This window comes from Lissotriton helveticus, chromosome 1_1 (assembly GCF_964261635.1).
Source record: "Lissotriton helveticus chromosome 1_1, aLisHel1.1, whole genome shotgun sequence".
NCBI lineage: Eukaryota > Metazoa > Chordata > Amphibia > Caudata > Salamandridae > Lissotriton > Lissotriton helveticus.
The window spans coordinates 2,145,765,918-2,146,054,275 of NC_136057.1; the positions used below are offsets into that span (position 1 = coordinate 2,145,765,918).

The 288,358-nt window shown below is 45.9% G+C and overlaps 1 protein-coding gene across 5 annotated transcripts; it reads left to right on the forward strand.

The window, feature by feature from the left end:
- Positions 1 to 2,861: 2,861 nt before the first annotated feature.
- LOC144776709 (retinol dehydrogenase 8-like) lies at positions 2,862 to 237,081 on the forward strand. Of its 5 annotated transcripts, none has more exons than XM_078659283.1 (7): positions 2,882 to 2,942; positions 88,051 to 88,116; positions 161,316 to 161,477; positions 177,297 to 177,476; positions 188,259 to 188,352; positions 224,043 to 224,226; positions 236,525 to 237,081. In XM_078659283.1, the coding sequence occupies exons 3-7, from the start codon at positions 161,327 to 161,329 to the stop codon at positions 236,756 to 236,758; spliced, it is 843 nt and encodes a 280-aa protein (XP_078515409.1). In that variant the 5' UTR covers positions 2,882 to 2,942; positions 88,051 to 88,116; positions 161,316 to 161,326; the 3' UTR covers positions 236,759 to 237,081. The 5 variants fall into 5 exon arrangements, with proteins under 5 accessions (XP_078515408.1, XP_078515409.1, XP_078515407.1 ...); XM_078659281.1 differs by lacking the exon at positions 88,051 to 88,116 and adding an exon at positions 36,239 to 36,282 and having other exon boundaries at positions 2,919 to 2,942; XM_078659282.1 differs by lacking the exon at positions 88,051 to 88,116 and having other exon boundaries at positions 2,862 to 2,942.
- The last annotated feature ends 51,277 nt before the right edge of the window (positions 237,082 to 288,358 follow it).

The following is a 288,358-nucleotide window of genomic DNA, read 5'->3' on the forward strand; positions in this document are numbered from 1 at the left end:
GGACGTATCAGTGGGCCGCGAGTATAGGCGATTACAGCGGGGAGAGACGGGGGGGCCTATGAATAAGCGCACGCTGGATTGCGCGGCACTGATGGTCTCGTTCCGCCCTGACCCGCACTGCTGGCGGAGTTGCCGCGTGGAGCTCTCTGGCGGCATAGCACTGGCAAATATCGGCAGCGGAGCACTGGGCCACTAGCGCATCAGAAGATACAGGTCCCCTTGCGAAACACTGCAGCTACAGCTGGGTAATGGACAAAGGAGATCTTGCACTTCAAACCCTACGGGTACGGCCTGGAGGTCCTCGACATGGGCAAACCTAGAGGGAAGAAGGATGGGGTGCAACAATTGTCAGACACTGAGTCCCCGCCTCAACTAGAGCAGGAAGCACGCGAACTACCGCAAGACTCTGGGCAGCAGCAGCAACTGGATAAGATCTTGGCGGCCATTGCGGACTCTCGTACTGCCCTGCAACAGGACATTGCGCAGGTGGCGACAGGCCTTGGCCTCCTGCAGGCAGACCACTCTAAGTTGGCGGACAGGGTGAAGCAAGTAAAAGGGGTGCTCCAGGAGGTGGAGCCTGCACAGACTGCCTTGGCTGCGACAGTGACAAATGCTTTAGATCGGTTTGCGGCGCTGAAGAGGCGCGCCGAAGATGCGGAAGGGAGAAACAGATGGAACAACATTCGCGTAGTGGGCCTGCCTGAAAAAGCGGAAGGATCGGATATGATATGCTACTTGGAGGACTGGCTGAGAGCGGTGGTGGCTCCTGAAGGTCTGTCAACCTTTTACACCCTGGAACGTGCACATCGAGTCCCTGCGAAACCACCACACCAGGGACATCCTCCCCGACCGGTGGTGGCATGCCTGTTACACTTTAGAGTTAGAAATCAATTGGTTTACAGGTTATTCTGTATTACTCCATACAGACAAACACCACATATTCATTTTACTAAATATAACTGAACAATTTAAAAGATGAAATATACAATGTTCAAATTCAAATTGCATTTATGTCTGCAATCAATTGTTTCTGTGGTTTGTTCAAAATATTGGATCTCATATATTCAACAGCATTCAAAGTAATTGTAAAAGTCATTACATTTAAAGTGCTCTCAGTGAAAAGGGGAAGGGGAGTGCAAGAAGTTGTGAGGGACTGGGTAAAGGTGGTGTAACATTAGAAACATCGCGTTAAAATCAGAAACGCCTTTACAATCAAGATATTATCAACGTTCCCAAATTACACATAGGCTAAGTACATTCTTTTCTTTAAATCCTATGGTGTGTTTCGGTTGGCGTAGTCTACGTTTCGACCCCCATGTGCTCTTAAGGGTTATTCATGCCTCATGTTGGCGTCTTCGTCAGGACAGCGGATAGAGAGCCTATGAAATAATGCGAAGGCTGAAATTAAATTGCTGTGTGGTGTGCTGTCTGAAAATGAAGAAGAGAATGCAGGAAGTACCTACATTAATTGATACTCTTTGCCTTTTTGAGTATAAGGGACCATGTTGTCCGATAATTGCTGGACACACTGCAGGCACCGACCATCCAAGGACTATGGAATCTACCAGAGGTGGTAGGCCATTTTAGATGCACTACGTGCAAAGCATGTCCAACATGTTGGGAAACGAAGCAAGTGATCCACAACAATCTCACTGTAGACCTTAAATCCTTTACAAACTGCAACACCAGTGGAGTAATTTACGCAATTCTATGCCCATGTGACCTGATGTACATAGGGCAAACTAAACAAAAAGTGAAAAAACGAATTTTCCAACACTGCAGCCGGATTCGCTGCTCAACAGCAGGGGCACCACTTGTGGATCATTTCAGGGACAAGAACCATGCCCCAGAATCCATAAGATGGGTGGTACTCGAAAATATCATCTTGGGACCACGAGGAGGCAACCTGAACTCCATTCTGAACATTAGGGAGTGCAAATGGATGAACAAATTTAAGACTGTAAACAGAGGGTTGAATGAACTAGATGCCAATTTTGCCCAAATGGCAGGTTTAGACCGGAGTAATCTTTTTGTCCCGCTAATATGAATTTACGCAGCACAAGGGGGTCCTAGTACAGCCCAGGTTCCTCCAGGGGGGTTCCACTCCCCACAGTCACAGGACACGATATAATGCCAGCAACTTCAGCAGGCAGGTGACATGTTGTGTTTATCATGATTTATGATATCATTGAGCATTAATCGTATCTATCTAATTGCAGAACTTCACATCTTTCTAATTGCATGATCGATTGCTATATATGCCAATTATATGTTCAAATGTCGACATCACCGTTCCAGCATACTGTGATGATTCTACTAAATCAGTTTATTTCTAACCGCCACTACCAAGAATTCTGTCAAGACTGTGTGTCTTCTACACCCTGTTTAATGTATGCTTTTCTGCCATATAGGATAAACACTGCTCTATGTACACACAGCACTCCAGCTTATTGTGAAGCTTCCTCCATATGTATTAACATCTCCATTTAGATCTACCACAGTTGCAATGTTACAGCTCAGGTTTTTCCGAGAGTTTCCTGCCATTATATAGTTTGCGTATTGAGATCGCCTCTCTCTTAAGGGCACCCTCACAATGGCCGCACACACCTGCATACCATGATTCATTATTTGTTAGGCCATGCCAATGCAGCATACATGCATATTTCGGTGACTGACCAGAACGAGGGTGCAACCACTTCTGTTACATATACAACCTTTGACCATGCTCCCTTGAGGCCTCAGACCCTTCTGCACAACCAGGCATCTTACTAGACGATCCCCAACGGACGCGTCTCACGGTGAAAGGGCGTTCCAGGATACACACCGTTGATTGGCCCAGAGTAGCCAAGCCCTTTTTTACACTTAGCATCCAGCGGCGGCACCGTGATTAGATGCATCGAGGCAGCGACGTGTACTGATGGCTGCTGATTAACGCAGAACAGGTATGAAATCGAACATAATTTCAGCATCCGAGTCAGGCTCCCTCTATGCCATCCACTGTATCGGCATAACCGATCCTTTCCCTAACTTAATGTCGAAATCCAGCTTCACTGGTTTCATCACATTATGCTTCGAGTTTTCCCATTGCGGTTTTTCATGTTTTCTGACCTACTGGCCTATTATGTTAACTCCCTAGAACGGTGCATGTTGTGCACTGAACCCAAAGAATGGCCACGGAAACTACACGTGACATGCTGTTTTCAATTCTTCCATGAGGAATATTGTCCGAGTAAGTCCTCCCCGGTTCATCTCAATATGTTTTTTGGCTTTAGAGCCAATGACAGTCCTTTGAGACCCTTTCTCCTCCTGTTTTGTGTTGTAGAATTTCAAGGAGCACGCCCAGGCCCAAGACACGACGGTACAGACATTGACCGTCAATTAATGTAGGTACTTCCTGCATTCTCTTCTTCATTCTCAGACAGCACACCACACAGCAATCTAATTTCAGCCTTCGCATTATTTCATAGGCTCTCTATCCGCCGTCCTGACGAAGACGCCAACATGAGGCATGAATAACCCTTAAGAGCACATGGGGGTCGAAACGTAGACTACGCCAACCGAAACACACCATAGGATTTAAAGAAAAGAATGTACTTAGCCTATGTGTGATGCTATTTGGGAACGTTGATAATATCTTGATTGTAAAGGCGTTTCTGATTTTAACGCGATGTTTCTAATGTTACACCACCTTTACCCAGTCCCTCACAACTTCTTGCACTCCCCTTCCCCTTTTCACTGAGAGCACTTTAAATGTAATGACTTTTACAATTACTTTGAATGCTGTTGAATATATGAGATCCAATATTTTGAACAAACCACAGAAACAATCGATTGCAGAAATAAATGCAATTTGAATTTGAACATTGTATTTGTCTTTTAAATTGTTCAGTTATATTTAGTAAAATGAATATGTGGTGTTTGTCTGTATGGAGTAATACAGAATAACCTGTAAACCAATTGATTTCTAACTCGGACCACTTCTTTTTTGTACTGATCTATTGACCCAGGTCTACGAGTTCTAAGGGCTCACCCCTTTATAACTCACACATGTTACACTTTAGAGACAGAGACTTGCTGCTCCATAAGGCCTGTACTGATGGCCCGTTCCACGTGGGTAATAGTAGGGTCACTCTGTTCCCAGACTACACCTTTGAGACTCAGCGGCGCCGCGCGTCCTTCCAGGCAGTCAAAAAGGAACTGCGGCTTACTGAAGAGACCCTGCTTTCGCGAAATGGCCAACTTCCGACGCTGGCGTCCCTGCAGGGTTTCCGGGGTTGGGATTCTATTGGAATCTCGAACTTGGGACACGTTTTGCTGGGCACGTCCCTTAAGTCATTTCAGGAACTCAGCCAAAAATATTGCATGCCCCGGACGCAGTTCTTTAAGTACCTGCAGTTTCGCCATGCCATTGCACCCGCACTGGAGGGCCTAGACTCTCTGCCCGAATTTAGCCCACTAGAAGCAAAGGTGTTCATGGGGGATCTAGAAGACAAGAAGATATCCCGTATTTATCAGACCTTGGTCATACACTGTTCGTCGTCCTTACAACATCTGTGGGAGGTTTGGGCAGTGGAAGTGGGGGAACTGGAGGAAGAAGACTGGCGGGAAGCTCTTGAGGCCCCAAGGGGAGCGAATATAGCTGTACGCCTGCGCTTTATCCAATTTAAATATTTGCACAGGGCCTAATACACCAGAGAGAGACTGTGGAAGGCAGGTTTGTTTGCATCCCCCGACTGCCTGAGATGTGGTCAAGCAGTTGGCACTTTCCTGCACACGGTGTGGAGTTGTGACAGATTGATGCAATGGTGGACAGGTGTATGGGACTGCCTGTCGGAGGTGCTGGGCTGGGAACTCCCACGCACCCCCAAATTGGGGCTACTTCATGTCCTTGAGGAAATTGGGGGCAATCTATATAAGAGACATCTGTTGTTACTGGGCCTTACGGTCGCGAAGAGGGATATAGCTAAGGCCTGGAAAGATCCTCGGGCTCCTAGAGTGACATTATGGAAGCAGGGCCTTGATTTTTGTATGGGATTGGAACGGCCTGTGTATGAAGCCAGAGGATGCCCTAAGAAACACTACAAAATATGGAAACGATGGGCAGATTACCGGGGGATATGGCTGGAGCAGCCAGCAATGCTTAGAGATAATGAGGGGCCTATGTGATGGTGCTAAGGGGCGTTATAGTACACAGAGTTTTAGTATATGTATTCTGCTTCTGCATTGTACAGGGACAATGTAACACTGTGCGGGGGGGGAATTAGGGTAGGGGGGGAGTTAAGGAAGGGGGGGATAGGTAGGTGGAGGGATGTTGGGAGATTTGGGGGTATAGCTATATGCTTTATGGATCGTAATTGATGATGAAATGACTTGATTGCAGTGCCTCCGGGGCTCTGAGTGCTGCATTTGTATTGTGATCTTTCAATAAAAAGAGTTGTTAAAAAACAAAAAAAAGGAACTGTGGGCGGAGGGGCTCCAGTACTCCCTGCTGTTTCCTGCCAAACTCCGAATAATCCTAGATGGGAGAACTTGCTTCCATGAAACACCGGAAGATGCGTGGACATGGCTGGAATCTTATAGAGCTGGTAAAGATGGATTGGAACGACACTCCCAGAACCTCGCCGAGAACCTTCCGCTCCGGAAGTCACAGCGGATACGGCGCCGGGGACTGCAGAAGCCATCTAATTCACAGACAGAAGTGGAGCGCAGGGGTGCAGTGGAGGCGGTGTCGGCCATATCTGGTGACTTGATGGCGACTCCGCTGCTGGAATCAGACTTGGAGAAGGACAAGGAGCACTCGGAGGCTGAATGACCAGGATCCGACAGTGTACATTTGCCGCTGGTCACGCCTGGAACGGCGGATGGACTCCTGGATGAGTAACTTTTAAAATTTATGTGAATATGGAGGGTCTGTTGAACTGGGAACGAGCGGGCAGACGTTGCTACGAACTTAATGTGTTGCTACCTGGGGCTGTGGATGGGAGGAACTCCAGGCTGGGTCCCAAAACAATGCACTTGGATACTGACTAAATGTTAAGGGGTGCTAGTAAAAAGTAGGGGGGGATTGGAAATGTTACGTTCTTATGGGGCCTTCGCGGCGCTAATTGGGTGTTGCTTTACCTGATTGTTGTTTGATTGCTAGGCTCTATCCAGCCCCCACCGGATGGTCCCCAGTTAGTACGCCTTTAATACCTTTAGGGGCGATTGTTGGGTTAGTTTGATGGGATTCACTATGTTAGTGCCTGTTCTAGGGAGGGAGGGAGATGTGGAGGGTGGTTTGGGATTGTTGGGGCAGGGGGGTATCATATCTGGGCAATGGGACTCACCGGCGTGTCTAGGAAGGAATAGTAATTTTTGGTGCTTTATACAACTGAACAATTCTATTATTAAAAATTCTATTAAAAAATATTTATACAGCGCACTATCACCATCGGTTTCTTGGCGCTCTTGATAAAGATTGCGGTGATCCAGGAAAGGGGGATTAATCATAAGCCGCTTGAAAGAGCAAAGTTTTTAAGAGAGTACGGAAGCTATCGTACTTAGGACAGAGACGAAGAGAGAGGGGTAGGGAATTCCAGGTGGCGGGAGCCAAGACAGAGAAGCTCAGGCCACCGTGCCTTTTTCTTTTAAATCTGGGGACCTCAAGGAGATTCAAAGATGCTGAGCGCAGAGCTCTGGCAGGAGTATGACGGGTCAAGGCTGATGAAATAAACTTAGGGGCCGCGTCCTCTAGGGCCCTAAAGGTGGTGCATGCCAGTTTGAAGATACACCGTTTTGAGACAGGGAGCCAATGCAGACTGCGGAGTAAGGGAGTGACGTGCTGGTGTTTGGGCTGGCAGAAAATCAAGCGGGCAGCTTGGTTCTGCACCAACTGAAGTCGATGAAGGTGACATGCCGGAATTCCTGCGTACAAGATGTTGGCGTAGTCAAGCCTGGAGGTGATGAGAGCAATGACTACCTGGGTCAGGGCTTCTTTGTTTAGAAACCTACTAATCTTGCGAATACGCCTGAGATGGAAAAAGCAGGCAGAAGTTACCGCGTTGATGTGGGGTCTCATAGAAAGATCTTGGGAGATGGTCACCCCCAGGCTTTTGACTGAGCTCACAGGAGTGGGTGCCGTCCCCAGAGATGTAGGCCAAAAGGAGGCATTCCATGGGTGATTGGGGCCACCCACCAAGACGAGCTCAGTCTTGGTGGGGTTTAACTTTAAGTGGCTGTGGTACATCCACTCAGCTATGGTTAGCATAGTAGACTGAAAATTAGTGCAGGAAGGGGGGAGGGAATCGACAGGGAAAATTAACTGCAAATCATCGGCATAATTGTAAATTGTGACCGGAAAGTAGCGGAGTGTGGCTAACAGTGGTTGGAGGTATAAATTAAAAAGAAGAGGGGATAGTGCCGAGCCTTGTGGGACTCCACAGTGAAGGAGAGTGTAGGGCGCAGAGAAGGTGGAAAAGTGAACGGACTGTGAGCGTTGGTGGAGGAAGGATTTAAGCCAGTCAAGGGCCACTCCTTGGATGCCGGCGTTGGAGACACGGTCGATCAAGATGGTGTGATCGACCGTGTCAAACGCCGCAGAGAGATCCAATAGGACAAGGGCTTGAGCGATGTTCTTGTCAGCTCCTTTCCTGAGGGTGTCCATGACTGCCACTATGACCGCCTCGGTGGAATGGAGGGGTCTAAATCCAGCTTGTTGAGGATCCAAAAACAAAGATTGTTCTATGAAAGAGCTCAGGCAGCGGGTCACGTAAGTTTCCAGAATCTTGCCTAAGTAGGGGAGGAGGGAAATAAGTCTGTAATTACTGAGTATGGTAGGGTCTGCATTGGGTTTCTTAAGAATTGGTAAAATGGCAGCTTGCTTGAAAGAAGATGGGACCACTCCGGTAGCAAGAGAGTTGTTGAGTAATGCTAGCGGAGGGCCCGGGCAAGCAAGGAAGGCTCCTTTGAGAACCTGAGGGGGGCAGCAGTCATTAGGGGATCCCGAACTGACTTTGTGAAGAAGTGATGAAAACTCTTGTAGAGAGATCGGTGGGAATTTGGACAAGGTGCTAGTGTTTTGGGGAGGTAGAGGAGGAGGCGTAGGAGATGCAGGGGTAGGGATGTTATGTTTTATGGTTGTTATTTTTTCTATGAAATAGGAATTGAGTGAGTTGCATAGGGCTTGTGTCGGCTGAGGTTGGGGGGTGACTCGGTCTGGAAGGGAGAGCTCATTTACGATTGAAAAGATGTCTTTTGTTTTATTATTCGAATTCAGAATTTTTTGTGAGAAGTAAGCTGTCTTGGCTTCCAGAATAGATTTTTTATAAGTTTTTAAGGACTCAGTGTATATGAGTTTAAGTTGGGGGTCGTAATGGCGACGCCAGCGGCGCTCTGTTTGCCGCAGGGCGAGTTTGTCTGCTTTAAGTTGGTCCGTGTACCAGCGTTGAGCATCATGGGGGCGCATTGTTTTGATTATTTTCAAGGGGGCAGCTTTTTCGCTAGCCAGGCATAACCATTCATTGAGTTTCTCAGCCTGGTTCTCTACTGAGGATAGCGGCAATGGTGCCGAGGATGCCAGTGAGGCGTAGAAGTCAGGAAGATTAGCCCTTTTCCAATTGCGGGCCATCTTGTTCTTAGTGCGAATGGAAGGACACGAGGTGTGAAGATGAAGGTGAAAGGAGATGAAATAGTGGTCAGACCAAGAGCATGGGAAGACTGAGGGGGGTGAAATGTCGAGATTGGATGTCCAGACTTGGTCTAGAGTGTGACCTTTCATATGGGTGGGGGAATGAATATGTTGTGAGAGGTTCATGCCTTTGAGAAGTTCAGTGAATTCCACTGATAAGTGGCTTTCATGGACATCCGCTGGCCAATAATTGAAATCGCCGATTACGATGATATTGGCATGGTTGATCGTAAGTTGAGCGATAGCATCGCTGAAAAGTTTGGGGAAAAGAGGCATCGGATCAGGGGGTCTATATACAATAACACAGGCAAAAGATGATTTAGGGGAAGTGAATTGTAGCGCCAGGTGTTCTGTTTTAGGAATGGGGGCCATCGTGATCTCCGAGAAGGTATGGATAGAACGAATGATAGCCGCCACTCCGCCACCGGTCTTTCCAGCAGGCCGGTTGGCGTGCATGATATAATATCCCGTAGGGATAGCAGCAAGAATATCGGGGGCAGAATCTTCGGTAATCCATGTTTCTGCTAGGAGAAGGATATCAACAGAGCCTTGGTGCAATAGTTGAAAAATTTCAAGCTGGTGTCGAATGAGGGAACGGGTGTTAAGATAATAGATCAATAAAGAGGTGGCGAGCTGAGGAACAGGGGGGATGGGGTCGTGAGGATCGACCGTAGGTGGGAGGTCAGGAGGGACGAGAATGCCACATGTCAGGGCCGCATTGGCGGCTCGGGCGGGAATGGGGCCAGCGTGATTGAAACTCTTTAGGTCGGCAGGGGTATAAGAAATAAAATCGGCATTACGACGGGGCCCTGGGCCTGGTCGGCCGCGGACGGGCGCAGACGGGCTTGACTTATGCGCGACTTCGGCGCGAAGTCGGCGCTCCCGCTGCGCTCGTCCGCTGCGCGTCCTCCATGACGCCATTAAATACTGAAGGGGAGGGAGCACTAGCCCGCTAACCTGCAAGAATGCAGTGCAGGGCGGAAGTGATGACACTGCCAGGAAGTGGGGTGCCTCGACCTGACCCTCCGCACAAACGGCACAAGCCGGGGCGGAACGGGGCCACAAGGGGTTAAGAGGCAGGTGAGAGTGCCCTTGAGTGTCTCATGAACAATATGCAATGTGAGCAAAATAAATTGTTACCGTGCTTTTAAAATCAGCAGAAAGTTACAACAGAGGAAATCACATTACCGTTTTAAAAATGATAAGACCAGCGTGCTGGTAAATCAGCAACGCGTTTTAAAAGAATTACAATTTTCCAGCAAGAGCACAGCAAAGCCTACATGCGCAGCCTAGATCGCCGCGTTTTATCAATGAGGCAAAGCTGTAGACAGTGTTTTAAATAGGCGGAAGGCTCGGCAGCACTAGCCCGCTAACCTGCAAGGATGCAGTGCAGGGCGGAAGTGATGACACTGCCAGGAAGTGGGGTGCCTCGACCTGACCCTCCGCACAAACGGCACAAGCCGGGGCGGAACGGGGCCACGAGGGGTTAAGAGGCAGGTGAGAGTGCCCTTGAGTGTCTCATGAACAATATGCAATGTGAGCAAAATAAATTGTTACCGTGCTTTTAAAATCAGCAGAAAGTTACAACAGAGGAAATCACATTACCGTTTTAAAAATGATAAGACCAGCGTGCTGGTAAATCAGCAACGCGTTTTAAAAGAATTACAATTTTCCAGCAAGAGCACAGCAAAGCCTACATGCGCAGCCTAGATCGCCGCGTATGAGTCCATTACCTGATGTAAAATGCATGACTTGGAATGTGCGGGGGTTACACTCTATGCAGCGAAGGTGTAAAGTTCACTCATATCTAGTACGTAGGGGCGCCGAGATAGTATTCTTGCAGGAAACACACCTGACTAAGCCTGAGGGGTTAGCATTGCAGCGCAGATGGTGGGGACAGCTCTATTATACTACCTATTCAGCTTTTGCGAGGGGGGTGCTGATTTGGGTCAGGGCCGGGGTCCCCTACCAGATGACAGACCAGTGGATAGACCCTGAGGACCGCTATGTAGCTGTTAGGGGACGCCTGCATGGGAGAGATGTAACCGTCTGCAGCATCTATGCCCCTAATGTAGAACAGGCGACTTTCTTTGCTCACATGTCCGATACCCTGGCTGTTTAATTCACAAACTCCGATATTGTTGGGAGGGGACTTCAACTCCATTGCAGATGTGACCATGGATAGATCCCATCCCCCATTACCCGCTGCCCCAATTCATAAACTATCAAAGGTTAGAGCCCAGTGGCAGGATAGCTGGGGACTTATTGATATATGGCGTGCGCAGAACCCCGGTGAACAAGATTACTCCTATTTCTTGGCTCTGCATGATTTGCACGTGAGCCTTGATGCGGTTTTGTGTAGCGCTGGCCTTGCTCCTTTGGTAATTAATAGCGAATACTTATCGCGTACCATCTCGGATCATAATCCGTTGCTGGTGAGTTTCTGCTGGACCCTGGAGCACCCAGCGATCCCAACCTGGCGATTGCGTCCGGAGCTGCTGGAAGAACCGGTCTTCCGAGCTGAACTGGAGTCGGAGATAGAGCGGTACTTTAGATAAAGAGGGCACCGCTACGACAACCGCCTTCGAATGGGATGCATTCAAAGTGGTGATCCGCGGATTCTGCATAGCTAATTGGGTGGGAGTGCGGAAGACGCTGTTGCAGGAGATAGACATAGCAGAGGAGAACCTTAGGAGGGCCGAACAGACCCACTCCACTAACTCAGAGGCGTGGGAGGTGGTTCTGAACTTGAGAGAAGCAGCGGCGGTGGTCGTGGAGCGCTTGAGATGCTTCAACCACAAAGCCTATTTGGCCCGCGCACTTGCTGAGAGTGACAAGGTGGGTACTTTACTGGCATGGCTGGCCAACCCCCTCCCTAAATGTGTTCCTATATTGGCGTTGGCATCCTCGTCGGGACGATTAGAGTACACCCAACTTCAAATAAATGCTAGTTTTCGTAATTACTATGCTGACTTATATGATAGCCAGTTACAGGCTGGGGACGCAGACGTGCAGGCTTTCTTGGAAGATTTGGAGCTGCCCACCGTCGATGCGGAGAAAGCGGACTCTCTCGGCAGGGATATTATGCTCCCTGAAGTCCGATGCGCTATTAAACAGCTGGTGCGTAACAAAACTCCGGGAATTGACGGTCTACCCATCGAGTTTTATTCGGCTTATGTCGACATCCTTGCCCCTAGATTGCTATCGGTGTATAAGGAAGCCAGGCAGTTGGGGGTGCTGCCGTCCTCGACTAAAGAAGCCATTATCATCCCTCTACTTAAACCAGGGAAGGCCCCAACGGACCCCTCTGCGTACCGACCCCTATCCATGCTCACCACTGACTATAAAATTCTGAGTCGTATTCTGGCCACTCGACTACTCCCACACATGTTACGCCTGGTTCATCCTGATCAGGCCAGCTTCATTCCTACTCGCAACACTGCTGGTAGTATACGCAGGTTGATACGCATATTGGGCGGAGACCACGGTGAGGACTGCCAAGCAGTGGTCCTCCTGGTGGACATTGCAAAGCATTTGATAGCTTGGAGTGGCCCTACTTATTTTCTGTTATGAGAGCCTTCGGGCTCGGGGAGGGATATGTCCGCTGGACTGAAATTTTGTACTCGTCGGTAAGCGCTAGGGTAAAGGTGGGAACGGTCATCTCCTCCTCGTACCCGGTGGGGCAAGGCACCCGGCAGGGTTGCCCGCTCTCCCCATTATTATTTGCCCTTGCCAGAGACATTGGCAACTTGTGCCCGATTGGGAAGAGCATTTCAGGACCTGCGTCTCCGAGTTCGGATGCACTTTATCTCACTATATGCGGACGACCTCTTGATGTTCTTAAAGGACGCCAGGGAGGCATTGGAGGGAGCGCGTGCTCTCCTTCGCAGGTTTGGAGACATCTCTGGTTTGAGAGTAAACTGGGCGAAAACCTGTGTTTTTCCGGTGGATCAGGCATGCGATCCGCCCACGTCTGTGCACGATATCACGTGGGAACCTCATTGCCTCCCTTATTTAGGGACGCATATTTATCATAACCAAGATGATTTACTCGATGGTAACATTGGAAGGGCAAAGAGAGCTCTTAAGTGCAGCATGCAATTTTGGGGAACATTACCATTGTCGGTGGCAGGCCGTGTGGCACTGTTGAAGATGGTGGCACTCCCCCGACTACATTATTTTTTCAGTACATTGCCAGTGTGGATACCTGTCGCCCTTTTCCGGCAGCTTCGTTCTATGTTGAGCGGCTTTATCTGGAGGAGTGGGAGGCGAAGGGTGGCGCTGGACACACTGATGCGTCCAATAGAGGAGGGGGCACTCGCTGTCCCTGATTTCGAACTCTATTACCTGGCTGCACAGTTCCAGGGCCTCACCCAGGCAGTAGCGCAGGAGTTTAGGGGACCCGAACGGGAATTCGAGCCAGACATGCCACGGCACGTCCTGTCATTTGTGGTATTACAGCAAAAGTTGCGTGCGGACTCATTATCCGTGGAGGAACACACTCTGAGGCTTTGTTGGAAGCGGTACCACAGCAGAGTTGGAGTGCAGCGCCCTTATGCCCCAGAGATACCATTGGGCATGTGTACAGCACCTCCGCGTGGCGGAGATTGGTCGTCCCTTGCTGAGTGGGAGACTCTTGGGCTGCAGGTTGTGGGAGACTTGTACGACGATGGCGTCTTCTTGCCTTATGATGAACTGCAGGAGAGATATGGACTTCCACGGGGTCACTACTTAATCCATACTGCCTTAATTGCTGCCATCCAAAAATACTTGGGAACGGGCCTATTAGAGCCACCGGTGAATGCGGCATGCCAATATGTAACGATGTCGGCGGGCACCTATAAGGCTGTCACCTGCTTATATAGACAAATTCTTGAGATGGGGTTGTCACCACTGCAGAGACTACGCTCCCACTGGGAGGCAGATATGGATAAAGAAATACCTGACTCGGTCTGGACGCAAATAGTTAAGAGGGCATGAAAGGGCACTAGAAATGCTAGATTTCAATTAGTTCATTTCTTCATATTGCATAGGGCGTACCTTACTCCAGCGAAGATCAATCAGTATTTTCATGTAGAGAATGCACAATGCCCACGCTGTAAGTTGAGGGATGCGGCCTTTTGCGTATGTTATGGGATTGTCCACAGCTGGGGACTTACTGGGAGGATATAATTACATTATTAAGTAATATAACGGAACAACAGATTAATCCAGACAAAGGAACCTGCCTATTACATTGGTTTCCCCATACTAGTAAGACAAAATTGATGAGTAAATTGCTGGACTTGGGGTTGGTGTTGGGCAAAAGAGAAATTACGTCCCATTGGAAGGCTCCGGGAGGACCCAGTTTCACCAGATGGAGGGCTGCGTTGCTTACATGGACGGGGAGTGAGAGTATGGTTCGCCTGTAGCAGGCCCAAAGGTCCCACAATGATAAGGCACTAGAAGCAGCGCGGGTATGGGAGGCCCTGGTCACAGAACTGAGGATAACAGATGCGGACTCTGACTTGGAATTGAGCGCACCTACTGGGGATGGTGACTTGTAATGTAGCTACCCTATGGTAACGATATGGAGGTACACGGAAAGGGTTTTTTCCCCCCTTCTAATATAGTCACAATATTCCATATTGCTGTGTATTTGGTACCATATACATGTTCAATCATTATAACTTATTGACCTGTTAGAATGTGTTGGTTTAATTGACACGCCGGTGAGTGGGGATGGGAGGCGCGAGGGTTGAGGGAGGGCAGTACAAGCTGACCTATTTATGATAAGGCCTTGTGCCGCAACATACAGTGCTAGCATGAGAGTCCCGGTGCTAATATGGAATTATTCGCAGACTGAGCAAGTTGATGACAATTGTTTTTCTTTTATCGTTTATTTAAATATTCTGTTTTGAATGTACCGTCACATGTCATATATTGTTGCACACGCCTTGGCAAGGCCACGCTCATGTGTAGATTGGAATGGTCATCTTGTACGCTAGTTGTGTTTGGAAAACAATAAAAATATATTTTTTAAATAAAATAAAAATTAAAAATGTTGAAATCATACTCCAACATTGATTATAGTGTTGGAAGTATGATCCCATGTACTGGGGGGTCCCCTAAACTCGCAATAACAGACTTTCAGGTCCCTCCTGCTGCTAAGCCAGGCTCAAGGAGGAGAAGGTGGAACAATAGGTTTCATGTCGACGGGAGGTGTGACCACCTCCGAGACACGACTTATTGTATTGGGCTGGGGTGGGGGCGCCACCAGACTGCTTTGAAGGGCACAGATGATGCTCTCCTTGCATACTCCACTTTGAGCCAGTTCAGAAACCCTTGGTTCCTGCTCTGTTGAGAAACTGGACAAAGGACAGGGGATTATCCTCCCCTCTGGGAAGCCCCTTCTCTGGGCGGGACCCCCGAGTCGTCCCAATGAGTGAATGGATGACTCTTGTATTTGTAAAGCGCGACTGTTGCTCCGAATGTCCAAGTGGAGCATCCTGGCGCTGAGCGGTAATTTAAATAAAGTTCAATGCGTTTAGAGCATACATTAACATAAGCAAAGGTCCCTATATAAGAAAATAGCATAAAGACTGGCGCTGCAAAGATTCAGTTATTCAGTTGCTTCTTTAAGAGAGGTTCTGAATCAATGAATCTGAGATATCTGGGAAGGGGATTCCGCGACCTAGTCCCCAGGATGGCAAGAGATTTGCCACCTTTGATCTTGTACCTGAACTCTGACAGAGACTACTAGCCGCAGATTCCTTAACGTAGAATTATCCCCAGGCGTGAGACTGGATCCGGAAAACTTTTTTGCCGCAGCATCCCAGCGCGCCGGGGGGACGGCACCATGTGACTCCGCCCTGACGTGGTCCGCACTCGTGACGTCAGCGTGGATACATAAGTCCCAACCCTGCGCGCCTACGTCAATAGTTTTTTCCGCATGCAACGCAGATCCGGATTGTGTCCTGGCCTGGTTTCAGGCCTTCCATTCTTTTCATGCTTTGGCGTTAGTGGTACAGTGTGCGAATGCATTTGGGCTTCAAAAAGTGCACCTCTTGTGCACGTCCCATGTCCGCCATGGACCCTCACCCGATCCGCATGTGGTGCCTGGGTGAGCACCACGACTCAGCACCTAAATCACGGCGGGAGCGCCGAATGAAATTGCTGTCAGAGCGCTTGTCCAGGTCGGTGTCATCCCAGTGTCCGTCTTCTACCGTGGAAGCAAGGAGCCACCGGTTTCGTCTGCGACATCGTCCTTCGCCACGGCCCCAAGGGCGTGGTTCGCCAGCTGGTAGGTCCTTTAGCTTGTCTCCGAGACCCTGTCCTCCTTCGGCGGTGGGCGCCGGCTCCCCTCGGGTCATGCGCCCCGGCCTGTCGACTTCCTACCCGCCGTTTTCCAGCGTCGGGGCGACTAGGGCCCAAATGACAGCCTATGCTATGGGTCTGCAGGCTTCATTGGGCTCTCCTCCACCTCCTGAGATGTCCGCGGATCCCTTGACTCATGCAGGGACTTCCACAGAGTCGCTGGCCGCTCCGGCTCTGGTGCCGAAGGTCTCTGCTTCAGGTCGTAGGAGGGTGGTGTCGTCGAGGTGTGGTCCTTTGGGGCTTCCCTGTTCAGCACCTGGCTTCCCAGCTTTGCTGCAAATCCCTACGGGGCTCCCTGTGGCATCGCAGGAGATCGCCGGGAGTCTGGGCTTGCCCCCGAGTCCCCCTCGCTTCTCTACGCAGGCGGCTGCCTCGACAGAGACAGAGATGGCCCCGTTTTTGGCACCGGGAGCCTTCCTCCCCAGCTCCGGTGGAGTCACAGGTGGAGGCTGGGACCTGGGGTGCTTTTCCGAGTCCCTCTCGTTCCTCGACGCGGGCGGATGCCCCGTTTGAGGCCAGGCCGGCGCCTTTTTGGCGCCGCTCCTTTGCCGTACCGGCGTCAACCCCGCCCCAGTCTCCTGGGGAGCACGTGGTGGCGGAGGTCGACCTGGTGCTGCAAGTGCCCACTCCGGCGCCGACCGACGTCCGTCAGGCACCGGTGGCGGACTCCATGGACCGCACCAGCAGCAGATTCTTGATTCTTCTCCCGAGGTTCCTTCCTCTCCGGAGGTCTGTCATCTGTTGGTGTCTTCCTCCCTGGAGACGGGACGCCGTATTTTTGCATTTTCGCCGGCATCTTCCAGGGAGGGCTCCTCCTCGTCGTCCCCACGGCCTACATCCTCAAACCCTTCTTTCCGTGACTCGCGGCTGGCTTTCCACCGGCCTCTCTGCACTCCCCTGGAGCCCCTCACGTTCTCCATTTTTCTGTGGATCCCCGACTATTCCGGGGCTGGCCGCTTCCTTCTGCAGCTGTACTTGGGAATGGACGGCTCAGTCTGCAGCCGTCGCCCACAGAGGAATTACTTTCTCCTCCGCAGCACCCTGCGGAGGCCAGAGTTGCGTTTGTTCGGGCTATTTCCACAGCTGCTGGTATTCTGAGGATGGGTGAACCTGTCACTCCATTTCCTACAGACAACCTCTTGGAAGTTCTCCACCAGGGCTCTGGTGGACGGGAGTTGTTCCTCCCTTTTGAAGCGTCACTCCATAATTCTCTTATGGGGGCGTCCTGCCACAGGCGATCCGGTGCCTCAGGCGCTCCTGCATCGCCACCGTCCTGCTCCGCATGACCCGGTCTGGCTTTCTTTCCACCCTACTCAAGGCGCTCTTCTGATGAATGCCTTTCCGTGCTTGCCTGTGGTGTTGTTTCCTCCGTCTCAGGAGGCCGGGTGGTTAGATTCATGGGTGCGTAATGTCTACGCTTCTTCCAGTGCTGCCTTGGGGGCGCTTAACACTTTGTGTGTTGACCAGGGCTACTTCCAGCCTGTGGGACTCTGTGGAGTCTTTTCTTTTTCATGTCTCCCATGAGGGTGCCCGTGCTGATCTGTGGGGCCATGTGTTGGATGGTAGGGAGTTGGCCGCATTTATTCTTTGTGCGGCTTTGGATGTTGCCGATGCTCTCGGCTGTGCCATGGCCACTTCTGTGGCTCTCCGTCGCCATGCTTGGCTACGTGATGCTATTTTTCCTGAAAATATTAGGGAGTGTCTGGTTGACCTGACCTTTGATGGGGTCCTTCTGTTTAACACTCATCCGGACTCCACCATTCAGCGTCTTCTTGCGGGCCCCGTCCTCCTCCTCCTCCTCCTCAGTAGGTGGGTTTGTTGATCCTCCGGGACTTGGTGGGAGTTGTTATCCCACTTGCTCCAGGTGTTTGGTGTTTGGAGTAGCTGTTACACTTTCTATGTGGGTTGCTGTGCCCTCGGGGTCCTCTCGTTGGCCCCTCTCTTCAGTGAGCTGCTGGTTCAGCCCCCCATTTTTGGACAAGGATTACCTTCTGGCTGATTTCTAAGCCTTCTGTGGTTTCTGCCGCAGGTTTATAGTTTTGTTCTCTGATGCAGGATTTTTCCTCCCTAAGAGTGGTACCCATACTTTATTGGGACGTGTCCACCCTACGTGGGGTACTTGTAGCTATTGTATAGCCCTGTCTTATGCCGGGAAAGTGTGGACTCCTCCTTGCGGGTTCCTCGCCTTTCCTGGTGTTGTTGGTTTGGTTTCTTGGCCATCTACGACGTTGTCTGCCGTTCAGCCTGGTCCTCTGTCTGGTGTTCCAGAGGGGTTATTTTCCTGTGTTGACGGCTTGGTTCGTCCTATTTGTTTCTCCTCTTATCTTCCAATTGGTCACTTGTCAGCTCCCAGCTGTGCCCGCCTGCTCTTCTGGTCTACGGCCATGGGCCTTTTAGTGGGGCCTGGCGCCCCTGCTTCTTATTTTGCGGAAGCCTTGTAGGACTATGTTTTTCTTCTCCCACCTGCCTAATTGCTGAGGTGCTGTTCTGTCTGATCTGTTGACTTCCAGCTGCGATGGATTCGGCTGCCCTCTTCACTAGGTGTGTTCCCGGTGGAGGGCTCTTGTCTTTGTTTCTACCCCTTTTCCTTGGAGTCTCTGGGTTGCTCTTCTTCCTCGGTACTCCTCTGTGTTGCCTGTCCCTTCGGGTCTTCCAGTGGAGGTCCCTGGTACATTGACTGCTGGTCTCCTTTCGTATTGCCCTTGCTTTCTCCTGCTTTGTGAGGGCTGGGCTGCCTCTTTGAACATTATAACACATCCCCTGTGGGGCTGGTGTGCTTCCACGATGTGGAGGTTCTCTTCTGCTTGGGGGGACTGGGCTCTTTCCCCTGTCCCTGTGACTCATCCCCTGTTGGGGAGGACTGGGCTTTTTTCCCTGTCCCTGTGATTTGACCCCTGTTGGGGTCTTGTTTTCGCCTGAGCTGGAGAGGCCCTCTCGCAGACCCTCCTTCCCCTTGGGTATGGCTAGGGTATCTATTCCACGTTAAGGAATCTGTGGCTAGTAGTCTCTATCAGATGTACGAGTTACTTACCTTCTGTAACGTTGTATCTGGTAGAGACGATTCTAACAGCAGATTTCTTCACTTACCGCCCTTCCTCCTCGTTCTGCGAGGACCCTTCTTTGGTCTTCTGCACTCGCCTGCCTTCAGGTGGTTGTCTTCTGCAAGTGCCTTTTTTTACTCCCTCCCTAGGGGGATGCTAGTCTTGTTGTTTGCTCCATTTCTTCCCTTCTGAGGATTGGTTGATGATTTCATGGGTGCTTCTGCGCCACTGTACCCTGGTCTCCAGTGTGGGGTCTGCTCGGGTTCTTCTTCCTTTCATTGATTGCACATATGACTCCTCTACATTCTTGGAGTTGAGGTCTCTTGGCTGCATCTCGACCCTTAGCTCTTTTCAGGAGATGTCTCTCCCTGCTGGTGTTGTCTGGTGGTGAATTGTCGTTCCTCTTCCGTTCTGGCCTTGATGCCCTTCTCTGTTCTGGGCTGAGGTTGCAGACTTCTTCATCTGCTGTGCAATTTTTCACATGCTTTCTGCCCCCAGGGAGGCTGTTGTATTTGTTTACAGGCTTGCTTGCAATAGCTGTGCTCTGTTCTTTCCTTCCATGACTTTTGGTGCCATAGTGCCTGACACTATTCGGGATGGTGCTGTTTCTCACCATTCATTTCTTCCCTTTCTGTTTAGCTATTTTTTTCGCACACTGTTCCAGTATTCTCACAGTTTTTATTTGTGATGGCTCTGCGTTGTGGCGCAGAAAAGTTCTCCGAAGAAAACTGACGTAGGTGCACCGAGGTGGGACTAATGTCTCCTCGCTAATGTCACAAATGCGGACGACGTCAGGGCGAAGTCACGTAGTGCCGTCCCCCCGGCACGCAAGGATGCTGTGGCAAAAATGTTTTCCGCATCCAGTCTCACACCTAGGGATAATTCTACATTAAGGAATCTGCAGCTAGAATAGTTTCTATAAGATACATCGTTCCCGAAAGTAAGTAACTCGTACCGTAGGAGGTTTAAGAAGCTTTTCTGATGAAGATCTCAGAGTACAAGCGGTGACGTTAGGCGTAAATCTGGAAGCATAATATTTAGGACCTGGCGCTCTGACGGCTCTAAAGGTAATTAGCAGGATGTTGAACAATACCCTTTTATGTATTGGCAGCCAATGAAGTGCTTTAAAAGCTGCTGAAGCCAAAGAGCGGCGTTGCAGTTTCAGAATAAGTCGAGTAGCTGCATGTTGCACCGTCTGCAGCTTCCGTAGCACTTGTTTGGAAGCACCGGCATATAGACTATTACAGTAGTCTAGGCTTGACGCAATGAATGCAAAGGCCACTGTCTTTCTTGCTGCACAGAGAATAAAGTCAAATAATGTTATCAATTTAAAAGACATCCCTGCTACTGAGAGTGCTTGTGGACGGAAGGAGAGAGACGTCAAATTTCAGCCAGGGTTATTATCACCTCAACGGTGTTGGGCGGGAAGGGTGTGGCTTGCCAACTGAAGATGGCAGACGCATGAGCGAAGAGCTCCACACTGGCCTGTCATTTACCCGACCATAACCAGTGTAAATTCCAGGCCCAACGATCTGGAGTGGTGGCGCTGACCCTGGAGGGACTTTTGCGTCTTCCATGTTTCAGGGAGCCAGAATAGCGGCTGGGCCAAGTTTGGTACTGGGGGAGCAAGAAAGTTTCAGGGCCTGTGTCCCGGAGGCCTGACATGATGGATGCCCCTCTTCGAGACGTCCCGGGGAGCCGGCCTGAGTAGCCTGCTCCATTAAGTGAGACAGCTGGCCGGACCTGATCTCCTGGGATTGTTGCTAGGACGCCCATGTGGGTGGGGGGATTGGGGGTACTGGACTTTGAACTTTATCAATTGGCAGTGGGTGGCTCAATGGTTGGAGGGAGTAAACATGGAGGGGACTTTCCTGATGGAACCAAACCAGCACCCCGACTTCTGATGGCAAAACTCCTATATCAGGCAACTAAAGCCCCTGTAATTCAACATGGCAAATCACAGTCTTGCAGTGCTGGAAACTTTGCATGACGAAACTACCGGATGCCCCAGGATACTCTCCGGAACTACCTCTGGTGGGGCTGTCAAATGGGGAGCCACAGTTGATCCTTGTGGCTGAGCAATTGATAACCTGGACGGAGGGCAGCAATTGAGATGGTGGGGGACTTCTACCAGGAAAAAAACCTTACTCCCTTTTGCAGAGCTGGTTGATAGGTGCGATCTCCCGCCGGGGCAGTTCCTCACATACAAGGTACTGGTGAGGGCGTTTGGGCGGTTGTGGGGCTGTGGGGCTCGGGCAGGGAGGAACCAGAAACCCATGCATTGCTACATTCACTGATCTCACCAGGGACAGTGGGCCATCAAATTAAATGGTTTTATGCATCACTACTTGAGGCTTCCTTGACTCCACTGTTGAGGCTGAGAGGAAAATGGGAGTCTCCTGGTTAGGGAGCTCATTGACAGAGACTGGAGTAGAGTGTTGGAGTCACCTAAGAAAATATCTTGCAATACTTGACTAAAATATATTTAATTTAACTTCATACATACATCATACATGACCCCTCACCATCTTCTCGCCTCCTTTTGTGGAGAACCTAGAGGCTGCCCGAGATGCAGCTGGTTAGATGCAGACTTCTTGCATATGACCTGGTGTTGTGAGACGCTGCACACATTTTGGCAAGCAGTGTTGTGCAAGATTAATTCTATCCTGGGTGTACACTCATTTTAACAGTGGAGGTCTGCTTACTTGGACTCTTTCCCCGACCACCTATACATAAGGTGGGAAATAGGTTTATAGATTTAGCCTTGGCGTTGACCAAAAGGCGAATAGCGGTGACGTGGAAATTAGCTACAGGGCCACAGATTAATACTTGGAGCCAAGAGCCGACCAAATTGGCTGGATCCGAGGGTAGAGTGCTGCATAGGGAGGAGATGAAGGGCAAACACCAGCATCCAATCGCAAACCTTTGGAAAGATACCCTATTTGTTGGGAACACCTGAGTCATTCTAATAGCATAGACGAGGACAGTGGAACTTCTACGGACTGAGGCATGGAGATCAGTGGGAACTGACTTAGGTCAACCTTGGTAGACCTGGAGGGTGATTGAGATTCCCTTTCCATTCTCACCTCCCCCAACCCCCACATGTGACAAGACTCTGAACCACATAGATACGCCTGGCCCAGGTACGGGCCAGGCCCACCTTGACCTAAACTATATGAGTGCTCTCCACCTACACAACACCTCTCGAACACACCTCTGTACCCCACTCCTGCACCAGTTAAGTTAAATGGTTTATATACCATTAGTTTTCTATGTTATTCCTTTCCTTACACGATTACTAAATGGCAGTACAACACTTCCCATTCGACAGTAACTACCCTGGAGAAGGGGAGACACGTCACTTCCCATTGAGGAATATCACATTGGAAGCACAAACTGATGCAACAATCGCATTCACTGAGCGAAGTGGGAATAATTCATTTGTCGTTGAATAAATATTTTGTATCCACCCCTTGACAGCGATTGGAGGCACTAACCTTACCAGGTAACACCTCTGAAATCATAACGTAACCATTATGCAGTATAATATAGGTTAACAAAATGCCAATAAAGATTTTTTTTTTAAACTGTGTTTGGTGGGGGAGGGGCAGCATCTGGCCACCATAATGCCGGGTTGAAAGGGTTTGGTTGCCCCACTAGTATGATCTCGGTCTTATCTGTATTACATTTGAGGTCATTAGCTTGCATCCACCGAATGGCTTTTGTCAAAGCTTGAAGTTGACCGTTGATTCTTTGTCTAGGGCTAAAATCAGCCGAATGTCATCAGCATATGAAATTGTTTCGAGTTGGTTAAAATGGTGCAGGGTTAAGAGAAGAGCCCTGCTGTACGCCTGAAGTGATGATTTGTTAAGTTGATATTTGTGGTCCTAGTGTTACAGCTTGCCTACGATCAGAAAGAAAAGATTTCAACCAGGCTGGGGCAAGATGAGCTATACCACAACTTTCAATACACTGTAATAGTATGTCATGTGAGATGGTATTGAATGCAGCTGATATATCCAGTAAAATCAGCACTGCATTCTTCCCAGACTCCAAGGTTAGTTTTAAGGTATCTGCAACTTCCAGCAGCTAGACCTACTGCCAACTGGGGAGGACCCTAACTGTTCCGCCTGGTGCAGGTAAGAGTGGGGATGGTGGACAACTGATGACTTGTCCCGTGGGGGTGGGGGGGGGGGGGAGTTGGCGGGCGACAGACTACTTGTTTTGTTCTCGGTGGGCCCGGCGAGCGATGGTGGTAGTCGACAGACATGACATGCTCACCTCCGCCACCCCCAAAAACAGTGCTGCCTGGAGCGGACTGCCCCCCCTCCCCACTATCCCCCCAGCTATGTCATTGTCCAGCAGCGCTGAATCCCAAGAATGTTTAGGACGGAAGTCCAACTGTCAATGGTGCAGAATATTAGCTTCTTCCAGAAAATGTGTAAGTTTGTTATGAACACATTTTTTGACAATTTTACCAAGGGCAGGAAGTAGAGCCTGGAGGTTAGAGAGGGTAAAGGGATCTGCTACCTGTTTCTTCTGTAGTGGTTTAACCGCAGAAAGTTTCCAATCTGCTGGGACTTCAGCTGTGGTTAGTGAGGAGATTATGATTTTATTGATCACAGGATTAACAATGTCTACAATGGCATGGAGAATGGCAGGGGGGCAGGCGTCGAAAGGAGAGCCTGATTTACATGATAAAATTGTTTGCCGGAACTGAGCTAGGCTGATGTTATGGTAGGCTTGGAGGGAGGGTCCTACATGAGAGGGATCTAACTCTAGATCTAACATCAATGCAGGAGTAGAACTAATCTCCGTTTGAATGTTCTGAATTTTTTCTTCAAAAAAAGAAAGAAATCTGATTACATAGGGTCTGAGGCGGGGGGATATCTTTATATAAGGATTTCGAAAGTAGGAAGGATTTGAGAATTGTAAAGAAGGATTTTTGATCATGTTGGGCTTCTCTTATCTGATTAGAAAAATAGGCCTTTTTGGCTGTCTTAATCTGCGAATGGTAGGGTTTTAGGGACAATCTGAAATGAATTTGATCTTTTTTTATAAGCTCTTCTCCATCTCCGCTCTGTATACAGCGGAGATGGTAGTCTGCCAATTCCTGAGTGTACCAAGGAGCCGAGGGCTGGGGGTTATGTATCTTCTTTATTTGAGCTATTAGTGCTAACTTGTCGCTAACATTGGTGATCCATGACTTAAAACAACACTAGCAGGTCTTCCGAAAATTTCCACAGCTCCCCTAAAAGCATGCCTCAATGCAGCGGCAAGACTTATCACAGGATCGAGGAAATTTGACCACATCTCCCCTCACCTGAAAGCTCTAAACTGGCTACCCTATGAAGCTAGAATACAACTAAAAATGGCATGCATCACCCATAAAGCGATTCATCACTACACACCCAGATATCTTGCCCAGAAAATAGAAATTTCAGGAGGAAACAGACCTGCCCGGAGTGCCAATTTGCTGCTGCTAGGACCACCTATCTTCAGGAAGAAAAAAACTTATGAGAGATCGTTCTCTGGTGCAGCCCCTAGAATATGGAACTCCCTCCTGCGAACATCAGAAAAATTTCGAACACTGCAGCATTCAAGAAGGAAACTAAGATCTTTCTCATGAGCAAATTCCTCCCATAGGTAGGCAATTTGCCATCGGTGACTTAACAGTGAGGGTCTATTAGATAACAAAATGGGAAATATATAGAAAATGACCCACGGCAAGAGGACACTGGCGGAAGGCAAGAGACAATCTAGGAGAGGAGAAAAAACAACAACAAAAAACTATCAGCTACTACGTCAGAACAATATTATTTGTGTCTTGTAACTTGGTAGCGGTCTTTTTTCGTTCCTTTTATATTATCTACCTACAGACTAGGCTCTCAATCTCAGTGCGTGTTATATACATTGCTGTTCTTATTATATACCACATGATGTTAAGCGCTCTGATACCCAAGGATCTAGTTTGTGCTATAGAAAACTGTTATAAATAAATAAATAAATAAAATAAATAAATAAATAAAACGCCGTACATCTTCGGTAGTATTTCCTGACAGAGGGGGTATGGAGTCTGATGCACTTTTAATCACATCGGGGTCAGCCATCAGCTTAGTCCATTTGCAGGTCATTAACGGGGTAGGTGCTAAGGAAGTTGGGGATTGGATAGCTCTAGGGGAATTACATCTAAATGGAATCAGTATATGGTCTGACCATGCCTGAGGAATAGAGGTTTTAACTGTAAGGGTTGAGTGATTAGAACAGACACCTTCGAGGGTATGTCCTGTGCGGTGTATGGGTAAGTACCACCAGCTGATTAACCTCAAAGGTCTCCAGAGTGTCTTGAAAATGTACTACTCCAGGTTCATTGCTACACTCAAGATCGAGGTTACAGTCTCCCAAGAGGGTAAAATTAGAATACCAGAGAATTAGAGGGCCTAAGGTGTCCCCTAAAGATTCTAGAAAGCCATAGCTAGGACCAGAGTGATGTTATATAAGCCCTCCTGCAATTGAGAAACAGACATTGAGCTTGAAATAGAAGCTGAGGCGTTCTGCCCCTTTCCAATGGACTATGTTGAGGTTTAAGCATTGGAAAGAGTCTCGATAGATAGTGGCAAGTCCACCTCCACTAGTCTTTGTTCTATCCTGTCTACAGATAGTATATCCTAGGAGTAGGGCCTGGGTAATATCAGGATTACACCTTTCCTTAAGCCATCATTCTGTAATAAAAAGCAAATCGAGTTTGGAGTCAGTGATCAAGTCATTTATATCTTGAGCATGTTTGCACAAGGAGTGAGCATTAATAATCCCCCTTCTCAGAGGTTTTGCTAATGGACGATTTATGTTGTGTTATTAATGTGGATGTTAGGGTCGATGGGTGGTTCTAAAGAGGAGCCAAGAATGTTTCTAGAATTTTGGCAAGCCAAAGGGCCCTTCATATTGTTTGGCGCTAGACAGGTATCACTATGTTGAGAAACAATATTGAGTGTTTTTAAAAAATCAGATGACATGGAAATACCTGTTTGTCTTCGAGCAGCGCGGCTGGCGCTGGTTGTGATACGGACGCGGATGGTCGCAGACGGGGTTGCCTTTGGCACGCCCACTGTGCGCCCACAGGAAAAGGCACATTAAATACTGGTGCTTGTCAACCACTAGAGTGCCAAAAGCTCAAATATGGCCACTCTAAGATGGACATCCTGACTCCCGGAAGAGGAGTACAGAAAATCCTTTCCTTTGGGTACTTAAGGGCTCCCCTGTGGGTGGGTCCTCAGATTTGTCATGGGACTAGACTCAATTCTGAAACTACATTGCTCTTCAATCGTCTGGATACTTGGACTTTGTTGGATTTCGACTGGAACCGAGATTGCACCAAAGAAGAGTCCTGCTACTCCTGGTCTTGCTGTTCTTCAAGTCCTCTGCATTGTCTGTCTCAGTACTTCATCTAGAATCTCCAAAAGACATGTGGGCATCAAGGACACCCTAAGAAATCTCCCTTGGAGTTAAGGAGTCACTCCTCTGCATCTGCAGGCACTGCAAAGAAGCTGACTGGTCTGCTGCTCCTGACGTTCCACGGTCATCCCGAAGTTCAGCAACACAGGTGGTGGTTCTGTGGCTCCCTAGAGGGCTTACCTGTCTTCCCTACAATTTAGAGGACAGTATCCCTCATCTGGGCTACAAGGACAGAACCCCTGGTCACCGCATAGACTTGACGTTGCCAAGGCTTGTTGGCTCTGCACTCCAGAGCTCTTTGGATAACAAGAAGCTCCAGCCTCCAGCATCTCACTTCCTGAAGAATAGAGTCCTCCCTGCACCTGTTGTATTGGGTGCCTCTGACTTTGCTAAGCTACTTGAGGCCCTCTTGGGATTCCTGTGCCTGCGGCCTGTGCGTCCTCCTGAGGGTTTTCTCCTACTTCAGTGGGCTCCCCTGCTTGCTCGGCACCTGCTTTGAATCTCTTGCCTATGGTGAGTCTTTGGACCTTGCTGGTCCCAACGTTTGCTCTTTTTCATTCTCCATGCCAGTTGCAGCTACCAAGGCATGTTGCTGCTCCCGTTGGACACCGACCAGCTAGGCACCAACATCCGATGTGGGACAGCTGGTGCACGGCTCCTGGTCTTCCTCACCATCACCGGTTGCTCACAGCTGCAGCGACATGGTCACTGTTGTCTCTTCCGAACCTTTCGACCTCGGTGGGCATTGTGCGTCCGTGCCTCCTCGTCACCTCTGAGTGGCATAGACTCTGTTCCCTATATTGCAGGTTCTTCACTTCAAGAATCCACCCTTGGATTCCACAGGACTCCTTCACTGCCTAATCCAGGGGCATCTTTTTCTAAGTCGCTCTTTGTCGTGTTTTGCAGGTTCCAATGTCAATTTACTCCTATGCACCCGTCTTCCCTGGTGCAGGTAACCTGGTTCCTGGGGCATCCATGGATGGGTTGGCTCTCCAACCTTCTGTCTTCCAAAGGGTTTCTTTAGGGTCTTCCAGGAAAGGTCCATCTTTAAAACTGCAACTGCAGCTTCTCCATTGATTTCCATTGGACACGGCTTTGTTTTCACTCTGCACACAGCCTCTGTGGGGTTCCTGGGTCCTTACCTTGAGTGGTTCCTTGTTTCCCGAGCTCCTCTGAGTCTTCTGGTCCAAGCCCCGTTCTCCTTTGCATTTCGCATTACCCTTTCTTAATATATGGTTTTCCTCCCCTTTAGACCAGTGTATATTTGTGCAAATTACCTGATTATTTCAAAGTATTCTTGTGTATTATGTTGATATCTCCGGGTATGAGATATACCAATGTGTTAGTGATTGTGTTGTGTAATAAATAGACTTCTTTTTTTATAAACACAGTGTGGTTCTTTTTCCTCAAATCTACACTATTGATTAAAGTTGGTAAAACAAGCTGCTTTCACTTCTTCAAGAAAAGCCTGAAGGCTGCTCTCCACAGCTACCACTTTGAGAGCTTTCTATTGTTATCAAAGACTACTAAAATCACCATAAGGGTTGTCTGGATTAGTGCAAGGTGCATGACTTGAATAAGTGTGCACCATACACTAAGCCAGGCTCCTACACTCAGGTTTTCTCGACGACTTGGGCGGAAATACCTAAGTAAAGGAATCCATCTCCTCTAATCATTCTACTTACTGAGGTGTTGCCAATGGCACAAATGACTCCTTACGGATGTCACAAGCTTCGAATCCAGTGCCTCTTTTTACCTCTCCAATGCCATTGCCAACGCTGCAACATATGTTGAAGAGAGAGGCTAAACAGCTCATAGAAAGGGACAGTATATCTTTGGAGAAAAAGATCCCGAAGAAGTGAAAGAGGGTGAAATTGTGCCGTTTTTAGGCCCAGACTTTGAAGGGTTGAGAGAGGCAAGTGGTTTGGATATGTCTCCAGAATGGGAGTCATTGTCTCCAAGGGTATTCCACCTCCAGGAGTCACTTCTCACTATTCGATAATAAGGAAAGCAGTGGAAATGTTGGATATACCTCTTCCTACTACAGAACTGAAACCAAATATACTGATTGAGCTTCTCCATTCTTCTTTATTATCATCTGAGCCTTTGCTACCCTTCAGTGAGGCTTTCACTGAATCGAATTTGGACATTTGCCAGAAGCCAATGACAGCATCTGCTGTTTCAAGGCCAATAGCCATAAGGTATAACATAAATTAGAACATTGGAATGTTGGGAGCTCCATTGAAAACAATTGAGTGCTCTGGGCTTAATGGCTGGTGTAATGTTTCTTTGTTCACAGCTCTGGCTGTGAACAAAGGCTTCAAGGAGCCTGCGGGGATTCCAATCCCCTCACGCTTCCAAAAGGCTTTGTTTTTTTTGTTAGAACATTCTGTCTTCTAGTGGCAGAATGTTCTAATAGCCTTATAGCCCTTCGTAGATGGGCTATACCGCTATTAAAGTCCCTCTCCCTTGTTAAAGGCCCTCGCCTTCGGCTTGGGGCCTTTAACACTGGAGAGGGCCTTTAATAGCCGGTATAGCCCTCTACGGCGGGCTATAAGGCTATATTCACAGATAGCAGTGTTCCCTTACAGGGAAACGTCCGCACTTTCACTAAACATAGAGTAGTCTAACAATGATTTAGCATGAAAAATAAACGTATTCTAATGTATTCCTGTATACGGGTGCTAGATTGCCCCCAAACACCTACTACCTAACGGTGTTATCAGCACAACTAAATGTGCCACTAATTTGAACACAGAAACTGAGGCCTTTACAGCACACCGTTAATCCTTGTTTAGAAATGGTAAGGTTTGTCAGACATTTGGGTTTATATAACCCTAAACCACAAAAGGAGAAGACACAACAATATCAATCAGAAACAGAAGTCCAGAAAGTTCACTCTTCATATTGTTCAGCAGTCTTTATTCATGTTATAAAAGTATTAAAATTCCAAGCACAAGATTAGCCAAGCCATAATCTGGCTGGCTCCAGGGGAGACTCTTTTTGTCTTCTCATCCTTCACCTGAGTTTAGTTGTTTCGGCTACATGTTCATCGAAATTGACTGCCGGTTCTTTTCCTTCTTCACCTGCAGATAGGGAATCCAAAAAGATGAAAAAGTCTGCATAAAAAGTCATTTCATCAGGCAGCATGGCACTGCAGCCCACAAATGCTATTTGCCTTTTGGGTCCCTACATTCATGCTTTTTTGGATTCTGCTAAGTCTTCTTTTCCGATATTGCCTGAGGATATTCAGAGAAATGTTTCTGAACTTCTGAGTGATGGCCAATCTGGAGATCTCCAGTGTATACAGTCTAGGATGGATACTGCTGACTCGGTGGCTAGAGCAATGGCCACTTCGGTTTCTACCAGAGGGCATGCATGCTTTGGGGGTACATTGAGAAAATGAAAGGAAAGGTGGTTCACAAAAGGACTCTGTCAAGATGGATTATCCTTCTTTGTATTAAGATCTGCTGCACCATAGCACACAAAATACCTCCAGAAGGTATTTGTGCTTACTCTTCTTGATTTAAATCTTATACTTCTACTTTAGTTAGAGCAGTCCCTATAGCAGATATTTGTAAAGCAGCGACATGGGCCTCCCTTCACACTTTTGAAAACTACTACTGTTTAGATTCTGAAGTAAGGTGAGACAGTCATTTCGCTCGTTCTGTGTTGAAGGATTTTTAGGTATAAACAGACATGCACCCACCTCCGAGTGTGGTATTGCTTGTGTACTCTAGTCAAAAGGTAAGAAATCGCAAGAGATGTATCCATCAGAAGAACAAGTTAATTACTTTCAGTAACACTTTTTCTGGTGGATACAGTATCTACCTGCAGATTCTTAGCTGACCCTCCCACCTCCCCGTTGCTAGTTTACATATACCACAATTAAGCCTGTTTATGTGTATTTAATATGTATATAAGTTTTCATATGTACATCTTTGATTTAGAGTTTAGAATATGTAATTGCAGTTATGATGTTGGTCCCATCCGCTCGCCTCACAGGCATGTGAAAAATGGGTAGAACTTGACATCAGCACGCTGACGCTACTCATGGCTCCAGTGACGTCACACGGTGCCGCATGCGGAGCTGCATGTGGAGCCATACGGATACTGTCAACGTGGTAAATCTTTTGAGAAAGTTTCCGTGTAATGCTGGTGCATGATATTCAAAAGGTGAGGAATCCTCAGGTAGATACTATATAAATCAGAAAAAGTGTTACCGAATGAAAGCAACTTGTTCTTATGTTAAAGTCAGAAAGTTTACTCCTTCAACAGAGGAAGTCCGGGGTTAGGTTGTGCCTGTAAGTCTTCACTGGGGATCAGTACCAGTCTTCTAGAATTTTGAAGGAAAAAATCTGACTTTTAGTCTAGGCTAGCTGCTGCCTTGTCATTACAGAGCAAGAACGCAGGCCAATGTATATCTGAGTAATCCATTTCTGGTCTTGGTTCCATGTCTGTAGTAGGGTCTGGATGCTTAATACGCTGACATACAGTCCGAAGAACACACCTCTGCATTTTTCCCAAGTCTTGAGACAGGAAACTGCTGGGGATTCCTGCAGAAGCCATGGACCTCGGCCTGATGAATGCTTTTGACCACCATCAGGCACATGAACAAGCAGAAACATGTCAACTAGATATGAAGGATTCCTAACAAAACTCTCCTGGTTTTAATACTGTGACGTGGAGGGATCAGAATATTTATATATTTTCTACCCCTATGCAATTTTTTTACTTGCTCCTTGTGTGTTACCTGGGAACTTAGAACCATTATTCAAAATAAGCTGTAGTTGGCAACAGGACTAGTCCATGGGGCCGTGGTACTGAAGATACAGAACCAAATTCGTTCCTACTTTAGAATCACACATACACCATTCTGTTCCTATCTACGCTATAGACACAAAACACTGCTGCAGTGAGGAGCAGACCACGTGATGAAGCATGCCACATGACGTGGGTGAGTGACGTCTCTTTACGGCAGGATGGTAGGATTAATTTCAGTCACCTTGGGCACAATGAAGCCTCCTCTTTTGTGATAGCGTGGAATAGAGGCTCCATTATCTTTTGATGTGTATAGTCATAAGTTCAATCATGGTTATCATTTGCAAGCCCCACATTGGCACCAAATAGAATTGGGAATTCCCTTAAGGTACTGTGTGTGATTCCCCTTGCACTCTTAAGTTCTTACCTGGAGATCCAGACGAAGAAACTGGTCAATTATTGTGTTGTATTGTATGTTAATTGCATTTGTATAGCGCTTACTACCCCATACGAGGCATCAAAGCGCTTTTTTGGCAAGTAGCACGCTGCTCAAAGACCCATAGAGGATTAGTGTTGAATTAGTATAGTAAAACATGCAAGTAAATTTTAAGCGTTAGTCAGTTATTTAGATTCGGAAGGATAGCAGAAGGATAGAAGAGGAAAGAAGGTTTGTATTTATATAGCGCTTCTAGCCCCTAATGGGGTGTTGAAGCGCTTTTTTTGGCGAGTAGCACGCTACTCCGGAAACCCATAAAGGATTAGTGGTAAATTAGTATGGTGAAATATGAAAGTAATTTGAGTGGTGGATATTAGTCAGTTATTTGAAGTGAGAAGGATAGCGGAGGGATAGAGGGGAACAAAAAGTTTGCATTCGAATAGCACCTATTACCCCATATGGGGTGTTGAAGCTCTTTTCAGGCGAGTAGGAGGCTACTCCGCAACCCATAAAAGATTAGTGTTGAAAATCAGTATAGTGAAATATGAAGTCAATTGAGTGGTGGATATGTTAGTCAGTTATTTGGATTGAGAAGGGTTGGGGATGGGGAAAAAAGGTTTGCATTTATATAGCGCTTATAACCCTGATGAGGCGTTGAAACACTTTGTTTGCGAGTAGCACGCTACTCAGGAACCCATAAAGGATTAGTGGTGAATTAGTATAGTGAAATATGGAATTAGAGAAGTGAACATGCTAGGCTGTTATTTTGATTGAAAAGGATAGTGGAGGGATAGAAGAGTGAAGGATTTGTTTTTGGTTGTTTTGGTCATAGCAGTAAGAGGAGGCTTTTGGGTGAGTAAAAAGGAGTTTTGGAGGGGAAGAGTCAGAGGGAAGAGTTTAGAAAGGTTTGTTTTTGGGGATCGGTATAGTAAAAGAGGTGTCAGATGATGCAACATGCTGCATCTTTGCACTCCTCACACTCACTCACAAAGACTTGGTAATGAACCTTTTTCATTTTTCCTTCTCAGGCTCTGGAATGGTCTCCGTTATGCTTGTGTGATCAGCAAGTTTACAACGTTTTTGTAAAACTGCGAAAATTCAGCTTTGTCCTCATTGGATCTGTCTGTTTCGCTCTTACCTCTTTGGAGCCGGAGACAGGGCGCTGGTTCAATTAAGAAACCAGTCACTGGTTCGTTCGTTCATTCAGGACTGGACTCGAATGAAAAGAAGCATGCTTTGGCAAAGTGAGTGCGTAAAGACACATCATATTCACGCATTCTTTGAAATAGGATCACATGCGCACGTGCGTATACAGATGGAGCAAGACTCCCAGACATCCATGAACACACACACACACACACCCCTCATAGACACCGCCATACACCTAAGCAGACAGAGTGTGGCACTCCTGCATAGAAACTAACAGATATGCAGCCACTGATGCACAATGAGTAACATGCTTAACGGGTACTCATACACACAGAGGGTCAAACACAGAGAACGGCAGGACTTTAAGCGGGTGCCGAGACGGGTCTCTTCGGGCTCTTCATTGTTGCCCTCACCTTCAGGGTGAAAACAAATCTTAACTCCGTAGCAGTCAGTACCAGTGATCGAAGCCTTGATGCAACCTCAAAGAGACTCGTTTTAGTTCTTTCACAGTCTCATCACTTCAGAACTGAAGCATGTTCAATATTGTATGCAGCAAGGCCAAGCCATAGTTGTTGCCTATTTATTTTATACAACCATTGACAAAGCCAATAGTTCTGGCTTGTTGCATGTGTAATGATACTTGTTGGATTATGTATCTGGATGAATGGAGAGAAGCAGCAAAATACCAGACGGGAGGCACACTGTGCTAAACACCGATTTTTTGTTTACGTGTTTTAAGCCAAGCCCCTGTGAGAGAGTCCTACCCCCCCCCCCCCCCCCCCCCCCCGTTTCTCATCCCACTTAAAGCCCTGGATAACAGCAAACCGCCCCACACGGAACACTTAAAGTCGGACAGAAGGAACCCATGCACACTTCTAGACGACAAGGTGAAGGTTACAGATGGAGAGACAGACAGACAGATGGGCGGGCAGATGGTCAACCGCTCCGTGCACGCATAATCCTTTGTCTTTCTACAGGGAAAACAAAATATGGAGTGCAGAAAAGAGCGCACTGATAAAACTAGTTTAATCCTCGGACTTTCCCTTAGTGATGAGTAATGACTAATTTAATTCTCCATGCCCATTCAGTGGTCGACGTACGTTTAACAAGCATAGGCAGAGCCAACAGCTTTGGCTTTTAGCCACAAGTCTTTTGGCTTTGTCAATGCTTATTATGTCGTTTTTTTTATGTTTGGGTAAAACGTTATTGTTGGAGACGCTGCTTGGGCTAACATTTGCTAAAGGCAAACACATTTTGGTCTCAAAAGGCACACATTGCATGAAATCACATTCAAGGAACAGAAACCAGAAGAATGCAAAGACCAGTTCAATCCTTGGCTGCTTCTTGGGGAACTGCCTGGGATACGGAAGCCCATCCATGCCCATTTCCCTTCTGGAATGTTTAAATGTAGGGAACCTTGCAGTGCATTATGCACGCACTTTCCATCCTTGGCCTCTTTGGCATAGTCATGCATGTGAAACAATGCAATTCCCTATATGCATCTCTCTGCGACCAACATTTTTTAAGTTGTCGGGTTTCTCCGTGTACATCAAACAGTATGTATCCCATCCTGGTCCTTACAACTACCAATCCCTTTTTTGTCTCTTATTAATTTTCGCAAGAGTAAAAAAGATCACATCATGGCAAGAATAAGTCAGCTAGTACACAGTTTTACCATATCATCTTGCAGAAGAACTAGTCCGCAATCCGCCCCCTCCTCACCCCCTCTGGTGCTACTCATATGTATCCCCGGTTCCACATTGTACGTCTGGGCAATCATTATTTTCAGGGGAATTCATTGTATTCCTTATTTTGGCAATAGTTCTGCGATTTGTTCGTCTAGCGAAATAGCTCGGGCCTAGTCCCCCGGGCGTCTCTTTTACTCTCGGTATCTACCAATCACTTTTGTGAAAGGTGTTATTCCACTGGGTCAACTGAAACAAACATAGAATAAAACTCTGATTCCAGGGGTATGTTAAATTAAAAACTGAAGACTAGAAACCCTGAGTGTGTCGTGTATGAATACAACTAGCTAGCGGTCCTCGTTGCACAATGCAACGTGCCTGCATTTGCTGTGCCAAGTATTATATTATATACTGTACGTACATTTGTGTGTTTCGTATGTGGTAAATTCGACTTAATGTGATTTGCTTACTGCTTTCAAAGGAATTCATGTGCTTTTGCCACTTTGCAACAAAGTTGGTGAAACATTAAAATTCAACGGGCTGGGCTATCAAACCGTTTAATTAGCCTTTGTTTATATTCACAGCAGCAAATCGGTCACACGAGCCACATTTTAGCGTAGAAATGACACTGTACACTACCAACAAATGCTGCATTTTGATTGGCTCATCAGTCAATAGCTACCAGTGCCCAGGACATGAATTACTTGTGCCTGATGCAGTGACACCCGAAGTGAGGCCCTGGGGGCGTATGCGGCCCTACTGACCTCCAACGACTGCACTGGACTGCTGTTTACTTGATCCAGCAGTAATATTCAGAAAGATGTTAAATAAATATCAAGCTTTTATTTACACTAACTGAAGTAAAATATTAGAATGAAATAAGGTGTCCTGCACCACTTAAATTTAGGAAAGCATTTTGTCTAAGACATTTTGCAACAAATGTAAAAATATGATAGTCTCTTCAAAATTAAAAAACGTGTATTTCATTAATATGCAGATGCATTTCACTTTAGTACATCTAATTATATCAGTGCTTACAGAAGTATTTTTAAAACTGATACTTTTAAACAATGAATGCAGAAACATTCATACCTCCACTCACTCTGACAACAATGCCAATAGTGAACTAAGAGGCAAGTTATTTGTCACATAGAACCTTCTGTGTGGTCTGAATTGTTATTATACAAATAGAACATTAGAGTTTATTAAATCAAACACAAGAGAAGGTTTTGTACAGTAAATATCCTGAACTCATGTATTTGAAGGTGCTCTTAGGAGGAAAATATATTGAGGAAAATGGAGGCAAATTAAAATTAGAAAATTCTCTAGGATCGCACAATTTGGCCAAGTAGGAAAGCCAGGACTGACCGCAGGTTTTCTGGTTTCGCATTGTGCAATTCTATTTTATTCCAATTTGATAATCATGTTGCTTCCTTTTTACATTTGAATCTCCGAAGCGATAGAGTCCATCTTAACTCCTTTCCTCACAAAGCCCCACTCCCACCATGCTGTATCAATCTGGTCTTCGGGCACACCAAATACCACACTTTGCGGCCCCTGGAAAAATGATTGCGAGTACACATGACCCAAGGCAAGCCTCATTGCCATATCAGCCTACATATTGCCACACCTTTCACCTGTGATAGCTGCGTTTGAAGATCAGAGTTCTAAAAAATAACTTTAATCTTCACAGAATGTCCCTGCCCAGGAATACGTGCTGCTGGACAAGACTTTGCGGTACAGAAGGCTCAATATGTACATGAAAATGTTTCTCTGCTGCTACAATTTTCTGAAATCAATGAGTCCCCAAAACATTACTGTCCTCGAGCTGGAATTATATATTTAAACTGTTCCCAGCCAGAGAAAATTGTGTAGTCTATGATAGTTTTCAATGTTTTAAAATAGTACCCTCATTGTTTTGCCTGATTTACAATGTTAATTATTTTAAAAGTACTTAATTAGCTTTGAATGTATCAGTTTATAAGATTCGCAGAAATATTTTATTCTTTCCTTTTATTTAACTCGCAATCAAAAATATTTTGAACCCAGTTTAAATACTGAAAAGAGGAAGTGGAAAAAAGTTTTTTTTTAAAAGATTAACTGTTCTAAAAGCAATTCCTTTGTAGGGTCTCACTTCCATTGGAGCAAAAATCTTTTAATGTTAAATATGAAATCTGTCTGCATATAGCTTCTGTAATAAAAAAAAAATCTACTGTCATACATTTAAATGGAAGATTAAAAAGCCTATAATGTTTACAGGTACTAAGCGACAGAGAAGTTGGTGATCCTGAGCAGAGAGATGTGGAACGGAGATGCTTTATATGGGCGGGGATGTCTCTAACTATTTTTTGACCCTTTAATATTGTACTATGCCTCAAATTACAAATCCTATACCTAATTTCACATCTTTTTAACCCTCTGGTTTCATATCTTCATTAACACCTCAATGTTCTGTGATATTCTTAACAATTCTCTTAATAATGGCTATCTCCCACCTGCCTGGAAAGATGCACAGATTATACCCCTACGAAAGAATCTTAAAGTTCCAATCACTGATCTTAGCAATTGCCGTCCCATATCCCTCTCCCCATCCAGACCAAATTAATCGAAAAACATATAAACAGACACCTTTCAGAGTATCTGGAAAACTCACAACAGCTAGATGTTTCACAATCAGGATTCAGAGTCAAACATAGTACCGAATCCGCCCTCATTGAAGTCACAGATAACATTTGGATGGCCCTGGACAAAGATCAAGCAGCACTTTTGGTGCTGCTTGATCTTTCCGCGGCGTTCGATACAGTCTCCCATCAGATCTTATTGGAGAGACTGGACGGTATAGGTGTCAGAGGTCTGGCCTTACTATGGCTCACTAGCTTCTTGACAGACAGGACACAGACTGTCACGATGGGCACATTTAAGTCAACTACGACTAAGGTTAACAAGGGGGTACCCTTTTTAATGTTTATGTTTCCCCCCTAGCCAGACTGATGAGAGAACTCGGTTTTACCCCGATCTCGTATGCAGATGATACTCAGCTCCTCCTGACCTTTGACAAAAACAATCCGCACATCCAACAGATATTCTCAGAAGGCATGAAAGCGATCGCCGTTTGGATGCAGTCCAACTTCCTGCAATTAAATGCAAGTAAGTCGGATATAATGTTGTTCGGAGGAGCTGACATCTGCTGGACTCCCTCCTGGTGGCCAGAGGAACTGGGCACTGCTCATACTCCCAAGGAGGTGGTCAAAAAATCTGGGAGTCAGAATAGATCGTAAACTGACCTAGGAGACACACGCCAATACCACGCCGGGGTCCTGCTATTACTTTCTAGGCATCCTGCGTAGGATATTCCCCCTCTTGCCTATTTCTACTAAGAAAACATTGATGCAGGCCTCGGTACTTAGTAGGATTGACTACTGTAATGCCCTTTTGTTTTCAGCTAATACGGCAGCTATAAAGAAATTACAGGTTGTCCAGAATACCGCCGCCCACCTCACGGTCGACGCTCCGGCCAGAACACCCTCTGCCCCTATCCTAAATCAACTACATTGGCTCCCTATTATCAAAAGAATTAAGTTCAAAATAGGGTGCATTATTCACAAAGCTCTTAGAGGGCAAGGGCCTATGTACCTGACGCGCAAATTGACCCCCTATTGTCCCACGCGCTTACTTAGATCTAGTTCTGTTCTGCTGATCACAACTCCCAGGATCAAAAAAGCGCGCAGTGGAGCTAAGGCCTTCTCTTTTCAGGCCCGAGGTTTTGGAATAACCTGCCGATACATTTAAGGGCCTGCCCAAATCTGACCCATTTTAGAAAAATGCTAAAAACGTATCTCTTTTAATCATATTCTGGTCCTGTTACTATGTTTAGTCCAAGCGCCGAGATACCCTCATGGGTGATTCAGCGCTATATAAACCAATAAACATAAACATAAACATAAACATAAACAATGTTCCTTTACTTCAGCTTACTTCATTGGAAAGAACTCAACAGTTCCTATTTCAACAAAACGGCATTCAGGAATGCATCATGATTGTATTGACTCCAGAATTTTAGTGTTCTAGTTCTTCATTAGAAATCTGCGGTGAAGCTACTGTAGATCACAGGAGAGTCAACTGACAGACTGTATAGCTCATGTTTCAAGTATGTTTTACTCAGCATGTCATACTTTTTCCTCACATGACTGATAAAGACATCTATGGATTTAGAGAAAATGTGTTGTGATTAAAGCTTCTGGAGCACCTTCCATAACTTCTATAAGACAATCATGAGAGAAAAACAGTTTTTGTCTTTTTTAATAATGGTTTAGCAAAAACTCAGCAGAGGATCACCTTTTTTCACTGGTAAAATCACCTTACAGCTCTCATGATTCCTAACATAACACCACGAACAAATGACTATTATTTTTGGTAACCCACTGACTTAAGCACCTCACAGACACAATGGGCCACTCTGGGTTTCATGTTAGCCAAAAGGAACATAGCCCAGTTGTGGGGTGCAGAGCAACCTCCCACCTTGGAAGTGTGGGAAAACAATTTAGATTGGTGTATGTTGAGGGAGAAAACGACATATCAAAAAAGTCAAAAAGTCAAAGAAGTTTATTGTTTCCAATTATTAAAAATTATTACAATATTACATTTACATTACAAAATCACTTGTTAAAAATGTGCTTGTTTTGTACATTATAGCTTCAGCTGGTACAGAAACGTATTTAATTATTTGTTTATTCATTTTCTGTTATGTTCTTCTTACTTAGCTGATAAACTGAAATCTGTCCATTTTCCTGCAATTTAATGGGTTGTTATGACCATGCCAAGCTTTATCTATCAAGTGTTGGATATGCTGTTTTCAATGTCTCTTATCTCCCCGAGCTCCGCTTGTCGTATGAGGGATTGTACTTTTCTCATATATTTAACCCGCCTACAAGCCAACACGGAAGAAGATCCCTCCAATCATCTAATTACAGCTTGCCTGCATGTACGAATGCTCAATTTGTTAAAAATATTTTTTTAAAGTCGTCTCCTTAAGTCCGTGAGAGCTGGGCAAACACATAGCAGGTGGGGTAGTGTTTCATTTTGGTAGCCGCATAGGCGACAATGAGGGTCCATGTAACTACCTTTCTAGGATGGTAGCAAGTCCTTCGAATGCTGTAAGCCCAGCCGATGTTCTATATATCTCTGTTTTAGTTTCTCGTTAAAGTGACTTTTTAAATAAGGCTGCGGCTTTATCCCAGAGTATGAATTTATCACTGTCCACCCGTGTCGTTGTTTCGAGATTATCGATTTATCTTCCAGAAAGGATTCCCAATTGACAGCATTATTTGTTGTTTTGTCAAAGCTGGTTCTATCTGGGATAGAGTCCCATGTCGATTGGATTCCTAAGCCCCTCAAGGATTGAGTCAAGAAATCTCCCCAACTACCTAATGTGACCTGTTTCTGCTGGTTTTCAATTTCTTTCCAACACAGGCTATCCAGTGAGCCTTCCTCTGACAGACATATTTTATGGCAAAGTTTCGCGAGGGTACCCATACTGCGAAACTTCTGATTCAGTAGGCGAAATTCTAGACGAACCTGTGCTGGTGAGGCTGATTTTGGTAGGTTTAAAGCCACTTTATATACCTTCGTTTGCAGATTATTTAACAACCCTGTCTCTTTACCACACCAGATGACCAATGCGTATGACAAGGTGGGTAAGGTCTGTGCTTTCATCACATTTAGCAGATGTGAACAATTTGGGCAACTCAATTTTTTCTGCAATAACCGGTGTGCGTAGATCATGGAGTAGATTTTTGCCTTTAGGTCTATTTTATGTTCTTTATTGGTTGGGCCTCGCCCCAGTTTTAGACCTTAGTATTTATAGGATGCTTCCTCCTTTATTTGGGTACTGTTTGCGTACCATTTAAATGATGATTTTTTTGGGTCTACTAAGCGGACCACTTTGGTCTTTTCTTTGTTTAATTTCAAGCCTTTGTGCTCCAAATAAGTTACAAGGTTGTTAATCATTCTTTGCAGCCCTATTGGGGTTTGGCTCAACACAACTATGTCGTCAGCATATTGTAGGAAGGGAATTGGGGTTTTTGCCAAATTCGGTGGATGTCCTTCTCCCACCTGCATATGATTGATGATATCCGCCATGTAAAGATTGAATAAACTTGGGGCCAGGACGCAGCCTTGTTTTAGGCCCTGTTGTGTGCTAATTTCGGCAGTAGTGCTGCTGCCGTCTCCCAGTTTAACTCTTGCCCAGGTGTCACTGTACAGGCTTATCATTGCCTCCAATAGGTTCTTCGGTAGCCCCCATGATCTTAATTTTTCCCATAGTCGGTTTCGATTCACCCTGTCGAAGGCGGCTCGTAGATCTATAAAACAAGCGAACAATCTGGTCTTCTTTGTTTCCGCTTTTTCCTTTAGGAGGGCTAAGGTTGTCAAATTTGTTAATGTGCCCGTCCTTGGCCTAAAACCCGTTTGGAACATGGGTATTATATTTGTGTCTTCCATCCAATCTTGGAGGCGCAGTAACAAGCATGATCCGTATAGTTTTGCCTCCACATCGATCAGCGATATCATCCTATAATTCCCTGGGTCGTTGTGATCACCCTGCTTGAAGATAGGGTGTATTATGTTCCCATTCCAGGACTTGGGCATTTTGTTCTGGGTATAAATCAAATTAAAGAGTGGTGTTAAGTATTCTGCCCAGAACTCAGGGGAATGTTTGAAGAGAGCATTCGGGAGCCCATTAGGGCCTGCTGCACCCTCTGTTTTTAGGCGTTTTATTATACCTTTTAGCTGTTTAGTTGTTACGAGGGTGTCTGAGACTGGTATTTGTTCTTCAGATGTTTTTGAAGTTGTGGTAATCTCCTTACCAATGTTATCTATGGGCTGAATCTCCATGGCCTGTGATGGCACCCTGATTTCTTTCAGCGGGACTTTTTGTGTTCTTAAAAGAGTTTTGGCGTGCTCCAAATTTTTGGCGCATATTCTGCATTCTTTTTTGCAATGCCGCTTTTGTCCATTCTCCCTGCCTGTAAACATGTTTTTAACGTGCTGAATCAATTTGCTTTCTCCAATTCCTGCCTCTTGTCTTAGTTGGTTGCCCTTTGTCAATTTGTTAATGATGCCCCAAAATGACCGACCATTATTGTTTTTACCAGCTATTAGTCATTTTGTCCAGATTTCTTCTTGGTATGATTTTTTTACTTTACTCAGCACTATCTTGTATTTTTTTCACATGGCCTTTAATTTTGCCTTATCCGGTTTCTTTCCGTTTTTCTTCATTATTACCTGCTTCCGGACTTCACGTGAGATTTTCCTTTTTTCCTCCCGGAGTGTGAGATTGAACCAAGGCTTCATCCTGGTATCGATTCTTCCATTGTTCGATTTTGTGGTATGCAGGTCTCTGGTTAAAGTGTTACATAAATATTCCCATGTTTTTATTGGGTTTAAATGTAATTTCCAACAATTGTTTTTTCAATTTATCCATTATTGGTTTATGTCTTTTCCTCCCCATTTCAATTTCCGTAGGTTGAATTTTTCAGTATATTGAATGACCGTATTGATTTTTTGGTTTTTATTGGCCAAAATTTTGATGTTAGTAATTAATGGGAGGTGGTCACTTTCTGTGCGCTGCCCGACCGAAAATGTGCTTATCTTCGACACCAGGTTATTGCTCATTATTGTGAAGTCTATTGTTGATTTCCGATTGACGCTTAAGAAAGTTATTGATGCAGGTCTATCCCCGTTTACCTTCCCATTCAAGATAGATAGGCCGAGCTCCCCGAGCTCTTGAGTTATATAATTGTCCTTTACCAGGTTGCTATTAAAATCTCCTGAGATAATCAGGGAATACGATTCGTGTGAGGTTTGTAATGCTTGGATCAAAGTCATTAAGGTTGTAAGTCTTTCCTTCTTCTGTTTCTTTTCTGGGTGTACATAGACATTGAGCACTAATAGGTTATGATTGTGCAAGTTTAGGTTGGTCCTCTCTGTGATTTTTATTGCTTGCAGCCAATTTGCCCCAGTATCTATTTCTTCCACTTGCCATCCATACAGCTGTGTGATGTATGTTGTTAGGCCTCCTCTAGGGTGCCCACATTTTGAGAATTTTTCGGCTTGGACATGAAACTCTATGTAACCGGGGATGGATACTTGACTCAAATTCCAAGTTTCTTGGAGTAATATTAGGTCATGTTGTTCCAAGAATTTCGTGGCCCCATACTGTTGAAGCCGTGGACGTTCCAAGAGCAAATGCTGATCGTATGTGGTTTCAATGCAATGCAGTCCTCCCCGGCTTTTTGAATTTCCCCCGGTTCCTTTTGATCATAAAGTATTATCTGTAGCTGTAATTTTTTGTTCTCATTCGGCCTTTTGAGCTGGCTAGGAACTCTTGTTGCTCAACACCTTTGCGACCCAAGACCAGTCTGTGCTCTTCTCCAGCATGCTTCCTTGTTCCTCTGTAGTTGCCTTGCTCCTCGCTCTTTGTGATATTTTTTGTGGGTTTACTGAACATGCACTCTTTAGGCATGATTTCTGGGTATTTCCGGCTTCCTTTTCCGGCCTTTCCATTTTGATGTTTTTCAAAAGGGGGAATGGGTATTTTTCCCGTTGATGCCGCCTCAGTCCAATGCCCCATGCTTCAAAGGTTTGGCTCGTAGCGAGTATCCTATCTACTACGGCTTTTGAAGACCAAGTAGTTAAGGACTCTTCTGCATTCCGATTGTTTACGTTGGTTATGAATTCTACAGACAGAAGATCATGCGATGATATTTCCTCTAATTCTGGAATTTCTTTGAAAAGCTGCATTATATTCCCTCTATTCAAGTTGTCTTGTCCACTAGTTATCTGATATTCCGGTATGAATGAGAGTTTTTCAGGGGTTTCTCCCTGTGTTTTGGCTACTAGTTGTTCTTCCTTTCCTTCTTGCCGTTGTGTATTTTTCGTTATTTCTCCCTTTGCATTTATTATTCTGCCTGGCCTTATAATGTTTTTTGTTATTTCTCCAGTTGGATTAGATTTTCTATTTGGCTGAAAAATGGGTGCAGTAGGCCTACCTGTACTCGACTTATTCCCTTTGGTTTTTAAATCTTCAAGTTTGTCATTCTTTGTATATTTGGATGTCTTTGTGTACGATAAGTACTCATCTTTTTGTTGGAGATTGCAGGATCGCCCATGTCCATTTGTCTTTATTTTTATCGGCGTTCTTGTACTTCCATCTTCGCTGTCTATTTTTATAATTTGCCTTTGGGCGATTTTATCGCCTTCAGTCGGATGTTTTTCCTCATTCCTCCGCGAATTTTGGGTCTGCTTGTCTTGTTTAGCTCTTCTTACTTCAGGAGTTGGGGTTTCGTCTATCCGCTGTATCATTACTACCTGACCTCCATAGTCCTCTTGTTTAGCTCTTCTTACTTCAGGAGTTGGGGTTTCGTCTATCCGCTGTATCATTACTACCTGATCTCCGTAGTCCTCTTGGCATGATCGCTTTTCATCACCTTTGGCTTGGGTCCAATCTTTGTCTTGTTGATGAATAGTTTTGTTATTTTGTGTGATCAAATTTTTTCTACCTTGTGTATGATTTGGCTTTATGAGCATGGGGGAGATCACTGATTCGTTAAGCGAGTTGCATCCGTACTCTCCTCTTGACTGGTTCGATTGATCCGGGGTCTTATCTGTAAAATGTGAAGCGTTTTTTTCCGTTGTTACTTTCTCTTTCTTTGAAGTTGTTTGGTTTAAAATAGGGTAAGTATGATCATTAGTCGGAGGTGGTTCCTTAGGCTGGGTCCTCCCCTTCCCGGCACGTTTCCTTTGTCTTTTTGTTAACTTTGTTTTTAAATTGTCAGTTGCGCTTTGTGTGTCATCAATTTGACGAGCTTTCCGGTCTGAGTGTTCCTTGTTTGTCTTTTTTTTCTCATGGTCCTGGGCATAGTTTTTAATGTGTTCTTTATTTTCGTATAGACTCCCATTTTCCTCTTCGACCTCCTCTACCCTTCTGGGGTTACTGTTTTTTTTGTTCCCTATTGATGACTGAACTGCCTCTAGAATATCTTTTAGGATGTCGGGTAGGTTTGACAATTTATCTACCAATTTACCGCATACACAGCTTGGCTGGGAGGTGTCGGTGTGATGTGCCATGTCTGCCCTCCTCGGTAGAAGGGTTGCCATATGGTCCAGCCTAGTATTTATACCTGAAATGTGCCCAGCGATTAGATTTATTAGATCAATTTGTATGTCCATTTTATCAGACTGGAAATTCAGGGCCCTAATTGCCTGCTCCAAGTTGTTAAGTAGTGTTTCGCTCTATGGGGCCTTATAAGCCTCTACAGCCGGTATTTCCAAGACCTCCGACACTTCTTCTGACCCGCTCACAGAGGAGATCGTGATTGGGGACGTCAGGTTTAGTTTTTTTGGCCATCTTGTTTTTTGTCCGGGCTTCTCTTCCTTTTTATCGGGATTTTTGTCTGGACATAGTGGTGTTGATTCTAGCATTTCTTCTCCACCCAGTCCCTTTCCCTGATCTTGTGATGATCTATGTCCACCTTGCGGACTTAGTTTGTTCTTGGAGTCTTCTTGTCTTTGGGTTTGAGTGTACTTTCCTACTTGATTGTTGGATTCCATAAATCTGTCTAAGCTTATCTAGTTGGGTAAGGAAAAGGAAGTTGACCATATGTCATCTTGTGCGGTGGTGCGCTCGACCCCAGTTTTGTTTTCCTTTATAGTAGGACTATTGACCTTGTCCTTATTCCTATTCTCTATTATCATGTCTTTTTCCAGAGCTGGGGAACTGTGATTGTGTATTTGGGCTAATACCACGATTGACTTGCGATCTTCTGTATTGCCATTTGACTTGGCAAGAACTTGTGAAGTTTGTAACTGCGAGGTTTGCAACTGATTTATTGGTTTAATTGGGGAATTTTTCTCAATAATAGTTTTTTGTGCTTTTTTTTCCTCCTTCTTGTTATTTGTTTGCGGCTGTTTAATGTTGTTTGTCCTTGATGCGGGTATGATTGGACTTGGCAGGTGGGCTTGTTCCTGCGTTGGACCATAGATGGCCGCCATAGGGTCCTTCAAGAATTTTTTTTTTTTAATCCCAATGATTTTTTTCGGACTAGTTGTCGACAGTTCTGGGGCAGACACTAGTCTCTCTCTTTGCTGTGTGGTCTTCTTTTTTTCCGGTCTTTAGTGGGCCCTGGTCTTTATCTTCATCATTTCCTTTTGTCTCACTTATCTCCTGCCGCACTTTCCCCGATCTCATGGTTTCCTGCTTACTTGCTAACGGACTCCCGGCTCTCCGGCTTTTACTCTCTGGTTTGCTTTTACTCTCCGGTTTAAAACGACATATCTTGCAAGGTGTTGCCCTCAAAAGTGGTCGTTGGTCTGGGAGCCCTGGAATCGCCACAGAGGAAAAATGTGTACACCACCCAGACATGTTGCTCTTGATGACCGCCCTCCCCGTGAAATTCCCTTTCATTTAACTGTTTTATTTATCCTGTAACCCCCCACTGTGGAATCTGAAACTTTGAACGAACCTCTGTACAATGTCTCTTTTGCTGATATTTTCTTTCAGTAAAAAGAATCATTAAAAAAAATGACTATTATTGTGACTAAAATTTCTTATCATTCTCTATATTTGTTCCTTTTTGTGACCCTTAAAACTAGGCATTCGCTACAATGAATTTAAGTGGGACAACAATGGAGAAGACTTATCAAAAAATAAAACAGGAAGTCTTCTTGTAACCTTACCCCTAAGTAGTCCCATGAAAATACACAATTGAACAAACAGTCCTGTGAATTATAGCCCACATTTTAAGGCTCTGATTCATAACAGCAATATTATCTGTGGAGGATGGCGCTCTCAGGTAATTGTTAACCAGGTTTTAGCAGGGCCCTTGGCTTTGTCTTGGGACCCTATTGATTCACCTCAATACCCTGAGACCCCCGCCATGGTCAATATCTACCTGGCATAGGCCTCCCACTTAGATAATCTTCTTTAACTAATGGGAATTGAGCGATGGAGAACTTTGAAATGCAGTGCTTGTTAACATGGCCAGGCAAATGCATTGTTACACCAAGGCAGAACTTGGTTTCAACCAGTATCAGATCGATGAAAGCAGCAGATTCCAAGTCAAGTTCACATCCGACACCAAGTCCCTTGACCCTATTTTGTTTCCAGAAGGATTTGGCATTAGTGGCCTTCATAAAGCCAATTCGAGCATTAGCAAGGTCAAAAGGTCTGGTTTATAACAGAGCGTACAGTGAATTTTGGCAACTGGTCTGTGATCATTCATGTACTCTGTCACTCATTATTGCACTCATACATCCATTCTTTCAGTCTTTTTTCATTCTTCCACATATTCACCCACCCATTCACCCATGCCCTCTTATTCAACCTTTCATCCATCATCTCACCCATTTATTATAGATGCAGTCACTCGATCATCTATCGATGTATGCATTCTTTAATCCATCCAAATGTTTACCCATTCTCACATTCATCCACACACGTACTTGCCAATCAGTTTAGAAGGACTTGAAATTGAACATAGACAGAGCTATTGGATTTTCCTATTAAGCAGCAGATTGCTGCTGGAGGGGAAAGGTTGATACAAAGTTTACCGCCAGCTGGTCAAATAAAGTTGTTTTTTTGTGTACTCTTCTTCCTACGGTCTGTCTACAAGACCCTCACCCCTGACAAATATATTATTGTGGCTTCAGTCAACAGCTGTGTGACCACAGTCTCAGTTGTAGGTGATTGGGCAAGCTTGGAAGAACCTCACTATCAACTCTGAGCAAGGAACCGGGTGGCACTCATCACTGTCGTGCCAGTGGTCTCGTGAGTACACAAAGATGTAGTAGTGAAAGGGGAGACCTCGAGCAGATAGCCCGTATGGAATGTTGCAATCTGGAGACCGTGAACATGCAGCAGCAGCAGCTACAAACGCACAGCCCGGCATCTCGGACTGTGCCACTGTCACTGGTCACAGATGATGTGCTGCCCCCTCACTGGTGGGGCCTGGCAGAAGCTGCCAGGCCTGAATGCGCAGCACTCTCGATGACTGACTGATAACATGCAGCTCTCACTCGTCAGGCATAGGATGCCAGCCATGAATGTGCTGCACACACATGCGCATTGATGCACGCTCACTTGTCCCTCATGGTCTAAACTGCTAGGCAGTGCTTAATTTAAGCCGGTGGGGGCCTCCGGCACTCATTTTTGGAAACCTGCACTTATTTGCCCAGTTAGGACATTCCCTGAGTGCAAGAGAGAGGAAAACACAGTAAGGGTTAAGAAGGAAGACGAGAAAGACGTACAAAAACTGTCACAAAGGAATAAAGGACCTGCAAGAGTTTGATAAAAGCAAAGAGGGTATCTGGTAGTGGATTAAAGAGGCTTGAGGTGGATTGAAAATCAGCCTTGGTGTTCAGCGCGCTAACATTTAATAGCACCGCAGTGGGTTTATTAGCACAGCTTTGGGCACTGGCACTCATTTTACAAATTAAGCACTACTGCTAGGCCCAAGTGTGCTGCACTCGCACTGTGTAGAGGTGCTCATATTTTGCAGAACATCATCTGCTAGCTACAAATGTAGTATGTAAAGGAGTAGTTCTGGTCAAATTCTCAACCCTTCAGTCATTTTTATTGTGTTCAGATAAAATTCAGAAATATGAGGTGAGCACAAACGAACAAGATAGTTACCTTCTGTAACGCCGGCCCTTATCTGGTAGAGACTTTATCTATCCGTGCCTTAGAATATTCCCCAGGCATCAGGCTGGATCCAGAAATTTTTCATGAGCAGTACCCCTGCATAGGTAGCATCATTAGGCTACGGGTGGTGCCGTCAGCGCTGGAAGTGACATTTGCGGTGCCTATATGAGTACCACCAAGGCAGGTTAACGCCAGTTACTTTTCTCGACTTTTAGTGCCAGAAGCACACAGACCCATGAAGTACTCTGACCACTGGTGTGAAAAACCACGGCCCTGAAAGGTCAGTATCCTGTCCTAGAAATCTGTTCACATGGTGGGAAGGATGGGTGGTTTGGTAAGGAATCTGCGACTAGATAGTCTCTACCAGATAAGGCGTTACTGAAGGCAAGTAACTTGTTCATCTGATAGAGACTTCTACCTGCAGATTATTTACCTCAGAATAGATACTCAACCAAAACCTCCTCGGAGTTGGATCTAAGGACTAAATTTACAGGCGGAAAACCCTGCATGACTGAACAAGCAAAATACCCATCTCGATGGGCCTGTCTGTCCAGACAGGAATGTTTGGTGAATGTTTGCAATGTGGTCCACATTGCTGCCTGGCAGATGTCCAGAACTGGAGCTCCGCGAGCTAATCCAGTGATTGCTTCTTAGCCAATGCGTAGCAGATTTTGATACAGAGCACAATCCATCGGGATGGGGTCTGCTTCATTACGGCCCATCCATTCTTCACTCCAGCATAACCCACAAAGACCTGCTCATCCACCCGAACCTCTTTTGTGTGGTCCAGGAAGAATGGCAACGCTCTTTTTGGGTCCAGATGGTGATGCTCTTAAAAGGATGAGGCGGAGCATAAAAAGTAGGCAGAGTGATGGTTTGGCCTATGTGAAATGGAGTGACCACTTTTGGAAGAAAGGAAGCTCTTGTACGAAGCACAGTTTGTCTGGGTAGATGTTAGGATATGGAGGCTTAGATGACAAGGCCTGCAGCTCACTGAGCCCACGGGCACATGTGATTGCCACAAGGCCACCTTGATGGTAAGGAGCCTGAGTGGACAATTGTGCAGAAGCTCAAAGGGATCGCACATAAGGAAGGTGAGGAGGGGATTGAGAGTCCACTGGGGCATTACGAAGGAAGTGGGAGGGAACATATGATGCAAATCATTCAAAAACCCACGTACAATAGGGGATTGGAAAAGGGAAGGTTGGTTAGGCAACTGAAGAAAAGAAGAAATTGCAGATAGATATCCTTAACTGTGCTCAGAGCAGAACCCTACTGGGCAATGAAAAGAACAAACAGGAGTACATAAGAAAGGGGGGCACAAAGGGGATCAATGTGTCTTTCTGAACACCATGCCACAAATTTAGCCCAATGGCAGGCATAAAACATCTTGGTAGAAGGATGGTTGGCTGTCAAGATAACATTACACACTTCGGTTGGAAGGTCAAAGGCAATCAACTGTCGTCTTTCAATCTCCACGCAAGAAGGCAGAGCATGAAACGGTTCCCCTGCTGCTGTGACAGAAGATCCTCCCGAAGGGGCAGCCTGATCGGAGGACCAATGGCCATGCTCAGCAGCTCGCGATACCGGACTGTCTGTGCCCAGTACGGAGCCACAAAGATTATTTGGGCCCAATCATTCCTGATCCACCTGAGAACTCTTGGCAGTGATGTTATAGGCAGAAAGACTTGCAGGAGGCCTGAGCTCCACTCGAGATTAAAAAAGACTTTCTGAGAGACAGCCACCTTGGTAACTCCAACGTGCAGAAATGCTGACCTCGCACATTCTCATCAGTGGCGAACAGATCTAACGAAGGCGTTTCCCTCTGCTGAAAGACTCCTTGCTCCACCTCTGGATGCAGACACCATTCGTGATCCACAAGGCTTCTTCGTCTTAGTTCGGCTGGTTCTGGTAGGGAACCTACCAGATGCTGAACCACCAGGGATATGCCCTGCAGCTCCAGCCATTTCCAGATAGGCAGTACCTTTTGACAAAGGGTCCATGCCCCCGACCCGCCCTGCTTGTTGGAGTACCAAATGTCGATGTTGTTGTCCATGAAGGTGCACTGACAGAATATCGAGTTTTAAATATCAAGATACACAAATATCGAGTTGGAAATATCGTGATACAGAAATATCAAAAGCAAGAATATCGTGGTCAAGAATATATCGCCTTTAAGGTAAGAAATATCGTTTTTTAAAATATCGAAGTTAGTAATATTGTTTGCCAAATATAGTTGTTTAAAATATCGATTTTTAAATTAGTGTTATGCATTTTAGTATGTATTTTAAAAGTATGGGATCTAATTTTTTTGTATAAGTATTACTTTTGTTTTTTAATATATGTTACATTTTTAGTAGTGATTAATTTTATGTTAATTAAAATTTTCGCTTTTTAGTTCTGTAGCAGCTTGTGGGTGTACAGGGGAATAGTGTGGGAAGTAATTTAATTATAGTAAATTTTGTACAACTGATATTTTTTACATCTATATTATTTTTCTACATTTTTGTACTTTACATTATAAAGATAGGTTGTCAATATTTTGGGGATATTATGGTAATTGCTATTATGTTAGTGATCTGTCCATGAACACTTGCACCAGCTTTCCCTGGATGGAGGGTAGAAAGTCGTTCAATCCCAAGCGGATCTCTCGGATCTCCAAGAGGTTGATGTTGAGTCCTGATTCCACCAGACACCATAGTCCTCTGATCTCAACCTCTGCCAGATGGGCTTCCCTATCTCAGGAGTGACTGCTCTGTCACTACTGGCAGAATTGTTTCAGTAAGAGAGAGAGGTCTGCCGCTGACCCAATTGCAGTTCGTAAGCAACCACTGCAGGTCCTTTGCAGTTCCCTCCAAGATCTGGACTATGTCAGACAGATTCCGCTATTGCTGCTCCCAGTGGAACTTCAAGTCCCACTACAAAGCCCACATATGCCAACTGGCATGCGTTACAAGCAGGATATGTAGTAAAGTGGAAGCAAGGGGTAATAGGTCCAGAATAGGAGACCCCCAAGCCCATTAATATAGAAAGCCTAAATTGGGGTAAAGGACAGAGCTGGAGACAAAATGTAATAGAAAATCCCCTACTCCAATTGGTTGCTATTGTAGGTAGTCATGAGTCTTTTCAAAATCTTGTCCAGTTTTTTATTCTTGTTCCAAGTTGCTCTGGTGATCCAGAGTGAAAAACATGCGAATGTGCAGCCAACAGGTGTTTCGCCCCTTGTGGTCCACATACCTGGGGCTTTTTCAAGGCGTAATATTGGTAATCCAGTCGAAGGTACGCATGTAAAGTCACAACAAAATTGTGTCAGAGGGTAGCAGCAGTGTATCGTCACTTGGGAGAAAGAGGCGAGTTCTATGGTCTTGGACTGCTTAAGTGTAGGATATGTCAGCATATGTAGTTGTGTTCAGTATCTCTTCAGTCTCGCTTCATTAGAGAGACCCTTGGGCTCTGAGACCGCTCTAAGGACCTTCCTCTCGACCGATACCATGAATACTATGGCATTGCACGTCGAGCTGCCATAAGCTTGAGGCATTGCTCCCTCAAGGCCTTCAGGTGCATGGCGAATCAGTCGGGGCAGGCCTTCGGATCATGGTCCCGCTCAAGGCATCAAAGGCATACAAGGTGCGGGTCCGCCACTGAAATCTGTCGGTGACACGTGCTGCATAGCTTGAAGCCGGCCTTTTTCAATGACATCCCTGCCACCCCAGAAGGTTAACCTCAGAAAGGACTTCGACAAAATGTTGAAAAATCCTAGTAGAAAAAGTGACTAAGGGGTAGCTCTTCCTGAATCTGCGCTGGCTGCCGCGGAAAGAAAAGACCTGACGTCAGCGCACCTGGGTTGCATCTATGTAGGCACCGCAAACGCCACTTCTGGCATGAATCATGCCACCTGTGCCATTCGGAGCTGAACAACACCGCCTACCGGTGGCCAGGGATACTACTCAGGAAAAATATTCCAGATCATGTCTGACGCCTGGGGAATATTCTAAGGTAAAGAATCTGCGGTTAGAAATGTCTTTATCAGCTTATATATATTGTGGCACTTGCCAAAAAAGCACAACAGAAATGCTGATTCAAAAAACCGAAAGGCACAAATCATGTTACATTTGGTAATTCCCATCAATGCTGTCTCTAGGATTTCAAGATGTCCCCAACTGAGCTTAACTTGAAGTTGCCTTCTTACTGACCCTAACTTGAGGTGACCTGCTTAAGCAGGCATTTGCATATGAAAGATGGGATAGTACTTGGATTTGGAACACTTAGGCAATAGTTAAGAAAAAGAATCCCCATTCTAAGATGGCCTCCAATTCCACAGGATATAGGGCAATGCAAGTAGTCTGGTAGTTGCATGGAGGACTTGTTGGCCCTCGTAAATGTAAACAAAAAAAGTTAAAAGTACAAAATGCTTGCAAAAGAAATGACCCATTGGCCTAACAGCCATGACAATGAAGGGAACTTTTTAAAGAACATGTACACATTGTGAACAAACAATTTCCATCACTTATACTGAAGACAGGCAATGGACAAAGTAGGCTGACCCATTGCCACAGGCTTTATGTTGTGACGGACGGAAGCAAAATGTAAATGACATTATAATAGACTAATGGATGAAGACAGCTGACTCAAAGCCCCTCTTTGTATGACAACTTTTTTTGTTAAAGACAAAAGGTCTTTGCTAACGCCAGACCTAAACCCAAAGAGCACAATCCTAGCGATGCTAGCAGAAATAAGTGCCATTCCTGTGTCCGTTCTGAAGCATAAGACTGTTCGTTCTGGAGACAAAAACCATACAACACAAGCTGTTTATCAACAAGCTTAAACTTTAATATACCACTTAAGTGTAAATTTTACAGATGTTTCTGTATTTGAAGTCCCAGTGTCTCTTGCTTTGGTCTTAGCTTGACTCACACAGGAAGCATGTGGATAATAAATACCACTCCAAGCAGTTGGAGCAAATCCTGCAAGGACGCAAAGTGCTGCTATAAAATAAATCCCATTAACTGCACACCTATCTAGCTCCCTATGTATATGTGGAGTTATGAATAGTAAATCTATACTTACCAATATATACACCCACCACCACGCTATATATAATAAATCCTCTCCCTCCACTGTCTGACTCATTCCAAACCTCATTCTACTACTGTGATCTCCCTAAGAGCTTTTCTTGACTCTTCCTGACTCTATCCCTCCTTGACTCACCCTAAACCACATTTTACTACTAAGAAACCTAAAATAAACTATTCCCTCATGTATCTCTCATTTGACTTATCCCTAACATCATCTAACTAATATGATCTCTCAAATAACACTATCTAGACTCTTCTCCTCCTTTATCCTATTCAATCAAACTAACAGACTCACATGTCCACCACTCAGATTAACAATTTATATTTATTCCACCACTAATCCTTTGGGTTCTGGAGTACCATGCTACTCGTCGAAAATTGCTTCCACACCTCGTCTGGGGTAGTAAGCACAATATACATACAATTACAATTGGTAGGCGAACATGGGTGTTTCGATATTCATGCACAGTAACCATTCCTTAAAGTCTTCAAAGAGTAGCGCTTCAATTTTAAAAATAAAGTCACCACTAGCCCTTACATAACTAATCATGGATGAGGCCATATCCTTAATAAAAAATTAAATGTTTTTCCAAATTGATTTCAGGATTTGCCCACAGTCACATTCTAGGTAGGTCGGGAGGATTCTCTGTATTCTTGTGAATTTTGGGTGATGCATATAATAGATTTATAGGGGTACTAGGTGTTCGAAAACTGAAACTCATTATTAAACAAAATGCCCTGTTCTTGTACGCCTGCCCTGAATACCACAGCTGTGTTAATAACTGAATCCTAGGTGATGATAAGTTTTGGTTGTGAGCCAACATGGATCATGTGTGTGTGCTATGACCTCGGCCTGTCTCATCGTTAGACCGAGACGGGCGCCCAAAGAGTTACCCTGAGGAGGTGTAAGGGTATTGCCTTCACCTGGAGTTAACTAGCACAAGCACTGTGATGGCAGCATACTGTGTTTTTAACAATCAGTAGAGTGAAAAGGTTCTTGGTGCCTGTGTCACTAGACTGGGGCCTCCTGGCCCACTCGGGTAAAGAACCACTGCTGTGTACTCAACCCTTCGCCTGCATTGGATTGTGTGCAGCGTGAGGATGTACGCGAGCCTGAGAGATGGCACATCGGAGGGGAAATAGCGCATGGATTTCATGTGTGGGCAAGGATGTATGTGTTCCCGGGGGATGGTACAGTGTGGGATGAATAGTGTGAGCAGTTGCATATGTGCTCCAAGTAGTCTATGTGTCTGAGATGCTACTGTGCAGGGAGAATTGCATGAACAGTTGGCTGAGTGTGCTAAGATGTGCGTTTGCCTGCGGTAAGATACATCACATCACATGCACATAGTGTGACTTGGGCGCGCTAGGGTATATGTGTGCCCTGGAGGAGATACAGTACATTAGAGACTGCACATGACTGAATGCATGTGCAGTTGTGAAGGGTACAATACACAGAAGACATTGGGTTCCAATTTGCAAGACTCACCCTTGCTGAAGGAGAAGGTAGAGGTGGAGGTTCCTCCAGACAGATTTATGGATTGCTGCTTTTCAGAGAGAAGGGTGGGACACACATTGGAGGAAGGAAGAGCCAGGTAATAGGAGCTCTTTGATTCTGAAAGGAGGTCATGGGCCAAAGGGGCCTTAGGATAGTCCGTAGAAGGAGATGGGGCTGATAACAGAAACATAAATAGTAGGGATGGGGCCTTTGGTAACCTTTGAAGCACATATCACAGAGACTGACATCCATGTGTGAGCTTCTAGTCACTCCCTTGACCTGTGTTTGGAACTATCAAGATTGGAGACTGTCCTGATGTGATAGACTGCTCTCTGGAGGAAGCGCTCAACAAAGGAATGGGCACTTCAAAGTGAGAAACCCCCCAGAACAAGAACTTCAAATACAGAGACACTAACTCACATGTGTGTCTTGAAATGGATAATAAAAAGGCGAGCTTGAGACCTCCAAGTAAACAGACTGAAGCTGTGCATCAGCGTGGAGAAGCTAAGTACGAGCTCTGCCTGTTGTGATCAGGACTGGGGACTATGGATCTGCCAGTCTTCCATGCTGGGTGAGGGGGTCACCATCCAGAAGGATCAAGGACATTCACCTGGAGCCTGTAAAGCCAGCTTCTGTTTGATCCAAGACCGGTGGGTTCTGTGATGTGAAGGAGATCACTTGGAGGGAAGGAGGGAGGGTCAGTGGGGATCCTATTGTATGGATCCCAGTAGAGGAGTGTGAGATTCTGGTCTGTCGGAACGGCAGAGCTGAGTGGGCTCCAAACCCCTTGCCTGGTACAGGCTGTGGTGAAGAATAAGGATTACTACCCTTGGCGTTGCTCTATGAGAGAAAAAGGCCCTTTGCCCGATACAACGCCATGAGATGCGGAGACCATCCCTTTGTTTGTGCCACATGCGACTCGCGTATGCTAACTGGGGTCGCAGTGAAGAGCGAGGGCCATCAGCCCCTGTATGTACAGCAAAGACCCTACTTGTGTGCCAGAAGAATGGGACCATGAAGGAGGAAGGTGCAATAAAGAAGACCCGCCCATGATTTCTGGAGGGTTAGAGCAACACCTTTACCCCCATGTCTGGGAGCATCAGAGACATGCCCCTGGACACTAGGAGAGACTTGCTGCAATGGAAGAGCAGCAAGGACAGCCGCTGCCATGACAACCACTTCCTGCTGTCTGGACACTACCTTGTGGCTGCGTGGCTCCCGCAGGGTCTGAACCGCACTCCACAAGAGCAGATAAGACTGACAAACGGGCCACTGGACCCTTGGGGAACTTCCTGTGGATTCATTCACTCAAGCACGGAGACTCTGGGATCTTTCCAAAGAGCCCAATAAAACTTCCGAGGGGTTAGCGAGCTTAGCTTAGATATTGCATACATAAACATTAAAGGGGTCTGATCCTATAAGGCCTAACACATGGGGAGGGATCAATAGTTCCAATACAAACAGGAAAACCCCCTGCAAGGCCAATTATCAATATTATGTGTAATGACACAACATATACTTGAATCTAGCGTGTCAGAAAAAACTTTTTAATATCAAATTCCTTTAGTTTACTTAAATTCATTCATTCATTTATAGTGATAGCCAAATCCATTTGGTACAAGCATTACATATATCCACATGAAACAAATAACAAATTACCAGGATCTACACAAACCATAAAACACATCAATACACAAATAAAGAAAAAAAGAATTCCTTAGCGAGTGAGTTATTGCCAATAAGTCCATCATAACTCATACTCAACCGTATTTTACCCGTAAAATATCACATTAGGATGAAGTGTCACTTTTATTATCGCACACTCAGACTTATCTTCTTCAATGTTATTGGTTCTGTAGGTGTAAATGGACACTGTCCAGGAACTTGTCCTCGTGTACACATGTGTACACTGAGAAGGTTCTCCTTATTAAATGCTGATGAAAAAAAGCCAACGCGTTTCAACCTCATAAAAATGAAGGGGCATCCATTTTACATTGTACGGGGTCATCATTAGGGCAACAGGAATACTCATTCAGTCTAAAAAATAATGCATAAAAAGAGTAACTCTTCAAGTTCTATTAACAGATATTCGGGGCTGCATCACCCTCTCACTATGTGCAACCCAGACGAAGTGCTTCATTCCTTCCCTTTTCGCTTAGCTTAGATATTGAGGCAAGTGCATGGGAAATAACCAACAGCCATAAATGGGAAAGTAGGACTGGAAAGCTAACCCTGGTAACGATAGTGTGCTTGCCCAATAAGGGTGTGTATATTGTTTTTAGTGTGTTGTACTGTGTGTTAGTAGATAGATACTTTTTTAACGTTCAAAAACTTTTTTTTGCTACAGCATTCTTGTGGTAAAATATTTCTGCAATCGATATTCTGACATGTAACCAGCTCGTCGTGTGAGTCAGTGCAAACCTAGGATGGCTAGCCATTCTGTATTAAGCTAAAACCCACGCAAGACATGGGAAGCAACGCCTTAAGATGCAGTCCTGTTTTGCCATCCATGGCATGGAAAGTGTGAATGGGATGCTACTAGGTATATCATCTGTATTTTAGTGACAGTCGAAGACCTGACTGAGTGCGACAAGCTTGTTGGAGGTAGGTGTGCTTAGGCCACTGAGCGAGGACAGGACTCCAAGTGGTAAGGCTGAAGACATATGTGGGCGGGAGGACATATCTCACCACCCACTGAGCAGCACCTTCTCACCATTCCTGGGTATGGTACACAGAAATATTTTTGCAATTAATGAAACCTGCACTGAGTGTTTGAGTTTCTGTTCCACTCTAGAGGGCAGTGTTGAAATAATGCTGCTAGCTGCAGTTGGTGGGCATCTGCACATGCTTTGGGGGACTAGGACGTATTTTTCATAATCAGACTCCTTGACCTACAGCAAGAGAGACAAAGGCAGAAAAAGAAGGAAGAATGTGAATAAAGGATAACGGTGGCAAAGAGAGACTGCATGGTATGAAAAAGAACCCGCAAGAGTGAATTAAAGAGTAAGGAAGTATGCAGTGATGTAGGAAATGGGTATGAGGTGGAATACAACTAGGCAGACTTGGTATCCCATAACCCTGGCATATAAAATCACCAATTGAAAAACTTTGGGCCTCTGTGCTTTTATATATATATATATATATATCCGTTATATTGATGACGTTTTTGTGTTATGGCAGGGAGATCATGACAGTGCAGAAATGTTTATTAATTCTATCAATATCAACAACGAAAACCTTAAATTCACGAGTTCAATCAGTGACAGTGAAGCTGACTTTTTAGATGTGAAAGTCTTCATTCATGATGGTCAACTAGCCACGAAACTACACCGGAAAAGCACTGCTGGCAACAGTATTCTTCATGCCAGCAGTGCGCATCCACGACATGTGGTTGATAATATCCCTTTGGGCGAGCTCCTAAGAATTAAGAGAATCTGTAGTACAGAATCTGATCTTAAAATCTGTACTGATGAAGCATTGAACAGGTTTCGAGAAAGAGGCTATCGTGAATCAGTGTTAAAAGCAGCAGTGGAAAAAACCAAATGCAGATCCCGTGCTTCTTTAATGGAGACAAAAAACACTGGGGAGCCTTCGGAAACGTTGGATGAAAATATCACGACTCTCAGGTTCATAACCTCATACAGTAGGCAGGCCAGACAAATAAGATCTATTGTAACCAAGAGATGGCCAGTCCTTAAAACTGATCCAGTACTCAAACCTCAACTCTTAGATGCACCTGTTGTGACCTTCAGGAAGGGCCCTTCACTCAAGTCCCATATCTGCCATGACTTCCCAGAACTCAGGAAAAAACAGGAATGGATGAAATCTAGATCAGGGTTTAAACGCTGCACCTCCTGCAGGGCCTGCAAATTTGGTAAAAGTGTACGGCAGTATTATACGCCATTTAGTCCCGACCCAATTCAGATCATGGGTCAATACAATTGCAAAACGGAATTTGCTATCTATGTTCTAACTTGCACATGCGCGTTGAGATATGTCGGAAGCACACGACAGCCGGTTCATGTTAGAATCCTTCAGCACTTACGAGCCATCGTAAATAATGACTCAGCTTACCCGGTGGCCAGGCACTTCAGGGCTGTTCATAACAATAATTTGGAGTGCCTGTCTTATTATGTTATCTCTGCAATAGAAAAACCAAAAAGGGGCGGAGATAGGGATAAGATGCTAAGAAGGATGGAATCCCAATATATTCTTGAGCTGGATAGCAGATCCCCTAATGGACTAAACAATACAGAGGATTTACATGTGCTTCTGTAATTAAGTCATGTACTGGCCCGTTCATAAAACTGCTTTGACAATGGAGTCTTGGTGGGCTGCCGCCCATCCCCACACATGATTAATTTTAAAATCTCCTTGTTTGGTTTATGCACTTAAATCTTTTTTCTGATATTGATAGTGATTCATGGTGGTTTGCAATTATATTATTATTCCTTTTGGGGCAACACTAGTTTTTTGAGGACATAGACAAGAGGCATTTGATGTTTTCCCTAAAATATATTCCGGATTTGTGATATTAATAATTTGTGACTTTCTATATTATGTAGTCTTTGCCCTATCAATATGCTGCTATGAGTCATATGTTTACAAACAGCGTGGATTTGCACATATTATGAATAGATGCAATACGAGATGTTTACAATATTGCGTATTTTGCACAAACATTTGCCATTTGATTGCATCTATATAGACATAGATTTTAAACTATGCACTATGCACTGTTTTGCGTATTTTTGCACTGTGATATTGATCTATATATGCTGGGACATTGACTGTTAATATTTGATATAATGGAATACAAGCATTTTATGCATTGATTTCTTTTCCATTATTATTTTTATGAACTGTATATATATATATATATACATAAAAAATAATTTTTTTCATTATCACATTATGTTTGGATTTCAACCATGAACTGTACCTTATTTCCGGTATATGAATTTGCAAATGGTCGGAAAACAGACTACAAGATGCAGTATTGGTAGTTTGTCCTCTCTTTCAGTTATCACGTGGTACTGAGTAAAAAAACGAAAAAAATGCACTTTCACTGTGATGCACAGGGTATTTAAATGTGGCCATTTCCAACACTGACTATCTGTGAGCAAGGGCGGATGCCCGAAACGCGTCAGATTGTTTGGTTCAACTCGTAAATAAATTTGTGCCTGTTAAAAAAAAAAGCTGCATTGGATCTGCGTGATTTCCTGGGTCGCTACGGTTGGAGCCTGGGAGGTTGCACTTGCTGGATATATATATATATATATATATATATATATATATATACCAGTGCTGGCTTTGCATCCTGTGACATACAGTTCCAGTTCTGCTAATGTAGGTTTGAGCATAAAATCCCAGTTAGATAAGTCCTTTACACGTGACATTGATGCAGCGCTACTCCGGAAACAATTTCTAAAATCTCATCACCTTTCCCTGAAGTATCAAATCATACATTTTCTAACCAGTGGGGCCCATAACACTGCGAGTCACTCATACACACTTTCTTACTACATCATGGATTGGTATGAATCAAAGGAGAGATGCTGGATCATAACGGAGTGTCTAAATTAAGCTAAATATTTATAATATGTACACCTGCAGTTTAAATTGTTTTTACCATGGTTTGGATGAGACAACATCACTTAGTTAGTCGATTATGGTTGCAAAATAAGCAAATTACTCGACAATGTATTCAGACACACCACCATTGTTTGTCGATGGATCTGCTAGTAAAAAATTAGGTTAAGAACGAACAAGACTAGCTTAATTCTCCATTCATCTAATTTTTATTTAAAGAAAATCTTCTAGCATGACCTTTATTTATTCATTTCTAAATTCGTTTAATGCTAAATAGATTTAAGGGAAGGAAAGAATTTTAACCCATACATTTATTCAGTTTAATTCAAGAAATAAGCACATTATTATTGAGATTATAGGATATGAATATTAGCAAAAGACATAATAGTTCCCAAAGTTCACCTCCCTATTCTCTCTAGCTATTAACCTCATCTAAAGATTCATTCAAGCAAAGCTAAAGTTCAGAAAAACTTAAAAGTTCTTACGCCTCAGGAAAATTCAGCATTCCAGCAGCATGTCAGGATACACAGATGGAAATCGAAGAAGAAAGTTTTTTTTAGAGTCCGGACATACTCTTTTATACCCTTTTTCTCTAGCTAATCTATCTAAATTCTGAAACATTTGGGGTCTTCAACAGTTTTGATTGGTTCATTCAAGGGGTGGATGAGCATAACCTCATCATCTTATTGTTTAACGTCTGCAAAATGAGCGCAATGAATTTCATCATTGTCTACTGTGTCCATTAGCTTTAAATTGTAATATTCAGTTCCTTTCACACAGTTCTCAATATGAATGTCCATTTTGTTGGCAGTCAATCAGGTTTTCAGGGCACACTGTCCTTGAACCATTCCGCTCGGGCACAAGCAGCTCATACTCGACTTGCAGCCTTTTCTATCACGCGCATGCGTACTGCATCTCAATCTCGGAGTTTATGAAAACGTCCATCTTGTTTTAGGTCTCATGGGCAGAACGGGAACTATTATAGAAACAAACACAATTAAATGTAAATTGTTAAATTATAACCCTTCTGTTTACCTTCCCCCGTTACTAAGGTATCCGTGTTTGTTTTTACCTAGCAAATAACCTACATATATGCGCGTTATACTCACCTGTCTTCATGATTTTGCCACAAATACATACACAGAAAGCATATTCATGCCACTTTTAGTTAGTTTAAAGCTTCTGCCTTAGTTTTGAACGAGACAACATCACTTAGTTAGTCGATTATGGTTGCAAAATAAGCAAATTAGTTTCCCAGGTGTACTTGTGTGTGTGTATTCTATTCTACGTTGGTTAGTTTTCAAAACCACACGATTAGTTCATGTTACTGTTATGAGAAAATGCAAAATTTTGTTTTTACACCTCGCTCCATCTACATTTATACACTTAGTGGTTGTGTAGTGAATGTTAAAGAGAGCATCTGTTCATGGCTGGCCTGTAGAAATGCTGGCAAAGCTGTTGTCTGTGGCATTTAAAAGGGGGCGATGGCTCTTTGTGTGCCTGGACACTCCCCTTTCTGCTATTCAGAGACTGGAAGTAAGTTGTGAGTGTTTGAACCATTACGTCTCGGTGTGCTCGGCATGATGAGAGAGAGAGAGAGCACTGTTTCTTCAAAACGTGTTATTTTTCCTTACAGTATCCGACACCTTTGAGAGATAATCTGCCTGAAGTCCATAGGTGTTTTTGGGTCTCGCCTGGGCAGCGCATGTGCTGTCTCTTGAGACATCCTGTATCTACTGTATGGGCATTTAGCATGCTCATCGCTTTTGATTGGTTCCTTCATGTGCTTTTGAAAAATCCTTTCTTTTCATGGATCAATAGCTTACATTTGTCCCTCCTTTTGCTCTTTTGGTCATGTTATGGAGACTGCTCCTGTTACATGCATTAGTTTACGATGGGCCTTATATGTTACTGTCCCGCGTTACATTTTCTTGTGCCTCTGCTTCTTATGTTAATTTCCTGTTCATGTACCATCTCCTAGTTCCAAGTCCATTACTATAAATGGGGTGACCCAGAAAACGTCAAAGGACCTGGGTATCGATTGGTACAGAAAACAATAGGTTCTACACAGTATTATTAAATGTTTGAATCAATGTTAATAGATTTTTTCTTCAATAAATGATTAAATCCTGCAATTGAAAAGAGAAAAAAAAGAACACAGCCAAAATACATTCCTTATTGATTAAACAACACCCACTGACAATTATGCCAAAAAACAATCATTTATTTGTAGTCTGTCATCCGTAGTTCATTTGGAAACATACATATTTTCTAAAGAGGGTTACTACCAAGGGGTGAAGAAGAAAGTGAAAAGTTGGTTCTCACATGAAGGAAGAGAACCCGAAAAACTGGAAAACAATATTTTAGACAATGTATAGGATCTGCTCAGGCCAATATCCTTATGTTAGCAGGCCTGCCCCTAGTATCATTAAAGTCTTACAGGTAGATTCATGAAAGAAAATGCGGGTCGCAAAGGGCCAGATTCTGCGAATCTGGCCCTTTGCAAGCGCAATTTTTGCATTTGGGATTCATCATCCCAAATGCAAAAATCGCTATTAGCGAAATCGCATATTTGCGAGTAATTGCATTTAAGGAATCTCTATTTGAGATTCCTTAAATGCAATTCATTAACCATTTTTAAATTGCGAAATCGCAATTTTTGGTCGCTATTTACCACGAAGTCTGACTTCGTGGTAAATAGCGAAAAAATAGAAAAAAGCACTTTAGTGCATTTTTCTCAATTGCATGTTACACACACACATGTCCTTTGGACATGTGTGTGCGCAACACCTGTGTAAATTTGCATTTCAGGGGTGCTACAGGGTGTCCTTTGGACACCCCTGGCACCCTTGAATTCGCATCCTTATTTGCGATTAGCAATTTGCTAATCGCAAATAAGGAAGCAGTAGGAATCGCAATAAATATTGCGATTCCTACATGAATCCCGTTTTGAGAGTCTGTAATAGCGATTCCTTATGAATCGCTATTAAAGACTCGCAAAACAGGTCTTTGATGAATCTAGCTGTATGTCATTGCTTGTTTTTAATCAAAGCGCAGTGAGACTTCATCTGTGCTTGGGGTGGGGGATGGGGTACATAGAGTACAGGCCTAGCGGGGGGGATGTCGTCGACGTTTCGACCCAGTCGCAAAAGGGTAAGTAGTCTCCTCAGCTACGGGTCTTCCTCAGGACAGGGATAAAGGAAACATGGGGAGTAACCATAAGATCAAAATCTGTAAGTTGTCATAAGCTCAAGAAAAAAGCAACCAAAACGCTATGGATACTGACATAATTTCAAAATGTAGAACCCCCAGTAGTAGGTTGGGCAATCGGTGTGCCCCCAAAAGGGGATCTGTTGGAAAGGAATGTATAAAGCCATAAGTCTACAGAAGTCAGACTAAAAAGATGCTCAATAGTATTGGCTCCTGCTCTGCGGCACCGTGGGGTGAAAATCACGCTTACTGCTGCCAAGACCCTGGGCCCTCTGCCACGCAACTGCAGGCACCATCTGGCCCGCCTGCCCAGAAATTCGCATTGCGATGGCACTTCACTGTAAAGTCCACATTTGTAAAGCGCACAATCACCCGTAAGGGTCTCTAGGCGCTGGGGGGCCGTCGGGAAGATTAAGCGAGCTATTGCCCAGAGTCACATGGTGCTGGGCTAACCTGCCGCCGGAGCCGGGGATCGAACCGTGGTCCCCAGATTCCAGCGTCAGTCGCCCTGGCCGCGGCGCCACACCTCTTCCATACTGTACGGAGCATCGACTGTTCTCCCCTACCAAGGATCTGCACGTTTGCTGACAGGACTAACAAAGCTGTGCGCTCCCAGGGTAGGCCCGGTTTGAGCCCGCTTTGTCCCCGCTGAGGTGCACGCATGCGCATGCCGGCCTCTGATGGCTCCTAGTGCCTCCAATCAGCACAGCACTCCCAGAGCCCCGGCCACGTGGCACAAAACCCTGCTGTCACCCCAGGGAACAAAATCCTTACTGTGCAGTGCTCAGGATCAGCAGTCGTGGCACCTGGGCCCAGCCTACAGTAAAGTGAGCTGCACATGCCTAAATAGGACTGTGTTAGTAAAAGATCAAGCTCACAGCTTATACAAGAAGGCACACAGGCAGAAGTGAAAGGGGAGAATTGTCCATCATCCTCAAGACACCACCACCACCTCGACGCAGCAGCAAGTGGGGCATGGCAGGAGGAGCGCAGCACACACGTGAAGATGACAGACGAGGCAGCACAAGCAGCACCACACAACCTACCACCGGCCAAACTAGCTTTGCTTCTAGCCGTACCACCAGCCAAACTAGCTTTGCCTCCAGCCGTACAACCTATGTCACAACATTCTCAAATCACGCACTGCCCCTGTTCAGCGAGCTCATAGACCCAGCCACAGCGTCTCCCAGATGGACCCTTTGGATCATCAGGTTAGACAACTATTTCACAGCGATGCGGGAGATGGATGGTTTAGTCAAGAGGTCCCTACTGTTGCATTTTGCAGGGATGAGATCTACAAGCGTTTTCCCACCCAGCAAACACCGAGGCGCTCAAGGATTACACCACAGTGGTCAGGGCCCTGAACGCACATTTCGACCCCCAACTGAATCCAGATTACGAAAGATTCAAGCTGCGCCAAGTGCACCAAAGGGAAGGGGAGTCAATGGATGCATTCCCTGCGCACCTACATGAGCTGGCGAGGACATGTACAGATGACGACCAGAACAAGGAGGTGAGAGCCCAAGTAATTCAGGGATGCCGAAACAAGAACCTCCGGATTTTTATCCTGCGGCAACCAGGAATCACCATTGAGGATATCCTCATCATGGCCCAGTCGCACAACCTCTCGGACGCCAGGGCAACAGCAATGGACATCGCCATAACCCAACAGGTTTGAGGAACTAGCAAAAACTCAAGACGGAAAGAGCAGATCCAGTTCGCACCCAGAGTAGAGACACCCGCAAGTAGTGGCCAGGCTGGAGTGCACAAGGATCGTGCAGTGGCTACTGCGGATAAGAAGAACACCTGCAAGAAGAATGGCCAGCACAGGGATGGACATGCTCGAAGTGTGCCACCCCCAACCACTTTGCGGTGGCTTGCAGAGGGGGACCGCGGAACTGAGGTATGCGCGGACGACGGCCACTGTCAAAGTCGGTAAAACACCTATCCCTCGATGACATCCAGAGGACTCGTCCAACAACAAGAAAGGCCAGTGCTACCTCATCTCATTCGCTAGTTATCTCAAATGGAAGAGGTGCCCACAACCCATGTGCGCCCTGGAGATTGCTGGATCCCAGGTCACTGCATTAATTGACACAGGGACATCTGTTAACGTGATGGGGTGTCAACAATACAAGCAACTAATCCAAGACCCGCATTGTCCCCATTGCATGTCAGAATTCTCACATACGAAGTGTAGCAGACTTATTGCTCCATAAGCCTCTCACCCTCGGCACCGGTGTTTGGGTTGAACAAAATTCAACAAAAAAGTTTACTTGAAATTATTTCACTGTATGGTACGTATGTCGTTATTTCAAAGGTTGTTTATTCCATCTTGATATGTTATAAATCACATATTCCAAACTTTAACGATCATATGAGGCATATTCATCAAATTCCAATGCATTTCGGTGCCTCATGCACCTTCATCAGGGACAATCTGGAATGTACAAATAAACATTCTTAGTAGCGAGTCCTCTATTAATCCCAATGCATATTACATCATTATCGTTTACGCGCAATCCCTATACGTTAGTTAATGGCTGTTTTTAACTCTCGTTCTCCCATGCTTAAAAATTGATCTTTCGCTAAAGCGGGATTAATGTTTTACACAGAGGGTGTTCCTATCGTTAGCTATAATCACTACTGTTACGCTTGGGTTGTTAACAGCCCGACGTTCTATGATTGTCCGCCCACCGGCTTGCTAAGTATCTTTCCTAACTCGCTCTGCCGATCCTGTTATTACCTTGCGGGTGCTGCTCGCGCGGCGTCCTCTCTCCTCGCAGTCTTCGTTCAGTATGAGTTACGGGACTAACGTGGTTCAGAAGTTTTACGCTAAACGCGTTACGCGCATGGGTCACGTGGTCTACGCTTTTTTTTAAATTAAACCTAACTTTATTTACCAACGAGTGTTTAACATTGAGCGCTAATCTATGCGTTCTGCTGCCAGCATTCATGGATCATGTAGGAATGTTCTGTTGGAAAGCTTCTAACTAAGCTGAATCAAAGCGAAACAGAAAAGAATGTAGAAAACTATTAAATGGTGTATAATATGGAACGTTCAAAAGAATTACAGATAACATAGAAATTCAGTCCGATCATTTAACCCATTTGGTTTCAAGCTGTTGAGATGATAAATCCAATAATTCTCTCGCTTCAGTAGTTTTTTTTTGTTTAGTGGTCCTTCAACTTTAGGAACCGTTTCCAGGATGCAAGCCCTTAATTGGCTGATATGGTGTCGTTTTTCTAGAAAGTGAGTTGCTACTGTCGATTTCAGTGAGGAGGTTCTTATGTTGCTCTTATGCTCCGTGAGCCTAATCTTTAACTTTCTCTTCGTGTGACCAACGTAAACTGACCCACATGGGCATTTCAGCATATATATTATGTTCATAGTATCGCATGTGGCGTTGACCTTCAATATGATTTTGTGTCCTTTCATGGGATGGAAGATTGTGTTGCCCCTCATTATGTTATGACAGTTACTACAATTCATACACAGGATAGTTCCTGTGAATGAGTTCATTGGTGGACTTTCTGTTGTCTTTTTTAGCATTTCACCCATATTTCGGCCTCTAGTATAAGCGAATAGGGGTTCTTGATCAAATACTCCTTTGAAATCTGGGAGGGTGAGAGGCTTATGGAGCAATAATGCTGCTACACTTCGAATGATCAGTTACACTCCAGGAGGGGAGTGATACCCTTGAGCACGGATTAAGCTCTATACAACACAAGGCGGTGCCCATCCCAAAACTTTAAGCAGAATTCTCACATACGGCCAAATGCCCCTACCGCTCAAGGGAAAGTTGACCATCCAAGTGAAAGCAGAGGGCCACGAATTCATCACCACCTTCCACATGGTTGACAGGGAAGCTGACATCCTGGTAGGGAGCCACACAGCTGAAAACCTCGGCTTGGTCACATTCGCCAACGCAGACCCAGGATGTCCTAGAACTCTTCCCACAACTATTCAGAGGACTAGGGTGCATCAAAAGGCCCCCGACATAGATGCACATAGACAATGCTGTGAAGCCAGTGCTGTTGCAACACAGACGAGTACCATTCCACCTCAGGCCACTCGTCAAGACAGAGCTCCACAATCTGGAACAGCAAGGAGTCATAGAGAAAGTCACCGGTTCAACACCCTGGGTGTAGCCCATGGTGATCGCCGAGAAACCAAAACCACCCAGCAAGATCAGACTGTGTATTGATATGCGCCTGCCCAACCAGGCGATCAAACGTGAGAGCATCTAACGCCAACCGTTGATGACATTTTGGCAGATCTGAATGGGTCACGCTGGTTCTCTAAGCTCGACCTCAATGCCAGATACCATCAGCTGAGGCTAGCCGAGGAGAGCCAGTATTTCACAACCTTCTCAACCCATATGGGGTTACGCCGATACAAAAGACTTAATTTTGGGATCTCGTCGGCGGTAGAAATATTCCAGAATGCCGTCCGTGAAATTTTATCAGGACTCGAAGGAGTACTCCATGTCACCTCCACCTCCGAGCCACGCTCCGGCGCCTCGCCGAGCACGGGGTCACCCTTCACTGAGAAAAGTGCTCGTTCTTTCAAAAAACCATCGACTTCTTCGGATACGTGTTCAGCCAGGATGGAGTCAAGGGAGATCCCAGGAAATCGCAGGCCAAACAACAAGCCCCCGCACCGATGACCGCATCGGAGACCCGAAGCTTCCTAGGGATGGCCACCTACTGCGGGCGGTTCATACCGAACCTGGAAACGCTAGCCGAATCGTTGCGTGCCCTGACAAAAAAAGATGGCATCTGGAAGTGGGGCCAAAGTGAAGAAGATGCCTTCCAGAAGATCAAAGCAGCGCTTCGGGGAAAAACCACGATGGCATACCTCGATGCCACGCGGAAGACGGAGCTCCAGGTGGATGCCAGCCCTGTGGGGCTAGGAGCTCCTCTGACCCAGGAAACAGAACCAGGAAAATGGACCCCACTCGTATTTGCAAGTAAGGCCCTCACACCAACAGAAACCCGGTATTCCCAAATCAAGAGGGAGGCGCTAGCCATCAAATGAGCCTGCACCCACTTTCACCTGTATGTCAGTGGACACTCATTTTGAGTAGCGATGGACCACCAGCTACTAATCCCGCTGGTCAGAGGCACTTCACCACAACCTTCACCAAGGATCGAGTGCTGGGTGATACAGCCGCAACACTATCAAATGGAACTGGTATATCGACCTGGGGCGAAAAACCCTGCAGACTTCCTGTCACGGCACCCACCAGAAGCGGTTGGAGACAGAGGCGATCAAGAGCTGAAAACTGAAGAATACGTTGACATGGTGTCCCAATGGGCTTGTCCGCAAGCCCTTACCATGGAGGGAATCAACTCAGAAACCAGCACAGATGCCGTACTTACAAGGGTGTTGAACTCACTCCATAGTGGAACCTGGGAAGACTTCCTACATGGCGCGAACGGATGGAACGAAGCGGAAAGTGACCGACTAGGAAAATTCTGGAAAGTGCGAGATGAGCTGAGCGCCGCTGCGAATGGAGTGATACTGAAAGGCTCCCGGATAGTCATCCCTGCAAGCCTCTAAGAACAAGCCACCGCAGTAGCGCATGAGGGACACCAAGGGACCATGCGGATAAAGTCTTGCATGAGGGAAAAAGTGTGGTTTCCTGGACTCGAAGACGCAGTGGATACTTTGGTGAGAAACTGCAGACCCTGTCAGCTCACAAGCAACCAAGAACACCTCGCTCCAGTGATAACAGAGGACCCGGCAACATCCCTTTGGACATGAGTAAGTATGGACTTTGGGAGCTTTCCAGACGGCAGGGTTACAGCTGTAATAATCGACAACTACACAAAATACCCCATAGTCGAAGTGATGGCATCGATATCCTCCAGTCCTGGAGAAGACGTTCACACTCTTTGGGTTACCCCACGAAGTCAAGACCGACAATGGGCCCCCATTTAAAGGAGCAGAGTTCCAAAATCTGTTGGCGCTGTTGGGAGTCCGTCACCACCGCATCACTCCCCAATGGCCTCAAGTCAATAGGGAAGCTGAATGATTCATGCGGACCCTCAACCAAGTGATCCGAATCACAGTCTCCGAGCAGGCCGACCCGGAGGCGGCGCTGCAGAGGTTCCTAAGTGAATATCGCAGTACCCCACACAGTACCACGCAGAGATCACCCTGGTGCCTGTTGCTGGCCAGGCTGACGGATGGCCCCCGGAACCGTACGACCCCGCTAACACCCAAGCATGGAGAACGAGGAACAATGAGCCGGCGAGTGAGAAGAGAAGGGCCTAGAACAGGTTAATTGTGTCAGGGTGCTCAGTCCTAGTGCGGAACCGCCACCGGGGAGAGAAGTTCCGCACAACGTATGAGTCAGGGGAGTGGACCGTGCTGAAGATCAATGGGACCGCCCTCACAGCTCGGAAAGGTGATGAGACTATCATCCGAAATATATCCTGGTTCAAGCGAGTGCAAGACCTTGGAACAAACCCGATACCCTCCGGCCCTGAGGAGGATAGGGGAGCAGCAGCGGACGACCTCTCAACAAGACTGGACCAAGAACAAACCATGGCGAGCACGCAGCCACCCATAGCAGTAGAAACAGTAGCGACCACGGCCAACAGCACCTCGTCGCAGGACAGCCCAAGGGCAAGTCGAGGAAGCCACCTACGGAGGTGCTGTCTAAGACCCAACCCAAGACCGACTCACAGAGTTTATGTGTTGATTGTTTTATTTGTTTGAACACCGACTTGGGATGGGATGTAGCGGTCTAGCTGCTGCATGGTTCCGAGACCCTTAGCCCGTAAGGGCATTTACACATTGTAGCATAAATAAATGGGTGGAGGTTGCTGGTGACTTCCGGGCCCCAAAAAGTATACTGTGTGCCTGCGTCCTGACTGAGCTCCCCGCAGATGAATCTCCTGCATCTGCCACGCGGAGTCACAGGCACAATATCAATGCGTTTCTTTCCTGCTGTCAAATGTCCCCCGCTGCATTCGTTTGGGGTAAGCCTTCGCACTCTTGTGTTAACATAGATAGACTGCTTCACTTCGGGGAAAGCGATGCAATTTCTGTTTATAGCGGCAGAGTTATACATTCAAGTTCAACAGAGTTCTCAATGTATTGCAGTAAAGCACTTTTTATTTTTGTCCCGTTTGGCCCTTATGCTGATTTACGTAAGATGTTGCAGACCAGGGAACAGAACTGCATGTCTATTTTTTCATCTGGCATGTTCCTCGTCCATTGCCAGAAACTTTGGAGCTGTGAGTTTGTGCAACTTACAAGATTGGACTTTCACAGCCTTGTACATTAAACACAGAACAATGCCAAATGCAGATCTCTCTGCCTGGGCCGCGTGTCTCTGCATCAGACCGTTACTGATATTCTAGAGTGCAGAAACAAGAACGCTTTTCTTTCTTCAACAGTTTGTGTTTGGACATTGTTCAATTTTTTAGGATTGCCTTGTAGATATTGAACTCCTCCCAACTATTTGCTTCCCTTACTACCATTTTATTGGTTTTTTTTTTAACACACCTGGCTTGCTTATTATGTAAGATTTTGTTAATGAAAGCACTTGAGATCTGTGAGTTCAAACTGCCAGTTGTACAAAACTAACACTTTAAATAAGTACTTCTCAATGCAGTGCTATTATGTTGTTGCATCAAAGATAATGTGTTGCAATTTCTAAATGCTTATAAGATCCCAAAGGCGAGACCAATTGCTTTGCAAATGCTTGTTTTTAATCCTGTCGTACACACAATTCTTCTTAAGGGCCTCCATCCATTGCGACTACACAAAGTTTCTTCCAAATGTCATTAGATAATAGCCATCCTGTGCAGAGGAAAGGTGCAGGCTGCTCCTCCGACCAACCCTGTAGCACCAGGCAATCCACCGAGGGGCCATTCTGCAGTGGCGCCTTTCAGCCTGAAGGAACCGTTCCAGACAGCCCTGGAGGTCACCATATAGACAGACACATTTCTACTAACTCCACTCCCCATGGGGCCAGTCTTTCATCCGGTGCACCCAGAACAGGAGTGGACCAACACTACTTCAGAGATTGGCGCCACTGTGGCAGTAAAGCAGATCACACTTTCTGTTACTGGTACCATGCCCACACTTGAAAGACAATGTGTACCTATCAGGGGCAGCTCTGAGCCTGGCATGAAAATTTGTACCTAACTAGGGCATTGTGCTGGCATGGACATCTATACCTAACTTTGGCAATGTGACAGTGGCATGGCAATGTGTACCCAACTGTAGCAAATGGGAACCTGTGGTCACAACGAGTGTCTGAACTGTGGGGTGGGAGGAATTTGAGATCAGCGGTGCTAGAATTTAGGGTGTTGCAGATGCTGCAGCACCAGCAGAAATAGCACAGTCATTTAATGTGGCTAAGTAATGGGCAGTAATGAAGGGCTTTGAAACGTCATCTGCAAACACTATGGGTTGCTTGTGTTCCGGGTCAGCGAGGACCTGGCCAGGCACTTCAGTCTGGACTGTTCCTATTGGAGCAAGGTCAAAATTTATTTGCATACGGCTGGGTCCAAAGTGAGATGGCATGGTGGGAAAAAGATCAATGGTATGGAATGTTACCCTGAGCTATTGTCAGTAGTTAAACGTATTGCAAGCATTCCTCCCATCACCTTTGGTGTGTTTGGCCTATGTAAAGAGAGGCCGTAATAAAAAGCTCCTTTGTGCCTTTTCATGCTCATATTCAAAGATTACCAGTAATGAAACCAGGAAACACCAGTTTGTAACAAACTACCGTTAATTCTGTACCTAGTTTATATACTGCCCGGAAACCAAGATTATTTTGTTTTAATGCATTTCTGCTAACATATCCAGTTTGACAAAACATATAAATCCCCACATTTGTAAAAAAACAAAAACAGTTAGATTTCTTGCTACAGTTTATAAATGTTATTATCACAAATAAAGGTAGAGATGAGACATAGTGCCCTGTAATGCTACTACTGGATGGGAAAACCTGTTCAAAGCAGGTTCAAAAAACAACCCAGAGCCCGTTAAATTGACTTTGAGCAATGCATATGAGGATAATGTCAAGTGACTTAATAATTCTGTCTTTAGAAATATCTTTTTTTGAGATGAAATTGATATCAATAGATCCAAGAAGCAATACTTTTAGGACATACCATAGACAGTTTGACTGTGTTACTAGCCAATACGATCAATTGTCACTTGTTTACATTTGTTTTTAGCTTTTTCAGGCTGAAAAACCCACATCCTTTTTTAGTATTTATCCTCTTATAATACTTTATTTAGAACCCGACGTATAAAAGACTCTTGTACTTGTAACTCCTACAGTTCACAAAAAGGATCTCTTAATTAAGAGAAATCAGTTCGCAGAATAGGAAGGATGGGAGAGTCGGTAAAGAATCTGTAGCTAGATAGTCTCTACCAGATAAAGCGTTACCGAAGGGAAGTAACCTGTTCATCTGATTGAGACTTCTAGCCACAGATTCTTTACCTTAGAATAGATATTACAGCAGTATCTCTCTCCGGAGGTGGGTCTATGGATTGTTTCAGACTAAGAAATCCTGGAGGACTGAACAGGCAAAGTGCCCATCTGCCGTACGTGACTTTTGAGACTCCACTGAGGGATGGTTCACTTTTGACTTGCCTTTCCTTTCTTTGCCCCTGAAAATCAAACAAAGAGTTGATCATCCACCTGGAATTCTTTGGTACAATCAATGTAGAACAATAATGCTCTTTTTGGATCCCGGCGGTGGAGTCTCTCCTCTCCATTCCAAGGATGAGGAGGGGGAAAAAAGGTAGGAAGGGTGATGTTTTGCCTGAGATGAAAAGGTGTCACCACCTTTGGTAAAAAAGATGTTCAAGTCTTCAGAACCAGTCTATCTGTTCAAAATGAAGTGTAGGAATGATTAACTGCGAGAGCTTGTAACTCGCTGACCCTCCTGGCAGATGTAATCACCACAACGAAGAAAGTTTTTAGAGTTGGAGACCGCAGAGAGCAGCTATGCATCGTTTCAGAAGGGGAACAAACGCAAAAGAAAGGTAAGAACTAAATTCAAGTCCCATTGGGGCATAATGAAGGGTGTAGGAGGAAACAGATCCTGCAAGCCTTTAAGGAATCTAGGCACAACAGGTGACCTGAACAGGGAAGGTTGGTTTGACAACTGTAGAAAGGCAGAAACGGCAGACAGATATCCTTTGACTGTGCCCAGAGAAAAGCCTTTCCAAGCCAGAGATAGAACAAACGAGAACTTCAGACAAGGGTGCAGACAGAGTATCAACCAACTTAGACATACACCATGCCACAAACTTGTCTCATCTGCAAGCATAAATAGTTTTAGTGGAGGAACACCTGGCTTCCAGAATGACATCTCACACTTCAGAAGGGAGATCAAACACCCTCAGCTGTCGCCACTCAATCTCCATGCATGAAAATGAAGAGTGGACAGGTTTGGTGCAGTACCCAGCCCTGTTGCTGAAGCAGAATATCCTCCTGAAGGGGCAAATGACTGGAGGACGGATGCTCATACTCTCTGTGCCCAATTCAGAGCCGCTAGTATGACTTAGGCCCACCGTTCTTGATATTCTTGAAAACTCTGGATAGGAGTGGTATTGGCAGAAGGGCGTACAGGAGTCCCAAACTACACTCTTGACAAAATGTGTCTCTGAGAGATGCCTTGGAAACTCAGGCGCACCGAAGTGCTGACATCGCACGTTCTCAGTGGTGGCCCATAGAGCTAACCAAGGCTCTCCTCAATCTCAGAAGAGACTTTGCATCACCTCCAGATGAAGATACCATACATGATTCACTAGGCATCGACAGCTGAGTTTGTCCGCTCTGACATTCAGAGAGTCCGCCAGGTATTGAACCACCAGGGAAATGCCCTGTTGTTTTAGCCATACCCAGAGGCGTAGGGCCTCCTGACAAAAGGTCCATGACCCTACCCTGTCCTGTTTGTTGCTGTACCACATTTCTGTGAACACTTGAACTAGCCTACCCCTGATTGAAGAAAGACAGGCTTTCAATACAAGTCGTATCACTCTCTGTTCCCAAAGATTGATGTGTAGCTGATACTCCGCTGGAGACCAGGGTCCTCTGATCTCTACCTCCACCAGGAGGCCAGTTCGATCTGATATCCGGACCAAGTTGGAGAGATTTCCCTGATGCTGTGCCCAAGGGTCTTAAAATCTCACTGCAGAGCCTGCATATGTCAATGGGTTGTTTTACCAAGAGGATGCAGGAGGTGAAGAGACCCAGCAGCTTCAGAGACAGTCTCACCGAAATTGAGGATAGAGGCTGAAGCATTGGAATCAAATTCCAAATATCTTGGACTGCTGTTCTGCTGAATCCAGAATAGCTCAGATGAAATGGAGCATCTGAGAGGGTGTCAGGTGTGACTTTAGGATGTTGATAGTGTAACCCATCAAATGCAGGAGGTCCACCATAGTCTGGAGGAGGGAGATGACAACCTGGGGTGAGCTCCCTTCCAACAGCCAATTGTTAAGGTAAAAACCCTGACCTTCGCAGACCCACTGAAGTGATCGTTATTATCTTGGAGAACACCTGAGGGGCACTGGTAAAACCAAATTAGAGCACAGCGAGCTGATAATGCTCCAGGCACACCATGAACCACATTTAGCATCTGAGGGCAGGCAGGATGGGAATGTCGAAATAAGCATCCTGCAATTCCAACGCTACCATCCAGTCTCCAGAGTCGAGAGCAGATAAGATCTGAGCCAAGGTGAGCATCTTGAATTTACCTTTTTCAAGAAGTAGGCCAGAGGGCACAGCTCTAGGATAGGGTGGAGGCCTCCATCCTTCTTTGGAGCCAGAAAGTAGTGGGAATAGCAACCATGACCTACTTCTGATTCTGGCACCCTCTCAATGCTCCGGTGGCCAGAAGAGGCAATACTTCCTGTTTGTCGCAAGAGCGGAAGGTGGTCCTCCGTCAACCGATCTGGGGATGGAGGGAGTGGGGGAGGGTTTGTTGGAATGGGAGGGCATAACCCCTTTGGACAACATGCAGCACCCATTTGTCTGATGCTATCCCTCCACTGGAGGAGATGGTGTCCGCCAACCGGGTGCCTATTTTTGATTGAGGGCAAACTAAAGAAGCTTTGGCTGTTTGGCTGCTGGGGGGAGTGGATTAGGTGGACCTCTGGTCCCTACAAGGTTTGTGGAAGCTGCAGCCACGAAAGGATTGAATCTGATGGCCATGGTGGCTAGGTTGGGAAGGACGCGGTTGAGAGCCCCTACCGTAGCCATGGAAGAGGTGTAAGGTGGAATGCGGCTGTCAGGGAGGGCTAGAGAGCCCCAGTGAACTAGCAGGAGCCATACTATCCTTGAATTACTCCATGGCTGAATCCGCCTTGTCTCCAAAGAGACGAGTCCTATCAAAGGGCATGTCCATGAGCAAGGCTTGGAAATCCCCTGGAAAGCCAGTGTTCCTCAACCAGGCATGGTGTCTCAGCACCACCATAGAAGCAATGACTCTGCTCCCTGAATCAGTCATATCCAACATGCATGGAATCTTGCACTATCCTATATCTCGCCTGTCAATGATAGCTAGGGAGAGTATGTCCGAGCCTCATCCAGGACCATAAGTAGCACTTGCCCACACAGTATGTCAATAACGGCCCAATAAGCACTTGGTGTTCACAAGCCAGGGTGCCAGGCTAGGAGAAGAAAAAATCCTTTCTTCCTTGTAAAACTGTGGCTTCTCTTATAAGCACTATACCTTGTTGTGATATACAAGTGAATCTACGTACCAAGGCCAGAGGCTTCAAAGCCTCTGCTACCTTTGATATGCAACCCCAGATTCCCACAGACCTGAGAGATGCCAGACCGTGAGGCCCATTCAACACAAGGACAGGTGGGAAATTAGCTATGCAAGGAGGCATGGTGCACTACCAGGCCAGTCACACCCCATGGTGGGCTGTTTGATGTGCCCACACAAAAGAAGGGTTCCACCATTTTAATTGTGGTGGAAATAGGAATTCTGGGACTGGGTATGCCCACTCCCCAAAGGAAGTGGTCATATAAAAGGTATAGGGACCCTAAGGGTATGTAGCCCATTGGCTACCACCCTTCACTCCCCTTAATGCCCCTTAATTGAATATTTAGGTGGCCCCCTGGCACCAGGAACTCGGATGCCCATGACACAAGAGGAAGGACCAAGAAGAACCGAAGAAGAGAGAAGTGTGGACTTTGGCACCAAACTCTGCCTGCCTGCTCCTGTCTCGACAATCCGACTTGTCCTGCAGCTGTGCATGCTCCAAAAGCCTTAGAGGGCCTCCAGTACTTTGCCAAGCCATCAGCATTTCCTTTGAAAAGGAGGAGCCACTTCCCTCCAACCTGCAGGCACCGACCACAACCTCAGGTTCACCGTTCTGCTGACCACCAGGTCCACCAACGCAGCAGCCACTGGGGTGCTCACCATGCTCCAAAACATCAGATTCATCTCCCTACCAAGAGAGAAGATTCCAGGACCAACTGGAGATGCCCTGCACCAATACTGGGGTACCGAACCCGTTGCTGCAATCAAAGCTTTATTGAGTCCAATCCAGACTCCGATGCCACAACGATCGGCCAGCAGACGAGGGATGTCCGCAGCACAGAGGCCAGCTCCGAGAGTGACCGAGCTGTCATATTCTGTCCCTCTTTGCAGGTATAACCGAGAACCGTGAGTGCTTTTGATGCACAGGCCCAGCCAACCAAAACTCTCTGCACCTGAGCTCCCCGGCACGGGCCCAAGACACCCGACTGTGCTCCCCTGCTCCCAGGAACTGAGTCCCCCTCTGCAGCTTGTTTTTAGGTGCCCCCCCCCCATCCATCCAGCACCTTTGCACCTGGACACTTCAGGACAGGTAAACTCTTACTGCTGGTGGATCTTTGGACCTTGCCTCCACTAGCACCTTAAGTCCTAAAGGGACCCCCGAGATTCGCATGCAAATACCTGTATGCAGTAAATGGTTCTTTCTCCATAGGAAAGCATTACCGCATAAAAATGCATTTCAGCGACATGTTTAGTTACCTGCAAAAATTGATTAACTGAAAAGTACTTACCCTATCACTAAGTTCTTGGTGTTAAAATAAATATAAAAATACCTGTTCTTTTTCTATATTGGGCTCGAGTATCTGAAAGAGTCTATTAGTTATAGATTCCTTACCTTAGAATTACCCCCAGGCGTCAGACTGGATCCAGAGAAATGTTTTCGTAGCAGTACTCTTGCGCGTCGGTAGGTGGCGTCGGTCGACTCCGCGTCCGTCGTCGTGATCGTCGGGATGACGTTGCGGTATCTACTTAGATGACGCCCCTGCGGGCTGACGTCAATCTTTCTTTTTCCGTGCCAGCCAGCGCGAGACATCGGTACCCTAGTCACTTTTTAAATAACTGTTTTTGACTTTTTGTCGACTTCTTTTTGAGTCGTTTGACTCCTGGTGCACAGGGATGTCACATCGGTGGACCGGCTTCAAGCCTTATGGCTCCTGCCGCAAGCTGATGTCGGTGACGGACCCACATCTAGTGTGCCTTTGGTGTCTGGAGCGCGACCACGACCCGAAGTCGTGCTCCGACTGTCAGGCCATGGCCCGATGTATTTGCAGGAGCGGTCCCGAAAGCTTCTGGAGGCCCAGCAGGCGGCTCCTCGCTGCTCCGGACCAGTCGTGGAGCCATTACCACCACTCCTTGTCCAAGTCTTCATCTTCGGGTAAGTCAAAGTACAAGAAGGCGGCAAAGAAGCATTATCGCTCTTCGCCTTCTCCCCGTTCGTCGGCTGACGGAATGCGGACGGTCGGCATCCTTCCACGGAGCCTGCTGGGTCAGCTCAGATTCTCTCCCCCCTTCCGGGAAGCCAGAGTGACTTTTGGCCAGCTTTGTACATTTTATGATGGTCTCCACTCCATCTTTGGCTATCCCAACTCCGCCGGCACGCCTTCGGGCCCGCGGACTCAGTTGGGGGTTCAAGGCCTTTGCCGCCGGCAGCTCCGGCCCCGACCACTGCGCCGCCGGGTCCCCAAGGATTCAGGCCTGGATCCAGATCAGCACCGGTCGACCTGACGACACCTCCTCTGGCGTCAAATCCATTGACAATACTGCGGCTGCCTCCGACACGGTTGTCTCCCCAGCCAGCTTCGACCCTGGCCTCCCACTCAACTTAGATACAGAGCCGGACTTGCATTGACCAACGCCAGTACCGGCGCCGACTGGCAGTTTTGTGCCAATCTTCTATCTTGGCATTCCCTATCGCCCTGAGTGGCAGCCAGAAGAGGGTGAAGAGGACTGGAAGGGGTCTGTTGACCCTCTTGCAGAGCAACTTGAAGATCTGGACTGGAGAGAGGATTTGGGTGATGCCAGTGGTCTGGATACCTCCACAGACCTTGGTATGCTTTCTTCCCCTACCGTGGCTACGGAGGAGGGAGCCTTCTACACTGTGGTGAAAAGTAGGGCGACTGAGGCCTGAGGCCTTGAGCTTCCTACGGTGGCAGTCAGGAATAACCTCCTGACTGAGGTGCTTCATCCGGTAGTATCCTCTTCTGAGCTTCTGGTGCAATTCAATGAGGCCTTCACGGACATCCTTCTGGGCACTTGGTCCAAGCCCAGCACAGGGGCTCCTGTGGATAGGATAATTGCCTGACGCCACCGCCCGGCTCAGGGCGACCCCATTTTCCTGTCCCAACATCCTACCCCTGAGAGCTTGGTAGTCCAAGCCTCTACAAATCCAAAGGCTTGTTCCCTACTGCTCCCCCAGATAGGGGATCCAAGAAGCTGGAACACCTTGGGAAGCTTAGAACTGCGGACGGTGAACACCGCATGTCTCTTGGGCCATTACACCCACTCTGTGTGGGATACAGTTGAGCTGGTGCTGCCACAGTGCCCGGAGGAGGTCCGAGCCACACTCTCACGTGCAGTTGCTGAAGGGAGAGATGCAGCAAAGTTTGCCATTCGCTGTGGGCTGGACACCGCTGACTCGTTAGGCAGAACTATTTCAACGTCGGTAGCCCTGAGACATTATGCCCGGCTGAGATCCACTGGCTTTTCAGGTGATGTCCAATCTACACTTTTAGACATGTTCTTTGATGGCCGCCACTTGTTTTGCGACAAGGCAGGCCATGCACTTGAGCGCTTCAAGGATTCTAGGGCTACGGCTAGGTCTTTGGGCCTCGCGACTACATCTCGCCCTATGCAGTCTGCCTTTTGCCCCTATCATGGCTATGGAAGGGGTGCCCCGCCACTTTCCTCCCAGAGTCACATGCCGGCGCAAGCTGGCCAGCCTCTGCGTGGACAGGGACTTGGGACCCAGTGCCGTGGGTCTGGGGGCCAGTGGGCGGGCCAGTCCAGCAGTGCCCCCTCTGCAGCAGCCTCCAAACCCTCTTAGTCTGACCTTTCAGAGCCACCAGTTGCCAGTGGGCGGTATGATCCGCCATCACCTCTCCCACTAGCAAACCATCACATCAGACAGGTGGGTTTTGCAGATAGTCCGAAGGGGCTACTCCTTCCCCTTCAAGACTAACCCCCCATCCATGCCACCACAATTCCTTTTTATGTCGGAGGATCACTTGGCCTTTCTCCGTCAGGAAGTTACGGCTCTCTTGGCCAAGGGAGCTATTGAGCGAGTTCCTGCCAAAGAAGTAGGCTGTGGATGTTATTCCCACTACTTTCTGGTGCCCAAGTTTACCGTTCTCTCCTTTGGCCTTACCAGCGCCCCTCGGGTGTTCACGAAAGTGATGGTGGTGGTGGCAGCTCATCTTGTTCCAGTCTTCCCCTATCTCGACGACTGGCTGTTGAATGTGGGCTCGCCCCAAACTGTCGTCTCCCACCTCCAGGCTACAGCGGACCTCCTGTATTTGCTGGGGTTCACGATTAACATGCTGAAATCGCACCTGATTCCCTCTCAGAAGCTCCTCTTCATCGGGTTCTGGATATAGCGCAGTTTCAGGCTTATCCTCCCGAACAGCGAGTCTGGGATATTTGGGCTATGATTCAGATGTTTCATCCTTTATCCCGGGTTATGGTGAGAATGACCCTGAGGCTGCTGGGACCTGAAGTTTCAGTGGGCACAGCATCAGGGGAATCTTTCCGATTGCGTCCAGCTCTCGGAGTGCACTTCACACTAACTGCAGTGGTGCTTATGGAACCAGGATTGGGTTCAATCCAACCAGAGTTCATAGTAGTGACAGATGCATCACTCCTGGGATGGGGTACCCACATGGGAGAGGCGGAGATCAGAGGCCTTTGGTCTCCAGCAGAGTCGAGCTCCACATCAACCTTCTGGAGCTCTAGGCGATTCGTCTTGCACTGAAAGCATTCCTTCCTCCTGTCAAGGGAAGAGTAGTGCAGGTGTTCACGGACAACACCACCGCCATATGGTACTGGAACAAACAGTGCGGGTGGGGTCGTGGAGCCTCCGTCAAGCGACCCTTTGTCTCTGGACATGGCTGGAACATCAGGGCATGTCCCTGGTGGTTCAACACCTGGCAGGTTCCCTGACCGCCAAGGCGGAAGAACTCAGCCATCGGTGCGTGATGGATCACAAATGGCGTCTTCACTCAGAGGTGGTGCAAGGTCTCTTTCAGTGGTGGGGAGAGCCTTGGTAAGATCTGTTCACCACCGAAGAGAATGCACAATGTCAGCAGTTATACGCGTTAGAATTTCCAAGGCGGCACTCGCTCAGTGGCGCTTTTCGCGACAAGTGGAGTTGCGGTCTTCTATACGCCTTTCCGCTTATACCACTTCTGCTCAGAGTGCTGAAGAAGATCAAGCTCGACCGGGCCCAAGTCATTCTTGTGGCTCTGGATTGGGCACTAATAGTCTGGTATCCCGAGCGCTTGTACATGGCCACCGATCCTCCGATCAGACTGCTTCTTTAGGAGGATCGTCTGTCGCAGAAGGAGGGGATGTCCTCCACCCAAACCTGTCCAGCCTCCACCTCTTTGCGTGGAGACTGAATGGCGACAGTTGACCGCTTTTGTCCTTCCTCCCGAAGTCTGTAATGTCATCTTGGCATCCAGGCGTCCCTCCATGAAAACGGTATACGCCTGCAGATGGAACAAATTTGTGGCATGGTGCACAGCAAAGGCTGTGGTTCCCCTTTCTGCCCCTCTTTCAGAGGTTCTCCTCTTTCTTTTTTCTTTGGCCCAGCAGGGATCTGCTCTAAGCACCCTTAAAAGCTATCTTTCGGCCGTTTCGGCCTTCCTTCGCCTTTCAGATCAACCTTCTCCTTTCAAGTCCCCTATTGTAAATAGGTTTCTAAAGAGCATTACTCATCTCTTTTCTCCAATTCCATTCGTATTGCCTCAGTGGGACTTGAATCTGGTTCTGACTTTCCTGATGTGTGCTCCCTTCGACCCATCACTTATTTGTCCTCTCAGACTTTTGACTCTGAAAACTGCCTTACTGATTGCTATCACTTCTGCTCGCAGGGTGAGTGAGCTTCAGGCTCTTCCTTCTAAGCCTCCTTTCCTTGCTGTTCATCCGGACAAGAATATACTCGGAACTACACCTTCTTTTCTCCCAAAGTGGTTACCTCTTTCCATATAGGGCAGACCATCACTTTGTCCACCTTCTTCCTGCCTCCGTACCCTTCTAAATAGGAAGAAAGACTCCACTATCTGGATCCAAAACGTGTGCTATCCTTTTATTTGGATCACACAAAGCAATTCCGGATGGATGATCAACTCTTTGTTGGCTATGTGGGCGCCAAGAAAGGTCAGGCCGTGCAGAAACGGACCATCTCTCTGTGGGTCGTTGTCTGCATCAAAATATGCTATTCCTTGGCGAAGAAGGAACCTCTAGTAGGATTGTGCTCCCACTCCACCAGGGCGACGGCAGCCACTTCTGCTTTGGGACGCGGAGTCCCCCTTAATGACATCTGCCAGACAGCCACTTGGGCATCGCTGTACACGTTCACTAGACATTGCCTGGATTCTCAAGTGCAGAGAGACTGCTTCTTTGGCCATTCCATTCTGCAGGACTTCCTGGCATGACCTTGGTTCGCATACCCACCTCCTGGGTTGGTATTGCTGGGGTATCTATTCTAAGGTAAGGAATCTATAGATAATAGTCTCTTTCAGATGAACAAGTTACTTACCTTCGGTAACGATATATCTGTAAGAAATATGTATGAGTTATAGATTCCTTACCGCCCCACCCATCCTCCCCGTTCTGCGAACTGACTTCTAGTGTGAGGGAATCCCTCTCAGAGCCCTAGTTTTGTGCCCCTGTGGTCAGTGTCTTGCATGGCTCTGCGCTTCTGGCATGAAATGTCGAGTAAAGAACTGACGTCAACGTGCAGGGGAGGCAGCTTAGTAGATACTGCGACGTCATCCTGGCGATCACGACACTGATGACGGACGCGGAGTCGACCAACGCCACCTACTGACACGCAAGGGTACTGCAACTAAACAATTTCTCCAGATCCAGTCTGACGCCTGGGGGTAATTCTAAGGTAAGGAATCTATAACTAATATATGTCTCTTACAGATATAGTGTTACTGAAGGTAAGTACCTTGTTCTTCTACTTGTGTAGGTGTCTCATTTAGTGACTCTGTGTGTACAACAAATGATTTACAGTACCCTCTGATCAGCCTAAACTGCTCGCCCACACTGCCACAGAAGAGAACATTTGAAATTATTAATTTCAACCCTATAAGCCAATATTGGTCATCTGGACTTTTTACATAGTATACCTTGTTTTGGTATACTACATATAAAGGCAGCTGCCTACATTTATGAATCAGCAGTGAGGTACAAGACTTTGCATTTGCTGATAGCACTTGGTCGATAGGTGATTCCACGAAGAAACCCACATTTGACTTTAATCAAAAATTATTTGTTACATTTTTTATATGTTTGATTTTTACAAATTGTACTAATCTGAACTGGTAGGGCCTTGTGTTAGGTTCCCCAGTGTAGTGTAGTTCCTATTTCCCTTATAGGCTATGCGCATTGGAATAATATACACTATAGTTTTTGCATAGGACTGAGGTCAATATGCCCCTATCGAGTATATTAAACTTAATTACTTTGTGTGCCAGCTAACTCAGAGGTCACTAGAAACTTCTTGAATAAACAAGAAGGGAGTAGTTTCTGACACCCGCATAAACATGACAACGTTATTTCCCTTAGAATCGGAACAGTCTCAGAATCGTGGAAAAAATATATAACAGTTTCACTAAGTCAATCGTGCATGCTTAGTTTCTTCAGAGTTACACAGAAATAGATAGACAGGCGTTTCAATAAAAGGATTTATTGAACAGTCTTATTTCTCGTGCATGAGATATGAGCTGTTGCAATCACAAAACAGTGTGCAAAATATAATACGTACAGCGTGCAGTCAGGTTTTTTTCACTTTATCTCTATTCCTGAGGTTATACCTCCTTTCAGAGGGCTCCTTTTCAGGAGACCTACCTCGGGATTGAGAATGTTTCTCTTTTGAATGTTGTTTGTTATTTTCCCACTTCTTTTTAGAAGATGTAGGATTTTGTTTAATAGAGTACATTTCAGAAACTCCAGACAGTTGTTATTTAACTGTGTAATTCTATTAATTCTTGTATTTGATTAAGTAGTTCCTCATCGGACATTGCTTCAATGTCAGGATGAGGCATGTAGCCGGCTAAAATCGGCCATGTTGCTCCTGGTCTACCTAGTGGCCCGAGCCTGGTAATGTGATTATAATGTTTTAGGGCACCTTTAAACCAGAGATTATGCTCCTGGTATGGGAATAGAATTTCAATATCCTCAAAAGGAATATATTTTTCAGGTGGTTCATCTTCTTTGTAGAAGTGATACACTTTTGCTACTGGATTTGATTCTGGGAACACTATCCATAAATAGAATAGAGTAGTTTCTGACAACCGCATAAACATGACAACTTTGTTTCCCTTAGAATCGGAACAGTCTCACAATTGTGGTAACAATAGATAACAGTTTCACTCAGTCAATTGTGCATGCTTAGTTTCTTCAGAGTTACACAGAAATAGATAGACGGGCGTTTCAATAAAAGGATTTATTGAACAGTCTTATTTCTCGTGCAAGAGATATGAGCTGTTACAATCGCAAAACAGTATGCAAAATATAATATGTACAGCTTAAGCAGTAAGAAGAAATAATACTGCAACAGCATGGTCTTTTAGCTATGACATATATTCATCCATAAATAACACAGGCTAAAATATGGATACTCATCTGATGCTTCTAAATAGTTCTACCCCAGTGTACCTAACCTAAGTGTAGTGCGAGGTAAGAAGTAGGTGCCGAATACTAAGTTAGTATTACGTTTTGTATGCCAAGAGTCCCTCTATGTTCTAGTCGTCTCCATACCTTAGAATGAGAGAGGTTGGAATCTCTTTCCTGGATCTCAAACTCTAACACCCCGCGGAGGGCATCAGAACACCGATAGCTGGAGTCTCCGTGAGCAGGGAGGACAGCGTCTGGTCAGTGCGTCAGGCTGGGATACGACTTCTCCTGGAGTTGTAGTTTCTTCCGAACTTGCTGAGACGAGCCGCGTCTTGCAATCGAGCCGAGCCGTGGCTTGCCTTGGTAAGGGAAGGTATATTTATACCTGGTAGGTGGCTAGGAATGTTAGCATTGATGTAAAGTCGTGCAGAGGAAGATGTCACGAATGAACCCCTAAGGAATAGTGGTTCATGCGTAATAAATGAGTTCTTGGAGAAATCAATAATCCAAGCAGGGAAAATCCCAAAGGCTTAAGGGTCTGGTTTCTAAGAACTCGTTGTGAAGTTGGATGGACGGATGTAGATGACCATGACTGTATTTGTATAGCATGGCTGATGCCTAAATAAGGACTGGGATTCTATGCCTAAATAAGGACAATGTGAGTTGTGCCTATATAAGGACATAATTTGGGAAACCTATGTATGGGTATCTAAACAGAACACAACACCCACTCCAATTTCGAATGATCGATATTACTGAATGCTAAACATGCTAATGCTAAACATATAAAAGTGAGTACCATAGTGGTGCTGAAACATTTGCAAAAGCATACTAAAACGAAGTATTTGCTAGACATGAAATGCATAGGTGCTGTACATATTAAGATAACGTTTTGCTCTAAGCATATATTTACAGTGTATGCTAAACGAATGAACATATATATACATATAATAAAATGGTTCATGGGTACAGAAGAAAAAGGTCAAACCATTTCCTGTCATGGTACATAAATCAATTGTTGTGAAAAGGTGACAATTTGTCCCTTGGAAGTGTTCAAAGAAGTCTGTTTTCTATGAATAGTTCTACTGTAAGCAGATTACTTTGCCATAAAAAAGAAAAAATACAAATTTGGAAAAAAGTAATTAATCATAGGAAAAAGTTCTAATGTTTTATCTTTGTTTATGAAAAATGAAGGGCAAATTCAGAGACTTCCCGGTACACTGTGTGCCGAATCAAAAGTTAGTGTATAGGGATGGAGAAAACATGATCTTCTATTCCTGTAGACAAAAATCATCTCTACTGATATAGGTGATAGTTGGAATACCTTGTTTAGAAGATTAACTGTACATAGATGCGAACCTTCGCCTTCAGCATTGGAAGCAACAGCAATGATCGTTTCCGATGTTACCTGTGTGCCCGTTGATACCTCTCGTACCTCAGCAGTAGCAATTTGCAGCTGTGAGATTTCAATGAATGCAGTCATCAGGATTGGTAGCCTCTAGGGACAACACAGAGCATGGACCATTATCGGGTCCAGCAGAGAATCGATATCCGTTGGCATGACTGATGGGAGTGTTAGACAGATGTCTAGCAGGCATTCTTCACCGCAAAGCAGGCAGCGTAGAACAGGTAAGATGCAATCTTGCCAGATTGGCCTGAATGGCAGAAACCATGTGGTATTTAATTCTCATAGACAAGGTAAACCCAAAAGCTGTACTATGCGCTCACAACACTTCCTTTCCAGGAGAGCCTCCTCCAAGGTTCTGGGAGTGACGCCGGTAGATTGGCTTGCCATAGCATAGCAGTAGGAATAAAAACAGGATTCCTGCAACGAGTGCTAGAATTAGCAGCAGACCACCAAACACCGAGTGCACGAAGTTTGGAATGATTCCGAGGACTGCTTGCAAAGGTGTTAACAGTCCTGAACCTATGGTCTTAAGTACATGCACAATACCGCTTGTATAAGACATGTTTAATATACGTCCCAACATTTCTGCGAAATGTGTAGGGCAGTTTGTACTTAACAGAGCCTGTATCTCAGCCGAAGTCCTTGCAATTTGTAGATCATAGGTTTCTTTGGCAGAGTTCAAAGGCACGGTGTGTTGTAAAAGAATGGCTTTCATTCAACTTAAAGTATCAAATCGTATAGAAGAGACGTTCAGTGAAGGGTATAATGGCAACTCCCTGAATGTGTCTATTTAGGGGAACAACACTCGCATACAACAAGTGACCCTGGAAGTAACTGTTACTAGATATGGGATTCCTGGCAACATGCCACAACAGCTGTGATCATTCAACATAATGATTCCATTTGAGAGTTTTCCAAAAACTGGATTAATCACAGCGGCCGGTGAACCTTGCAGGTGGCAGGATAGTTTTGCATTGGAACCGCTACAGGCCCCGTGTAAACTAATATCCCGACATATTAGTGAGCCGCTCAGTGTATTTTCACAGTGTCTACCGCTAAGAAACACTTCACGCCCCCCACTCCAACATCTGTGTGTATAAGGTAATTCCCAGGATGTTTTGATGTATTCTTTACCCATTTTTAAATAACAACAGAGGAGTGACCGAACCGTTATAGAGGAATCGCCATTTCCAATATTTTAGTGTGCACGTAATCATGAGGACTGTGAGTCTCAAATTAGGTGTTTAAAATGAAATAAAACACCTGGACTGCGGAGATGCACTGATGTGTTCGATTCAGGAGCATAATAATAATTGTGTTCCAAGGATGATGCTCGATTTTAACAAGAGTGTTTAAACTATTAAAACAAGAAAGTAAAAAAAAAACGAGACATCTCAAAGGGTCTAGTTTGGTCACCCTGAGTTCTAGGACAAGATAAACATATGGGTCACATGACCCTATTCACGTGGGCCTTTTAAACTTATCCCGCGGAGCATTTTACATCTAAAGAGCGCAGTAATGCAGGACTCCAGTCACGTGGGGCCTGTAGACCAATCCTGTGGGACATTTTTAACTTCCGCGTCCAAACACCGAAATAGCATTCGGGCTGCGGACGTGGATACAATAGGTACCGAGCGGGGAGCCGACTCAGTGAAAGTAAGTCTGCTGCATTTATATACTCTGTTAATTTTGGCAGTCTCGATTTTTGAATTGCTTGCGGGAGTGTTTTTATCCTGATAAACAAATGCAGTTATGAATCTAATTCTGTGGTCACAAAAAATCAAACAACCACCACTATTTTGAGAAGTTGGGAGCCCCGAGGATACTCCAATCTTTAACGGAAAGGGTTTTTTCACGTCTTTTGTAGATACCTCGAGTCGTGAAGAATACCCCTGCCGCAGTGCCCAGGGAGCATTTCCCTTGTGATATGAAAGTAAGTCTCTATTGCTGATACGAAAGTCCTTGTTTTTAATCTTTTTTTTTTAACATAGTCCTCCTTGTACGAGTGCATAGTGTAAGATGATTTTTCCCTGTTTGCTCTGAACAAGGCCAAAGGGGATTAATATTTGTTTACATTCCGGGCAATCTACCTTGAAAGCAGAGCCTGGGATTGGGTCCTAAAGCAAGCTTCTTGGTAAGAAAAGAGAACCGGTTTGCAGCAAAATATGGTTGCAATATTTGCGCGAGTGCCATGATATCTTTAATAGAATTGATACCCTGATGTATTTAATTGTAAAACGTATGTATTAAATTTAGATGGCATCGTGATTTGACAAAGGGAATTCATGTTTTATAGATGGAAACATGTAAATTGAGTACTGATACTGACATAATTGTGTATTATGTATCAGGGTGGATGTCTATTTGAATTTTGACTTTTTCTTACAGATAGATAGGTGCTGGAAATCTCATGCATGACCAACAACTGGGTAAAACTGTGAGTTTACCTACGTTTGTATTTAACTTCCCACGGTTAGGATACGCCTTTGGGTGCGTAGACCGCCAGGAAGTTGTTTTCTTTTTCTTCTTCTATTTTTCTTTGGTCCTGATGAAAGCTTTGTGGAATAGAGCACCCTGTAAGCAGAAACATGTCGTCCTATTTTAAGAAAAGCACTAAGGACATAGTTGACTCGAATTGATGACAATTAAATGTCCGAATCACTGTTTTTAATAATGACAATCTGACTCCTTATTAAATTTATTGTGGAGGACAGCTTGCCATTTTTTACTTTCTCTCCTAACACCTTTTTCACCTTGTGTATAGTTGGAATCTGCTCCACTGCAACACAGCCGTAGTAGCAGTCCAGGGAGACATTCCGTCTCCTTGGTAAAAACCCTATGATGAAGCATGTCATTAACTATGTTGATGAGTGAGGGTTTTACTTTCAAAATCTGAATTATTCCACTATAGTTAGTTTCCTGTGTCTGTGTTAAGTACATAAATTTGCAGCACCTAATGTGAGACTCACAGTCCTCATGATTACGTGCACACTAAAATATTGGAATTGACGATTCCTCTATACCGTTTCGGTCACTCCTCTGTTGTTATTTAAATTGTTTTTTGTGGGGGACAGGAGTGTCCTTTATCCCTACCTCTCTTGTTGTTTTTGATGTATTCTTTACCCAACCTTTCATATTTGCCTGCTAGCATTTGTTTGAGGCAATACTGAAAATGGAAAGTTGTAACAAGCAGAGTTATTTTGCCATGAATGATCCATTCTGTAGCTGTTTTTTCTGCTACCATAAATGGCAATTTTGATAGTTTTTCAATGCTAAAAATTGTATACCTCGGTCCCATTAGTGCCAGTTTGATCTGTTTATTAGTGAGATTGAATTCTGAAACCAGAGACGAGGTGTCGATGAAACGCCAAGGCACATAGCCCGCTCGCACGTTTTGTAGCGTCTAGCCCAATAGCATAATTGAACGTAATTGAGACTGGCCTTGGCGCAGCATGACCCAATCTTGTCCCCAATGTCTATAGCAGAGGATACAATGTTGCCCAGTGAATAGATCCTGGATGACAGAGTCGTTAACCCATTGTCGATCACAGCGAAAGATTTCTCTAAATTAATACGATCAGTTTCTCATATTCTTCCTGCGGCTTCTGCTTGGGTAACCTTCCATATTTCATTATAAGCAGCATAGATGCCGGCATATATGAAACGTTTTTGACGTGGTTTTCGCGGTCCTAGCAAGAAATCCCTAAGGTCTGCCCCTTCTGTAAGTAAAGATAAGTGTTGTTTCACATCCTCTTGTGTAGATTTCTGTAGCCAATCAAGGCATAATTTTCCTACACTGTATGTTGTTACTACCCCTGGGTGCTACCTTTGGACATAATGTGGGTCTGGCCTATTGATAGTGAAACCCTGTATCTTGTTCAGGAATAGTTTTTTCTTTTTTTCTTTTTTTTATTATTCATCATCATCAAGTATAACATGTAGAGATACATTTCATTATGCTATTACTTCAAGCGATTTATGCGACAAAATCATGCAAAAGAAAAAGAAGAAAATGTACAGTTAGTCTCAACATGATTGGACGACCTGCAGTGGTCGCCAGCCAGGCTATTCAATTACCCCCAAACAAAAAGAGTATGCTCCTTTAACCATTTTCGAGCCTGTATTTCCAGTCTGCTATAGGGGCCCATATCCGTTTCCCCAATTGCTTTGTCTTCCAGCCCTTTTTGTCATATAGCGCTTTCTCTAGTACATATACCACTAATAACCGTGATAGCCATTGTTGGAATGTTGACGGATTTGGATCTTTCCACAATGTTGCGATGCATAGCCGACTTAGAGTCATTGCTAGATATATAAACTCATATTGAGGGTTTTCTACATCGTCCCTGGTTACCACTAGGACCATAACTTCATTAGTTATACTAATTTTAATCCCTAATGCTTTGTCAAAAAATTGCTCTAATGAGCTTTTAAATGAGCCCAGGGCTGGGCATGCAGCAAACATGTGCATGGTATCTGCCTGCGTTGTCTGACATCTAGGACAAACTACCCCCGTTGTTCCACCCCATTGAGCGATTCTGTGTGGTATATGATAAAGCTCGTACATGGTCTTATATTGCTGGACTTGTAAGCTGGCTACTCTTAACACTGAGTTTAATAGCTTGAGTGATTTTTCAACCTCATTACCAGATAGGCTTAACTTGGTATTCCATTTTTCAACAACCATTCCGCAATCATCCTCCTTATACTGACTCAATTCTCCGTATACCTGGGATATCGAACAGTCCTTCTTATCCCTTAAAAATTCCATGATTTCTGCTCTCTTATAATTAATATCCCCTCCCTGTTTTTTTACCAATGCTGATCTTATTTGTAAGTATTTAAAAAAATCTCTGCGATCTAAGTTATATAACTGCTGTGCTTGATCGAATGTTATAAGACCAGTCATATCCATAAGGTCCCCAATAGTTTTTACCCCCAGCGTATCCCACCTCTTCATTACTTGGTCATGGAATACCGCAGGTAGCAGCTGATTCTTGAATAAGGGGGTGTAATAGTTCATCCTCTTTCCTTGTTGTTTTCTGTTGCCTCACCTGAAAGCTCCTGTCCAGCAGTGCAGCGGCCGGGCTTGGCTCCGCCGGAACCCCTCAGAACTCACGGGTGAAACCGACCGGCCGGGCTTGGCTCCGCCGGCCGGACTACAGCCCCCAGCATCCCTTGGGGGGCTGTGACGTCAGCGAACAGCGCGCCAGGCGGCGCACCATAAGAAGCCTGCAGGGGCCGAGTTCCCTGTCTTTCCTTGTTGTTTTCTGTTGCCTCACCTGAAAGCTCCTGTCCAGCAGTGCAGCGGCCGGGCTTGGCTCCGTCGGAACCCCTCAGAACTCACGGGTGAAACCGACCGGCCGGGCTTGGCTCCGCCGGCCGGACTACAGCCCCCAGCATCCCTTGGGGGGCTGTGACGTCAGCGAACAGCGCGCCAGGCGGCGCACCATAAGAAGCCTGCAGGTCCCTCGTCCCGCGAGGACGCGCGCGGGACGCGCCGGACGAAGCCCGGACTAAGGGCGGACAGTCTTAGACAGTCCGAGACTGTCCGCGACTGGACTGGGCCATAACCCCTGATTGAAAACTAATCTCCGTTGCGAGGTATTTAGATAACACTCCCTCCCTTCATCTAAGTGATTGTATTAGGGGGAAGACGGGCTGAAGTGTTGTATATCAATATTGGTAAGGGTGATCAGGGGTGTTCTACTTTATCTCTGTACTTGTGTTCATCAGACCCATACATGTCAAAACAAAAGACCCCCATTGCCCCAGCCAACACCATGGACAATTATTTGGTGCAGGTGGTGGCAAAAATTAATAATGAGCGTAGATCTTCTTTGGGTCTTAGTAACTCTTCAATATCATCTCAAGGGGGAAATATATGTATGAAACTCGTAGACATAGATGTAGGAAATATCACAGATCCATTCATTCAGCATTTCGCGGATGATTTAGAGCCGAATGTTTCTGTGGATTTGATAGCTAAAACTAACCCTGATATAACTGACGAAGGTGGTAGAGATAGAGATACCCTTCAAGATGATATGGAACTTATCGAGTGCCATTCTTCACCATTGGCCCCCGTCCCCGCCCCAAGAGCAACTAGTGGGGGTTCTAATGTCCTCCCCAGAAGAGAAGGGTTGAGATCAAATAAGAAAAGACCAGCAACTCCTCCTAGAAAGAACCCCGGAAAAGGCAAATGGGGAGAAGAAACAGGGGGCATAGGCTGGAATGACGCAATCATAAAGAAACTTATGGATCTGATGGATAACAAATTTAACAAGATAATCAAGCCATTGTTATCTAAAATCGACCACCTCACCGACAAAGTTAATAAAATGGAGATCCTCTTGAAAACCACTAATGATAATGTGGGGGAGATACCACATTTGGTGCTGGATAAAATTAAGGAAATAGAAACAACAGGTACGATATTTAGGGGAGTAGCAGATGTTGTAGCCCCTACCCAGACAACTATTTCAATTCCTGATATACAAAGACCTCACCCAACCAATCCTGAACTGTCATCTATCCCAGGGAAAACAATTGACCCAGGCCCAAACATAGAGATCGGACCTGTAGAGCTGGTTATAGAAGCGTCACCTTTGATCCTCGTTCTTGCTAATGTATCACCTCTGAATGAAGGATAGATCGAGCCTCCGGAAACATTGTTAAATAAAGCATTCAATTGGTTGAGTAACAATATGCATATCTCTCCCTGGGGAAAAGAAAAGCTGATAGATGACTTGACTTCAGCTAGAAGAGTGAAGTGGATAGGGAGCAAAGCTAAGAAATTTGTGGGGGACTGCGCGGTGCTGAATTTAAAGGGCCCAGAAGTGTTATCAGAAATCTTGCTTAATTTATACCCACCACAACGAAGAACAGCAGAACTCATACCACTCACATTAGACTTCTTTTATAGTAGAAGAGGATCAGGGATAAAGCCGAGTGTCTTAAGGACCAAGTGGTCTGTCGTGGGTAACAGAAGTGCTAGGGAGAGCACAAGACATGATTGGGGGCTGCACTTGGAAAACAGATTCTCAGCTTTATCAAACTTAAATGAGTGCGATTGACTTACAACGTACGAATATTCGCCAGTTCCTCACAAAGGAAGGCAAAATATGGAAAAGCAAGTTGTTTTCCCATGTATGCAATTGTGCAAACAGCCAATACAGCTCAATGGAATTCAAGATCTAAAATCTGGGGTGGCAGACGAAGACCAGCAGGGGGGAAATATGGTGAGAGCAGAAAATGAGGAGGGTTTGAAGGGGGGTAAAGCAATGAGTAATGATTGTGTGGAAAATGCTGAGGAGATGAGCCATTTAGGATGTAAACCAGGAACAACTTCTGTGACCATTATCTCGTGGAACATAGCGGGCATACATAATAGGATATCATCTCCCGAATGGGCTGATTTTATTGACCAATTCGACATCATCTTGTTGCAAGAAACTTGGGCACTAAAACCAGTCTTTCACCACGGTTATCTAAATTATTTTATACCAGCAATTAGAAATCAGACAGGACGCCCTTCTGGAGGCCTATTAATCTGGATTGACCAGAGGTTGAATTGTTCTATAACTCAAAGATCTCCCCCTTCAAATGATATTTTATCAGTGATCATTAGATGGGACAGTGGCCAAGAACTAGCTTTGTTTAATGTATATTCCAGGGGTGTTGGTAGAGGTAAAACCTCAGAAGTGGTAACAACTTTAGAAAATGAATTGGAATCATTGGACCCACATTCCCATGTAATTGTGGGTGGGGATTTTAATTCTACTTTTGAACCTATGGGTGAAGAAGACAGGTTTCTGTCTGAGGAGGAGGACAGTAAATGGGGCATACCCCAGTTGGAGGTTCCAGCCATTAAAAGATGGAGTGCTGTAGCAATACAACTAAAGAGCTTTTGCTTAGCAAGAGGCTTGAGAGCGGCAAATGGGCGTACGCCCTCAGATATAAATGGGAATAACACATTTGACAATGGACGGGCCACTAGTAGAATTGATTACTTTCTGATAGACGTAAGGGCATGGAGTAAAATGGTAGACATGTCTGTGGAGGCAAGAATGGAAAGTGATCATAATCCTTTGTGTTTGACCCTCCGCACCTATCACAAGACCATAGATGATGTAAATGAAATTGAACGGGTCACCCAAGATGTTGTCTGCTCGAACAACCAGCGCCATTTGAAATGGAGAATGCTGATTGAGGACACAACGAGACTTGAGGACCTTAAAAAAGTAGTGATATACGAGGTAAATAACATTAAGCCCTACTGTGAGAAACCTAACTTCCAGGCCCACATGATGGAGACATATAAAACATTTTTTTCTAAACTCCAAGTTTTTTTAATCAAATCTGTAAATCCCAGAAGAGATAAAAAGGAATATCCTAGGCAGGGCTGGTATGATACGCATTGTAGACAGGCACGCCAAAACTTAAGCATTGCACTAAGAACGGGCAACTCCACTTTAGTTAGGAAGGCGAGAGACGCATATAGATTAGCCCAAAAACATGCTAAGAAATGCTGGGACGAAGAAAGCTGGTGCGAGCTGAAGAAGGCTTGCGCAGCAAAGGATTCCAAACGTTTTTGGGCCACAGTTAAATGGGACAGGGGTGGGATAGCTGAACAGCCACAAAATCATGTAGCAAAAAAAGACTGGATTGAGTTTTTTAAACCACAGTACGCATGTAACCCAATTCACGCTGAAAATCCCCCCCCCTTCTAACATTTTTTTTAAACATAACATATTTACTGAAAGAGATGTTAGCCTGGCCATGGATTGCGTATCAGGGGGAAAAGCACCGGGTATGGACGGAATCCCGGCAGATTTGTTCTTATCTGATAGGAATTCATGGTGCACCTATTTCACATGGCTGGCAAATGCAGTGGCGATGGGAGGGGAAGTGCCCGCTTCTTGGAAGGGAGCAGAGATTATCCCTATATTTAAAAAAGGTGACAAAACACTGGCGAAAAATTACAGACCCATCAGTCTTATTGATACAGCGCAAAAGTTAATGGGGCGATTAGTCCAGAACAAGCTGCAGCAATGGATTGATGGAAATAATATACTGTCACCTTACCAAGCAGGGTTTCGCCCATTGACCAGTAGTGTCGATCAAGTTTTCTACTTTATAACAATCTTTTGGAGAAATGTTACTCTAAAAAAGGGCCCATTATATGCTGTCTTTGTAGATCTGAAAGCAGCCTTTGATCTGGTCCCAAGAGGAAAACTTTGGCAGACCCTGGCCGCAAATGGGCTAAGCCAGGAACTTCTCACCCTCCTAGTACGCCTCCATGAAAACAACTTTGCTAAAATCAGATGGGGCAAACAGGGAGAAGTGACTGAGTCCTTTCCAGTGGAGCGAGGGGTGAGGCAAGGCTGCGTCTTGGCCCCAACCTTGTTCTCAATTTACATTAATGGTATTGTTGACCACCTGAAGAAATTCCCTACTGATGCGCCAATTATTGCAGGCTCACGCGTACCCGTATTAATGTTTGCGGATGATACGCTTCTACTCTCGCGTACACCGAGTGGTCTCCAAAAAGTGGTTGATGCCTTTGGTGAATTTTGTGATGACAGGGGCCTTGAATTGAATACAACCAAGACCAAATTCATGTGCCTTAATTATCACTCTAAGTTCAAGGGTGTGATCACGTACAAGGGCACCCCACTTGAGGAAGTAGATGCTTTCTCTTACTTAGGAATAATCCTACAGGGAGACATGAAATGGAAATCGCACATCAACACGGCAGTACTAAAGTTTAACCAACTAGCAGGGGTGGTAGCCCGTAAACACCGTGCCTCATTGTCAAAACCGATTAATTGTGCTCTTGAAATCTATAACATGAAGGTACTGAGCTCCTGTCTGTATGGCTCCGAGCTATGGGGCTTTTCAAATTTGAGTGACTTGGGGAGAGCAGAAAATAGATTTCTTCGAGGACTTGTAATGGCCCCACAGAGTACACCTACAATTCCTTTAAAATTGGATCTTGGCAGAAAAAATGTAGAGGACATAGCTCGGCTACGGCCTTTGTTATACTGGAGGCGCCTGATGGTGACACTAGAGCTATCCCACTATCTAACAGCATTATTAGATGTAGTCAAGTGTGATCAATTCCATTGTATTACATGGCTAAAGGATCTGCGGGCTACTCTTGTAAAGCTGAAATTGGAACATTTGTGGGGCAATACGGATGTGGTCCATTTTCCGACGAAAACCACATTGAAAGAATTGTATTGGGAGATGGTGTATTCAACAATGTATCAAAAAGGCACTTTATCTAATTTGTCATCTCGCTTTTTGGACATTAAGATGTTCCCATCATGTGAAGATTATTGGGACTTAATCGAACGTCCTTATGACAGGAAACTATATTTCCAATTCCGGATTGGAACACTTCCTGTGAATACCTTTACGAAACACTGGAACCCTTCACGGGATGATCACTGTCATTATTGTAAGGACCAACTAGAGCATATATCCCATTTATTGTTCTGCTGTCCACTATATGCCAGTCCAAGGCGTAAATGGCTAAAGCCAGTCTGTTTAAATATGGGAACTCGTTGCCAATCAACTGCACTAAGAATATTAAAATCTGACTGTTCCGCTCTAGTAGTGATTGCGGTAGCAAAATTTCTTGCTTGGGCTTGGGTAATCCGTTCACGCTCATCACTGTTAAATGTAATACAATGAAATATGGCTGCCCTGTCTAAATGGCTTTAAATATATGAAATAGATGTACATTATAACTGTTATTTTAACTGTGTTTTTATGACTTGACAATAATTTTTAAATGTAAAAAGCATTCGACTGTCACTGTTTAATATGTTTTTTAAACGAAATCTTTTAGCTATAGTATTTATTGTATAGGATAGGGATTGATGCTTTTATGACAAATGTCGAATAAAGCTTTGAAATTTGATTTGAGTTCATCCCCCCATTTTAATTTTCTTCCTCAAAATTGACCATACTGATATTGCCGCCCCAAGGGTCTTAAACTTGACTTTTTTGTAGTAACTGCCTTCATTGAACGAGAGAAGCCACTTGTTGGAATCCTTAATTAATAACTCGTATATATCAGGGACACTCTCGCTCGCTCTCCACCGATCCTCCATACTCCCACCCACTGGCCCTCTGATATATTGCAAGACAGTTGCCCAATTATAAGCCTTTAAGTCGGGTGCCGCCAGACCCCCTCGTTCTCTTGGTAGTGACAAAACTTTTAATGCTCGACATATTTAACTTTGGCCCATATAAAGCGGTTTGTGACTCCCTCTATTTCACTGAACCAATTGTTATTGAATTTTAACGGGATAGTGCGAAACAAATTTAATACTTTAGGCAAAAATATCATTTTTATTAAATTACATCTGCCTATTGTTGTTAAATGCAAATTATTTAATCTATCTAGATCCCCTTTTGCTTTTTTAATCACAGGCCCCAAATTCATTTCCACTACCTTTGAGAGATCTGATGTTATTGTTATCCCAAGGTAGACTGCTGAATCTGTTATTCTTTGATCCACCATCGTTACCTTTTTATTAATTACAATTTAGGTTAACTCAGTAGCAGGGATCTCAGCTACAACACCAAGGGGGATCTGCTCAATATTTGAGGATTTCTATCAGAGTTTATATGATCCTGACAGTGGTGCCAATAGCGGTGAAATAGAGAGCTATCTAGAGAGTGCGCAAGTAGAGAAGCTGACAATGGAGGATAAAGCAGAGCTGGAAACTGATTTTACGTTAGAAGAGATACAGGCAGCAATCAAAGACTTACCGGCTGGGAAAGCTGTGGGCCCGACCTTATCCCGTTGGAATTTTATAACAAATGTCTTCCTAGTCTAGAAGAGGATATCTACCAGCTTATGGTCTCTACGCAAAAAGGAGCGGCACCTCCTGAGTCTTGGGGGGAGGCCACTATGGTTGTATTCTTGAAAAAGAATAAACCCCCAACTGATCCTGGGTCTTATAGACCTATAAGTTTGATGAACAGTGATACGAAGATTTATTCTAAGATACTGGCCAATCGGCTAAGCTCTGTTATAGGCAAAATCATTTCCCCCTGACAGCATGGGTTTATCCCTGGCAGGGGGACTGCAGACCATATTAGAAGAGTGTGTACACTGTTTGATGGGACGGGAGCCTCACGAGACCCTATGGCTCTAATATTGTTAGATGCTGAAAAAGCATTTGATAGGGTCTCGTGGGGTTTCCTCTGGGCTGCATTAGGGAAGGCAAATACAGGTGATGTCTGTATCGGGGCTTTGAGTGCCTTATATAAGAATCCAACGATAAGACTAAGGATTATGGGAGAGCAGAGTGGGATAATAAATATCGGAGAGGGAACTAGGCAAGGGTGCCCCTGCTCCCCGTTACTCTTCGCCTTTTACATAGACACCTTCATGAGGAAGATAGAGTTAAACGAAAGCATCTTGCCAATTGTTTTGAATGGATTCGAAACAAAAATCTTAGGGTATGCTGAAGATCTAGCCATAACATCTACGGACCAGGCAGCGGCATTATTGGAAATTGAAAGGGAAGCAAATCTGTACGGGGCGCTCTCGGGGTATAAATTAAACCAGAGCAGGAATCGTTTTTGACAGATGTTTGTGTCTGTGGGCCAGAGCAACCATTTTTCCCATTCAGGATCTGATCTATTGATTTGTAAAATAGTGTGTACGTCGACCTCCCCCTGTCTAGTGCTATTACTTGCAGGTAGTAGGTATAGGCGGAGTGTTCATGTCTTTGATCTTGGATAACCCAAAGCAAGACGTTTGTTGGACAGTGTCATTCAAAAACATTATTTGCTGTGGGATGATACGGCACTTGCCAATCTTTTGTACCCCAGACAGATTTTGTGTCAATTGTGTCTTTCCAAAAGTCGAACCCTTGTCTAGACAGTTGGGTAATAAAGGCTGCAGAATAAATCTGTTTTGTATTAGTTAACATATTTTTCGTTCCTGTTGATTTCACTTTTTTAAAAAATATATTTTTATTGAAAAGTTGGATGACAGACAAAACATCCGTGTCTCATATAATATGATTTCATATTTTTAACTAAAACGATTCTCGATTGGATTTATTGTACTCTGAAAAATATGGAAACTTCATCGCAAACGTTTTTGAGTGACCCCTTGGTGGTGTAGGACAATGTTCCCATTGGTTATACATAAATACATTTCTAGGTGTTGCAGATTTATGCAAGAAATGATGACCATAGTGGTTATAACAATAAAGCTGTTCATAGTCTAATGAACACTCTAAATAATCATGATTAGAGAATGCAGCTGATTTTTCTAGATCAGACATCATGTTATTAACAGTCTCGAAGTCCCAATCATCAGAATAGGTACGAGAGGTAATAAAGTCACTTAATGACATTTTAAATAAGTGTGGAATGTTCAAAAGTTCAGACGGGCTGAATATATCATAATCCGTTTTGTCCCAAACTATACCATCTTGTATAATAATGGCTGTGATGTTCACTGTTCACAAGTCTCTTGCTTCACGATGGGATGACTTGTGTGGTTGCAGAAGTAAGTTCACCTTTTTACTTGCTGTGTCCATTTGAATATATCTTCAATTTATCAGCATGCTCAGAGTCATTACTAAACCTAGCCAAAGCAGAAAGAAAAATATTCCCGAAACAATCCATAATTCAATCGATGGTGAAACCAGATAAGTCTGTTTCAGGAAATGAAAAAAGTCTTGTGTGTTGAAAGTTTATTGTGCTGGCGTCGTTTCAGGTTCACTGGGATCCTCAGAAAACGTACCAAAGTTAATGAAATAGCCAGAGGCAGTTCTGTCAATGCTTGGAAATGCATCAGGATTTGTTGAAATCGCTAGAACCAGGTGATCACATGTTACATTGGTGTAGACAGGCATTTCAGGATGAACTGTTACTTGGGTTCCAAGAGGAAAACGTTCTATAGCATGGTTGCGTAGTCCTTCATTTCTCACTTCTGACTCCTCAAAGGTGATGAGTCTTTCAGTTTGAACCTCTTGGATAGTAGCTAGAGGAGTGCGTCTGCTACTTGGTCGGAGTCCACATGGCCTACTGCTTAGAATCGGCCACATAGTGTGGTTTGATGAGGTCGATGGACACAAATCTTTTCTCCTTTTTACCAGCAAGGGGCGGCAGCAGCACTGTTCTTGATCCGTGGATGGCTAAGACAGGTACTGGTTGTCTGTAAGAAGGCCCAAATTCCTTCTTGTCCCCGATCTTCTCTCTGACTAGATCCCCAAGCTTTGGGATCCAGACAGGCCTTGCTGGGACGGCTGGTTGTTCCCTAGTGGTGCTTGGCTTCAGGAACACGTTGCTTTGTTTCGATCTTAGTTCATTCAAGTCTTGTAAGGCAGCCAAACGATCTTTGATATCAAAAGGTTTATTTTCCACCACTGTGCCTTTACATTCAAGATCTGGGACCAACATTCTTGTCCCAAATAGGACCTCATATGGAGAGACTCCCCCTAGAGAACTTCTTGGCAAGTTGTTTAATGAGCATTGGACCCCATAAAAATGTTTGACCCACCCGTCACCCGAGCCTAATACCCTAGCTGTTATATACTGCTTTATGTCCTGGTTTTTCCTATCCACAACCGAATTTCCCTCAGGATGGAACAGAGAGGAGTACCGCAATGCTACACCCAAACTGGCCATGGCTTCTTTGTAAGCTCGAGAGCTAAACGCAGGGCCCTGGTCAGAGTGTAGTGTACCAATTGCGTTTGTGTCAATAAAGACTCGCAAATCTTTTATAACAGTTCGAGCGTCAGCCGAATGCTGAGGCCACATCCATAGGTACCTTGAACACGAATCTATGATATATTTATAGTTACCATCCCTTTGCAAGAGACTGCGGTTGGTCCAGGTAAACATGAGCTAATGGTTTATCTGAAATTAACAGAGGCGTCTGCGCAGGTCGTTTCACGGTAGAGACTTTCATCCGTTGGCATATTTCACATTCCAAAACATCATTTTTGGTCTGTTTCCTAATGCCGGGCCACCAATATCTCAGTTATAATAACAATACTGTGGACGAAACACCTGCATGGGTAGAGGCAATCCCTTTATGTGCTGCTAGGATTAGTCCTAACCTACGTTCCATGTTTGGAATTACCCTGTCCCCACTCCAGGGATTCGAGCAAACGGAACGTTGTTCACTTCAATTATATATGAGTATTTGAATGGAAACTTTTTAGGTAACGCTGCACCACTGCCTTTGCTTGATGCATTGACAGCCAATAATATCTCACCGTCTATTCTCGCTTTTTAACAAGTGATCGCAGCTACGGAAGCCATTTGCACAGCCCCCTTCGCTGCTTCATCAGCCAATGAATTCCCTGCAACGTGACCGCCATCACGTTGATGACTCAGTGTGTGTAGCACGTGAGTGTTTTGTAGTCCGTCTTGCAACTGAACTACTTGTTCCCAAAGCGTTTTATGCTTGATTGTGCCACCTTTTGCATCTTTGAAACCATTTTAAAGCCAATTCTGCAAATATTTATTGTATGTTTGAACACAGTAAAAAGAATCGCACACTATAAGTGTGGGGAATTTGCGATCTGTATTATCAAGTGCCAATTTGAATGCTTGTAGTTCAGCTCGTTGAGCTGTACAATCTCCTAGAGATAGTGTTTTTGTGACCATCGTTCGGAATGTACCATGTCAATATCAATGTCAAAAGCTTTTGTATAGCGCAACAATTCACCAGAAAAGGTCTCAGGGCGCTTGGCAGAAAGAAGGCATCAACCTTGAAGGGAGCAAAAGTGGTTGAGAGGGGAATTAAATAGGGAAGAGCCAGGTTTTCAGGCTCCTGCGGAACGCTAGATGGTTGGAGAGAGACAGCAAATGGGAGGGCAATTTATTCCATAATTGCGGTGCCAAATAAGAGAAAGCCCTGCATCCATTTCTGGAGGTACGCGCCTTAGGTTGGACAAGAAGGGACTTCGAGCTAGAACCTAAAGTTCTGGACGGTTTATACCACACTAATTTTTTTGCAAGGTAGGTGGGGCCAGTACCGTAGAGGAGTTTATGAGTCAGAGTTAGGATTTTAAACTGACATCTTTGGCGCACGGGGAGCCAGTGCAGTTCTTTTAGGCTAGGTGCAGAGGCAGACCTCGGCGGTAGTCCCAGTACCAATCGGGCTGCCGCATTCTGTAGTATTTGAAGTTTAGTGAGCACACACTCATTGATCGACACAAACATGGCATTTCCATAATCTAGACGGCTTATAGTAAGCCCCTGAACCAGAGGCTTTCTTGCCTCTAGAGGAAGCCATTTGAAGATTTTACGCAGTTGTTTAGGTATTCCATAACATGTACCAGATACTTGGTTGACATGTGCTTTCATCGAGAGAGCACTGTCTTAGCATAATGCCCAGGTCACGCACCAATTCTTTAGGCTCCGGGCAGGGTCCGAGTTCGTGAGGCCACCAATCCTGGGACCAAATGGTTTTGGCTTCGCCAAATAGCAAGATTTCGGTTTTGCTATAATTAAGTTGGAGCTTATTATCACTCATCCAACTGCTAATGTGAACCATGCACTGCTTGAACCTTATACAGGTGTCCGGAAACTGAGAACTGCAGGTAATTAATACCTGCGTATCATCGGCATAAGACACTGTGGAGAAGCCATAAGATTTTATAATATTGGCCAACGGGGTCAAATATAGGTTGAACAATAGGGGACTAATAATCGACCCCTGTGGTACCCCCACAGTGAGAGGCCTGTTCCTGGACACATGGGTGCTGTTTTTGAGAAAGGTATAGCGGCCGGCGAGATAGTCTTCAAACCAGGCTAAGGCACTGCCCCTGACACCAATCTCCCACAGTCGATGTTTCGGAATGCTGTGGAAGATGGTGTCAAAGGCCGCCGATAGATCCAACAGGACCAGAATAGCTGACTCCCCTCTATCCAGGGAGAGCCGAATGTTATCCACTATCTCAATGACTGCGGTCTCCGTACCATGAGCGGCACGAAGACCTGACTGTGAAGGATCAAACAATGCATGTGTCTCAATGTAGATGGTAACTCGTTTATTTACTAGATGTTCCAGTACTTTCCTAAAGAATGGTAAAAGGGATATAGGTCTGTAATTGGATAGGGTGGAGGGGTGGCTGTTGGGCTTTTTGAGAATAGGCTTGACCTGGGCTAGCTTCCAGCTGCTAGGAATAGAGGCACTCTCAAAGGAGTGGTTAAAGATGTTGGTCAGCGTGCCGGCCAAAAGCGGGAATATCCCACTGCATCTAAGAGGGGGTAATAAATCGGTGGGGGAACCCGATTTAATTTTTTTGAGGGCTTTTAACACTTCATCCGAAGTGGTAGGCTCGAATTCAGTTAAGGACGGAGTGTTAGTGGTTTCAGTGGAAGCCATAGTCTCTGGAAATGCTGCGCCTAACATGGGCACATCCTGATTGGCTGCTGGTAATGAGAAGTAAATTGACTTAATTTTATTATCGAAATAACAAGATAATGAGTTCACCCACTCTAAGGTGGGAATGAATGCGGAACGCTCCGCCAGAGGGGCAGTGAACTCCATCAGGATTTTATACAGTTCTTTACTCGACTGGGCCGCTTTATTTATTCTCTGGGAAAGGTAAAGCGTTTTTGCTTTCTTTATGTTTTTTAAATAGTTGGAATGAGTGAGTTTATAGTTATCGCGGTCTACTTGCGTTCTATTTTTCCGCCAGCGCCTTTCAGCTGTTCTGCAGGTCGCTTTCTCACGCTTCAAATCCTCAGTGAACCAAGGTGAAGCAGTGCTCTTAACCTTAACTGAAGTTTCCGGGATATTTTCATCTAGAGTGTTTTTTATGGATACATCCAGTTGGGTTACCATAAGTTCAATGTTCTCATAGTTGTTGTTGGGAGGTACGAAGTGAGACGAAAATGCCTCAGGAGTTAGTTTGTGCCAAGCACGGATAAATACTGTTTCTTTCTGATTGGTAGTCCTTGACCCCAATGGTATGGGAAATTTAAAATTAACTAGAAAGTGATCAGTCCAGATCATAGGCATGGGTAATTCACAAGTGAAATTTGCTATGTTGGTGAAGATTAGATCAAGGGAGTGGCCGGCTTGGTGGGTGGGGCCGATTACCCTTTGTGTGAGACCCAAAGTGTCCAAAGAGGTTATTAGATTACAGGAGTCTGTGTCATGCGTTAGTTCTGCGTGATGATTGAAATCACCAAGTAGGATAAAATTATAAGTGGCCAGCACATGTGATGCTAATAGGTCTAAAAGAATGTTGGCGAATTGTGATTTATCTCCCGGGGGTCTATATACCAAAGCAGCCCTTCCGAAGGAGTTAGTGTTAAGGTTCATGTTGATTATTAAAATTTCAAGCCATTCATTAGAGAGTGACTCGAGTTTAGTCATTTCAATGGGAGCTTTTGCCGCAATGGCAATGCCTCCCCCTCTCTTTCGTACTCTATCATGTCTGATAATCTGGTATTCATTAGGAAAAGCGATGGCTATATCCGGAGAAGCCAGGTCATGCAGCCATGTTTCAGTAAAGAAACAGATGTCAGATTTTTTATTGTCCAATAAGCTCCAGAGCTCAAGGGCATGTTTAGGGATAGATCTGGTGTTAAGGTACAGTGCTGAGAAGGTATTACTATCTACATTAGTACTGGTGTTATTGGTTAATTGAGAGTTAGCGAACGCTTTCATGTGCGAGGCCCTCGACGTTACATTGGTCGCTACCCTAGAGGGTTCGATGGTAAAATGGATTACCTTGGTACAATCTGGTAGATTAGCTAATCCATTGGGCGGATTTAAGGATAGAAGTTCCTGCCAACTGTAACAGATCATTATAGTAGTACAGGAGACACCTCAACCCGATAGAGTGATAGAAAGAGGAAGAGAAAAAAAAGAATTTACCAGGGGTTTAGGCGGGAGGCGGTGTCCAGGCGCGGATGGGCGCAGACGGGCGCAGACGGGCTTGCATCGGCGCACCGCTGCGCGCGTCCGCGCTAGTGGAGGGAATATGTAGGGAGGAGGGCGGGGCAGCTCTAATGACGCCGCAGGTGTGCCGCTGCTTCCTGTCCCACCGCACAAATGGCACAAGCCGTGGCGGAACGGGGACCAGCAGAGAAATGCAGTCAGGTAAGATTGATTGCATTTGTAGTCACCGCAAACACAATTTAAAACATAAATGCCGAGTGAAGCTTTAAAATAATACAAGCGATTAAGACTGAGCAGCCCCCGGTTTCATTAAACTGCCAGCAAATCTTTCGCATTGCGCATACGACCTTTAACGATCGGGCATGCCTCACTATAAGCCTGCTTACTTCCTATAGCGGGAGGTGCTGATCCGTCAGTATAAATTATAAATTTGTACTGATCAAGAGGGAGAATCTCAGTAGGCAGAGGACATTCGTTTTCGTATTGCAGGAATGCTTGTATTTTTAAATTAGAATCAAAAACATATTCTACATCTGTTGCAGCAAGAGAATTTACCCATTGTATCCATCTTGGATGTAAAGCTTTTGCATTCGGAATGCTCGCTTTTGTAACTGCCTCTAAGGCTGGTACTGGAGTCACGACAATTATGTGTTTCCCCTGATCCAGAGCTCTTTCTTTCGCTACAGCGATTTGAACTGCTGTTAGAATTTTTTCTGTTGAAGTAAAGCGCATTTCCTCTTGTGTATACAAATGTGATTTGTTTGCAATTGGTACTTTTTCACCTTCATTAAAAGTTAAGTAGGTGAATCTGCATTGACCCAAAATAATTTGGATCAATAGATTGCGTAAGTTTACGTGTGTTTGTATGTGATTTGTTGCTAACATGTGAGCTTGAAGTGAACGCAATATTTCTGTGTGTTCTTGTGTCCAATTTTTTTTTTTTAATCAGGTTTGATTAATTCGTAGAGAGGCTTAACAATTTCTGCGTAATTTAAAATGTAAGTTCTTCCAAAATTCAGGAACCCTAGAATCAACTGTAAAATTTTCAGCGTTTTTGGAGGTTGGAGAAACAAAACACTCTTCTAAAAAGTTGGCTGCCAGGCTTTTTCCTTCACTTGAAAGCTCATATCCTAGGAAAGGGACATTGAGATGGGCAATTCTTGATTTTTTAAAATTGGATTTGTAACCCTCAGAGGCGAAGCACAATACAATGGTATTCACTCTGTTCAAGTGCCTATCCAGGTCATCGTCTGTCAGATAGATATCATCGACATATGACAATGCCTTTCTCATCATAAATTTGTAGTAACTCTGTTACTCTTGCTGAGAATAACCCCGGGCTGTGCTTGAAATCTTGTGGGAATCGACAAAAGTGATGTTTTCCTATTATTGAGAAAGCTGTCAAATACCTACTTTCAGGTGCAATGTTTTGACAGAAGAAACCATTTGAAATGTGTAATGTGGTTTTATATGTTTTTCCGCACAATGTTATTCATTAATGCTGTACTATGTGCATTTTGTACTGAAAATGTTTTTGAACAAGAGTTCAGGTGTCTGTAATCCAAAACTAGACGATATGTATTGTCAGGTTTGGAGACAGGAAGCAAAGGATTGTTCACTGAGGATGTCCAAGTTTCAATCCCCCTTGGTATTCAAGTTGATCTAAGATCTCCGTGACCTGTTTTTTAGCTTCTTGCTTAATTGGACACTGCCTTTGTGCAGTTGGTTGATTTTTTAACTAGATTTTGCGGTGAGGTGAGTCCTCATCCCATCATACATGATTTTTTTATAATGCTGGGGCCTGGGCAACTGCCCATTTCCTGGCATACGTGTATTTTAAATGTACTGGAAAACGGTTGGAGAAGGCTGGCATAATGATGTCTTTGCCTTGTGGGTACTCCCTGACAAATTCTGGTGGCCAGTCCTGTTCTGCTAGAAGTACATCATAACCCTTTGAAAGTCTCTCCCAAAGGAGTGCTTTCACTTTTCTAGGTATGTCTCCCTCCATCCGGAGTGTTATTTCATATAACTTTTGTGGAGAACTAACCCTAGTGTCTACAGTCTCAACTGTCATTCAAGTCCACTGTCTCCAGAAGTCCCTTCAGGTTCTGGCGAACTATTGTTACTTCTGCTGCACTGTCCAGCATTGTCTGAGCCCATTCTCCATTTTTGAGTTGTGTTCTCAGAATTCTCAGCATGTCTGATCTTCAGACCTGCTACCTTTTTCTTGGTGAATTGAGGTTTCTGTTTCTTTTTCTGAACTCCTTCTTTTTGATCTGACCATCCTCTTCTTTCGGATGTCTGTGACGATATCTGAAAGGTACGAGAGGAGCGTGTATCAGTATCTTGATATCTGTCAGGTTTTTTCAATGTATTCCTATTCCTGAGATTATACCTCCTTTCAGAGGGCTCCTTTTGAGGAGACCTACCTCGGGATTGAGAACTTTTCCCCTTTGGATGTTGTTTGTTATTTCCCACTTCTTTTTAGAAGATGTAATGTAGGATTTTGTTTAAAAGAGTCCTTTTCAGGAACTCCAGACAGTTGTTATTTAACTGTGTAATTCTATTTATTCTTGTATTTGATTAAGTAGTTCCTCATCCGACATTGCTTCAATGTTAGGATGAGGCGTGTAGGCGGCTAAAATTGGCCATGTTGCTCTTGGTCTACCTAGTGGACCGAGCCTGGTAATGTGATTATAACGTTTTAGGGCACCTTTAAACCAGAGATTATGCTCCCGGTATGGAAGTGGAATTTCAATATCCTCGATAGGAATATATTCCTCAGGTGGTTCATCTTCTTTATAGAAGTGAAACATTTTTGTTACTGGATTTGATTCTGAGAATACTATCCATGAATAGAATACCTCTGTCTGAAAAGATTCATGTGCCTCTATCACGAAAACTGCTCTACCACCTCTTGGTGTTAGGCCATGTTTTATTGGGTTTAGAGTGATGGCTCTTCTTAAATTTTGAAGGATATTTATAACATAAGCAGGCAAAAAGAACAGGACAACCTAACCAGGGTCCAGCACAACCAAAACATTAGTCCAAGTCAAAGTAATATTGGTGCAGCACACTTCCCGTGCCCGTTGTCCCCAAGCACAAATCCGGTCAGAAAATTATGAACAAAAGGTGGGAGGCGCACCCATTAAGGAATTACACAAATGCTTTTAGTCCAAAAGTTTTTTTCTTCTTTATTTAGGTAATTTTACCCAATGCACATACACAGCCAACGCGTTTCGTTACTGGTCGTAACTACTTAGCTATCGCGGATATTATCCCTACCCACTCCAGACGTCTTATCTAGTATTATGAGTAACGGTCTCTGAGAAAAGCACATCTGAATTACTTCAATATCTAGCGTTAAATTAGTGCCTTACCAAACCGTTGGGCACAACGTAGTGGAGTTCCTATTTCCCTTATAGGCTCTGCGCATTGGAATAATATACACTATAGTTTTTGCATAGGACTGGGGTCAGTATGCCCCTATCGAGTATATTAAACTTAATTACTTTGTGTGCCAACTAACTCAGAGGTCACTAGAAACTTCTCGAATAAACAAGAAGGGAGTAGTTTCTGAAACCCGCATAAACATGAAAACTTTGTTTCCCTTAGAATCGGAACAGTCTCAGAATTGTGGAAACAATAGATAACAGTTTCACTCAATCAATCATGCATGCTTAGTTTCTTCAGAGTTACACAGAAATAGATAAGACGGGCTTTTCAATAAAAGGATTTATTGAACAGTCTTATTTCTCGTGCAAGAGATATGAGCTGTTCCAATCGCAAAACATTATGCGAAATATAATGCGTACAGCGTAAGCAGTAAGAAGAAATAATACTGCAATAGCATGGTCTTTTATCTATGACATATAATCATATATGGTAAACACCCATTATTCCGCAACTTTCTTCCCGCATACCATCACTCCGCATACTTTTTTTACGAAAGTACCATGACTCCGCAATGCCATTATAACACATGGCATTACATTTTATATGCTTTTACCACGCATACATTTACAACGAAATTCGTTGTAAATGCATGAATGGTAAAAGCATGTTTTTTTAATATGTTAGGATAAGGTAAGTATGGGTAAAGGGGTATATGTTTTGGGGTACTGAGGTATATGTTTTGGGTTTTTTGGGTATTTTAAGGGTTCAGATATAGTTTTGGGTTATGGGGTACAGGAGTATTTTTAGGGTTTAGGGATAGGTATGGGTTTTGGGGTACAGGGGTATTTTTAGGGTTCAGGGCTAGGTTTGGGTTTTGGGGTACAGGGGTATTTTTAGGGTTAAGGGATAGGTTTGGGTTTTGGGGTACAGGGGTATTTTTAGGGTTCAGGGCTAGGTTTGGGTTTTGGGGCACAGGGGTCTTTTAGGGTTCAGGGCTAGGTTTGGGTTTTGGGTTACCGTGATATTTTTAGGGTTCAAGGCTAGGTTTTGGGGTACAGGGGTATTTCTAGGGTCAGGATGGGTTAGTGTTTAAGGGTGCTGGAGTATTTTAAGGAGTAAGGGTGGGTTAGTATTTTGGGGTGCTGGTTTTTTTAAGGGGCTGGGGTGGGATTCGTTTTTAGGGTGAAAAGAGTAATTAAAAAAATATATTATATATATATATAATTTTTTTATAAAAGATATAAATAAAAAAAATATATATATATATACTTTTACAAAAAAAATATATATATATATATATTTATAGTTCGGTTTGCTTCTGTCAACAGACCCCATCTCTACAAGTGGCGCCTGGATTTCATACCGAACTGCAAGCTCTCTTACACGGAATTCCACAGGTGCCCCCTATTGCAGCCTCTGATGTAAGTCGGCGAGTTGCGAGGAAGAGTCGCAGGCAGGATCGGCATATTCTGCCCATTGATTGGAGTATCGCATCGCTGCATCTGTCATACGGCAGCGTATAGGTGGAGAGGTTCTTCAGGCATATTACGAGCACTCCCCAGTTGAAACCGCATAAACGACCTACAGGCGGTTTATTGAGTGCACTGCATTAAGTCTTCTGGCTTTGTGGTCAACCAACATGTCTGCGGAGGCTTTCCGTGTTAGGGAGGCGGAGGCGGAGCAACTATTTGAAAAGATTTCCCTCACAAGAGAAACACCGCAGATGTCCCGGCTGGGACGGAGGTAAATGATGATGGCGGCATTAAGACGCTGTACCGGAACCTAGAAAAGCAGAAACGTTTAGAAGTTACTAAGTGTTGGGAGCACTATTCATTATCTAAATATGCAGACGCTGGTCGAGTTCCTAGAGGACTACGCATTATGCTCGCGCCGAGATTTGACCGTCCTAATCCCCTGATGCTTAAAGAATGGGGTCAACTTAATTTGGCGGCATCAATGAATCTCGTCCACTTACTCATCAAGTATGCAGCGATCGACCGGGCTGAAATCCTCACTAATATTGAGAAATTGAACAATGACATCGCCAAAATTAAAGAAATGGATATAATCAAAAATCTCAGGGAGGCGATGGAAGACAGGCTCAAGACACATGAGGAAAAATAAAAGCAAGAAAGGTCAGTAAATTTGCGCGCGATCAGGCTGACTCTGTCCATGGACACATTTTCACCTTTGCCCGCAAGTATAGCGTGGCCAAGCGTCAGCAATATAGTAGCAAAATCAAGAAGCAGGCTGTACCTGTAACAACACAGATTGCACATGGGGAAAATGCTGAAACAGATGAGGAAGCAGCAAGCGGGGATACCATATCTGTGTCGAGTGGTTCAAGTGACGACCCAGACAGGAACCTGCAAGAAGCACTATCCTCAACCTGGAAGAGGAAGTTGATTTTTTAGTGGCGGAAAGACTAATGACATTGCGCCCACGCCTAAACAGCCAAAATCAAACAGTAAAAGTAAAAACCAAAAAAGACGAGAACGGAGAAAACAGGCCAAACAAAAACGCGCAATCAAAGAAAACAAAAGCGCCATGGCAACGAAGGAAATAAGCAACAACAAATCCGTCATTAATCTATCCAGCGTCATCCTGAGCAGAGCGGAAGAACAATTGCTCGCTTTAGGGATCAATTTCTGTCCGGCGCAATCATTTGATTATGCGGCAACCCGCATTGATGTTTACCGTTTCATTAGAAAAATGAAGCTACGAAAATTCTTCGCCACACAAAGGTTAAAATCTGACGCAGACAAGTCCCCACCCGATGAATCTAGCACCCCGGACGGAGTGCCAGAGGTAAGAGCTGCTGATGTATCCACCTTTCTAACTCTAAATGACTTATGCCAAGCTACTGACTCTCAACCGATGGGTCAGGACAATGATGAGAATACCCAAACTAGACTATCTAAAATCAATATTATCCAAAAGGGAGCAGGCATCACACCGTTCAAAAATAAGTCTAAATTCATCCCTTTGATGGTAAAAGATGCCATAGATACTTTCCAAGACTGCATAGTTAATGAGATCAAGCAGCTGTATACTAAGTCATGCTAGCGCAATAGAAAATATTATGATCACAAACAGACTGATTACATTGCCTTAATGAAGAAGCTCAGTACTAACCCTGACATTGTTGTGAAAACGGCAGGTAAGGGTGGCAATTTAGTAATCTGGGCCAAGAATGACTATGTAACAGAAGCTTTAAGACAGCTGCAGGATGTCTCTTGTTATATTAAATCTAACAATAAAGAATATACTAATGCTAAAGTCACCCTGTAAAAACTTTTGGGTAAATACCGGCGAGAGGGACTGATTTCCGGAGAGGAATACAAATTTATGAATAAAGAATTTCCAGTCCTCCCGGTTTTTTACCTGATACCCAAAATACACAAAGTAACTTTGCCCACTCCTGGAAGACCGATCATCTAGGCTATCTACAGCGCTGGAGAAAATGTAGGTCGTTATATTGACTACTTTCTGCAAGATCTGGTCACCAAGTTGCCCAGCTACGTGCGTGACACCAGTGACTTTCTTCTTAAAATCATGGATTTAGAATGGCAAGAAGATATGTTACTCATCACGCTGGACGTAGAATCCCTTTATACGAGTATTGGACACAAAGAGGGACTAAGGGCTACTAAGCATTTTTTGGGCAAAAGATCTGCTGACTTATATGAACATAACAAAGTCATTCTTGATTTAATGAATTGGTGCCTTAACAACAATTATTTTGCTTTCGGTAAGGACCTGTGGAGACAGCTTCGAGGCGTGGCAATGGGATCCTGCTTCTCCCCCAGCTACGCGTGCTTGCACGTAGGCTGGTGGGAGGAGCAGGTTCTCAGCGTCACACATGAGGTGTGGGTCAGAGAGAAGATTGTCAAATATCTTAGATACATTGACGACATTTCCACTTTACATCTTACATTAGCCCTAAACAGATAGAATTTTTGGACGTCAAAATCTACGTGAATGCCAATAGATTAGAATCAACTTTGTATCGCAAACCCACATCAGGCAACACTACACTACATGCCTCAAGTCTCCACCCAAGGCATACAGTATGCAGTATCCCGTATGGAGAAATCCTAAGGATTAAACGAATTTGCAGTTCTCCTGCAGATTTCGAAGGGTGTATCATTGACCTTAGGGCCCGTCTCAAAGAACGAGGCTACTTAGACCGTACTTTCAACCAAGCTTTGGCTAAAGCAAGGTTAAGAAGCAGAGATAGTCTATTGCCAAGACTGAGCTCAGATTCTGACAATACTGATTCCCTTGCTTGTCCAGATCTAGAAAGTAACACGTGCCCTAGATTCATCACTGCTTATAGCAGTGAAGAGAACGCCATCCAAAAGATTATTCAAAAAAACTGGCCGATAGTTCTTACCGACAATATCCTGAACTCTACTTTGCCCTGAAAACCTCTAGTCACTTTTCGTAGGGCCAGAAATATGGGGGCTTCTCTGGATGTCAGTAGACCCGAGCTGAAACAAAAGGGCACAAGTCTGGATTTCGCAAATGCACACATTGCAGGGCGTGCAAATTCGGTGCGAATAGAACACATTATCGCACACCCTTTTGCACGACAGATATTCCCATCAAGGGCAGCCATGATTGCAAAACTGACTTCGCAGTTTATGTTCTGACGTGCACCTGTGGACTAAACTACATCGGCAGTACTAAAGCCCAGGTCACATCAGAATTCTCCAACACCTCAGGGCAATACTACATAATGATCCCGCATTTTTTACAAAGTCTTTCACTCGATCTTTGGGCAGCCCAACTCTGCTGGCGTGCATAACGCCCCTTGGACTCGGCTGGAGGTTTGAGGCCTTAGAACCTGGCAGCGTCAGCCCCCGGTGCCACAGGAACCCCAGGGATCCAGGCATGGATCCAGATCGGCATCAGTCGACCTTATGATACCTCCTCTGGCATTGAATCCACTGATGACTCCTCTGCCCCCTCCAACCCTGGTTGTGTCCCCAGCCAGCGTCAACCCCGGACTCCACTCTGACCTGGACATGGAGCCGGGCCAACGTCGACCGATGCAGGATTAGGTGCCGAGCTGTACTTTTGTACCATTGTTCTATCCTGGCGTTCCTTTTCGACCTGAGTGGCAGCCAGAAGAGGACAAGGAGGACTGGGAGGGGTCTGGTGACCCTTTAGGGAGCCTCACACTCAGTGGTGTTGCGTAGGGCGGCTGAGGCCTTGAACCTTGAGCTTCCTACAGTGGCAGTCAGGACCAACCTCCTGACCGAGGTGCTTCAACCGGCAGCGGCCTCTTCGGAGCCCCTGCTGCCGTTCAATGAGGCCCTTACTGACATCCTTCTGGGCACATGGTCCAAGCCCAGCATAGGGCCTCGTGTGGATAGGATGATTGCCCGACGCCCCTGCCCGGCCCTGGGAGACCCACTTTTTCTCTCCTAACACCCTACCCTTGAGCGCTTGGTGGTCCAAGCCTCTACTTCTAAGGTTGCATTCCTTACTGCTCCCCCAGATAGGGAATACAAAAAGCTAGATCATATTGGGAAGAAGATGTTTCCTTCCGCCATTTTGGGATTGCGGTCAGTGAACACTGCATGTCCTTTGGGCCATTATTCCCACTCTGTGTGGGATATGGTTGCCAGGTGCTGCCACAGTGTCTGGAGGATGCCCGGGTCACTCTCTCCCGTGCTGTCACTGAGGACAGATATCAAGCAAAGTTCGCCATTAGGTGTGGGCTGGACACCACCGACTCACTAGGCAGAACTATTTCAATGCCGGTTGCCCGCGACGCTACGCCTGGCTGAGGTCCACTGGCTTTTCTGGTGATGTCCAATTGACTCTTTTGGACATGCCCTTTGATGGCCGTCGCTTGTTTGGCGACAAAGCGGCCAGGTCCTTGGGCCTCGATACCACTTCTCACCCAGTGCAGTCTGCTTTTTGCCCCTTTCGTGGCTACAGAACAGGTGCCCCACCACTTTCTGCCCAGAGCCAGAGGCCTGCACAACTGTTCAGCCTCTGCGAGGCCGGGGACTTGGGACCCAGGGTCGTGGGTCGGGGGGCCAGCGGGCGCGCCAGTCCACCAGTGTCCCCTCCGCAGCAGCCTCCAAACCCTCCTAGTCTGAACTTTCAGGGCCACCCGTTGCCAGTGGGCAACAGAATCCGCCATCACCTTCCCCACTGGCAAACCATCACGTCAGACAGGTGAGTTTCGCAGATAGTCCGAAGGGGCTACTCCTTCCTCTTTGAGACTACCCCTCCATCTATACCACCACAATTCCATTGCATGTTGGAGGATCACTTTGCCCTTCTCAATCAGCAAGTTACAGCTCTCTTGGCCAAGGATGCTATTGAGCGAGTTCCTGCCCCAGAAGTAAGTCATGGCTGTTATTACCTCTACTTTCTGGTGCCCAAGAAGGACAAAGACCTGTGACCTATCTTGGATCTCAGGAACATTAACGCTTCCTCCGGAAGGAAAACTTCAAAATGTTGACATTGGCTCAGGTCCTGTCTGCACTCGACCCTGGAGACTGGATGGTGGCATTGGACTTGCAGGACGCTTATTTCCACATCCCCTCGGGTGTTCACGAAAGTGATGGCGGTGGTCGCTCATCTGCGCAGATCAGGGGTTCCAGTCTTCTCCTATCTTGACGACTGGCTATTGAAGGCGAGTTCACCCCAGGTTGTCGTTTCCCACCACCAGACTAAGGCGGACCTTCTGCATTCGCTGGGGTTCACTATCAATGTGCTGAAGTCACACCTGATTCCGTCTCAGGAACTCCTTTTCATCGGAGCGGTTCTGGACACAGCGCAGTTCGGGTCTATCCTCCCGAGCAGCGAGTCTGGGATATTCGGGCTATGATACTGATGCTTCAGCCTCTATCCCGGGTTTCAGTCAGAATGACCCTGAGGCTGCTGGGCCTCATGGCCTCCTGCATCCTGCTGGTGGATCATGCCAGGTGGCATATGCGGACTCTGCAGTGTGACCTGAAGTTTCAGTGGGCACAGCATCAGGGGAATCTTTCCAATTGTGTCCAGTTAGTGGAGTGCACTGCACACCAATTGCAGTGGTGGCTAACAAACCGGGATTGGGTCACCAGCAGATCCCTCTCCTTTCCCCCACCGGAGTTCACATTGGTGACAGATGCATAGACTCTGGGCTGGGGTGGCCACATGGCAGAGTCCAGGCTCCACATTAAACTTCTAGAGCTCCGGGCGATTCGTCTTGCACTGAAGGCATTCCTTCCCTCTGCCCGGGGAAGAGTAGTGCAGGTGTTCACGGACAACACCACCGCAATGTGGTAATGCAACAAACAGGGAGGAGTGGGGTCGTGGACCCTATGGCAAGAGGCTCTCCGCCTTTGGACATGGCTGGAACATCAGGGCATATCTCTGGTGGTGCACAACTGGCAGGTTCACTAAACACCAGGGCGGACGAACTCAGTCGCAGGTGCATGATGGATCACAAATTATGTCTGCGCTCGGAGGTGGTGCAAGGTCTCTTTAAGCAGTGGGGAGAGCATTGGTTACATCTATTCACCAAGGAAGAGGACACACAATATCAGCAGTTTTGCGCGTTGGAATTTCCAAGGCGGCACTCGCTCAGCGACGCTTTTCGTCACGAGTGAAGTTGTGGTCTTCTATATGCCTTTCCACCTTTACCACTTCTACGCGGAGTGCTGAAGAAGATCAAACACGACCGGGCCCAAGTCATTCTTGTGGCTCTTGATTTGGCATGAAAAGTCTGGTATTTCGAGCTTTTACACATGGCCATCGATCCTCTGATCAGACTGCCTTTCCGGAAGGATCTTCTGCCGCAGCAGTAGGGAATGGTCCTCCATCTGAACCAGTCCAGCCTCCACCTCCTTGTGTAGAGATTTAGCGGCGACAGTTGACAGCTTTCGAAATTCCTCCCGAAGACTGTAATGTTATTTTGGCAGCCAGGCGTCCTTCCACTAAAACGGTATACGCCTGTAGATGGAACACATTTGGAGCATGTTGCACAGCAAAGGCTGTGGATCCCTTTTCTGCCCCTCTTTCAGAGGTTCTCCTCTTCCTTCTTTCTTTTAGCCCAGCAGGTCTCTGCTCTGGGCACTCATAAAGGCTATCTTTTGGCCTTCCTGATCAGCCTTCTCTTTTCAAGTCCTCTATTGTAAATAGATTTCTTAAGGGCATTACTCACATCTTTCCTCCTATTCCTTTTGTACTGCCCCAGTGGGACTTGAACTTGGTCTTTACGTACTTATGTGCGCTCCTTTCGAGCCACTACATAATTGTCCTCTCACCCTCTTGACTTTAAAAACTGCTTTTCTGGTTGCCATCACCTCTGCTCGCAGTATGAGTGAGTTTCAGACTCTGTCTTCTAAGCCTCCTTTCCTTGCTGTTCGTCCGGACAAGGTTGTCCTTCGAACTAGGCCTTCTTTTCTCCTCAAAGTGGTTACCTCTTTCTACATGGGACAGACCATCACTTTGCCCACCTTCTTCCTACCCCCGCATCCTTCAAAAGAGGAGGAGGAACTCCACCGCCTGGATCCAAAATGTGCGCTATCTTTCTATCTGGATCGCACGAAACAATTCCGGGTGGATGACCAGCTCTTTGTTGGCTATGTGGGCACCACAAATGGACCATCTCTCGGTGGGTTGTTCTTTGCATTAAAATTTGTTATTCATCGGCAAAGAAGGAACCTCCGGTAGGACTGCGTACCCATTCTACCAGGGTGTCGGCAGCCATTACTGCTTTGGGATGTGGAGTCCCCCTCAAACACATCTGCCAGGCAGCCACGTGGGCATCCCTGCACACCTTCATGAAACACTACTGCCTGGACAGTCAGGTCCGGAGAGACAGCTTCTTTGGCCATTCAGTTCTGTAGGACTTTCTGGTATGAACTTAGTTCGCAGATCCAACTCTGGGGTTGGTATTGCTGGGGTATCTATTCTAAGGTAAGGCATCTATAACTGTCTCTTTCAGATGAACAAGTTACTTACCTTTGGTAACGATATATCTGTATGAGACATATATTAGTTATCGATTCCTTACTGCCCTACCAATCCTCCCCGTTCTGCGAACTGACTTCTAGGGTAAGGGACTCCCTTTCAGGGCCCTAGTTTTGTGCACCAGTGGTCAGTGTCTTAGATGGCTCTGTGCGTCTGGCGTGGAATGTCGTGTAAAGAACTTACGTCAGCGCGAGAGGGCGCGTCTAAGTAGATTTAGCAACATCATCCTGGTGAGCACGACGACGAATGCGGAGTCAACTGACGCCACCTATCGACACGTAGAGGTACTGCTATGAAAAATGTATCCGGATCCAGTCTGACGCCTGGGGGTTATTCTAAGGTAAGGATTCTATAACTAATAGATGTCTCTTACAGATATATTGTTACCGAAGGTAAGTAACTTGTTCATTTTCGGTTACATAACTGAACTCTAACACAGAAAGAACTCTGCAAAAAATGTATTCAATAGTCTGAAGACAAACCATATCATCTTGTGCCCAGAAAAAGTCCCTATTTGTTGGGACGAAATGTGTTGGCTGTGTCCCTGTTTCTACCTTAAAGTGAAAGGAAAGGAATAGGAATGAGCATTAAGAACATAGCATAGGCACTCAAATTACTGATGCATGCACTCATCCTTGTACTATTTCATCCATGCACTCACCACAGACTCATTCTTGCATTTCCCCACGAATCCACCCACAGCAAAAAAAAACAAAAAAAACCATCCACACCCACACGTCTCATGATGGTTTTTTGTTTTGAGGACTACATTTCTTTTGTAGCTCTGTCTGTACGTGGTCTCTTTTTTGGTATATTAGACCCAGTGTCAAATGTTTTCTGCAGATCCAAGGTATATTTAAGGTGCTTCTGCTTTTTGTGATTTCTCTAATTTGTAGGGCATTTTAGAGGTTGGCCCTAGTAGTGTGCACCTTATACTGAGAAACTGTACAGTGTGCGGTAATAACGAGCCATACCCTTTTTAGCTACACATGTTGAATGTCATCTATCGGTGTGTGCTGATTTGCTAAAACCCAACCCATACCTTTGCCCTAGAAGGGTATTCACGTGCCCATCTCTGGATCAGACCAATTATAGCAATGCAAAATTCGGGAAAGGCCATCCAGAGAATATGGGTCCAGACTGCTCTAACTGAGGTAAAGTCAGGAGCAGGTCAGAAATAACTGCAAAACGCGGAGAAACAAGGCAAGCTCGCGCGTGGAAGCAGATATTTCGATCGCCATGAAGGGACTCGCACTTATACCTCCCGCCCTAACAGGCCCCCACCCCGTTCTTGCACATTTTTCATTAAACATTCAACTGCATGGGATTTACCGGGGGCCGTAGTGCGCCCCCGCTCAAGATTATATCTCTGCTGTTACATACTCGACCTCCCTGTCAGAAGGGATTATCTGCCTTTAATCGCATCATATCTCGAGCTGGGAGGTTTTAGACGCGCTGACTCAGCAAAGAGGCGGATAAACCCCTTTATGTTTAAGGCAGGCACATATGGCGTCGAAGTTGTATTTCTGTGGGCGCTGCTCTGTGCTGAGGAGGATTGGACCTGGACGGGTTTCTTTGGGCAAACACCTGTCTGTCTGGAGAGGGAAGATGGCGCAGAAAACGGTGCTCGTCACGGGCTGCTCGTCGGGCATCGGCCTGGCCATCGCGGCGAAACTGGCACACGACGAGGAAAAGAGATTTAAAGGTATCTGACGGTTATGGTGCTCATTAAATATGTGTAACTTATTTTTTTATAAAGGGGGATGGGCTACAAAAAAAATCAGGCTTTGGTTTAATAAGAACGTGTCAGAAATGTTGGTAAAGAGAGCTGTGCACAATTCCTGGAGCCGGGTCGCCATCACCAGAGGTGCCAGGCTCAATGCCCACTACAAGAGTTACAGCTTTCTTCGAAAAAAGTGCGAGCGCCGCAACGGGCTTCTAGTTGAACCTCAAAACTTCGAATGCTGCTTTCCTATCGTGAATATATATTTTTTTCGAAAAGAGGCCTCGGATATTTTTTTCTAATGCATATAAAAATGGACGCGTTAAAACAAAGGGGATTATTTATTTAGAAGCCCCTCGCGCGTCGCGCAGCCAGCGCGTCACATTTATAATATGGGAAACGAGAGACGTACCGGCGGCGCGAAGGGCTTGTAATTAAACCCCAAAGTTCTTATTATAGAGGACTATAAAATGACCAAGGTCGGTAAAAAGATGTGTGCCACCATTTCCTCAGAGGCAGCGATGCATCATTCGCTGCTCTTTAAGTGCCACAGTGCTGTGTACTGCACTTTTTTAGGCTACTTTTGGTTCCCAGTTCAGCCCTGCCCAGATGAGGGTGAATTTGGCGGATCCCGTCTTCCAAACCCATGGGCTTTGGACATTAGCGATGGAACAGCAAGGTGTAAGGATGGGGGAGGCAGAGGGGGCAGGAGGAGTCGTGGTCCTGCGGGTTCTCCTGGACCTCAGACGCAGGGCTAGCTGGGTGCGAGGCAGGATGGCGGCCCTGGAGTACCTCTCGCAGGAACTCTGAGGGGATGTGAGTTTGAGATTCCAGGCAATCACTGTAGCTTACTTACCCAATTTAAAAAGATGATGCGACGATTGAGGAGGGTGAAATGAAAAAATAAATACACCCTTGCTTGGACTTCACAGTAGCCGAAGGTTACAGCACAGCACGGAATAAACAAGAGCTTGCTGTTGGCTGGCCTTGAATGCACGCTGTCCACCTTAACGGGTATAGCATGTGGTGCCCCAGCTGGCGCTGCCACCTGCAACTCAAAACATATCACCCGAGCCTGCACTAACCCTACCATTAAACTGGCTGGTAAACTCTGAGAACATCTGCCTACATAGAAAACAGAATTGGGCTGTGCTACAAGATATTCTAGTTAGTGTAGTGTGTGCCATAAGGCTCCGCTCAGCTCGCGAATTCTGAATTGGGCCTTATTTGATGTCTTTTTGTCCCAGGATTTGGGTCTTCCTGTCCCAGTGTGTAAGATATTGTCTTAATGTGTTAGCATTGGTGTTCATGTCTTTAGCTCCCAGTCTAAAGCCAAAATGTACGCATGGGCAGTTACTTGACATTAGAAATGTGTACTGAAGGGTAACTCTAGAGTTATTTGTCCCAGAGTCACTGTGTTTCCTGAACCCACTTCCCGGAGTATGTTTTACATTAAGACTGCGAGCGAATAAGTTGTTAGTAAAAAGCATTGTGAATGCCCAGCAATCGGGGTTGTTACTGAAAGTGCCTCTTCTGTCAGTGGTGAGTCTAGGCACTCAAATTACTGATGCATGCACTCATCCTTGTACTATTTCATCCATGCACTCACCACAGACTCATTCTTGCATTACCCCACAAATCCACCCACAGTAAAAAAAAAAAAAAACACACACACAGACACCCATCCACCAAACGTGCAAAGTAAATTAAATGACTAAAAGTACAAAAAAGCAATACATATTGCGGCCTGAATGAGGCAGTAATAAGAACAAGTAAAGAAAAGAAATGAAACATACCAGACGGCAATCTTAGAATAGTAATGTGCATTGTGTGTACAAGATTTATTAATAAACAACCCTTAAACACCTATTGGCTCTAACATATGCCTTTCACAATAAATAATCAGGACTACTGCATTTGGAATACATTTTCATAATAAACAGACAAGGCCAACGTCATTGACATACCTTTTACCAATCAGGCATTTATCACCCCAACCACAATTACAGTTGGCAAAACAATACAAAACGTTGAACAGGACTAGCACAGCGCAAATCTTCTACCCCTAGGGTTTGTCAATATCAAACCCGTGCCTAATACCCTAGTTTATGGGATTCCGTCTGATGAAATACCCTCATGTAGACATTAGAACAGTGTAGTACGACTCCACACATGAAGGCCTATTGCCTTCAACATATATCTCAGAGTACATAAGTACATTTAATAATAAACTGATTAGCCTTGATCACCGACTTGTCACTATAACCAACTCAGATCGTGCTTCAACACCCTGCGTATGCTTCGCAAGATCTTCCACTGGATCCCGACCGAGACCAGGAAGACTGTCACCCAGGCACTCGTCACCAGCCGACTGGACTACGGAAACGCCCTCTACGCCGGAACCACAGCCAAGCTACAGAAAAGACTCCAGCGCATCCAGAACGCCTCCGCCCGACTCATCCTGGATGTCCCCCGACGCAGCCACATCTCCAGCCACCTGAGGAACCTGCACTGGCTCCCCGTCGACAAGAGGATCACGTTCCGGCTCCTCACCCACGCACACAAGTCTCTCCACGACCTGGGCCCCAAGTACCTCAATGACCGCCTGACCTTCTACACGCCCACCCGCCAGCTACGGTCCATCAGCCTCGCACTCGCAGCCGTACCACGCATCCGAAGAGCCACCGCCGGAGGAAGATCCTTCTCTTACCTGACTGCCAAGACTTGGAACTCCCTCCCCATCCACCTTTGGCTGACCCAGGACCATCTCGCCTTCAGGAAACAACTCAAGACCTGGCTGTTCGAGCAGTAGCATACCCCTCCCCCCAAGCGCCTTGAGACCCTCCCAGGTGAGTAGTGCGCTATACAAATGGCATGATTGATTGATTGATTGATTGATCTACTGTATTGAGCATTCCCATGATGCAAAACGTGTGACCTAAGCACTCTTTTCAGAGGAAGCATCACCCACACCGTGTACTCAGGTCTGCAGCACTGCAACTGGCTCGGACCCCAAGATACCTTCGGGCACGAATCGGGGGTCGTTCCTTCCAGGTGCAAGCGGCAGAATTGTGGAACAATCTACCAGTGGATCTGAGGTTGACTCAGAATCTCCTGGCGCTCAGGAAATCTTTAAAAACTCGATTGTTTCAGCTGTAAACTCCAGAGCTTGGCTTCGCCACCTGGCTTAGCCTTCATCCTGCTTCAGTGCCGGGAAACGCAATTGAGTAGCTGTGCGCTCTACAAATAATTATTTAACATAACATAACATGCATGCACCTGACCAATCAAAAGCTTGTAGAGAGGAAGATCAACATGAGGGTGGAGCCTAAAGCCCTCTCTCAGAAATGCTTCTTAAAACTCTCTTTTGTGTCTACAGTCCGGAGGGAGCTGTTCTGTCAAGCCAGACCTAATAAAAAGGGCCAGCTATATGAACTGAAAGTCAGTATGAAAGAGATGAGACCGATGAATGGGGATATTTTAGGTCTATGGGTGGCAAAGAAGTAAGAAAGACTATATCCATCATATAGTCTATCTCATTGTGAGGCTACATAATACTTTTAGAAAAATCAGTGTCAGAGAGCGGTACACTTCCAACTGCTGAATGAGCTACAATATTCACCCAGATATTTAAATCTTTAGAGATGCTCACCTCTGAACAAGCTTCTGTAAGGAGTGAAACTAAATCTTGGTGGCTTGTTACGTAGATTGCATTGGTAATGTGTTCATGTAGATAGAAACAGCTAAACTAAGTATTTTTGTGTTCTTTTTATGGCCATCGCATGGTCAACATATGACATCAAATGAGGAAAAAAGTTTACGTTATTTCCTTTACAAAACAAATGGTGCTGAATATATAGGAGCTATAAGAACAGGGCTTTAAGTGGGATGAAAAAACTGGGGGGTCTCCCATAGGGGTGTGGCCGATGTAATTAAGGGCGTGGATGAAAACACCAGCTACAAATCTGCACTTACTAGGGTGCTGCCCCACTAGTATTTTGCTGCTTCTGTCCATGCTCATAGAGGGGCTGCACTGATGAGATGAGGCAGAGCACAAAGAAAAGGGTGGCAGGCCTTGGAGTTAAACAGGCCAGGCTAGGGCTAGGCAGTTACACACAGGAACTCTGGGGTGGAGGGGCTCAGAGGGCTGGCAGGGGGGAGATAGGTACAACAGAGAGGCTGCAGTGGGGAACGGGGCACATATATAAACTTCAGTAGGGTGTAAGGCAGAAAAAGCTGATACTGGCTAAAGGCCCCTCCTGCTCACCGTTGCACTCAGCAGCAGCCTCCGAAGTGCACAGACCCCGCCTGACTGGTGGAATACGCGGAACAACCAGCAGCTATTGCAGAGGGATCACAGATTAATTTGGAAGGGCCTTGAACGCCCGCCGTGGATTGGCCAGACCAGGGCCAGACAGCAGGCTACCGCGAACATCGCTCTCACACTTGCTCCGTCTGCCTGAACCTAGATTAGCAGCATGCCCGGTCTCCACTGTTTGAGCTACATACAGGGTCCTATGCTATTTTTTGATAAGTAGGTAGAACAGCTTTGAACTAAAATATGCATCATTTATAAAGCACACTCTCAAACTGTCCGCTTTAGCAATAGCAGTAAACAACATTAAGCGCAGAAGAGCCATAGATCCATATGCACCCCTGAATGTATTCCCTTTTCAAACAAGCATTTGCAATGCAATAGGTCTCGCATTAGGAAAGTGTGAGCTATTGGTATTGTAAATGACAATTTTTTTTAAATATGTGTTGGCTTTGCAAATATATAAATTAATAGCATTGTTATTCACAAAACCAATAGCTTACACTTTCCTAATGCGAGTCCTATTGGCTATGGCAATGCTTGTTGGTAGCAAGCAAGGACAGTGCTGTTGTGGTGCTGAGTGATGCTGTTGTTGTTGGGCTGAGTGATGTGGTGGTGTATTAGAGTGATGTGGTGGTGTGCCAGAGTGATGTGGTGGTGTCCCAGAGTGATGTGGTGGTGTCCCAGAGTGATGTGGTGGTGTACCGTGAGTGATGTGGTGGTGTACCGTGAGTGATGTGGTGGTGTCCCGTGAGTGATGTGGTGGTGTTCCGTGAGTGATGTGGCGGTGTCCCGTGAGTGATGTGGTGGTGTCTCGTGAGTGATGTGGTGGTGTCCCGTGAGTGATGTGGTGGTGTCCCGTGAGTGATGTGGTGGTGTCCCGTGAGTGATGCGGTGGTGTTCCGTGAGTGAAAGGCCGTCTGGCGAGGGCTTCTGGGAGCTGCGACAGGCGGTGAAAACCTCAACAGCTTCCACACACTAAGGAGACGCATGACCGCACTCCCAGAAATCTGCCTTCTTATTGAAACGTCACTACATTACTCAGTGCTTTTTAAAGGTGAATACACTTAAAACAAGTCCCCTCTGTACGCACCAGCATTGCATTGCTTCACCGCCCGGCCGTCTCAGCTACACAGGATTGGTGACATCACCTACACCGGAGCAGCGGCCAATGGCGCGCTAGCAGGGCGGAGTCTCGGAGGCGGCCGAAGGGCAGGGGCTACGAATCCTGCGCAGCCGCTGTCCTGCCCCGCCCGTGCACCACAGCCGCCGTTCCCGCAGCACACCGCAGGTCCTGCTGGAGCACTTTTCAGCCTGTTCCTGGTCTGGAGCCCCTGGCCACGTCGCCCCCGCCCGCCCATCCATCGGAAGCCGAGGACCCGATGACTGTCCCCAACAGCAGCGGTGAGGAGCGTGTGTGTGTGCGTGTATGTGCCTGCGCGCGTGTGTGTGCCTGCTCGTGTGTGTGTGCCTGCGCGTGCGTGCGTGTGTGTGCCTGCGTGTGTGCCTGCCTGCGTGTGTCTGCATGTGTGTGTGTGTGTGTGTGCGTGTGCATGTGTGTATGTGTGTGTTTGCACACCTCAGGGAATCTGTGGCAGGAGATGGGCACGGCGCCGGCCTGGACGTGCGCGTCCACAGACACCAATCGCCGCGCGTGCCCGACCCCTGTCTCAGATTCCCAGGAGACGGGCGACAATAGTTGTCGAGCTGGACGCAATGCTTTGCATTGCTTTTCTCCAGCTCGACCTAAAAAGGGGAGGAGGATGGGGTGTTGAAGGGTTAGAATCTCCAGGGGCGTACCCGAGATGTATGCATATGTAGCCAAGGTGTCCCAGAGTGTTTCATAGTCGAGACATGCTAAGATGTACCATAATAATCATCTCTGTAACTTACATAAATGTTTATACCGGTCGGATGAACTGCCAGGTCACGTCCATAACGTCTATATGTGTGTCCACCACACAAGGTGTATTCACCTGAAGAGATCAACAATTCAGACACATTTGTAAGAGGCCTAAGTCTGTCAGGCAATCACTAACCAGCAGTGCTTTTCATACAGCTCAACTGTCACTCAACTCTCCTTTACAGAGGCAGAACTTCCTTCGTGCGCATAAATGGCTTGTGTTTGCTCCGGAATCAATCGCTGTTTCCCTAATCGGAGAAACGCCAGTTAAATGGCTGATTCCCAACAAATGGTCATGCCTTTCCTTTCTCATATCCCCTCTTTACTCACTTAATTAAGTCCTTAGTATTCCGCTGTAATTTACATTTCTTCGCACCGCCACTCCGTCAGCGTGTAACAGAGTCTCTCCGGCTGTCCTACCGATTTGAATCAAACAGATAGACGTCACGTCAAGAAGTCCGACGGCAAAAGCAGACTGACTAATTCTTCTGTGACTAGAACGTGTACCCTTACCCGCGTCCAGTGATCATCATGCAAATACAAATATAGATGAAACTAGCTCTTCCCATCCCAGTATATAGAAGTACGAATGTTATAAAGTATATGTAAGTGTTTACATATATACTTCTATATTATTGTAAATGGGATGGAAAACAAAAGATGTTTAACATATTATAAATAACGGGGAACAACTAACCCCTAAAACAAGTCCCCTCTGTACGCACCAGCATTGCATTGCTTCACCGCCCGGCCGTCTCAGCTACACAGGATCGGTGACATCACCAACAACGGAGCAGTGGCCAATGGCGCGCTAGCAGGGCGGAGTCTCGGAGGCGGCCGAAGGGCAGGGGCTACGAATCCTGCGCAGCCGCCCTCCTGCCCCACCCGTGCACCGCAGCCGCCGTTCCCGCAGCACACCGCAGGTCCCGTCGGAGCACTTTTCAGCCTGTCCCTGGTCTGGAGCCCCTGGCCACGTCGCCCCCGCCCGCCCATCCATCGGGAGCCGAGGACCCGGCGACTGTCCCCAACAGCAGCGGTGAGGAGCGTGTGTGTGTGCGTGTGTGTGCCTGCTCGCGTTTGTGTGCCTGCTCGCGTGTGTGTGCCTGCTCACGTGTGTGTGTGTGTGTGCCTGCGTGTGTGCCTGCCTGCGTGTGTGTGCATGTGTGCCTGCCTGCGTGTGTGTATGTGTGTGTTTGCGCGCCTCAGGGAATCTAAAGCAGGGGATGTGCACGGCGCTGGCCTGGACGTGCGCGACCACAGACACCAATCGGCGCGCGTGTCCGAACCCTGTCTCAGATTCCCAGGAGACGGGCGACTATAGTTGTGGAGCTGGACAATGCTTCGCATTATGCTCCAGCTCGACCTAAAAACGTTGGTATTGCTTATTTAGCTGCTGCACGCTTTGTACTGGGATGTTACATAGAATGAAATGCATGCAATGAACATTTTCTGAACAGTGCGCTGATTACAACATGCATTTTGCCATAATGGATAGTATCTTTCAAGAACGAGGCATGTCTGACCTCAGGCAGGCTGTGCATAGTGTGTGTTATTGATCACCTGGCAGGCATGTCTGCCGTCAGACAGGCTGTGCATCGGGTGTGATATTGAGCACATAGCAGGCATCGGTGGCCTCAGACAGGCAGTGGTTGTGCTCAGAGCAGGCATGGCTGATCACCGACAGCTCAAGGATAGAGTGTGTGGCACAGCAGATCACCCCTCTCTGTCACCCTCTTCCTTCTTTCTTCAAGCTGGTGTTTCACTACAACCTACCCCACCTGGCGCGCCCCCCACACGTACACTGTCTGCAGCTGGAGCAGGGAGCTGCACTCACTGCCTATTGTACACCAAGGGTATCCCATTCACACGGCACACTGCAGCATCCCTCCCACAACAGTACAGCAGGCTCCCTGGTTTAAGATCCTCCTGTAATGTACCGTTTGCTACCTCTTGTATGGTGTTTGCTCACATTTGTCACTTTTGCCTCATGTAACTTAACGTTTGCTGTTGTATTTTGTTCACTTGTAATTTTGTCCTCATGTATCATTACTGTTCCTTTTGTGAAGCGCTCTGACACCTTCGGGAAAAGTCTGCGCTATATAAAAACGCATAAATAAATAAAAAAATAAAACTAGTCATAAGATACTCCTTCGTGGCTAAAAACGGGTACCTCTTCTGCGTGCACTGGTTTATGTCAGAGAGTTAAGCGTGGTCAATGACCGAACAAAATGGCAAAATTATATGTCTTTACAACAGCACAAGGCCGTAGATGAGAAGCTACGAGGTACGAAAAAGACAAAATGTACCCGCAATATGCAAGTTCTAAACGCTTCACTGTATCTTGGAGGAATGACCGTGCAAATGTACCTACTAAAATTCTCATAAAAAAACTCACTGCGCATTCCACCATCAACGAACAACACGCTTGGCAAAACAACATTCGCAGCAAAGGAAACCGGCTGCGCGCACACTCTCCTCTCCTGCCTCCTCGTACCATACTGAATCACGGACCTGCGCAGACATCGTGATGCGTATTTGATTCAAATATTTTACAGTTTTATAAAAATACTCACTGCGCATTCACCAATCAATGCGCGCGGCAAAGGAAACCGCCGCGCACACACGCTCCTCTCCTGCCTCCGCTACTGTACTGCAGCACGATAATGTATGTCTGTCTTAAATCTTTAAGTCTAAAGTTTTAAACAAACAGACAGATAGACGTACATGCTTGATTAGAGCACGTCGCGCGACACGCCCACACATGTCAGGCGACACAGTACCGTGTCGCAACACATAGTTTGGAAAGCTATGCTCTAGGCCCATAGGAATGAATGGGGAGGTATTCCTTAATTGCGACTCGCAATTTGCGAGTTGCAATTAAGGAATTTTAAGAAATCACTATTTTTTAAGCGAGTTCTTCATGCACAGCATTTTGCTATTCCTTATTAGCGAATCCTTATTTTTCGCTAATAAGGAATCGCAAAATGGATGTTTGATGAATCTAGGGGTTGGTCTTCTGCGGAAGTTTCACTATAGAGGCCCACTGTCGCTTGGTTTGAGTAACATGCTAATCTGAGGGATTACTTTTTCAGTATTTTGGACAAATTCCATCTCTATTATAGCGCACACAGACCCCCAGACACCGTGTATCTATCCTCGGCGCTATCATAAACGAGTGTAAGCAAAAGGCCTCTGAAAATCTCATGGCAGCTACTGCTATGGGAAGTGGGGTAGTGTTTTCTTCGTTTACTAACCATACTTTTTGCAAAAACCACGGACAATTTGTGTGGTGCCCAAGATCTTCCCTGCTGAACCATTCGCGGTAAAAAAGGGACGCAAGTTTTGTACTTGTTTGTATACAAAATGCTCGCAAGTTACCTAAACCAACTCATGGTTTGAGCAATAGACGTGGCACACCTCTATCTCAAGAGTTCTTGTGAGATATTTCTGCTCCACAAAAAGCCTTGCACGTTAAAATGACCGAGCCATAAGAAAAATGAAACCCCGCTTTCTATAGGTAGACCAAAAATCACAATTTACGTGAGACTACATTCATATAAAAAAAAGTATGCACACTCCTAAAGCTAAAAGAGCCTGTCAGCAATAAAAGGTTCAACTTTTTTTGATCACACCACTTGGGTCAGGGCAGCAAAAAATAAAAAATAAAATCAAAGACTCCGGAAAAGTGATGGATCAAACATTTGATTCCAATCAAATCACAGGAAGTGAGATCTTGCGGACCCTGACTCAAATAAAGGACTTATATATATATATATATATTTTTTTTTAAACCATATATTTTAAAGAATTGATGGATCAACATGTTCACAAGCCATCATTGTAAGATGATACGAATAATCAGCTACCAAAGCTAACACGAGCTAAACGAATTCAGATTTGTTTAATGCCCAATGGTCAGATTAATGAGTCACAAGTGATGCAAAGCAAACAGCAACAGAGGCAGCAGTTGATACTCATGACTATCCCTACTTGGCACACCTGGTTCACTGACCCCATTAATGTACCTTTATCTGGGAATATTAGAAGAAGATGCCTCTGGATACTTGTGAACCAGAAGGTTTCGCAGAGTCTGATGCGCTTAAAGGACCACTTTGATAAAACTCGCAGCTCATCTCTCTTATGTGAAACTCGGGCATACTTACAAGGGCATTATGCCATTGCGTCACTTTATTCAACGTTACAGTGGAGCAATGCCCTGCACCATATTTACAAAGTGGCGTTAAGCCACTTTGCATGGCTTAACGCCACTTTGTAAATATGGTACCTTTTCACACAGGTGTCTGCGGGAAAGGGGCGTGCAATGGGTGATGCTGTGGGCGTTCCACCGCAACACCGATTACTTTTTGATGCGGCCCCAGGTTTACCAGGATCTGAGGCAGTGCCAAAAACTAACGTCACTGGTAGCAGGTGTTAGATTGGTGCAACTAGGGGAAATTCTTTTATTTCTCCTCGTTTTTGCTCTTTCTATGTGGACTGCAGAAACATCAAATCACCTTTAAAGATTGTTTATGTGCAGGAAGGTGTCCCTTCCTGCACATAAACAAACATTCCCTGCTACACAGAAACCCTTGCACCATGGTGCAAAGGCGCCTGCGTTGCAGGGATAATTCCCTGCAACGCAGCCACCCTTGCACTATGGCACAAGGGTGTCTGTGTTGGCGCTAGGCAGCCATCTATAGCGCCAGCACAATAGAAAACACAGGGGTGTGCCATATTCTTGTGAATACAGTGTATCCATGCGTTTTAAAAATGACCCAGCACTGAAAAATTCACTGCAGCACTGTGATATTCCTTGTGATTATGCCCCTCACTGTCTGGATCAACACATTACTGGAATCCTTCTGTACTAGATCCTCCCATCATGCAATTGTTAGTATGTGTTTCACATTGCAAAACTGTTTTGGGGTCAGAATGACCTAAATCAAGCGAAGTCACCATATTGGAGGCTAAAACAAAATTTCATTGGCTACTTTCCCTCCTTTACAGAAATATTGGTATGACTTTAAGCACTGTAATGGCGTATAATTTTGTAATAACTTGCACTCCAAGTTAGTTCATGGCTGCAGACAACAGAGTTTGTAAGCAGGGGCAGTAATTGCCTCTGCGTGTTTCCGAGCTCTGCTGTCAGCAGAAGATGGCCTAACCCAGAGATTTGTCGAGTTCATGTATGCGCTGTAATCGAAAAAACTAAATGCGAAGACCCCTACTGTGTCGGCGCAGTGCAAGAATGGGATCATGATAGGCCCCTGGAGACTGTGGGATGTTCTACAAAGCTTCAAGTTTTTTTTATATTTGCCTGCCCTACATCGACTACACAAGTTTGACTACCAGAACATTGACAAGGTAGGTAGATGTGAAGCTAAGAATAGTAAATCTATACTTCCCTATGTGTGCGTACCTCAGAGCTATCTTGGTAGTCGATGTCCGGGAGTCAAAATAAGTGCATGTCGATATTGGTGACCTCGATGTTTTGACATTTATCCTTCATAACTTGATCAAGCCAGCCACTACCGACATATTCCATCACTAAACAATACACTAGTCTACTATCACCTCACCAGGCACCAGCCACCAACCACCATCCAAAATGACTCATCTCTAAACAATACAAAACACAACCAAAATCAAAGTTAACAGACCACTTTTTCTCTGGTCAAGAAGTACCCAGAACTGCAAAGGGAGCCCAGATTCCAAACGCACAACTCAACCACACAAATGGTATACGAGCGCGATACAACTGTACGTAACAGAACATGAGCTTTGTTTGCTACCTTTGATTTGGTTATGTTCAAGCAAATGTGGGCGGTGTCGCATAACAGAAGGCTGTGTCAAGTTGTTTGAATTTAAAGGTTGGTTGAGGTGAGGAAAGGCTGGTCTGGGACTGGAAGTGGGAATGGCTAATGCAATGGGATTGTGAATATATTTGTGACTTGAGCGGCTGCGACCTTGGGCAGCGAAGGGCTGTTACATAATAGACGCTGTAGGATGGGATTATGCTAATGCAATGACACCTGGACAGAGAAGGAACCTTACAGTGAAAAGCCATTAAAATGACAACTGTTTTAGGTTGACACTACAAAAAAGAACCCACTAAAATAATTAATGTTGATATTACTTAAAAAGGTGACAATAAAACAAAGAGGTTAAATATATGAAAAATAGCTCAGCGGTCTTATCAGGAGTCTGGTCGTAGTGTATCAATGTGACCAGCCTCATGGTTTGCGCTGCAAGGGATTCTGCTGTGGAAAGGAACTATTTGCAAAAAGTCACAAATTGCCCATCTTATTCATATTAATTGTGTAGGAAATTGCTTGTACTTTATTGGGAACACCAGTGAATGCTGTGACAGGAACCCATATGGAACTATAGAACATCCTGTAATTTGGAATGCCCCTGCATTGCAAACATTAAAGGGACAATGGTCGCACTGCCACAAAGAGTGGCTCACTAAAGATGTCCTGGGGAAAGCACTCGGCGGTCTGTGTGATGCTCACTGCTCTTCTCAATCTGTCCAGACTGCACCAGCAAAGAATAAGTTGTCAAGTAGTGGCAGGTCCTATTTTGCAAATGGTTCAGCTCACAAACAGCCCAACTGATAGAATCTGGTCGTTTGCGACCTGAAAAAAAAGCATTTTTAAATGTACAAAGGCATATTTGCGATTCGGCAGTCGCATAACATTTATACTTTACCGACTCCGTGAAGGAGGTGGCAACCTATTCGGAAAACTGGAAGGGATCTGTGAATGTGGCGCCAACATTTCTTATGGACCACTGCCTGCTCTTAAAATATAACAAGCATTTGCAATGCAATAGGTCTCGCATTTACGCGGCTTTGAGCTATTGGCATTGTAAATGACAATGCCTTTTATTTATGTTTTAGTTTTTAAAACATAAATGAAAGGCATTGTCATTTCCAATGGCAATAGCTTAAACTCGCGTAAATGCGAGACCTACTGCATTGTAAATGGTTGTTTCCTATTGCATTCATTGGCGACGTGACAATTAAATACTGATTTAAATGTAGACACCTCAGCTATTTCAAAAAGATTCAGTTTGCCACATGTAGCATGACACACAGATAAGGGCACACGCTCACTTCCTTAAAGTGCAAAGAATTTCAAGTAACTAAAATAGACGGCTGTGTTAACAAAGTTAAGGGGTCTGGTGAAACATAAATGTGTCTCCTTAAAACAAAAACAACTCTATCACAATTTGTAGATTCTACGAAGAAGCTGCTGCTGCCACTGACATGCAAACCAAAGTCGAATTCTACTAAAGACAGCTTCAGCCTTCCATCTTCCTTAGGTTGGTAAATTGAATGCCATCACGTTCGACAGTAGTACTACCTGTTATTTATGTAGTTGAGAGACCACAAAAGCGTGGTAGGAAAGGCTTTGTAAAAATAAAAATCGAGACCTTTGGCACTGGAATGCCTGCCGCCATTGTCCCGGCTGCTTACTGCAGACACAGCGTGCTTTGCTTACATTCAAACACGTCGTGACTGCAGTAATAGAAAGTCAATAAAGTAAATAGTGCTCAAAGACTAAAATGAAGGCGGTGTTATATAGCTGCAAGAGCACTGTCTGAACAGAGGAGAGGCAGCTCCATGTGTGTGCTGTGGGGTGCGACATTTCTGTCCCCTGCTCTTGCTGGCTGCACACATCGGAAATTACTTTAAACATACCGTCAGTGTTCTGCAGAGCGGGAAGAACCTGCACGGGACATCATCTAGAGCATTTTACTGCCCCACAGGATGAATCGTCTCCACAGTCTGAAATATATAATGTTCTACATTTACCCAATTCAATGGTCCTCATTTGAATGCCCGGGAGAGGGCGAAAGGTTGCTTTGCTGCATTGTTAATCTGCTTATTAAATGAAAAGATCTTCAGAGCACAGGCTACGGAAGCAAGAAGCAGGCGAGGGACACCCAAGTCCTGTCGTGCAGCATGTATCCACGTGAAGATGTAGGGAGTGGTAAAATAACGCTCGATCATAAATATAACATTAGAATGCGGGACAAGAGGTGACTGGGTAACAGCTAACCCGTACGGGGTGGGGGGGGATTGTGTAGAGTGGGCTAAAATACTACAGAAAGGGCGGGTTAACTATGCTGTAGTGTAAAAGCGACGTACTTTTCCAGCGTCTTCTCTTCCCATCTGCCCGCTGCGTATGCTCTTCTGATAGACCAACGAACACGAATGAGGAAACCCGAAATGAACACAATCCAATTCCTGCAAAATCAGCACACTTTCATATTTTTGGAGGGAGGCAAGTGAACTGATTCAGCTGCTAAAGGAAATAATTCAATATTCAAATAGTTTCTCACATGATAAAAAAGGGGGTGTCCTCGCGCGGGCTGGCTCTGGCTGGCACCCCGGGCTGGGACGTGCTCGTGATGCCTTGGCGGGGCTTGCTGGGCTTGCTTGTGTGCTTCCCAGAGAGACAGGAGATTGGGAACGCGCGCGCGCGGCCGGCTCCGATCGCTTTCCTGAGCGTGCGCGCGCCAGTCTCTGTCTCCTGGGAAGCAGACTCCGCAACTATAGTATCGCGCCTGGCGCGATGCATATGGCTTTGCCATATGCATCGCAGGCGCGAGACCTAAAAAGGAAACTTAAAATGTTTCTTTTTTAAATACATCCCGTTTTCCTTTAAGGAAAATGGGCTGCATTGCAAAATAAACAAGCATTTACAATGCAACGGTCTCGGCATTGCAAAAGTTAGAGCTATTAGCATTGTACATGACATGATTAATTTAACACGTGAATGTCGAAACATTTTTAGGCAATGAGCTGTCCTTAGCCCCAGGTGTATGGTATGTGGGAGAATGCACTGAACTGCCCGCAACACATATCATTCGTTTGTTTTTGTATTTTGTTCCTCATGTATCACTACTGTTCCTATTGTGAAGAGCTCTGACACCTTCGGGTAAAGTCCGGGCTATATAAAATTGCATAAATAAATTCACGCGGTCTTTGGGAGGCACGGCGGCCTCATTAAGTGATTACTTGGGGGGGGGGGGTGTAATGAGGAGGTAATGTCCTGCATCCTATTAAAAGTCGCTAGGTTTATGGCATGACATATAGCGGTCGCAGATGCTTCGGGCACTTGCACAAAGCAGCGCAGCAAACTGAAAGCAGGAAAACTCGGTGCCAGTACCACTGTTTCATCATCAAACCCAGTGCATCATGGGAAAGGCAGCCTTGGCAGTAAACAACGAAGTACAAACTGATGTTCGGTCACTGCTGAAGAAGGACAGATTGAGAAGAAACATTGGGGATGGGAAGGAGACTAAATATATGTAATGCACTGGACATTGGTGTCTTTTGTTAATGTCATAGAGATCGACTGAACAATTGCATTACTGGTGACAGCATGAGGCCCATTGCAGACAGAGTGCCAAATGAGGTCCCTGCTTCCTAAGTGATTGCATTTCGATGTGCGTCTGACATTGACCTAGGAGTGCGCAGGTTTCTTCGAAGCAGAGGATATGCGATGTAAACAAGACCCCTGGATTGTCTTTTGGCTTCTGCTTCTCATTACAACACTGCCACCTGGGACTGCGGCTCCAGGCTTCTCAGAAGAAGGGACTAACGAGTTAGAATGGAGGGAGGATTAAAGAGATGGGAGAAGAGGCCATTTTTCAAAATGAGCGCGCGCGGCGTGCGGCAGCCCTCAGATGTCGAATCCATCTGCGCCGCGCTGTGTAACCACTCGGAGAGGACATAACTTTTGCCGAGTGCTGACAAGAGTAAGGCGGGAGACGCTAGCTCGTGCTCGGCGGCGCGAATGCCTCAGTGTTCGTTAAACTCCAAGGGATTGCCCGTGTGACGTCATTGTAACGTATAATTCTGACACCACAGACATAGAAAACACTGGTTCTCGAGACGGTATTCGGCAATCAGGACTCTCCGTCTTTTATGTGTGTTTGTATATTTTATGGCCAAATTCCGACTTTATACAGGTTTTTTTTCCTGATTTGGTTCTGAAGTCTGGTGGCCTCCTTCAAAAGAGAGCGATAACCGAACTTCTGCTAAACATTGGCGGGGGTCGACGTTCCAGGTCGGCTGTCCTTCCTCGTTGATAGTGCAGGGGTAGGAGGTATTTTCGAAGAGAACGGACAACAAGTCAGGTCCCGGACCGGCAGCCAATCCGAGCGCGGCCCGGGAATGACGTCATGGGGGTGTCCCGGGCCGGCAGCCAATCACTGCGCGGCCCGGGGAAGGACGTCAGGGGGTTGTCCCGGGCCGACCAACGGTGATTTTGGGCTCCCTCGAAATAAATAAATAACGGGACTAAGTAAATTAAAAGAAGCGCTCCTCAGCGCGGACCTCGGCGAGAGGGAGGGTGTGGGGGGCGGGACTTAGGAAAAAGAGACAGAAACGCCCATGGATCGCATCAAGCCACGGACCTCGGCGAGAGGGAGGGTGTGGAGGGCGAGACTTAAAAAAAGAGACAGAAACGCCCCCGATTCGCGCTTTGAGGAGGAAAGAGCAATTGACAAACATCTCTTCCAATGGCTAGCCTCCATTTATGGAGCTAGCCAATTGAAGAGAAGGCGGGACAAAGCCCCACACTGTAAGATCATAAGATCTTCGGCTCCGCCCACTGCTTCGCACTGCGACGGTAGCCTCAACCTAAAAACTGCTCTATTTAAAAAGCAGTCACAGACATGGTGGTCTGCTGACCCCAGCAGGCCACCATAACTGTGAGTGCCGGCTATTCTCAATGGGCCGCAAATTGCAACCTGAGACATGAATATTAATGAGGCAGGTCCCTTGCAACCCACTGGGAATCGCAAACAGTGTAAAACATAGTTGCACATAGCTATTTGCAATTGCTATATAGCGAATTGCAAAATTCGCTATTAAGAAATCGCATATGGAAGTTTATGGACGTCTTGCCCCAAAGTGTGCTATGCGACCACGAAAAAGTGCTTGCAATTGCCAATCACAAGCATGGGCACTCCTTTAGCATCCATCTTTCATTGTGATTTGCAAGGGTTCATAATCTCTGCATTGTGATTTAAGCTCCCGTTTTCATGGTATTTTTTTTTATACATTTCCGTCTGTATTTATCCATATTTATTTTAAGCCATTTTATTGGTATTAATCCATGTTTATTTTGTGTTTTGGTTGTGAATAAATATAGTCATAAACTGGTATATTTCCACATTTATTTAATCAATAACCTTGTTATTTAACTGATAAACATGTACTCATACTTTGGCACCTGTCACATTTTAGCAAATTACCAGCCATATACAACAAAACACTGCACCCACAAGTACACATTTACATTAAATACAGATATATGTTAATATATGCTGAAAAATAAGGAAATCTCCTCCTGTTTTTTTTACCTCACTGTGCTGTATATCTACTGAGCGGTTGGCCTGGAATTTATGAAGAACAGCAATGAGAGTCAGTGACAAGAATCACAATTTTCTGTATTTTTCCACTTTTACAAATAAATACAGATCGAAAACCCATTGTTTTCTTTCTGTAAAAATCTGTAAAAATGAAAAACTGGGAGCCTTATATTGTGATTAATAATGGTACTTACAGGGGCGGCTCTTCCTAAGGCAGAGGAGCGTCGCCTTACCAACCAAATTGCCCCAGATATGGAAATAAAGTTAATTTATTACCATTTTATTTTTCATAACCTGTCCCAAGCAGAGCATCAGGACAGGGGATGGGGCTTTCTGATTTCTGCTGTTGCGAGTCAGGCATCAGCCGAAAGCAGTGATGGGCAGGGCACTTAGGTTTAAAGTGTGCATGTCTTTTTGGCCTGTCGTCTTGCAACGGCCACCCAGACATTAGCAGTTTAAACCTCTCTAACCCAGTTGTCTAAGACAGCTGGGTTAGAGACAGCATAGGGCCCAAGTGCCCTCGGGAGTGGCCAGAGACACTGCTCCCTCCAATCCTGGTGCTTCTTTCATGCTGCATGAAAGCTTCGCCAGGGTTGGTTACTGCAGTTTCCTGGTCCCGCGTTGGAACCTGCCTGTCTGGTTGGACCCGAGCAAGGAGGACGTCGCGCCAGGATTGAAGTTAAGTGTACTTAAAAATAATATATTTATAACTTTTAATTTTTTTCCCTCGCGCCCCATTACCCTCCTCCCTTGCCAACCGCCACTGGGTGCTTGCGTATTACAAGGCACTCTTGTGCATTGTAAATTCAGACTTTGCATCCTCGAAGCCCGTGCAACTGATGTTGGTTATGCAAAGTGTTTTGTGCTTCAGGTTTATGGGGGTTGGCTATGGTTACTTTAGGAGATTGGTCTTGCATTTAGGGCCAGATGTACAAAGCAATTTACTGGTCGTTTTACGACCGGTAAAATGCCTGTTCAAATGTTTCAACCCTCTTTTGCGAGTCAGTAACCTATTACCGACTTGCAAAATTGTGTTTGCGAGTCGCTATTAGGAAGGGCGACCAAAGGCGACCATTCCTAATAGTGAGTCGCAGAGCTATGTAGGAATGTTTTGTGACAGTGAATGCGGTTGCAAAACATTTGCAGTTTACCACCAATTTTATATTGTGACCTGCTTCGTGAATATTATTGAGACTGGTCATTTGAGAATCCCTAAATGTGTCTCAGACACATTCGTACATTTGATTTTGCGAGTCGCAAAAAATAGCAATTACAGACTAGCAAAACCAAATGGTCGTTCATCTGGTCCCTAGAGTCAGGCTCGCTGTTAGGATAGTGCAATGGTCAGTGTTAGGATTCGGCTCAAAGTAAGATGTGTGTTAGTTACCAAAGGCTGCATGAAATAGATCCTCCTTATAAAGAAAGTTGAGGTAGTGGTTTGGTTTCAGGAGTACTTTCAATGTTAACTGAATATTTTCTGTTGAGGTTTCTCTGTAGAGGTTTCGCTGTAAACTTTTTTCTCTGTAATAGTATTGTTTGTAAGGACACAGATACATGTAGCACACTATGTGTATCACTATTGCAGAGACAAGTGGATGGTTCAAAATTACAGCAGGCATGCAGAACAATATAATAAATAATTTTGTTGTAAATAATTTTACGTCAAATATACCAGTGGAAATATTTGTTTAATAATGTTTAAAGGTGTGCATATGCAAACTGATCCAACACATGCACACATGGTGGAGAAAGGGATGTTTCCAGTTTCCGACCCCATTACCCCTTTTCCTCATTGAGACCGGAATCCAGTGTGCATCAACCAGATAGTAATTGTTAAAATAAGACTGATGTTGAGATGGGAATGACTCATGGTAGCCGGCGGAAGCCGGGGAATGTCCGAGCCCTGTTGTCAAGGTCAGGAATCTCGGAGTCATGTTCGATGACCAGCTGAATTTTTCTGCCCAAGTCAACAGTCTCACCTCCTCTTGCTTCTTCTTATTAAAAACTTTGAGGAAAATTTTTCCTTTCATCTCGCAAGAATTACAAAAGACGGTGATGGTTGTCCTTTTTCTGTCCAAGCTGGATTATTGTAATGCCCTTTTTTTGGGAATTAATAAGACGCAGATGAAAAAACTGCAGTCGTTACAGAATGCGGCTGCACGCCTGCATTTAAATATACCGAAGAGACAATCAACCTCGGCAGGGATCAAATCATTGCATCGGCTCCCGGTCCAAAAGTGAGTGGATTTTAAGGCATTATGCTTGGTATACAAGGCACTCTATGGAGGGGGTGCCGAGGATGTTCAAAAAATTTTCACACCCTATACCCCCTCGCGTGTTCTAAGATCGTCAAATCTGGGCCTAGTGCAGGTTACAAAGATTAGGCGGGCAAGGTGGAGTGGTAGGATGCTGTCGAACTGTGCGGCTAAACTTTGGAATAGAATGCCAGTGGCCATGAGATTTCAGTCCAACCGGCAGCTTTTCAGGAAGGCATTGAAAACATGGCTGTTTGCCTCTGCCTAGTCTCCCTGAGAATTTAGGTGGTTTTCCTCTTCCACATACATGCAAGACGCCACAGCATTCGAGCGCTTTAAAAACACATATCCTATCCTATCCTATAATACAAAAACATTATGAATGCCCTCTGCTGAAAATGGTGCAAAAAGCTCTCAAAAGGGGTTTTCTTCATAAGTTCCTCCTTCTCAGGCATGGGTGACACCTGCTATGTCTTCTATGTGTCCTATCCTCGAGGTGACGGAATCTATCGCAGAATCGTACTGCTTGAGAGATAAAATTTGCAGCGGATGCTGATTTCAAGGAATATTGGTGATGTCATCCGGAGTATTTACCAATTTAGCATGGTAACCTCATACCCAAGACCGCAGACATGCTTTTCCTACAGGGTGTGTTTTGTGATCCCTTCTTCTGCTGACCATGATCAATTATAGTCTGTAACTATGATGCATTTTTGCACCCCACACAATAGTGTTGTGTGGGGTGCTTGCTTAAAACTTTCTGGGGACTGTAATTTCTTCCTACCTGGCTGACGGACACTGCTTCCTGGGCATTGCTGGTACCCTCGCCGCCGCACTTCATCACCTTCGCGGCCGCCGAGGAGGGGATTGCAGCACTACACTGCCCAGGCTCCCTAGCGGTTCCCCAGCGGCGGAACGCGGCCACGTCATCTTTGCACCCGGAAGCGCTTTAAATTGCGGCCCACCCCGGCAGAGCGGGTGCTTGCTTCATTACAACTTTCTGGGGACTGTAATTTCTTCCTACCTGGCTGACGGACACTGCTTCCTGGGCATTGCTGGTACCCTCGCCGCCGCACTTCATCACCTTCGCGGCCGCCGAGGAGGGGATTGCAGCACTACACTGCCCAGGCTCCCTAGCGGTTCCCCAGCGGCGGAACGCGGCCACGTCATCTTTGCGCCCGGAGGCGCTTTAAATTGCGGCCCACCCCGGCAGAGCGGGTGCTTGCTTAAAACTTTCTGGGGACTGTAATTTCTTCCTACCTGGCTGACGGACACTGCTTCCTGGGCATTGCTGGTCCCCTCGCCGCCGCACTTCATCACCTTCGTGGCCGCCGAGGAGGGGATTGCAGCACTACACTGCCCAGGCTCCCTAGCGGTTCCCCAGCGGCGGAACGCCGCCACGTCATCTTTGCGCCCGGAGGCGCTTTAAATTGCGGCCCACCCCGGCAGAGCGGGTGCTTGCTTAAAACTTTCTGGGGACTGTAATTTCTTCCTACCTGGCTGACGGACACTGCTTCCTGGGCATTGCTGGTCCCCTCGCCGCCGCACTTCATCACCTTCGCGGCCGCCGAGGAGGGGATTGCAGCGCTACACTGCCCAGGCTCCCTAGCGGTTCCCCAGGGGCGGAACGCCGCCACGTCATCTTTGCGCCCGGAAGCGCTTTAAATTGCGGCCAACCCCGGCAGAGCGGGTGCTTGCTTAAAACTTTCTGGGGACTGTAATTTCTTCCTACCTGGCTGACGGACACTGCTTCCTGGGCATTGCTGGTCCCATCGCCGCCGCACTTCATCACCTTCGCGGCTGCCGAGGAAGGGATTGCTGCACTACACTGCCCAGGCTCCCTAGCGGTTCCCCAGCGGCGGAACGCCGCCACGTCATCTTTGCGCCCGGAGGCCCTTTAAATTACGGCCCATCCCGGCAGAGCGGGTGCTTGCTTAAAACTTTCTGGGGACTGTAATTTCTTCCTACCTGGCTGACGGACACTGCCTCCTGGGCATTGCTGGTCCCATCGCCGCCGCACTTCATCACCTTCGCGGTCGCCGAGAAGGGGATTGCAGCACTACACTGCCCAGGCTCCCTAGCGGTTCCCCAGTGGTGGAACGCCGCCACGTCATCTTTGCGCCCGGAGGCGCTTTAAATTGCGGCCCACCCCGGCAGAGCGGGTGCTTGCTCAAAACTTTCTGGGGACTGTAATTTCTTCCTACCTCGCTGACGGACACAATGCTTCCTGGGCATTCCCGGTCCCCTCGCCGCCGCACTTCACCACCTTCGCGGCCGCCGAGGAGGGGATTGCAGCACTACACTGCCCAGGCTCCCTAGCGGTTCCCCAGCGGCGGAACGCCGCCACGTCATCTTCGCGCCCGGAGGCCCTTTAAATTACGGCCCATCCCGGCAGAGCGGGTGCTTGCTTAAAACTTTCTGGGGACTGTAATTTCTTCCTACCTGGCTGACGGACACTGCTTCCTGGGCATTGCTGGTCCCATCGCCGCCGCACTTCATCACCTTCGCGGCCGCCAAGAAGGGGATTGCAGCACTACACTGTCCAGGCTCCCTAGCGGTTCCCCAGTGGCGGAACGCCGCCACCTCATCTTTGCGCCCGGAGGCGCTTTAAATTGCGGCCCACCCCGGCAGAGCGGGTGCTTGCTTAAAACTTTCTGGGGACTGTAATTTCTTCCTACCTCGCTGACGGACACAATGCTTCCTGGGCATTCCTGGTCCCCTCGCCGCCGCACTTCACCACCTTCGCGGCCGCCGAGGAGGGGATTGCAGCACTACACTGCCCAGGCTCCCTAGCGGTTCCCCAGCGGCGGAACGCCGCCACGTCATCTTTGCGCCCGGAGGCGCTTTAAATTGCGGCCCACCCCGGCATAGCGGGTGCTTGCTTAAAACTTTCTGGGGACTGTAATTTCTTCCTACCTGGCTGACGGACACTGCTTCCTGGGAATTGCTGGTCCCCTCGCCGCCGCACTTCATCACATTCGCGGCCGCCGAGGAGGGGATTGCAGCACTACACTGCCCAGGCTCCCTAGCGGTTCCCCAGCGGCGGAACGCGGCCACGTCATCTTTGCACCCGGAAGCGCTTTAAATTGCGGCCCACCCCGGCAGAGCGGGTGCTTGCTTACAACTTTCTGGGGACTGTAATTTCTTCCTACCTGGCTGACGGACACTGCTTCCTGGGCATTGCTGGTCCCATCGCCACCGCACTTCATCACCTTCGCGGCCGCCGAGGAGGGGATTGCAGCACTACACTGCCCAGGCTCCCTAGCGGTTCCCCAGGGGCGGAACGCCGCCACGTCATCTTTGCACCCGGAGGCGCTTTAAATTGCGGCCCACCCCGGCAGAGCGGGTGCTTGCTTAAAACTTTCTGGGGACTGTAATTTCTTCCTACCTGGCTGACGGACACTGCTTCCTGGGCATTGCTGGTCCCATCGCCGCCGCACTTCATCACCTTCGCGGCCGCCGAGAAGGGGATTGCAGCACTACACTGCCCAGGCTCCCTAGCGGTTCCCCAGTGGCGGAACGCCGCCACCTCATCTTTGCGCCCGGAGGCGCTTTAAATTGCGGCCCACCCCGGCAGAGCGGGTGCTTGCTTAAAACTTTCTGGGGACTGTAATTTCTTCCTACCTCGCTGACGGACACAATGCTTCCTGGGCATTCCTGGTCCCCTCGCCGCCGCACTTCACCACCTTCGCGGCCGCCGAGGAGGGGATTGCAGCACTACACTGCCCAGGCTCCCTAGCGGTTCCCCAGCGGCGGAACGCCGCCACGTCATCTTTGCGCCCGGAGGCGCTTTAAATTGCGGCCCACCCCGGCAGAGCGGGTGCTTGCTTAAAACTTTCTGGGGACTGTAATTTCTTCCTACCTGGCTGACGGACACTGCTTCCTGGGAATTGCTGGTCCCCTCGCCGCCGCACTTTATCACATTCGCGGCCGCCGAGGAGGGGATTGCAGCACTACACTGCCCAGGCTCCCTAGCGGTTCCCCAGCGGCGGAACGCGGCCACGTCATCTTTGCACCCGGAAGCGCTTTAAATTGCGGCCCACCCCGGCAGAGCGGGTGCTTGCTTCAACTTTCTGGGGACTGTAATTTCTTCCTACCTGGCTGACGGACACTGCTTCCTGGGCATTGCTGGTCCCATCGCCACTGCACTTCATCACCTTCGCGGCCGCCGAGGAGGGGATTGCAGCACTACACTGCCCAGGCTCCCTAGCGGTTCCCCAGGGGCGGAACGCCGCCACGTCATCTTTGCGCCCGGAGGCGCTTTAAATTGCGGCCCACCCCGGCAGAGCGGGTGCTTGCTTAAAACTTTCTGGGGACTGTAATTTCTTCCTACCTGGCTGACGGACACTGCTTCCTGGGCATTGCTGGTCCCATCGCCGCCGCACTTCATCACCTTCGCGGCCGCCGAGGAGGGGATTGCAGCACTACACTGCCCAGGCTCCCTAGCGGTTCCCCAGCGGCAGAACGCCGCCACGTCATCTTTGCGCCCGGAGGCGCTTTAAATTGCGGCCCGCCCCGGCAGAGCGGGTGCTTGCTTAAAACTTTCTGGGGACTGTAATTTCTTCCTACCTGGCTGACGGACACTGCTTCCTGGGCATTGCTGGTCCCATCGCCGCCGCACTTCATCACCTTCGCGGCCGCCGAGGAGGGGATTGCAGCACTACACTGCCCAGGCTCCCTAGCGGTTCCCCAGCAGCTGAACACCGCCGTGTCATCTTCGCGCCCGGATGCGCTTTAAATTGCGGCCCACCCCCGCGACGCGGGAGTGCGCGGGAGCGTCGCCGGGCTAAGCCCGGGCAAAGGGCGGGCCGTCTGTGGCCGTCCGGGGCAAGGAGGGGCTGGGATGGCCCACTCCCTTAAGGCCTGGTCTCCGGTGTGTTTGAGTACCGGGTATTGTTGTCTCTTTTGTTTGTATAATCTCATATAGGTTTAGCAATTTGCATAATATATCTAGCTGTAGGAGTTTTATGCCAATGTCCACACGCTCGGGCAAGAGCTTGAGGGGGGGAGGAGGTTGCGCAAATGATACCATGGACCAGTTCATCACCCGCGTCGTTACTGTCATTGAGAAAGAGATTGCCATGACAGAACGTCGCCTTTCTCGGGAACCACTTGCTAGCAAACGCTCATCACTGGGCCCCTTGGCACTAGTTCTCTCACCTGTGCATGTTGCTAACCCCCTGCTTAATGCCTCCTCAAGCACTGATCATCCACGAGTTGCTGCCATTAGGGATAGTCTGGATAGGCTAGAGAGGCTGTCTGCTACAGTGCCATGTGGGGATGGGATATCTTTGCCAGATTCTCGACCGCCAGAGCCACACGCCCACCTAGTTTCTTTGTCAACTTCAGCTCACCACGAGGAATTTGTTCCCCATCTCGTGTCATCATCATTGGAAGTAGTTGCAGTACCCTCCACAAAAAGGAAATGTATAGCTAGCCCTCGCAAAGGATGCTATCTTAAGCCACATAAGAAACCGAGGAGGAATGGTAATGGGGGGGCGTGATTCCTAAGGGTTCGGGGGTGGGAGCCAAACATTCCCAGGGGCTGGCGGGGGGAGCGGCCTCTGGTGCTTCTGGGAAAAAGTCGAGCGTAGATTTGGCATCTGCTCCTGTTGCAGGCCCCCTCCCTGAAACTCCACTGATTGCACAGTTGGAGCATCTAATGAAATCCTTGCTCCTCCCAGTTTTAGAAAGAATAAAGGGATTGACGGAGGGGATGGATAGATTCGAGCAGGCGACCCTCGATAATTTTTTCTCCCTAAAATCCCTAATCAAACTCCACTCTAGAATTAGGGAGGATGAATTGAGAGGTGACACTGCTCCTCGGACAACAACACCTGATGTTTACGCCCCGACCATCCCATCAGGAGTGGCGCATGGGATTATTGGGGCAAATGCATCCACTGCGCATTCTGGGGCCTTTCCGGGGGTTCCCACAAATGTAGGGGTGGTTGCTGTAGATGTTGCTGTAGATGTTGTAGCGCAGTCCAAGGTTTCTATGAGTAGTGATAACCCCTCAAAGGTGGTTACGATGTCTGCAGGTTCTGACACCAGTGGCGCCGCTAAAAATACGAATTCTAGTAACCGCAAAGGTGCTGACGCGACTAAAAATAAAACTGGTGCTTCGACTCTAGTTTCTAAATTGCAGCCACTAGGCGAAAGGGAAGCAGATATTGCCCCTAATGTCAACTTACCCCCAGCCTGCCAGCCCTTTGTAGTTGTTCTCACAGGGGTCCCCATGCTTAATCCAGGCAAACACGAGTCGTACACTGAACTCGAAAATAAAACTATATTTTGGCCTAGGGAAAATAGACCACTCCCTAGCTTTATTTATTTATTTATTATTATTTTTTTTTTTTAAACCTTTATTTGCAAGAGACAAATAGAAACAAAGATGTGCCTACAACCCTCCGGGCCGGCCGGTGCAGCATCTCAAAACAACGTTACGGTACACAGCTCATCAGCCGACAACCAGGGTCCGGCAGCCATGGAGCATGACATCGATCAATCACAAAACGACAGGATATAAAGAGGTTTCATTTTTTAAAACAACTAAACAAACGAAGAAGAAAAAGACAAGGCTATGCCCGAGTTGTTACGTCCGTTTCATAAGATGCGGGGCGAGTCAGACCTAAAACAATAGGGAAAGACAGGAGAATCTTCAGAGGATAAAAGAAAAATGGAGGGGGGGAGAGGGGGGGACCCACTCCCTAGCTTTATTGATGGCCGGGTTATCCATGTGAGAAGGGTTAGCTGGTTAGGCACTAGGTCCAAAGATCTAAGGGGAGATTGTATTTTAGTTAATTTTAAAGATCCTAGGACAGTTAGATTTATTTGTAGCCTCGATATTAGAGAGGGTAGCATAGGTATCAGTACTCGCGACCTTAGCTACTGCAACCCCCATCCAGCACCTGCATGGCCATTTAGACCCACAACTAGGGAGGGGCGGGCTAGTAGCCATCTTTATGACAAGTTACCGCCCTCTAGTTTGTTTTGTCAGTTCTTAGGCCCAAATTCCTACTGGCCATGGCAGGGTTGTTGACGACACGGCAACCAATTGCCTAAGAAGTCATATGCTGTAGCTGCTGCACTTGGGAGCTTAAGCGCACAAGGGGACACACTGGGATATTATAGCCTCCCCACCCCATTTTCTGCCTCTTTATCTTTTTCTGATCTCCCACACGGGATGCCACCTGATTGCACTGAATCAAGTGTGTCTTGCGCCATGGTATCATTGGATGGTGTGCCAAAGATTCCTGGCTCTGGGCTTAATGCACTTACCCATAGACCTTTAGCCGAGCATGCGATAGCTGATAATGATGGTCTGAAGATTGTCAGTTGGAACATAGGTGGCATTTCCCGAAATTTAGATCTACCCGAGTGGAACTCCTTTATTGAGTCCTTCGGGATATGCATTTTCCAAGAAACCTGGTGTTTGGAACCTCGATACAAGGTTGGTTATGTTACCTATTTCGTCCCTGCTATTGCCCCTCTTGCAGGGAGAGGTCGCCCCTCTGGCGGCCTGCTTATTTGGGTTAGTATTTCCCTGGGCTATCAGATTAGGTGCAGAGAACTTAAGTCTCCTGACCTGCAGAGATTATTAGTAAGAGGGCCTCTTAACGGGCGGTCCCTGGAGATCTTTAACATTTATGCCAGAGGCTCCAATGGTGGATTGCCTTCTTCGACTCTAGTGGGTCTTGAGGACGAACTTAGATTGTGCGATCCGGATATGTACATCATGCTTGCTGGGGACTTTAATTGCACCTTTGAGCCCCTAGCGGCTGATGACATCTTGGGTACGTCAGATGAAGATGTTAGGAGAGGTATTCCACCAATATCTCTAGTGCCTATTAAGAAATGGTCCCAACGGGCAATACAACTGAATGCCATAACTTTGGAGCATGGCCTGAGGGCGGTTAATGGAAGAACAGCTTCGGATTCCTGTGGCGCCCACACGTTCAACAGGGTAGGCCATTCATCTAGAATTGATTCCATTCTGTTGAACTTCAAACTTTGGGCACATTTACTAGATATAGCAGTTTTACAATCCACGGACAGTGACCATAATCCACTTGCTTTGTCACTGACCACCTTAAGGGTGACGGATAAAAATTGTCAGGCACCTCATGTGCAGAGGTCGACAGGTGAAGTTTGCCCCTCGAACTGTGGGAGACGCCTGAAATGGGATAATGTTGTCATGGACGAGGGTAAGGTCCTGGAAATACGATCAATCATGACCAAGGTTTCGACTAGCTTAGAATCCACCATTCTAAATGCCCATGAGGTTTCCACTCTTTTTGTTAACACCACCAAAGCCCTGGGCGACCCTTTTATCATACGTAGCCAAAGCATTAAGACTGTAAGGAGAAAGCTTCTCAAGGGTAATCCAGGTTGGTACTCCAACTCTTGTCGGAGTGCAAAAAGGGACTTGATTAATGCAGTTAAAACAAAGGGACGTGGGATGATTAGCGTTGCCAGGAAGAAGTATAGGGGTGCTATCAGTAAGGCAAAAGTAGAGTGGGAGAATCCGTTTTGGTGCAATCTGAAACTTGCAAGCGCCAGTAGGGATTCTAGGGGCTTTTGGGACCTAGTTAGAGCCAGGAATAAGCCCACTGATTGGCTCCTAACATGCAACATCCCCGAGGCGGCATGGTTTGATCACTTTTCCCGCCTTTACACTTCCATAATGGGGGACGGGTCGGGATCCCCAGAGTTATTATCATTGGACCCTCCTAGGCTGAGTGAGGATCTATTGTTCACTGTCAAAGAAGTGGAGAATGCTATAAAGTCTCTTGTTCCCAATAAGGCTGCAGGCCCTGATGGGGTACCGGGGGATTTGATTCGCATTAACCCATTAGAATGGGGGAATCTCATTGCCACATTACTTAATGCAAGTTATTATGATGCTGCTCTCCCGGAATCTTGGATGGGTGCTGAAGTCGTCCCGATCTTCAAGAAAGGGAGTCGGGACGACCAGCAAATTACCGACCCATAAATCTAATAGATTCATCACAGAAAGTTGCAGGGAAGGTGATTCTTGGAAGGGTGCTTCAGTGGGTAGAGGACAACGGGATACTCTCTGATTTTCAAGCGGGCTTCAGGTCAGGTACCGGCACTATTGAGCAGTCCTTTCGACTGCTGTTACTATACTGGAAGGTGGTTGTACTAGGCAAAGGCAGCCTGTATCTTGCTTTTATAGATTTGCGGGCTGCCTTTGACCTAGTACCTCGTGGCTTCCTATAGGGGGTATTGTCCGATTTAGGAATGCCCCTGTATTTATTGTCGTTACTAATAAAGCTCCACAATGAGAACTTCGCGCAGGTGCGGTGGAGTAAACAGGGCCAAACGACCGCTAGAATAACAGTAAACAGAGGTGTCCGTCAGGGGTGTGTCCTTGCCCCCAATCTGTTTTCATTGTATGTCAACGGAGTCGTGGAGCACCTTTTAAAAAAAACCTTGGATGCCCCCTCCCTGGCGGGCAGGAGAATACCCACTTTATTATTTGCAGATGACGCCCTTTTGATTTCTAAAACACCGGTTGGGCTACAGAGTCTTCTTGACAGTTTTCAATCTTTTTGTGAGTCTCGGGGACTAAAAATTAACACCGAAAAGACCAAATATTTGGTTCTGAATCCACCGAAAAAGCTTGGTCGTTCACCTGTATTAAACATGGTGGCCCTGGAAAGGGTAAAGGAGTTTGATTACCTAGGGATTCGCCTTTGTGATACCATGAGGTGGGATTGTCATCTACAAAAAATGTTATTGAGCCACAAGAGGGTGGTGGGGTCCCTGCTTAATGAACAGCGGTCATCCACTCTTAAACCCATTGCCCCGGTAATAGAGATCTACAAGGCAAGAGGTGTTAGTGCGGCACTTTACGGAGCAGAACTTTGGGGAACCCAGAATATGGATCAGTTATCTCGTTCAGAGAATAAATTCCTGAAGGATCTAATGGGTCTTCCGTATAGCATCCCCACTTTACCCTTACTCCTAGACATGGGCTGTCGCCCTATTAGAGAACAGGCTAGGTTGCGACCCCTCCTCCTTTGGGCCCGCCTATGGAGAGTCCCTGAACTCTCCAGCTATGCGGAAGGGCTCAAGGACGTCCTTTCAATGTTTGGTTGGTCTAAAATAGGCTGGCTGAGGGATGTTAAGCATCTGCTTGGAGAACTTGGAATGGGAGAGGCCTGGCAGTCTAGGTCTGCGCCCCCTAAGTCAGCTCTAAAAAAAGCTTATTGGAAGTGGGTAATGGACACGAGAAATACTGATCCCAACCTGTGTAGATCCACCAGAGATTTTTTATTAACGAAGGAGGTTTCTCTATGTGAACCTTATCTCGATGTTATTTCAAAACCTAGAGATAGGGCTCTTTATTTTAAATTTAGAATAGGATTGCTCCCTTTGGGAGAATTGACCGCTCGCTGGAAGATTCCGGCACAGACTACATCATCTTGCCCTTTCTGTGCTTCTAGGATTGAGTCGGTTCCCCATTTTAAGGGCTCGCCTGCTGTGCGCATGCGCATAGCTGGCGAAGCTCTATAGGGGTTTAAACAGCGTTTAACCAAGCACGATTACACTGGCGATTCCACGGAGTGCATGTGCTTTTTAGGTCATTGCGCAAGCGCAAGCCCTAAAAAGCGCGTGCACAATGCCACCAGCCGCCTGCCTGCCTGCCTCGCATTACCACATCAAAGGCAGCCCTCCCAGCGCATTTCTCACCCCCTAATTATTCACGGCCGGCCGGCCGGCCGTACTTTCAGTTTCACGGCCGCAGGCCGTGTCTCCTTTTATGCTTTTCTCTTCGTCTTTTTTCTGTCTCTGATTCTCCATTTCTCTGTGCCTTTATGTTCTCCTCTCTCTCTCTGTCTGCTTTTCTTTTTCTTGCAGCCTCTCTCACTGTCCAGCTTTCTCCCTCAATGTCAGTGTAAGTCCATAATTGTGCGGTAAACACAGCAGTCACAGAATCTTCTAAATTCAATCACCTCACCATTTTTCAATTACCAATTTATTAAAGGAGAGTTAAAAGAAGCTTAAACATTATATATAATTCCAATCAAATCCCAGTGCCAACTTTACTTTTTGGAAAACTGCTTTTTCAAGCTAACTTTCCCAAACTTAATGTATACCATTTAAAATACACAATGGGTACCATGCGTACATAATATGGCCCTACATTGCCATCTTAGGGTTCCTGTGACATTTATAAACCGCTCTGCCTCGTCACCTTGTGGTTCATGATATTACTAGAACCCCCTCATGGCAATATCGGGCCACATTACCCAGTTACATGCTATGTTCTCTCTCTAACTGATTTTAACTTTCTTACCGCCTCTCTCACTGGCCAGCTTTCTCTCTCATCGTCTCGCTATCTTCCTCCCTCTCTTTGGCTCGTTTGTCTCTGATTTCTGCATTTCCCACCTCGACCATATATGTCTCTCTTTTCGAGCCCTGGACCTGTTTTTCAGTGCTACTCTCTCGGTGCCTCTCTAAATCACTTCTCCAGCCTCAGTCTGTCTCTCTCTTCTTTGTGATTCTTCCCCCCTCCCTCTATTTCAGGTTTTCAGTCTTTCTCTCCATCTTTCTCTCTGGCTTCCGCTGTTCCCGTATTCTTCTCTCGTCGTCACTCTCGTTCCCTCACTCATTTTCATACCTGTCCATTTTATTTCCCCCTCTTCATCCTTTCCGCTTATCTCCACTTCATTGTTTTCCTCTTTTCCTCCCTCTTTTCATTTTCCCCTCCAATTTTCCTCCTTCCTCTCCCAGTTCATCCTTACTGCTAACCCTTCACCCCAACTAATTCTCTTCCCACCTATCTTATTTATTTATTTATTTATCTATTTATTTATTTATTTATTTATAGTGTTTTGTATAGCGCGAACAAGACCCGTGGGTATCAGAGCGCTTAACAGAACAGAATTGCATATAGACATTATAGTAGCAGTACTAACCACAGAAGAATAATGAGGTAGAAGGCAGAATACTGCCTGGATGAAATTAGATATATATATTCATAAAGACTGTGCAATTAGCGTTATATGGCGAGCACGGCTTGACTTGTGTCATGCTAACAAACCATGATCATTGAGGTAGGGTTATAAGGTTATCTTCGTTCTCATTATCACTTTCTCATACTTACTCATCTCTCACTCTCCTCACTACAGCACTGCCTCTCTGTCCCCCATCTTCTCTCCCACTCTCACTTTCTTTTCGCAGTCTCTTAAAATCTCTAATGCTCTTTTGCCTTCTCACTTCCTTCCCACACCCACGCACCTGTACTCTAATCTATTGAATTAACTCCCCACACACTCTTTTTGTATCCCTCTCCTGTTTTCTCCTCACCCTCTGGCTTCTCTCTACCCCAGCCCCTCTCCCTCGCTCACTTTTAAAGTTCCCCGCGAGCCTTCTCTTTGGCTGCGGCCAGTGCCTCGCAGCACCCCTTCTCGGCGCTCTCTGGAGCCACCGTCACACCGCTGTGCGGCTCATGGCTGCCGGCGCAGCCTTACTACCCATTAGCCTCCTGGCGCAGTCATTCTTGCACTCATGGGCCACGTATAATTGTCCGTCTCGGCTACAAATTGCCTCTTCCCGCAGGCCCATTCGCATAAATCCTGCAAGCTCGTCCAAACCTGCTCCGGAGTGCGCGAGAGCGACGCACGCGCGCCAAGAGCCAATAATGGGGAAATCTCCACTAAATGCTTCCTTCAATTAAGGCAGGGAAAAAAATAATAATCTCCCGGTTTTATGTCGCAAAACATTAGCAAATGCAGAATCATTTGGGGGGAGCGGAATGGGGGGTCTTTTGGCAGGGACGCCGTGTTACATCATGACGCCAGAATGCAGGCTCGTGAAATTCATAGAGGGTTAGTGCACGTTTTGGTGATTCTCCTCCCCCCAGTGTACTTTTTTTTAAAACTTGTTTAACTTGTTTAATCACATTAACCTTTAACATTTCTCCCCGTTTGGTGCCCTCCCTCTTAACACCAAAATCTACACTCCTCCCACCCCCACTTCCGGGTTAAGTAGAGTGCCCTTCGTCATCGGCCGCCCGGGGTCAGCCTCTCCCGGATCCCCTCTATAGCCGCAGGGGCCACGGTGATCAGCCCACCTCTCCTCCTCCCCTGCAGCAGCTGATCTATCACTGCAGTTCACACCGCTCTGCAGGTAAAGCCCTTTAATGCCTTTGTGCATTTAGAGGTGACTCATTGGTTATGCAGCATTTTCCATTGTTGAGAAAACCAGCCTGAATGCTGTCCTTTTGACCACCAAAAACCCACCCAATAACAACAATTAAGCTGTTAAAAACGTTGTTTGCGCTTTGAAGGTGCTCTCCAGCATGTTCAAGAACTATGAATTCATAAAGATTATTAACACCAGAAGGATCACTTCTGACATTTGATTGGTTTTTGCACTTCACTTTACTCATTCAGTACGGCTGTTGGATAGATTTTTAGGTCTCGCCTATCCCACTCACCCTCACACCCCCTCACTCCCCCTCACTCACCCTCACACACCATCACAGCCCCCTCACACTCGCACCCCCTCACTCACCCTCACCCTCACACCCCCTCACACCCCTCACCCCCCCTCACTCACCCTCACACCCCCTCACTCACCCTCACACCCCCTCAGCCTCTCACCCTCACACCCTCTCACCCTCACAACCCTCTCACCCCTCACCCTCACCAGCATAGCATAACAAAACATAGCATAGCATAACAAAACACAGCATAGCATAGCATAGCATAAGAAAACACCGCATAGCATAACAAAAAAAAGCATAGGATAGCAAAACATAGCATAGCATAACAAAACAAAGCATAGGATAGCAAAACAAAGCATAGCAAAACAAAACATAGCAAAGCAAAACAAAACATAGCAAAGCAAAACACAACACAACATAGCATAGCATAACAAAACACAACAAAACATAGCATAGCATAGCAAAACACAACAAAACATAGCATAACAAAGCATAGCATAACCAAACATAGCATAACCAAACATAGCAAAACAAAACATAGCAAAACAAAACATAGCAAAACAAAACATAGCAAAACAAAACAAAATATAGTATAGCATAACAAAACCCAACAAAACATAGCATACATAACAAAACATAGCAAATGACAAAGCTATTAATTTAGCTATTTTAAAGAATAACACATAAATAAAAAAACTTTGATTTATAAGACCAATAGCTCAAACTTTCCTAATGCGAGCCCTATTGCATTTTCAATGCTTGTTTATTTGAATGGCCTGCTTATAAAGCTCCTCGCCATAGGTGGCTCAAACCTTTATGTATAGAGCTGGGTACCAGACATTATAGTGAGGCTTTGCGAATTCTGAAATCTTACACACGGTCCCTATTTGTCTGTGGTATGGTGAAGTTTTTAAGCTGGGCATGGCTAATCGGGTCCAAAAGGCTTATGTATATTGTTTAATTTTGGTCTCTATGTCTGACCATTTTATGTAATTTATTGGTGCCTTTCGTATTTTGTCTTGTATGTTTGCTTTCTTACGGATTGGCTGTTTTATCTTTTTATCATGTGACTGTATTGCTTTTAAAGATATGTTCTATATCGAAATAAAGCCAATTTTGACTTGACTTGACTTGAAATAGTGTTGGCCTTCGCTGATCTTACTTCATCGCAAGGTGGAATTTGTACCTTCCCGTTGGTACTCAATCGATACTGCGGATCCCTGCATTTCATGAGTCTTGCTCACATTCAGCAGGAGACTGCCTCTTACAAATCTGTTTTCTGTTTCCCATTGGTAATTTTGTATGTCCAAGAGGATTTTAAGTTAGACCCTTGCAGAAGAGGTCCTGATGCTATTGCCACTGTGTTTGGGGAGCCCCAAAGACTCATTCGTCTGATGGTTCTTATGCATTCCCCCATTATGCTGAACACTGCTTTTATTTCCTGACTCTCAACGAGTGTCCACTGTACAATCTGTTCATCCAGTAGACTCTTGCCAGTTCTTTGGGTATTACAAAAGCATATCTCGACTCACACCCTCAGTGATTTGTGTCACCACTTAGAAAGAAATGAAGCTGTCATATGTGAAATTGAATGACCCCTATGCTGGTATCATTGAGGCAAGTTCCACAAGGGTAATGGCTGCCCAGTGGAAGTATGTCCTACTTGTTGGCATTTAAAAGGCTAATGCTTGGAATTCTATATAGCTTGATCAACACAAACTGATCTTGTGTTTGGGCTGATTCCCTGGTCTGTGTCCCAGCTCTTCCCCAGGGCCTGTAAAACTCGAGGACAGATAGGCAATCCTTGTGGCACCTATTGCTGCAGTGCATGGAAACACAAATACCACATTCTGAAATGCTATAATGCACCTCCTTTGTACTGCTGACTTTCAGAGGGTAGCGAAGCAGAGCAGTCATGGCTAACTCTAGGATGGGGTAAATGTCTAGAGAAAGGAACACTTTTGTAATTGACAATAAAAATATTGTCTAAGCAGTCTTAGAATGGGCTCATTCCATCTGATAGCAAACACAAGAGTCTGCTCCAGTTGCCAGCTGAAGCTACAGGTTGATATTTTGTTTCAGGCTCTGTTGATCATCACTGGGAGAGCTCATCACAACATCTCCAGGTCAGAATCAGGTGCACAGACTGGGGCTTCCAGCTGCCTAAGAGGAAGGTGCAAGAATCAAAGAAGGGTCTTGACTCCTAACTCAGCAAGGCTGAGTCCAACCAATTTTACATATCAAAACAAAAAGCCAATGCTGAGAATTCCCATTTATCAACCGATAATTTACCAAAATAGCTGTTTCGAATAAAACAAAAACAACCTGCTTGTAATATAGCACCATGCGAGATTTATTCTCTTTTGTAGAATTTTACCTTTTTTAGCACACTATTTTTAGTGCATGGAAATACAAAGAATTTTATATACAATATATACATACATAAGCATAAATCACAAAAAACATTTGCAAATTTCATACACACTTGGCCAAACAGTCATACAAGAAACATTCACACAAATGAAAAAAGCAAAAAAACAATAGGTCCACGTATCGGTGACGAATTGATGGAAAAAATCCTTCGTAATTTTCAATTTTTAGAGTCTGTACAAATCACAGTTCTACAAAGTATCTCTTGTGACAGGTTTAAAGGGCTGTTCTAAGGCACCAGTAATAGACCAGATACGGGACAGGGCTGGTCGACGCGTTTCGAACCCCTGTGTGTAGGTGGGGTTCTCCTGAGGACCGGAAGGGTTCTTGGGATGACTGTCAATTAATCGCAACCAATGGTGAAAGAGTAGGTTCCCAAAACGGAGTTTGATTTGTATTTCCCACAGAAGGAGTGCTCACAGGGACCGCTAGTGTAACAGCTTCTGGCTCGCTGGTATCTCCTCGTTGCTTAAGAGCGGCCGCTCCTTCGCGATTGAGGGAAGGCGTCCGTCCTTCTCTCAGGTTTAGACGAATGATCATTCATCATTCGAGCGGCCGCTCTTAAGCAACGAGGAGATACCAGCGAGCCAGAAGTTGTTACACTAGCGGTCCCTGTGAGCACTCCTTCTGTGGGAAATACAAATCAAACTCCGTTTTGGGAACCTACTCTTTCACCATTGGTTGCGATTAATTGACAGTCATCCCAAGAACCCTTCCGGTCCTGAGGAGAACCCCACCTACACACAGGGGTTCGAAACGCGTCGACCAGCCCTGTCCCGTATCTGGTCTATTACTGGTGCCTTAGAACAGCCCTTTAAACCTGTCACAAGAGATACTTTGTAGAACTGTGATTTGTACAGACTCTAAAAATTGAAAATTACGAAAGGATTTTTTCCATCAATTCGTCACCGATACGTGGACCTATTGTTTTTTTGCTTTTTTCATTTGTGTGAATGTTTCTTGTATGACTGTTTGGCCAAGTGTGTATGAAATTTGCAAATGTTTTTTGTGATTTATGCTTATGTATGTATATATTGTATATAAAATTCTTTGTATTTCCATGCACTAAAAATAGTGTGCTAAAAAAGGTAAAATTCTACAAAAGAGAATAAATCTCGCATGGTGCTATATTACAAGCAGGTTGTTTTTGTTTTATTCGAAACAGCTATTTTGGTAAATTATCGGTTGATAAATGGGAATTCTCAGCATTGGCTTTTTGTTTTGATATGTAAAAATAAGAGGAAGGTGCAGCAGTCTCAGGATGCAAGCAGGAGATAGGGCCTATTGTGGATCACTTCTAAGGCACAGCATTCACTAGAGCTTCTCGGTGCTAGACTAAGCGGCACCGCCTATAGAAAAGGCACATAACCAACTGTATAAGTGATTTTTTTAGAAGTTTTCTGAATTGGAGGACATTTGGTTTTAGCCCCAGATGAGTAGGAAGAGAGATCTACATTCTCACTACTACCACAGAGAAAGTGCTCCATCGCTGAACCTCACTGTGCAGGTTTTGGGCGCTGCTGCTGAAAACTGGAAGCTTGTTCACAACACTTGCTTAGGAGTGCGCCAGAAACTTGTTTTTGTGAGCATCAGGTGATTGTTGCTAGAGTGCTCTGTTTGCTGTTGCTGGTGATCTGAAGATTATTGTTTTCTTTATAGGGAGCCAATGCACCTGCCATAGTGCAAGAGAGATATGGTTACCCAGAGTCCTTGTGATTAGACGGGCAGCAACATTGCAGACTAGTTCTAATAGGTGAATAGTGGAATGTGGATAATAATAATAATAATAATAATAATACGGCATTTTATACAGCGCGAACAGCTACCTCACAAGGAGGAGTCCCGGCGCTAAAAAGAACAGGTTTGACCATGAGGACTAGAGTATTAGCACCTAGCGCGATTGGGTGAGAAGCCAGGTCTTCATCATCCGCTTAAAGCAGAGCTCGGAGGGGGCCTGCTGAAGCGCTGGGGGCAGGATGTTCCAGAGTGCCGCCACATTGGCAGAAAAAGTTCGTCCACCCAACCGAGCCCATTTTGCTCGTGGAACTGCAAGCTGAACGCGGCAGTTGGAGCGAAGAGAGCGGGCCTGGGTATATCTCGGCAGTCGAGTTTTCAGATAATTTGGGCAGGTGCCATACAGAGCTCTAAAGGCCAGCGTATGTGCCTTAAATTTGATTCTACTGGCTACTGGTAGCCAGTGAAGTGAAAGGAGGTGCGGAGAGACTGAATGCTTGAAAGGGATCTGCATTAACAGCCTCACAGCCTCATTTTGGACCAGTTGCAACCGCTGAATTAGGTACTTAGGTAAGCCCAGATAGAGGCCGTTTGCGTAATCCAGCCTAGATGTCACTGTGGCATGGATTACTGTTTTTCGGCAGCTAACTGGTAGGAGTCGCAGAATCTTGCGAAGATTCCTCAGCTTACTCAGACAGCAGCCAACTACTTGCTGGATGTGCGAGGCAAAGGACAAACTGTCATCCCACCGCACCCCCAGATTTTTTGCCGTGTGGCTAGGCGAAGGGGCCTGTTCCATCTCTGCCGGCCACCAAAGTTCTGAGGGTGGAGGGGGGCCTTTGCCAAAAAGATCACTTCCGTCTTGTTTGCATTAAGTTTTAATTTGTTTGTGTTCATCCAGCATGCAACATCTTGGAGACAGCCCTTGAAACTCGAAAAGGACGTCTCCGACACCTCCGAATACGGAAACACCAGTTGGGTGTCGTCGGCATATGAGATTGCCTTGACCCCCCAATTGGCAATCAACGTAAAGAGTGGAGCCAGGTATATATTAAATAATAGTGGGCTAAGTGCCGACCCCTGAGGGACGCCACAGCTGAGGACCTTGGGTGTTGAGGAAACGGTCCCCAGCGCCACCTTCTGTGTTCTCTGAGTCAGATACGACTGTATCCACCCCAGTGCCTGGTCCTGGATGCCGATCTCAGCCAGTCGCATCAGCAGCCTAGCGTGGTCGACCATATCAAAAGCGGCGGTGGATTAGAGATACACGGATGTCTGATGGCAGTGTATGGACCTGGGGCACCAGGGCAGCTGCTCGGGGAAAGGAGAAAACTGCAGTCAAGACGCAGGGTGCAGCCACTTGGGCTCTGCAACTTTGTATGTAGAAAGTTTTGCAGGGTGGAGACACACAGGCCTCACACAGCCATTGGCACCGCGTGGAGAAGCAGTTGTGTGGTTAATGCAGCATACAGGGGCATGGGTCTCACAATGTCATCGGTGCCGCATGGATCTGGTCTCTTGAGATTGCAGCAGCAGTGACGTCTACGGGCTTCGGAATCACTACTCTCATGTGACACGTCGGTCGTGCTGACAGTAGTGTCAGATCCCTGGTCTTGGCAGCTTGACTATTTCAAATACCCCAGATGAGGTTCCTGAATGCTCGGGCTGTTGCTGAACAGGACAGATCCTCTTCTAATAGGGTAGGCAACTTGCTGGATCCTTCCTGGGTCCTATTAGTGAAAATCATCTGCCTCAGCCCCTAGGGTCTGACTCTTACCCTTGGAAAAAAAACAGCCAGGTTTCGGATCCCTGATCCTCACTTTCATCTACACAAGTGTGCACAGGTCCAAGAGAACAAGGGTGAACACTGGACAGGATTCAGGACCAGCCCATATCCAGCTCAGTTGGCTAATTCAGGGTTCTGCAATGTCGGTCCTGGAGGGCCGGATCCATGCCAGATTTTCATGGTAACTCTATCGAAATGCGGAAATGCTGCAAATCTGGCATGGATCTGGCCCTCCAGGACCGACATCGGCGAACCCTGGGCTAATTTAACAGACCTGTTAAACTCGAGGGCCGCCAACTTTTGAGGGAACCAATGAAGTCAAAGCGCTTTTTCTATTCACCTTGCCAATGCTGCATTGCAACGTGCTTCGTGTAAAACTGCACTTCGGCTTTTATGTGGTGAACTTGAGACAGGCATGGCCCTTCAGCACACAGTAACAGGCGCAGGGATGAGCAGGCAGCTGCTCTTCATGGGAAGAGGTGTGTAGGCTAGACGTGCCTGTTGGTCGTTCATCTCTGCCTCTATTGAAGATCACAGGCTGACAGCTGTTGCAATTGGTTTGGCCAAGTCCAATGAACCACCACAGTTCCTGCCTTCCCTCTGCATGTGGAAGGCAGACAGTTGCACTTGATTTTACAAAACATTCCTTGTGAGCAGTGCACAGAAAGCTACAGGGAGGGGGAGCCATCAAACTCTGACTCCCACTAACCCCGTGGAGAGCCCTGTACCCTACGAGTTCCATTCTTGGTGGACCCCAACAAGAGTACACCCCCTCATCTTATCCCAGACACTATAATGCATGCTGCACATACAATCAATGCAAATAGGCGTCCTAGTTATGACCGGTATGACCTATAAGGATTTAACAAGGATAGTGCGTAAGCAGTGTCCCCTCTGGGATGCAGTGAAAAAGGGCCTGTTCCCCCTCTAATAGAATCATTTGCTGCCAACTGTTAGTAGTGTCATAGAAAGATCATGGGATCACCAAGATTAACAAAAAGTACCACCTTGGGTGGGCATCAAATACCCTGTTCTCAAGCAGCATACCCTACCATGCTGAGCACTTTTCAAGAGAGTCCTGGCATAGTTCTCTCCAGTGACACACCTGGTCTGTCGCAATAAGAAAATGAGGAGCTGGATGTCGCATGGGATTTTTAACCTGCCAATCGGAAGTCAAGTGCTTTTTTTCTAGCATCAGTGGTCTTGAAGGGCACTTCATTAACACATTTAGTTCCGCTTATAGGGGCAGATTTACAAGAAAGTGACGCATCTGTGAAGATGAGTCACTTTACCTGCGCCACTTTGAGAAACCCTTGCGCCACTAAGGATGTGCCGTATTTACAATACAGCGCACCATGGCACAAGGATTGACAGATGCGCCAGAAATTCTGACGCATCTGTTGACGCAAATGTCATGCATTGCTGGAGTCGTGTCGCAAGCACGACACAACTCCAGCAATGCAGGGGGAGGCCTATCCTCATTGTGCTGCTCACTCCTTACGCCTGCTTCAAGCAGGCATAAGAATTTGACGCAGTGGTGTCTTAGAAGTTACGCAGTGAAATCTTGTAGATTTCACAGCATCACTTCTACGAGGCTTTTTTGCCTTGGAACACCCAGCCTGCTTACATTATACCTGACGCATCTCCCTAGATGCGTCACGTTGTAAAAGGGCCGCATTTTTGCGCTGCTGCTGCGTCACAAAAAGTGATGCAACTGCGGCGCAAAAACGATGCAAGGGACTTGTAAATCTGCCCCGTTGTATGGAAACTGACCTGATGTTTTTGGTTTGCTAGGGAGCAGCTGCACTGAAAAAAAAAAGACTGTAGTGATCAGCATTGGGTGCAGAATATGTGCTGGTGATTGTTCTTTCTATGGTTTAGTCCTTCGTTACCACACATCAAATACTTACATCTGCCTCGTTTGAGTAGTACTCATTTGATACATTTGATCTTATACAATGTGGATATACCAAATAAGACTGAATGATGAGGTAGAGGGAATACACTGTGGAGGATGTTAAACTGTGAACTTCTATTACATCTTACGTATGGAAGCTACTCGTTTGCCTTCAGGGAAGGACGGATGCTTAATAATGAAATGAAGGAACCCTCAAATGTATGAATTAAGATTAGCAGTACCGTTTGCAGAACTAGAGACAGGTAAAAAAAAAAAGGCAACAAAATAAATAAAAATGATTAAAAAAAAATAGGGAGAATTACAATTTGAGAGTTTTCACTAATGGATAAGGACCTCATGTAGAGGTCCACGAATGAGCTGCTAATTGGCTGGGGTGGCAGAGGTACCATCTCTCTTTCCTCAGTGGCATCAAAGTCAGTTTCATAGAAAATCTCCCAAAGAAGGGGATCGATTTTAGATATGATAAATCAATGTACCTGGTGAGCGTGGAGTGGTTTCTCCTAGCACTAGGGTGAAATTGATAGTTTTTCTTGCCTGGGGCCACCATGCTGCCAATAGCAGCCCTGGAGAAGAACAGATATGGTTGACACATTGTCCAGAGCCTTGGCCTAATTGGCTTACATCCTAAATAAGTTCTGGGTGGGCTATGTGGGCTACAGAGCACCCACAGATAATTTACGGCAAGAGTGTTTGCGATCGTGGAGCTGTCAGTGGAGTGCAGGAACCAAGAGCTGGAACAGGACAGCTGCCAACCTTCTGGTGGATGCCCATTATCGTCCAACTCTAAATGAGGTCAAAGATCTTTCTATTCTGTTCTCCCAGTCCAACTCAAAGTCATCTATTGAACAATATCCTTCACTTTAAGCAAAATGTGTTAACTCTACTCCTTTCTGAACTGTTTTATAGTATACGCTACAATGAGAAATCTGGACAAGCAAGACCTGCTGGTTGAAGCTGCTGGTAAAAGGCTTGGTAGAACTCTGGAAATTAAACAATTAGATGTATGCTCTGAAGAATCAATCAAAAACTGTGTGGATAGCATCCCCGACAGGCGGATTGATGTCCTGGGTAAGTAGGATACAACTGTAAGAAGAGAATATTTAAGAGAATATTTAATGCTCTTATACTACAACAGGATAGAGGTGGTGTTTTGTAAATTTTCAATAAACCAAAATGTATTTGTTATAATGCAGTTTCAATATGTTATCTTGTCCTTTACCATTGCACCAAAAATTGGCAATATGTGTAAATGTGAAAGTCAGACTGGCGCTTTTAACACCTCATTCATCAGATTAGCACGTTTAATACTTTTAAATAAAATTCTTCAAGGAAGTACTTATTTATTATTGATTAGAGAGCCAATTTCTGAGGCAGCCATTGGGGAGCTCTGTCCACGAGACAACATATGTATGTAAGCGGCATCATGGTCTGAGACTATTCATGCAACCACAATTTACATTATGATTTTTCCATTAGCTTACTTCAGTAATTCAACGTTTTGCATTTGTTGATTTTTCGACTGGTTAATGGTGCAAATATAGAATCTGCACTGGTTTAAGTGCAAAATAGAATAGCGCTTGAATTATGTCCCCCAAAAATATTTTCCCACCCCACTTAAAATATGAAGAGCATCAGACGATTGAATATAAGATATTATATTTTGTCCTGAGATCAGAGATAAGAGGTGAGATCAGGTTGAAACATGTCAACAATTTTCTTATTAGGTATAGTATATACATTCTGTAATGAGGAGGCATTAACAATATCCTAAAATAGTAACTAAGGGAGAAGTTAGAAGATAATTTGACCAACACCACTGAGAGGGTTTAAATTGAGAGTGCAGGAAAAGGAACACATGTACAAAGGCACATGGTTTGTGCTAAAAAAAATTCTTATAGAATTCCTAAGAGATAGTCAAACTCATTTAAGATAGTTTATGGTAATCTATTAAAGCGCAATATTTTAAACAAGAGAGTTTTTAATTTCTAATGTCTTCCTAATTTTCCAGTGGGTGATGCAACATTCCAGTAACTTGCATACCATAAACATTCTCCTATGCACTTTTCATATTATTCTTTTTTATAATATTTATTTTTATTGTTTTTTCAAAGTTTCCAAGATAACAATACTGCGTTTTTTCATATTGGCCCACATTGACATCTTAGGCTTTGCATATTCCTCCAATGTTTTGTGTTTTACCCTTCTACACATATTGTAGTTTAGGTCTGCAACAGAGATTTCTGCATCAACATTCCTTCACAAATTGCTTGTACCCACGTCCCATCTCCATTAGTCCCAGATCTTCTGATACTGCTTATGACAACCTCTCGTCTTGTAAAGTAACTCTTCTGTCAAGGCACAATTCCTCTTTGCCATTCTCTCAGCGTGGGTCAAACACCCTCTCCCCTCTTCCCCGTTTCCTATCAATGCCTTGTTTAGCTATCATGAGTTCGATCCCAACTAGTGTCCAAGAGGCTGCTCCACTCTCCCATCCTTCCATTGTACCCAACAAAGCTATTTTAGGTTTGGGAATCAGTGAATAGCTCACAATGTTTCTTAGTGTTAAGTGTATTGTGTTCCAGTATTGAGTGATTTTCAGGCAGCTCCGGATAGTGTGCATGAATGTCCCTCATGCATTCCCACAGTGAAGGAAACTGGGTGACTATGCTCCGCCCTCTGCTGCGATCTGGCTGGGTGGAAGTAGACCCTGTGAAGGTGTTTAAATTGTACTAACCTAAGGATTGTTGACAGTGCTCATGAGCTTGGTAACATGTTCACCTCTACCCATCTTCTAATTCTCCTAGGTCTTGCTCCCACTTCTTCCTTAACATCTTAAAGTGGTCAGGCGTGCTAACTATTGGTGATCTGCAAATCCTCAAGATGCCCTTCTTTCCTAATTTTTCTTTGCCTCCAAAGTTGTTGAACTCCGGCACTTCCAAGAGCTTCTCTTTATAGAGCTCTAGGGCATGGCAAAGTTTGAGGTATTTAAAGAGTTGAGTTTTGCTGTGGGTGAAATTGTTCGCTAGTTGCTTAAATGTTCTAATGAGACTTGATGTCCAAACATCTCCTAGCTTTGCATTACTAATAAAATCCTGTGTAAGAAATTCCTGCAGTTCTGTCACGGCTATCAGTGTTTTGTGGCATAATGGAGCTCCCCCATTAATTTACTCTGTCATTTGCCATTTGCTGTGCCTCAATGCTGCTCAAGGTGGTGGCGAGTGGGGGTGAGGGGGGCCTCCATAAAACAGGGAGTGTGAATCTAGCAGGTCAAGAAGATCTAGCTGAAGCCATACTGTTGAGTCACTTCTCCCACAGAAAAGCCATCCATTAAATAGGATTACTTGGGATGCTCAGTAGTATAGGTGGATATTTGATATCCATAATCCATCAACAGGGGCTTGTGCGTTTTTGGAGAATGAAATCTCGAGCAACCCCGTCCAACCATAGATAAGTGCTTAGTTCTAACTGTATAGATGACAAAATTGTTGTGGTAAAAAATGCGGATAGATTTGTATGACGTATAGGATTCGTGGTAGTGTGACCATTTTAAAAAGTGCCTCCCTTCCCATTATGGTAAGTGGCAAGCTGAACACCCCTCCATTTCTTGTTTAGTTCTTTTGGGCAGAAGGGCATTGTTTAATTCCTAACTTCTTTTGATACCAAAGGTATTTAAAATTGGTATTTGCTACACTCAAGTGGGTCGTTTCTATTTTTTTGTGAGATTGCACCTATTACTGACATATGTGTTGATTTTTCCAAATTTACACCAAGGGCTGAGGCCTCGACATAAGTCTTTCGCATGTGGAATGTTCTGGTGCGAGAACTGTCTGGCTGCTGAATTAATAAATACTGGATATCTGCAAAAAGCAAAACCCTGTCTTTGGACTCCCTCTTCCATCGAAAGCACCTCAGATGTGCATCTCATCTAATCCACTTGGCCAGCAATTCTATTATGATCACAAATATATGTGGTGAGAGTTAACGCCCTTGCCAGGCACCTCAATGTATGGGTAAGTGTTTAGATAATAATCTGTTCACTCATACCCTGGCCCATGGGTAAGTATCCAGTACCTTAATATATGTAAGGAAGTGCTGGCCAAATATCATCCTTTGAAGTGCCTGGTGCATGAAAGGCCAGTGGACTGTATCAAAGGCCTTTTCAAAGTCGACTGAGAGTAGTGCTGGTGAGCCCTGTTAGTCCTCACTGCACGCCAAAGTGACCTGCAGTCATTTCAGGCAATATCGGGTACCTCTCACTGGCATGGAACCATTTTGGTCGGTATGCACCTGTTCATGTATCACTTTGGCAAGCTTTTTTGCCAGCAATTAGGCTAGGATAAGGTTTTTGATCTGAACAGTTATCTGTGATATAGATCAGCAGGGAGCCCATTTGTTGGGGTAGGGGGTCTGCCCCATTTTGAGCTTACCTACATAGCAGCGCTCCTTAAATCATATGGGAGCCTGCCTGTGATCAGCATCTCATCAAAGAATGCTTGCAGGTGGGGTGCTAGTAATGAGGCATCCAGTTGAGCCAAGGATTTTACCAGAGGGCATATCTGAGATTGACAGTTGAACCTCACATTTGGTGATGAGTAGGTCCAGTTCCAATGTATGAGCAGCAGACAAGGTATTAATAATTAGATCATTATTAATTGAGCACACCTGCCCAATCTCTGTAGAGTTCAATCTAGAAAAAAGCTTCTAATAATACGTTACAAAAGTCTCTGCAATTTCTTTGGCATCTGTGACCAGCTACCCATTGGCGTCTGATATCAATGGGACAATATGAGCGCCTGTCTCAGTTTGTCAACCAAGGTAACCATTTACCCACTTTTTCCCCCACTTACACATTTTGTGCTCTGTGATCAGCCAGTCAGATCGGGCCGAGTGTAGCATTTTCCCACTAAGTGGATCTTTCTGTCTGAGAGTCACCCAAGTGAGACTAAGGTGCTAATTCGTTCTTCCAGGTGTTCGCCTCCTGTTCCTTGTCTTTCTCTTTGCCTCTGTAATAAGACATGGCCCGCTCTCCAACTATCGCCTTAAAGGCTTCCCAAAGGGTTGCCTTTGTTGAAACCAGGCCTGCATTGACCCCAAAGTATTCTGCAATGCTGTCCGTAGGAGATCTATACGTTTCTTGTCTCATAGCAATCAGGCCTTCAACCGCCACATACCTCTTTGCCCTCTATTGGCTCTCCTAATGCTCATCTCCACTAGAGGATGGTCGAAGATACCCCAAATCACTATAATTCCAAGGGTGATTCTAGCATCAAATTAGATATGAGGTTTAAGTGTTCTTTCTTGTAGTGCAAGTGGCACATACACATTTACAAGGGTCCATGGAAGTCCCTTTAGATGCCCCATAACAAATCTGACCTGTGGGTCTGACTGAGTTGCTGGTGGGATAAAAGGGAAGGTTTTCCTGGAGTAAGATGGCGACTGTGCTAGATACCTAGAACAAGCCTGAGTTGAATACCCATGTGTATCCATAGCGGTCCAGACAGTTACTTCTAGAGCCTACCAGTTGTGTCTCATGGAGTAAAATGGGGTCTGTTGCATGTGTTTGCAAAGAGAATAACTGCTCTCTTTTTGATCTTATTGTCCATTCCAGGACATGGTAGAGTGGTGATCCATGGCTATGTCATGAATGTCCATGAAGGTTGACCATGTGTTCTAGGAGCCATGCCCATTGCCTTGGTTGATATGATGCCTGCAGCTTCAGAACTCGGAGAGTGGGGTGGACTTGTAGAGGGCCTGAGCCGCGAATTCCAAAAGAATCATGACAATTCTGGCTTCACACAGCGAGTCCTGAGTTGAAAACGTGCCACTCTATGCATACTGTAGAGCCCTGTTCTAGATAAACAGTTAACAAACTAATCCCTCACAAACAAGTAACCATCATTTCCCCCCAACTGTCCTCTTCCTATTGTTCCTCCCAAAAAGCATCAGTCACCCAGAATAAACAGATAACTGTCAATCCGTTTAAACTTGGAGAATGGACTACAAGGGCGCATTAGTTCCTCCCTACAACCCTGTAGAAATCGCGCTCTATGAACACAGCAGTATTCTATGAATCCATGGCAATAGAATATAGGGGATACAAATATGCAAAGAGCTTATAAATAACACGGGGAAATACTCAGAATACTACAAACCCATATGAATTGTTGCCTCTTTGCCTCTGTGTATTGGATTACTCATGTGCTTAGTCTCCTCTGCTCCCCAATAATTCTCCTCAAAATTAATCTATGAAAGGCAAGGTAAGTGGGTTATCCGCTCAGGTCATACTGTCGTAGACATCTCCTCTAAGACACAAATTATTTTTCCCCAGACCCTTCGTCTCTGGTGTGCCTGAGGGGGGTGTGCGATTTCCTACCGGTCTTTGGTTGAATCCTACGTTAATATTATCTCTCCAATTTTGGTGTGTGGAGCCGCGTCATTGTCTTTGTTTCTGTGTCAAGCAGCACTTCTGTTGTGTCTCCTTTGGTGCAGTCAGGCTCTTTTCCTTTGAAGCTGTGGGCGGCCCTCCTGTCTAATCACAGCCAGGATGGCTGGCTCAGGACATAGATGCATAATCCAATTACATGGATCTGAGTTTTTGCATGACTGCTGTAAAAGAGCTATGTTATTGTTGTACTGCATATGCGTAGTCAGGAAACAACATTATCTTTCTGCTGTCAAACAACTGAGCAGGTAGGATGGGCAGTTCTCTATTCTAACAACACGAATGCATTGAAAAGTCACGCTATTATAGGCCTCATGGTGGGGGTGGGGGGACAGCTTACCGATCAGCACCTCCTGGACTGAAGAACGTTGTGATAGCTCATTCAGTGACTCAGGATTTCAGCCAGTTGGTAAGAAATTGTTACCCTTCTGAAAACAACTATTCTGAGTTTATTTCTTTGCATCCACCCCCGGCGTCTTCAAACCTCTCTTCCAGGCGCTTTGAAGTTTCCAAGATACATGAGAATACAATTTTGTGGTCTGGGCTTGGTCCTCTACCCTTGAGATGCATTCTTCTGCTTCAGTAGCTTGTTCCACTGTGTTTCACAGGTCTTGCGTCAGCAGGGACATATCCAAATGGACTTCCTCCATCTTCCCCTCCAGGGTGGACTGCGTGCAGGTCTGTAGATTGAGTTTAGCTTATCTATCAGCAAATGTAGGAGCTCTTCCGCATCTGCCATTTCTCCCCATGGGAGGGTTTCATCGTGTATCTCTCCATTTTGGTTTGCATTGGTTGATTCCAATTGTCCTTCACCATTGGTGCCTCATTTTTAGGTCTCGCCTGAGACATTGCGCTGTCTCTTCAAGACATTCAGTAAGAGGCTTTTAAAAGTGCCACCAGAGGCTTTTGCTGGCCTACAGCTTGCGTTCACGAATTCGTGCAAGTGCACAGCTGCCATCTGTGTTTTTATTGCTGTAATCAGGCTCCTCTGCTTGCACTACCCCCTCCCTTTTCCCCCTCCCTCCGGGTCAGCTTCATTTGTGTCTTCTAGCTGTGAATCATGCTCCTCTGCTCACAATCCCCCTCCCTTCTCCCCCTCTCCCCCTCCTCTTCGTCAGTTTCATATGTGTCTTCTATCACTGTGAATGCTCCTGCTTCCAACAGGCACACACACCATCAGTCGTCAGTGCACGCTTTCACCAGGCACGCACACCACCAGCCGTCAGTGCACACTTCAACCAGGCACACACACCACCAACCGTCAGTGTACTGTTCCACTGGGCACACACACCACCAGCCGTCACAGCATGCTTCCACCAGACACACACACCACCAGTGGTCAGTGCACGCTTCCACCAGGCACACACACCACCAGCCGTCAGTGCACGCTTCCACCAGGCACACAAACCCCCAGCCGTCAGTGCATGCTTCCACCAGGCACACACACACCACCAGCCTTCGTGCACGCTTCCACCAGGCACACACACCACCAGCCGTCAGTGCACGCTTCCACCAGGCACACACACCACCAGCCGTCAGTGCATGCTTCCACCAGGCACACACACCACCAGCCATCAGTGCACGCTTCCACCAGGCACACACCACCAGCCGTCAGTGCACGCTTCCACAAGGCACACACACCACCAGCCGCCAGTACATGCTTCCACCAGGCACACACACCACCAGCCATCAGTGCACGTTTCCACCAGGCACACACACCACCAGCCATCAGTGCACGCTTCCACCAGGCACACACACCACCAGCCGTCAGTGCACACTTCCACCAGGCACACACACCACCAGCCGTCAGTGCAACCTTCCACAGGCACACACACCACCAGCCGTCAGTGAACGCTTCCACCAGGCACACACACCACCAGCCATCAATGCATGCTTCCACCAAGCACACACACCACCAGCCGTCAGTGCACGCTTTCACCAGGCGCACACACCACCAGCCATCAGTGCATGCTTCCACCAGGCACACACACCACCAGCTGTCAGTGCATGCTTCCACCAGGCATACACACCACCAGCCTTCAGTGCATGCTTACACCAGGCACACACCACCAGCTGTCAGTTCACCCTTCCACCAGGCACACACACCACCAGCCATCAGTGCTCGCTTCCACCAGGCACACATACCACCAGCCGTCAGTGCACGCTTCCACCAGGCACACACCACCAGCCCTCAGTGTACGCTTCCACCAGGCACACACACCACCAGCCGTCAGTGCACGCTTCCACCAGGCACACACACCACCAGCCGTCAGTGCACATTTCCACCAGGCACACACGCCACCAGCCGTCAGTGCACGCTTCCACCAGGCACAAACAACCACCAGCCATCAGTGCACACTTCCACCAGGCACACACACCACCAGCTATCAGTGCAAGCTTCCACCAGGCACACACCACCAGCCGTCAGTGCATGCCTCCACCAGGCACACACACCACCAGCCATCAGTGCACGCTTCCACCAGGCACACACATCACCAGCCGTCAGTGCACGCCTCCACCAGGCACACACACCACCAGCCATCAGTGCACGCTTCCACCAGGCACACACATCACCAGCCATCAGTGCACGCTTCCACCAGGCACACACACCACCAGCCGTCAGTGCACATTTCCACCAGGCACACACGCCACCAGCCGTCAGTGCACGCTTCCACCAGGCACAAACAACCACCAGCCATCAGTGCACACTTCCACCAGGCACACACACCACCAGCTATCAGTGCAAGCTTCCACCAGACACACACCACCAGCCGTCAGTGCATGCTTCCACCAGGCACACACACCACCAGCCATCAGTGCACGCTTCCACCAGGCACACACATCACCAGCCATCAGTGCACGCCTCCACCAGGCACACACACCACCAGTCGTCATTGCAACCTTCCACAGGCACACACACCACCAGCCACCAGTGAACGCTTCCACCAGGCACACACACCACCAGTCATCAGTGCATGCTTCCACCAAGCACACACACCACCAGCCGTCAGTGCATGCTTCCACCAGGCACACACACCACCAGCCGTCAGTGCATGCTTCCACCAGGCATACACACCACCAGCCTTCAGTGCATGCTTCCACCAGGCACACACCACCAGCTGTCAGTGCACGCTTCCACCAGGCACACGCACCACCAGCCATCAGTGCATGCTTCTATCAGGCACACACACCACCAGCCATCAGTGCACGCTTCAACCAGGCACACGTACCACCAGCCGTCAGTGCACACTTCCACCAGGCACCCACACCACCAGTCGTCAGTGCATGCTTCCACCAAGCACACACACCACCAGGCGTAAGTGCATGCTTTCACCAGGCACACACACTACCAGCCGTCACCCACTACAAGCCGTCGATGCACGCTTCCACCGGGCACACACCACCAGTCGTCAGTGCACGATTTCACCAGGCACACACACTACCAACCGTCAGTGCATGCTTCCACCAGGCACACACACCACCAGCCGTCAGTGCATGCTTCCACCAGGCATACACACCACCAGCCTTCAGTGCACGCTTCCCCCAGGCACACACCACCAGCTGTCAGTGCACGCTTTCACTGGGCACACACACCACCAGCCGTCAGTGCACGCTTTCACCGGGCACACACACCACCAGCCGTCAGTGCACCCTTCCACCAGGCACACACACCACCAGCCATCAGTGCACCCTTCCACCAGGCACACACACCACCAGCTGTCAGTGCACGCTTCCTCCAGGCACACACACCACCAGCCGTCAGTGCACGCTTTCACCAGGAACACACACCACCAGCCGTCAGTGCGCACTTTCACCAGGCACACATACTAGCAGCCGTCACACATAACCAGCCGTCGGTGCATGCTTTCACCAGGCACACACCACACCACCACCAGCCGTCGGTGCATTCTTTCACCGGGCACAAACACCACCAGCCGTCAGTGCACGCTTCCAGCAGGCACACACACCACCAGCCGTCAGTGCACACTTCCACCAGCCACACACACCACCAGCCGTCAGTGCACATTTTCACGGGGCACACACACCACCAGCTGTCAGTGCATGCTTCCACCAGGCACACACACCACCAGCCGTCAGTGCATGCTTCCACCACGCACACATACCACCAGCCGTCAGTGCACTCTTCGAGACATTTATTAAAAGGCTTTCAAAAGAGCCACCAGAGGCTTTTGCTGGCCTACAGCTTGCGTTCCCGAGCTCGTGCACGTGCACAGCTGCCATCTGTGTTTTTATTGCTGTAATCAGGCTCCTCTGTTTGCACTACCCCCTCCCTTTTCCCCCTCCCTCCTGGTCAGCTTCATTTGTGTCTTCTAGCTGTGAATCATGCTCCTCTGCTCCCAATCCCCCTCCCTTCTCCCCCTCCTCTTCATCAGTTTCATTTGTGTCTTCTATCACTGTGAATGCTTCTGCTTCCACTAGGCACACACACCATCAGTCGTCAGTGCACGCTTTCACCAGGCACGCACACCACCAGCCATCAGTGCACGCTACCACCAGGAACACACACCACCAGCCATCAGTGCACACTTCCACCAAGCACACACACCACCAGCCGTCGGTGCATGCTTCCACCAGGCACACACCACCAGCCATCAATTCACGCTTTCACCAGGCACACACACACCACCAGCCGTCATTGTATGCTTGCACCAGGCACCCACACCACCAGACATCAGTGCACGCTTCCACCAGGCATACACACCGCCAGCCTTCACTGCTTAGACATTCCCACCCTGGTCCCTGTGGGCCTGATTCACAGAAGTAATCTGAGACAAAAGTCTCACTTTACGACTTTCGGTATTCACAAAGGGCATTTGATACTACTAAAGTTAGAATCTTGGTCTAAGTTTTTGGTCCAAACTTAGATCAAACGTCTAACTTTAGTAGTAGTAAAGCTAGACTTTTGGTCTAAGCTAAATGCCCTTTGTGAATACCAAAAGTCGTAAAGTTAGACTTTCGTCTCAGATTACTTCTGTGAATCAGGCTCCCAGTTCCTATGTTACTTGAGGCTTCTTGTTTACACTGTTTTAATGCTAATTATTACTTTTTATCACAAGCACTGGAATTATGCGGCAGGAGAGGGCCAAATTATGTGACAGAATTTACTAAATTATGTAGCAAAAAGACATATTATGCAGTGTAATTCGGCACATTTTCTCATAGTTTTACTTCATTATTTTGTCATTTGTACACTTGCTAACACTGTCCTGGCATAGGTTACTCCTCATAAGTATTGGAATCAAAAGAGAGAGTAAGGGATTGTCCACTGACAAGTGAGACCAGGATTACTCCTATTCCCCTGGTGCGAATATTTATGAAACAAAAAAAGGAGTATCCCCAACAGAAAATGAGAAGAATAGTCTGGAGGGTAGACCTTTTGGCAAAAAGGAAAAGTGTATCCTTTTATTTAAAACCCCTCACTCACCAGCCTAGTGGTGACATGCTTCATCATCGGGGTCCACCCTGGTGGCCTAGCGTCACCAGGGTGTGCTTCGACACCTGAATTACAGTGGAGCGGGTTGTGACTGTAAGTGCAAAAGAAAATATGTTAAAAATTGTCCTGGTTTAACTCAAAAATATAATTTTATTGTGGAGCAACTGAACAATGTTAAAAAATAGATAGTGGCGAGATGTTGGTAGGCAAGTTACGACCGAATCATCTCTATATGTGTTGGTGTGTATTGGTCGACATGTTTCTACCAATGGGCGAGTGCCCGGTATTCCTCAGGACCAAAAGACAGGTAGACGGAAGGTGTGGGCCCCCTAAAAGGCACACCCTATCCTGATCCCCTGTTAACCCACAGGCAAATTGCTAGGGGTGTGTGTGCTCAACTAAATAAGTGAGCAGGCAGAAGAAAGTTGTAAAAGAGACTTAAATAAGGGCTCTTAGGTGCTTCATCGGGCAGGGGGTAGGCTCTTCACATGAGGGCAACATATTAGTTGGCCGGTGAAGCGGTCAAGATGTAACCTACTGCCATAGTTCCCTGCTCGGCAGTACAACTTTCTTCTGCCTGCTCACTTATTTAGTTGAGCACACACACCCCTAGCAATTTGCCTGTGGGTTAACAGGGGATCAGGATAGGGTGTGCCTTTTAGGGGGCCCACACCTTCCGTCTACCTGTCTTTTGGTCCTGAGGAATACCGGGCACTCGCCCATTGGTAGAAACATGTCGACCAATACACACCAACACATATAGAGATGATTCGGTCGTAACTTGCCTACCAGCATCTCGCCACTATCTATTTTTTAACATTGTTCAGTTGCTCCACAATAAAATTATATTTTTGAGTTAAACCAGGACAATTTTTAACATATTTTCTTTTGCACTTACAGTCACAACCCGCTCCACTGTAATTCAGGTGTCGAAGCACACCCTGGTGACGCTAGGCCACCAGGGTGGACCCCGATGATGAAGCATGTCACCACTAGGCTGGTGAGTGAGGGGTTTTAAATAAAAGGATACACTTTTCCTTTTTGCCAAAAGGTCTACCCTCCAGACTATTCTTCTCATTTTCTGTTCGGGATACTCCTTTTTTTGTTTCATAAATACTCCTCATAAGTACCAATTTGCTACAAATTTAGTGAGTTTAGAACCGTTTGAGCAACAAACAACATTTCTTTTTTGTTAAAATCTGCAGATTATGCAACATATAATGGAATATGTGGCAAATGAGGCAGGTCCATAATAATGCGAAAAATTGCACAGCAGCACAATTTCAATGGCTGTGCTTTTTTTCAACCTAAATATTTTATGCACATTCTTAGCTATGTTAGATTTATTATTAAGTGTTGTGCTTGCCACATGTCAATGAACCATCACATTAACTCTATCCATTGGTGTTGGTAAGTATATTCAGCCACATCAACTCATATTAAAACCATCTGTTGCTGAACAAATCCTGCCCCTCACCTTGCCGACCAGACTTAAAATGAGGGATGATTGTGTTTGTGCAGGAAGGGACACCTTTCCGCACAAAAACAATCATTGATGGTGTTTTCCTCTTTCTATGTGTGCTGCAGAATGCAGCATGCTTAGAAAGAGGAGGAGAAATACTTTTATTTCTCCTCCTCTTTCGTTGCGCCTCCATATGCCTCCTCTGGGGAGGCGTAGGATTCTGACGCATTCCCAGGTTTATGAAATGTTGTGAATCTAGGAATGCGGCAGAATCCATGGGTGTTGCATGGGAATACCCACAGCAACACCCATGGCACGGCTCTGGCACGCAAAGTGATGCATGAAAAGGCCATGAAAAGCCACACAGGGTGGCTTTGCATGGCATTGTAAATATGGGCCAGCACATTGCGCCGCCGGTGCATCAAAATGTAATGTGCCAGCGGCTTAAGAGGCTTGCCAATAAGCCCCTCTGACTTTGTGTCCTAGCTCTATGCTTATGGCATACATCTAGATGCCCACTGCAGGAGAGAGAGGCCTTCAGGGTTCATAGACTGTGAGTAACTAAACAGTCATGTGCCTTCATAATACAGAGGCCATATGCACTCCCATGGAATGCCAGGAAAGTGAACCAGGAAAGAAGTCTTAAATGTGCGGTGATGAGGATCCACAGCTGAAGACATGCATTCCAGTCACTAGCTCCATCCAGGACACATACCTAAAGTGTGCATTTTGGAGTTTATTATGGTTTAATCGTCCAATGGTCAAGTGGTCCACTTTTATTTCTAGCAAAGTACAGAGCACCCAATCATTGAACTGTGCTCTCACGCACCCTGACTGACTATGGGTAGTATTTGGCAGACGGAGTAAATGCAGTCAGGGTGACTGGGGACCTTATGTCCACCGACAAGCTTTTACTCCGCTCTCCAACTTGAGGGATCCAGCAAACATGGCAGTGAACTCTATAGATTTGTATGGATCACAATAAACGTGAGGGTTTATTGCCATCTGCCAAATAATTCAACATGGAGGCAACGTTGGTTGCCTGGTAGACTGAAACCCATTCATGGGAAATTTGGTCTTGAATCATTCAGAAAAAACATGATTATTGGTCAGGGATTTGAACGTAGAGGAGCAGCTACCCTGTTGCAATCTATTGAAAGCCATTTTCTGAGCCAGGGTTTTGTTCAAAGCTGTTCATTAGTGCACCTCTGCTGCCACTGAAGGAAATATTTACTCGTAGGCTTGTCTTGGGCTCAGGATGCAGCACCAGGTCTCTCGAGTTACTACATGACGCCTGGGTCATGTCAGTGTGCTAAATGTGGGGACCTGCCCTTCAAATTAGTTATGATGAGCCAGCTCCCAGGGTGAGGGTGTGGAGGCAGAAGCAAGTGCATCAACACCAGGAGGGGAGCTATCCTGTGCACGCAGTGGCTGATGGGTCGTCTACCCTGGCCCTCAAACAGGCTGCTGCACCAGACTGTGCTTTCAAGTGGCTGTGCCATCTAGGTGACCAAATGATGGGACCATCTAGACGGTGGATCTAGGAGCTCTGCCTTCTTGACAGTATTTCCTTGCCCTCAGGACATCTGCTTGGGGACTGTTGGGCCAGAAGGCGAGAGTGGTTATCCGCATGGCTAATGCCAATATGTTAATCCTCCCAGGCTCTATGAGCTCACCAGAGGCATAGGGACTGTACATTCAATAAAAATAGCGCCTGAAGCTTGCTGGAGAGAGCAATGGGCTCACCACCCTCGCCACATGGATCTTGGCTCCAGAAAGGTATTATGCATCATTGACATGCTCAATCGAAGTGGCGAGGTCGGGGGGGGGTCCTTATTAGCCTCTTGAGAGCTGGACTCTTGCAGCGCAGCAGTGTGTGAATGTGGGGAATGAATCTGAATTTACGTCTCCTTGCGCAGAGGCTTTGACCAGGATGGGATTGGTGTGCTCCCCTGCTTTTTGGTTAATAAGAGAGTAAAAGACGTGGAAAGATAATCTTTAAAAATGGTGACTCTGATTCTAGTTATCTGGAAGTCATGTGTGAGTCATGTCTCTCTGGGACATTTACACAAGAGGCTGCTGATGTTGACTGCGGGTAGAAAGTGTTGCAGACAAACCATGAGCTTTGCTGCTGGTTGAGATGCTTGTAGGGCGACACCTGAGGCGCGAAGCCCTTGCCTCCTTTGGAGGCAGAGACCTTGCTCTGGGGAGTCTTAGCATCATGAGGAGTGGAGGCTGGGCTGTAGGGCAGTTTCAGCTGGCAGGCTATTAAACCAGAAAGCTCGGGCGCTGTCTCAATGGATTCTATGTAAACGTTTTTCTCCAGCTGGCATAAGGATGTTGGGCAAACATGGGTTCAAGAAAACACAATCATCTTCCCCAATATTACTATACACATTTTGGCAGTAAGCTGCTCTACCGCTCAGATCCTTCTCCCAGGTGAGAAGGCCCGACCTTGCTGAGTATGGCCTCTAGGAGGTCCCATGGATCCTAGGTGGAGGTGCCCATGACTTACTGATTTGAGATGTCATCATGAAATGGGGCCAGGGCACAGCAACCGCGCCCCAACCAGCGGGGCAAGACTGGGCGAGAATCTGTGCTCTGCAAGGCCTTAAGGGATTTTAGTGCAGGTTTTGTGAGTTTTTCATAGACAATGCCAAACGTTTGAGGATTCTGTTACCAACCATTTAACCGTATTTAAAAAAACGTATAAACTTTCTTAATTTTGCATTGTTTTCTATTTTTACATTACTAACCTGAAATGAATAGTTTTAGATATGATATTAATGTCACATAACATGAGAATCAAAAACATGACATAGGTTTTTAAACAGATGCTCTGGGTGCGAATAATTGACTGATAAACCTGGTTGTGAATTAGGTTGGCAGGATCAGCAGCTGTTAACCTAGGTTTGCCCTTGGGTACACCAGCCACTGCTTTCATGATCCCTTATACTATGGGTCAAGAATGCAGTTGCAGAAAGATACTTTCTGTGGTTTGCAGTCTTTGCCCAACACCTACCCCTCAGCAGCAAACAGGATGACATTGAGGGAGTAAGGATGGGAGAATTTGTCAACTATGTTACACCATCAGCAGTTATAAGGGGCTCAATGCCTCCTCCTCTGTATGCGCCATTTTAGTTAATTTGATGTCCAATTCAATAATACACTTTATTTACTCACAGAGTCAGATTAACTGTTTGTCATATAATTCAGATGTTACTGTTTACTGAAAACGAATAAAAAATACTCGACCTATCTTTCGAAGAGTCTTTGTAAATGAAATAATAGAGGGACACAAAGCTTCCTGAAAAGTAAGATGGGTGGTGTAAATCTCATTCAACTTATCCACAATCATGTGTTTTCCAGTCGATTAAAAAGTAGTGAAGTAGAACCCTGAAAAGGTTCCCTGGTAGACCTTTCAATACCAAGAATGAAACAGATTTTCCCGAACTCACCGGAATGACTGCATTATTTACCCCTGGGCTGCTTTGGTGTGGACTACACTGACATCTTCTTGGTTCACAGTCAGCAATGCTGGAGTTGGGCTTATTGGACCCATCGAATGTCAAACAATAGAAGAGATGAAATCTGTGATGGACACCAACTTCTTTGGCTTGGTGAGGCTGCTCAAAGAGATATTACCTGATATGAAGAAAAGAAAAAGCGGACACATTGTTATCATAAGCAGTGTCATGGGAATCCAAGGTATGGCTAAAAATCCCTCTTTAATTTGCTTATTTTTTTAACCATGTTTGTTGTATTTTTTCTGCTTATGAAGAACATTATTTACTGTTAGAGACTTTGTGGCGTGATTGTCATTGAAGATAAGTGCACGCAAGCTAATAATTCTTTTTAATTTTGTATTTTTCTAGGCGCTACATGCTAGGACTTGTTTTGCGTGATTACTCATTTAGTTTGAAAATGTTTATTTGCATTCTACATTGCATTTCTTATTCAGGATCATAGGATTTATCAAGAGATGAAGGTTTCTTCATGAGGAAGTCCTCCTGTACCAATTTACATCCTCCAGAATTAATAATAGAGAGAAAACAAATAGTGGTGGGTGATCTCAGATAAAGTATCCCAAAATTCGGACAAGCTTTGCTTTTTAATGTAGATTTTGTATACTTGTATGTAGGGGTGTAGGGCAAATTTAGATAGGGAGCAGCAGCTCTACGCGGCAGTAGTAGAACCTACGAAAGAAATATAGAATGGGGAGGAAACCGTGCAAGAGGATGTGTAATAGTAGCTGAAGAGAGACGAAGACTTCCAGGCCCTATCGCAGGTGGAGGTGGGATGGCGCTTATCAGTGATGACTGAGTTTCTCCTTGAATGAGTGAGTTTAACTCCTTTCTGAGCGGCATGAGTAATTGTGCAAGCCTGATGCACGGGGCAGTGCATGGTGCAGAAACTTGGAGACAAGGTGTGATTCTTGATGTAACCTTTTTGCATTTCTTGATTTGAGCCAGAGACTGTCCCGTTGTGTTGTATTCAATTGGCCATCCGATGAGGTGAGCGTTTAGAGAATGTTGTTTGGTGCGACACTTGTTGATGCTTTTGTACGTGATACTTTATTACACATGGGGTTGTGTCCTATACTGTGGCCGGGTAGGACAACATATAATATTTTTTCGAAAGAAAGACCCGGTCACTGTTTTTGTTCTGCACCTTTATTTTTTAGAGCAGAGTTTCACCCTAAGGTATTCAATCCTTGGGCGCTTTACTTGTTCTTTATAGGATATTGGAAAGAAAGTTTTTTAACCATATTTAGAAAAAAGTCCGAGGTTTACTCGTTGTCCTGCACAGAGGCATGTATTTACAAGTGCTGAAAAACAATTATTTACAAGTGTACAAAACAATTATTGCAATACAAAATACAAACATTAAATACTTTTGACCGTTTTTGCAAACATCTATCCATAAATCAATATTGTCACTTCTCGTGATAGTACCCTATTCACTACTTCAACCAGGCCACTATGATACAACTTTTACTACAAGTCTGGTCTGGTATCGCAGAGGCATACAGTTCGTTTTTTGTTCACATCGATTCATGTGACATATTTAACAAGCCTTATGCGAGAAAGAAAACATTCGGAATTAAGGCGAATGTGTGGGAAGCCGACGCGTTTCCGAGTCCGTATTTTACTTATCGGGCTCTTCTTCAGGGCTTTGGATTGGGTACCTGTATGGATGTAAACGAATGGACTTTAGTGTGGGACCTTCATGTACATCGTCACTAGTTTATTCAATTTTAAAGTTTATTATTACCTTATTGTGGAAATGTATGCAGATTTGATCGGTTTCTTAAGGGATCTTGGCTGAAATACTTTCCTGTGTTCTGCAATACAAACAATTGAATTGTTTATATTTGTTGTTCACAGGGACTATATGAACGTTACTCTATAGGAATTTTTGGAACATAACTCACGTAATTTTCGTGCGATACATGTCTTCCAGTCTGTACTTCTTATTGTTTGGTTTGGAAGTTCATTAATATCTGCAATAATATTTGAGCATTTTTTAATTTCACTCACTGTGAAATCTGCAGGTAAAGCTCGTAGGCAAGCCGCCAAAGTAACGTGCACTTACTTAATGTTGGTTACCATGGCGCGGAGCACCGTGCTTTTCCCAAGAAGGGGGAGGCGCCACCTCTTTTACTTTGTTTGTGAATCGCCGTTTATGCTGCGGGGGTAAGGAGGATTTTAATTTAGCATGACACGTTTCCCGCATTTGTAATGAATCTTATGCGTTGTTTACCAAAATGCCGTGCACTTACTTCATTCAAATCGCAAACATGCCGGGCGCCGGGCTTTCGGTGGGTGGGACGCTACCTTTTTTCAATCTCCTTCAAAAAATGCCGCGCGTGCTATGGAGGCAGAAAAAAACTTATGTTGAAGGATTTGTATCCTGTACAATAATACTATTTTTGGCGGGCGCGTACGGCGTTTACCTGCAGTATTCAAGGTTGGTGCTTCTGTCTGCCACAAGTTGACTCGTGTGAGTGATTATTGCGATCATATGACTTCTTAAGACTAGACATGTGACTTAGCGCTTCTGGGACATGTAGACCAGAATTTGGATTAGTCCGTGAGACATTTTTTGAGAAAAGACAACTTTTTGCAGTGATCAGTGTTACATTTGACCTGTTTACTGATTGTAGCATTCTCCATATTCATTCAAGCCTGTACTCACGCAGTCATATTTCAGAATCAGATATGCTTCTCTCTTTAATAGTAGTGCTTCAACGTTTCCTCCTCGAGGTGGGGCTTTTATCTTTGACAGTACTGACCATTTTAAGTCTCTTTCTGAGTGGCCTTGGTCTATAAAGTGTTGGACCATTGGTGCGTTCAGTACCTTTTGTTTGATCCTTGATCGATGTTGGGCCAATCTTTGTGCAATTTGTTGTGTAGTTTTGCCAATGTAAAGTTTGTCGCACGGACAAATGATTACATAGACGATGTTTTTACTTTTGCAATTAGTGAACTCAATATGTGTCCATCTAATGGTATTGTGTTCAAACAAAGAGCCTTCAATGGTGCTTGCGCACGATATACAGGTTCCACACTTATGATGGCCCATCACTGGATCTAACTTCCATAGTGTGCGTAAGTCACTCTTCGGTTGAGAGATGCCTAAGTCAGCCCTGATTATTTGCTGTCCTATGTTCTTGTTTTTTCTCAGTGCAAACATCGGTTTGGGAAATGGAATATTCAAATTTGACAATAAATGCCAGTTTTTTAAGATTATTGATTTGAATTTGTTGGTGAGTGGGCCATATGTGGTCACACACACCAATTGTTCTAGTGGCTTTTTTCTTTTTTCACTAGTAAAGTTTCCCTGGGCGTGAACCAAGCGCGTTTAGTCGCGTGTTTTAAAATTTTTTTTGGGTATCCTCTTTTGGCGAGTTGGTCACACAACACTTCTGCATTTATTAGATAATCCTCCTTTCTCGAGCAATTACGTCTGATTCGTAGCAACTGACTGTATGGTAAATTTTGTTTCAGACTCTGTGGGTGGAAGCTCCGGTAATGGAGGATGGTGTTTTTGTCTGTTTTTTTACGATATAGAGTTGTAGCCAACTCACTGTTCTGATGAAATACTTCTACGTCAAGGAATGTTAAGCGTGTATTACTGCTAGCCATGCTGAATTTTATATCTGGGTGTCTGTTGTTCAACCACTCATGAAACTCAGTCAATTGTGTCTCGGTCCCTCTCCACTGGCACCAGACATCATCAATATAGCGATACCATCTGACGATATGTATGCTATAAGGATTGTTCTGGAAGATGAATCGTTCCTCATATAGTGCCATGAAGAGCACCGCCATCTCTGGGGCATAAGGACACCCCATGGCGGTGCCCTTCACCTGCATATAAAAGGTGTCCATAAATCTGAAGAAATTTCGTTTTAGTGCCAGACTCGCCAATTCAATTATGAATTTTGTTGGGACTCTATGGGGTCTGGGCCTTGTGTCTAAGAAGAGTTCAATGGCTTCAAGTCCCTTCTCTTGGGGAATTTGTGTGTATAAGGAATTGACGTCAAATGTCACCATTAGCTCTTGTTGATCGTCAAAAGGTAAGCCTTCAATTTTGGTGATAAAGTCTGCTGTATCTTTTATATACGACCTGACATCGCACATGAATGGTTTCAGGAACACATCGACATATTTAGCAAGAGGCTCTAAGATGGAATCACACCCGGAGACTATTGGTCTTCCGGGGGGCTGTTGTAAATTTTTGTGTACTTTTGGTAAGAAATAAATTACCGGTACTCGCGGATTTTTCTTACTCAAGTAGTCAAATTCTTTTGGGCCCAATATGCCATCATCCAGACCTTGTTTTAATTTTATTTGAATTTCATTTTGAATCATATTGGATGGGTCCTCAGTTAATTTCCTGTACCATTCCGTGTTTCCTATTTGACTATTTGCCTCTTCTACGTATTTTTCTTTTTGCCATAGCACTAGGGCGCCCCCTTTATCGGCCGGCTTGACCACTATTGATGTATCTGCACTGAGTTGTTTAATGGCTAACTGTTGGTCTTTTGTGATGTTTTTTTTAAGATAGTGCCTTTGTTTCCCTAACTGCGTGAGTGAGTAAAGAACTACTTGTTCGAATGCTAGAATTTGTTTTGGAACCATTTGGGATGTAGGAGTGAAAGACGACTTATTTGGGAGATTTGATGGTTCTGATATCCTATTGTTCTCTTTGTCATGAAAAAAAGGTTTCAATCTGACTTTTCTGAACAGATCTTGTGCTTCTATTTTTAACTTAACTTTTTTAGACAAGGGCGAGGGGAGAGGCAGAGTCAGGTTCAAACCCCCACCGCAAACATGGGACATGAGAACCCGCAACAAGAACTACTACAAACAATAAAAGAGTCTTCCATCATAAATCTTTCTTCAAAAATACTTACCACTGAGGAAACATCTGTCCTTGAGCTCGGGATAAAATTTGTCCCCAGCACAAATACAGATATTGTCAAGTTAAAAATAGAAGCACAAGATCTGTTCAGAAAAGTCAGATTGAAAGCTTTTTTTCATGACAAAGAGAACAATAGGATATCAGAACCATCAAATCTCTCAAATAAGTCGTCTTTCACTCCTACATCCCAAATGGTTCCAAAACAAATTCTAGCATTCGAACAAGTAGTTCTTTCCTCACTCACGCAGTTAGGGAAACAAAGGCACTATCTTAAAAAAAATCACAAAAGACCAACAGTTAGCCATTAAACAACTCAGTGCAGATACATCAATAGTGGTCAAGCCGGCCTATAAAGGGGGCGCCCTAGTGCTATGGCAAAAAGAAAAATACGTAGAAGAGGCAAATAGTCAAATAGGAAGCACGGAATGGTACAGGAAATTAACTGAAGACCCATCCAATATGATTCAAAATGAAATTCAAATAAAATTAAAACAAGGTCTGGATGATGGCATATTGGGCCCAAAAGAATTTGACTACTTGAGTAAGAAAAATCCGCGAGTACCGGTAATTTATTTCTTACCAAAAGTACACAAAAATTTACAACAGCCCCCCGGAAGACCAATAGTCTCCGGGTGTGATTCCATCTTAGAGCCTCTTGCTAAATATGTCGATGTGTTCCTGAAACCATTCATGTGCGATGTCAGGTCGTATATAAAAGATACAGCAGACTTTATCACCAAAATTGAAGGCTTACCTTTTGACGATCAACAAGAGCTAATGGTGACATTTGACGTCAATTCCTTATACACACAAATTCCCCAAGAGGAGGGACTTGAAGCCATTGAACTCTTCTTAGACACAAGGCCCAGACCCCATAGAGTCCCAACAAAATTCATAATTGAATTGGCGAGTCTGGCACTAAAACGAAATTTCTTCAGATTTATGGACACTTTTTATATGCAGGTGAAGGGCACCGCCATGGGGTGTCCTTATGCCCCAGAGATGGCGGTGCTCTTCATGGCACTATATGAGGAACGATTCATCTTCCAGAACAATCCTTATAGCATACATATCGTCAGATGGTATCGCTATATTGATGATGTCTGGTGCCAGTGGAGAGGGACCGAGACACAATTGACTGAGTTTCATGAGTGGTTGAACAACAGACACCCAGATATAAAATTCAGCATGGCTAGCAGTAATACACGCTTAACATTCCTTGACGTAGAAGTATTTCATCAGAACAGTGAGTTGGCTACAACTCTATATCGTAAAAAAACAGACAAAAACACCATCCTCCATTACCGGAGCTTCCACCCACAGAGTCTGAAACAAAATTTACCATAAAGTCAGTTGCTACGAATCAGACGTAATTGCTCGAGAAAGGAGGATTATCTAATAAATGCAGAAGTGTTGTGTGACCAACTCGCCAAAAGAGGATACCCCAAAAAAATGTTAAAACACGCGACTAAACGCGCTTGGTTTACGCCCAGGGAAACTTTACTAGTGAAAAAAGAAAAAAAGCCACTAGAACAATTGGTGTGTGTGACCACATATGGCCCACTCACCAACAAATTCAAATCAATAATCTTAAAAAACTGGCATTTATTGTCAAATTTGAATATTCCATTTCCCAAACCGATGTTTGCACTGAGAAAAAACAAGAACATAGGACAGCAAATAATCAGGGCTGACTTAGGCATCTCTCAACCGAAGAGTGACTTACGCACACTATGGAAGTTAGATCCAGTGATGGGCCATCATAAGTGTGGAACCTGTATATCGTGCGCAAGCACCATTGAAGGCTCCTTGTTTGAACACAATACCATTAGATGGACACATATTGAGTTCACTAATTGCAAAAGTAAAAACATCGTCTATGTAATCATTTGTCCGTGCGACAAACTTTACATTGGCAAAACCACACAACAAATTGCACAAAGATTGGCCCAACATCGATCAAGGATCAAACAAAAGGTACTGAACGCACCAATGGTCCAACACTGTATAGACCAAGGCCACTCAGAAAGAGACTTAAAATGGTCAGTACTGTCAAAGATAAAAGCCCCACCTCGAGGAGGAAACGTTGAAGCACTACTATTAAAGAGAGAAGCATATCTGATTCTGAAATATGACTGCGTGAGTACAGGTTTGAATGAATATGGAGAATGCTACAATCAGTAAACAGGTCAAATGTAACACTGATCACTGCAAAAAGTTGTCTTTTCTCACAAAATGTCTCACGGACTAATCCAAATTCTGGACTGCATGTCCCAGAAGCGCTAAGTCACATGTCTAGTCTTAAGAAGTCATATGATCGCAATAATCACTCACACGAGTGAACTTGTGGCAGACAGAAGCACCAACCTTGAATACTGCAGTTAAACGCCGTACGCGCCCGCCAAAAATAGTATTATTGTACAGGGGACAAATCCTTCAACATAAGTTTTTTTCTGCCTCCATAGCACACGTGGCATTTTTTGAAGGAGATTGAAAAAAGGTAGCGTCCCACCCACCGAAAGCCCGGCGCCCGGCATGTTTGCGATTTGAATGAAGTAAGTGCACGGCATTTTGGTAAACAACGCATAAGATTCATTACAAATGCGGGAAACGCATCATGCTAAATTAAAATCCTCCTTACCCCTGCAGCATGAACGGCGATTCACAAACAAAGTAAAAGAGGTGGCGCCTCCCCCTTCTTGGGAAAAGCACGGTGCTCCGCGCCATGGTAACCAACATTAAGTAAGTGCACGTTACTTTGGCTGCTTGCCTACGAGCTTTACCTGCAGATTTCACAGTGAGTGAAATTAAAAAATGCTCAATTATTATTGCAGATATTAATGAACTTCCAAACCAAACAATAAGAAGTACAGACTGGAAGACATGTATTGCACGAAAATTACGTGAGTTATATTCCAAAAATTCCTATAGAGTAACGGTCATATAGTCCCTGTGAACAACAAATATAAACAATTCAATTGTTTGTATTGCAGAACACAGGAAAGTATTTCAGCCAAGATCCCTTAAGAAACGGATCAAATCTGCATACATTTCCACAATAAGGTAATAATAAACTTTAAAATCGAATAAACTAGTGACGATGTACATGAAGGTCCCACACTAAAGTCCATTCGTTTACATCCATACAGGTACCCAATCCAAAGCCCTGAAGAAGAGCCCGATAAGTAAAATACGGACTCGGAAATGCGTCGGCTTCCCACACATTCGCCTTAATTCCGAATGTTTTCTTTCTCGCATAAGGCTTGTTAAATATGTCACATGAATCGATGTGAACAAAAAACGAACTGTATGCCTCTGCGATACCAGACCAGACTTGTAGTAAAAGTTGTATCATAGTGGCCTGGTTGAAGTAGTGAATAGGGTACTATCACGAGAAGTGACAATATTGATTTATGGATAGATGTTTGCAAAAACGGTCAAAAGTATTTAATGTTTGTATTTTGTATTGCAATAATTGTTTTGTACACTTGTAAATAATTGTTTTTCAGCACTTGTAAATACATGCCTCTGTGCAGGACAACGAGTAAACCTCGGACTTTTTTCTAAATATGGTTAAAAAACTTACTTTCCAATATCCTATAAAGAACAAGTAAAGCGCCCAAGGATTGAATACCTTAGGGTGACACTCTGCTCTAAAAAATAAAGGTGCAGAACAAAAACAGTGACCGGGTCTTTCTTTGGAAAAAATATTTGTATGTGATACAGCATGTTTATAAGACAAAACCTGGAGAAGCAGCCAACAAAGGATGCTGCCGCGTTGTGGCTATACTTATCGTTCCTTTGGAGAGTGGGTCAACAGCAAGCAAGACTCTGTTTCTGAAGCTAGTGTGAAGCCAGGGCAAGTGCTGTCATCATATAGGTGGTAGAGTATGAAGACAAGTATGGTCAACTTGAAGTTTGGTCATTTTCATATTTGAAGGTTGTTAGTATGAAACACATGCATAATAAAAGCAAAACCGATACGAAAGATGATGAACACTGGCTCCATTGTTCCAATATCTTCTGTCCTGAAGCTTCTGAAAATTGTGCAAATTGCTAAAGTTATCAATTTAGTCAAAATACTCACGGATGCTTTGAGGGTTGAAAACTGCAATGAAGGTGTTGAATCACAACCGGGAAACTATCAGATACATGAGTAGTAGTAGGCTGTACACTCCACTGTTGCCAATTTCCATAGAGCCCTGACAAAATGGAATTGGTACCACAAGCAATTAAAAGAGCTGGAAATCCTCTCTTAAATGTGGGTGTGGGTAGCTACAACATTTTCTTTGTACCCAGAAACACTCAGAGTAAAACTAAGTATTGCTCAGCATGCTGCAAATACAAAACCAAACTGAGATACTTTCCTATACTGTTGACGCCTCCACCTATCTGAGAACATTTCCCGCTGCTCGGCCATCCTCCCATTCAACGTGTATTCTTGGTAGCTGCGGACTCCCTGTCAATCTGTACATCAAGAACTGCCAAGGGAGAGGACTCTAGCCAACTATGGCAAAGTATTCGTCTTCAAACTAATGTCATCTTGTTAAATGTGGCTGTGAAGAGGTAATGCACATCACTGACCACAAACACAAACCTTGGGCAGTCACTAACCCATCCATGACCTCCCTTCTATATTTGTAATAGGTGCATTACAAAGATACAAGTGCTTGCTAAATAGGACCTTCTGACCCACTGAGCCCATTGTGAGGCTTTTGGTAAGGGGTGAAAGGAAATATAGTGCCTCCCAGGAATTTTATTGAGGGTTACCCACCTAGATGTGAATTCTGTAGGGTGACTGTACCTTAGAACACTAAAAAAGAAAAAGTGCCTGTAGAGAAGGAAGAGTTTAGGGAAGAAATGAGAGATGGAGAGGTGAAAAAAGTGACAACAAATGGCATCTTTTGCACTTTTCTGTAGGACGAACACCCAGACAGCACAAAAGCAGGTGGCTTGAATTTATTCATCCTAGAAAGTGGAATATTGATGGGTAGACATGATTAATGAACAAACAGCATACATATGTACAAGTGTAACCCTGTATCCTCAGTCCTGCTTGGATATATGCGCTGGGATGCCCTTGGGTAGCCATGCGCTATATAAGTGCGTATTAATTCAGATATGCAACTATACAAAATGTTGTAATTACACACAGGTGTAAACACAATTACAGGTTTGTACATTACACTGTTTACCCTAAGATTTTTTAATTGGGCAGAAGTTGTCTAACACTTTGAAAAGTAAATACTTAGGCCCAGATTCACAAAGGTTTAAGGTCAGATTAGCATTACTTTTGTAACGCCATTCCAATGGAGGATCTATTTGGGGATTAACAAACCAGCACTAATTGGTATTAGTGTTGATTTGTATGGAAAATTAATGCAAAGCAGCGCAAAACACTGCTTTAAGGCATTACTTTGCCTTAAGGGGGGTTACATGGGTGGTACATGGGCTTCTATGCTTTTTGACGCTAAACCCGATCTACTAACATTAGTAGACACGGTTTAGCGCCAAAAATTAACAATGCTGTAAAGCAGGCATTAAAAGAAGAAATGTTTTCATTTCTCCTTTATTATCCAACTGGTAGGCGTGCTGCACTGTGCACCACACATACAAAGTAGGAAACGGTTTTAACCTTGTCTAGGCATAGTATTTTGTACCGGTAGGGCACCCTTCCTGTACAAACCTATGCTAGACTTAAGCACGCACCCTAGCACTATGGCACCAAGGTGTGTGCCTGGTGCATGGCAGCTGAAATCAGCACAGGTGCTAGGGAGAGGGCAAGAGAGAGCCATATCTCTGTGAATATGGGGCTCTCCTGCTCTCTCCCTGTCACGCAACGCAGCACAGCCTCTTATGGTGCTGCACTGCGTTGCGTGACACTTTTCAGGATCTGGGCCCTTGTACCATGATGTACGGCTGTCACAGCTATCTACCGAATAACACATTGATATTCCAGCTTGTTGGGTTTGCCCATAAGTGACAGGGTACAACCTTTTGTGTTCTTTGTAATATCAGAATGCCCTATTTCTGACTTTCCAATACTTGTTTTGTGTACAGGTATATTGTTTAATGATGTCTATGCTGCATCGAAATTCGCTGTTGAAGGATTCTGTGAAAGCCTGGCTATCCAAGCACTCAAGTTTAAACTTCAGTAAGTGTTAATGTGTAACTTTGGTAATAGCATATTATTTTCAATGTGTAAAAGCTTACTTAAAAAAACATTTATGACCACTTTTGACCTCCAAATAGATCCTCTCACCATCTCTTGTGCCAGTCAATTGGTGAGTCGAAAACAAGGTTCAACTTTGGTCACTCATGGTTGACTTTCAACCACTTCCACTTCCTTTCTTCCCCTAGTTCTCACCCTCCTGAGGCGGAAAGCCGGGAGCTGCTTTAACTGCACACGTATTGTAAATCTGCTCTTTTTTAACCCTAGTATAATTTTTCCCTCCTGAGGCGGAAGCCGGGAGTTGCGATATTTTGCACATGTTCTGAAAACGCACTTTGTCATTTTTAAAAGTCCTCCATTACCTTTTTAAACAGCGCCGCATTTCGCCGCCTTCACCAACCCCACTCAGCCGAGTAGGTGCTGGGTTGCATTGGTCCTCGGAGACTGCCTGGAAACCTTCAGCGGTCATCTTGGAAGGCACGCTGGTTGGCGGAGTAGGTTATCTGGCGCGCGCTCAGACAGCATAAATCTAGACGGTCATGTCTCCGAGCAGCGGACGCGCAGTGCGGAAGCGCCTCCCTGGCGCCGAAGGAATGCCAAAGGAAAGCCCGTCTGCGCCCGTCCGTGCTCCGGCCAGGCGCAGGGCCAGAAATGCTGTTCGTTCACAAAACAGCATGCAAAATATCTTGAAATATAGTAGGGATATATTGCTATCACTAAACATAAGCCCCCAAGCCTGTATGCACGTACTAGACCTTTCCTTATGGAAGGGACCTGTTAGCTGCCGGGATTGTAAAAAATCGTTTCCATACTCACAAATCTCATCAATGGTACAGGGCACTAAAGAATTGCAAGGGGGGCTAATAAATGCAAGGTCCATGTCTAAACATGCACTGCATATCTATGACATGTTAATTGAAAGTGACCTCGATTGTCTCTTTGTCACAGAAACGTGGCTAAAATCACGGAGCAACCCGGATATTGTACATGCACTACCGCCAGGCTACCTTATACAAAGGCTGGATAGGGGGGAACAGCAACGGGGTGGAGGTTTAGCAATTATTTATAGGGACACCCTGAGTTGCTCAATAGATGAACTTCAAGATATTAAAGGAGCGGAATGTATGGGCTTTCGTATTAAGATCAAGGACACCTTTACATTCGCAGGGGCCCTAGACTACCGCCCATCAGGCCCGAATAAAGAATTTCTTGAAAGTATAGGGGAGGTACTTAGCAACCTGGCATTAAGATTCTCTAATTTCAAGATACTTGGGGATATCAACCTCCACCTGGATTCCTCTACAGATCCAACAGTAATTTTGTTTAAAGATACAATGGAGGTATTAGGTCTATCCATACCTACCCTGAATACCACACATAAAGCAGGTCACATATTGGACTGCATCTGCTCCAATCTTGGTACACTTAATGTCAACCCTCCTATGGTCCAGACATGGTCAGATCACGCACTGGTTCCATTTAACTTTCCAGTAGGAGGGGGTGAGAAGAGCAAGAAACTAGGAAAAAATACGCAGGCCAGAAATGAAGGATGGAAAGCCATTGCGGACCATGCAGACTTGATTTCGATGGCTAACGATTGTAAACCGGTAATGACAGGAAATTCAGAAACTGACAATAATTGCTTCGGGGAATGGATGGCTGCCCTTAAGGAGAAAGCTGGGCCTGCCATTGTGAAAAACAGGCCACACCATAAGAGAATATCCGCCCCATGGTTCGATCAGCCACTAAAAGAGAAACAAAGAGAAGTACGCATGGCTGAACGTAGGTGGCGGAAAGAATATCTGGAAGAGGAACACGGTATCTACAAATTAGCGAGATGTCAATACCATGCACTTATTAAAAAGACCAAAGTCAACTTCTATACGAAAGCAATAGAAGCAGCAAATAATAAGCAAAAATCTATTTTTAAGGTAGTAAAGGATTTTAATAACCCCAAAATACTATTGCAGGAAATTCCTCCATCTGAAAATCTCTGTAACACAATCGCAGACTTTTTTTAACAAAAAGTACAGGGCCTTATTAAGGACTTTGTGATTCCCGACAAAGTTCTAGGGGAAGAAAGAAGCACGGTGAGCATGCTTTTTGACAGGCTGGAGACTTTTCGGCCAATCAACTTAGAGGAAACCGGCCAGGCCATCTTAGCGACCAAATCAGGTTCGCCGTTTGATCCTTGCCCTCCTCTACTTTTGCACAAACTTGTAGACACGGTTAACCCTGTAATTAACACTATCATAAATACGTCATTGTCCACGGAAAGTATTCCCCTAGAATGGAAACTGGCGGCTGTTAAACCATTGCAGAAAAAACAACTGGCCGACCCCACCACGCTGTCTAATCTTCGACCGATTTCGCTGCTCCCAGTGTTATGCAAAATAACAGAATCCTTTGTAAATAAGCAAATTACCACATTTCTTGTAGACAGCCAAGCCTGGCACCCAAATCAATCAGACTTCAGAGCGCAACACTCCACAGAGTCAGCTCTCCTGTTCACTACCGATACCATCCGAATGGCTCTGGATCAGGGTAAGAAGGCTGTCCTGATTCTTTTAGATCTGTCGGCAGCCTTCGACAAGGTCTCACATACCATCTTGATTGACCGGCTAGTAACATCTGGCATAACAGGAAAGGTATTGCATTGGATTAAGAACTTCCTAAGTGACAGGAGGCAAGTAGTCACCCTAGGAGACTTCTGTTCAAAGGAAAAAATAATTACGACTGGAGTCCCGTAAGGATCCAGTTTAAGCCCGACACTTTTCAATATTTATACCACCCCTCTGATTAGGCTGATATAATCTTATAGCATAGACGTTGTAGCGTATGCAGACGATACACAGCTTATCCTAGTCCTTGACAAAGATACCAAGGACTGGGAAGCTAATCTCAAATGTTGCCTAACGGCCACATTCGATTGTATGGGGAAAAACCACCTGAAATGTAATACGGGCAAACCGGAAATCATGTTAAGGGGCCCCCAAAACGACTTTGTCCCCAAGTTATGGTGGCCGGAAAATGCAGAGGTACCGCCGCATACAACTAATACGGCACGGAACCTAGGTATTAAATTTGACACCGCTCTGTCATTTAAACAGCAGGCAGTATCAGTAGCAGGTACATGCTTTAATGTCATCAAAGGACTAAGGAAATTTTTCGACCTACTGCCTTTGGCAGCAAGGAAAATGGTAGCGGTCGCTCTCGTAACGTCGAGACTCGACTACTGCAACAGCCTGTATGCAGGAACCATGAGGTGGTCACCCACAGGCTGCAGATGGTGCAACACGCTGCCGCAAGGCTGGTGCTGAAATGGCCTAAGAAATCCTCGGCGTCAGCTGCACTTAATATTTTGCACTGCTACCGGTGATCAAACGGGTCCTTTTCAAGGTCCTGCTTATTACCTTTCGAGCTTTCCATGCTCAAGGACCAAAGTACATACAAAGGAGGTTCTCCCGATACTATCCTTTGCGGACTTTATTTATTCGGACAATAGTTTGCATTTGTCACCCTGGATGCCTCTCGGCTGATCTGTATAGCGCCGGGCACTCTGCCCGAGTAGCTGAGCGCTGTATAAGACACCCAATTAACATAACCTAACATAACATAACTTTGAGGCCCTCAAATGCTAATTTGCTGACTGTTCCAGCTTTTAGATTCAGCATGAGGGGTGGCAAATCTCTGCCGGTCCTTGGGTCCAAGGCATGGAATAAACTCCCCCCACATCTTCGCGCAATGGAACGAGAATCTGAGTTCCGCAAGGCATTAAAGACCTGGATTTTCAATCTCCCCGACACCTGTGCCAGAGCTTTAGTATAAACATCTTAGCAGGACTAGTGAAAGTAATACGATCAGCATCTAGATCTTCCTGATCAGTATAGGCGCCAAGATGCTCCATGGAGTGATAGCTGCGCGATATAAATGCCAATTTACATTACATTACAGTACTTTCTCTAAACTGTACATAATCTTGGTATGTGAATGATTGTAAAATTGACTACACTTCTTAGTACGGCTATATTGTAGCATTCAGTAGCCGGTGATGGGGACCCCGTATTTACATATACTTTTTTATCTGATTGATAAAGCCTCTTCTAACCCTTTTCCCCCCAAAACTTAAAAAGAACATTATGTTTTTCCAAACACTCTTGGTTAGTCTAGATTGATAAGCCAATTTTCGTACAGTTCACACAGTTTTGAGACACTCTATAACTTTTTTTTGTCAACCACCCACCCTCTTCCCCACCAAATACAAAGACAGATGGCAGTTAAAACCAGCAGAATTATTTTTTAAAGCCATTTTATTAGGATTTTTTATTTTTAAAACAGAACAGTTCACAATCAGGTAGGCAAATACTGGAAGAATTATTTTTTATACCTTCCCCATATATGCACATGTACAGTCTATAATCGTTACCCTTAACAGTCCCTGAAAACAAGACACATTTTTGGTAGGCCTTATATACCTCCACACCACCTGCTTTAATGTACGGAGACCAAGATCTCCTGACACAAGGTTCAAGTAGGATACCCCTGTACTGACACTATTCTTGGATGCCTTTAAGGTCAAACCATTTTACCACCCTTCCAAAGTTTGGAGATTGGGATCTTTCCATGCTCTGGCTATGTCCCTCTTGCCCACGACCAAATAATAATAATAATCCTGTATTTGTAAAGCGCACAGCTATCTGTAGGTTTCCCGGCGCTGGGGGCCGTCGGGAAGATTAAGCAAGCTATTGCCCAGAGTCACATGGTGCTGGGCAGACCCCTGCCGCTGGTGCCGGGAATCGAACCGTGATCCCCAGCGTCCGGCGTCAGTCACCCTGGCCGCTGCGCCACACCTCTTCCAAACACACCCACAACAGGGTCATTTTATATCTGTTGCTAAAATTGTTGGCTGCAATGTGCAGTAGGATCAATTTGGGGTCTCTGAGCAACCTCCAACCCAATACCTCACTCAGGCATGTGAGCACCCCCTCCCGAAAGGAAGCCAACCTCCCACATCCCCATATCTTATGAAAAAGATCTACCCTCTAGATCAACATCTTAAACAGATTGGTGAGGCAACTACTCCCATTCTCTAAAGTCTATCACATGAGAAATATGTCAGATTCAACTGTATGGTGTGGAATTGTGAGCCAATCGCAGCATCGCCACCCAGGGGGGACGTCTGTGCCTCTCTCCAGTCATCTTCTGTAAGAAAGCCCAGGTTATCCTCCCATGAGGAGTCACAGTTTGTCAAAGGAATAAGAAGTGTCTATGACCCGAGAATGATAAATGTTTGAAATTTTGTAATTTATCATCTCTTCTTGCAATACATCAGCATCTATCTGCGGAGATCTGAGAGCTCCTCCAAATTTGCTATGTGGTGCGTGATGGCGTGTCTGAGCTGCAAGTATCTAAAACATTGGCTGCAATTGAGGCTATACTGCCTGCAGCTCCGCCATGGATTTTAACACTGCCCTCGACATGACGTCACCCAATTTTGAGATGTGTATAAGGTCCCATTTCCAGAATCCCTGCAATTCAGATACCTCTGGAGCCAGCTTCCGTCCCAGAGGATTCCACTGGTTAAATGTTGCTACCAACCCAAAGACCTCATCATCTCATCCTATATTCGAAATACCACTTTCACAGTCGGTGGTAACTCCCGGGAAGTAGTCTCCCCATATACTAAATGTGAGATCTGTGCTTCCTGCATTTCTTATTTCTTGGAGGCGAAAGGCAGTCTCCTGTGGTATCAAACCACCATTCCTGTTGGACAGCCAGATGGCAAGCTCTATAATAGAAAACCAGAAGTATTCTTGGCCAAAATGTTTCTTCCCATGTGGATTTCAGATTTTTAATTAAGGAATCTTGTAACTGTCTTATAAAAGACTTCGAAAACTGTCCTATCCTCTCTTCAGTAGTCGAGAACCTGTAAATTGGAATGTTCAATCATTGTATTGTGACTACGCAGAGTGTATTCGATTCACAAAAGCAATTATGAGTGGAGGAAGTAGCACTACAGGAGTACTCTTTTATGCACTCTTTCATGCTGTTGAAAAGTGGACCGAAGCGTCTAACTTCCCATTGCTAAAAGTGCAAAGAGGGTGCAGTCCTTTCTAGTTGTACTAATTACACATGAAATGTTTCTGAATATTTCCTCTTAAACGCTTTGGGGCTTATTCACAAAGGCATGTAAGAGTATGTAAAACAGTACTATTGGTGTACTACTTTATGTACCCTAAAATGCATCTGTGAATGAGCTGTTAATTATTTTCACTTTGCAAAAGTGAATCAAATAGGCACAGAAACGAGTCTGGTACTTGCCAGTAAATTGCTTCCTTCGCAGCACAGCTCCGCCTGGTAGCTATTGTGCCCTAACCCTTCTAGGTCCTGAGTTCAAGCCCTGTTTCCCTGGTAGTGCAGTAGGGAACATCTGCGCTCTGCTCTCTGTCTCTCTGCTTTCTGCGTATTGCTCCTCTGCTCTTTTTTCACCATCCTTTTTTATCTATCTATTACTTTTCTTCTATTTTTGCTTTTTTCACTTTCACTTCTTTCTCCTCTTTTTGCACCTTTTGCCCTTCCGTGCCCTTGCCATTTCTGGTTGTCTGCAGCCCTGCCAACCTCCAACGCCGTTTTATTTCCTGCTTCCCACTTTTTTCTCCTCTGCCCTTTTCACCTTCCTTTTTTCTATCTATTGCTTTTATCTAATATTGCTTTTTCACTTCTATAATTTCGCCTCTTTTTTGCACCTTTTTTAACATTCCGTGCCCTTGATGCTCCGCATCACTCATGGCCCGCCCCCCTCCAGCATCATTTTCCCGCCTACCAGCTGTCTAGCCCTCCTAAACACTACTCAATGGCGGCCTCTACGCGGTGAAGGAGAGTTCTTACTGACCTTGTCAGTAAATTACTTCCTTCTCCACACAACTCTGCCTGGTAGCTGTTGCTCCCTGACCCTTCCAGGTCCGGAGTTCAAGGCCCATATCCCTGGTGGTCCAGTGGGGAGCATCTGTGCTCCGCTTTTGCTCTCTGCCCTCTGACTCTCTGCTTTCTGCCTATTGCTTCTCTGTTCTTTTTTCACCTTCCTTTTATCTACCTATTGCTTTTCTTCTGTTTTTGCATTTTTTTCTTTCTCTTATTTCTCCTCTTTTTCTGCCTTTTCCCCTTCCGGGTCTTTGCCACTGCTCGTCCCCTGTGTCCTGCCTCCCTCCAGCACCTTTGTTCCCACTTCCTGATTTCTGCTGCTCTGCTCTTTTCACCTTCCCTTTTATCTATTGCTTTTATCAATTATTGCTTTTTCACGTCTCTAATTTCTCCTATTTTTTGCACCTTTTTTCTACCTATGTGCCCTTGCCGCTGCTCGTCTCCTGCGGCTCGCCCCCCTCCAGCGTCGTTTTCCTGCTTCCAGCCCTCCCCAACACTACTTGATGGCGGCCAATGCGTGGTGAAGGAGCGATCTTACTAACTTTGTCAGTAAATTTCTTCCCTTGCCGCACAGCTCCGCCTTGTAGCTGTTGCCCCGGACCCTTCCAGGTCCGGAGTTCAAAGCCCGGATCCCTGGTGGTCCAGTGGGGAGCAGCTGTGGTCCACTGTTGCTCTCTGCCCTCTGTCTCTTTGCTTTCTGCCTATTGCTTCTCTGCTCTTTTTTCACCTTCCTTTTATCAATCTATTGCTTTTCTCCTGTTTTTGCTTTTTTCACTTTCTCTTATTTCTCCTCTTTTTGTGCTTTTTTCCCTTCCATGCCCTTGCTGCTTCTCATCCCCCGTGGCCTCAACCACCTCTAGCGCCATTTTTCCTGCTTCCCGCTTTTTGCTCCACTGCTCTTTTCACCTTCATTTTTATCTATATATTGCTTTTGCACTTCTCTAATTTCTCCTATTTTTTGTGCCTTGTTTTCCCCTTCCATGCCCTTGCCGCTGCTCGTCTCCCACGGACCACCCCCCCTTCAGTGCCGTTTTCCTGCTTCCCGCCTCTCAGCTGTCTTGCCCTTCCAAACACTAGTTAATTGTGGCACTGTGCGTCTGCGCAGCTGGTGCACCAAAGGCAAGCCCATCTGCGCCTGTCCGTGCCTGAACCGCGCCCAGCACCACGGACCCTAGTCCTCGGACCATCCACCTCTTTGACACCAGCACCCTTCACGCCCTCAACACCAGACGTTCCACCGCCTGCCACCTCGTATTGTCGAAGAACACCTAAGGCCCATTCACCTGCCGTATCTGCAACTGCACCTTCACTTGCCTCCACATACCAGCACTACCAACCAAACGACCCTCAAGAACCGGACCCGACCCGACCACCTCAGATGCATCCTACTCAAAACCCCTCTACCTCAAAAGACAAGCCGTGGAGATCTGGGACCTACTAGACTCCATGTCCCCTGACGTCGGCTTCTTTAGGGAAAGCTGAATGAACCCCACCTCAGCCCTGGACATCGCAACCGCCATTCCCAATGGCTACAAAATCATCCACAAGGACTGCATCGACCTACCAAGAGGAGGCATCACCATTGTACGAAAAAACACCCTTCGTCTCACAACCCGCTCCGACGACCACTCACCCAACATGGAGCACCTCCACTTCCAGATCAAGACCAACCCGAACTCCACCCTCCGGGGCATCCTCGTCTACAGACCGCCCGGACCCCGCCTCCCCTTCAGCAAAGCCATAGCTGACTCCATCGCTCACCACACTCTCGCCTCAACAGACTACATCCTCTTAGGTGACCATAATTTCCACCTGGACAACCTCGATGACCACAACACCTCACCTCTACTGGAGAACCTCACCACTATCAGACACAAACAACTGGTCACAACACCAACCCACTGAGTAGGACACGCGCTCACTCAACGCCCTCTTCTCCAGAAGCAACAACCTCTCCGTTAGCCACATCTCCGAGCCACACTGGACCCACCACCTCTGCGTCTACTTCTCCTTCACCAAACCCACCATACGCCACCACGTTGTGACCCTCACAGAAGCTGGAACAAGGTCATTGAAGACCAGCTCACCACCTGCCTCAGCAAAACCCCACCACTGACATGCACTTACACCAAAACCTCAGCATGCAACCTCCACTGCTGGTTCTCTGACTGCACCAATACACTGGCTACCCTCAGGAAAGCCTTAGTCAAGCAGCTCTCCAAGAAAGCAAATGGTTCTCCCCCGCCCTCCAAGAGTCCAGCCGCACCTGCAGACGGCACGAGAAAAGATGGAGGAGCAGCAAGATCGTGGCAGATCACGCAGCCTTCAAAACCGCCATCACTGCACGCCACCACCTCATCAGAACAACAAAGAAAGCAGCCATCCAGGAATGCATCAACACCAACGCACACAACAGTAAAGACTTCTTTGCCATGGTCAAACAATTCGCCAAACCCAGCACTGAAACCGCAGACATTCCCCCCTCTCAAAAAATCTGAGACGTCTTCGCCTTCTTCCACCGTAAGATCAAGGAGATCTACGACAGCTTCGCTACCCAAACCCATCCACCCCACCTGCAACTACCACACCCAATGGCTCCAGACCCCAGCAGACCTTGCTCTACTGGACCACCCTCACCCCTAACAACACCCTCATGATCATGAAGAACATCCATTCCGGAGCCCCCCCAGGATCCCTGTCCTCACCAAATCTTCAACAGAGCCGGGCCCTCCATCGCACCTGAACTTTGCACACAGAGATCAACCCCCTGCTTACCTGATGGACCTCAAGAACTACAGAATCATCTTCCTGCTCGCCTTCCCATCCAAAGTCATAGAGAAGGCTATCAAAGACCAACTCTCTCAGTTAATCAAAACGCACCACATCCTGGACCTCTCCCAATCAGGCTTCAGAAACAACCACAGCAGAGATCACTCTCCTTGTCACTACAAGATAACATCTGCACCCTCCTTGACTGAGGCAAAATGGCTGCCCTCATCCTCCTGGACCCCTCAGCTGCCGTCCACACTGTCACCCACCACACCCTCTAAGCAATACTCCATGGCGCCAGAATCCGCGACAACGCCCTAGAATGGATATGCTCCTTCCTCACCAGCCATACACAGATTGTCAGACTTTCACTGTTTAACTCAGAACCCACAGAGATCAGCTGTGGAGTGCCTCAAGGGTCCTCTCTGAGCCCCAAACCTTCAACATCTACATGGCTCCTCTTGCAACCATCTTCACAAGCCAAAGACTCAACATCATCTCCTACGTCTACGACATTCAGTTGATTGTCTCCCTCACAGATGAACCCACAGCTGCCATGAGCAACTTCCACAATGGGATGAAGGCAGTGGCCACCTGGAAAAAGGGTAACCGACTGAAGCCTAACTCCGACAAAACCGAAGTCCTCATTCTGGGCTCCATCCGCTCCGCCTCGGACGACTTCTGGTGGCCTGCAGCACTCAAAATCCCCCCCAGCCATGGATCATGCACCACACACGAAACCTCTACATCATCCTTGACTCCTCGCTCTCAATGAACCGCTAAATCAACGCCGTTTCGTCTACCTGTTTCCACATGCCCTGCCTGCTTCATAAGATCTTCCAGTGGATACCCACCCAGTCCATGAAAATCGTCACTCATGCGCTTGTCACCAGCAGACTCGACTACAGCAACACACTGTATGCCAGCACCACCCAGAAACTCCAAAAGAAACTGCAGAACATCGATAATGCCTCAGCCAGACTCATCCTGAACATCTCAAGCCGCAGCCACATCACCGGCCACCTGATAGACCTTCACTGGCTACCTATCAACAAAACAATTACCTTCAAGCTGCTCCTCACGCCCACCTACACAGCTCTCCAAAACACTGGACCTGCATACCTCTACCACGCCTCTCCTTTTACACTCCCACCAGACATCTCTGCTCTACCCAACTGGCCCTGACAAGCCATTCAATTTAAAGTAATTCACAATATTTTGCTATTTTTACAAAGAAAGAAACATGCACATTTTTTTGTCATGCATGTTTAAAGCTAACTGTTTTAGCAACCTCAAAATTATGTCATATCCATTTCTTTTTTTTAACAATACATTTTTATTGATTTTCCAGCATACCAAATGGGCGAAGCCCAGCAGGAAATATATAAATAATGTGCATGAGTTAAAGTACGTAGGTACATCATACAAAACCCGTATGGTCTGCAGAACACTTTAAACAGCACCACAATTTCGACCATCATACATTTGTCCAAAGCCTTTTTCCATTTAGTCACACTGGGCAGGAAGGAGTCCTTCCCGTGCTGCACTATGTCCTTTTTAGCTAAAGTGAGGCCCAAAGATAAAAGGTGCTGTTTATAGCGGTTCCCCCCAATGTCGTCTGTGCCATGTAGAAACACCAGTCTGGAGTCGAGCTGAATAGTCCATGCCAAGACCTGGCCCAGGCAGGACACCACACCAGTCCTTAACAGCTGAATCGCTGCACAGCTCCACACTATATGCAAAAAGGAACCATCCTCAGAGCAGCAACGGAGGCACATAGGGGACTGAATGGCACCCATTTTCCATAACTGATGGCGAGTGTAATACACTCGATGGAGATACTGGAACTGGATGAGCCTGTATCTAGAGAACACAGCTGCATACCGAGGGGTGGCAAGGCTTTGGCCCAGTCATCGTCTGTAAGGGGCCGGCAGATCCGCCACCCATGCGGCTCTGGTTTTCTGGATAGTGGTCTTAGCGTGTGTATTGAGTGTCTGATAAATTTGCCTAATTTTGTAATTCCCGATGTACCCCATCAGTAGGCGGCCCTCCAAAGGGTGGAACACCGGCAGGGCCGCCAGTTGGCGTATCTGGGGGTTTTAGGCATGTCGAAGCTGCAGGTAGCGTTACTGTGATTTATGGAGGTCGTAATCCGTTTGCAGCCCTTGAAAGGACTTAAGGGTGGTGCCCCGCATGACATCCCCCAGCGTTGAAATCCCAGTAAGGTCCCATTTACGGAACACACAGAGCGCCGCAACAGGCCGCAACAGGCCGTAGATAGGTGCCATGCCATAGGGGAGTGGAGCCTGCCAGTCTACCCCACCATCCCGTAGACCGAACCGCCCGTCTCCAGATTTCTATGACTGTCCGGCATGCCGGAGGTAAAGTATATAGTGATGCTTTACTATATAGGAGGTGCAGCAAGGGGGTGCCAGACATGGCGATCCACTCAACTGCATAGGCCGGGTCCGACTGGGTCCATACCACCACTCGTTTATCACCAAGATGTGCGAGGCGGAGTAATACGCATGGACATCTGCCACTGCAATGCCCCCCCAATACGTGGATTGTGTACACGTGGAAAGCACAACCCGAATCGCGCCCCCCTGCCATAGGAACCTGTTCAGGAGTGCATTAAATTGTGTAAACCACAATGGAGGGATGGAGTATGGAAAGTTTTGGAGCCGATACAGTAGGTGCGGTATGAACACCATCTTGAAAATGGCAGAACTTCAGTATAAAGACAGAGATAGTTGAGACCAGACCGTCGTCTTATTACAAACAGCCGGGACCAGGGGGGTGATATTGTGCATCCAGGAGGCTGTGGGACATGGCGATATATAAAACCGCAGATACTTAAAGCCAGAGTCGGCAATGCGCAATTCCGAGGCCCAGGCCTGGCTCCTCTGGTCCTCGCAAATAGGAAAAAGTGTGGATTTGGATGGATTGGTGCGAAGGATTTGGAGGACAAAGGGCCCCAAGAACCACGGCTCAGACATGAAGAAGAGAGCATCATCCGCGTAGAGCGCAATTCTATCGGAGTGCTCCTGTGTCCAATCCATTCCCCGAATCAGTGGGTCCAGGCGCACCCATGCCACCAGGGGTTCTATCGTTAAGGTGAACAGGAGAGGGGACAGGGGGCATCCCTGCCTCGTGCCCCTACGGATGGTAAAGGGGGCGGAACAATGTTCCGCGGTGCGAACTGACGCAGTAAGATCTGTATACAGCAGCCGAGTATGAGCTATGAACCGAGGGCCCAAATTCAGTCATATCCATTTCTAATTGGTTAATTGGCTTTTTCAGAAAGACAAACGTGTACTGGCACTCAGCTACACCCTGTGGCATTGTACGACCCCTCCAGTAGAGTCGAGTACTGCAAACATAAAAAAGTTCAAATAAATGGGAAAACAGAAGTCAGAGAAAGGAAAAATAGTTTGAAAAATGTCAGCACTGTATGGCCTTACAGCGTTTTCAGAGTCTGGGCACCCTTTGTGTTAAACATGCATGAATGTTATCTATTTGACATCATCATCATCATTACAATTGTAGACAACATCGCTGAAATACGCTAAAAACTCTTAGAATGACTAACACCTAAATGGAGAGCAGGAAGGGTTAGCAATAACACTTTGAATGCTCAAGGCTAACTTAGAAATTCAGCAGGTTTGGCATATATCTCATTGCACATAGGTCATCTCTTTTTTTATTGGGGACTGCGTACACAACAGCAAACCTATGAAAGAATAATAATGCCTTTAAACTAAAGTCACACTAGGGCTTATAATCGAGTGGGAGCTGGAGGCGATATGTGAAAGTGGCAGACACTAAACATCTCTTGGAAATCTTGCCACCTCCTTAACCCACTGCTGGTCCATTCAATCTTCGAAAGAAAATTCGTGTCCCTCATAAAATCGTTAAAATAAGAATGTCCTGTTAACAGGATCCACAACTTTTTCCTCCTAAGGGCTGTATTCCATCTGCAAACGAACGTTAAAAACTCCACCATTTTTATCAATGTCATCACACTGGCAATGTTCTTTGTAGACCCCCCATCTCCCCGAGGATTTAATGGCAGTAAAACTGCAAGTTGGCAAAAGTGAATGAGTCACTGTTGATTGAGCCTGAGCAGGGATGCACTTTCATCAAGCACTTCTGCAGTAGCCATGTACCTTGTCTTGGCTGACTTTAGCAGGCCACTCAAACTTTTCAGCAATTCTTTAGACAAACATCGTCCTTTACCTGACCTTTTTTACTTTTCTAACATCGGCAGGTTACACAATAAACCATAAATCCATCAGATTCTTCTCATATACTCCATCTATTATCAGCGATTCCCCAGACAAAAATCATTCCTTGCCTGACAGTTTCATTTCAGTGAGGATGGAGCACATACAGGGACTTAACGCAGGCCCCTGCAGACCCAACTGCTCAGGGAGCATCCACTCAGCATGGGGCTTATATATATCTGTGGGATATGGGAGACTCATGTGCCCGTCATCACATTCTGCTGGGGGACCATTTTGCGTTATGACAACAGGCTCAATTTAATGCACATCCTTGACCCATCAGTTTTTTCCGGCTAACAATTCTGTTTTCTTCACTGCCTCCAGTCTCAGTACACTAATTAGAAGAAAGTTAACAGAATGCATGCATGGATTAGTTCCTATCCATCCTGAAGCAATAATTCACAAGTGTCCCTATATGTGTGGCAGGTACGGAGGCGAGTACCATCACATCATTGACTGTTTAAAACAGATCCATTTGAAGCTGTTTCAGGTTATCTGTTTCCTTAAAGTGCAACTTCCCAGGAAAATCCCATATGTCTGCCCCATACACTTGGTGGCATTCACTCTCTAGGATTTGCATGCCAGCAGAGCTAGGTCAAGAGCCTGCTTTCTAAGTTTATTGTACACTCCCTGGACTCATTGAGTAGATTATGCTAGCTTTAATGCTCTCTAACAAGCTACGAGGTGCACAAAATACAACGCCTAGGTAAATTAATGATTATCAAGGTCATTTTCAAACGGCATCTTCATGACAAATGGACTGCCTGCCACCATGAGTTCAGAATTCGAATGACTGGGTCCTAATTTTCATTAAAACCCCCAAAATGGCCTGTAGATGTTATATTCTCTAGCTGCAAAAAGACGTATATCATCTGTTAGCATTAAGAGGGATGGGAAGCTTAGCTCCAGCAACATTAGCTACATCTGTTCACACACAATGTTTATAATGCCTTTAAATCAAAAGTTTATCAAGAGGAGGGCCCAGGACGAAGCCCTGCTAAATCTAATTGTAACTGGAAAAAGTTCAATGGTATAGATCACTCTACCATATGTTTCTCTTAACTTATCACCCGTGCAAAAGACTTAAATTCATGTTAACACTAAATCTGTGTTTCTAGTTCGGCTTTCAATTTCCATGTCTCAGAACTCTAGGCCTAGCCAAAGGTTTTTCTGAAGTTAATATACGATTTACAACCTTGTGGTTTTGCCAGATGGGAGACTCCTTGAAAACATGGCAGGTAACCCATATTACAAGTGCCACTGCTGAAGGGTATAATGCACTTGTATTACAGCAGAAGGGACGTCCATAATGTTTACAATGAAGAAGCCCATCAACCAAACTCTAACCGAGGCCTTAAGTTTATTATAGACTTAGGAAAGGCCCTTAGGGCAGACAGGGAATCCATCACAAAGTTTCCAGATGTCCTGTGTGACATATCACAAGTGCCCTTGACTATATTTCCCTCGTAATACGACGCACGTGACATCTCTCTCAATTGCGACCTAGTACCTTGTCCACCAAACTCTAAATAAGGCACTTTAAGATTAACTACAAATTAAATGATTATTCCTGAACCCCCACCTAAATTTGGCTTGAAAAGCTGCTAAAGTCTTTTTTTTGTGCTTTATCCGCTTTTGAATTTGTGCCAGCAAAATCTTTCACACCACTTGAAACAGGAACTTACCAATAATATTGGAGTGCACAATGGTGGGAAGGACTACTCTCCTTTCTTCAAGACTGATATTATGATGTCCACAATCCACAAGATGAAAATATCTGAAAACACTGTAAATTGTGCAGATAGGTGGCATGGATAAGGTACTCCAACCATTGTTCCGGCATGGCCCACCCTGGGACAATCATGGACCTTTTACCACTGAGGATAGCAGGTGAGCTGTTACTTGCACGTGGGACATAAGCTAGCTTGTTAAACGTATATGTAGCTTACATGGACCCATAGGTTATAATGATATAAATATGTAGACCTACCAACTCATGGTTTTGTACTTACATGGGCTAGCGCTATGGCAATTGACGTATAGATGTAGGTTTAAATGCTGCAAATACAAAAACATATCTCCGTGTTGTGTTTTGTTTATTAATTATGCATTTATTCAGCTAAAGGTTAATTTTAATTCCTTGGTTAATTATGTATTTCTTCAGTTAAACACAATTATGTCTCTCTTCTTTTGCCATGTACCTACCAATGTTATGCTCTTAAACTACACTTCATCTTTCTAATTGTTATAATTTCAAATTTTGCAGATTTTCCTCTTCATAGAACAGCTTGTATATATTGTTACTTGAGAGTCAAAGTCAAGTAAAGCACTAGGCCCTTACACATCCATCCTGACTCTTAGGCCAATGTTGGGCTCCCTAGTCCAAAAGGGAAATTAGCAGGTGCCTAGGACTTTCAGGTCCATGGCTTCAGTTAGGCGTTTTGAAGATGAGTGCTTTCTGTAAGATAATAATTCAGCTCTGGTGTCTTATATGGGGTCTGACTCTTACTGACTATTCAGATAATCCTTAAGTGCTTGCTTCCCAGGAGTTTTTCATATGTTCCATTCCTAAACCTCACTGAAATTCCCTATTGGCTGCTCCCCTTTCTGTTCAAAAAGTATGTTACTTTCAACTACTTTGCAACAATCCTGAGGTTTGCAGGTTTTACAAAGGCCATCCTTTCCACACCTATTAGAAATTTGTAATTGGAGGATTTGTTTAGGTTTCTTCTCTGCAGTAGGAGTCCCCCTAAGTTATTTGGTCCAACTATTAATGGTTCAATAGTCTTGGTGTAGGCAGAGAAGACAACGGAGGCAGGCTATAGAGAACGAAGACATGATTTCAAAGGGAATAGAGATTGAAACACTGGTAATGTCACAAGTCCTCAAGCACTCCCCAGGGTGAGATAGGATTCTTTTTTTCCTTATTTTATTTAAAGGTTTTCAAAATGTGGTACATATTTAGCAATATCAGAGCATGACCTCACTTTTTATGGCAGTAGATAACAATAGACATCGTCACTTAAGCATATTTAACACAACAATTACGACTCAAGATTGCAGGACGTTAGATATCAAATATTGACCCTGTAAGTCATCTCATGTAGTTCTCATACTTCTCCCCTTGGCACCTTGTGCACTTTTATGGTTATATATTCTGTAGGAGTTCCTCTTCATTTTCTTTCTCTCCAGATGATACAGAGGGGTTATGTCAACACAAATCAGACCTATGTAGGATCATAGACATATACCCCGGGCCACCTCTCTGGCTTCCAATAGTTTTAATGAAGGTACCGAAGGGTGCTGACGTTTTTTCAAATCTATGCATAGTGTTGCTAATCAAAGCTGTCAGTTTTTCCATTACATATATTTTCCATAACTTAGACCGCCACATGGTTAGATGGGAGCATTCAGCTGCTTCTGGTGAATACTTCTACCTGCATATTCCTCACCTGTAGAATAATCAAGGCGTCAGACTGGATTCAGAAACTTCAAAGCTCTCACGTCGTCGGTAGGCGGTGCTGGCTTCGTATTCACACTGGAAGTGGCATCTTATGACATCACCGAAGCCATCCCGGTGCAACAACGTCATTTCCCTTTTTTCTGAGCCTTTGACACACATCCGTTAGCCCTCACAAAGACCATGGGTGTTCTAAAAGGTAAATGTTTTTCTAACAAGTGCAGTACCATAAGTCTCCTTCCAAAAAACGGGGTTGAAACCCTGTAGGAATTGTGAGGGACATATGTCCATTACTGATCCCCACTCCATCTGCCTCTGGCACCTCAGTTCGGACCACGTCTCCAGATCCTGTAACTTATGTCAGAGCATGCGCATGAAGGCAATCAAGGAGCGTTAGGCGAAACTCTTCATGGCCCATGCCTGGGATAAGAGGCGCAGTTGACGCTGCGCCAAGCTTGCTCCAGGCATTTCTTTATGGTTGGGGGGAGAGAGTGTTCTTTGTGTGAGGGACTGCTTGACAAAAGGTTTTGAGGCAGGTTCCTTTTTATGTTGCTCGTTTTATGCTTTTCAAAACGCTAATACCTTCACTTTGATACTCTTCACTGGGGGTTGTGGCTGCTTTCTAGTCGGCTGTGTCGCGCTATGATTGGCCCCTTTGCCCCAATCAGAGGTGTGCCTGAGAGGAGCCAGTTATGTCCCTAGGTACATTATGCACGCTGCAGCGTGGACGCGCCGCTGGCCCGCCAAAGGCAAGCTTGTCTGCGCCCGTCCGCACCATGGGCCTCATTTATGAGAATTGACGCATCGCTGCGTGAAAGCAGCGATGCGTCACTTCTCAGTGCGCACTCTTTGCGACATGATTGATGCGTCATATTTATAATATGACGCATCATGTCGCAAGGAGTTACAGATACGTCAGTATTTCTGACGTATCTGTAGGCGCAAAAGTGACCCATTGCTGGAGTGTGTCACAAAAGTGACGCAACTCCAGCAATGTGTACTTTCACATGGGCAAGTCCCATGTTGTTAGTGCCTGCGTCAGTCTTTCGCCTGCCATGAAGCAGGCGTAAGATTTTGACGCATTAGCGGCCAAGAAATGGCGCAGTGAAATCTTATAGATTTCACTGCGTCACTTCCATGACCCTTTCTTGCGTCAAAACGCCCCTTGCATACATTATACCTGGCGCAGGTATAAAGTGGCGCAGGGGTTTACAAAGTGACGCATCTACATCTACCTAGATGCGTCACTTTGTAAATATGGCGCAACAAGGTGCATTTTTTACGCCACTGGTGCGTTACAAAAAGTGACGCACCGGGGGCGTAAAAGTGACGCACAGCCTCATAAATGAGGCCCCTAGATGGCACCAGGTCTGGGTACTTTCTCCTACCCACAGGCTAGCGTACTCTCTTGAGGACCTACTCAAAGTACAAAGGAGCAGCCCCCTGTGTGGGGTTCACAGCTGGTCCCCCATTGCAGGTGCCTTTCTCTGCATTTTATGCAATTTTAGGCCTCAATACAGCCAGAGTGCACCGCCAGGCAGTCACCACCTCCATTTCAAAATCGGCCGCATTAACTGCCGCTCACTAGTTAAACATCATGCGGAAGTCTTTGATTTATTGTCCAAATACCTGTTAGACGTGCTATTCTTAACGGAATCTTGGCTCTCCCAAGACTCAGTTACCATCCCTTCTCTGGCCCTATGTTGTGTACACTACATTCCAGCATTACCTCACTGGAATGTAAAATGTCAAAATGGGCTTTGGAAATAGTAGATTCTATATTGTTCATTTACCTGTCACTACACCCTGCCCTCTGGCTTTATTATGAAGAATGTGGATAGAGGGTCGGGAAGAGGTGGCGGAATTGCTGTAATTTATAAAGACTGCTACACCTGCACCTTTACTCAGGAAAGCATCCAGGATTCTGAAAGTGCCTCTTTTAGAATAGGTCTAAGAGCCAATTTCACATTTTCTGGATTATTGATTTATCGCCCCCTGGGGCCGTCCATACTTTTTGGAGAGGCGATAGCTAATATGGTGAGCAGTTTAGCACTCAAGTCAGCCAATTTTACCATTATTGGCGACTTGAATCTGCACCTGGAGTCTAATAATGACCCTGATAACTGCCATTTTTTAACCAACATGGTGGCTTTCCAACTCCTTCAATTGGTTTCAGGCCCCACTCATGAGGCGGGACATCTTCTGGACCCTGTACTGTCCAACATTTTTCTCTCACAGGCCCTGATATCTTTACCAATCGCCTGGTCCGACCATCATCTTATTCTCTTTTTTTTGCACATAGATGGCCCTAAAGTCTCGTCATCTCGCCATCTGGTGTATAAACGTCCTTGGCAGAAACTTTATTATATCACCTTTCAAGACACTCTTGCCATCTCTCAACCTATGCTGTCCACAGACATTGAGGGGTCTAGCGACTGCTTTGGAACACGGATCAATCAGGCCTTAGACAAGTGCATCCCCGCTAAATGGACTAATCAGAAGAAAGCCCGATCGCATGCTTGGTTTGATGAAACTCTTACCACTGTTAGGAAAAACTGTAAAGTACTTGAGCGTACCTGGAGTTGCGCTTACAGTCCCTCAGCCAAACTTGAGTATACAAAGACCAGGAAAGCTTACAGTAAACAGATACGGAAAGCCTGTGCTGCACATCTTGCGAACAAAATTAATGCCAGTAATAACCCCTCCAAAACTATTTTTTCATTGTTAAAGGATATGGTGAAATCACCTCAGACAGCAGATAACACTTGTCTCTCAGGCCACTAGTTTCATCAATAAAGTGGCAGGCATCTATGACAGTTTTCAATCAAAGAGAGAGGTTGTATGCTTAATGAAGGGAGTTCTGATTGGTAGAGAGACCCACTCTCTCTCTGCTTTCACACCCATCCTGATGGACAGCCTTGAGGCCCTGTTCATCAAAATAAAGTCAGGGTCTCCTGATGATCCCTCAAACCAGACCTTTTCATCACAATCCAGGAATGTCTACATCCCAGCTGCCACAGGCATGGAAACATACGAAGGTTGTCCCTCTACTGAAGAAACCGTCACTGTATGCCTCTAGCCCAGAGAACTATTGCCCGATCTCCCTGCTTCAGTTCCTGGCCAAAACAACAGAATATAATTCACACTGAATATAGGGTAGCAATGGACCAGGGAAAAGGCTGTCCGAAAAAGGAGGGAGATGCAAGTGCGATAAGGGCACAACAATGTTGTGGACAAAAACCCTCACTCACCGAGGGTGCCATGCTTCATCATTGGGTTCCTCCAACACAACGGGGACCGCAAGGTATTCCGTGTGGGCTACGACTTCACCAAAAGTGAAGGAACGGGAGTATAAAGCACGTGATACTTCTAATACCTTATGGGGGCAAATGAGGGGCAGAGTGCAAAGAAAAATGTGTGAAAGTCCATTAAAACTATCTCCTTAGGGGCAACAACTTTATTCTTCCATCCTACGGGATAGTGAATAAAAACAAGTGATATAGGGTTAACAATATATACCCTATCGATGTTTCTGCCTTGATGACAATTAAGTTCTGGGCATTCGTCAGGACCAGTATCTAACAGTCACTCTGCTGTAGTATAGTGTATAAAGTAATAAATACAAATAAAAAACTATCAAAATGATACTTAGGCCTCAATTCTTGACCCTCAATCGCGGTATCAATCAATACGATTGGGCAGAAGGCACTGTAAGAAAATAATAATGATATAACAATTTGTCAATTGCTTTAACATATCACCAAGGTGCACCTTCACCCTTCACTCTACAATGCCTGGTCTGGCAAAAAGATCTTACCTAATATCAAAGTGTAGTCCAACTCAACCATCTACAGAGTCTTTCTGTGGTATCGAAAGGCGAGCTGCTAGCAGAGAGTGAGTGAGCAATTTTCCTGAGTGAGTAGTCAAGGGATGCTTAATGCACTTGCTTGTGTCACCCAAGTGCAATGTTAGTGGGTTCATGGGAAAATTCCAGAGCCGTGATTAATTTAATCTGTTCAAGGACCTCACTTCAAAACATTTGGACTTGATCACAGTGCCACCATTTGTGTGCCATCATAACCCTACCTCATCCCCTCCAACATAAATCTGATGAGCCAAACATGGCATGCAATCTGACTGGAGTTCCAATGCAGAGGAACTTTATAACTATTCTCCTTGTGTTGTGTGCAGTTGAGACCTTTGCCACCCTCAACCATATGTGTAGCCAATGCTCTTTTTTTTTTTTGTAGAGTTTTATAGAGCGCGAACTAGACCCGAACCGAATCAGGTATCAGAGCGCTTTACATAGCACCAGTTACGTTACATGAGGACACACTTTCATTTTTAGGCACGGGGAGATTACGTGATTTGCCCAGAATCACAGGAGGTTTTTATTTTCTTTGGCGTCGTTACAGAGACTCGAACCCAGATCCCCAGGTCCGAGGTCGAGTGCCTTAGCCGTTAGGCCAACCCCTCTCCTGCTCTTCTCTAATCTGTAAACCTAGGATGGTTTCCCAAGTGACCATATAAGGGGTAACAGGATGAGATGGGTTTCTGACACAGACCACAAAAGTGCCAGGCATCCATGTGCCGCAGACAGAGGCAGTGATCATCCACTCTGCTTCTTTTGGTCCTGAATTAGAGGAGTGAATAGAAGAAAATTAAAATCCACTCACGGGGCTTTAGGCACACAGCCAGTGCAAAAAATGTGTTAGGAAAACTTGTTCTTTTAATTCACTTCTTCCTCTTGGTGCCTTCCATTCAGATTTCCCGCTTCTCTCATCTCCATCTCTCCCCCAGTTTATGAAAATCTCTGGCCTATGGTGCCATCCAAACTGTGTATTGGTAAATCGGTAATAGTGAGTTGCCAGGAGGTATGTGTGTTGTTGACTGCCAATCTGGAATCGTATCTCAGCCCTTCAATGATATGATGTGGATAAGGCACGGTGCCTTGAGGGAGAAGGTGAAGATGATATTGCTCCCTATGTGCACTTGACCCAGCAATGACTGCAAGCAGCACCTGCTTTTAATATGTCTATACAAAGCCACCTGGCAACCACAAAGAAGCTCTCCATCCTGCTGGGCTCTCAGCTTTTTCCAGACATACAATCATGCAGGGGAAGGGGTTCAGCTCTTTTGCACAATGCAACCTGATCTAATCTAATAGTTCCACATGGAGGATGCGGGGATCCATTTTCCAACCTGCCTGCACCTCTAAGGTGATTCTTACTCGACAGAGAGCATGACACTCTATGGTCTACCACGTGAAGTATGCCATGTGGTAGAATATTGTAGTAATGATTCTGTTACTGCTAATTCCAACGAAATCTTTGATGGATTGTCCACCAAAGAATAACTTCAAGGTGGAACATAAATCAATTTTCCTGGATACCTTCGCTATTTTGCACACCTTCTCATAATTTTTGAAAACTTAAAATGGTATACGGCTTCATCTTCTTGTTGGAACCATTCAGCCATTGATTAGTGAAAAAACTAACTTTAACCACTGTCTAGTATGAAAGACATTGTCCCTACTCTTTATAAATCACGGCATGCATTCAATTAGGAACCCTAAAATGTTGCCTACATTTTGGTCTAACCTCTACAGCTCAATTTCTCACCTCGCCATCCACAGAGGTGACCTGGAAAGGGACAACGGTTGTTTATTCGCATCTTTGACTGATCAAAGACCCCCAGTGGGCCCGTTATTTATAATTATGTCTTGGTTTTAAATTGCATTTGGTGGTATAGTCTAACAGCTTCATAGTGGTATAAATATCAGATGCAACCATTGAATAGGCCATTGCTATTCATTACCTTAAAATAATGTTGCATGTGGTCCAAGGATCCAAACATGTAACCCAGGTGTCTCCAACCTGCTGATCGGGAGCTACCATTAGCTCGCAGACACCTTCAGAGTAGCTGGCAACCTTTAGTTCATTTTAAAATAAGCACAGGTTCACTTTTTCCTTTTAAAGTTAAAGGACAGCTGTGTTTATTTCAAATTACTGTCATGAGGCTGCAGATAGCAGAGCCTCCCAATGAGCAGTGCTGCAGTTAGATTTCTGATCCAGGCTGGGGCACAGTGATGAAGAACTGAAACATTGAGGTATCTAACTCTTAAATAAACGTCCTTGTCAAGTCCCTATATTGGAGAATGAGAACACAATTATATTTTTGAGTGCTTTTAGATGGTAGAACATTTATATGAAGAGTTAACTTAATGATTAAGTTAACATTCCATTTGAATTTTCTCCCTTTTCAAAGTGTCACATTTACAAATAGAAGGCCTCTTGTTCCTAATAGCCAGTGGACACTGTGCCATATTTATGACTGAAAAATACAGTCATTTTTAATTTTGAGAAATTCAAAGTGAAGAACAAATATTTCAACGGAACATTGTCTTAATGTTTTTCTCCACTTTCAATTAAGCCAATTACATCTTAATATTTTATGAAGCCTGTTTCTCCACTTCAAATTCCTCCCATGTAAACAGATGGCTGTATTTTTCTGCATTAATTATGGCCCCACGTCAAGAGCCCACTGGGTACAAGATGCCTGCTATTTGTAATTCCAACACTATGAAATGGGAGAAATTTTAAAAGATGAGTTTTATGGCATCCATATAAACATAAAGTTAACTTTTCAGTTTAATTGTCTCCCATTTCAAAGTGTCGCATTTACACACAGCAGGTATCTTGCTCCCTGTGGCTGGTAGACACAGTGTAATTTTAATAACTGAAAAATACAGGCTTTTTTTTAAGTGGGAGACATTTCAAGTACAGAAAAATGTTCTGTATTATGAAAATATGAAACATTTTGAAGAGCATTTTTCGGCACTTTAAATTTCCCCCATTTAAAAACTGGTTGTGTTTGTGTCATACATGTAAGTAAAGGTGCCACATATGGCAAAAAGTATGTTCTGTGCCACAAATACAAATGACACAGACTCTCATTCATCCAGTCACATATATCCCATTCATATGCACAGATGTTCATACAACTCTGAAGACTACACTCCTACTGAAACAAACAAGGCAGTCCTCTCAAACTGCCCCTAGTCAAAGTATTTTTGTTCAAACCATAGTATCTGGCTCTATGACATTAGACTTTAAGCCAATGAAGCTGGGCGTGGGGGTGTCTGGTAACACTGCATGAATGGCTTAGCCTTCAGTAGGTCACAATGATTTTCACTGATTAGAAGTAGCTCTCACTACAGAAAATGTTGGTGACCTTAGGTGGAACATGATAACTCCAGAGAAGAGCATTTATCTGTATATCTGGTGAAAAAACAGACATCGAGGTTAAAAGATCTCCAGCAAACAGCCTATTTACGGGGGTATTGTAGCGCTCACCCAACAAGGTGCATGACCCAATGATGGAGCATGCCAGTTCGATTTGGTGAGGGTCTGTGCATCCTAAAAAGGATATGCCACAAATGAAATACATGGTGCACTCACTATAATATAGTCCAGTCGGATTGGCAGAATGACACACTTCAGGTTTCATTACCTAGATATGTCAGACAGATTTCTGAAGCATACTTGCTGTATTGTGTGACAACCTTTTTACAGTACATTCCTACCTTTTGTCAATGCCCAAAGAGCTTTCCAAACAATATGATTCCAACTTTATCGACCATTATAGTTCTAACTTCTGAAGTGCATATTGGTTGAGATGTAATTTGTTAGTTTAAAAAAATTATGAGAAATGGTGCTGTGCAAGGTTGGAAAGCATGCTCTAGACTTGATGCATCAGCTTGTAAGTGTCATATCCATGTGGTGGAAAACCAAAGGAGTGTAAGGATAGAGTCACAGGCTGCATACACAAACACATTGGGTTTATGATCTTACCTGGATCCTGTGGGAAAAGCTCTAACTTTATTTCTGTTCTGAATTCCAGATAATTGTTGATGGCCCTTATTTTCTTTGTGAGTATATTCCATAGCTCGCACGTCTGTATTGAGTTGCAGCTACCTCCTAAGTGGTTTCTTGGAAAGGAGGATTTATGGGGCCATTCTTGATCTGAGGTGTCTATTTTTGCTGTATATTCTGAGCACTGATTTGAGAGAAAGGGTAACATGGTACTGTCTGTTTAGGTTTAAGGCATGTCTGGCTGTAGTCTTCTGACTTATTTGGAGCTTTGCAATTCATTCGTCTAATGAATTTAATGTATACTTCATTTGCATTGTCTAATCGCAATATCAGTAGAAATTCTATTGTAGAATTGTGATCGTGTAGAATTAGTCTTTCATCAGTTTGTTGTCTTGGAATTGAAGAGCGGTTGGAATCTGTTATTAAGCTGAGAATTTTAACTTCAGTACATGTAGTTGACATCTCTTCCATTTCCTAGGTCTGAAAGGATATGGGGTTATGATTTTGCAACAAGCCATGGGTGAATATTTCGTTTTTGAGGAGTTTCACTGAAGAGGATTATCTAGCATCCATTGTTCCACAGCCAACAGACATTCCCTGATCCTAGAGGTCTTGACTTTTGAGGGTTGTTTCAATATCAAGAGACCTCAGCATAATAGTATTAGGTGAGATTAAATTAAAACACAAGGACGGGAGGCGGGACTCGGTAGAGTGTTTTTTATATTTTATCTAGCCTCTCTTCCCGTCATTGTGGTTTAATGCTTTTGATTAGATATTTTGATTCTCTTTCATTTAAAAGACAGAGAGGTATATTTACAAAGAACGGATGGAGCGTGACGTTAGCCTTCTTTGCTTAACACAGCTCTCTGACACTTCTGAAACGCAGGGCTGCACCGTATTGACAACAATACGGTGCAGCCCTGCGTTTCCCACTGCGCTGGCACTAATTTCAGCTGCCTAGCGCCAACGCAGGCACCCTTGCACCATAGTGCAAGAGTGCCTGTGTTGGGGGAATGATTTTTTTTATGGGCAGGAAGGTGTCCCTTCCTGCACATAAACAATCTTAAATGGCGATTTGTAACTTCTATACTTGCTGCTTTGTGCAGCACACATAGACGTTGCAATTCGTCATTTTTAAAATGATTGTTTATGTGCAGGATGGGACACCTTCCTGCACATAAACAATCATGCATGGCGTTTTGCTGTTTCTATGTGTGTTGCACAATGTACACACATATGAACAGCAAAAACGAGGAGAAAGCATTTTTCCTCGTTACGCCAGACCAGATTTTTTTTGGTCTTAATTTTGGTGCTGCCTCCAATTTGTGCCACCCTTGTAAATAGGGGGGCAGCGTCAAAATAAATGGGTGTTGCGGTGGAACACCCACCCTAGTAAATATGGGGGCAGCGTAAAAAATCAATGGGTGTTTGGTGGAACGTCCACCGCAAAACCCATTGCTCACCCCTTTCACGCTAAGTATAGCGGAAAGGGTGCCTTATTTACAAAGCAGCGATAAGCCACGTTAAGTAGCTTAACGCTGCCTTGTTAATAAGGCCCCTATCGCCACAGGAACTTCTTTAAAAGTAATGTTCCTGAGGCGATAGGGCTTGTAAATATGCCTCTGAATAAGCACAGTTTAGAGTGGGTGTTTGTGGTGGTCCAATTGGATGGGGAAGGCCTAATACAGATGTCATTGCTTACATTGGGGCCCATCGGGAGACGGGGAGGGGAAAGACCGACCGGAGACAAAATAAGATGTGATAAAGGCCGCTTTATTGAGAAACAGGTGCATCTTAACCATACCACATCCTTGGCCTTTGCCGTACAAAACTAGGCCTAACTAAATATGCACATACCTGACCAAATCCCCCACCCCCACCCCTAAAACATTGCCCCCGCAAACAAACATAAACATAAGTACCAACTCTCCAAACACCTGCCTCAACTGTTTAAACTCTTGCCATCTGTACACTCCCTCCCCCTCTGTCCAGGAAACTCATTCCTCCTAACCTACCCCCCCCCCCTTAACTAGGAAAAAGCGCCACCCCACAACTTTTACCAGCACCTGCCCCCAGCAACATCAGATCTCAGCCACCTAACCAAAGAGGTACCTGCTCCCAACAAAACTCTTCCAGAATATACCCCCCTTGAACCAGGCTCCCAAAAACCGCACCCACTCGAAACCACCACTCATAGGGAGGGCGGGAGGGACAACAACTTCCCTGCCTAACTCGGCTGCTGGGTCACTGTCCCTAAAATGGTGCACAGTGACCCAAAATGGCCGTATTTATTTACCCCAGCCCAAAAGGAGCCCAAACCAGCCCAATACCGCCCAACAAGCCCAAACTCTCCTTCCTGTCCCCGTCCTATCCCCTCCCCTCCCCTTCCTCCCGGGGCCCCAAACCTCCCCGGGGGGGGCGAACCTCCCTCCGGTCGGCCACCCCCCGCAAAGCCCCATTGGGGCCCATCTTGAGACGGGGCGGGGAAAGACCGACCGGAGACAAAATAAGGTGTGATAAAGACCGCTTTATTGGGAAACAGGTGCATCTTAACCATACCACATCCTTGGCCTTTGCCGTACAAAACTAGGCCTAACTAAATATGCACATACCTGACTAAATCCCCCACCCCCACCCCTAAAACATTGCCCCCGCAAACAAACATAAACATAAGTACCAACTCTCCAAACACCTGCCTCAACTGTTTAAACTCTTGCCATCTGTACACTCCCTCCCCCTCTGTCCAGGAAACTCATTCCTCCTAACCTACCCCCCCTTAACTAGGAAACAGCGCCACTCGGAAGCCCCATACAGCTTCCGACCCCCCCCCTAGGGCCCCTGCACCTTCGGATACCTGCGCACCCCTACAACCCGATCCACTGCCTCCTTCAGCTGCACAATATAGAGCTCCATCCCGTATCGTGATAAATGTACTCCATCCTCCCTGAAGAAATACACTGCCCCATACCTCAGCTCCGGGTGCTCCATCCTACCCAAACCTTCCTTTTCACAGAAACCCCGCATCTCCCTATTAATCTTCCTCCGTGTCCTGTCAATAGCCGCAGGCCTCTCTGCCCCCCTCCAGCATCGTCTAGGAATGAATTCCGACCAAATGACGTGACACCCCGCCCACTGTCTCCTAATTTCCAGCAAATCCCTCTTCATTTGTTTTACCAGTGCCAGTCCTTTACACTGCACCAAATCGTGCTCCCCCAGGTGAATGACTACCACATCCAGACAAATCCCCCCCCGCACAACATTATTCAAAACCGGCACCAACTCGTGCCAACGCATGCCCCCCTTTCCCATCCAATGACACCTAAACAACTGGTCATCCAACTCCAAATTGAGGCTCCTGTGTTTTTCCCATTCAGCCCTCTCCGCTCTCTTTACAAAGGAATGGCCCACCACGTAAATGCTCATTGTTGCCGCTGTAGGCCCCACCACCGCACCTGCAAAGATACATATATAAGTAATGGGCCAAACATGTCCTCACTCCACTCCTTCCCCCGCATCCTGACGTACCTCCTATAACAGTCCGATTTCCAGCGCCCCAGCCGTTTTATCTCCTCCTTTCCCCAACCCCTTCGCGCCGCCTCCGTCGCCGCACCAATGCGGAAGGAATGCGTTCCGAATTCCTTCGGGTCCTCACCCATAGACCGCAGGGTGTGCCGCAGGACCCATAGTAGCTGAGCCGCCGTCACCCGACCAGCCTTTCCCCGGCAAATAACCTCCGCCCCGTCCTGCGCCTGCCCCCTCGCCAGTCGCCTCCCCCACTCAGCCGGACAGACCGCCGCCGTCCCGGGACCCAGCACCACCCATGTACCCTCTCCACGCTGGTCTGTCTTTGACGGTCGAAGTCGCACCGCCACCTCCCGGCCTCGCAACTCTACTTCCTCCCACTTCACTCCCGGCCGTCCTTGTAACCCCACCAACTCCGACACCCGGAACGCTCCAAAAAACAGCCACGACATAAGCGTGGAAAACAAAACCGTCTCCGCCTGATCTCTGCACACTCCCGGTAACAGGCCCACTAAGCCCTCCAGCATCACCGCGGTAATCGGACGTCGCTGCTGCGCCCGCGCCCCCTTCTCCCGCTCCCAACCCTCCAAGAGACGCCCCCCCAACTCTCCTGCCGAAGGCGCATAACCCCACCAGAGCTTCCCCATGAGCGCCACTTCTGCCAACTTCCCCGCGATCGTCACCCTCGCCAGCCCTTTGTCCATCAAACTGAGCATGAACCGCACTACCTGCTCCTCCCGACCCTACCTGCCACGCTGCCTTACCGCTCCGAAACGTAGACACTCCAGCCAAGCTTGGTCATACGCCTTCCACGTGGATGCCGCCACAGACGACCTCACCAACTGAACGACCCGCGCTCTCCCACCAACCAAAGCTCTTCCGGCACCGGCGTCTTGACTGCGGCCGCCTCCGTGGCTAGCCCATGGAACCTCTGCCACTGTGAACGAGACAAAGCATCCGCAATGTCATTGTCCACCCCCGGCACATGCTGAGCTTGAAACAGAATGTCATGTTCCAGACACTTCAGGACAAAACGTGCATCAGCTTCAGCACCTGTGGCTCCCTTGCGGACTGCCGATTCACCACCTGCACCACCGACATATTGTCCACCCTGAACAAGACTCGCTTGTGTGCCAGCTCCGGCGCCCACACCGTCACCGCCACCACCAACGGGAAAAGCTCCAGGAAAGCAATGCTCCTCCCCCCCCGCCTGCCACTGAGCCGGCCACTGCTCCGCGCACCACCTCCCCACCCAGTACAAACCGAAGCCGCCGACTCCCGCCGCGTCCGATGACATCGTGACGTCCCACTGCCAGTCCTCTGGTGGCGCCATGGGCACTCCATTAAAACCCCCAGGAAAGCCATCCACATGCTCAAGTCCTCTCTCGAACCCGCCAACAAGCACACGTGAGGATGAGGCAACGTCAGTCCGGACAATGCCAGCCCCAAAAGACGGCAAAATGTCCTTCCCGCCCGCACCACGCGGCATGCAAAGTTCAAATACCCGAGCAACACCTGTACCTCCCGCACTTTCGCTTTCGGCCTGGCCAACATGCCCCTCACCAAGTCCATCATCACCACCCGCTTATCCTCCGGTAGGCGTGCTTCCATGGCCGCTGAGTCGAGCTCTATCCCGAGAAAGGACAGCACCGTGCTCGGACCCTGAGTCTTCTCCGGCGCCAAGGGAACCCCCAGGTAACCCATTAGGTCCGTAAAACCGTCCAGCTGCCGCTGGCAGTCCGTCGAACCGGGCCGATCCACCAGGAAGAAGTCGTCCAGGTAGTGTGCGCCAGGAAAAAGCCCACTGCAAGAAGGAGCTGAACCTCTCAAACAATGCACATGACACCGAGCACCCCATAGGAAGTGCCCTATCCATGAAAATGAGTCTGTCAAACTGGATCCCCAACAACTGATGATCTGCCGGATGCACCGGCAACAACCTGAACGCAGACTTCACATCACATTTTGCCATGAGCGCACCCTGCCCCGCCGTCGTCACCAGCCTCCTCGCCACGTCCACAGAAGAGTACGACACCGACGCCAACTCCGCCGATATGTAATCATTCACCGACGTGCCCTCTGGCCAAGACAGATGTTGGATCAGCCGGAACTGACCCGGCTCCTTCTTTGGAACCACTCCAATCGGCGAAATGATCAAATCCGGCAGGGGCGGCTCCTGAAAAGGACCCACCATCCGCCCTTCCTTCACCTCCTTAAAGAGCTTCTCTCGGACGATGCCCCTGTGTACATTCACGGACTTCAGATTCTCAGCCCACCGAGCGATCCGCGGACCCTCGTACCCCAAACGGAAACCCTCCCGGAAGCCCCGACGCAACACCGACGCATCGTCCGCCCGCGGATACGCCGCCAGTAGGGGTTTGAGCCTGTCCAACCTAACCGGTGTACAAGCCTTTTCCCAAGGCACTGCCCCCCCCCCTGCCGCCTCCCCTCCCCCCACCGGGGGCCGCCGGCTGTTGCCCCGGAGCGGGCCCTCCTCGGAGCCCCCAGCAGCACACCACTGGGTGTCTCTTCCCGCACTTGGAACATTCATGCCAAAAACGGCACGTCTGCCTGAGACAGGACCCCCTATTGAAGTCCCAGCAGGCCCCAACGCTGTTAGTACTACCGGCGTCTCCCGACCCCACCCCCCCCCCACGGGTGGGGCGGGCTGTAAAGGGGGTCGACGTCAGCGGAAGCCCACAGGCTGTGTAAATGGTGCGGCCGAATTTTGCCCCACTCATCTGCTGATACAAATCCGCATCCAACTCGCCCCACTGCACCTCCGGATCAGATGCCATGCGCGCCCGAAACTCCTCGTCGTAATGCGACCAAGCGTAACCGCCGTACGTCACTTGGGCCCGCCGCACCACGTCCATATATTTGAACATTGCAACCGACCTGTCCGGATACTTTTCGCAGTAAACGCTAGCGTAGATCAGGAAGGCAGCTGACCTATTTTCAATGGTCACCGGGACCTTGGGGCGCCTAGCTAACTCCTCCTCCTCCTCCTTTGAGCCCTCTTTGGCCATCAATTCCCTGTGGAGTAACTTCAGAATCTCCACGTATTCCCCTTTCCAAATTTTCTCCTTCATCGCCAATGACAAGTGCGCCCTCAGGGGCTTCGCTGCCCCCATATAGGGCATCTTCTTAATCGGCACCTCACAACTCTCCTTTGCCCCGCCGCCAGCCGCCGCCGAACCCCCTGCCTTCCCCGCATTTCCGCTCGCAGCGCTACCCGACGCCGTGTCGCCCGCCGCCTCCTTCGTCTCTGTGCCTACCCCCGCATCCATCACATACCTGCCCTTCACCAATCGTACCGCCTCCCCTCCCTCTGCATCCGTGCCCACCGACACCTGGCCTCCACCAGACACATGGCATCCATGAGGCTCGCCCAAGCCACTCCCCAAACGTGCACCATCCTTACCTGGCGTCAAGGCTGGCGTCCGCACCGGATCCCGCCGCCTAACCAGTTCCACTGGGGGGGCCGTCACTCGCGGCACCGTCTGCCGGGGGCGTTCCTGCAAAATACTGGCAACAACATTACTCGTCTCCCCCTCCCTGATCTCCCCCTCCTCCTCCGACTCCATTTCTCCCTCTCCATCCCCCCATTGCCTCGGCATACCACTGCCCGTGCTCCTGCTCAATCCTGCCTTGTCCCTGCAAGCCCTCATCAATGCCCCCAGATCCACACTCTCTCTCCTCTCACACTCAGCATGATAGTCCGTGTATCCAGTCACATTCGCGCTCCATCCCCGTCCCCTGGCGGCCGTCTCGACCCATCGGGAGGGGGGCGGCGGAGACCTATCATCGTGCCATCCGCTGTCCGCACGTGCCTGGTCCCTCAGTGGAGCACGGCCGCCCGTACAAAGCTGAGCCGGCCCATTCTCTCGGCGGGTTGGAGCCGCATGCTGCTCACCCGAGCCCCCTGCCAACTGCTCCTGCCAAGAAAAAAGCGGGGAAGTCCAGCATACCGAGGGAAACTCACCCCCTTCCCCTCCCCAGCCCCTAGGTGCCCCTCTCCTCTACGCCGCCGAATGCCCACCCCGCCGTGCCGGTCCCCCCCACCCTCCTTCCCCCCCACTCCGCACCCCCACGTCCCCCACCAGCGCCCCCTCTCCCACCCCCACACGCCCCACATCCCCGCGATCCACCCCTGCTACCCCTCCACCTTCCTGGCTCCACTCACCGCACCCCCCCTTCCCCCTCCCCCCCACAAACCCCCTCCCCCTGGGCAACCCCTCACCCCTCCCCGTCCCCCTGTGTCCCCACCCCCCCTCTGGCCTGTCTCTACCCCCCTGCCCCGTGGCGACCCCGGCCTGCTTGGCCCCACCATGCCCCCCTCCCCTCCAGACGACGACCCCCAATCCAGGTCACTCTCTCCCCCCCTCCCCCCACCCCTCCTTCCCCCTCCCCCTCCCCTTCCCCCTCCGAGTCTTCAATAAGCAATGGTGACACCCCCCCTCCCACCTGCCCCCCGGCTCCCACCTCGGTATCCTGGCTCCCCCCCTCCCCCCCATCCCCCTCTTGATTCCGTGGCAGCCCCTCCGGACCCCCTCCCCTGTTGGGCACCCCCTCCTCCTGCACCACGGGTCCATGCTTCCCGTCCCCCCTACAACCCCCCCAACCTGGCACTCCTCCTTGGCTTCCTTGCCCCCCCTCTACCTCTCACTCCACTGTTTGCCTCCTTCACTCCCCCCGAGCCGTTCTCTCCCGGCCCCACCCCCCCGGCCCCCCCGCCCCCTCACAAACTGAAGCTGCACCTTCCGCACCCCCCCCACACCCCCTCGCCGCACCTCTCGATTTCCGCGGCGCACCAGCCACCCGCTGGCCGCCACCATGCGCTGCTCCGCCTCCGCTACCCGCCCCCTCCTCCCTCCTCACCCTCGACCTTGGAGGCTCACAGGCCAGAACCGCCGCGGCGGCGCCGTCAGCAGCGCGCCGCGGTGGCCTTACCCGAACTCCCCCTCGCAGGAGATCCATCCGGCCGGCTTCCCCCAAGAGGCGCAAAGCCTCTCGCACTCAGGGATCCTCCAGTGCATCCGCCGCCATGCCGCCCCAGGTACACACCGCTCCGGCCGTCCGCGTCGACACACCACTCCCGCCGACCTGCCGCGCTCAAAGTCTCAGTTACACCGCCACTCGCCGCCGCCCAAGGTAACCGCTCCGCTACCGCTCCCACTTCCTAATGGAAATCCCCACTGCTAACACAATGTATGCACAGCAACAACCCCCTGACTGGACAACAACTTCCCTGCCTAACTCGGCTGCTGGGTCACTGTCCCTAAAATGGTGCACAGTGACCCAAAATGGCCGTATTTATTTACCCCAGCCCAAAAGGAGCCCAAACCAGCCCAATACCGCCCAACAAGCCCAACCAGCCCAAACTCTCCTTCCTGTCCCCGTCCTATCCCCTCCCCACCCCTTCCGCCCGGGGCCCCAAACCTCCCCGGGGGGGCGAGCCTCCCTCCGGTCGGCCACCCCCGCAAAGCCCCATTTGAAAGAAAGCAAGATTGAAGGTTAGCATCATTTTCAATCAACTGGTTTGCTACGACATCACAGAGTTCCTTAGTGTTTTACATTTATTAAAGTCCTGGCAGGGGTATGAAATTCCTTCATCACACACCACAAGGTACAAAAGCTTAAGAACGATTAGTCCCTAACTACTGTTCTACCAAAATCACCTCCAGGATTATTTGAATATTAAGAGAAGACACCTCACCCACCAAATGGTGGTATGCTTCATCACTGGTGTCTCCCCTCATTCTGGCAGGTGAGTACCACCTGAATGGGCTCACCAAAGAGTGGGAGCTCGTATAAGAATTTGTTCTGGATATATGCAGGGATCCAGTAACTGTTAAAATGAAAATGGGTATACCCTGGATATTTCCATTTATTTTTCAATATAGGATGTTGAAACCATTGTGCCCTCATTTAATATCTGGTCCTTGTTTTTTATCTATGATATGAGTACTTGCTAAATAACAGGAAATATCCAGGTTATATCCATAATCCGTGCACTTTACATTCAGGAGAATACCTCTGAGTATTTTCTGGAGTGGCATGCATGGAGAGAAGACTGCAAAATGTAGAATACCGTGTGGTTTTACCCGTCAATCAGGCTGAACTGCATGTTATGCTCTTTTCTGACAGGCAACATCTGGAATTGAGGGCTAAACATGCCCATGGTATTGATACAACTCTGGCTTCTATTCTACTAAACTCACGTTCCCCAAACCCGTTAAGAGGTGGGAAAGTGGCAAGTTTAAGCCTGCCCCTCAGCTGGCCCTGCTGGCAAAAACCTCTGGTCAGGAGGCTAGTCTGCCGCTAGACAGCCAGATCATAGTCATAGTAACCCCACCATATTTTGGATGAGCGACTGTCACTGGATTTCCCTACCAGGGACCGCAATGTGAGAAAATTTTCTGCACGTCACTGTCATTGTTTTTTTGTTTTTAAGAAACAAACTCTCGCTTTGGGAGGTTATTTCTAGAGAACAAAACGCATTTGCAGAGTACGCGCAGAAAATATGGCATCCATTGGTAAAACGTTCAGTGTCTTCAGCGAAGCCGCCCCACCAGTGGCAGTTGGTACAGAATAGCACTCACTGCATAGTCCAGCTCTCTGGTGGCTAGAGTGAACGCCGGAGGATAAATATATTTTTTACTGGATCAGCCTTCATTTATCCTCTTACCTTGTGTTAATTTCTCACCAATTGACAGACATAATTTTTATTACTATGAAGTAAGTCATATTTTTGAGTATGTAGTGTACTAACTGCAATTGCAAGCGGCCATAAATATAAATTCAGGGAGTTAAAGCTATTTGTCGCCTTCCTAATAGGATTAGCCTTATTGAACCCGGCCCTGTGGTCACTGAATTTGAACGGAAAGTTTTTGAGGATGGAATGAAAATGGACCTTTCTGCAGCAGACAAAGAAACAGCTGACATGTTTACTGATGTCTACTTGAAGAATTATAAGCAGATATTCCAAAGCTTGGGCCAGAGCCCCGAAGAGGTGGCAGAGGTATGTTGTTATGTTGTAGTTTTGTTAAAATATTACAATAATATAATATTAGAAAGGTAGTAGTGATTGTATGGCGTATTTCTGCATCTTTTTAAAATGTTATTACACACCTTGGTGTGTTTTATAGTTCTTATTTGTTGTACAGACAGTGGACACCTACTTGACACCTACTGTGTTTGAAAGTAGTGCTGAAGCAGGGAGTATCAGTCAAAATATAGGGTTGCAAAAGTATAATATCACCTGGTCTGAGCAAAATCCCTGCTGTTTGGTTGACATACCTTTGACGTTGAATAAGATCAACCAGGAGCTGCACAACACGGAATATATTCACAAACAAAGTATTAATTCAGTCAATAATTAGAGTTTGTTATTTGTTAAAAGGTTCAGTCAGAACTCCTGACGAGTTCGTAAATAGAGAGTGAAAACAAGAATAAAGCTTCTGCGTAAAAGTAAAAAAATATATCAAAGCAGAACTTCCCATATAGAGAGGCTCAAAAAAACTCAGTAGAATCTCAAAGCAACGTAGATAAAGGGTCTGTGGCATGGCAGGGATAAAAGCAGATCTGCCCCTACTCTAGGAACACGCAATAATATAGACATCACATTTCATCACTGTTGCTATTCTCAGGGTAATCCTTCTTCAGCCAGCCAACCATCTTTCAAAGCTCTTCATGGGAACAGGATTGCTCCTCGTCTTCTCACCGGGCACACAATAGCTGTACACTCAGCAGTTATAAATTGATCAATGAGCAATGTCCTGTTTAACGTTTTTGGCAGTTGTTCTCGTATTCAAAACTACTTCCCCATAAGGGAAACTTCATATCTATCATTCTAAACAACATTTCTTTTTCTTAAAAATGTTTTTATTGGTATTTACAGATTACATATAATAAAAGACATATACAATTGTCGCTCTTTGGAGCATTTAAAAGTGATCATTGTGTAAGTAGCAACATTGGCTGATTTACATGACAATCTAGGCAACTTATTATTCATTTAGAAAAAATACATGTCCACGGGAAGGTCAGGAAAAATAAATTTTTTGTTCAAGATCAGCACTTTCAATTGGATCAACATGTGCAAAAATAATACTTCATCAGCTAGTTAGGCCAAGCACAGTTAAGTATAACTGCGAACTATATTTTCCAAATTTTAAACGCACTTTTAATTATCGTTTAAGACTGCGCTTTATTTCTTCATGTTAGTATATCTGCATTATTTTCTTATTATTATTACATTTCTCCTCCAGTCCCTTTGTGTTACACACTTATATAGGGTGGATGGGATGAAGGAATAGGAGAAAATATAATGAACACAGCAGAGCTGCTTCAATTGTGGACCTTAAATCCTTGGTAACTTATATCCATCGAAATGAGTTCCATGTGGCTTCGTTCTGCAGCTGCACTGTTGCTACTAAGGGTACCAGCACTATGCCTTTGTCCAATCTTAAGTTAAAAAAATAATTTTATTTGATAAAAGGAGAAAAGAACAAGGTGTCAATATATGATTCAAAAAATAGTATAAAATACAGATACATCAGTAAATAATGAGCATAATAAAAAGTGTAAACAAGAAGAAAATCCAATCATGATCATCAAAAACTAAATACAGTGGAAACAGTAATTGCAATAATATGATTATACAAAAGGAAATCCACATAACTGATAATGAAGAAAAAATGGAATGAGGAGGACATTTAAGGAGGTTTTAAGACTTCTTGTTGTGTGGGACGTGGGTGAAATGAACGTTTAGCACACACATTAAGATAAAGTGTAATAGGAAGCCATAAATCCATACGTTTTGCTGCCATATGAGCTGGAAAAACAAAAGCAGCGTCCAATCTATGATTATGGCAAACATTATACCACCATGCTTTAAAGGAAATATTAGAGAAATCCTTCCAGTTAACTGTAATCTGCTGAAAAGCAACGGCTAACAATAAATCAATAATCTTAGTATTAAGATCCATATTCTCCCAACAAGGAGATAGACTACCTAGAAAAATGTTAGTGTATGAAAAGGAAATGTGTGTATGGAAAATAACATTAATTTGGGCCCAAACTCGCAGCCAAAAGTCATGAACAGGTTTGCATAGGAACAGCATATGAAATAAAGTTGCTTGCGGGGAGGAACATGACCAGCAGATGTGTAGAGTACTTGGAAAGCGCTTATGGAGGTCAAATGGCGTGAAAAGAAGTCTGTTGTAAATGAAAAACAAGGATTGTGTCAAGGTCGCTGCTCTAGAAGATTTGCGAATTTTATTCCAAATCTTATCCCAAAAAGGAATGGGCCAGGAAGTAACAAAATCATGTTCCCAGCATTCTTCCACTTTAGATTTGGGTCTAAGGATATCTTTGGTATGAAGATGTTTGTAAATTGAGGAGGCTTTAGGAGTAGTACGCAAAAAGGAATGAAGTAATGAAGTGGGAGTGGGTGAAGGAGGAGAAGAAAGAGGGGTCAGCAGGAGACGATTGTAAGTGGCCATTACTGTTGCTTTCAGAAAAAGGTATTTATGGACAAAAGAGGCAGGCATACCATAGGCAGTACGAAGTGTAGAGAAGGGAATGATAGAAGAGTGTGAAAATAATTGGGAGACCCATGTTAATCCTTTGGTCTGCCACGATTTCCAGTAAAAGGGTTTGTTGTGAATTAAGAGGGAGCTGTTATGCCAGATGATAGAGGTGAGGAAATCAGCAACGGTCACAGGGGGAGCAGGAGAGAGGATAGAAGTAGGTTAGCGGTGAATTTGTGAATGGGAGTGGGAATAGAAGAGGGTTTACGCGAGAATGAAAGATATTCAGCAAGGGAAAAGGGTGAAAGAAAGAGGCGTTTGAGCTTAGCCCACAAGGGGCAGGGAGAGATCGAATTTTGCAACCAGAAGGAAGCTTGTCGCAGCAAAAACGCCTTGTGGTATGCTGGGAAATCCGGGAAGTTAACTCCACCTTCTGATTTGGGGCGTATAAGCCTAACTAAAGACATCCTGGGTTTTTTATTTACTCCAAAGAAAGGATATAAGAATTTAGTTGATTTTCCTGAAAAACTTAGAAGGAATTGAGACAGGGATGTTAGAAATAGTGTAAAGGACTATAGGAGATAACATCATTTTGATTGTGTCCAGGCAACCCCACCATGACAGATAGAGAGGATGCCACCTAGATGTTAAGTCCGTTAATTTTTTAATACATTTATTTAAACAGAGAGAGACCGTGCTTGAAATAGAGGGGGTAATGTGAAGGCCAAGGTATTTAATATGTGAAGAGCTCCATGTAAAATTGAAAGTGCTAAAATCGGGCTTAAAGGTGTACTTCGTCAAGGGTAAGATCTCACATTTATCATTATTGAGTTTATACCCAGAAATCTGGGAATAATCTTTGACTTCTGCAAGGAATGCAGGGATAGATTCAGCGGGGTTGGAGATAAAAAGTAAAATGTCGTCAGCATATGCGGCGAGCTTAATTTGAGAATCCAAAGCTTGAAAGCCATGAATATTGGGATTTTGGCAAAGTTTGGACAAGAAAGGTTCTAAAGCCAGATTGAAAAGAAAAGGGGAAAAAGGACAACCCTGACGCACACCTCTCCCTAAGTCAAAGAAGGGAGAGACTAGGCCATTAGCGAAAACTGCTGCTCGGGGATTAGAATACAGTAAAGAAATCAAATAAATAAATTTGGGACCAAAACCGAACCATTTAAGGGTATGAAAAAGATAAGTCCACGCAATGCTTTCTCAGCCTCTAGAGCAATTGCTGCAAGGGGATGGGGTACGTTATGGGATTTCGATAGTACATTAAACAACAGTCTTGTATTATCAGTGATAAATCGACCCTTGACGAAGCCTGATTGTTCCTGTCCTAAGAGAGCTGGGAGTAGAAGGTCAAGACGCGTTGCAAGTGACTTAGCAAATATCTTATAGTCAATATTGACCAAAGAAATGGGTCTGTAGTTTTTACAATAATGAGCATCTTTTCCTTCCTTGGGTATAAGGCAGATGTGGGCATCGGAGAAAGAACCTGAGGAAGCGCCCAAAGTAACAAAAGTGTCTATGAGAGAATGTAATTTTAGGATGAGGAGCTTTGAGAAATGAAGGAAAAATTCAACAGTAAGGCCGTCTGGTCCAGGAGCTTTGTCTTTTTTGAGAGTGTGGAGTGCTGTAAGTAATTCTTGTTGAGAAAGGTCAAGTTCTAGGTGAGAGAGATCGAGGGGAAAACGGTCAGGTTTATGTATGGCTGGGAAGAAATGATCAAGAGATTGGGAGGAGGGTTGGTTTTCAGAGGAGTATAAGGTTTCATAGAAAGTGGAGAATTCAGTGAGAATATCTGCGTCTTTGTGCTTGAGGATAGAGTGAGTGTCGTATATGGATTCAATGTTCAATTTGTTATGCTTAACTTTCAAATAATTGGCTAAGATTTTCCCGGCTTTATTCCTACCTCCATAAAACTTTGCACTAGATTTCAATAAATATAAGGAAGCATCCTCTGTAGATTTTGCGTTAAATTTCATTTTGGCGTTGACCAGGGCTGTTAAACTGTCTTGTGAAAGGGACGTAAAGTAAGCGTGCTCCAATTTCTTAATATCTCGAAGAAGATCCGTAGTAAATTTGCGGGCAATTTTTCCTTTCTTTGCCACATATCCAATTATAAAATCTCTAGCCGCAGCTTTAAAAGCATCCCATACGGTGTGTTTGGGAATGGATGGAGTGTCGTTGAACAAACAAAAATTGTCAAAAAATGCAGTGAAGGAATCAGTGAATTTGGGATCCAACAAAAGGGTATTGTTAAAGCGCCACCTCTTAGGGCCAGCAAGCTTAGAAAGTATATCAAGATGCACTAAAGTAGGGGCATGATCTGAGAGAAGAATCGGGCCAATTTCGGCATTAGTAAGAGTCTGGGCAATATTGTGAGTAACAAAAATATAATCAATACGAGATTGGGAGTGATGGCAAGGGGAATAAAAAGTAAATTCTCTTGTCGATGGATTGCACAAGCGCCAGGTGTCAATAAGTTTGTGTTGAGAAATGGCTTGAGCGAAGAGTTTATGGTACTTATTTGGGATGTAGGGAGTTTTAGAATTCCTGTCAAGGAAGGGATCAAGAGGTTGGTTACAATCACCTGCTAAGATGAAATTATCATCAACAAATCTGGTGATATGGTGAGAAAAGTCATGCCAAAAAGCAGGATCGCCACCAGTAGGGGCATATACATTTAGAAGAGAAATTGGAACACCTTTAAGAGACAGTTTAACATGTATCCACCGGCCTTCAACATCTGATTCCTGAGAAATTAGGGAATAGGAGAGAGTTTTCCGAAACAAAATAGCTACTCCATTTCGTTTGCCATCACCCTGGGAGTAATAAACCTCACCCACCCAACCTCTTTTAAGTTTAACGGATTCAGTATCAGATAAATGAGTCTCTTGTAAAAATGCAATATCCACATTCAATCTAGCTAAATGAGACAAGAGTCTTTGTCGTTTGATTGGAGAATTAATGATCTTGACATTCCACGTAATAATTTTCAATGACATAATATACAAAATAAAAGAAAATGATAACCAGAAATAAATGCAAAAGAGAAGCTCACGAGAACAGCAGAGTAAAACAAAAAAAAATATCATAAGTACCATAAATGAAGGAGAGAAGGAATAAGAGAGGAGAGAGAAGTGTAAGAAGAAAAGTGAGGAAAGGAGAATAGAGAAAGGAAGGAAAGGTAGAAGAGAAAAGTAGGTATAGAGACATGCTAGGATAATCTAAGCAAAGAGAAAGTATATTTATGAACAAGAAGAAAAGAGAAAAAGGAAAATATAGAAGTACGAGCAGAGAAAAATAGAGAGAAATAGGGAAAGTGAAAAAAGAAGAATATGAATAAAAGCGAGAGACAAAGATGAGGAAGACTATAATAAAATGTATCCAAATAGACAAACAAATAGAGAAAACCCAATCAGAGAATAAGGAAATATACAAAGAGAGTGAGTAGTAGAAATGTTGAAAAGAGCAGAAGAAAGGTGACACCTGCGAACCAAAGGTAAGTAGGGAGAAAAACAAGGAAAGCAAGAGAAAGGGAAAGGCAAACATGTTAGGCAAGGAGGAGAATGTACTTACAAGGGAGGGAAGCGAGGGAGGACAATCAGAAGGGAGTGCGGACGAAAGGTTGAGGGGGGTAGAGCCAACTGGAGAAGGCAGGACATCTAATGTCAGCGGGCCGTCAAGCCGGGGGAACGCCACGGAACAAAAGACGAATTCTGTGGAGACATGAGGAAAAACATCAGGAGACGACATAATAATGAGTAATACATAATGAGAATGTTACATGAGAAAACCTCATGTACAAATATAAGGAAGGGATAAACAAGGGGAGTTACGAAAAAAACAGAACTGGTATGACAAAACTAGCATGAACCAACGGAACTGGAGGAGAATAACAGAAACTCAAGAAAGTCATGGAGGAAAAGCGGAGGAGGAACCAGAGGTGTCCATGTTGGCTGCATTGCAGGAATTCAGGAAGCTCCGGAGTCGCACAGGATCTTCATAAGTCGTTGTCTTATTATTGTGAGTAACTCTGAAGAAACAGGGGTGAAAGAGACCATATCTAGCGCCGATGGAACGCAATTCTGGCCTCATTTCCAAAAAAGCTGAGCGGCGGCTAGCTGTAGATTTAGCGTAATCCTGCGCAAAAAATAAGGTGGATCCTGACCATGTAAGTCGAGGGGAAGCTCTGGCAGCTGAGAGGACTTTAAGGAGGTCAGTATATTCCAAGAAATACATGATGACGCCTCTGGGTCTTGAAGACGTGGAAGCAGGTGAAGGAGCGCGGCCAAGCCTATGGGCACGCTGTATGTTAAGCAAAGTGTCCTCTGGTAAATGCAGGAGTTTGGGAAGAAAGGTCTTGAAGAAGGCAATAGGATCACTCCCCTCACAGCCCTCCAATAGGCCGTAGATGCGTAGATTGTTACGCCTATTTTGGTTTTCAAGCTCCTCGACCTGCTTCTGGAGAGAGGAGATTTGCGAATGAATATGAGCGACCTTTGAGGATGATTCCTGGAGAGAGGAGATATTGCGCTCCACCAACGTGACTCTGGGGTCCATCTGCGACCAGTTATCCGTTAGAACTTGCAGCTTAGCGTTGGTTTCTTCCATAAAAGGATGAAGGGCTCGTATCTCTTCCAATAATAATTCCATGGATACGGTTGAAGAGGAATTAGACGGTGAAGGAGGGTCTTTTTTGAGCCTTTTTGTGGTGGCTTTCCCTGAGGGCTGCACAGGATGTTCCGCGCTGGACTGCGACATGTGGAGAACAGATGTCCGAGAGGCTTCCAAATGAGCCAGTTCAGAAAATACTTTTGAGTTTTTGATAAAGGTACGGCGTGGAGCCTTGTTAGCACGAACCGTTGCGCCTCTATCCATGAGTTAAAGATCCCCACAGGAGAGAGAAAATAACATTAGGAATTCTGAAATCGTGAGGCTATCAGCAAGTAGCGAGAAAAGTCAATAAAGACTGCACAAGTATTGAATAGAGGAAGGAAAAAAAAAGAAGCGTCATGCGGAGGAACGTTAGAGGTAAATATGTTGGTCATCCAAACTTGAGAAAAGCAAATCTTGCTGCGATATGAGGGCGTGAGGCGAAAGTCATAAAAAACACATGAAAGTCAGCTTTATGTGAAGAAAGAGAGGCTCTTTGGCAAGTTCAGCTGATCACAACATTGAAGCTTCATAGGGAACATGCAATGCGAAATGGCTGCTGAATCGAAAAACACCTCAAAACAGCGTATTGTGAAAGTGGAAGTGGTAAAAGTATATTAGAGGCATTACTGAAAGAAATGAAGGCCAACCTTATTTAAGGCAAGAGGAGACGTGCAGGCACAGTCGTTGTTATTAGGAAAGCGTTGCTCGCGAAGCGCTCCTCAGAGGTCCAAAATGGCGGTCGCGGCCGTCATGACGCCGCGATCGAAAGAAATTGCCGAAAAACAGAGAGGGGAGTCATCAAAGGCGGCGAAATGGATACCAAAGCATTCCTGGAGCCCTCCGAAGGTTCATTTCGGCGCTCCAGCAAGAATTAGGTCTGTGAAACGCTTGCTTGCCCCAGCGACAGCGGAGCGCTCACACAAACGCCGCCATCTCCGACGGGCGCTAAGCCACGCCCCCGCCTTTGTCCAATCTAATCTTTCCTCTCATTTACATTTTCTAGGAAGCTCTGTGCTCCATCTGAGCATTCGGCCATTCCTTGTGTATCACACTCAGCTTAGCAGAATCCTATAGTGCATCTATAAATCTCGATTGTAGCAGCTTCCTGCTGATATTCGCGAATTCCTCTTTCATTTTTTCCTCTGTTGCATTTACTGCACATATCACGTAATGAATGCTTGGTGCCAGATATACTAGTCCTATTAGCAAAGCAGAGATGTGCAATTTACAAACCGTCTAATCTGTGGATGGGAATGCAATTTACAATGAGGCACATGTACTAATAGGTGCTTCGCAAATTGGCTAAACAATATTGATTAGGAAGGCGATTTTGCAACAACTCGTGAATTGTGTATCATTCTCATGTTTCATGGCACTCCAGTTCTTTCTCCCTTTGGAATTATTTTGCTAAAATATTTACCTTTTGAAAACCAGGATTTAAGGTGCTGCAAACTGCAAAATTGTGATCCTATTTTGAGGGTACAATGTCATTTAAAATACTTATTTCTTGCAAATGTTTTTTCCTTACCCTACTCTTTCCATTCGTTCTCCTCTTATAAAGAGTGGCCATATGTACTAACCTGTGATTCGCTAAATCACAGGGTTTGCAACCCCTAATTGCCTTTTTACTATTTAGTAAACCCATTATGTGATAAATGGTGGCCAAATTGCAAAATGGGTTTAAAAAACGGATACCAAATCGCAATCTGGAAGGGGCTCATTTATGGCATACCTTCCAAATTGCGATTCACAATTCAATGTATCAATAGTTTACGACTGCAGTTTCAGTCGGAAACCACTGGAAAGTTACAGACTTGTCAAAGGAGATGGTAACTCATTCAGAAACGGATCTCTCCGGGGACCTTTGTGAATATTACACACAAAAAATTGTTGGGAAGGCGCCAGTGGGTCCAGGAGACCACTACCAACTCTCAAACAAACATTTTAAGAAAACTAAAAGTTTTTCTTTAAAAGCAGCATTGTTTTATTTAAGTAAAACGGTGTGCATTTAACAAAAAAGTTGTCTTTATTTAAATGCTGTCACAGAAGTGATGAGTTGCTGACACTAGCAGGCAGCCATCCATATGACGGCATCCAATAGGAGTATGTCACAATTTGCGACCTACCTCCTTTATATTCATTTCGGAGCCGATTCACAGAACTAATCTGAGATAAAGGGACATATGTATCAAGCAAATTCGCATTCGCAAAGGCCGAAATTCGCAAAATTTCGGCCTTTGCAAATGCGAATTAGCTAAATGGAATGTATTAAGCAAAATGTGGTTCAAAATAAGGAATCGCAAAATTTGCGATTCCTTATTTTGCGATTGCATTTAAGGAATCGCAAAATTTGCGATTCCTTAAATGCAATGTATGATGCAAACAAAATTGCTAATTGTCCCTAAGGAATCGCAAATTACCACCAATTTCAAGTTGGTGGTAATTTGCGATTTCCTTGAAAAATGCCACTTTTTGCATTTTTCAAAGTGCCATGTGATGCACATACATGCCCCAAGGGCATGTATGTGCACCACATGTGCACCCATGCTTCTTTCAGGGGTGCAACAGGGTGTCCTTTGGACACCCCTGCACCCTTGAAATTATTCTCAATTTGCGATTAGCAAATTGCGAATCGCAAATTGAGAATAATTTCACATTCATTCCTATGGGCCTCCTGGCCCATAGAAATGAATGGGAAATTATTCCTTAATTGCGATTAGCAATTTGCTAATCGCAATTAAGGAATTTTAAGAAATCGCTAAAAAATAGCGATTTTCTACATACATACCATTTTGCGATTTCTAAATAGCGATTCCTTAAAAATCGCTATTTAGAAATCGCAACAGGGTATGTTGATACATATGGCCCAAAATCCTAACTTTACGACTTTCGGTATTCACAAAAGGCATTTAGTAGTAGTAAAGTTAGGAGTCCTAACTTTACTACTACTAAATGCCTTCTGTGAATACCAAAAGTAGTGGGTTTAGGATTTTATCTCAGATTAGTTCTGTGAATCAGCCCGAAGTGTTTAGAGGTCAGTTCACAAGATCTCATTAGTTTTTCAAAAAGTTGGAACATAGTTTGCAAACATGTTTTACAACTTCAATGTTAGTAAATCTGGCTGAGGGTTCCATATTTCCCGCATAGCTTGCCTTCCTTCCTCCTCTTCCTTCGAAGTAGCTCCTGCAATCATATTGTCTAGTGGTTCTCTTCTAATTGTCCATTCTGAGTGTGTCACGACTGTTTAACCCCCCAGTCCTCATTTTGAGGGCTTATTACAGTTTTTCCTTACATTCCTTATTCTGAAGCTCTTTGTATAGTCCATTCACATTCACTGTATATCTGAGCTAGCATGCAAGGGGCCTGTTTATCAGGACATCAAAAGACGTATTCCCATCACTATGCAATTCACACCCTATGAGTGGAAATCTCCACCTCTCCTATCCGGAGATCCTCGCACAAGTCAGTTTACTACTTAATAGTAAATGTGAGATGGGCCGGGGAGTGGCTCGAAAAAGGAGAATATTTATTTCTAAATGGGTGGGGTTTATGGAGAAATACAAAGGGGTTTGAGGAGGGGTTTAGGGACAGACACCTATCCACAAAAGATTTAGGGGGAGATTTTCAAACCTTTTACGCTGGTTTAGCGTCACAAATATCTCTGAAGATATGGTGCTCTCCTGCTCGCTACCTGTCACCACAGCGCAGCCTCGCGAGGGGCTGAGCTGAGTTGCATAACTTTTTTGAAAATCTCCCCTTTAGTCTATTGCTAAACACAAACTGCACTTCTAAAGTTACCACAGCTAAATAGGATCCAAAACAGTAGTAAATGTACTTTAGCTCAGACCTAGAGTAAGTCCAGCACCCCACATGGCCAACACTGGTACTGCAACAGACTCACATAAAAATAATGGAGACTGGGGCCGAAAATAGAACCTCTATGGAAATAATGTTTAAATCCATGAATTTATTTTGGCTTGTAAAAATATATACATATAAGTTAATGTTAAAAAATTAGATTTAAATACAAAATAAATATTTTTTGATAACATTTGAATTTAGAAATACATGTAATTTTGTTTTAAAAATTATAGTACATTAATTTCAATTTAATTCTATATCTAATTTTTATGTAAATGTAAATACATACATAAATATATACATTTTACTTTAGGATGGATTATTTCAAATAAATCTTTAAAAATAATTAAATTGAATGTAATACATTAAAATTAATGAATTATTTAGCTCAAAATTAAATTAATAGCGCTGTAGCATTCTTATTGTGTTCTACATTTAAAATAAAGAAATATAATTATTTTACATTATTATTTAACATACAAATAGTTTGACTATTTTTTTTAACATTTTCCCCTACTTTACCATAGGGAGATCTCTGTCATGGTGGAAGAGAATTCCATCTGTGAAAAGTTACTAGTAGTAACATTATACTCATAAATTTGGCCTCAACCCTGTTTCAGGGTGGTAACTGAATACGTGCCAAAAAAGGAAGATTTACTATCTCTATCTCTGGCAGCAGGCCCCTGATTTTGATTTTGATGAATATGCTGCTGGAGGAAACGCCACTAAATCTGCCATTCACCCAAAGTTTGGAAGGAACTGCACTAAAAATGGTGGCATAATAGATGTTAATCAGCTACCCGCACTAGTATGACTGATCCATCACCAGGTCTGGTGGTATTCCACCAGTAAAGTGTGCCATGTAAACATAATATCACTACCATACTGGCCAACACACTCAGAATCTTAGGGAGACTGGGTATGTAGGTACTTACACTGTATCCCCAATTTGGAGCCACATATTCAGAGCCCACATTTGGTAGGAGTAATCCCATTCACCCATCCGACATGAACTTTGGCAGACATTCTGCTGGGTGTTTGTCCTTCTGAAATGGCCCCTCCCAAGTTAGATGTTATTATTTGTAGAGGGATTCACTGATATCTTGGTTGAGAATATTAAATATAGTGAGTTTTTCTCTCCTGCATCTTCTATAACGGTCAAAGGAAACGCCACTAACAACACTATGCAACAGGCCTTGCTTATCGCTTTGAAAGTAGCATTGGTGTTGGCATATTGTTAAACTATGTTTCTCTCTTTCCTAGCATACTGTGAAGATAATTCTCCTGGAGAGTCCACCTTTCCGCCACCAGACGAACACTCTGTATACACCAATGACGACTCTGAAATATGCAGATCCAAATGGAGACCTTCCTATTGACACTTTCTACAAGATGGTGTTCCAGCATGACAAAGTGTTCAATGCCAGTCTTAACTTCATCAAGCTTTTAAGATGGAGGAGTAAAAAAAGCTTTGATTTGGGGAAACCCAAACAGTGAGGAATCATTTAGAAATATTTGCATATCACATTAATTTACAATTCTAAATATTTGGCATCATTAACTCAAGAGAAACCATGTTTACGTGGGAGCGAATTTTGTAAACTATCAGTTATTTTGTGGATGTACTCAGTAACACAGACTTTTGAATTTGTATGTTTTCACTTGTTGATATTTAGTGAAAATGTACAAAAACCAGTTACCTCACTATCATTGCAGTGAATGTTTATTATACAGTACTCGGCTATCACATACATGCTTAATGTGTCCATGCTATGCGACTATTGTTCCAAATATAAATAAACGTTTCATTGTTCCCAAATGACAAAAAAACCTTGTGTATACACCTTATTTAAGTATATGTGTTTCGAATGTGTTTTGTACAGTGAAGCGTTTTGCAATTTGCATGGGTTCTTGATGCTGGTAAGGGTCCATTTGTAGACTACTGTCATCTAGTTTTGAGTTTTTCTAGTTGAGTATTTCCACCTCCCGTCAAAGCCATGCGAGGCTGATCAGAGGCTCTTGAGTCTCAGCTATGGTGTCAACGTCAGTGTCTCTCTGTACCAGTTTGGCAGTCAGTATCTCTCTTTTCCAATATGCATGCATGTTTGTATATCTATGTCCTAGTGTCTACAACTTCCGGTACACTGGTCACTGTCTTGTTGCCCCACTTGTAAGCCTATTTTCCAGGCCCACCTGTATATTATAGTGCCCCATATCAGGAAAAAGTGTGTGTAGGTCTCCCCGTACAAGTGACAGTGCATGTCACTGTTCCAGTGTTAATTCGATTTTATTGGGACACAGTGGTAATACCAGACCATGTCCCAGTAATTCGGTTAATCTCCCTGTAATTTTTAGAGATGTCTTTGGCATCATGTTCCTGCTGAAGACATAGTGCAGTAATGGCACAGATGGTACCACCGTTATGTCCCAAAGCACCAGGCCAACAGGTAAATGCGGTGGTAAGGACTGACAATAATGACTTTTGTGAATGCTATTACCAGATCAACCTTTTATACTATATTTAGTGACTCTGATTCTACTTGCACCCTACATATTAGTGTGTTCTAGGTCTCATTTTCAGTGTGGTCCCTGACGAAGTGTCTGCCTGCTGTAGTAGTGTCAATACGTTCTCTCTCCCAGGTTCAGTGTGTTCCAGTGTCTGTGTCAAATTATTCCCAGTGGCAGTTCTGATATTTTCGCAGTTTTTGGTTTACAAGTCTCATTCTCCTGGTCTACGCTTTCCAGTCTTACTGCTTGTGCATTCCTGCCTCAGGGTAGGTATCCTCCTGTGTGTTTCAGTACAGTGATCTGTTTGTTTTAGCACAGTGATGTGTTTGTTTCTTTACTGTGCTGTGTTTGTTTCAGTACAGTGATGTGTTTGTTTCAGTACAGTGATGTGTTTGTTTTAGCACAGTGATGTATTTGTTTCAGTACATTGTTGTGTTTGTTTTAGTACAGTGATGTGTTTGTTTCAATACAGTGATGCGTTTGTTTTAGCACAGTGGCGTGTTTGTTTCTTTGCAGTGATGTGTTTCTTTCAGTGCAGTGATGTGTTTCTTTCAGTACAGTGATGTGGTTTTTTTTTAGCACAGTGATGTGTTTGTTTCTTTGCAGTGATGTGTTTCTTTCAGTACAGTGATGTGTTTCTTTCAGTACAGTGATGTGTTTCTTTCAGTACAGTGATGTGTTTCTTTCAGTACAGTGATGTGTTTGTTTCAGTACAGTGATGTGTTTGTTTAGCACAGTGATGTGTTTGTTTCTTTACAGTGATGTGTTTGTTTCAATACAGTGATGTGTTTGTTTCAGTACAGTGATGTGTTTGTTTCAGTACAGTGATGTGCTTGTTTTAGCACAGTGATGTGTTTGTTTCTTTACAGTGATGTGTTTGTTTCAGTACAGTGATGTGTTTGTTTCAGTACAGTGATGTGTTTGTTTCAGTACAGCAATGTGTTTGCTGGTACTATCTTTTTCAAACTAAAAAGTGTAGGTTGTCAGTGCCTGGCAGTACTGGCGCATTTAAAGCACTGTTCCTCTCCCTTTGCTTGCCTTTTTGTCTGTCACAGTATCCATCACTACAATTCTTCCTCGTATCAGCACTTCATTTCACTGTCTGTTTGTCTTACAGGATCAGACCGACCGCTTTGCTTTAAAAAACATTGGGGCTAGCTTGCCCTCTTTTGACTCTGTCGGCTACTGTCATTACACTGAACAATGTTGTATGAAGTGGAAGAATAAACGATTGGATCAATCTTCCATTCCAAGTTTTAGATCCTCTTACCCATTCATTTAATAATTATTTATGTTTTGTTTACTAAGGATGTTTTGAAAGTGCTCCACACAGGCTTTTGCATTTAACAATGATCGTTTTCTAAGATGGAGCTGACACAATGCCTCAATTCGTCGGCAAGATAAGATTCACAAAGACTGGCAGCAACTGGGAATCATGTGAAATGAGTGCATTAGTTTGTGGGTTTTTTGTTACGTGTAACTGCCTCTTACAAAAAGTAACATCTCAATGTGTTCATTCCACATCAATATAACACCACCCTGTACCCCTCTCATAAAAGAGAAAGCGTTTCTGGTGATGAAGCATTTCTATGCATTCAGGCGGAAGTTCTTTTTTGCTGTTAGTGCTTCTGAACAAAGGAAAGACATATGTCTTCCATCCAGTGCCTCTTAGAATACTGTACGGACTGCGTGCACATACCTTTTTTGGTCTCTTTGCTACATGTGGTATTGCAATTCAATGACTGTGACTCTCGGGAGCTAACATATATTGTATTTAGGATAAACAGATTGCACCTGTACAACAAACACGATGCATCTGGTACTGAGGTTTCCTTTTACCAATCATAGTAAGTGTATTAGTCCACGTGGGCTAGTACAATAAAGACTACAACTCCCAGAGTGCACCGTTAAAAACATGAACGCTCAGGCCTAGAGAAAAATCCTAAATGTATTTTGGTAAAGATATGCCATGTTTTTACCAGTGCTACCATTTAACACATCATGTGCCAGGTCAACATTGTGCAACACCTAGAACTCGTTCCAGACACGTGACCTGTGCTCAGTCAGTCACAGCGCCATAGTGCCACTTGGCCCACTCAAGTAATTTCTTCTTACATCTCTGAAGTATCTGGCATAAAGTCGGAGAGAAACATACAGCCAAACCTGAAATGTTAAACAAGTAAAATCATTATTTTAACCTTCCCTTAGTCTAGGCTTACAAGCAAGGACATAATCCAGTCCAGTACCAATTTAAGAACTGTAGTCATCCATTCTCCTAAAGACAGGGTTCAGCTGCAGAATTGACAACCTCCGCACACATTAATCAAGCATTTGCAATGCGTCTCACATCACTGAAAGATTGAGCTACTGGCGTTGCATTATTATTTGCAACACCAGTAGCTTTAACTTTCAGTAATGCGAGACCTATTGCATTACAAATGCTTGTTTTAACATGTATATCCAAAATGCAAGCAGATGCTCAGAAGCCTGGACATCGCCTTCCACCCTTGTTTCATTTGCACTAGGTGTATCATGGCATGTGGTACATCTTGTGAGGCACTCATTGTCGGTCTTTCCTTTAGCAATGTTCCCTACATCCTTACATTTGATTGACATTAGGGTTAGCCAATCGTAATGCAACTGTTGAGCCAGATGGATCTGATTCAAGGTGAACAAATGGGGTGGGTATTCCGGATATTAGTAAAGGAAAGGCCGATAAAAGAGTGCCTCACAAGCTGTACCACATGCCACAATAATGCAAATGAAACGACAAAAACAGATTTATTTACGAAACCTAGAAATAAGGAATGCCAGAGGCATGTAAGTAAACACTACTTACACAGACCTGTAGCAGTAATTCAGGGTGTGGAGAGGAGGACGTGTGTCCAGTACTGCTCATTCTACTCCCTAACTTCCCAGGAGTGCACATGCTTCCCTACAAGGGAATCCCTTAATGGTATGCATACGTAGTGTGTCCTCTGTGATGTATGATTGTATCAATGACCAATCAGTTGGATATACAGAGTTGAACAGTTCAAATCTGATGGCTACAGATTGAGGATATTCTGGATCAAGCGACTTTCTCAGAGTGTAATCTGTCACAACATGGGGATGAGCCCCAAGTGGCAGACAAGTTTGAAGGGCTGAATAATTATATGAATGAACGAATGGGGCCACACCCCTGTTGATGTGTTGACCTTTATTCGGACTCAAAACTAAAATTATTACTTTGGTCAATGGTACTTCAATGCCATTAATAAGCTGGCAAATAGCAGACTCCCCTGAAATGAGGTACAGTGAAACATTTGAGAGGGGCTTTAAATGAACATAGCTTGCAACTAATCCCAGTCTCTTCATACCACTGTAAAAGGCCTTTCCAGCAATGCACCCAGAATCTGGAACAACATCCCAGTATCCACCAGGACCACTCCAACGCTGCTCCAGTTTAGGAAAGAGTTGTAAAGTCACCTCAGACTTTAAAGAACACTACAACACAATGCATGAACCACCCACTACAATGCTAACCAGATCTGGTCTTTGTTAAGATAGCGCCCTGGGCGTTGGCGGAGAGAAATTTGGTGTTCTCGCTGATGGTAGTGAATTAAGTGAGGCAGCAGGGGGTCTCTTTCGTGTTCACTGGTCAGTCCCTGGCTGAGCAGGGACTGGCCCCTGAACACAAACACACCCAGACGACCTCAACCAGCTCACCTTAATCAGATAGCTTAGTTGTCTCACGTAGATGATGGTTTTGTTGATGTGTGCCAGCAAGGGACTAGAGGGTGAAGGGAGGGCAAGGAAGCGGGCTAAAGGGGTGTTAAGAACATCGCTTGCCATATGATAATGAAGGACTAAAACCACTTTAAACTGGAAAATCAGACAGAAACGAAAAGGAAGGGACAAGGAATAGCCGGGAGCAAGATGAGAAGGGCACTGCGATAGGCATACATTTAATTCACACAGCTTCATGCCCCCTCAGAAAATTGGGGCCCTGGGCCTGGGCCCAGCTCACCCAGGCTAAAGGCCAGCCCTGCTGCTAACTTTCCTATCACTCATTGACTCAATGCTTGTCATTGACAGTGTATGGCACTCAATGCTTGTCTTTGACAGTGTAAGGCACTCAATGCTTGTCTTTGACAGTGTAAGGCCCTCAATACTAGTCTTTGACAGTGTAAGGCACTCAATGCTAGTCTTTGACAGTGTAAGGCACTCAATGCTTGTCTTTGACAGTGTAAGGCCCTCAATACTAGTCTTTGACAGTGTAAGGCACTCAATGCTAGTCTTTGACAGTGTAAGGAACTCAATGCTTGTCTTTGACAGTGTAAGGCACTCAATGCTAGCCTTTGACAGTGTAAGGCACTCAATGCTAGTCTTTGACAGTGTAAGGCACTCGATGCTAGTCTTTGACAGTGTAAGGCACTAAATGCTTGTTGACAGTGTAAGGCACTCAATGCTTGTCTTTGACAGTGTAAGGCACTCAATGCTTGTCGTTGACAGCGTAAGGCACTCAATGCTTGTCGCTGACAGCGTAAGGCACTCAATGCTTGTCTTTGACAGTGTAAGGCACTCAATGCTAGTCTTTGACAGTGTAAGGCACTCAATGCTTGTTGACAGCGTAAGGCACTCAATGCTTGTCGTTGACAGTGAAAGGCACTCAATACTTGTCTTTGACAGTGTAAGGTACTCAATGCTAGCCTTTGACAGTGTAAGGCACTCAATGCTAGTCTTTGACAGTGTAAGGCACTCAATGCTAGTCTTTGACAGTGTAAGGCACTCAATGCGCGTTGACAGTGTAAGGCACTCAATGTTAGTCTTTGACAGTGTAAGGCACTCAATGCTTGTCGTTGACAGCGTAAGGCACTCAATGCTTGTCTTTGACAGTGTAAGGCACTCAATGCTAGCCTTTTACAGTGTAAGGCACTCAATGCTAGCCTTTGACAGTATAAGGCACTCAATGCTAGTCTTTGACAGTGTAAGGCACTCAATGCTTGTTGTTGACAGTGTAAGGCACTCAATGCTTGTCTTTGACAGTGTAAGGCACTCAATGCTTGTCGTTGACAGCGTAAGGCACTCAATGCTTGTCGTTGACAGTGTAAGGCACTCAATGCTTGTCTTTGATAGTGTAAGGCACTTAATGCTAGCCTTTGACAGTGTAAGGCACTCAATGCTAGTCTTTGACAGTGTAAGGCACTCAATGCTAGTCTTTGACAGTGTAAGGCACTCAATGCTTGTTGTTGACAGTGTAAGGCACTCAATGCTTCTCTTTAACAGTGTCAGGCACTCAATGCTTGTCGTTGACAGCGTAAGGCACTCAATGCTTGTCGTTGCCAGTGTAAGGCACTCAATGCTTGTCTTTGACAGTGTAAGGCACTCAATGCTAGCCTTTTACAGTGTAAGGCACTCAATGCTAGTCTTTGACAGTGTAAGGCACTCAATGCTAGTCTTTGACAGTGTAAGGCACTCAATCCTTGTCTTTGACAGCGTAAGGCACTCAATGCTTGTCATTGACAGCGTAAGGCACTCAATGCTTGTCCTTGACAGTGTAAGGCACTCAATGCTTGTCGTTGACAGTGTAAGGCACTCAATGCTTGTCTTTGACAGTGTAAGGCACTCAATGCTAGTCTTTGACAGTGTAAGGCACTCAATGCTTGTCGTTGACATCGTAAGGCACTCAATGCTTGTCTTTGACAGTGTAAGGCACTCAATGCTAGCCTTTTACAGTGTAAGGCACTCAATGCTAGCCTTTGACAGTATAAGGCACTCAATGCTAGTCTTTGACAGTGTACGGCACTCAATGCTTGTTGTTGACAGTGTAAGGCACTCAATGCTTGTCTTTGACAGTGTAAGGCACTCAATGCTTCTCTTTGACAGTGTAAGGCACTCAATGCTTGTTGTTGACAGTGTAAGGCACTCACTGCTTGTCTTTGACAGTGTAAGGGACTCAATGCTTGTTGTTGACAGCATAAGGCACTCAATGCTTGTCGTTGACAGTGTAAGGCACTCAATGCTAGTCTTTGACAGTGTAAGGCACTCAATGCTAGTCTTTGACAGTGTAAGACACTCAATGCTTGTTGTTGACAGTGTAAGGCACTCAATGCTTGTCATTGACAGCGTAAGGCACTCAATGCGTTGACAGTGTAAGGCACTCAATGCTAGTCTTTGACAGTGTAAGGCACTCAATGCTAGTCTTTGACAGTGTAAGGCACTCAATGCTTGTCTTTGACAGTGTAAGGCACTCAATGCTTCTCTTTGACAGTGTAAGGCACTCAATGCTTGTTGTTGACAGTGTAAGGCACTCAATGCTTGTCTTTGACAGTGTAAGGCACTCAATGCTTGTTGTTGACAGCATAAGGCACTCAATGCTTGTCGTTGACAGTGTAAGGCACTCAATGCTAGCCTTTGACAGTGTAAGGCACTCAATGCTAGTCTTTGACAGTGAAAGGCCCTCAATACTTGTCTTTGACAGTGTAAGGTACTCAATGCTAGCCTTTGACAGTGTAAGGCACTCAATGCTAGTCTTTGACAGTGTAAGGCACTCAATGCTAGTCTTTGACAGTGTAAGGCACTCAATGCGCGTTGACAGTGTAAGGCACTCAATGCTAGTCTTTGACAGTGTAAGGCACTCAATGCTTGTCGTTGACATCGTAAGGCACTCAATGCTTGTCTTTGACAGTGTAAGGCACTCAATGCTAGCCTTTTACAGTGTAAGGCACTCAATGCTAGCCTTTGACAGTATAAGGCACTCAATGCTAGTCTTTGACAGTGTACGGCACTCAATGCTTGTTGTTGACAGTGTAAGGCACTCAATGCTTGTCTTTGACAGTGTAAGGCACTCAATGCTTGTCGTTGACAGCGTAAGGCACTCAATGCTTGTCGTTGACAGTGTAAGGCACTCAATGCTTGTCTTTGACAGTGTAAGGCACTTAATGCTAGCCTTTGACAGTGTAAGGCACTCAATGCTAGTCTTTGACAGTGTAAGGCACTCAATGCTAGTCTTTGACAGTGTAAGGCACTCAATGCTTGTTGTTGACAGTGTAAGGCACTCAATGCTTCTCTTTAACAGTGTCAGGCACTCAATGCTTGTCGTTGACAGCGTAAGGCACTCAATGCTTGTCGTTGCCAGTGTAAGGCACTCAATGCTTGTCTTTGACAGTGTAAGGCACTCAATGCTAGCCTTTTACAGTGTAAGGCACTCAATGCTAGTCTTTGACAGTGTAAGGCACCCAATGCTAGTCTTTGACAGTGTAAGGCACTCAATCCTTGTCTTTGACAGCGTAAGGCACTCAATGCTTGTCATTGACAGTGTAAGGCACTCAATGCTTGTCCTTGACAGTGTAAGGCACTCAATGCTTGTCGTTGACAGTGTAAGGCACTCAATGCTTGTCTTTGACAGTGTAAGGCACTCAATGCTAGTCTTTGACAGTGTAAGGCACTCAATGCTAGTCTTTGACAGTGTAAGACACTCAATGCTTGTTGTTGACAGTGTAAGGCACTCAATGCTTGTCATTGACAGCGTAAGGCACTCAATGCTTGTCGTTGACAGTGTAAGGCACTCAATGCTAGTCTTTGACAGTGTAAGGCATTCAATGCTAGTCTTTGACAGTGTAAGGCACTCAATGCTTGTCTTTGACAGTGTAAGGCACTCAATGCTTCTCTTTGACAGTGTAAGGCACTCAATGCTTGTTGTTGACAGTGTAAGGCACTCAATGCTTGTCTTGGACAGTGTAAGGCACTCAATGCTTGTTGTTGACAGCATAAGGCACTCAATGCTTGTCGTTGACAGTGTAAGGCACTCAATGCTAGCCTTTGACAGTGTAAGGCACTCAATGCTAGTCTTTGACAGTGTAAGGCACTCAATGCTTGTCTTTGACAGTGTAAGGCGCTCAATGCTTGTCTTTGACAGTGAAAGGCACTCAATTCTAGTCTTTGACAGTGTAAGGCGCTCCGCTGCCTTTCAACTAGGCGTGTGCTATATAAATACCACATGCACACATAGATACAATTAGCTAAGTTTCCCTCAAGCTTATTTCCGTTGCATAGTTGCCAACATCTGCTCCTTATGGACTCCTGTTCCCAGCAACTCCTTGGCCATCTTCATCTAGCAGTGAATCATTTGCAGAGCCTTGGTTTTGTAATCAACAAGAAGAAGTCTTGTTTGATTCCCGCTCAAGAGATTACATTTTTAGGGTTCGTAATAGATTCCACAGCCTCTACTTTAAGTCTTCCATTCAGGAAGATAGCAAAAATTTGTCACAAGTTGAGACGTACTCTGTCCAGACCTCGGGTGACTCTAAGACAGGTAGCTCAAGTGGTGGACCTCCTATCTTCATCGATTAAGGCCATCTTCCCGGGTCCCTTACATTACAGGGCCCTTCAACTTCTAAAGGCGTCTCATCTTCGCAGAGGTCATCCTTATTCTTACAAAATGTCTCTGTCCGATGAGTCTCAGAAGGAGCTCCAGTGGAGGCTTTGCCACATGGAGGCCTGGAATGGCTGAGCGATCTTCGGATCAGCACATGAGTTAGTTATAGAATCCGATGCCAGGAAGACGGGCTGGGATGCTTGATGCGGCGCTGTCTCCACAGGAGGCTTGTGGTCGCCAGAAGAACAATGTTACAAATACATTGCCTAGAACGTTTGGCAGGTTCTTTCGCAGTTCGCTGCTGGACAAAGGATTCTATTCATTCGTGTGTCCACCTGAAGATGGACAACATTTCTGCAGTCCGTTACATCAATCATTTAGGGGGCACTCGATTGAAGGACCTCTCGGACCTATCAGCCGCCTTTTGGCAATATTGCCTGGACAATCAGGTCTCGGCGTAATACTTGCTGGGCTGCGAGAATCAGTAGGCGGACTTCCAATCTCGGAACCTCAGGGTTTCCAGCCTCTGGAAGCTGGATCCGGAAGTGTTTGCTTCTCTGAACACTCAGTGGGGCCCATTCTCAATAGACCTTTTTGCCTCAAGACTAGACCACCAGCTTCCCCGCTTCTCTAGTTGGAGACTGGATTTGTTGGCACTTGCCACAGATGTGTTTCTACAGGATTGGAATCTGGAGAGGGGTATGCGTTTCACCCATTTGCGATGATTACAAGGGTAACTGCACATGTCAGGAGACAAAAGGCGGAAGTGGTTCTGATAACCCCACTCTGGAGGTCTCAAGTCTGGTTTCCAGTTCTGGAACCTTCTTGGGATTCTCCAATACTACTCCCCCAATTTTCAACTCTCCTCCGGAGCCCAGATCAGATTCCTCATCCTCTACTTCAAGAGAACTCATTGTGGCTCATGGCCTTGCAGATTACTGGAAATGCTGGGAAATCCCAGGACATTCGGAGACAGCTGAGATCCTCATGTCCAGAGTATGGGCGGATAGTTCGGTCAAGAGGTACAAATCCGCTTGGGGCAGATGGTCCGGTTGGTGTTTGCGAAGGGATCTCAATTCCCTGGATGCGGATGTAGTCCACATCATTAATCTTTTGGCTCCTTTGGCACATAAAGGGTTAGCATACAGATCAATTTACCCCTTCCGATCAGCTATTCGGTCGGGCACTCCCCTATCAATGACACAGCGGTGGGTGAACACCCGTTAATCTGCAGGTTGCTTCGAGGTATCAGACTTTCTATTCCAACAGTACCTAGGTACTCAGCTCTTTGGTATGTCAACCAGGTCCTTAATCTCTTCCTCTCCTGGCAACCTAATCAGGTTCTTTTCAGGAAAGAATTGTCGGCCAAGCTAGCTATGTTGCTATGTCTCATATCCTGCCGCCGTGTTTTGGATGTAAGAGCGTTAGATGTCACAAGCCGAATTTTTTCCCCAAACGGGGTGACTTTTACATTTCATAGGAGAACAAAATGTCAAACAAGAGTTATTTCCTATCCAGAATTTCCGGAGTCACCGAAATTATGCGTTGTGAGATGCTTGAAAGCATATGAAGAGATGGCTGAAGAGTTTCGTCCGCCCGGGTAAAGGCAGTTGCTCATTGCTATCTGTAAACCCTTTAAGGTGGTCTCCTCTCCCACTATTGCTAGGTGGGCTAGGTGGGTGATGCAAGAGGCTGGAATAGATCTACGGATTTTTGGTGCACACTGAACTAGAGGTGCTTTGGCTTTTAAAGCATTTGGCTTAGGCGCCCTTTTAGAGGATATTCTAAACGTGGTGGACTGGTCTTCGGACTCAACCTTTAAAAGGTTCTATTTCAAGCCAGTGCTTGACATGGCTCACATTGTGGTAAACAAGCTTTAAACTAGCATAATCCTCGCCTCCAGTCTTGACATTAAATGAAAATGTCCTAACTCTCGTAACAGAAAGTTTCAATTCTATTAAGGACTCGGAGGCGAGGATTAAAACACCCTAGGGATTCCTTCCAGGAGATTACCCTCCCAGTATCGGAGTAAGTTATTCTTGCTTTTAACTTAATACAAGAATGTGGTCTTGTTATACAGTATAGAACTCTTTTTGATAATGTATATATCTCCACAGGCTTTAGTAGTTGAAGACCTTTGTGGTGACAATTGTCCTTAACTTGCAGGTTCTGACGCTAACAAACAGGATTCAAGATGGGGACCCTTTGGCTGACTGCGTACTTCGAAAGAGGACAAGGGGACAATGAAGAATGACCATATTGGACTGACTATGTGTTGATTGGCTATTACATGTGTTCCCTATTGGTTGTATTTTGAACTACTCTTTTTCCCGATGTACCATGGGAAAAGTAGTTTCTGTTTGAAGTTTCATGGCTGCTGTAAAATAAAGTGAAGAAAAGAAGGCATAATCCTCGCCTCTGAGTCCTTAATAGAATTGAAACTTTCCATTATGAGAGCTAGGGAATTTTTCATTCTCCTTGAAGGAGGATGAAACTGGAATATTTCTGAGAAAAGGGCAGGGGGTTTGGGTTATTTCCTCTATTTCCTGCACTGGGGGCGAGCTTCTAGATTTCTGACTTCTGTGGACTGTGAACAGGCCGTCCATGACAGGAACTTAAGGTGATCTCTCTGACCATAATAAAAACATAAACTCAGGGGCTTATTTGCAAGCTCCTTGCGCCACTGGTGCATCACATTTAATATGGGAAAAAGTGATGTGCCTGTGGTGCAAGGGGCTTGTAAATAAGCCCCTCAGTTTCTGCCACCTTGACCTTTTCTCTTCTGCTAGAGGATGTTTGGTGAAACTCACTTGTATGGACTTTTCTTTAGGCTCAGAATATTTGGATGTAACCTTAAAGAACGGTGTATTGATGGTTTTAGACAAGATCTGTTTTTGTCTATCGAGACGTCTTTCCTGAAGTCTAGCTGGACTGTCAGTTGGATGAGATTTCAAAGGGAAGGCAGTCTAGCAACTCTGGTAAGTTCATCTTTTGCTCATCCCTTGACCCTTTTCGGAAAAGGGTGAAGAGAGGCAGTCCAGCTGATTACTCTTGCGATGCCTTTGAACTTCGAAGTCTAAGAATGGAGATCAATAGAACTTTGGTTAAGTTCCAGAATCTCTTCTTGGGCTGAAAACTTGTGGTCGAGCATCCTTTTGAATTCCGTTAGGAAGGCTGCAAAGTTGTCCAGGAGAGGACTGCACCCCGAAACCAAAGGCATAGCCCATGCTAAGGCTTTTCTAAGGGTGTTGTTGACTATAAAACCCACCTTGGAGCTATCAGAAGCATAGATGCGCAGCTTAAAGGTGAAATAGAGTTGGCAGGTATCTAGCAGCTGCGGTCCGTGCAGGTAACAGCGGTGGGGCCAGGTAGAGGGATTTCGAGGGATGAGGGCGAGGGAAAATTCAATAAATAATTAATTTCCCTCAGCATTGTCCCTCGAAATCATCCCTCAGGTGGTCCCATCGGCCCCACCGCTGTTACCTGCACAGACCGCAGCTGGTATCTAGAAAGGACTTTAGGTTCCTCGGGTTACCATCAAACTTACATTTTGCCAAGCCAGCAGGGCAGGATCCAGACCGCCTTGTTGTAAAACAAGCAAAGGCTGACCAAGCCAGTGTATGGAAAGAATATGATAAAAACTGGTTTGATCGACATCAGTGATAATCAAATTACGGCCTAGGTCCTGCATGCAGGCCTCTTGGCCTTCACATACAGCCCCTTGGTCAACAGCAGCCATGGTCTACTGTTTGCTTGAATCAACATTAACATTAAACAGATGTTAAATAAAAAGGGAGTTATTTATTTAAAAGGTTAATTTCAGTTAAAGAAAGAAACTAACTAGGGTGTCCTGCACAGCTTAACTTCGTTTTTAGACATCTTGCAACAAATGTGTAAAAATATGATAAAGTCTCATCAAAATTCAAAAGGTGTATTTTATTAACAGGCAGAACCGTTTCACCTTAGTAAATCTGATTATATCAGGGCACTGAGAAGTTTTAAAAGTGATAGTTTTCAAACATGAATTTAGAAACATTCATGCTTCCCTACTCCCTGACAACAATGCCAATAGTGAACTAATAGGCAAGTCAGTTATGTGCACCCTTTGGGTGGCAGGGGTTGCTATTATACGTGAAAAAAATTATTAAAATCAAAACAGGAGAAATTTTGTACAGTGAACATTCTGAAGTCATGCATTTCGAGGTCCTCTTATATGTGATAAAGAAGATAAAGGAGGGAAAGTAAATTGTCTAGGATCACACAATTTGGTCAAGAGGGATTGATCCCAAGTTTTCTGGTTCCTGATTGTGCAATTCACTTCAGCTCCTAGATGTACATGCTTTGCTTCCCCTAAACTGGCTTCGGTGCGGCACTCGGTCACATTACAGACCGGGGGCTGGGAAAATGTTTGCGAGGACCCATGATCCACATCAAGTTGCTATGAAAAAATACATATCACCTATGGAGATAAATTGCAGTATAATCTGGGTCAAGGATGAATACTACCATTGTCTCTATTCCATCCCAAGACTTGATAGATTACAAGCTATATATCGAAAATCCAGCAACAATAGTGGAAAAAACAACCATTGTTTCTCAATTACTACAAAATCAGACTACCGAGATAATTGATCCTCCTCCAAGCCAGAACATAGTGGATTATATAAAAAAAGAGAGATCTTCATGAGCAGTCGGATGAGATCAAGTACCAGTAACAGTGTTGAAATCAAATCCAGAGTCATGGGGAAATGTTTTGCCCCCTTCTTGTTCTGTTACAAAACTGGCCAAATTCCTAATTCCTGGACTGTGAGTATTTTCTCTTGAATAAAAGGTAGTCTTTCACTCCCGAGTAATTATAGGCCAACTATTTTTCTAGCTTCATCTAGAAAGATGCCTGAAAGGAGTATCCTGGATCATTTGTAAGATGGTACATTTGAGAATGATAGAATCCACTGGGACAATCTGGATTCAAGCCTAAATGCTCTGTTATCGATCACATTGTCATTTACAATCTTTAACTGATAAATGTGTTGTTTTTAAATCACAGATATTAAATACTTTTTTTATTAATTTTTCTAACACATTTGACCGGGTAGGTAGGCCTACTTCATGGAGATAGCTGTCAGCACTAGGCATTCCTCAACATGCTTTTAAAAAGGATAACTGTCATCACATGGTGTAGATTATTGATGGAAAGATCTAATTTCCTAGGATATAAACTGAAAATGACTTACAACAAGGTTGATTGTTGGCTTCCTTGTTGTTTGCTCTGTTTCTAAACTGCCTTCCATCTCAATTCCTTCAATTGAAGAATTTCCTTCCAAAGTTGGGTTCCCATCCACTTGTTGATGTATGGGATCATATTGTCATTTTTGACCTAACTCCAATTGGCCTACAGCTGAGTTTCACTGCATTACATACGTTTGCTGAAAATCACTTTCTTTAAATATTTCCAAAAATGGAGGTGATTGTCGTTAAAAGAAAGAAACACTGTAAACCAATTAGTTGACTCCTAGGTGCCGAGAAACTAGAGATGGTAGAGTCTTACGCTACCTTGGAAGAACCTTTCTCTCATGATGTACATAATAAACACCTTAAACAATTGGCCATCAAAGCAATGGCGCATGCCGGGGAATTAAATACATTTTATATCTCACTGGGGAAAAGGCACTTCTTGCCTTTATTGAAAATCTAGAAAGTAAAAATTACCCCAAACGTTTAGCTATGGCCTTGAATACAATCCAGGAGAGAAATGGCCTTAATATCTACAAGCGTAAAATTAAGCATAAATTTAGCACATTTGAGTCATCAGTTCCTATTCAGGGTTTACACCTGGAATTTAACTCAGTGAGTTAATTTGCAGAAGCAGTGGCTAAATAATATCCTGGGATCATTGTATATTACACTTCCCAAAGGGTTCTCTGAGGGAATTGTTAAACCAGGAGATATTTGTAGCTGCAAAGAAGAATGATACTTTTTCAGTTAATCCTCGCTATGCTTTAAAAAACCTTGGGTGCAGAGTTGATCTTTTCCAGGTATGGTTTCCTGGGTATCGCCGTTCCTTTTTATAAAATGCCTTTCCTCAGTTTAGTTTTATTCTAGAAACTCAGAACCACTACAAGCAAAACCAGTCACTGTAAAGAGACCTGTTTATTATTGCCTCTGTTAATTGTTGCCTGCTAATTGTATTTTTGCCTCTTTGCCTCTTCTGTTTTTGTTGCTTTTTCTTCCCTATTTTGCCTTCTGTTACCCGTTTTCCCGCCACTGCACCCCTGCGGCCCGCCCCCTGCTCGCCCATTCGCTGCCCCGCTCCCGCCTCCCAGCTGCTCCTCCCTCCCACCTTCCCTTATATGGCGGCCGCGCCACTGGCACGCCAAAGGCAAGCCATCTGCGCCCAGATTGCGCCCAGCGCTAGAACCCCTGGCCCCCGCAAACGCCACGACGCCGGTCTCTGCTACGATGCCAGCACCCTCCTCGCACTCAACACCGGACGACCGCACACCTGCTTCCGGGCCGCACCTAAGGACCCTTCACCTGCCAGAATTGCAACTTAACCAGCATCCAATCCACAACTCCACCCACCGTGAAAGAACTCAACCACCTCAACTGCATTCTTCTCAACACCTGCTCCACCCGCAAACATGCCGTTGAACTCTGGGACCTACTAAACTCCACCTCCCCAGACGTCGCCTACCTGACGGAGACCTGGATGAACCCCTCCTCAGCACCCAACATTGCCATAGCCATCCCCGACGGCTACAAGATCACCCGCAGGGATCGCACCAACGGAACAGGTGGAGTAATCGCCATCGTCCACAGGAACACTCTCAGAATCTCGTCCAGCACCGACGACACACTCAGCACCGCCGAACACCTGCACTTCCAGATCCACACCGACCCCAACACCACCCTCAGAGGAACCCTCATCTACAGACCCCCGGACCCTGACCACAGTTCAGCGACTCCATCTCTGACCTCGTCAGTACACACGCCCTCGCCTCCACAGACTACATCCTCCTCGGGGACCTGAGCTTCCACATCCAGAACAACAACGACACCAACTCCACCACCTTGATTGACAACCTCGCCAACCTCGGAATCAGACAGCTCGTCACAACACCCACCCACTTAGCCGGCCACATGCTTGACCCCATCTTCTCCGCAAGCTCCCACGTCGCCTTCAGCCACACCACCATGCTCCATTGGACCGACCATCGCTGCATCCAGTTCACCTTCCGGAAACCCACCACGCACCACCACACCCAACAGATCCCCCGCCGTTGCTGGACCATAGTCACCGAAGATCAGCTCAAAACCACCCTCGTCCAGAGCCCACCTGCCGACACCGCCGCCCGCAACTTCAGACTGTGGATCGAAGACTGCGCCAACACTCTCGCCCGATCAAAAAACCCTCCAACAGACACATCAGCATGAAAGCCAGCTGGTTCACCGAGGACCTCCAGGCCTGCTGAAAACTCAAGAAGAAATAGCACCGCGAACAGACACCGGACAGCTACGCCACCCGCAGACACCATTAGCTCATCCGATCCGCCAAAAGGACCTCCTTCAAAAACCGCCTAGACAACAACGCACACAACAGCAAAGAGCTCTTCAACATCGTGAAGGAACTCTCCAACCCCAGCTCCAACATCAACGACATCACACCTTCGCAAGACCTGTGCAACTACCATGCCACTTTCTTCCACCGCAAGATCGCAGACATCCACATCAGTTTCAGTGTCTCGACCTTCCCGACAGCCACTGAGACCTCCGTCCCCACGTCCACCATCAGCACTGACCCCCTGCTGCTCTCCTGGATCAACATAAACGACAACGACACCATCAAAATAATGAATACCATCCACTCTGGCTCTCCGTCAGACCCTTGCCCACACCTCATCTTCAACAAAGCTAGCACCACCATCGTACCCCATCTCCGGAAAGCCATCAACATCTCCTTTGAGATGGCTACCTTCCCGGAGAGTTGGAAGAACGCCGAGATCAACGCCCTACTGAAGAAACCCAAGGCCGACCATAAAGACCTCAAGAACTTCTGGCCCATCTCCCTGCTCCCATTCTCGGCGAAGGTCATCGACAAACAACTGATCCGCTACCTCGAGGAGAACAGCATCTTGGAGCCATTCTAGTCTGGTTCTGCAGCAACCACAGCACCGAAGCTGCCCTCATCACCGCCACCGATGACATCAGGGCCCTGCTGGACAACGGCAAGACCGCGGCCCTCATCCTCCTGGACCTATCAGCCACCTTTGACACCGTCTGCCACGGTACCCTATGCACACGCCTCCACGACGCTGGAATCCGGGACAAGGCTCTGGACTGGACCACCTCCTTCCTCTCCGGCAGAACCCAGAGCATCCGTCTCCCCCCCTTCTGCTCCAAAGCCACCGAGATCATCTGCGGCGTACCCCAAAGCTCGTCCCTCAGGCCGACATTGTTCAACATCTACATGGCACCGCTCGCCCACGTCGCTCGTCTGCACGACCTCAACATCATCTCCTATGCCAACAACACCCAGCTTATCCTCTCCCTCACCAAGGACCCCCTCACTGCCAAAACCAACCTCCACGAAGGAATGAAAGCCGTCGCCGAGTGGATGAAGAACAGCTGCCTAAAGCTAAACTCGGACAAGACGGAAGTCGGCCTGGGGCGACTCCTAGTGGCCGACCGTATTAGAAACAGCACTGACACCCACTGACCACGCACGCAACCTGGGAGTCATCTTCGACGCCACCCTCTCCATGACTAAGCAGGTCAACGCTGTCTCATCCTCCTGCTTCAACACCCTCCGCATGCTCCGCTGGTTCTACAGGTAGATCCCCACCGAAACAAGAAGAACGGTCACCCAGGCCTTCGTCAGCAGCAGGTTGGACTACGGAAACGCCCTCTATGGACACCTGGTCCTCAACCTCCCTAGCTGCAGCCACATCACTCCCCACCTGGGAAACCTGCACTGGCTGCCCGTCAACAAGAGGATCACCTTCAAGGTCCTCACCCACGCACACAAGGCACTTCACAACACCGGACCAGCATACCTCAACAGACTCTCACCTTCTACACCCCGAGCCGCCAACTCTGATCCACTGACCTCGCCCTTGCCACCGTCCCCGATGTCCGAAGAGCTACCGCAGGCGGCAGATAATTCTCCCACCTTATTACAAAGTAGAATTGTAGATTAGGATAATAATGTATTTATTAAAGTTACATGGAGCAACCCCTAGGCATGTCTGCATTTGCATCAACTGCCTTCATCCACTGAGCAGCTTCTCCCAACATTCTGAGATAGCATGGGAACCATCACTAGGTAACATCCACAACATGGTTGCTGGGATACAACACATCTCCCCTTCTTAAACTTAACAAATGATTTACATAGAAAATGTACACTCGTATTTCAAAGATAACATTTTAACTAATGAACACAAGAAATATAGACAGTAAACAACATAACATATTGTACACCTATCTATGTATAATATATACACTGAATAAGCTACTAACATTCGTAATCATCTTGCCACTTAGGACGTTTCTTAGTGCACGCCACTCTGTTCATTCCAGGTACTTTCTCATTTTCCCCACTTGATGCTTTGCCATCTGGTTTTCCTATCAACATATGTCTCTCCGCAGGATTGCACAATGTGACACTACGAACATTCAATTTTTTGCCATCCGACAACCATACATTACTTCCCTTCAACCTGACTATGCTTTTAGGTTTTGACCATTTTGACATTTCAGATCCATGGGTGCTGAATACCTTAGTTCTTACCCAATTACCAAGAAAAAACTCTCTTTTTTCGTTTTTTAACTTGTCATTATGTCTCTTAGTGTACTTGTCTAGATGTACACGAACCATGTCCATCAATTCCTTCTTGTCTAGGCAATATGAACTCCCTCTAAGCATCCACGCTGGAGACACTCTGGTACCTGCCTGCCTTCCCTTTAAAAGCATGAAAGGAGTTTCCTTGGTGACCGAATGGGGTGTAGACCGGTAGCTCCATAACATCTCTTTCACGGCTTCCTTGCAATCACCCCCACTGCTCACACACAACTGGACACACTCCTTCAACACTCGGTTAAATCTCTCGACTAAACCATTCTCCCTAGGATTGTATACTGTTGTGGTGTGGTGTACAATACCCATCTTGGACAAATACCTTTCAAACACTTCTGCCGTGAACTGTGGTCCATTGCCAGTGACTAGGATATTTGGACACCCCTCCCTGCGGAAAATTTGATCGCAAAATTCAATGACATTAGACGCCTTAATCTCATCAGAAAAGGCCACCTCAGGCCATTTAGAGTGATAATCTATCATCACAAGTGCAAACTTATTCATTATACCTTTTGAACTAAATGTCCCACAGATATCCATCGCTACTCTCTCCCACGGTTTATCAGGAAACGTGGTAGGAACAATAGGAGACTCCTCAACTCGATGGGACTTGTCGCTACACATACCCTCCAGGCAGTCACGCACGCATCCCTCTACATCTTTGTCCAAACCCGGCCACCAAAATGTCATTCTTGCTCTTCTCTTCATCCCCAACATTCCACTATGTCCTTCATGCAACAAATTAAGTAATCTGGAACGTAAACCGCTTGGCACTACCAATCTTCCATCTCTGCGGATAATTCTGTCCACAACAGATAACTCTGACTAAACCGTCCAATATTCACCAATTTGTTTTTTCAATTCCACACTGGAACTAGTAGACACGCTAAGATGTTGCATGAGTTGCTCTAGAATGGCATCCTTCTCCACTGCAGCCTTCCACTCACTTTCTGTGATGGCTCCATTACACGACTCAGAGACATTAGCCACCACATATTCATCACCAGTATCATTATCCACATCTATACACTGTAATGGTAACCTAGATAATCAGTCAGCATTAATGTTACGTATACCCGGCAAATAATTCAAAGTAAAATCGTATCCCTGCAGTCTATACAACCACTTGGCTATCCTGAGTATTGCCTTCCCTGCGCCCTTGGTTGTGAAAATATCAATGAGCGGTCTATGGTCAGATCTGACCTCAAAATGTTTCCCCCAAACATAATTTTTTAAGTGATCAACACCCCACCAACACGCAAGGGCTTCCTTCTCAATAACTGAATATGTTGACTCTGCACCCTTCAGTGTTCGTGACGCAAATGCCACCACCCGCTCTTGACCCAGGTGTTTCTGCATAAGTACTGCCCCCAAACCATATGCACTTGCATCCACTACAACAATGCTTGGATCTAATGGATTAAAAGGGTCTTAAAGCCACAGCTTTCAACATCTGTTCCTTAACAGACCCCCCAGGATATAGCGGCATGAACTAGTAAATTTAGCGGCACAAATCAGGAAATTTAGCGGCACAAATCTGGGAATTTAGCGGCATTTTATTTTGGGGTTTTTTCGACAACAAACACAGATATCTTATGGTTTGAGTTATTTTACAACATGGAGCTATGTAGATTTTGTTTATTTACAATTCAGGCCATTTGTTTTGGTTAAAAGGCATGTAAATCTTGGCCATGTACGTTCAGTTCTTCTGAGCACTCCAAATCTAGACCAGTATTGTGCTGCTGGTTATAATCTAAAAACAATAATGCCTGGATCGATTGTTCTGAAAGGGACCGTCGTCTGGATGAGAGAATAATTTTGTAGATGCTGTTGCTCCTTTCAGCATCTGCAGAACTGGTCACACAGTCCTTGTACACAGCTGCAAGTTGGGAAAGAGCTGGAATGCGGTCAGCCAGCCCACGCCAAAAGAGGTCCGTGTCAATCACTCCAGAAACAGATGCCTGCACTGTTCTGGGCCTACATTTTCAAAGTAGAGGCGAAGCTCCTGATCGGGAACTTCGCTCAAACCAGGGATGGCTGAATAGGCACTCTTCTCATTAGGCAGGATGCAGAGTCGCGCAGGATTGAAAAGATGCTCTGCAAAAGAACCAGAATAAAGAGTTAGGAAACTCACCAGAGGGGCCCAGGACCCCAAAACTTACCAGTGCGCTGCGGCAGCTGGCCAATGGCTCTTGAAACTGCAGTTCCTTTCCCCACAGACAACACAACAATTGCCCCAAACTAAAACAAACAATTATGAAATTCCCCAGAGGTGCCCAGAACCCCAAACTTACCAGTGCGCTGCGGCAGCTGGCCCAATTACGGCTCTTGGAACGGCAGATTCTTCCCTGTGATGCTCTGCAAAAGAACCAAAATAAAGAGTTAGGAAACTCACCAGAGGGGCCCAGAACCCCAAAACTTACCAGTGCGCTGCCGCAGCTGGCCCAATGGCTCTTGAAACTGCAGTTCCTTTCTACACAGACAACACAACAATTGCCCCAAACCAAAACAAACAATTATGAAATTCCCCAGAGGTGCCCAGAACCCCAAACTTACCCGTGCGCTGCGGCAGCTGGCCCAATGGCTCTTGAAACTGCAGTTCCTTTCCCCACAGACAACACAACAATTGCCCCAAACCAAAATAAAGAATTATGAAATTCCCCAGATTTGTCCAGAAACCCAAACTTACCAGCGCTCTGCCAAAGAACCAAAATAAAGAGTTATGAAATTCCCCAGATTAGGCCCCCCAGGGCCCGTAGCGTGCCCCAGTGTGCGGCGGGCCCCCACAGTACATTCACAATCAATAAATTAGGCCCCCCAGGGCCCGCAGCGTGCCCCTGTGTGCGGCGGGCCCCCACAGCAATACATAAAAAATGAATTAGGGCCCCCGGGGCCCGCCGTGTGCCCCGTGTGCGGGGGGGCCCACAGGAATACATTAAAAACAATGATGTATGGCCCCCGGGGCCCACCGAGTGCCCCGTGTGCGGCGGGCCCCACAGGAATACATTAAAAAAAGATTTACGGCCCTAAGGGCCCGTCGCGTTCCCCGTGTGCGGCGGGCCCCCACAGCAAAACATAAAAAAAAGATGTATGGCCCCCGGGGCCCGCCGCGTGCCCCGTGTGCGGCGGGCCCCCACAGCAAAACATAAAAAAAAGATGTATGGCCCCCGGGGCCCGCCGCGTGCCCCGTGTGCGGCGGGCCCCACAGGAATACATTAAAAAAAGATTTACGGCCCTAAGGGCCCGTCGCGTTCCCCGTGTGCGGCGGGCCCCCACAGCAAAACATAAAAAAACGATTTACGGCCCCCGGGGCCCGCCGCATGCCCCGTGTGCGGCGGGCCCCCACAGCAAAACATTAAAAAAAAGATTTACGGCCCCCGGGGCCCGCCGCGTGCCCCATGTGCGGCGGCCCCCCACAGCAAAACATTTTAAAAAAGAATTAGGGCCCCGGGGCCCGCCGCGTGCCCTGTGTGCGGCGGGCCCCCACAGCGTGAAGGACTGTACCTGTTCTTCACGTCTCCTGCCTGCCGGTGCCACTTCCTCCCCTGGTCTCCGAGTCGTCGTGTCCACTACCGCTTCCGTGTTCCTGGGGTGGGCTGGGGGCTGGAGAAGAGTCGCCGTGTCCGCTGCCGCTTCGCTTCTCTCTCCCCCAGGTCGCCTGCTGGTTGTCCGCTGCCGCTTCTCTCTCCCCCTGGTCTCCTGCTGGTTGTTCCGCGAAATCCTGGAATGGCTGGATCTGAGTGTGAATGGGCATTAAGAAGCGCCCCGACCCCGAGAGACACACCCTTTCTATTGTCTCACGGCAAAACGGCGGATTTTTCGGGCGTTTGTGGAAATATCGCGGCATTTCAACGGAACTGCCGATTTTGCGATTTTTTTGCAAATCGCGAAATCGCGATATCCTGGAGGGTCTGCTTAATCGTTTCAAATGCTTTCTGGCACTCATCCGTCCATGCAAACGTATTATCTTTTTTCATTAACACTCTCAGGACATGCACTTTATCGGCAAAATGGTGGACACATTTTGAATAAAATTCCGCCAACCCAAGGAATGAACGTAATTGTTCCTACCAAGTTTCCTGATGATTTCCATGAACCAGCAACTCCAAGCACTACATACAAAGTGCTTCTGGATTTGAACATTCTTTGCGCCAGGGATTGTCCAACTCAAAATAACTAGACGTTATAATTTTGTCATCTTCTTCTCCAATCCATCCTCGTCGCCATTATTACAAAGTAGACTTGTAGATTAGGATAGTAATGTATTTATTAAAGTTACATGGAGCAACCCCTAGGCATGTCTGCATCTGCATCAACTGCCTTCATCCACTGAGCAGCTTCTCCCAACATTCTGAGTTAGCATGGTAACCATCACTAGGTAATTATTTCAACAAAAGAGAGCCTACTATTGTGAATTTCTAAAAGACAAAATTGCCTAGGTGAGCGAACACACACAGTGACTGGACTATACCTGTGGTCAAAAAACAAAACGGAAATGAAACAAGAAGAAGAAACTATCTTTTAAAAGAACCCTCACTCACCCTAGTGGTGACATGCTTCATCATGGGGTTCGTCACAGGAGGGGGAATATCCCTCCTGTGTGCTTCAACGCCTGCAATTGCAGCGGAGCTGGTGTTATGATAGTGTGATGAGTGATCAGTGAATAGTGAATTAAAAGATCCCAACTGGACCCCAAAAACTTTATTACAGGGTCAATTGTTCACAATAAAAGATGTGAAGTCACTTAGCGGCTTAGATTAGAACCCTAGTGATTTTATGTGGGTGGTCAACATGTTTCTGCTGTCTATGCTATCTCAGCTCAGCTTTCTTCAGGACCAATTTAACAATAAAAAAAAACGTCCTCGGGGGTCCACACACGCTAAGGTGTGCCCACACCGTGAGGACCAAACAGAGAAGACCAAACTTTTTGATACTCTCCTGCAAAAAACTCACGGTTTTACCCGCAGTCAATGCTCCTGCAAATAGCCCGGATACAATTCCGTCTGGAAAAGCGACGTGCCACATGGACACTCAGTGTGGCAATGTCTTCACGTCCCGTTTTGATTTCAAACGGACGTCTCGCTGCCTGGAACCTAGTGTTTCTATCACTGGCGTCCGGATGTGCAAATATCGCGGCATTACAATGAAATTGCCGATTTCGCGATTTTTTTACAAATCGCGATATCCTGGAGGGTCTGCTTAATCGCTTCAAATGCTTTCTGGCACTCATCCGTCCATGCGAACGTATTATCTTTTTTCATTAACACTCTCAGGACATGCACTTTATCGGCAAAATGGTGGACACATTTTGAATAAAATTCCGCCAACCCAAGGAATGAACGTAATTGTTCCTACCAAGTTTCCTGATGATTTCCATGAACCAGCAACTCCAAGCACTACATACAAAGTGCTTCTGGATTTGAACATTCTTTGCGCCAGGGATTGTCCAACTCAAAATAACTAGAAGTTATAATTTTGTCATCTTCTTCTCCAATCCATCCTCGTCGCCATTATTACAAAGTAGACTTGTAGATTAGGATAGTAATGTATTTATTAAAGTTACATGGAGCAACCCCTAGGCATGTCTGCATCTGCATCAACTGCCTTCATCCACTGAGCAGCTTCTCCCAACATTCTGAGTTAGCATGGTAACCATCACTAGGTAACATCCACAACATGGTTGGTGGGATACAACACACCTCACCGCCAAGACCTGGAACACTCTACCCGTCTGCCTACGACAGACCCAGGACTTGCTAACCTTCAGAAGATCACTCAAGACCTGACTATTCGAGCAGTAGCAGCACCCCCCCCCCAGTGCCTTGAGACCCTCACGGTTAAGTAGTGCGCTTTACAAATGTTCTGATTGATTGATTGATTGATTGATTACTGTGTTGCAGCCAATGACGTTGGATTCCACCACAGTCGGACCTGGAGAGTGGGTGAGGCAAGGCAGGTGCTCAGAGCGTGGAGCATAATGAGCGCTGGGAGTAGAGAGTTGAGTCACCACGTAGATATGGTTACACCGCTTGAGGTAAGGGGTAGGACTGCCTTGCTCAATAAAGCAGCTGTGGTGCAGTGCTAGCTTAAAGGGAACAAGCCATTGCCACCTGCTATTTCACCGAACTGCTGCACTGCCGCTTGCCATATCGGCCCCCTCCAGCGCGTTTGTTTGCTCACTCACCCTGCATTCCGCGCTAGCTGTGACTTGCCAGCCCTTTTTTGGTTGTCCTGTCCCACCCTGTGTGCCCTCAGAAGCTCTCAAGGCCCCATGCTCAAGGCGCAGGGCCAGGACCGGTGGACTCACAGCCCACAGAGGATACTCAGACAAGACCAACAGAAGTAGAGCCCTAGAAGGCACTACAAGGCTGAACTGTGAGGCAGCTGTGGAAAGTGAGGCACTGCAATAAGAGTGGGTTCCGTCAGAGAAAGCGTGGTGGTGGCGTTTTTCCCTGATTTCACCATGATACACAGTCACCTGGGTGACGCCCACATGCTACAGGAACAACACGCCCTACTGTTAGTAGAGGCAACTGAGATAGTTAACTCAGCTAAGCCCATGCAGTCCTCGCCCTCGCTCCACCTACAAAAACAAACCACAAAAGAAGAGGTTCATGCTCTCCGAGCAACAGCCCGGGGGACACGCATGACCTACGCGATTGAAGCATCTTTTCACAAGTGCACTCCCACCACTGGAAATTTAATTCAGTTATCTACTCCCCAACAACGCATTCAAAGCCATCTCTGCATCAACCAGTCATAAGCACTCCCAATGACACCGATCAAGCTTCAACACAGCTAGACTTAACTACCTCCATGAGGTCAACACTTGCACATATGGCAGAGACAATCAAAGGTACACTAATCCCGGCAATGGAGCAGATAAAGGATATCACATACACAAACGCCAAACTTATGGCTGGATCAGCTGACTGACTCCTGCATACTAATCCCCCATTCACACAATCACTAGCAACAGAAAACCCACGAGGAAGGAAAACATAGAAAACAGCTATAGTTCAGACACCTGGTCTCTGCTATTCAAAACCTTTCAAGCATTTGCAGATGCCCTAAATTACCATTCACTCAAATTGGACTAGCAAGTAGACCTCTGAAACATCGTTGCTGTACACGTTTCATGCATCGATTCTAAACTGTCTAAACAACGTAATCATTGAAGCCCAGACAGCTACATATCTCCAACAAACCACCTGCTCGTGTGCCCACATTGTTAACACACTTGGAACCCTACCTAACACTCTAAACCTACTTTTCACGGACCTAAAATCCAGTATGAGCTGCCTCTCAAAGACAGATCACTAATCTACAGAAATACAGGAAAATGCAGAAAGTAAGGTCACTGCTGCCAATCCTGGCCTCCTAACTGTGAGCCAACAATGTCAGCAAGCGACCAGAGATAGAATGAAATGAAAAAGCATTTGTAAAGCACGTAGCTACTCAGGGGCATCCCAGCGGTGACAGCGGCAAAATGATAGACACCACAGCCATACTAAGGGAATACCCAAGTTTGTAACAATTTACGAAAGGCCAAATAGTTGGGTCTTTATGCAGATGAAGTGGAAGGGTATTCCAGAACCTAGCGGCATTATAAGAAAACAGGCGGCCCCCACTTTTAGCCTTTAGGATCCTGGGAACTGCGGCTAGACGCAGATCGTCGGAACGCAGGCGCCTATTCGCCAGGTAAGGCCGGACAATAGAACGATTGATGGAGGTCCCTTCCCTGCTAGCATCTTGTGAACAATACACATAGCCTTAAAATTAACTCTCTCATTGGTGGGGAGCCAATGGAGAGATTTAAAGGCTGGTTTTACAGATTGACATTTTGGAATCTCCTGAAGGATCCTGGCTGCACAATTTTTCACTGTCTGTAGTTCTGAAATGGTCGGGCCTGGGCTCCTAAGTAAAGGGCATTGCCATAGTCCAGGCGCGATAGAATGAGCACCTAGACCATGAGCTTTCTAGCCCGGAAGGGAAGAAGTGGGAGGACTTTGCGATGCATCTATAGGATGCCGTAACAGGAGGCCGCAACATTACGCGCCTGAACCTTAAAGCTCATGTCTTGATCAAGCCAAATGCCTAGGCTTTTCATCTGGGTCTTGGGTGCTGGAACATGACCCAGGCAGGCCGGCCACATTACTTCAGGTTCAAAAAGGGCCAAGTGTCCTAAAATCATCATCTCTGTCTTTTCTCCATTCAACTTCAAGTAGGAATTATTCATCCATTTGGCTACCTCTTTAGGGATCACAACTCAGCAGATAACCAGAAACAGACAGGCCTCTTAAAGGACCACCCTCAAAGTGACTTAGTACCCGCATCCTCAAATACACTTCTCACTAAGTGACAAAAGAAAAGGCTGAGGAAAGCTAGGAACAGTTAATGGGTTTCTCAAGTCTTCCAAACTTTATACAACCTAAAAAGCTCTACCCCATTTTTACACAAAAGAACGCAGAAAAGTCCTCCTCTTTGTCGCTGAGCAGTGCTGCAAACCGCCAATGCACTTCACAATGTATTGAGAGAACAACCTTAAACTTCACCTCGGGGAGCATCAATTCCTGTAACACCAAAACTGCACGCCTTAAAAGCGGACCACTTGACGGCTGCCCCACGTGGTAGGAGCCGGGTTAGATACATTGCGGGGCTGTGCAGAAGCTCCTCAGCCCAGACAACAATCTCTGGTCACTTCAGAAAAACGTATCAAAAATATCACTAATCAGTAAAACACTCAAACCTCTGTTACAACTTCCAGCCCTAGAAACGCAGTGCCTCACCCTGAGACGAATCTCCACCTTACTCCCACTCAGAGAATTGCCCCATGTCAAGGAACTTCATTACAGATGTATCGAAACACAACACCCAAAGTATTATATCTACTACATCTAACAAAAAAAAGGAAGCAACTTCATCTGGGCCAGTTCATCTTCACCGCCAGTAGGAAGAAACAATCTTGTTTTCTACCCTACTTTTGAGTCTAAGGGCTGCCAGGACATCCTAAACTGGGGAATTCTTTTAAAGCTGTTTAGGGCCCTCCCTTCTCTGGCGCATATTGCCTCCGAGGACATCACTTCAGTCTAATTTTTGCTGGACGCCAGGCTCCCTTTGAAAGAATGCATGATGTTTTTTTTTTTTTCATCAACAGCAATTCAGACGTTAGTTCTCAAAGACACAGAGGTCGTTAAGGAAATGGGGAATAAAAATCATGCCCTATGTTTGCCCTCGCTGCCCAGCCCTCCGAGCACTAACTTTCCCTTCTAAAATAAGCGCTACCATTTCATCGACCCTTTCGGTGCTGAGAGGAATACATAGTAATTCACCAATCCATGCCAAAGCACCGGCAAGTCAAATTGCAGAAAAACCTAATTAGACCGAGAGCCCGACTGGGGCTGGCTCTCAGGAGCTTTAAACACAAAGGGGTTGATTCCGATTCGGGGAAAAAACCGTCTGTACGATATGTATCCGGAGCCCTCTCCGTACGAATCGTACCCGTCCGTCCGAGTCGTGTAGTACGATACGTATTCTGTGAATCCGTCCGAATCGTCGCGATCCGTACGTATTGCAAGGCTGAAACCGTGAACCGTACGACTCGTACACATGCCGTACGACTTGTACACATGCCGTACAACCCGACGAGTACGATCCGGACCGGGGTATGAGGACGCGATTCGTACGGTCCACGTCAGGTAAGGGCGAGTCGTACGGAAAAGCACACAAACAGACACACACCGTACGGTCCGTACACCCCATTATCGCAGTGGCACGGTGCGTACCCCCGATGATCGCAGGGGTACGCACCGTACCCCATGATCGCAGGGTGTACGCACCGTACCCCATGTATGATGGGTGTACGCACCGTACCCCATGTACAATGGGTGTACGCACCGTACCAGGAGGGGCTGTTCCGTACCTGTTTCGGCGCAAACTCTGCTTTTACGGCTGTTTTCAGCTCCCATAGAAAAAGGGCCGTACGGTGCGTACCCGACACTTATCGTACTTGCTGGGTCATAAAAACCATCCGCGAACCGTACAGATGTCGCGTACAGCGGGTTCCGAGGGAGAATCGCACGGAGATTAGAGTTGTACGGTCTCTGTACGACTCGTACGGAGTACGGCTCCTGGTACGAATCGTACTTCGTCGTACGTGCGGGGAACGTTGCAGGGTACGATCCGTACGGGAAAAACGCTCTGAACGGCTATTCGGAGCGGTTTTTCCTGAATCGGAATCAGCCCCAAAGAGTAGAAACTGACGCTCAGACCAGGGAAAAGTTTCTGTCAAACCTCCCTTAAACTATGCTCCTGGAGTAATGCCTGCTTGGAAAGCAAACTTGGGACTGATGACAAATTTCCCTTCCAATACCAATTTGCTATAATTGCCATCCAGGAGCCTTGGTTTCCTTCCAGCTGCAGCGCGCCTTTAAAACAATACCGATCCTTGTGACAAGTTTTGTCTGGCAACAGATTTATGTGATTTACTATCACTTTTCCACTCGCTTCTCAATGGCAATCATAACCAACAACACATAAGGAATCGGTGTTGTGTTGCTGTTTAAATGAACACTTAATCGTGTTACAATTGTTACCCATGGAAAAAGCTGCATGATGTACCCCAGAGTTACTTCTTAGTATTGTAGGACTGCTGCCACAATTCTTCTGGTGTCTCCTTCAATCTGTTGTCCTGATGATGACCCCTTTCAGATTAAGTTGGCATTGTCGGTCGAAACGTCAACAATTTTCAATGCATTTAAAAAAAAAATGCCATTGTGGATTTCAACACTTGGAATACGAGTGTTATTGATAACATCGCATTATCCCTATCAGTCACGTGTACATAGCACCTGTACACTATTCACTGTATCACTTTTTACTGCACCATCACTAAACAGGAGCACCTTATTTTGTTATTGATATTGCTGAATTCTTGTCTTCATTAATTTTTGAGACAATATTCCATTGTAATGCAAATAAATGCACTAAACTCATAAACAAACCTTATCTGTAAGAAGGGTTCTCTGAAAATATTGCCGTGGAAATCAAGGGCCACACTTCCCTCAGATGGACCACTTGTGTTATTAATTAATCTCCTGGAGACATGGGCAGTCTCACCACCCAGCACTCAGTCCTTCACAAACTGGCAGAAAAAACAAAAACATTTGGTCGCCTTGCTGGGGGAAGGGGGCACCAATATTTCACTGTCACTGGCAGAACAAATAGAGATGTTGAAAGAACCAGGTCCAGGCATCCTGATCACATTACTCACCAGTTTAACACCAAGATGGCATTGATCACAATAAACGTCTAGATTCAACCCACTTCAAACACAAAAAATAGTTACATCAAGAAAAAAATCTAAACAATTATCCTACACAAAATACACCGCGTCCTGGGAACCGATTTTATCATCACAGGAGATTTCAACAAGAACCTGATCAGCTCTAGAACAAATGACAAAAGAACAATTACTGTAACATACAGCCCCAGGTGTGAAACTCCAGGGACTGGAAGGACAAACACGGCAACACCTTTATGCTAGACATCCAGCACCTCGGTATAAGAGCACTTCATGGTAGATCACCTGATGATTGCCCGGCATAACTCACTTACATTGGCCCACTATCGGAGTCCATTATTGATTACACCTTCCTATCACTCCCTCCATTTCCTGCCGTTTGTTCCTTCCAATTTGCAGAGCGTTGCGGGGGTGATCACTTCCCACGAACATTGGTCTTAGACCTCAGAGAGGTTGTTGAGAGCGGTGTGTCACGTTTCACTCTCAATTTACAATGAACTACAAGAAACTGAAACGGTCAGCAACATCTATAGTGAAGATCGCGAACAGCGCAAAGGTTGTCCTAGAAGAATGTCAACGACAAAACTTATCCCAACTAGCAATATGGCAAACATTTTCAACTGACCTACTTTCAAATAAAAACCATAACACGGTGGCCCATTCAGGACAACGTTTTCAGCACCACTAGGACACTGCCAAAAACCCAGAGATAGATCAGTAGCCTGTCGCTTGGCCAAGAAAAAAATTAATCAGGTACTGAGGGTGGCTCGTAGGGGTAGTACTAAAACAACAAACAGCATAGACACTAAGGGCTGCAAAAAAAGAATACGCCAACTCCCTCTAGTTTGAGATCAGAAAAAACACAGATAACTTTTAGGCCAAACTGTTCATGACAGCAAGCAAACCAACTTGAGAAACTTCTGGTCAAGGGGGAATAATCTAAACTGACAACAGCAGCCCTTACGGAACACTCCCATCAGGGACGAGTGCTGGTTCGCTTTTCTCAGGAAACACTTCTCTGCAGCAAATGAACCAGCTGCCTTACTCCAGTACTCTTAGAGGCACTTCCAACATCACAGCTGTTAGACAACCCAGCCCTTCCGTGGAAAGAACCCTCATCAGCACCAAATCCCACAAAAGTGGTCATCACAGCAGCAGATCAGCCCGTTAACGGGGGCACACACCTCATGTAATCCCCGCACGGGGACCACTTTCCACAAGTTCAGTTGTCCTCAGATGCAGATATACATTTTTTCCTCAATCCAGAAGGAGTACAACCATCTGAACAAGAAGGGACGTGCCCCCCGGGCCATATGGAATACCCCAGACTATCTACTAACAAAATCTGCAGTACTGGGCAGGAAAGCCAACTACCCCCTACTCCAATGCAGTCCATATGGGTGTCTTACCCGACTCATGGCAAGGCACAGTCATCACCCCACTTCACAAAGGAGGAGACAAAAACACGCCAGAAAACTAATGCCTCATCACACTTCTAGACAATGAAGCAAAATACTTCCCATCTCTTTTCCTAGACGACCTGACCGCCTGGGCGGACGCCAATTGAATAATCCCAATATCGCAATCTGGTTTCAGGAGGGGTTCTGACCCCATCACTAACATCTTGGCATTTACCATTCTACTGGATCAAATGGGAAAGCAGAATGAGAGGACCTATCTCTCCTTTGTTGAATACAACTCAGCTTTTGCTTGTGTGTAACTTGAGAGAAGCTCTAGAGAAAGTTCGGGGATTGGAACATACCTTCACACCTGCTCTAAACCAATGAGTCACTTCACAGCCAAACATAGGCGTGGATTTAAATCGGAGATGGCTCCCTTCTGTCACGAAACATCTATACTTAACAAGGCTTAAAGCTGGGGTGTGTGCTGGGCCCATGCCTTTCCAACTTCTTTATGACTGACATCTCACCTGTTCTTGACGAATCCAACAGCCATGCTCCCCGAGTTGGCACAGTATCGTTGAATCACTTATTATACGCAGACAATGTGGTCTTGTGCAGCCCAACCTAAGTAGGGATTGATAAATACAATGCACTTCTATGCCCCGCAAAATGGCCTGGTCATTAACCAAATCTAAACCAAGGGGATAATGGTTGACAAAGCAATCAAGAAAAATGTAACCTGGCATCTGAGTACTCACTTTGTAGATACAGTTAAATACAAGTACCTAGGGGTGCTAATCACCAGCTTCAAAACCATCACAAATAAGAACAATACCTTAATCGCTGCTTTAAAACCTTTGAGCAAGAAATTGAAAGGCCCAACACTTGAAAATGGCAGCAAAAATCTCGCCAACCTTAACTTTCCGGTCATGACTCGGCCGTGGTGGATTGACTTCAAACAAAAGTTTGTTGTTATGTGTTGACCTTAGCACAGAGCTCTTCTCCAAGTCAAATTCGGCTGGAGTTCGGCCAAACGAGGCAATCAATCGGGCGGGAGGGGCAATTGTCAAGTGCTGCTTTAAACTAAAACATGCAGAGCCCAAAACTCTGCTATCGACAACAGGGGTATCTGTAACCATCACAGCAGCGTCAACGGGTGGCTGGATCAATCTTTAATAAATCTGCACCTTGGGAATCTTTGGGCTCCGCCACTGTCCTATAATGCTTTTGAAAAATTAGTCAATGCTGCAATGGCCAAAATCTCTCTCCTAAAAGATAAAGAGAAGAATGCAAAAAGATGTCACGCCTGGATGATGAAGCAAAATAGAGCGTGGTACCTAGCCTGCAGATATCTGCTTCACTTGAAACTAAAGCTGCTGTTGTGCTGCCTGGGTTGACCACCTACACAAGCTGAAAAACCTGTATGACGGTACTCTGGCGACAGAGGTTGACGCTTATTCGGCTCTAACAAAAAAACTCTCCTGCACTTGCCCCGAGATGGTAGCAGAGAGGAGGCAGCTCCTTAAGCCTTCATTAAAAAGTATAGGGATCTGCACGTGCAGGCAGGCCGTCATATCCTGTCTAGTGTCCGACTACCCTATTCTGAAATTCCTAAACAAAAACTACCCAAACAAGCAAATGTGTGTATCGAAGTACAGTGATGATGGTTGTCAGCCGGGGGCCGGCCATTAATATAAAACTTTGGGTGACCCTGGCTGATTCGGGACTCTCATGGCAATCATATGACAGCCGGGGACCAGCCACTCAGGTTCCTTGGACCCCTCTGAACCATGACAAACCTGGCCAGGCTGCTAGCTGGGGAACAGACACAGCCAAACGTGGGGTATCCTGGTCCACTGGAATCCTCTAAAACAAGCATTTGCAATGCAATAGGTCTCGCATTTACGCGAGTTTGAGCTAGTGACATTGCAAATAACAATGCCTTTTATTTTTAAAAACATAAATAAGAGTCATTGTCATTTGCAATGCCAATAGCTTAAACTTGCGTAAATGCGAGACCTATTGCATTGCAAATGCTTGTTTCTATTTGGTCTTAGGACCTACAGCATCCTTGCTACCCCACTGATTTTGATAGCTTGCTGACTTGACATACGTATATATTAAGTTGTTGCTTGTCTAAGGTGCACGCAAACTTGGCTGTAGTGCATGGAGCACCTTTATTGCCACACATAGAGGAAAACATTTAGAGGAAGCATTGATTGTATGGCATGGAGTGGATTGGGATTATGTGGAGTTGAATGTCATGGAGTGTTGTGTGGAGTGGCATTGTGTGGCATTGAGTGGCATTGTGTGGTGTGAAGTGGCATTGTGTGGAGTGGCACTGTGAAAAGTGGAGTGACATTGTGTAATGTGAAGTAGCATTGTGTGGAGTTGAGCAGAGTGACTTTGTGTGGTTTGGAATGGCATTGTGTGGAGTGGAGTGACACTGTGTAGAGTGAAGTGCCACTGTGTGGCTTGAAGTAGAGTGCAGTGGCATGCCGCAAAGCCCTTCCATGCCTCGTCTGGGGTAGTAAGTACTAAATAAATACAATTACAATTGAGTGGAGTGGAATTCGTGGAGTAGAGTGAAGGGGTATTGACTGGAACGGCATTGTTTGGACTAGAGGAATGGAGTGGAATTGTGTGGCATTGAGTGGGATGGTATTGGTGGAGCTGAGTGGTATTGTGTGGTGGGAGTAGCACTTGGTGGTATGGAATGGCATTGTGTGCCATGGAGTGGCAATGAGTGGATTGGCATTGTGTGGTGTGGAGTTGCATTGTGTGGTGTGGAGTGGCATTGTGTGGTGCCAAGTGAAGTAGCATTTTCTGGCATGCAGTAGCATTGCATGGAGTGGCATTGTGTGGTGTGGAGTGGAGTAGAGTCACATTGTGCAGAGTAAAGTGGAGTGGCAGTGTGTGGAGTGGCATTGTTGGAGTGGAGTGGCATTGTGTGGTGTTGAGTAGCATTGTGTGGCATGGGATGAAGTGGAATTGTTTGGAGTGGAATTGTGCAGAGTGGTGTATGGTGGAATTGTGTGCGGTGGAATTGTGTAGCATGGAGTGGAGTGACGTGGAATTGTGTAGAGTGGAGTGGAATTGTGTCCGGTGGAATTGTGTTGCATGGAGTGGAGTGACGTGGAATTGTGTAGTATGGAGTGGAATTGTGAGGAGTGGAGTGGAATTTTGTGGTGTGGAATAGTGTGGCATGGAGTGGTGTAGGATTGTGTGGCATGAAATTGTGTGGAGTCGAGAGGAGTTGTGTCAAGTGGATTGGAACTCTGTGGCATGGAGTGGAATTGTGTGGTGTGGAGTAGAATTGTGTAGTGAAGTGGATTTGCATGGAGTGAAGTGAAATTCTGTGGCATAGATTGGAATTGTGTGAAGTGGAGTGAAGTGAAATTGTGTGTGGTGGAATCGAGTGGAATTGTGTGGAGTGGAGGGGAATTCTGTACAGTGGATTGGAACTCTGTGGCATGAAGAGTAGTGGAATTCTGTGGCATGGAGTGGAATTGAATGGAGTGGAATCAAGTGAAATGACATGCAGTGTCATTGGGTGGCAATGACTGGTGTAGTAGAGTGTAATTGTGTGTAATGGAATTGTGTGGCATGGAGTGGAATTGCATGGTGTAGAGACGAATTGTGTAACGTAAAAAATATGTACTGTGGAGTGGAATTGTGAGGAGTAGAGAGGAATTGTGTGAAGAGGAATTGTGTGGAATGGAGTGGAACTGTGTGGACTGGAGTGGAACTGTGTGGACTGGAGTGGAACTGAGTGGACTGGAGTGGACTTGTGAGGCGTGGAGTGGAATTGTGTGACATGGAGTGGAATTGTGTGGAATTAAGTGTTATTCTGTGGCGTGGAGCAGCATTGTGTGGTTGGAAAATTGTCACTGAATTGCCTTATTGTGCTTCAAATACTTGTGCTATTTAAATGCAATTATAATCGAAATGTTAATAATTATCTCAATTTGCAATCTATGTAACCATCTGATGCCTTTGATCTGAAGCAGGAGCTTGTTAGAAAATAAAACGTTTCTGTGAGAAGTGGTTTGGTTAGAAATAAATGGGTTTTAGACAGGGAGGGGCTAGTGGGCAAGGAAGCAACATATATAATACCTATTGGGGATAAAGCAGATGGAGCCATGTGGAAAGCTATAAATGTTAAAAGCTTTCCCAAACATTAGCAGCAGATGTGGCCACCTGCTTCTGCTTGCTCAAATCCATCCGTAAAATCCTCCCTCAACTGCCCGACAGAGCCAGAAAAATCCTGCTCCAAGCCATGATCTTGTCGAGGCTGGATTACGGGAATGCGCTCTACCTAGGAGCCCCAGCCTCTGTAATCCTGAAATTACAGGTGGTACAAAACTCCGCCGCTAGACTGCTGACGAGCACCAACCACCGCTCCTCAGCCAAACCAGCATTGAAATCACTCCACTGGTTACCCATACAGGAACGGGTACATTTCAAGGCCCTCTGTATAGCTCATAAAAATCTTCAGGGTAAAGGCCCCCCCATTCTTACCAATCTGATTAAACCACACAGAACCCCCAGAAATCTCCCTTCCAACGAGCTTAACCTGGCACAAGTCAGCAGAATCAATAAAGCTCGTACGGGTGGTCGCCTCTTCTCCTACAACACCTCAAGGTTGTGGAACTCTATGCCCCTCTCGCTTCGACAGGAGCCCAACCATCTTTTCTTCCGTAAGAAATTAAAAACTTTGCTCTTTTCTACAAAATTATGATACCTGACCTTGTCCTTCTTCAACTTCCTCCTTTCGTAGCTGCAAGCGCTGGGATGCCTCAGGGTAGCCATGCGCTATACAAGAATCCTTTCAATTCAATTCAATTCAATTCAATGTGCACATTACTCAATCATGACAGAGAATGATAGTGAGTAACAATGACCTTGTTGTAAAAAGAGGACAGTAGACAAGACTGCCGGAGGTTTAAACCAACGACATTCCAGAGTTGAAAATCGCTGAGCTCTATGACAACTCAATCGGATGTTGGAGTGAGAAGGAAGAAGCGACATGGAGAAGAGGTGGGTATAAGGGGGAAGGCGCACCACGGACTAGCAGGGTCGGAGGGGAAGAAAAAATAGTACTTCAATCACAGCACGAGGAGCAGACAGACACTAAATAAGATAAATCAATATGTGCTTGCCAGTGCTTAATTTGTGCCGGTGCTTTCCGGTGCTCATCACTGGCACTTAATCGCCAGCACCGGGGCTTATGACTGTCTGCCACATGGTAGTGGTGTCTGCCAATTTAGGTACGAGCACAACAACAACTGTTTATTATTTCAATTTCAATTTCCAATTATTAGTATTTGCCTCCAAAGCCATTCTTATAGTATGTGGCTTAAAATGCGTCATTTTAGTAATTTCACAGCAAATTCATATTTGACAGGTAGCAACATCATGCCATATTCCAGCTTTCCTTCTTTGGGACTGTTTTTTCCCTGTTTTGAGTGAGGGTTTTTTTTATGCCAGTTCAACTGGCTTTCTAGCTTTGCATGAAAATCTAGGCCAAAGCCTGTTTGACTAAAAAGCCAGGCCTGGCTCAAGGCGTCACACTCAATGTGCGCTTTCGTGACTGGTACTCTTTACTTCCCAATACTTTAAAAGTCAGACCACTTTCTGCGTGACAGGACCGCTAAAGCCTGCACTCTGAAAGAGAGAGAGAGCGGTCCCAATTAGCGCCATGACACCCTGCGGTGCCAGCCACCGAGGCTCGGCACTGTCGTGGGCAGCCGCTTAAGGTAGGTTAGCTCCCCCGATGCCCAATTGCTTGTTTTGGCGCCAGTGTGAGCAGGTTATCCCGCGCTGCAGGGCAGGCATGGTTTTTTAATTGTCACCTCCCCGTTCCCCCCACCAAGCAGGTTGTGTCGCTATAGGCTGCAGACCTCGCGACAGAAGAACGTGCCACCTTTCACCCCTGATGATCCGGAAGGCACAGGGCACTGGTTATCTACATCAACTTTAGGACTCCTAAATGCCTTTTGTGAATACCGAAAGTCTTAAAAATAGGATTTTTCTCAGTTTAGTAGTAGTAAAGTTAGGAGTCTTAACTTTAGGACTCCTAAATGCCTTCGGTGGATACCTAAAGTCTTAAAATTAGGATTTTTCTCAGTTTAGGAGTCCTAAAGTTAGGAGTCCTACCTTTACTACTACTAAATTGAGAAAAATCCTAATTTTAAGACTTTCGGTATTCACAAAAGGCATTTAGGAGTCCTAAAGTTAGGAGTCCTAACTTTACTACTACTAAATTGAGAAAAATCCTAATTTTAAGACTTTTGGTATTCACAGAAGGCATTTAGGAGTCTTAAAGTTAGGACTCCTAACTTCTGTGAATACCGAAATGAGTAAGTGTCTTCTGTGAATACCAAAATGAGTAAGTGCCTTCTGTGAATATGAAAATTGTCGTAAGTTTAGGATTTTGTCTTAAGTTAGTTCTGTGAATCAGGCCCTTAAGGGCCCATTAGAGTGTCGGGCGGATCACCACTGCCCGCATGGCAGTGGCGATCCGCCTGACATTTTTTCCTGCCCCCATGCCATCCCTCCGCCATATTACTATGGCGGGGGAGGGCCCCGGCGGACGGAAAGACCGTCCGCCGGTTTTCGGCCCGGTCGATGAGTCGACCGGGCGGAAAAGGTTCTAATATGGTGGCGGTGTCTGTTAGACAAACAAGACCGCCCAATGTAACTGCCAGGGGAGGTATTTATTGGGGGCGCATGGATTACCGCAGCACCGCCAGTGCACTAACAAAGACCTATGGTTGTGAGGTCATAAGGGATCTTACAATCACTTAGTTAATTAGTTAATTAATATCAGCAGTGAAGCGAGCCCGGCTCAAGTGTCGAAGGAAGAAAGGCTCTCGGAAAGTAATCCCCTCCTAGCCCCGCACCTCCCAATATATATTTCACACAAAACAAACAAGACCGCCCAATGTAACTGGCAGAGGCGGTATTTCTTAGGGGGCGTAGATTACCGCAGCACCGTCGGTGCACCACCAAAGACCTACGGTTGTGAGGTCATAAGGGGTCTTACAATCACTTAGTTAATATCAGCGGGACCGCGCAGAATCCTTTCCAGAGTCCCAGAGCAGCAACAAACGCCCAAAGAGCCACGCGACCTCGGCTGCATGCAAATAACAAGCGATTGGCATTGCGGAAAGGTAGCCGCTTGTTTATATTTGCATCGCGCTTTCACTTTAAGTGAAAGCACGATACAAAAATAAACATGTGGCTGCCTTTAATAAATACGAGTGAAAGAGATGTGTTCACACCTACATGCTCACATCACACTTACACGCCTACTAGAGATAAGAAAGTGCTTCAAGACAGCCGAAAGACAGACGATCCAGTGCGGATGGGTCGGACGAAAAGGGCCGCAACCAAAAAGCCTCAGTTCCAATCGAAGACCACAGTTTTACATAAACCAGGATGCAAGCCAATGAAAATGAGGGGCGGGGCTTCAAGTCCCCTTCTGATAGCTCCTCATCCACAATATGTCTCGCAGAGCGAGCAGCGCATGTGCGCTGCAACGCTAGGCGAGACCTAAAAAACGAGATACTAGTAAACAAACTATTAAGATGAGCAGGCCAAGTAGCAGGCAAAGAGCAGAGGAATAGCAATAGTAACTGGAGAGAGTGGAGAATCCACAGTGAGTGAGCAATGATTCAGGAATAATTCCAGCGTAACTGGAATTCACAATAGAGCTCCTCAAATACTAAGAAACAGAACAAAACATCCTAAAAAAGTCGTACCATCTTAGATTGGGAAAAAATAAATATTATAAAAACTATGCATTTCTGAGGTATACATTTAAGCCAAGCATCATAATTCACAATAACATGTATTCTTTTGACTAGCCTAACATCAAGTACTGAAAATTACCCAGAAGCGGCATTAGCCAAAGCTGGTATGCAGAAAAACTTATTCCACAATGCCCTGTGCAGCTGGAAGTTGACACTTGACGGGGAGACCCAAGATGTTAGTGGGTGAAGACACCAGTGTGTCGCTAAAGCCCAAAGGAGCGAGTGCCGGCAGAATCTGTTGAAAGGAGCTGCTTTGAAAGAGCTTGCACATAGTGTATTGTTAAAAGGTGAGGGAAAAACCCTCACATTTCTTTGATCAATTACTTGGTGTCCCCAATATCATGGCCTGCCCCAATAAGGGTATATTTAGTGTCCATCACCCGGAGGGGGCAATATCTGACCAGTTACATCCATCAATGGCAGGCCTGTCACTAGGATTCCCCAGGCCTGAGCAGCCTCCAGTTGAAAGGTCCCCATCCCCGCCACCCTTTCAGAAAACTCTTTCCTCGCTTTCAGATTATTTTTTTTACATTGTTCCACCACTTCCAAACATTCGGGCCCTTGGATTTTCCCATGTCACAGAAATGTGTGGCCAGGCCACTGTCAATGCCAGATCCAAGACTCCACTTGTACCTATATTAGCCTTAGTGTTGGGAAATGAGCCTAGCAGGGCTACCTCCTGGGCATTCAAAATATCTTGGTCGGTTGCCTCAACCTGCTCCAGTATGTGCATAACTCATGGCAACTCCAGACATGACTTATGAATTTAAGTGTCATGTATATCCTACATATTCAACAGTATTGAATGAGATTAAACTGTGCCTTACGGGAGACTCTGAGGACACCATGAAGTACTTTTGTCCAATCATCTTCACTCAGCAGGATCCCCAAATTTCTGACCATCTATCATGCAATGAGGACAACTCTATTTCGGATTGCGACAGTAAACTCCTGCAGAGAAGGGTCACTTCCTTGTTCTTGCTGTCCAGGTGTATATAGTTTGCAGCACACTGTGAAACATAGATTCTGCAGCCCTGCTGTTCCTCCAAGAACGCATGGCTTGAAGCAAGACCCCATATATCACAATGTCTGAGACTGCATAATATCGGCCGATGTCTAAAAAACAACCACAATGCCTACCTCATATAGGCCTTGTATCTTGAATGTACAGGTTCCTATATCTATAATTCCCTTCTCATCCCATAAGCAAAGAGTCTGCCGGTCACTGCTGTGTAGTAACGTCCCTAATGAAAATTATGGAAATCTACGTGCATTTGTGTGTTGAGTATGAGTTTTAAGCAATGCTAGCTTCCAGCTTTATCTTAGAGGTTTAGGGAATACGTCCTCGCTGTTGGTTTGGACTTTCACTGATGGCCAAGCAAAAGGCATAGTAATGTTTTCTGGGAGTGACCACCAGCTTTTCCATGCATGCTATCGAAAACTCTCAGCCTGGTTGCCCACTGCAATTGCATTGCCAAATAATAAAGCTCAAAGCTGGGGGTGGCCAGTCAATCTTCATCTAAAGGGAGTCTGAGTTTGGCCAAATACATACTACATCTTTCACCCCGTCAATACAGCTCAATGAATAATCTATGTCCCTAAACACCCTTGTGTATACTTATAGAAGGAGAGGCGAAAAAGATAGTAATGGAGGCAACAGGATAATTTTGCATAACCCAATCTTTGCCATTACTGACAGGGCTAGTGTGTTCCAGAACTTTATGGATTGTCTTATGGATGGAACCACCATCCTGAAGTTACCATCTAGTAGAAGTTCCTCAGTATGGAAGAGGTCGAATCCCTAGATATCTGAGGTGGTCAGTGGTGACTGCAGTCTGCCCCACTGTGCATCCATCCCCTCTTCATTAGAGGGTCTTTTAACCGTGTAGCCACTAGACTTAGCCCAGCTGATTCACAATCCTGGTAATGTACCAAATACTTTGAGAGAATCCATCACACAGTGGATGGCCATCTCCTTGCCCCAAAGATAAAGCAATATGTCATCTGCATATAAAGAAATGTAACACGTCTCATTGAACCACAGACCTTGATATCCGCTCCCCGTCTCAAAATAGCCCGTATGTGGCTCCAGTGTCCTTGGCAAAGAGGACCAGGGACAGTAGGCATCCCTGTCTAGTACCCCTGCCAACTATGCATGTCTGATATAAATTTACCAGTTTTCTCGCGGGCTGTTGGTTTTATATGTAATATTCTAGTCCAGTCCATAAATCGCATCCCAGTCTCATTTTTTGTTTGAATATCTTTTATTGATTTTTTGATATTTTCTCGCAATAGTCAACATTGATTGAAGCTGGGTATTACAATATTACATCTTGCAATCGCTCCAAGTGATACAGAAAAAAAGGGAGAGGACTCCACAAACTGCTACATTGCATTTCACTTGTGTCACTTTACATAGAATAATAAAAGGAGACTAAAGAATCAACAAATGGAATTGTTTGTGCTCACAAGGGCCCTATCGTGGTAAGGAAAAATTATGTATCTCAGAGGAGATAGCTCCATTGCAAATAGATAGGGTGTTTTGTGAGTCAGGATTACGTGGGATGGTCTCCAGCATAATCTGTGCAAGTGAAAGGGAAGCGTGTGTATTATAATTGGCTTTAGAGAGTATACAGCCTGTCTAGCATTCGGCTTGCGTTCCTCAGGTCTGGTGGGCGCTTGTCAATGAGGTGTGACGGCCTTGCTGTGCCTTCCTCTGTGCCCGTTCCGGAAAGCGGGGGCATGAGCGCCAAGAAACCGATGGTGATAGTGCGCGTTATAAATAATGCGCGTTATAAATAATTTTTAAAGTAAAGTAAATGGTTCAGCATTGCAGGTAGTGCCATTGGTGAGTGTTGTGATATAAGGGAGCAATATTCAGATAAATTGATATCCATAACGTCTTAACAACTGGGTAAAACCCTTTAACAAATAATATACCTCTAGGTCACAACCTAATAAAGAAGAAAATAGAAAGAATAAAGAAAAAGGAAAAAGAAAAAACCCAGTGTGGGCGCACATATGACATGTTTATATATTGGTGTAGGCGTGTGTCTTCAGCCCCGGGGGTGGGGGGGTGGTCCACTAGGGGGGATGAGACTGATGGCGGTGTCCTGAGTGTGTCAGCACTGCGGCCCCGTGGAGCCAGGGTGTGCAGTGGGTGGATCTGTCGCGCAACTGCCTGCTATGGTTGAGAAGGGTGGTATGTAGATGTCAGTTGCCTGCCGATCGTGTAAACTCATGAAGCTCCTCTATCTCTCCTGTCTACCTGGTGGGGCCGGGAGTGGTTATGTCTGATCAATACCTCTACTGAGGCACTCACTGCGGAAGGATTTCAGGGTGTCGTCCCAGGTCTGCGCGATTGGGTACTTTCGTAATCCCGCAGTTTCTTCTCTATGAAGGATTACGCTTTCCACCCTTGCCCAGTTATCAAAGGAATTGCTCTAGTATTTTGCCTGTGGGGGCTCATTACGTTTCAATTAGCCTCTTCGCGGTGATCAGCCCAAGGTCCCAAAATCTAGACGGGACTTTGTTTAATTTCGTTCTCCTATACAGGCCTAGTATGCATGTCTCCCAAGTGTGTCGCAGTTCCCCTCCTACGCTTCCCGACAGTACATCCGTCACTTTTTGCCAGTATGCCTGCAGTGCGGGACATGACCACATCATGTGGACAAAGTTTGCGCCCACTAGGGAACATCTCGGGCACGCGGACGTTGTGATCTCGAAATATCTGTTAATCTTGTCAGGTGACAGATAGGCGCGGTGGATGATATAGAGTTGAAACGGGAATTGCGGGGGATGTTGGTGGCTCCAGACAAGACCGCCGCCCACTCCTTATCTGTCCATGCCCGCCCCTGTCCTCCGCCCATTTATCCCTTAAGATCTGGAGGGGGAATTGCATGTGTGTCAAAAGAGCCTGTACTAGCCAATGCACCACGTGTGGACCGCGGCCCATGACATGCAGATACTGCACTAACATGTGTGTCGGCAGCTCCTCAGATAGGTCTCCCCAGCTCTGCGATAACGTGTGCAGAATCGCTGCATGTAGGAGGAACTGTCCGGCCGAAAGGCCCGTGTCCGCTGCTAGTGCCTCAAAAGGGATCAGCGCACCGTCTGTATAGAGGTCTCCCACCGTGTCCACCCCCACTTGCGTCCAGCGCTAGCGCCACCTCCGTCACCGCTCCCCTGTCTCTGGGTGTGCCCAGCAGTGGGAGCACCGGGGCATATGGGAGAGGTGTGGCGCCGCGGCCAGGGCGACTGAGGCTGGAATCTGGGGATCACGGTTCGATCCCCGGCTCCGGCGGCAGGTTAGCCCAGCACCATGCGACTCTGGGCAATAGCTTGCTTAATCTTCCCGACGGCCCCCAGCGCCTAGAGACCCTAACGGGTGATTGTGCGCTATACAAATGAGGATTATTATTATTATTATATGGCGTCGTTGCACTGGTTAATTTTAGGCATCTCACAAAACATTTGCGAGCCACCGCCAGGTGTAGTTGTTTTGGGCAGGTGGTCTTGGTCAGCAGGTGAAATAATTTATGAACTTGTGTGGAGGTCCATATCGTGTCGCCCGTGGCAGTATCGCATAGATTCTTCCCACTCAGCCATCCGGCCACCCACTGCAGCAGCGCTGCCAAGTAGTACAACTCCTGGTTAGGGACCGCTAGGCCTCCTGCATCTGAGGATGCATATATTTTCTGTAGCGCTACACGTGGTCTCCCAGTGTTCCATATCAGTTCTCTAATTGTGGTTTCTAGTTCTCGAAAAATGCGAGTCGGGACGTACACCGGTATATTAGCGTAATAGTATAGTAGTCTAGGTAGGGCTATCATCTTCGTTAATGTGACTCGAGCATGGACATTCAAGGGCAGAGTTTTACAGAAGGACATCTGTGCCCTTAGGGAAGATATGGCTTTCACTATGTTGCCATCCAGTATTCTGGCAATGATCGATAGATGTGTATTCCAAGATAACGGAACGTGGTGGGGTACCGCGTGTAGGCCGTCCGCTAGAGGAATCCCCCATTCCGCGCCCTGGGCTCTCAGTAGTGCTGCTAGGGGTTCCATCATGAGCGAAAAGAGCAGCGGGGACAAAGGGCACCCCTGCCTAGTGCCCCTTCTGACTCGGATAACGTCTTATAGCAGTTTGCCAGTGCGTACACGCACCGTGGGCTTTTGAAATAACAGGCCAACCATCTGGATATAATCATCTCCAAGTTCGTACTTCCTCAGTACCTCCACAAGGTAGGGCCACTCTACCGAGTCAAATGCTTTTTCTAGGTCAAGTACCAAGCGCCCAGAGTGGGGCCATTGCTGTACAGCATAGCTTTGCACCCTAAACAAGCTCCGAATGTTGTATGAGGTGCTCCAGGTGGGCACAAAGCCATTCTGGTCACTGTGTACAAGGGTGGGGACCACAGGGGCCAGCCGCTGTGCCAGGACAGAAGCGAGTATCTTATAATCCGTGTTTAGAAGGGCCAGAGGGCAGTACAAGCCTAATTGTGAGCAGTCCCTGTTGGGTTTGGGGAGTGAAATGAGGTTAGCCTCATTCGTTGTAGGGGGGAGGGAAGAGTCCGTGACGGCCGCCGCATATACCCTCAATAGCTCGGGGATCAGCAGTTCTGAGTAGGCCTTGAAAAATTCGGCTGGCAGTCCGTCTGGGCCTGGAGACTTTCCATTAGAAAGGGAAAAAATGGCAGTGCGCAGTTCCTTATGTGTGAGTATGGTTTCTAACTCGTTGCGCTGCGCATCGTCCAACCTCGGTAGCTCTATATCAGAGAGATATGCAGTTATATCAGTAAGAGAGAGTCTCAGCCTAGAGCGATATAGGTCCGTGTAATGTTGAACAAAGGCTGTATGTATGGCACGCTGTGTGTACACTAAGTCTCCCGGACCATTGCATATGGCCGCCACAGGTGCTGTCCGTGTATCTTGCTGCATCAACCAAGTCAGTAATTTCCCTGGCTTATCTCCAAGTTGGTGAGTGCGCGCTGAGTGGGCCGCATAGTTAAGGTGGCGTAACCTCTCTAATAAGCGAGCATGGTCTGCGCGTGCATCCCGTAACAATTCTCCGTCACCTTCCACCGCTGCCATTCTTTGTCGAGTAGGTCAGCCTCAATGTGTTTCAGTGCATTGTCAAGTTGCTTCTGCATGCCTGCTTGAGTACCCTGGCAGTGACCTCTGATTACAACTTTAAATGCGTCCCATTCAATTTGGGGTGTGGATGCAGTGTTGTTGTTTTCCTCAAAGTATTGGGCCACGCGTGTGTGTAGTGAGCTGCGGAAGGGTGCGTCGAGTAGTAAATTAGGTTGGAGCCTCCACGTGGGTATTGGCGGGTGCGGCTGCTCCCATGCCAATTCCAGGACGTGTGGGTTGTGATCTGAGTGGGTGCGGCCCATGTAGTATGTGTCCGTGACATGTGGGAGCATCTCGCCCGATAGCATGTACCTGTCTAATCGGACATGTAGGGTGTGTGCGCCCGAGTAGTATGAGTACACCCTGGTGTTTGGGTTACGGTTCCGCTAGCCATCGTGTAGGTTCCACTGTAAGGCCCAATTTATCACTGATTGCATAGCGCCGTGTACAGGAGTGCCAGGCAGTGGTGGGAAAGAACGATCTAAGGCTATGTTCAATATGCAGTTATAGTCTCCCCCCAGCACCCAGGGGACCCCATGCCAGGGCGCCAACAGTGCAGACAGTCGATCAAGGAAACCCCCCTGTTCCGTATTCAGGGCATAAATTGAAGCCAGGACCACTGGTTGGCCATCAAGCTTGCCGTTTGCTATTACAAACCTGCCCTCAGGGTCCAAGTGCGTGTGGGAGATCGCAAAAGGTGTCCCAGGCCTTACCCACAGCAGTGTCCCCCGTGCGTAGGACGAGTACTCGGTGGCATAGAGTTGTCCGCGCCACCTACGGCGCAGGTTCTGCACTTCCACACCATTCAGGTGCGTTTCCTGCAGGAGGGCTATGTGTACATTGTGACGCTTGAGATAGGATTGGATCTGGTATCTAAGAGAAGGTGTATGCATGCCGCGTACATTCCACGTACATATTTTCGTCATTGACATTTACAGTCTGGAATTGCCCCCCCATCCCTCAGCAGCCACAGCTCCACAATAAGTAACATCTCTGGCCCCCCACCACCACCCCCCCGCTCACAGTTCTCAGAAGACACATCAATGAATGCTTGTGAATGCTGCACCAAATAAAAACATGCCTGTAGTCCTAACAACGCATACAACTTAAGAATACACAACAGATAGAAAATACCATAAGGTCGGCAACCAAACATGTCGCCGTCCAAACTCTCTAATGAGGTAACAAGTTCCTAAGTCTAGGGGGTAGCTGCGTGCTTGGCACAGCTGTAACGTTACAACTGCTAATCAATTGGGTTGAGAGGCTCCATCCCCAGGCGGCCCGTGCCAGAGAGGTCAGATAATAAATGTACCAGCTAGCAATAGCATTGCCTCCATAGGTGCTCTTTAGAGTGTCGGGGAAAGAATGGAGGGCCCATGCCCGTGAGCTCAGCAATTATCACAGTTCCTTGCCGTCACAATGAGGCCCCAGTTCACGCATGTTCATACAAATCGCCTGGGAGCTCCCATCCGGCAACCCCCCTCACAGTTCAGCCATCCCCGCGCCGTTACTCACTGCGTCCCGGGCCAGCAGCAAGGGTCGCAACAGGTGTCTAGCTCCAGACGTCATCACATCCGGGGGCCCAGTCAGCTTTCGATCTGGTTACAGTTCAAGGTCGCTGCGGGGCAAGCGTATGAATGCACATAGGAGAGATAGTCAGTGAATCAAGTCTTCGGTTTGTGGGGTCACATCTGGTTGTTCTATAGACATCTGAGAGTCAGGTAGGCCATAAATGTTCTCGTCATCACTAGGTAGTTCTCTCGGGCTGGCGTCCAGTGCGATGTCTGTGCTCGGGGAGCCGCTAAGTTCCGCCACTATTCGGAGGGCGTCTTGTTGCTCACTGTGTATGAGTTCCTTCGGTGGACTGGTTCGGGGTTCCGCTCGCGTCTTGTGAACCGGGGATGTCCTGTTTCTGCGTCGTCGTCATGGTCCTCTGTAACGTGGCATCGAAGAGGGGGCCGAGGTAGATCTGGATCCCGTGGCCACTCCGCCATCCAGCCAAGTCTCGACCTCCTCTGGATCGGCAAAGAAGTGTGTTTTATCTTGCGCGACCACCCGCAGTTTGGCGGGAAAGAGAAGGGAATATTTAAGATCCAGTTGGCGTCGTCTCTGTTTGACTGCCAGGAAGGAGTGTCTCTGACGTTGAACCTATATCGTGTAGTCTGGAAAGAACATAATTTTGGCATTGTCAATACGGACATCTTTAAGTTACCTGGTTTCCCGCAGTATGGAGTTCTGTCGCGATAGTTCAATATTCTGAGGAGCATTGGCCGGGGGTTTGATCCCGTTGGTAAGGGCCTCGTCGGTACCCGGTGTGCCCGTTCCACAACAAAGTGAGGCGATAATGTCCCATCCAGTAATAGTGTTTTCAGCCAGTTTTCCATGTGCATCGTGGGCTCTCTCCCCTCCCATTTCTCCGGCACTCCTACTATTCTTACATTATTTCTTCGTGCCCGTCCTTCCGCGTCCTCTGCACGGTCCTCTAAAAATTCAACACGGTTGAGAAGGTCTTGCACCTGTTTGTCGGTCTGGGCGACTCGGGGTGTGAGGTCCGTGATGGTGCCTTCCAGGGTGGCGGTGCGGTCTATCAATTTTTTGTGGTCGGCACGCAGGTGCGTGAGGTCGACCACCACACTGTCTATTTTATTCTTTTTTTTAAAAACTCTTTATTCATGACTGGTTCAGATATCGCATTGTGCATAACATTTTTAACATACTGTCAGTCTTTTCCGTTTTCTGAAACATAACATCGGCGCAGTGTTGCATACATTAATCTTAGCATTACAGTGCGTAAAAATCCAATTATCAAATCAAAGTATTACTTGTTGCAGGTCAATAGAATACTGTATCGCCTAACCGTTGCCCGTTCCCTCCCACCTCCCCCCACCCTGTTCCCGTCTTCTGGTCAGTCCCACACACCTTAACTAGAACACTCATCTATCAGTTATGTGGCTGTACGAATGGGCGTTTCAAATCATAGGCATGGTCACCGGGTTGTCTAGGCTAGTCAGTCGTGCATATCGCCCCTACCCATAGCCTGTGTGTGTTCAAGCATCCTCATCCCGGGGCAATGCCAGGTTCTCCTCCTCTAGTTCCAATAGCATGCGGTCCCAGTCTTGTGCTACAGGGTATTTCCGGTGGCCACTCTCCTCCTCCCTGCGCAATTCCGCTGCCTCCGCCCTACCCCATTTCAGCATATCGGACCTCCACATCTCTACGCCCGGGGGTCTAAGAGACTTCCACCTCATAGTTAGGGTCCGGAGTGCTAACAAGAGAGCTAGGTCCGTAAATTTCAATTGTGCCCTACAAGCCTTGGGTCTCTTCCTATTACCGATCAGGCAGGGTAAGACACCCCCGGGACCCGTACCCCCGTTACAGTGTGTAATGTGTGTCGGATAGTCTCCCAGTATGAGTGTAATCTCGGGCACGCCCACAACATGTGGACAATGTCAGCGTCATCATCCTGGCACCTAGGGCAGCAGTGGGGGGTGGTGGGAAATATCCTGTGTAATCTTTGTGGGGTGAGGTAAGCCCTATGTAGTACCATGGCCTGTATAAATTTGAATTTAGCATTTCTGGACACTCTCCCAGGATGTCCGAGGATAATCTTCCAGCCCCCATCCGTGATGTCCTCTCCTGTATCTGTGCTCCAGGCCTCTCTAAGTGGGGTGAGGGAACTAGCTGCGTGTTCTCTAATGCCCACATATAACCATTTCACTAAGTGTCCGCCTGATCCCATATAGTATAGGAGATGGACCAATTCGTGTTGTGCTGGTTTAGTGCGTTGTGCAGCCCAAGTGCGTCTTACGTAATGGGAGACCGTGGCGTGTAGAAGATACAGCCGTTGCGGGGCTCCCGTGGAATGTGTAAAGGTGGCATGATCCAGCAAGGTGTCGTCCCCGAATAAGTCTCCAACCCTGTCTACCCCAGCATCTATCCAGGGTTGCAGTCTGCATCTCGTCAGGGGTCCCTGTGGAGTCGGAAGGCCCAGGAGAGGGATGTTGTCTGCATAGGGGGGGGGCCCCATCGTGTATTTAAGCGCATTCCGCCAGCACTTCAAAGCCACGAGTAGTAAGGGGTGGCAATCCCTCGGAGTCTTGGCCGCAGGCAGCAGAAGGGAATGGAGATCCCCGCGTGTAAATTCCTGTGGCGTGAAAGCAATTTCGTGTAGGTTTCTACCTGCCACCCACCTTGTCAACCACTGAAGCTGGCTAGCGTAGTAGTAGCCACGCAAGTCAGGCACTCCCAGCCCCCCCTGTCTGGTGGACAGTTGTAGTTTTTTGAGGCCTACCCGTCTCCTCCCCGAACCCCAAATCAGGGTGATCAATAACGAGTTCAACATGGTAAATATGGGTTGCGGTAGGAGAATCGGCAGGTTCACAAAATAATTCCAGATTCGGGGAAGCAGGACCATTTTTGAAATTGCCACCCGGCCCATGACGGACAGGGGCAGGGACGTCCAGAAGGTCACACTACTGCGGAGGCCAGTAATTGCTCTCCGTACATTACCCTCAATCTGGTCGGCGGAGTTCCGATAGACATTAATCCCGAGGTACTTAAATGTGGTTGGGGCCACCTGGATCGCGTGCTCCCCAAACTGTATGTGAGTGAGCTGTTGTCCGTCGCGGAAAAAGAATCCCAGTGATTTCCCGGGATTAACTGCCAGGCCCGATATCTCTTCAAACCGTTCAAAGGTGTTTGCCAGGGAAGTGTGGTCCCCCTGCAAATCTCGCAGGAACAGCATTATGTCATCGGCATAGATGGAGACCAGATTATGGGTGCCGCCAACCAGGATACCTGCCTCCACCGCCCTAGTTCGGAGTGCAATAGCCAGGGGTTCTAGAGTAAGTACAAATAACAGCGGGGACAGCGGGCAGCCCTGCCGGGTGCCCCTATGTACATCATAGCTGTCCGACGTGTGTCGGCCGGTGCGTGCCAGTGCCGTTGGGTTCGTGTATAGCAGACAAATCCATTTGATCAGGGCGTCCGGGATTCCAAAGCGGCGTAACACTTCAAACATGAAGTCCCAAGTCAGGGAGTCAAACGCTTGCCGCAGGTCAAGGGCTATGCATCCAGCGTGCGGCAAGTCCGGGGGGGCAGTGGACATGAGGGCATGCAGCCGTCTCGTATTTTGAGAAGTGCTCCTCTCCGGGAGGAAGCCGCATTGATCCGTGTGGATCAGGCCAGGGAGGTGGGCTTGTAGTCTCAGGGCTATAGCTTTGCTAAGGATTTTATACTCCGAGGGGAGCATAGACAGGGGCCTGCAGTTACTCACATCCAGCGTGTCCCTACCGGGCTTCGGGATGGAGATGACCAAGGCCTGCATAGTCGAAGCCGGCAGGTGGCCGGTCTCATACGCAGTCTTGTAGATTTTTTCTAGAATAGGAGCCAGCGTATCACAATAGGTTTGGTAAAACTCACCCGGTAGACCGTCCATGCCTGGGGTCTTGCCTCGGTTTAGAGAATGAATGGCTATTTTAATTTCCTGCTGTGTAACGGGCCCGGCTAGGACCGATCAGACCTCTCGGGAAAGGGTCGGGATCGGCAGTTCGTCCAGGAAGTCCGCCATGGCATCTCCAGTGGCATTAGGGGGTGGGGCGTACAATCTCTCCAGGTGGGTCTTAAACACATTATTAATCTCTAACTGTGTGTGTACCTGTCTGCCCGCGTCATCTCTGACACTCGTAATTATCTGGGTCCCCGGGTTGTCTCTAATCA

Coding starts and splice junctions, on each gene's coding strand:
- LOC144776709 (XM_078659279.1), top strand. CDS start 118,981: ATGGCGTCGAAGTTGTATTTCTGTGGGCGCTGCTCTGTGCTGAGGAGG. Junction 119,180..161,315: donor CGAGGAAAAGAGATTTAAAG/GTATCTGACGGT, acceptor ACTGTTTTATAG/TATACGCTACAATGAGAAAT. Junction 224,227..236,524: donor GCCCCGAAGAGGTGGCAGAG/GTATGTTGTTAT, acceptor TCTCTTTCCTAG/CATACTGTGAAGATAATTCT.